Source organism: Rhinatrema bivittatum, chromosome 11 (assembly GCF_901001135.1).
Source record: "Rhinatrema bivittatum chromosome 11, aRhiBiv1.1, whole genome shotgun sequence".
In the NCBI taxonomy this organism is placed as follows: Eukaryota; Metazoa; Chordata; class Amphibia; order Gymnophiona; family Rhinatrematidae; genus Rhinatrema; species Rhinatrema bivittatum.
Window position 1 is genome coordinate 73953077 of NC_042625.1, and position 288358 is coordinate 74241434.

Below are 288358 nucleotides of genomic sequence, written 5' to 3' on the forward strand. Positions count from 1 at the left end.
GTCAGGGCGTTTTTGCTAAAAGTATAAAGCACTGCTCTTAGCTTGCGCGTTTGATGTCCCTTGAAGAAAGAAATTGTCAATGTTTGAAATGTTTTAAAAATCTTATAAATTTATATGGAATGACTATGTTTGGTATACATCAGTAAAAGTGAAAAAGATATATTTTTTAAGTGATTTAATAAATATTTTGAATATAGCACAAACAGCTCCAACTGGTGCACTGCCTCTGAGGAGCCAAGCTCCCTGTGACAAGTAGGGTTGCTCTCCCCAGGTCAGGCTCCCACTTGAACAATCAGGACTACAATTCCCTGCATGCAGTGGGGCAAAACCAGCACCCCACGCTCACCATGCAACAGCTCGGAACAAGCAAGCCTTGTGATTGGTCGTGTGGCAGCATGGGACTGTGCGTCAACATCCTTGTTCGAGCACAGTCTACACCACATGCTAAAGGTCCTACTCTTACATTTGCTGGCTTCCCTCCACGGTATTGTTCTTGAGTCGGAGGCCTTTATAGACAACTTATGTCAAAATTTGGCATTCTCCTTTTGCCGCCCTCTAGGGTTTTACTCCTGAGACCAAACCCTTTACAGACAGACACGCTTACGTCAAAAGAAGCCATCCTTCTCCCGCTGTCAGAGCCTGAGCACTCTCTCTCTCTGCCAGATAAAAGGGTTCAGAGTGTGGCTCCTGCACAACCCAAGAACATCAATGCACACAAGTTGAACTTCGATAGCAAAATATAAAAAAAACTTTATTTCTCGGCTGTTAGGCCCTAGATTTGGATAAGGCAGTGGTTAACATTTTGGTTCACCTCCACCCTACTTATGGAGTGAAAAGAATGAGTTTTGTTCACAAGCAGAGAGTCAGCAGGATCCAGCTGTGCCACAGCGGTCTGTGCAGTGGGTCTGGCTTCGTGCTTAGGGCACCCCCTTGTGGCCTGCAGGGAACACACAGCAATGCTGTAAAAGTATATATATATATATATATATATTTACATATACACAGTATTTATAGATAAATTCTCTTCCCTCCAAAAAATTAAATATAAACCAATTAAAAAGGAAAAGGGTGCTGGGATTATTTACTGCAGGACTTCAAGAAAACAAGGAGCTGGTCAGCCTTTTAAAGTGACCTCCTGTTGTACGTCAAGCTGGACCTCTGTACTGCCTTTTCACTCCAACCTCACACCTGCTCAGTTCATGGGTCAAAAGCTCTTGTGCCTCGGCTCAACTCTTGCACTGATCTTATGGATTAGGAAGCTCACGATGTGTTACTGTCTATGCAGGAGTCCCAGCGACATGTGGATGCAATGACATGTTCGTGTCCTTTTCTGGAGCAGTTGAGGGGGAGGGGGTGGGGGGAGTAGGGAGGGCACTATACTGTAACAGCATCACCCGGAGCAGGCCTGTCCTGCTCCCAGTACTTTTTGTATGTGTCCAGGAACATTTGCTGGCAGGGCATAATGGCGCCAAGCTTGGCGCAGATGAGGAAGGATCCGGCCATCTTACGATGCAGCGAGTAGGACTCCTCCGGTGGAGGGACGAGCCGGTGCTTCAGCATGACTGGCACCAGGTTATGGATGCGCCGCGTCGTGCTCTGTGTCCCAAAGTCAAAGGGCTCGCTCGAAGCAAAGGCCTCGCCCAGGATCATCACCGCATCCACATGTGCCTGCTCAAAAACCTGGGGGCGAGAAACATATCACTGTGAGCACAGGGAAATGACGCACTGACACCATCGTTCGGTCCCTAAAGCCAGCAATGTTAGATTCCTCAAAATATATCAACTGTTTCCTGGTGCTATTTCCTGACTGCTCTAGGTTTCCTTTCTTTTGTGCAGGGTCGTCCTTAGCAGGTGGCGCCCCATGGTAGCCACATCCTCAACACTTGGTGCTCCAGGGCTCCGCTTCTGATGATTTGCTCTGGGCCCCGCCCCGTCCTAAGGTCAGCCCTGATTTTCTGTCCCATTTTATCATATTCTTATATCTAGGAGGAATAAAAAAAGGTGTGCACTACTTCACCCGATTTGTAAAAATGCATTTCAAACTGCATGTGCTGTATTAGTGCTTTATACGCATCGGTGGAACACTGGTATGGGGTCCTGATGACAATCAGCACAGCAACACCCTCCCCCCCCCCCCCCCCAATTTAAGCAGGAACAGCTTTCAAAAGCTTTAAACACATGTCCCCTCTGGAATGAAAAACAGGTTCTTAATGACTTTGTATCTTAAGGAGGCCATTTTCTTTGCACTTACTGGTCTACAATCACTGAAGGGGAAACTCCACACAAAGTCAGTACTTCAGAATGAAATCCTCCTGCCTTGTCTGCTGGCTCTGCTCTTTCTCTACCCACAGCCCTTTGTGGCAGGGGTAGGAGCACCTGCACAAGTACGTTTACCTGCAGAGGGCCTAGGTCAAATCTGCAGACACAGCCAGATGACAAGGCTCTTATGCACACTGTTTTGCTATTTTTTTTATTTTAGGTCCCTGGTGTTACAAGGTTTGATGAGCATACAAGGACGTGTTTCTTTCTTGCTTCGGGTCCCGGCCTCCTGTCATGTCAATTTTTTTTTTAACTCTCTATTTTCAATAACCATAGCTATTACAAATATGTGAGGGAGACAAGTTCGCTTTTTCAGTCAAGCTCTGTCAGATCAAATGTACATCAATGCTCAACACAAAACTGTCATGTCAATTTTATGGTACTATTTTTAGTCTAACGACTTTGCTTTAATTCCAATTTCATCTTAAGCACTTGCTGTGCAAACTGTGGTTGTTTTGTTATCATTTTTAAAGCAGACAATGGCTGTAAAGGTGGTCCGCAAGGATAGAGGTAAGTGGAAGAAAGCAAAAGCACACGATGGCGGATTCCCAAAGCAATCCTCCGTCTCCCGCAGCTTCAGAATCAAAGGCAAGTGAAATCGCCTCTGCTGTTGTCGCCACTTTAAATGGAGAAACTACTTACCTGATAATTTCGTTTTCCTTAGTGTAGACAGATGGACTCAGGACCAGTGGGTTTATGCTCCCCTGCTAGCAGATGGAGACGGAGCAAGCTGACGTCACAGTATATATAACCCTGCAGTGACCCCAGCCTGCCAATAGTCTCTTCAAAAGAAACTGTGGACAGATTAGCAAAAAACTTGATTAAAAACAGGTAACCAGAACTGTACTCAACCAACCATAAACACTGAACTCACATAATATTCTAGGTACCCCAAGCTAGGGACTGGATGAACACTTACCAATCCCTTTGGACCCAGGGCCCCACAGGACACACTCATGTGGCAGACGAGGGTGGGAAGCTGAGTCCGTCTGTCTACACTAAGGAAAACAAAATTAGCAGGTAAGCAATTTCTCCATTTCCTAGTGTGTACACAGATGGACTCAGGACCAGTGGGATGTACCAAAGCTACTCCCCCCAACAGGGTGTGAGGCTGCCCGTGGTCCAATCAACACCGCACGTGCAAATGCTGTGTCCGCTCGGGCCTGCACATCCAGACGATAAAACCTGGAAAAAGTGTGTAAGGAGGACCACGTCGCAGCTCGGCAGATGTCAACAGGAGACAACAGACTAATCTCTGCCCATGACACTGCCTGAGCTCCAGATCATCCTTGCTTACATCCGAATCAGGGATTTGACCCCCATCCTGATCCACAGCCGGGTCCGCCTCTTGTGGTGATGCACAATCCTCCTGCATCTCATCCAAGTCATCCAGGTTCCTGGGGTCACCCTCCGCACAAGCGCCACGCAACCCCAGACGCTTAAGCAAGTACCCAGAACTGCCCGCCAAAGCCATCCTAGGTTTTTTGGGTGGCACTGGTCATCTCTCCTTGGATCTCCTCTCACCTACACCCTTCCTAGCCAGGAAAACCTTGTGCCTCACTCAGTAGGACAAATTCGGGGGAAAACCCTCCGGATCTTCAACCTCCTGCCCAAGGAGACTGGTCTCAGAGTCCATTCCCCCTTCCTGACCTTCCTCAGGTCCCTGCACTGCGATCCCCCATGGGTGCAGATGCAACAGAGACCCCCCCCCCCCATCTTGGCAACTGCTGTGGCCCCCTCAGAGCGAGAGGCCCTGCTGGCCTTTGGATCCTTAGCGGAGGATCTCTCCTCCCCCGAGGTACAATCTGTGCTGAGGAAGTGGGTATTCAATTGGGCCGACCAGAGCCCGCGGGCCCTCAAGCCTCCATACGTGGTTTAGCCGCCATGAAGCCCGCGGTCGTCACGCGGCCCGAGCGCGCTGCCGCACCACGCGACTGCCCTGCCGAGCCAAGGGAAGCACACGATCACGCAGACACAAGTGGCGCGCGCGCGGGGAAAACAGCGGCAGCCTGAGCGCCGTGAGACAAGCGCGGTGCACACAAAGATTTCCCCACCGGGGAAAAATAAACAACACACAGCACTCCTCGCCCTCACCCTCCTGCCGAACCCGGCAGCTCCTGCTGGTCGATCGCCCCAGCACTGACCTCAGGCCGATTTTCCCTTCCTTCTCCTCAGCTTAACTCTTATTTTTTTAAACTAAAATAAACTTAATGCAAAGGAACAAAAAGTGTACTTTCTTGAATAGAGACAGCAGCGGGCTGAAGGGGACTTCAGAAAACGCAGCGTGAGACAGTCCCCTGGCTATCAAGGTCTCCAGAGACAGCGGGCCACAACAGTCAGTAGTATCCAACCCCCCAGTTGCCCAGCCCAACTCGAGGGATGACCCACAAAGGAACCTAGCACATCGGGCAGCTGATCCAAAACTTCTCACAATCTCCTAATCTCAACTTCTTCTTTTTTTTTTAATTTTAGAATTTAAGTGATTACAACATACCAGTTCTGTTGCAGTATTTAGAGATGGCAATGCAATCATTATACAAAAAAAAAGGTTTTTAAGCATTAATCTTACTTATCTACTAATTTTTTTTTTTAAAGGAAATGGGGAGAGCAAAGTGCAATTGAGCAGTAACTAAACTAATACAAACAATTCACAAACTAAGTTTGAGCCATCAGAATCTAAATTACTTCTCTGTACCGAGCCTCCAAAACAGGAATCAACTTGGGAATGCGTATCCAAGAATACGCGTAATTGCTGTGGATCTAGAAAAACACACTTGGAATTGAAATAATTCAAGACACATTTACAGGGATATTTCAGAAGAAAAGTAGCTCCCCTAGCCAGCACCTCCGCTCGCAAGCGGAGAGAGCCCTCTGCACGTCCGACTCAAACGGTGGCCATCTTGCTCTCCTAAATCAATCCTAATTTCAACTTTCAGTCAGAACTGTAAGCTTGCACCTCTGCCATCTGCTGGAGACAGAGAAATACTGAGGGGCTGCAGGTGGTAACTCCAGTTTTATGAGGCAGTGCCTCAAAGCTTTTGTTCTCTGCCTCCATCTGCTGGTAGGGATGCAAAACCCACTTCTCCGGACTGATCTGGGTATGTTCAGGAAACCGAATTTTGTGCACAAGGTGGATATTATGCAGGTCTAACGTGGGAGCTCTTGCATGAGGGAAGTAAGATTCTTGTAGTGCAGGATTATTTGGTGGCTGTAGCCACCAGGCGCAAGGCATTTGCGCCCATGCGTACGCAGCAGCCTGAAAATAAAAGATCATTTATGCTGCAATTCCCAGCCAATCTTCACTTCGCATACGAGGGTGAACAACAAAAGTTAAGATAAGAGTTGAATAGGCATAGGCTTCCCTTCGGGGGAAGCTAGCCAAAAGAGTTTAAGCACAGTCTATGGCCTGATCATGCTGGAGGTGAGGACCTTGTTATTTTTCTCTGTAGAATAAAATGGCAGATTAAAGCGTGTGCTTGCAGGACGAGGCTTTGGAGTTAGAAGCAGTTTTCATCACAAAAATACATGATGTTGGATTACAGTTTTTAATAGGGATGTGGAATTGTTTTTTGACGATTTAAAATATCGTCCGATATATTTTAAATCGTAAAAAATCGTTAGAGGCGATATATAATAGGAATTCCCCCAATTTATCTTCAAAAATTGTAAATCGGGGGAAGGGGGAGGGGAAGGGTTGTTAGTGTGCCGGTTTTCCCGCCCTCCCCCGATTTACACGATATTTTAAAAAACAAAACCGCGACGATCCGATTCCCTCCCCCCCAGCCAAAATCGATCGTTAAGACGATCGATCACACGATTCACATCTCTAGTTTTTAATCCTTGTTGAACATTTCATCTTAAGAGAAAGTGGAAATGAAATGATGTGTAAACCCCTATAAAAAAGTGTTCATATGGCTCTGCAGGACTAGACAGTGGGAGTTAATCAAATTGCTACGAGTTAACATGTGAATAGTTGCAACATGTTTTCATGTAATCAGGAAGTTGGTGGAAGAAGATTTTGAGTGTTAAAAGGTTTATGGAGAGGGACTACATAGCTGCAAAGTAGGTTGCTTATAGCAGTCCAGTGAAAATATAAATTGGACACCTCCGGATGCTTTATTTGACTTTAGCCTCTGCTCTGAAATTGGGAAAAATGTGTGACCAGATGGCTAGGATGAATAACCAGAAAGCGAGAAGGGGAAGTAAATCAGATCAGCACAATACAAATTAAAACTGGCCGTGGAAACGCTCACCTTGGTTTCAAAGCCAGACAGGAATTTTAAATCTCGGGATTTCTGAAGGACCCTTGCTCTGTCTCCATCTGCTGCAGCTTTCACCACCTGTCAGAGAAGCAAATATTATTGACAGTGTAATGATCAGATAACACCAAGAAAAAACACAGTTTTCTGCCCTTTCCTGGTAAGGAAAAAAAAAAAAAAAAAGAGAGAAAAACTCCCTTCTAAAAGCACTGCGGATAAGAAAATTGGTTCTTACCTACTAATTTTCGTTCCAGAAGTACCACCGTTCAGTACAGACAAGTGGGTTTTGCATCCCTACCAGCAGATGGTGCAAAGAACAAAAACTTTGAGGCACCACTTCATGTACGAGAGTGCCACCTGTACCCAAGCCAAACTATAGTGAAAAGCTCAATTATCCCGTCTTTTCAGGGCGAACATTAAACGCAAAGTTGGAGCCCCCTGAATTATCCCAAGGAAACCAACCAAATCTGGCCATCCTATAGACTCTGAATATATACTAACTGAAAAATCTGATCTGATTGTCAACGTAACCAGAACGGTCTTTCGAAGATGAGGGGCCAGGTTTCTGGACTGATCGGTGGTACTTCAGAAATGAAAATTAGCAGGTAAGAACCAATTTTCCTTTCCTGTTCATAGCCTAGATCAGTCCAGACAAGTGGGATTTACCAAAGCATCCCTACACTAGGCGAGCATCCAAAAGACCCACTCGCAACACACTCTCACCAAACAAAGACTCTCCCGGTGCGCAAACATTGAACTGTTAATGCCAGGAAAAAGGTGTGCAGTGAAGACCATGCTGCTGCCCTCCAGATCTCCTGTGGCAACACCAGATGATACTCAGCCCAAGAGGCTGCCTGCGGTCTAGTAGAAAGCGCTCGCAACCCCTCTGGAACTTGCCGACCCTTGCAAATATAGGTGGAAACGATAGCTTGCTTCAACCAATGAGCAATCATGCCTTTAGAAACTCCCTTCTTAGCTCTTCCAAACAACACAAACAGATGATTTGACTGCTGAAAACCGTTGGTGACCTTCAGATACCACAACAGCACTCTGACATCCAAGAAATGAAGCTCCCTTGCCTCTGGAGTTTCAGACGAGCAATTTGGAAACCCAGGAAGCTCCACCATCCGGTTAAAGTGGAATTCAAAAAAAAGACTGAAGACTTTTCTCTTCCAACAAGCTTTCCCAGACGCTTAATCTTACTGTGACTGACAGACTTCCTAATTACTAGGTATCCCTTATTATGGACACTGTATCAAATACTACTATTAAGAATCTGCAACTGGACAATTATCTTGGAGCTCAAAAATTCACTTTATTTCATATATTTATTTGGCATTGCTTATTTTTATATTTATTGCTATGTTAAATAGTTATACTTCTTATATATAAAATATTATATTTCTTTATTTATTTCCAGTTAAACTATTATCACTTTATTTAGTATTATGTTAAATTGTCAACCAGTTATACTGTTCCATATGTTCTACGGTTCCATGTAAAGCTCCGCTCTCTGTTGAGCAGTTCTTCGTTTTATGTAAACCGGAGTGATTTGTAGTCCCTACAAGAACTTCGGTATATAAAAATTAAAAATAAATAAATAAATAAATGATGAAACAACCTTGGGTAAAAATGAAGGCACCGTACACAAGGATACCCCATCATTCGTAATTCTCAGAAACAGCTCTCTACAAGACAAAGCCTGTAGCTCTGAAATTATTCTGGCCAAACAAATCGCCACCAGAAAAGCCACCTTCAAGGTGAGGTCATTTAATGATGTGAGCCGTAGCACTCGAAGAACCCAAATTCAAACTCCATGCCGGGCACATCCTTTGAACCGGAGGACACAAATGCTTGGCTCCCTTAAAAGGCCAGACTACATCCGGATGTGACGCTAAGGGTCTCCTTTGCAACTTAGCTCGGAGACACCCCAGAACTGCCACTTGCACACCAGACCATTGGACAAGCCCTGCTGCACAAAGGCTGACACCTGAGGGACATCCACCCTCAACAGGTCTAGGTCATCAATATACCAGGCCTCAAACACTCTCCACACCCTGACATATTCCATAGACGTGGATGGTCTCCTGGCTTGAAGCAAAGTAGCAATCACTGGCTCAGAGTACCCTTTAGCTCTTAAACGCCTCCTCTTTAAAACCAAGCCGTGAAACAAAAGTGATCCACCCGATCCGAGAAGATAGTCCTTGTCTCAACAGGCCCATTAGATGATCTAATCTGAGCGGACCGCCCACCGCGAGATGAATCAGATCTGTGATCCACAGCTGACTCAGCCACTCTGGCGCAACTAGTATGACCCTTCCCAGATGCCTCCCGATACACCGTAACACGTGACCTATTAGTGGCCACAGATGAAATACATTCAGCAGAACCTCTGCTGGCTAAGGGAGATCAGGGTTCTTCAGCTCCGACTTTGTCGGTGGCTGAAGAACCACGCCATCTTGGCATTGCTTTATGAAGCCATCAGATCCAGCTGGGGTTGAATCAGGTTGAAAGCTTCCTCGGACAACTCCCATTCTCCTGATTCCAACTGTTGTCTGCTGAGATAGTCTGCCTACACATTGTTCACTCAGTCACGTGCAAAGCCGCTATCCCCTGCAGATGCCGCTCCACCCAAAGAAAAAGCTCTTGTGCCTCCAGAGCCATGGCCCGACTCTTCATCCCGCCCTGATTGATATATGCCACAGTTGTCACATTGTCTGAGAATACTCTCACCACTCGATCATGGACCTGATGGAGGAAACCCATCAGTGCCTTGCAAACTGTTGTAGTTTCCAAACGACTTATTGACCAGGTTGCTTCCTTGGGCAGCCACCGACCTTGAGCCATCCACCCTTGACAGACCGCTCCCAACTACTGAAACTGGCATCCGTAGTCACCACTACCCAGTCCTGAGTCTCCAGATCCACACCTTTCTCTAAATTGTGATGAGAAAGCCACCATGAGACACTGGACTTAGGCTCCCCCTGCAGCAGTAAAGGCTGCTGATATTCCTCAATGGACTCCGGTGGGACCAGTAACGCCTTCTGGAAAGGCTTCAGGTGGGCAAATGCCCATGGCACCAAATCTAGCAAAGATGCCATAGAATCCCAGGTTGTGGGTAAATAATCCCAGGTTGTGGGAACTGGCAGGCATAAGAATCGCTCTATTTGCCCTGAATCTTTACCACCATCTCTGGGGCGAGAAAGACCCTGCCAGCCCGGGTATCAAACCAAACTCACAGGTGATCCCTCAACTGGGTCGCACTAGATGATTGTTGGCTAAGTTTTATCCATCCAAGCCACTATAACGTGTCCATCACCCAACGCACCCCTCCTGGCAACATTTCCCCTCTGACTTTGCCCGAATGAGCCAATTGTCCAGATAAGGGTGAACAAGAATCCCCTCTCTTTGCAGCTCCGCTGCCACCACCACCATCACGATCACCTTCATGAACATTTGTGGTGCCATCGTCAACCCAAAAAGAAGGGCCCGGAATTGGAAATGTTGTCCCAGCACCATGAAGCATAAACACATCTGGTGCTCCTGCTGAATGGCTATATGCAGATAAGCCTCCGTCAAATCCAGGGAAGCTAGAAACTCTCCTCTTCAGACCACTGCAATTACCATCCACGTTTCCATCCTGAAACATGGCACCCGCAGAGCCATATTGACCTTCTGGAGGTCCAGAATGGGCCGAAAAATGCCCTATTTCTTGGGAACAACAAAATTAAATGAGTATATTCATCGCCCCCTTTCCAGTGAAGGAACTGGCGCAATTGTGTCCAGCCTTTGTAAGTGGTGCAGTGTATCTTGTATGGCCTCTCGTTTGCTTTGGGACATGATGAATGCTTCCCTCAGCGGACAAGAAAATTCGGAAGCATAACCATCTCATCACCTCTAAAACCCACTGATCAGCCGTGATCTTGGTCCACTCTTCATAATACAGGGACAACCTCCCTCCTAACGCTTCTCCATTGGAAAGACTTTCCTCCTCCGGCCGCCTGACCAGAGCCATCTCTGGAGGATCTGCAGCCACCCCGAAAGAACTGCTGCCTTCCCAAGGAATGCTTCTGCCCAAAACTTGAGGCACTCTTGACCAAACAAAAAAAACCTGATATCACGAAAACGGGACCGTGGTGGAAAGGTTTTCCTAACCACCTTCTTGTCTTCTATAGCCCTTAGACTCTTCCAGATGTTTCATCAAGTGTTCCAAATCTTTCCCAAACAGGAGCTTGTGATTAAAAGGAAGATTGCAAAGCTGTGATTTAGACCACACATCCACCAACCAATTCTGTAACCATAAAAGTCTCCTTGCTGATACTGCAGAGACCATATTCCTGGCCGTTGTCCAGACCAAGTCATAAAGCGCATCCACTACATAGGCCACCCCGGCCTCCAGCCGGGCCGCCTGACTGGAATTCCTAGAACTAAGCTCCTTCTCCTGTGCCTTCTGCACCCAGCGCAAATAGGCCCTCTGCTATCAAATTGCCGCCTGTAGACTCAAAGCTGAGACTTCAAACATTTTCTTCAACTGAATTTCCAGCTTGTGGTCCTTATTTTACTGTTAAATGGTTGATAAGAATGTTTACCCCCTTGTTACATGTAAACCGATTTGATATGACACCTGTCATGAAGGTCGGTATATAAAAGAATTAAATAAATAAATAAATACATCTTTCAATGCAGCTGATCCTGCTACCGGGATCATGGTCTTTTTGATGACCACTGACACAACTGCATCCACCTTAGGTAGCCTCAGCAACTCCAAGGTTTCTTCAGTCAATGGGTACAACTTCGCCATCACCCTACTGACTTTCAAGCCAGCTTCCGGAGTATCCCACTTTTTCACCTTCTTGGTTAACAGAAACGCCTTCGGTGGTCCCCGTAAGCAATCCATCACCAGATTCACCCCTTCATTATCTGAATCTTCCTGGGTGACCTTGATCCCCAGGTCCTTCAAGACCTGGGGAATGAGGGGCCTTAACGTCTCTTTCCGAAATAATCAAATGACCCTAGGGTTGTCCCTGTCCATCACCGGTGCTTTATTTGGGTCACTCCCATCCTTGTTTGTCCCTGTGTCGGCCATCGGGTCGCCTGCTGCAAGGTCATCCCCTGGATCTTCTGCCAAATGACCTTCAGTCACAAACAGGTCATCCAAAACATCTCCCTTCCCCAAGGGACGTGCCAAAGCCAGGCGACGAAACAAGGACCCCGATCCCCCCAGCCAAGGCCATGTGTGGTCTCTTCAAGGGAAGTGCAGCTTTCCTCCCAGAGGCAGATTTCCCCCGCTCCCCATCTGGCCAAATAAGCCCTCTGAAGAAGCAACAAAGTCTGTGGTGAAATCCTCTGTGAGATCATCCACATCTGGATCCTCCACAGCTTCTGATTCCTCCCGAGGGCATCCCCACTGGGGAGAGAAGAGGGGAATCCCTGTCGGAATGTCACCATTGATCCATCCCCCCCGGGAGCCTCGGGCGCAGACCCCAACAATCAAGTGACCCTCCGAACACTCATGGTTCCCGCGGATGTTCCTTCATTCCCCAAGGCACACTCGCAGCAAAGCGCTGTAGAATTTAACTGTTGCCGTCGCTATCCGCAGGTCTCACAACCTTTTGTGCACTGTGACGCCATCGGCCCACCATGTGGAACAAGTGCTCCAGGCACCTCTCAGGCGAATCCACAGTGGCCCAGAAAACTCTCCCGCAGAACCCTTAAGATGTCTGGCAGTGTCGGGTAGATAGACAAGCACTTCCCCACCACGATCACTGCCCCAAAGCTGCAGCACTCACAACAAAAATGGTCAGCCACTGCTCCTGCTCCTTTCCTTCCTTTTTCTCCTCAAAGGAGCCACAGCCCAGCACTGCATAGAGGAAAAACAAAATACTTTCCTGTTGCTGACTGCCACCAACGGGAAGAAGCCCTTCGAGGAGGTGAGGGAGTCAAGACCCCTGGCTATCAGGCCCTGGGATGATGCAGGCAAAAGCAGTTCAGGGATCACCAACCTCCCGCGTGCCTGGCTCAGCCTGAGGGATGGCCCTCAAAAGTACCTAGCACCTCAGGGAACTCCTGCAGAAGATTCTGTCTCTTCCTGTCTTTCTTCTAATTTATTTTTTTTTTTTTAAACTACTCTAAACCAAACTGCAGGTTTGCACCTCTGCCACCTCCTGGAGACAGAGAAATATTGAGGGACTGCCTCTGGCACTCTCGTATATGAAGCAATGCCTCAAGATTTTTGTTCTCTGTCTCCATCTGCTGGTAGGGATGCAAAATCCACTTGTCTGGACTGATCTGGGGTGCGAACAGGAACTGCTCTCTCTCCTCTTCAGGGCACATGGTGCTTTTCAGCTTTAGACTTTGCTGAATGCTCCTTTAAGGTTAGAAAAGAAAGCACATGAGACGTTAAGACAGCAAGGATAAGGGAAGACTGAAGCTCACCTCAATGTAATGATCTGTGAACTCCTTTCCAAATTCTCGGCTGGCTCCGAAGTCTAGCAGTGTAACCTGACGGGGTGACAAACGGCTTTCTGAATCTGGTTCAGGGGTACATTGTCTCATTATCACATACTTCAAACAGTGCGGATAGTTCAGCTAACAATCCCAGGGGTCTGACTGATCCCTGGCCTGCAAGACGTTAATCCCCTAGAAATATTTCTATTCCCACTATTTTAACAGGGCAGAATGTTCATGACTGATGCTTTAAAATTATTCATGAAAACACTCAGGCAAAAATATTCTGGCTCATAGTAGCAGAATATTGCATTGAGTTTTCTGATAGAAATGTGATAAATCAAGCAAGTAAACTAACTATACTCCTCCAGGGTGGGGTGCTGAATGCACATCTAGGATCCAGCCAGGGCATTACCTACCAGTAAGTGGCACTGCAATCATGGATTACTGCTGAGGGATTGTATATAAGTGCAATATGTGAAAAAAAACAAAGGAAAATTGTTTTTTATCTGCTAATTTTCGTTCCTTAGTACCACAGATCAGTCCATACGTACAGGGAACAAGCGTACTTTGCATTAAAATATGTCTGTATGTACAGTTTAATATGGAACAGTGCATTTAAAGAGGTAGGTAATTTGGAGGCTCTGAGTGTCCTTATGTATGGATTTTGCAGAAACCTACCTACCTTGTGCTTCTGATCATCATAGAAGAAATTGGACCAATTGGGATCGGTCTGCATGAAACGGAACTCAAACACTTCCCGCAAGCACAAGCGAAGGATGTTGTAACAAATCTGGGAAGTAAGAGGGCAACGGATCACCAGGAGATGGATTCTAGTCCCAGCCCAGACACCCCCTTCCATCAGGCAGCCAGGGCCAGTCCGGGAGCGTGGCTGTAGGCTCTTAGGAGGGAAGGTTGCTCTCTTGTAAGAGGCTTATGCTGAGGGGCACTAAAATAGCTTTCAAGTAAAGGAAAACTGGTTCTTATCTGCTAATTTTCGATCCTGTAGTACCACGGATCAGTCCAGACAGTGGGTTGAGCCTCCTGTCCAGCAGAGGGAGACAGAGAAAAACTGAAAAGGTATCCTATATCAGGACAGTGCTCACCCTGGGTCCCTTCAGTATAATCGATATCAAAGCAGCCAAAATAGCATAGAGAACCAGGATAAGATCAAGCAAGTAAACAACTGTAATTATCAAAATGAAACAAGAAATTCAAACGTATGAAAAATGCTCTTACACAGCTAACAATATATATATAGCAGATACCTCCGGTGCCTTACAATTCGGATGAACTTCCAGTGTCTTAAAGCTCAAATAAGAAGTAGAGAATCCCAAAAAGAACCTGTTAAAGAGAAACTCCGAGTGGACGTAGCAATGTAGATGTAGTCAGGGCGGGAGTCTGGACTGATCCATGGTAATATAGGAACGAAAATTAGCAGGAAAGAACCAATTTTCCTTTCCCTGTATGTACCCGATCAGTCCAGACAGTGGGATGTACCAAAGCTTCTCTAAACAGGGTGGGACCGAGACAGTCCCGCTCGAAGTACCTGTCTGCCGAAAGAGCCAAAGACTGGCGCCTGAACATCAAAGCGATAATGAAGCGCAAAGGTAAGTAGGGATTTCCAAGTAGCTGCTCTGTAAATTTCTTGCAGCGAGACTGACCGACTCTCCACCCAAGAGGTAGCCTGAGAACGTAAAGAGTGAGCTTTTAAGCCCTCCGGGACCGACCGGCCCCGACAAATATACAGCGACGCAATCGCCTCTTTTAGCCAGCGAGCGATAGTAGCTTTAGAAGCCTTATTCCTCTTACTAGGCCCGCTCCATAAGACAAAGAGATGATCAGAGACTCGAAAATCATTCGTCACCTGCAAATATTGCAGTAGGACCCTCTTCACATCAAGGCGCCGTAGATCCGCGTCAGGCGTGTTCACAATGTCCTCTGGAGAAAAAGCAGGGAGCTCCACTGACTGATTTACATGAAAGGAGGACACAACCTTTGGCAGGAAGGATGGGACTGTTTGGAGGGAAACACCTGAATCAGAAAAGCGAAGGAAAGGCTCCCTACAAGTCAGGGCTTGGAGCTCGGACACTCTCCTGGCTGAGGAAAGACAGAAAGACAGTCTTAAGGGTCAGATCCATAAGTGCGGGTTGCCGAAGGGGCTCGAAGGGCACCTCACAAAGAACGCGGAGAACCAAGTTAAGGCTCCACGACGGGCAAGTAGCCTGGACAGGCGGGTTCAAGTGCTTAGCCCCTCCTGAGGAACCGAATGACATCCGGATGGGTAGCCAACGCATAACCATCGACCCGCCCAAGGAGGGAACTGAGCGCCGAAACCTGTACCTGCAAGGAATTGAAAGACAAACCTTTGGAGAGACCATTCTGCAGGAAGGAGAGAACCTGGGACACCGAAGCCTTACGCGCTGGAACTCTGGACTCAGCGCACACAGTCTCATGGGCCCGCAACAGAGTGGAGATAACCTCATCCTTATAACCCTTCTTCCTTAGTCGCCGCCTCTCAAAAGCCAGGCTGCTAGACAAAAGCGATCCGCCTGATTGAAAAATATTGAACCCTGTTGGAGCAGGTTTGGCAGATGGCTGAGGCGGAGAGGACCGTCCGAGCGAAGTTCACCAGATCCGCGAACCACGGTCTCCGAGGCCACTCTGGCGCCATGAGGACGACCGGCCCCCTGTGGAGTTCTATTCTTCTGAGTACCTTTCTCATCAGAGGCCAAGGTGGGAACACATAAAGGAGGACATCGTGAGGCCAGGGTATGACCAGTGCATCTACTCCTTCTGAGCAGTGCTCCCTTCTGGAGCTGAAGAATCTGGGGGCCTTTGTATTGCTCAGAGTAGTCATCAGGTCTAAGTGAGGGACCCCCCCCCACTTATGCACGATCAAATCCATTGCCTCTCCGGACCACTCCCACTCTCCGGGATCTAGATGCTGATGACTCAGGAAGTCTGCTTGAGTGTTCTCCTTCCCCGCAATGTGGGAGGCCGTTAGCTGCTCCAGATGGCGCTCTGGCCAGGCTAGCAGCTTGCTGGCTTCCAGGGCAAACGGACGACTCCTGGTGCCTTCCCTGGCGATTGATTGAGAACTGTCCTGATATAGGATACCTTTTCAATTTTTCTCTGTCTCCCTCTGCTGGCCAGGAGGCTCAACCCACTGTCTGGACTGATCCGGGTACATACAGGGAAACTGCATTTGTCTCTCTCTCTCTCCTTTTTTGCCATAGAAGGCACTATAGGGCTTCAACCATGGGAAAACCCTGGAAACTGCCTCTCTAGTAAGAGTCAGATGGGAGGTCTGATGGGGGCAGTCTGAACAGAAAAATGAACAGCATGGCCAAAGGATCTTCTAACAGCCATGCAAATGTGTCCTGAACATGTCTGCTGGATTGGGGACATAACCCACTGTCTGGACTGATCCAGGTACGTACAGGGAACAAACTTTATGAAAGCAAAAATAGAATGAAATTAATTTTTTTTTTGGCTACAGAAAAAAGGATGCCAGAAGCTTCACCTCATTCCTGATGTCCTGGGGGAGACCGACACAGTGGTCCAGAGGCACACCAGACACCAGCTCCATGGTGAGGACCCTCCTTGTGGTCAGGTCATCAATCACTTTCGGCACGTAGAAGAAAGGGTCATCTGGCAGCAAACGCCTGAAAACAAGAGGGAAATCAGAAGAGGGAGAGAGAAAGAAGTCAGCACTGTCTTTACGGAAGGGGGTGCACATGCCACTACATGAGAGAGATACCAGGTAACTGAAAATAAATTCTGCTCAATGCCAGGCATGGCGTGCCCGAGATTGTCCTTCCATAAGGAACCCTGCCTTAGGTGGAGATTGCAATGGTTTGTTTGTGCGGCATGCAATTGGCCTTCAAAGTGTCTTTTGGTTATCAAGGCTTCATATGTAGCCTTTTACTATCCAGCCCAATGAGAAGGGAGCCATTCTGTGAACAGTGATCCCACATGATATCACTATGGCTCAGTGTAATGTTTCACACAGTTATTTTCATAGGCTTCTGGCTGGGTACTGTCTCCAAATGGGTTTGTTCTGTGCATACCATGGCAGGAATGAACTTTGCTTGTAAACCAGGGCATGTAGGAATCATCTCCATCTTCTGCTCATGTAAGTTATGTCATAGATGACTTTTTTATCTATTTTTTTTTTTTTAACAGTTTAGTTTTAGGGTAGTAGCAACTGCCGCTCTCTGTGCAGGATCCCTACTGGCTTGAGAATGGAAATGATGAAATGGGGTTACTTTTCTGCTCACCTATAGGCTTGGGGGTGGCCTGCATAGAGCGGCAGTTGCTACTACCCTAAAACTAAACTAAAGAAAAAAAAAATAGAAATTAAAAAAAAAAAAAAATGGCTGGGCAGACTGGATGGACCGGAAGCCTTTTGACAAAGTCCCTCATGAGAGGCTTCTAAGAAAACTAAAAAGTCATGGGATAGGAAAGCGACATCCTTTTGTGGATTACAAACCGGTTAAAAGGCAGGAAACAGAGAGAAGGATTAAATGGTCAATTTTCTCAGTGGAAACGAGTAAATAGTGGAGTGACTCAAGGATCTGTACTAGGACCTGTGCTTTTCAATATATTTATAAATGATCTGGAAAGGAATATGATGAGTGAGGTTATCAAATTTGCAGATGATAATAAATCATTCAGAATTTTTAAATCACAAGCGGATTGTGATAAATTACTGGAGGACCTTGCGAGACTGGAAGATTGGGCATCCAAATGGCAGATGAAATTTAATGTGGACAAGTGCAAGGTGATGCATATAGGGGAAAATAACCCTTGCTGTACTTACACGATGTTAGGTTCCATATTAGGAGTTACCACCAGGAAAAAGAGTTAGGTGTCAAGGCAGATAATACATTGAAATCATCAGCTCAGTGTGCTGCGGCAGTCAAAAAAGCAAACAATGTTAGGAATTATTAGGAAGGGAATAGTGAATAAAACGGAAAATGTCATAATGTCTCTGTATCTCTCCATGGTGAGACTGCACCTTGAATACGGTGTATAATTCTGGTCGCCGCATCTCAAAAAAGATATAGTTGCACTGGAGAATGTACAGAGATGGACGACCAAAATGATAAATGGGATGGAATGGCTCTCCTATGAGGAAAACCTAAAGAGGTTAGGGCTGTTCAGCTTGGAGAAGAGACGGCTGAGGGGGGATATGATAGAGGTCTATAAAATCATGAGGGGTCTAGAATGGGTAGATGTGATTCGGTTATTTACTCTTTCGGATAATGGAAAGACTAGGGAGCACTCCATGAAGTTAGCAAGTAGCACATTTAAAACAAATCAGAGAAATTTCTTTCATTCAATGCACAATTAAGCTCTGGAGTTTGTTGCCAAAGGATGTGGTTAGTACAGTTAGTGTAGCTGGGTTTAAAAAAGGTTTGGATATGTTCTTGGAGAAGTTTATTAACTGCTATTAATCAAGCTGACTAAGGGAATAGCCTCTGCTATTACTGGCATCAGTAGCATGGGATCTACTTAGTGTTTGGGTCCTTGCCAGGTTCTTGTGGCCTGGTTTGACCTCTGTTGGAATCAGGATACTGGGCTTGATGGCCCCTTAATCTGACCCAGTATGGCAACTTCTTATGTTCTTATGACCATTTTGATCCTTATCTGCTGTTATAACATGACTATTGCACAAAAAGGCTATCTCCCAAGAGTTTTTGTTGTTGTTGCTGCATAGTTCTGTTGCTCCCATTGCTTTTAGTGATTAAGTGGGCAATGGTGAGCATACAGTCACACTCTGTTACTGTTCTAGCAGGGCTTCATAAATCTGTCCTAGGGATCCCACAGCAGTCAGGTTTTCAGGATGTTAACAATGATTCATGAGATAAATTTGTATATACTGTGTTTTCAATCTATGCAAATGTATCTAATGTATATTCATTGCAAAGGCTGCAAGGTCCCCAGGATAGGTTTAGGAAGCTTAGGTTATAGAAAAGCCAAGGTAGGGTGCAGGAGGAGAGGGCACAGGCCCTATTTCTGTGCGCACAGTCCCAACAGCCTGTGAATAGGGGGCTTCAAAAGCATTTTTTTCCTTCTACTTTACCGGAAGCAAAGTTAGCGCAGGTGTTACCTGAATCTGCGAGCGCACTCTGCCTCCCGAGTGTAGTCACACTCCCATTCCAGCTCTCTTCGCAATACCTGGATACTGTTATCCGGGAAGAGGCCTGAGGATACAGGAAATGTCAAAGTAGGGCATGAGGATCCCTGGGAATGCCACAAGGAAAAAGGAAAATTAGTTTCTTACCTGATAATTTTCGTTCCTGTAGTACCACGGATCAGTCCAGACCGCTGAGATTATGCCTCCCTTCCAGCAGATGGAGTCAGAGAAACAAACTGAAAAGCACCCCTCTTAACTGGTGTGCCACCTGCGATCCCTTCAGTATAATCAATAACAAAGCAGAATGAAGAAACTTTAATTGCATTTTATTTTATCTTTTAAACCAATGGCTAGAACAACCACCGCTGTGAACATGAAACTACGCATAGGGAAGGTGTGCCAACTTGAAACTTTTATGCCAATATCTTCGTATTCTTCGATACAACCTGCAGAAATCATAAGCCAACAACCGAGCGGACTTTCCAGAACATACTACCCTGGGCGGGCGTCTGGACTGATCTGTGGTACTATTGGAACGAAAATTATAAGGTAAGAAACTAATTTTCCTTTCCCTGTATATACCCGGATCAGTCCAGACCGCTGGGATGTACCCAAGCTGCCCTAAATGGGGTGGGAACCAGAGAGTCCCGCTCGGAGCACACTGCTGCCAAAACAATCGACCTCCAGAGCTCAGACGTCCAAACGGTAATGCCTAGCAAAAGTGTGCAAAGAAGACAAAAAGATTGTCCGACAACCAAAAATCATTAGTCATCTCCAAATACCGAAGAAGAACCCGGACTCCAATCTCCTCAAATCGCAAGCCTGAGGGGAGTCCCAATCTAAATCCGGAAAGACTGGCAACTCCACTGACTGATTCAAATGAAACTCAGACACGACCTTTACAAGAAAGGAGGGCACCGTTCGACGAGATACCCTGGACTCCAAAAAACGCAAAAATGGTTCTCTACATGACAAGGCTTGAATCTCAGATATCCACCTGGCTGAGCAGATAGCCACGAGGAAAACAGTCCTGAGCATTAAATCCTTTAAGGTAGCTCGCTTTAGAGGTTCAAACGGCAGACTGCACAATCCCTGGAGCACCAGATTCAGACTCCAAGAAGGACAAACTGGATGAACCGGAGGTTTGAGATGGTTCGCACCCTTCAGAAATCGTGCCACATCAGGATGAGTCGCAAGGGACGTGCCATCGTCCGTACCCCTTAAAGATCCTAGAGCCACCACCTGCACCCGAAGGGAATTGTATGCCAACCCTTTCCTCAAACCCTCTTGTAAGAAGGCGAGAATTTGCACAACAGAGGCCCACTGTGGCAAAACTTTCAAACCGCTACACCATAGATCGAAAACCTTCCAGACCCGAACATACTGAGCGAGGTAGAAGTCTTGCGTGCCCTTAGGAGGGTGGAAATAACGGAATCAGAGTAACCTTTCTTCCTTAACTGCCTCCTTTCATAAGCCAAGCCACTAAAGAGAAGCGATCCGCCTAATCGAAAAATACGGGACCCTGCTGAAGTAGATTCGGAAGATGACCGAGACGCAAGGGACTGTCCACTGCCAAGTTGGCTAGGTCTGCGAACCACGGCCTCCACGGCCATTCCAGGGTTACAAGAATGACCATCCCCGGGTGATTCTCTATTCTTCGCAGAACTTTGCCCACTAACGGACAAGGAGGGAAAACATAGAGCAGAACATCACTGGGCCATGAAAGGACCAGAGCATCCACTCCTCCTGCCACGTGCTCCCTCCTGCAACTGAAGAAGTGAGCCACCTTCGCATTCCGCAGAGTTGCCATCAAGTCCAGACGGGGAACCTCCCTTCGCCGAGTCAACAGCTGCATTGCTTCCTCTGACAGTTCCCACTCTCCGGGGTCTAACTGTTGATGACTGAGAAAATCCACCTGCACGTTTGTCCACGCTGGCGATGTGTGATGCAGCCAACCGAGCCAGGTTGCGCTCCGCCCAGACCATCAGCTCGTCCGCTTCCACAGCGACCGGCCGGCTCTTCGTGCCCCCTTGGCGATTAATGTATGTCACAGTCGTCGCATTATCAGATAGAATCCTCACCGACTGATTTTGAATGAGTGGGAGAAAGGCGCGCAACAACAGATGGACCGCTCAGGTTTCCAAACGATTTATGGACCACTGTGCCTCCCGACACGTCCATTGACCTTGCGCCGACCGCAACTGACACACAGCCCCCCAACCTGAGAGGCTGGTATCCGTTGTCACGATGACCCACTGGGGATTCTCCAGGTCCATCCCGCGATGCAAATGTTGTGGAACTAACCACCATGCTAAGCTGGCTCTGGCGGGGTCCAGAAGCGGCAAGGGCAAGTAGAATTCTTCCGACTTGGGATCCCAGCGGGAAAGCAGCACTCTCTGCAAAGGTCTCATATGCATGATAGCCCAGGGAACCAATTCCAGAGTAGATGCCATAGAGCCAAGAACTTGCAAGTAGTCCCAAACTTTGGGTACACGCAAGGCCAACAATACTGGATTTGAGTCATCAGCTTGTCTATTCGCTCATGGCGGAGAAAAACCTTGCCGATAGCTGTGTCGAACCGGTCTCCTAGGAAGTGTTACAGTTGCGAAGGGACCAACTGGCTCTTGGGGAAGTTGATAACCCATCCGAGAGAGCAAAGATGCTTCAAGACCAAATGAACCGCTAACTTGCAGAGTTCCTCGGTCTTCACTCGAATGAACCAGTCGTCCAAGTAGAGATGAACTAAGATCCCCTCTCTCCTGAGAGCTGCCACCACCACCACCACCATCACCTTGGTGAAGACGCAGGGAGCCGTCGCTAACCCGAATGGAAGCGCTCAGATCTGGTAGTGTATGCCCATGATCATGATCAGCAGAAACCTCTGATGATCTTCCTGTATGCCTATATGAAGGTAAGCCTCCTTCATATCCAACAAGGCCAAAAATTCGCCTTTGTGGACGGCCGCAATGACCGACCTCAGCGTCTCCATGCGGAAACAAAGTATCTGCAAAGCTTTGTTCACTTTGAGGTGAACAATATTGGGCGGAAAGAGCCCTCCTTCTTGGGAACCACGAAATATATGGAGTATCTGCCTGTCCGGCATTCGGCCGGCAGGACCAGGAACTATGGCCCCGAGGGCTTTCAAGTGACCCAGAGTTCGATTCACCACCAGTTGTTTTGCTTGAGCGCCGCAAGGAGACACCAGAAAAAGTTCTCTTAGCGGCCGAGCAAAATCCAAAGCATAATCGCATTCTATAATGTTTAGGACCAACTGATCCGAAGTGATCTTGACCCATTCCTCAAAAAACAGAGAGACGCCCTCCTATCCCTGGAATGGAGGAGTGGGTCGGCGCACCTTCATTGGGAAGATTTGTTGCCGGAGGATCCTTGGAAGACCCCGTCCCGAGCCGGCCGCCGACTGCGAAAGGAATGAGCCCAAGTCTGGGACTTCGTCGACTGCTGATGGGGAGCAAAAGACTGAGTCCTGCTCGAACGGTAACGGCACTGCCCCCGAAAACGACCTCGAGAAGAACCAAAGGACCTAGAGGGCCGAGGCTTGAACTCCGGAAGCTTGTACACCTTATTGTCCCCCAGGGACTTAACAAGTTACTCGAGATCCTCGCCAAATAAATGCTTGCCTTTGAATGGAAAGGAACCCAACTAAGACTTGGAGGAGATATCAGTGGACCAATTGCAGAGTCAAAGGAGCCTCCTGGCCGACATTGCTGAGGACATCGTGCGTGATGAAGTACTACGGAGATCATACAAAGCGTCTGCGGTATAAGCCACGGCTGCCTCCATCCGATTCGCCTGTTCTGCCTTCGCCGGCGGCAGTGTTTGGGCAGTGAGCAACTGCTGCACCTATCAGAGTCTCACCCGCTGCATGAGACTACTGCAGACCGCTGCTCTGATGCCGAGCACGGAAACCTCGAAAGTTCTCAAGAAGAACTTCCAGCTTCCTATCCTGGGAATATTTAAGCGCAGCCTCTCCGGTCACTGGGTTCGTGGTGCACTTGGCAATAGCTGAGATGGCCGAATCCACTTTAGGAATCCTTAAGAAGCTCTAAAGACGACTCCGGTAGAGAGTAAAGCTTCTCCATACACCTAGTGACCCACATACTAGTCTCCGGCGCATCCCACTCCCGAGTCATAAGTTGTAAGAGCATCGAGTGAAAAGGAAAAGTCCTGGGGAGAGGTCGAAGACCCGACAAAACTGGATCTCCCGAAGCAGGCTCAGCCACAGCCTGCGGCGCCTGAATATCCAGCTCCTCTAGCACCTGGGGGATCAAGGGGTCCAGCTTCTCCCGGCGGAACAAACCGAGTACTCTCGGGTCATCGCCTTCTACCGTAGCCAATTTATCCACGTCCTCAGGCGAGTCTGGATCCTGGGATGCGAGATCTAGCGGGTCGGTGCGCAGAGCTGACACCATGTCCTGAGTGGTAACCCCCCGGGGACCTCCGGGTCCTCAGCTGGCCTCGGAACCTTCGCTGGCGGAGGGGTCTGTGCATCCAAATCAGCTTCCGCCTCCATATAGGCTTTGTGCAAAAGAAGCACAAACTGGGAGGAAAAAGGATGCTGTCTCTTTAAGGCCCCCCTCGAGGGAGGCCCGAAGGAGGAGGAGGAGAATCATGCCCCGACTTCTGAGGCCTTACAGGGCTCAAACTGGGCAGCGATAGCTGCAGAGGAAAATTTCCTCCTCCTGAGCTCCGCCCTGCCACTGAGTCCAAGGTAGCCAAAATGGCCGCCGCTCCCGCACTGATCGGGAACGAGGCGGGCCAAAGTCTAAAAGTTTGCAGGGACTTCCCTGCAGCATGCGACCGCGTGTTAGATGCTCCCTGGCATGCCCGCGGCTGTTCCGACGGCCCCTCTCCCCTGGGAAGGCATCGGGAGCAAAGGCCATCGCGGGAGAGCTGCGCTGCCAGCTCCCCACAATCCACGCGGCATGACAACGGGAGCCGCGGCACAGTAAGTCGCTTTATATGAAAAATATCACCTCCAGAGACCCGGCAGAGTAGTAAACCTTTCTTTGTTTTTTTGGGGGGTTTTTTTTGTTTTCTGTTGTACTCCTAATCAACCAGGGGAATTAACAGCCCTGGGTCTGAGTCAAGCAGAAACTGCTCCTTCCAGAGGAATGTCGCATCTCTGGGTAGCAAGGGGGGAGGGACCGGCCCACTGGTAAATCCCCCCATTCACCGGGTGAAAGGAAGAAAACTCCGGGCAATTAGGCTTTCGGGAAAACCCAGCCGTGCCTACCACCAAGGGGAACCAGTTATAACCCCTTGGGAGGACTTGCACTCCTGTTATTTATTTATTTTTTCTTTATATTGAACTAGCCATAGGCAACGAGGGGCTCAAGAACCCCTCACTTTCCAATTCCTGAATAGAAATCTTTTAATTTTTTTTTATTTTTTTTTTTTTACAGGATCAGGACCGCAGGTTCTGCCACCCTTATCTGCTGGAGTCAGAGAAATACTGAAGGGATCGCAGGTGGCTCACCGGTTAAGAGGGGTGCTTTTCAGTTTGATTCTCCAACTCCATCTGCTGGAAGGGAGGCATAATCTCAGCGGTCTGGACTGATCGGGTACGTACAGGGAACTTGGCTTTGGATAGCACCTCTTATGAAAACTGCAACCCAGACACAGAACCTTCATAAAAACTGTAACCAGGAAAGCTTTGAGAGAGACACACAAGGCATTTCCTACAAACTTCACCTACAGTGAGAGAGCCTGCGGCCTTACAGATTTCTTACCTTCTGGAAACACCAAATTCATCTTCAGTAGTGAGAGCAAGTTGTCAATGTCACTGTTGATGCTTTCAGAGATGCCTGGATACTGCCACACAAGAAAGAACGAAAGAGTTCTTACCAGTGGTGATCTGGAAAGCTTCAAACCCAGGCCATGAACAGCAGAGGATGGGGAGAAAACCCCAGAACAGCTATTTATAGAGAGATTAGACACAGGAAAACAAGCAGGTCAGACAACCAAGGGGAGTAGATAAACTAGGCTGGCATGGGACTTGTAAGAAAATCTTGGCCAATGACTTCACTTTGAGAGAGATGGACGAGAACTTCAAGCCCCAGCATAACTCCAACCACAATGACCATGCAGCAGTGAAATGTCAAATTGTGGGTAACTCACCTGGATCTTCATCGCCACCTCTGTGCCATCATTCAGCACCCCCAGGTGCACCTGCCCAATGGAAGCAGCCGCGAAGGGCCGACTCTCGAAGGAAGCCAGCTTACTCTGCCATTCTGGGCCCAGCTCCTCCACCAGTACTTCCTAAAACACCAGAGTGAGGTATGTGAGAGATGCAGCATGCAAGAGACACTCCAGCCAGGAAACAACAATCATTAAACACCAGCAGACCCCAGGCTGGTACTGCTATGTGTTAGCAGTCCAATACTTCTAAGGCATGGAGAGTTGTTTATGTGATTACACTACCCAGAATTTCACTCACAGTCATTTGCCATGTGGGCATAAAATCTGCGCTCTGTCTAACCCGCTCGAAGATCCTCTGCAGCTGAGGGCTGATAAGGCTGTTATCTGCAGACACAGAGAGAGAGAGAGAGATGGGGTTTGGGAATGATACAAGAGGCTGTCTGACCCCCATGGAACCATGGAGAAAGGCAGAGCCACAGTTAAGGCCTCACTGCTAGCAGATGGTAGCCCCATGCATGACATGTGGTCTGGCAAGGCCTCATTGCTATCATAGAGTAGCCCCCATATTTTATACGGTCCAGGAAGGCCACACTATCAGACTTTGTGTGTATTACACTGTTAAGCAAGGCCACACTACTATCTACAGTAGATCCCATGTATGCCACACCAATATCCGACAGGATTCCTTGTACCTTGAATACTCAGCATTTGTCCTATTTTCAGCGCTGCCCCTCGCACCCGGCAGAGTGTGTTCACAATCTTTTCAGCATTAGCCTCTGACAGGAAGGGCTTGGAGTCCAGGATGGAACGAGTATCTGTGCATAGAAGGTTGGGATACTCTTTAACGTTTGGTGGATTGACAGCTACTCCCTACCTCACCATTTATAAAAGACCTAACCACTGCTCTGTGACTGTAAAGTGCAATAGTAGCACTCTAAAAATAATAAAAATTATCTTGTTCTTACCTTTCGGCTTCTCACTATTCAGAGATTTTCGTGCCATTTCTGTTAAGGTGCCAAGTCCCAGACTTACTGCCAGACCTGGAAAGTAAATAACCCTATAAAATCAGCCCTAGCTCATAACATCATAAGGACTGCCATACTGGGTCAGACCGAGGGTTCATCAAACCCAGTATCCTGTTTCCAACTGTGGCCAATCCAGGTCACAAGTAATTGGCAGGATCCCATATCGTAAACAGATTCCATGTTGCTAACATGCACCAATAGTGTCTATTCCCCAAGTCTACTTGGTTAATGATAGTTTATGGACCTTTTTTAAACCCAGCTATCCTAATTGCCTTAACCAATGAATTCCAGAGCTTAATTGTGCATAGAGTGAAAAAGAAATTTCTCCACTTTGTTTTAAACGTGCTGTTTACTAACTTCATGGAGGTCCATATTCCATCATTGTCCGGATAGCAAGACTTATCTGGCTAACTTTGGAGGTATGTTCAATAGTGCAGCCACACTATTGAATATAACTGGCTATCTTTAAGATAGCCTGCTAACTTTATGACAGCTCTTTGGCCCGACTAGACTTAGCTGGCTAAGTTAGCTGGTTAACTTTGAATATCGGAGTTAGCAGGATAACTTAGCTGGCTAACTCAGCTACTCCCAGTTACGGCTAGAATTTGGTCAGATAAATATCCAAATCTGGCTAAATACATTCGAATAAGGACCTCTATATTTTTTGAAAGAGTAAATAACCGATTTACATTTATCTGTTCTACTCATGATTTTATAGACCTTGATTATATCCCACCTCAGCTGTCTCTACTCTAAACTGAACAGCCCTAACCTCTTTTTCATTTCCTCATAGGGGAATCGTTCCATACCCTTTATCATTTTGGCCACTCTCCTCTGTACCTTTTCCAACGCAATTGTATCTTTTTTTGAAATGCGGCAAGCAGAATTGCACAGTACTCTAGGTGCGGTTTCACTATTAAGCGATACAAAAGGTATTATGACATTCTCCCTTTTATTCTCCATTCCTTTCCTAATCATTCCTAACATTCTGTTTGCTTTTTTGACCAGCATCGCACACTGACCGAGGATTTCAAAGTACTATCAACTATGATGCCTGGATCATTTTCCTAGGAGGCAACTCCAAATTGGAAAACAATCCAATAAAATCCATCTCTGCCCCCCACCCCCGAGTCTTATCGTCCCACCATGGGGACCAGCAAAGACAGTGAACGCATTCCTCTTGTCGGCAATAGGTCAAGGTATAGAAGCAAGCGGCGCTCACTGAGTACCTTCCAGGGACACTATCGCAGCTGGGAAAGAAAAACAGCTGGCATGTGAGGCAGCAGGAAACTTCCAGATGGCCTGCTGTCATCCCCAAATCTCTGTATACATTGCAAATGGAGAATACAGACCATGAGAGGGAGGCACCAGCAGCAGAGAGCTCTATTGCCCAAATTGGGTCACTTGCCAAATTATTTTGGCTTTAAGGCCAATTCTTTAAAAAAAAATTCATTTGCGATGCTATATCCTATGGACTGCGCCTCACATTACTGCCCTCTCGAGCTGGGATGACTACATCCCCTTAAAAGAACTTCTCAGCCAAGTGACTGATTCCATGCAGCTAGGCATTCCTAAGCCCAAAATTAAATTATGGTTTGAACAGATGTATTTATGTTTTTACCTCCAAAGTTGGCAAGACGACTGATTCGAGAGGCAGGGACTTTCCTTTCTCGTGACCTTTCATTCAGCTGCAAAATCAGGAGGAAAATGCATATTACAAACCCCCCCCCCAAAAAAAAAACAGAATTCCTGAAACCTGAAGTAAGGTAACCAGGTAGTTTCAAGCCACGAGGAGACAGGCTGATCCCAGTTCAGGACTTCGATCTCTCACCTGACCCAGCCCATCACGAACAGGCTGGGCTAGTCCTGGTCCTGGTCCTGTGCAGACTGATTTTTAAGAACTCTTATGTCCTGTCTAAGAATGGCAGGACAGCAAATCCAAAGACGACAGAGAGCTACCGGGCAAGCCTCTAGACCAGAAGCAAGGGAAGAGACCCGGGATTCCAGATGGAAAATTAAAAGGCAAGGATTTTTTTTTTTTTTTTTTTAAACTTGGGAACTTGACATTTGAAGGGCCAGGAAGGGGATCCGAGAGCACAAAAGCAGAACTGTGGGCACAAGGACTGGCTTCAGGAAAGTGAGATGTGACCCATGAAATGCTGATACGACTAGCCTGTAAAATGTCAGCATCTTGCCACCTGTTAGTTACATTACAAAGCTAGGGCTCTGCCTAGTTACCCGACATCGTTTTCATACGTGAACAGTGCCAGCCATCTGAGCTAAGCAGGAGGCAGAAGTTTGAAAGGGAAGGGGATTCATTAGTGGAACAATTTTGTCTGTGAATCATCGCCCTCCAGTCCAATGTTATCAGCTGGTAAAAGAATAGATCCTGAGCTCTGTCCAGCACTCAGGCCAGCAACTTAACTAGCGAAGCTACTTCTTCTGTGCTATAATGTGCAGGCTGCTGCAGCCTTACCTTTTGCCTGGGAGGCTTGCTCTGGCTTTCGTTCTCCGTTGTTTCCTTGCTTTCCCGGGCTTTCTTCATTTCCTCGTCAGTAAGCCCTCGCACAACAGTATCCTGGTGGAAGGATCTGGCACGCCCCACGTCACTGCAGCAGCTAATCCGATTCCAAACACAGTACCCCGCTGGCCAACGTTGCCCTGCATCAGGTTTCCTTCCGCCGGAAGTGTCAGGCCCCGAACAGGAGGAAGATTTTGGCTCTCCGGAAGCAGCTTCTTCAAGCAGAGATATCTTTGGAGACCATTCCAATCTCATACCCCAGTGAGATTCATCTCCGTCCACTGCCTGGGAACAATCTCGAGCCATTCTCTAAAATATATCCAAGAAAAAAAAAAAGACTTCAAGGTGTCCCAAAAAAATCCTGCACAGAAGGATTTGAAAGACAACTAGTCCAATGTAACAATTCTAGGATGGCTGTGTGGCAGTCTGGTTACAACAGGGAGAACCTGATTTAATTCTGAATCTAGCCAGGGCCAGCTTTAGTACAAATGGTGCCCCCTTACATGATCCCCACTCCCAAATGCTTCATGTGGATTAGCAGATGTCAGGTGCACATAAGCTTCTCTATACGTGAGCAGTAGGGAGGAGTCAGGTCTCTCCCACCTCCTTAGCATCCACCCTCTGCCTCTTATAACCCCGCCCCCCTCCAGCATCCTTGCTCCTCTCCCTTACCTCTCCCATCCCCAACATCCACACCCCTGTCTTAGAACCCCCCCCATTTTGAGTATCCTCTTCTCTCTTAACCCTCGCCCTCATCTCCTATCTTTAAAATAAATTAAATGCAATAGCATTGCTAGAACATGGGTTCCATTTTTCATAGTCCCACTTCGATTGGAATGGACTGCCTGAAAGTTGAAAGGGAAACATCCTGCATGTTTGTAGTTATAGAACATTTGCTTTAGCAAGGATATTTTCCAAAATGCTTTCCAAATACACTGAAGCATTGGTAGTACTCAATTACAGCTGGTACTCCTTTGATCTACCACAGAAAGGTGAAAAAGACTATTCTGAAATCTGAATCTATAAAAATCCTGGATGTCACACATTTTGTAGACCAGCACCTTGGGTGCCCGAGTGACAGATTTTGGCATGAAGAGCATAAACAATCTTGTAGCACTGAATACAGCTCCATATTGGGGGCAGACTGAGCTAGTCCTGGTTTTTACCTAAATGCATGCATCTTATCCTGATTTCCCTAAGAAAAAGCAGAACCGCATCTCCAAGCACAGTTGGGGGTAAAACCAGGATTGGCTCAGATTGTCTCTCCTATCTTTAGTAACAAGCATCCGAAGATCAGGAAGTTACCTTATAGTTTGCCAGCAGCAAACTGCTGTGCTGCCGAATCGCCCCTTGCACAAACTTCAGTCCAGGTTCCAGAGCAGAGCTGCGGGCCACCAATTGCACAAGCTCGCCTGGCATCTCCGCCTGCCCAATGCGTGCTGTTCCGCGCAGCGCTGAGCCTACCTCACGCCACATGATACCTTCCTAAAACAAAGCAATCAAAGAATACCCAAGGAAGTGCTTTTATAGCTATAGGAAGAGATGCTCTGTATCCTGATGCAGTGCTGCGTTATTCAATTTGGTAAAAAAAAAAGGAAAATTGGTTCTTACCTGCTAAATTTTCTTTCATGGAATACCATAGATCAGTCCAGACAACTGGGTTTTATATCCCTACCAGCAGATGGAGGCAGAGAATAAAAACTTTTCAGGCACTGCTACATAACCACCTGCAGTCCCCTCAGTATTGATCTGTACCCAAACCTATGTAGAGGCATACCCTGAAATTCAACCACAAGTCTTCCCTTCCTAGGGCAAACAAAGAACTCAGGGTTTGGGGCCCCCTGAACTGGAGTCCTCACATCCAACAAAGGAACCGAAAAACTCAGAGCAGCGAGCGGAGAAGAGGGACCGGACCACCAGTAATCCTCTCCTGTGCCTTACCTTCCAGGAGCCCCACGCGGTAACCAACCCCAGCTCCTCAGCCTTCTACCAGGGGGATGGTTTACTAGAACCTGCCTAACCCCATGGGAGGATTTCTCAATTTTTGTTCAATTTTCTTTGGTGTTGAAGGGATATAGTCCCAACCCTAAGATCAGGGCAATACTGCAGGGTTTGCACCACCTCCATCTGCTGGAGACAGAGAAATACTGAAGGGATACAGGTGGCACGCCAGGTTAAGATAGGGTGCCCTTCGAGTTTTTCTCTGTCTCCATCTGCTGGAAAGGAGGCATAACCCACAGTCTGGACTGATCCGGGTACATACAGGGAACTGGAGTCCTCACATCCAACAAAGGAACCAAAGAATACTCACCAAAATTTGCCTCCTCTGGCGCCTGCACATCTAAATGGTCCCACAGCTGCAACCAAGGGAAAAAAAAAAGAAAACCCCAGACAGAAGAAAGTATACTTCCCTGCTGCTAGCTGAAGACTCCAGGAAGAAGACCTCAGGCGGAAAGAGGGAACCAGGACTCCTAGTTTTCAGACCTATGGATGCTGCGAGCTAAAGCCAATCAGGGATTGCCAACCCCCTGCTCTCCCAGCTCAACCTGAGGGTTGGCTCACGAAGGTCCCAGGGAGCGGTCTCTTCTAATCTTCTTTCTGGTCTGTCTCTCTCTTTTTTTCCCCAGAGAAATACTGAGGGACTGCAGGTGGCACTCTCAGTTATGTAGCAGTGCCTGAAACGTTTTTATTCTCTGCCTCCATCTGCTGGTAGGGATGCAAACCCCACTTGTCTGGACTGAGCTGGGTTTGAACAGGAAGATGCAATATTCTTCAAATATTTATTGTTCCAAAAGTAAAGTGCTCCTCTTTTACCGCAAAGTTAAAGTGCTGTTCTACTTTTGCCAAAAAGTCCCAAGTCACAGTATCCCCTGTACACTTGGGCATGATTCGTTACAAAACAAATCCCAAAACCTTTTTGTTCAAATGATATTCATTAGTCAAGTCCCTGTATCTTTTTGCACCAAGGTGCTCAGCGTGAACTCTTGTACTCAGGAAGAGGACATTCGGAAGAAAACATAAAAAAGGACAGTTGCACTGATTTTCACTCCAAACCAAAACTGACAATGCACAGTTAAAAGTTTGTATCTTATGTCTTGATTTGATAAATAATTGAATTTTTGTGTGATTAATTTTGTATTTGTATATAGCTTAAATATTGTTTTAAAACAATGTGAAATGTTTTCAAAAAAACTGAACTTTTTGGATACCGAAAGATGTGAAACTTAATGCTAAATTATGCAAATTAGCCACAACTGCAGAATTTTGAAAAAGTTGCAGCAGAAAACTGGACTACTTATGATTAAGATCTCATAACCTTCCACCTGAGGTACTATTTGTCATTAAAGACCCTGTCACCTACCACACTTCATTATTAAAAATCCCATAGCCTTCATCGTAAGATCCTATTTAATATTAAAGTCCCCTTATCCTTCCACCTCAAGCATTCATAATTAAAGTTCCTGAGGTGCTCTTCAAGTCCCTATATTCTTGCACCTAAGGCACTATCTTATAAAATAAAATCCAGTTTCCATTTGTCACACGCTACTATTTAAACACTTCTATAATGCTGCTAGATGTCTGTTCTCAGTAGAGCTGACAATCAAATCAAGACAAACATACAGGGCAAAAGAGAATTTGGGAATTTATTTTATTAAGAAAATGGTTAAAAATTAATTAGGCTATAAAGGAGGATAAATCGAGGTTAAGATCTCAATGCAGCCTCAAAAAGGTGGGTTTTTCAACAGGATTTGAATAAGGCAAGAAAGCATGACTCATTAGCTCAGGAAACCAATTCCACCAGGCAGACAGTGCAGCCAAGTGGAAAGCACAGAATCGGGAATTGGTAGTAAAGGAGAAGGGTATTGATTTATTTTAAACATTTTTACCCCGCTAAATTCAAGATCCTTACAGAGGAACATTTCTAATAAAACTTAAATACAGTACAAAAACTAATATCAAAGGTTAAAAGCAAAGCAACAGAAATAAACCTCAGGTTGTATGCAATTTTTATATCAATTGCTTTTCTCAAGCATATGGTATTACCTCCAAAGCAAAATCACTATAAACAAGACCTCACTGTAATATTATTGGGTAAAGAAATCTTTTGGCACCTAGACTGGCACAAATGCCGGTTTCTGTGTAAGACTAATATAAGTTGAAAGAGAACAAATAAATCTCCCCGACGCGGATCTTATATCGAAACACGAACTCGTGTCAGGGTTCCTATTCTTTGCACAATGGGATTCACAAGAACTGCTCAGCACTGCAAGATAAGTATTGTTCTTATCTGCAAACTAAAAAACTGCATCAAAAATTACCCCGGACCAATGATTATTGAGAAGGCTATGAAAGTGATCATCTGCTGGTAGAGCCTATTATGAGGTCTTACTTTGCTTTGGAGGTAATGTTATATGGTGAAGAAAGGTAATTGATTTAATAACTGCATACAACCTGAGGTTTATTACTTCTGTCATCTTGAATCTCTCGGTTTTGTAAACGTCAGTGTATTCTGAGCTAAAAGAAAAAATAAATTAAAAACTATAAAAGATGGTAAGAACACCTTAAAAAGTAATAAAAGGTATAAACTGCACTGAATATATATTAAGCCAGGGACCAGTGCTTTTCAATATATATATATATAAATGATCTGGAAAGGAACGACGAGTGACGTTATCAAATTTGCAGATGACACAAAATTATTCAGAGTAGTTAAATCACAAGCAGACTGTGATACATTACAGGAGGACCTTGCAAGACTGGAAGATTGGGCATCCAAATGGCAGATGAAATTTAATGTGGTCAAGTGCAAGGTGATGCATATAGGGAAAAATAACCCTTGCTGTAGTTACACGGTTAGGTTCCATATTAGGAGCTAGCACCCAGGAAAAGGATCTAGGCATCATAGTGGATAATACTTTAAAATAGTCAGCTCAGTGAGCTGCAGCAGTCAAAAAAGCAAACAGTATGTTAGGAATTATTAGGAAGGGAATGGTTAATAAAATGGAAAATGTCATAATGCCTCTGTATCGCTCTATGGTGAGACCACACCTTGAATATTGTGTACAATTCTGGTCGCCGCATCTCAAAAAAGATATAGTTGCGATGGAAAAGGTACAGAGAAGGGAAACGAAAATGATAAAGGGGATGGAACAGCTCCCCTATGAGGAAAGGCTGAAGAGATTAGGGTTGTTCAGCTTGGAGAAGAGACAGCTGAGGGGGGATATGATAGAGGTCGTTAAGATCATGAGAGGTCTTGAACGAGTAGATGTGACTCGGTTATTTACACTTTCGAATAATAGAAGGACTAGGGGGCATTCCATGAAGTTAGCAAGTAGCACATTTAAGACTAATCAGAGAAAATTCTTTTTCACTCAACGCACAATAAAGCTCTGGAATTTGTTGCCAGAGGATGTGGTTAGTGCAGTTAGTGTAGCTGGGTTCAAAAAAGGTTTGGATAAGTTCTTGGAGGAGAAGTCCATTAACGGCTATTAATCAAGTTTACTTAGGGAATAGCCACTGCTATTAATTGCATCAGTAACATGGGATCTTCTTAGTGTTTGGATAATTGCCAGGTTCTTGTGGCCTGGTTTGGTCTCTGTTGGATACAGGATGCTGGGCTTGATGGACCCTTGGTCTGACCCAGCATGGCAATTTCTTATGTTCTTAAATTAAAAAACAAAAAACAAAACCATTTACATCAACTGAAGCCTTAGTAAAAATAAATGCTTGAGTTTTCCTAAAAGATTTTACACGTTTCTTTCCTCAATGCCTCCGGTAAATTATTCCACAGTGCTGGAGCCATTATCGCAAACATCTTTTGAGACTCATTTAGCCTGATTAAGCAGGGGCTAGGGATACCCAAGACTAGTTTGTCTGACAGAAGTGACTTATCTGAAGAGGGGAGTGCAGGAGGAGGGGTGAGAGATAAGGAAGGAGAGGTTCTATAAGCTGCAGATACTCTTATAAGTAAGAGGAACTTGAATTGTATGTGGAAACAGATAGGGAGCCAATGTAGTGACTTGAGAAGAGGGGTTATACTGAGTGTAGCGACTTTAAGAACATGTCATACTGGGTCAGACCAAGGGTCCATCAAGCCAAGCATCCTGTATCCAACAGAGACGAAACCAGGCCACAAGAACCTGGCAATTATCCAAACACTAGCATCCTGTTTCCAACAGTGGCCAATCCAGGCCATAAGAACCTGGCAAGTACCCAAAAACCAAGTCTATTCCATGTTACAGTTGCTAGTAATAGCAGTGGCTATTTTCTAAGTCAACTTAATTAATAGCAGGTAATGGACTTCTCCTCCAAGAACTTATCCAATCCTTTTTTAAACACAGCTATACTAACTGCACTAACCACATCCTCTGGCGGCAAACTCCAGAGTTTAATTGTGTGTTGAGTGAAAAAGAACTCTCTCAGATTAGTTTTTTTATGTTTAACAATTTTTATTGGTTTTGCAAAAAAAATACAGAACAAAGAGGGTGTGTCCTGAGCCCTCCCAAGGTTAGTCAAACCAACAAACAGATACAACTTTTCTCCCCCCCACAGACAAGAACCCCCCCCCCCCCCATTCCCCCCCCCAACCCATCCCCCCCCTGTAATCCTTTATAGTCCACAATATTGAAGACAGACGGAGTGGTCGAGCAGACTGCCTGGATCCGCAGGCACGGCCGAGTAAAAGATAGCAGTCCCCACTCAGTCATTCAGCGCAAGGCTACGCGCCCGAGCTCTCTCAGATTAGTTTTAAATGTGACCCATGCTAACTAACTTCATGGAGTGCCCCTTAGTCTATTATCCGAAAGAGTAAATAACCGATTCACATCTACCCGTTCTAGACCTCTCATGATTTTAAACATCTCTATCATATCCCCCCTCAGCCGTCTCTTCTCCAAGCTGAAAAGTCCTAACCTCTTTTGGAAAAAGAATGTTGCATAGACTGTAGTGGAGAGAGATGGCTCCTTGGGAGACCTGTGAGGAGCAGGTTACAGTAGTCTAAGCAGGAGGTGATGAGAAACTGGATAAAGGTTCTAGTAGTTTCTATTTTATGAATTTTAACATGTTTGTATATGAATTTATGAACTGTTTGTTAATATGTATTACTATTTGTGTATGTGCAAATATGTAAACCGCCTAGACGGATAGACCCCTACCCATTGTGCGGTATATAAGAATTTTAAATAAATACATTAAATAAATAAGGGATGGATTTTGGTGATGTTTCAGAGAAATATTTTAGCAGTGGCTTGGAGAGGAAAGGAGTTGAAAATGGCTCCAAGGTTACAGGCTGAAGGGACTGGATCACAGAATAAGAGAAAGGAGGAAGAGGAGAAGTGGGCTTGGGGGTGGGAGGAGAAGATAAGGAACTCTGTTTTGGCCATGTTGAGATTAAAGAGATGATGGGACATCCGGGCAGCAATGTGAGACAAGCAGGCTGAGATTTGTGACTAGATTCCTGATGAACTTTCTGGTGCAGAAAAGTAAATCTGGAAGTTATCAGCATAAAGATGGTATTGAAATCCATGAGAAATCAAAGCAAGAAGTGAATTAATATGGAGAAGAGAAAAGGGCCGAATCCTTAGGCACACCAATTGATACTGGAGTGGCAGTAGAGGAGGATATACCAGAAGACATACTAAAAGTGTAATGAGAGATAAGACGAGAACCAAGGCAAGATGGAGTCCCAAAATCCAAGTGCAGACAGAGTATTAAGGTGATCAAAAGTATCAAAAGCAGAAGACAGGTCAAGTAGGATACGGATATAGTAAAGATCTTTGGTTTTAGCCATAAACTGATCATTGGAAACTTCAGCAAGAGCTATTTATGTGGAATGTAGAAGGCAAAAACCAGACTGGAGTGGATCGAGAATGGCTTGAGATGAAAGAAAGTCAAGACAGCAGTGGTGAACATGTTCAAGTAGTTTGGAAGCAAAAGGGAGGAGGGATATGGGACATAATTAGTAGATCAGATAAGGTCCAGCATGGCATGCACTAATAGGCAGTCAGGGAAAGTTAGTTATCCTCCCCCTCCTCCCTAGGGAGGGAAGGGGGATGGTAAAAAAAATCCTTCCTGCCCAAATCCACCTCCCTTCTCACCTAAGTCAAGGCACCACTGCTGTCACACTGCCTGAAGATGAAGAAAAATTCAGCACAGAGCCTTCAGCAGCCCTGGCCTGCTGACTGACCCTGCGGCATCCCTCGCACAGATTTCCATGTTAACAGGATGCCCATGCAGGAGGAGGAGATGGGGTACCATAGGTCAGTCAGGCCACCAGGGATGCTGAAAGCTTTGCACTGATTTTTTTCTTCATCATCCGACACCACTAGAGGAAGAAGAGGCACGGCAGCAGCAACAAATTCCACTTTAGGCATAGCAGTGGCAACGACACTCCAGCACCTATAAACATTTGGCACCAGAGATAGCTGCCTATGCCTAATCCCAGGCCTGGGGTCCAGCGAGGGATCTGAGGAGTGCCATGATCACAGCATGTTTAAAGGTAGTAGGCAGTGGAAAATGTGACACAGAGGGAGATAGAGCTGAGGAGCTGGTTGGAAAAGTTAGAGGTACAGGTAGACAGTTTGAAGGAGAGAAGCTGGGCAATTTCCTCCACTGTGATTTCGGACAAGAGGAAAAGGTGGCAGGCCAGGAAAAGGGCAGAAGAAAGTAGTGGGGAGAGCATGGAAGAGGGTAACCTAGTGGAGACTAATTTTGAAAACCTTGCCATGGAAATAGTCAGCCATAGTCTGGACTGAGTGAAGGGGGCTGGGCAAGGGAAGTTTGAGGAGGGAACCGAGTGTAGCAAAGTGATGGCGAGAACTGGAAGCAAAGGCAATAGTGATAATTTCAGTTGCCAAACAACCAAACATCTATACTGCCAGCCTGCGACTCAAAGAAAAGCGCGCCAAAGAGAGAGAAAAAGACAAAATCAGAGGAGAGGCGGTGGAGGGAGAGAACAGAGGCTGTCAATCTATTCTGCTGAGAGAATGAGTTGCCATGGGATAAAACCAAATGGGAGTGTTGCAGAGGAGTCAGGATGATGGATTTTGATCGGGGCGAAGAGAAAAGTCTAAGGACTGGGCAGGCACAGGCACAGAATGTAAAATGGAAGTTTTGTGTACGCTTTTCCAACCTGGAGAGAACACACACCGCGTATGTACTACAGCGGGAACATTTTCAAACCCTTACATCCTTTCATTTATGAGGGAATCCCCAAAGTCGTCCACCTAAGGCACTATAACTAATGACTATTTCATCTTTATCTGCCTAAGAAGCTACTCATACCCTTCCGCTTAAAATGCCGGACAGTCCACGTGCACGCTCCCTACCCGTTCCGCCGTTGATCCGGAAGTGATTTATTATTACCACTCCCGAGTCCTCCGCGCCACCAGAAAGTACCACAGTAGCTATGCACCCTCAGCATCTACGCTCGAGCACCGCCCCACTTTCCGCTGAGCCCTGGCGTCATCTTCACCTTCTTTCCCTCAATCACCAATCCGCACCACCAGCGCCCCGTCACAGCCAACCCCCTGGCAGCGGAAGGAGCAGAACGCGAGCTGTCCGGCCCAAATGGCCAAGGAGCCCTCCACCCATCACCACAAAGGGCACCAAAGCTGCTTCCGAGCCAATCAGAGCGCCGAGGGGGTGGAGCGAAGCTGGCGGATTTTGCGGCGGCAGCGTTTGTAACCTACGTCAAGGCCGAGGACTGGATATAGTGTTGTAGTTAAACCAAAGACTTCAGCTGGTTTGTTACTTGCAGAGTATATGAGGTTTATTTTGTAAGTGATTATTTTACAAAGGAAACGAGGCAAGAAATTTCATGCATGGTCTGTAATTAGTTACGGGGCGGTCCCTAGCAGTTGAGGCAGGGCGTAGCCAGAACTGAATTCATGTTTCTTGGAGAGGGGGCGCCTAAGATTAACATGGGTAGGAATTGTGGCTAGCCTCCTACAACCCTCACCCATTTCTCTGTCATGTGAATTTTCATGGCGACCACAAAAGCCTTCTGGCAACATGCTGCATCTCCTGTCTCTTCGCTGACTCGCTTTCTCGCTGTAAATAAGGTAACTATACAAGTGTCAGTCTACTGAAGAGCAATTACGTAAATAGACTTCCACTAGGCATTCCTGAACTTTGAAAGGGCTCAGAGGAGGTGGGGGATAAATAATTACCAGACAAAAGTAAACAAAGACTTTGATGGCCTCAAACTTGTACACGTCTAGCCAATGGGCTGTAATATTTCCTATTCCAAGTTAGCTTCCTTAAAGTTGCAGACTATGATGGACTGGCAGTGATTTCAATGCCTCCAGACCCTCTGACTCAGATGAGACAAGATGCTGCTGTTAGGTATGCGGGCTTAGAAGCCTTAACTATTGGGCCAATACAGTAAAAGTCGCGGGAGAGCTGGCGAGCACCCGCTCTCTCAATGCGCGCACAGGCCAGTGTCCTGGGCGCGCGATTCAGTATGGGCGCCTATGCAAATTAGGGCCCGCGGTAAAAGGAGGTGCTAGGGACACTAGCGGGTCCCTAGCGCCTCCTTTTTGACAGAAGCGGCAGCTGTCAGCGGGTTTTACAGCCGACGCTCAATTTTACCAGCGTCTGTTCTCGAACCCACTGATAGCCACGGGTTCGGAAAACAGATGCTGGCAAAATTGAGCCGACTTGCGGGCCATGGGCAGATTTTTTTTTTTTTTATTAGGCAATTTTTTTGGGGGGGGAGGGGGGCTTCTGACTTAATATTGCTATGATATTAAGTCAGAGGGTGTACAGAAAAGCAGTTTTTTCTGCTTTACTGTACACTTTCCCGTGTCGGCCGAAATTTTTCTGAAAGTAAAATGTGCGACTTGGCTGCACATTTTACTTTTTGTATCGCGCGGGAATGACTAATAGGGCCATCAACATGCATTTGCATGTTGCGGGCGCTATTGGTTTCTGGGGTGGGGTTTGGCAGCGTGTTTTCCACACGCTATTACCCCTTACTGTATAAGGGGTAAAAATAGCGCATCGAAAACGCGCGGTCAAACGGGGGCTAACAGTGCGCTCAGCCTGAGCGCACTTTACTGCATCGGCCCGTATGGTAGTTTATGCTGCTCATGACAGAAGGGGAGCAGCAGTGGGTAAGTTCTACCTTGCTCCTGGCAGGTTTTTGTTTTTATTTAGAAATCTAGGTGGGGTATGTGGCCCGGTATATGGAAAATGAGGATGGGAGGGTCGTGGGGCAGCTGAATAAAATAGAGAAACTGGAAAGGGGTGGGGGAGGGGACCTGCAACCTGCTATGTTTTTATTTTATTTTAGGGGATTGCAAGACCCGATAGGCCAAATATTAAACTTACAGGAGAGAAGGGTGAGAATCGCCTATAGTTTTTTGAGGGGTTTTTTCCAATGCTACTTAGCTGGATGTCTTTGAAGATATCCAGTTAAATGGCTGGATAACTTAAAAACCTAACTGGCTATATTGAAACAAATCAGATAACACTAAAAAAGAGAAGAGGTATAGAAAATAGCAGAACACCAAGTAGAATGTCATTGCCTCCAATATTAGAGCCAGAGACAGAAACAAGAGATATCATAAATAAAGATATCACAATGTCACACTTTCATACAAAGTCTATGGGCAGACTTCATATAAACATATATGAAAGAAATGCCAGAAAGAGAAACTTCATCTCCAAGGCCTATGTTAGAAAGATTAAGAGAACATCTCCAGTCAAGACTTTTTGAGAAGAGAATGTATCCTCATTTGGAACACAAAACTGAGAAGAACTGTTTTGTGTTCCAATATGTGATAATTCACAAAGTATCTATGAATCCTTACAAATTAAATCAGATCCCAGTATATCATTGCCAGACCTACCATCTGTCTCCTCACCAGAACAACTACAGAGTTCAACACCACCAAAAGACACAATGTACCCCAACTTCTTAAAAGGATGCCTGAAGCAATACCATTTAATCTGGAAGAGGAAGCTAAGGAAACTAAAGAATTACAAGGTGTTATCCAATTCATCCAGCCACCAAATCAGTATAAAGCAGTGTCAATGCATGATGCACTGATGAAAGTACAGATGAAATTGTGGAAAACACCTTTCACCATGGCCCCAGTGGCAAAAAAAGACCGACAACAATTATAAGAGTACAAATGTGCCCAGAACACATGAAAGTACAACTGCCTCATGAATCTATAATTGTTGAATCCGCAATGAAGAAAGCAAAGAAAACAGTCCTTTTCAATCCACCCCAGGAAGGGATCTAAGATTCATTGATACAGTGGGGTAAAGAGTCTACCAAGGAGCAAATTACAGGCAAGAAAAGGTGCACATCAGTTGCAAATGATTAAATATCTATATAACAGCCTTGAAAAACTTCAAGAACACTCAAAGCATTTGCTGGAGGAGGAGTTAAAACCCTTCAATGACATGGTGATGGAGACAAAGCACTATACAAAGTACATTGTCCTGTCAATTTATGACTCACCAAATACAGACGAAAGGATCACTAAATTGAACCAGCAATATGCAGACAAAATCTGAAATGGAAACTCCCAAGGAGCCAGACTCTGTCTATAGTATAACAATGTAAAACCAGAAACAGCACCATTCCTCATAAAACAAACAATAAAATCAAGAAACGTAAAGCATCAAATATAAAAGTAAAACCATACAAATAAAAGAATAAATATTTCAAAATTATTGACATAGAGTAACATCCATTAGTCATATACATTTCTTTAAATTTCCCAAGCAATAAAATATTTTAAAATAGCAGACACATCCAATAATTAAAATTAAGGATAAAAAATCCAAGCTTTCCATACCTGTGAACGTTTGATCTCCAGTCATCTTGAGATTGCTGTGGATTAGTGCAAGGGGGCAGGAAGGAGGAACTTTCTCCTCTCATATATACACAGGTTCATTCTTGCTCATATGCACTTACATTTGCACACAGATGTTCACACATGCTTGCTCACACATGCTTTTTCACCTACAGAGACATTCACATATACAGTCATATACAGTTGCTGACCCACATGCTTTCTCATGCATGCATTGTCACAAATGTCTTCACACATGTTCTTTCACATATACACAGAGGTTCTCACAATCAGACAGATTTTAAAAGGCCTGCACATGTAAATCCCAGGGTTTATGCTCGTGGCCAGGCCTTGCGTGCATTGCGCAAATTGTCAAAGTTTCCATTTCAGATTATAAACCCTGGTATGCACCCAAGTGCCGGGCCTCTTCAAAGGGGCAGGCTGAGGGGTGGGGCGGGCTGAGGGGTGGGCTGGGACAGCACTGCCAGCAGCTGGCCAGCACATGTGCATTGCTTCTGCTCCCAAGGAGCAGTAAGTAAAAAAAAAAAAAAAAAAAATTGGGGTAGATAGTTATGAATTAGGGGTCGAGGAGGAGAGGGGAAAGGGAAGGAAAGTTAGGTAGGGGGGTAGGGAAGTTCCCTCCCAGTCCGCTCCTTAATTGGAGCGGACTGGGAGGGAACTCGGGGAGGCCTGATTGCGTCGCTGCATGTACTCTTACAAAATTCAGCCCCCCTGCGCGTGCCACCCGCACAAGCGCATTCGGATTATAAAATCTGGCGCACATGTGCAAGTGCCCCACGGATTTTATAACATGCGTGCTGGTGAGCACATGTCATGAAATCGGTGCGCACATGGACGCACGCGCCAATGTTATAAAATCTACTCCAAAGCTCTTTCACATGCACAGTTGCTCACGTGCTCTTTTACATACACACTGAGGTTCTCACAATGCTCTTTCACACACGTTCTTTCACATATGCTCTTTCAGACACACACACACACACACAATCTCATACATATACATGCTCTCTCACCTACACATACTTTCTCTCATACATACACAAATGCTCTCACAAATACACTCTCCCTCTACCTCACGCTCATGTGCTGCCTCTTTCCTTTCTTGGCTGTGGGCTGCATAAACTCAGCCGGGGACTCTTATTTTCTTCTTTTGTTAACAACTGCTGGGCCTCTTCCTTGCTGCTGGTGGGTTGGCTCCACTGGTGGCCCAAGGGGGCCTTCCCTTCTTCACTGCCGGTGGCACACGGGGCCTTCCTTTCTTCGCCATTGCTGGCGGCCTGCGGGGTCTCCTTTCTTCTTCAACCACCGAAGGGGCCTCTTCTGTATTTCAGCTGCTGGGAGAGAAGCTTGTGCGTATGTGCTCTGCTGTATGCACGTGGTTCAGAGTCTTTGTGTGCATGCACACACACACATACCTTAAAGGAAACAGTGCCCATTCCACGTTCTTACCAAAGATGGTATCACAGTTCCATCTGTAGCAAGTAATAATTCTACTAGCATTTTTTCTAAAGTCACATATGGCACCAGCGGAGCAATTATTTTATACCCTAGTTTGCAGATGAGCTATCTTATTTTATCTATACAGAACTCATGCTTACTGAAAAATGAACCAGCTCTTTATATTCTACAACAGAACAAAAAGGGCACTTTAATATTAAAACAGACATCTAAATTATCAAAACGCACATCCAACCACTTGTTAAGTTGAGTGCACTTTATTCATAAACCTGACAGACAGAATATACAGAGACATAGAGAATTGGTTCTGGGCCTAGCCAGTTCAGAACCTGTTAACTAACAAATTTGCATGGCCGAAGAACACTGACCCTGATACCTACCCCCCACCCCCACACATAATTGCTTTTTGCTTACCTATTGCCCACTGATTCATATCTCCCAGATATTTGCTTTTTACTGGCAGAAAGATAAGGTTATAGAACAGACCTCTGACACAATCCACTTTTGAGGTGTCCCTTACAACATGGCAGGGACTGAGATGCTGCCACCCTGTGCACCAAAGGAGGTGTGCCCCTGTGTCGATTTTCTCAGTTGGAACTCTCCATGGTTTGCATTTAGCTTCTCCATCATTGGGCATGAAGAGAAAAGGTAATCAATGAATCCACCTGTCCAAATCCATGCCTTCCTCCTCTGACTCTGGAAGCTTCCATTTTCCAATGAAAAAGCAATGCAGGACTCGCTGAACTTGGAGCTGTTGGCTCCATTCTTGAGGAAGCTTCAGTCTCCTTAAGTCCTGATGGTCCTCTTCCTCCACATGCAGATTTTATTGACCTTCAACGAAACTGAGAATGTGGAGGTGGATGCTCCTACCACTTTCCTTATCCATGATGGGGCGTTCCCTGTAAATGTGGGTTTCCTTCTTGTCCTACAGACCTGTCCATATGCGTGAGATGCAACCCCCAACCAGCAGATGGAGGCAAAGACAAAGATTCAAGAGCTGATTTCACTCTCTACAAAAGGTCCTGTGCTGCTTTTATTCCTTAGTACATCTCTGCCTCAGCAGACGTGCACACATGTTGGCTGGTGCTGCAGCAGATAGATGTTTGCGTAGTAACTTGTTCCTGTGGTGTCTTCAGTTCTGGGCTTCCAGGAAAACAGGTTTGGTAAAAGCAGAAGCCCAGGAGAGCAGGCAAAATGCATTGAAGATCCTGGTGGAAGCAGGCTCCCAGAGTAACTGACAGTGGGTCCTCAGTTAAATACAGACCTAATTCAGGCTGGTGCAAAGTCTCCTTAGCCCCACAGAGTGCTGGAGCAGAAAAATGCAGCAGCATTATAAGGGAGACACCGAGGACAAATGGGACTTGAGGCCCTAAGCATGCTTTGGCACATAAAAAAAACAGACTCCCAGGGTATCAGGCAGAGAGCACTAATTTCCCTGGTTGAGTAGGCTCCCAGGGCAGCAAGCATACAGCCTATGTCCCTGGTAAGAGCAGGAATTGAAGAAGAAGACCCCGCAGGTAAGGCTGAGGAAATCAGCATGTCAGCTAATGCATAGGAAACTGTTGGAATGTTTTGCCTACAATATCGTACCCATTAACTTTATGAACTGCCTTCAAGGAAAGGTAGCTATGCTCGGTGATTGGAGTAACAAGTTCTTAACTGTGAGAAATTTCTTGAGGGCGTTTCTCCAACATGCAGGCAAGGTCAGTTAGGAGTTGCAGAAGCTCTAATGACCAGGCTGTGCAGCTGGCTGTGGCTGACAGATTACTTCTCTTGTACTCTAGTAACCTTCCTTGGCTGGACTCTGATGCAGAGCAGCAGGTTATAATCCTGAAACCTGGTTGTGAATTACAATTCTATTGCCCTTCTCACTCCAACAGTAACATGGAATAGACTTAGTTTTTGGGTAATTGCCAGGTTCTTATGGCCTGGATTGGCCACTGTTGGAAACAGGATGCTGGGCTTGATGGACCCTTGGTCGGACCCAGTATGGCATGTTCTTATGTTAACTCCTTGCCAGGTTTTGTAGTTAGTTAGTTAGTTAGTTAGTTATTTATTTATTTATTTATTTATTTCATTAACAGTTTTATATACCGCAGTTCAGGTAACAAAGTTACTAATCACTTCGGTTCACATTTCAACAATTACAATGACAATATAAAGAATAGTTTATAATGTCTTACATAGAACAGGGTGATTTAACTTGGATAAAAACTAATAATGAATAGGGAAAGTACAATTTAAATACATATGTCTTGTATATACATGAGTGAGTTAAGAGAATGCTTGGTTGAACAGCCAGGTTTTGAGTCTTTTTTTGAAGGTTGGTGTCGATTGTTCGAGTCTGAGGTCTGGTGGGAGTGAATTCCAATGTATAGGGCCTGCGGTGGATAGAGTTCTTCTACTTAGTGTTGTTTTGACGGGATGTGCTTGTAGGGTGCCTCTCTGGCCTTGTCTCCTCGGTCAGGAGGTAGAGTGAAGATGTAATGGGATCGTGAGCTCAATTTGGGTGGAGTGGTGGATGACTTTGTGGATGATTGAGAGGGTCTTGTATAGGATTCTGTATTTGATTAGGAGCCAGTGTAGGTTCTTTAGGATGGGTGTTATGTGGTCCCTTTTGTTGGATTTTGTTAGAATCCTTGCTGCGGCATTCTGTAGCATTTGTAACGGTTTCAGTGTGTTAGCAGGTAGACCTATCAGCAATGAGTTGCAGTAATCTAGTTAGAGGGTTCTTGTCTGAAAATAAAGTGTATGGAGCGTTTTTCATATAGAAATATGTACTTATGTATAGATAGTCTTATAAGTATTTATATATACTTGTATATTTTTATATTTATATCTATACATGTATTTATATATTGTTTATTTATTTAGAAAATTTTAGGTTGCATTATTACAAGAGCTAAGCAGCTTCCAATAAAACATTCATTCATTTATATATATATATATATATATATATATATATATATATATATATATTCAACTTTAGTTCTCTGTAAACTGACGCGATATGTACTAGTACATGAACATCGGTATATAAAAGCCTTTAAATAAATAAAATAAATAAATATACTCATATATTAGAAAGGAGTGTGTATATTAAGGCAAGAAGCCAGATATTCACCTCTCCTTTTTTCTTCTGCAGGAAGGAAGTTTCCTAGTGAGACTGGTAAAACCAAATTAAGCTGAAGATATTAGCAGACCATTACAAAAGCTGCCCTATATACAAAGTGTATAATAATAATTTGCTGTCCAAATCAAATTCCGCTGATATCTCTTGAAATGATTTCAGAGTACCCTCCTTGCTCAAAAACTGTGCGGGCACTTTCAAGACTCGGGCTGCCCATATTGCAAAAATCTGATTTTGGGTCCCAGGCAAAAACTGCTGATTGCCAACTATGGGTAAAAACTGTGAGATAGAGTTCTTTAAATGGAGTGAGGAGTAAAGGTCCTTCCGAGTGTGGACCAGTGGGATGACCAAAGGGCTACCCTTAAGATTGTGAGGCTGCTAATGGAGAATGCAAAACATCGCCCAAACTAGAAAGAGTAAGAAGGTCCCTTTCCAATCTTATAGGGGTGTAAAACTGAGTCCCCAACAACCAGTTGAGACACATGAGTGTACTCTCTATCCAAGGGGTGACGAGCCCTCCATATGTCCGTCAGATGTAAAATATGGCAGAGGTAGCCCACTCCTTTTCCTGAGTGCCCTGAGGAGCCCGATCTGGCAGAGGAACAATCCAATTGGTTATTTGAAACACAATTAAAATCCCCTCCCATGATTAGGATAACCTTAGCATAGCAAAGTAGCCAGGCGCACAAAAAAAGGAATGCTCATAATTATTCGGGGCATAGGTATTACAAAATAGTATAGGTTTCCCAAATAGGATGCCCTGTACCACCAGATTTCGCCCCTTGCTACCAGTAATTATTTGAGTATATTGAAGTGGTATTGCCTTTCCAATAAGGAGGGCAACCCCTGTTTCTTGGCAATGAATATACTTTCATCCAGAAGTGTTTACTGAATCATTGCCACATGTGTCCCCAACCTTTGTAAAGCTTGCAAAACTTTACACCGCTTAATTACTGAGCCAAAACTCTCCACACTCCAAGCCACACGGTGAATGTGCACTACTGTCATTTAAATCTCTGTTTGCATAAATGCGCATTTAATCGCCTTCTTCTTTTCCATCAGGTAGGACTCCCCCCAGTGTAAGCCACCACCCTTTGAATTTAGTAGTCATCTTGTTGGACCATCATTTTCTGGCTCCATAACTCACTATATTATGCTTGCCCCCTCGGTCTCCTCTCTCCCCCTTATTCCCTCCCCTCTCCCCCTCTCCCTCACCCCCTCATCCTAAGCTCCCATACAACCATACTTGTATCATTTGAAACTTGCTCACACATGGGTCTCAGGCTGATTCTTCACTGATAACTCTTCTGTTGCAGATTGGCTGGCTTGTTACTAGGCCATAAAAGTTTGCAGTTTCTGGGGGCTGTTTTCCACACTCACATAAGCTTTTCATTGTCTTCATGTTTTCTTTGTGTATACAGAGAATAGTCTTCTTTATTTGGAGGTGGGTTGCAAAACAGATATCCAGGCATGTACGCTGCCTAATCAGAGAAGGACATCATCTCTGCATACAGGGTGCAGAGAGAAAAACAGGCCAAGTGTCCATTTTGTGCTGATGCCAGAGAATCCATTTTGGGTTGCATATATAGTTAGGGAAGATTCAGAGTGCACTCTCTTCAGTTCCAGGGCAGAAAGGAAGAGAAGGCCTATAAAACCAAGGATAAACTCTTTTCTCACTGTATATAATGAGATGGAGGATAACAAAGAGGGAGAAATTGTAGAGATAAAGCTGTCCCGGATGTTAACTTGGACAAAGAAGATCTGGCTAGCTCAATCAGTAGTGCCTAGCCTTGTTTTATAATATATCATGAAAAGCTTGCATTGTTCAGCAAAAGGTTAAGTATTCAAAGGAATTCCAGATCTTCTGAACTTCCCAGTTTGTGCTGCACTTCATAAAAACTCCTAGATAAGATCAGTTTTCCGTGTTCAACCATTTGCCAGTGCAGTAATTGCCCTAATGAATACGTTCAGTCTCTAATGTACCCATTGTATATACTGAGTCATCTTTGGTAAACTCGCCCACCCCCATTCTCTATGAAATAGAATCCATTAGAGAGAATTTAATTAGCATTTCTATTAATTATATAATTGAGTGGTTCTGTTGTTCACAGCAGTGTGCAAGAGACATGAAATAGAGTGGGCAAAATGTAGAGGGCACAAACAGGTCTACCAGGGCTATGAATAGGAAACAGGTGCAGTGAGTGGCAGGTACCTCCCCTGATGGATCAAAGTCACAGGTAAGAAATATGGAGATAGGGATAGAAAGTCTGGAGTGAACTGTAATGTTTTTTTGCAGGAGAGAAGACGGAAAAGGACTTTAAAAATTTCAGAGCCAAAAATCAATGACCAGGGATTTAAAGGTGTGGGCTGCTGGCTTGAAAGGGCTTTCTAGCTGCTTGGATGCCAATTTGTTAGCCAGTCTGCAGCTCTCTCAGCTGTCTCCTCCTGACCAGCAGTCTGTTTTTAATGGCTTTTTTTTATAACGGGGTTTTATACCTGCTGTTTGAGTGCCATTATTACACAGCTTTTTCCCAGCTCCTGTGAAGCAGCTGTTAATCCTTGTTTCTAGCACTTTCCAGCAGCAACGTTTTCTTTTGTTTTAAACTTTATATTTAAATGGCCAGATGCTACACAAACAATGCCATAAAACCATTAATGTAATCCGCTTTGAAGTGCCTGAAAAGTGGGATATTAATCAACTAAATAATAATTTAAAAAAATTAACAGAAAGTGAGGTGTTAGAATCAGAGACCTAGCAATCAAATATTCATAAGCAAAGAGGCAAATTTACAGAAAATAGCGCAGACATTTTGACAAATCGTGGAGGAGGACTGGTGTAAAGCAATTGATCCGGCCACATCAAACAGGCGTCTATTACCCCTTATACTGTAAGGGGGGTTAGCATGTCAAAAACATGCAGCCAACTCCCTCCCCCCCCAAAAAAAACTAATAGTGCTCATCATATGCAAATGCATGTTGATGAGGCTATTAGTTAGTCACCTGGGATACCAAAGGGCAGGCGTTAAATTCTGAGCAACCCGGAAAAGTGTACAGAAAAGCAGAAAATACTGCTTTTTTTGTACACCCTCTGACTTAATATCCTAGCGATATTGTCGGAGGAACCAAAAATTTAAAAAAATGTTTTTTTTTAAATCCGCCCACTGGTCAGCAGGTTAGAAAAACGGACGCTCAATTTTACAGGCGTCCATTTCCTAACCTATGGCTGCCAGCGGGTTTGGAAACCGGCGCTGGCAAAATTGAGCGTCGGTTGTCGGAGCCCGCTGACAGCCACCTCTACGCTAATAAGGAGGTGCTAGGGATGCGCTATTGTCCCTAGCACCTTCTTATTAGCATGACCCCTCATTTAAATACTAAATCTCGCGCCCAGGAGAAGTAACTGGGTGCGCGTCGGGTGAACAAGCACTCAACACAGAGTGCCCACTCTTCCACAATTCTTACGTTATTGGCCTGAAAGTTAGGAATAGCTGTAAAAACAAAAAGGCAGAGACTGGCTACAGATAGACTGGAATTCCTCCCATCTATAGATAGTGCAGGGGTAGCCAAATCCAGTCCTGTTTGCGGCAAAGACTGGAGTTGGCTACCCCTGGTATAAAATACATAAAAGTACACTGAATGAGAGTCACAAGCATTAATTTGATTTACTCCTGTTATAATGCATCACTAAGGTCACTCCTCTGAATGTGCATGAAGTGGAGTAGTCTAGGAAGGGAAACTGAGACTTATAGGATAGAAGGTTGTTGTTAGATACTGTGGGTCCAGTATGCAAAGATATGTGGTTATCTAAATGTATTTATTTATTTATTTAGGTTTTTATATACTGTCAATTCAAGTGAGAATCACCAGTTATCTGGATATAACTTATTCGGATAACTTAGAAGGGATATTCAGCAACCCGGCTATGCTTTGAATATAACCTGATAAATTCTAGTTAGCCAGATAAGTTATACCTGGATAACGTTAGACCTGCTATTGAGTAGATCTAACTTATTCGGTTAACTTGACTGGATAAGGCTGAATATAGGCACTTATCTGGTTAAGATAACTGGATAAATTGCCCCACCTCGATACACCCTTGGCCCACCCCCAAGATATTCAGCTATCTACTTAGCTGGGTAAGTACTTATCTGACTAAATGGTGGCCGCTGAACGTAGCCGGATATTCAGTGGCAGCCACTTAGCCGGATAAGTAGCGTTTTAATATCTACTCCGTCACTTTTGGCAGAAGCATGGGATAGGATCTGTTGGGGGAGTGTCTCCAAACATATACTTTTTTAATGTATACCATGACAGGAATGAACCTCGCTTATAAGCCAGGGTATGTTGAGAATGTTTTCAAGTTCTCAGATTTACCGCTGGTGCTCTTTATGCTTGCATTGTGTCAGAGAATCTCCTCTTGGAGTTCGTAGGTTCCAATATGCACAGGCAAGATATCAAGATGCGATTGGAAGTACTTTTTAATCACGCCAGTGGCACCCAATACAACTAGGATTTGGTCTTTGATTGCATCTTTTGGTATTTATTTATATTTATATTCTGCTTTTCGGCACTTTGAAGCAGATTTCATTCAGGTACTGCAGGTATTTCCCTATCCCTAGAGGTACTTGAGGATCTTCTCTCTCTATCCGAGGGCCGTACAGAATAATCACTTGGTACTGACACTTCTGCTAGCAATGCTGTTCTTATATTTTTCCTCCTTTTCGACTATGTCTGGGTTTCTTGCATCAAGCTTTTTTTTTTTTTTTAGCAGTTGACTAGAAATGTCCTCAGTGATCAGAGCTTCTTCATTCTCTGCAAGCCTTGCAGGTTCATGATGCTAGTATTTTTCTGGTTATCATGATGTTATAGTATTTCCAGCAGATGAGCCATGCTATCTTATTGTGCCTCTCTGTATACAGGCCTTCTGACATCAGCATGTCACAGTCTGTGCGGGGCCCAGGACAAATGTTCCCAAGCAGGGCCTTCTTTCCCCCTGGAGGTTGAATAGTGGGATGGAGGGAGGAGTGGGTCATCTGTCTTCCTCCTCTTCCCCCCCAGGGGTGGACAGTGGGATGGGTTCCCTCTAGAGATTAAGAAACAGGGTTAGCCATGACACTGGTGGCACACACCTTAGACTCTGCTCCTTGATGGGGCCTGAATGCAGCATCAGCCAGCCCATGCGGTTGTTGTTTTTTTGTAACATGCTTCATTGGGGGTGGTGCCCCTTTAAGAGCCAGCAGCTGTAGAAGAAGAAGGTTCTGCTGGCCCCAAAGTTGTATTTCTTGCCAGCAGGAGGAGCAGAAGCAGTGGTGAGACCAAATGTTGGTGGATTCGTGGCCACAAAGAACAGCCCCATCTGAGGAAGAGAGAGAGACTGGCAGCAGCATTGAGCCGGCCAGCAAACTGGGAAATAGCAGTGATAGCATAGTAGCCGGCTCTTGCTGCATCACTTCCATTCTGCCGGATCTTGGTGGAGGTGTCATGTTAACATCTTTGCACTTCCTTTAACACCCACCCAGGCTTGAACCCATGGCCACCCGGCAGCGGCGGATTCATGACGAAGACTGGCCCGGGGATTCGCCGCCCAGGCCGGCCCAGGAGATGCCACGTGGTCTGCCGAGCACGGCTCTGTCACGGCTGCTCTCAGCAGAGCACATGACTAGCGTGACCGGCCCACCGGGGGATGCCCGATCCCCCGATAGGCCAATCTGCCCCTGCCACCTGGGGATCCCAGGAAGCATTGAGATAGCTAGGTTTCATCTACACTTGCGCAGACAGCTGGATTTAAGATTGTAGTACCCATTGGCAGTGCCATGTCGATGGGTGCCCTTTTGAAGCTGTGTGGAACATGGCACTACAGCAAGCAGAAGCTGGCTTCTCTTTGGCCTGGATATTTGGTGTCTTCAAAATTTGGCATGCTAGGCATGTTGCCTATGCCTAAATTTGAACCTGCCTGTGCACGTGCCATCTCCTGGCAACCACTTACCCACCAGCTGGGGTTCAATTTGCTTTTGGAAAATTACCCTATCCGCAAAGCTAATCCCTGATGGTATTTCTGAGGTCACTGTGATGCCACAAACTTGGGCTCCCACAGTTGCCGGAGAAGTGCTTACAGACCACGCATGCAAAACACCGGAATCACCTAGCTTCCCACTTACCTGGGATTGCAAATCAGTCTCAAGTTCAGCGGTAATAAACTAATGAGTTTATTATTAACAAGGAGGAACAGTGAACGAAAAAAAAAAAAAAACACAAAAATCTGCATCACAGCAAGCAGCAAAAAGGAAAAGGGATTACATAACATTGCTTACTTCCTACTGAACTTAACTGCAGACTAAGCACTGCTCTAATTTAAACAGCGACAGCTCTAGTAACTCTGGCAGTCCAGCTCCACTTGGACTTCTCTCTCTTATTTCCAAATACTGCCAACCAACTGTCACGTCCTCTTTTTCTAATAGAGGGCTTCTTCCAGACTCCACTGCAGCAGCAGCATTGTCAGCCGGCTCTGGTTAAGGTTAACCCCTTCAGTGTCAGCTGCTGGTGACTATGGAACACTCCAGTAGAAGGAGTTTTAAGTGACAAACAACAACGTTTATAGTGAAACTACTGTTTCCACCAATGGACCTGGTTTGCCCCGATGTGTAACCATTTCCAGTCTTGTTTTACAGATCTCTCCTTTGCTCTTTAAATTACGGCAGGCTGCTGCTTGGGTCCTCTGGAAGCCTTCTGGAAACATTTTCGTGGCACCACTTCTCCACACACAGAGGTTTCCTCTGTTTATCTTGCTCTGGTATTCTCTTCTCTTCTCCCAGCCAGCATAGGAAAAAAAAAATAGTAAACAGACAAATGAAGAATTTGATTAATTCAAGTCATATTCACTGAGTGCCCATTGGTACAAGAAGGAACCAGAGAGGAGTCTTACCTGCAGCCAGCAGAGTGAGAGGAATTCAAAGCAAGGATCTGAAAATACTGTTTTATTGTATCTCTCTGTCCAATATAGTTCATTTACCTTCTGCAGTTTAGAGATCAGAATAGACAAAAGATATTTGATTGCACAAGTTGAAGCTACTATTTGAGATTATAATGAGAATAAAAGATATGAAACCTGCTCAAGATTGTACTGTGAGAACTTTTGGCTCCATGGACAAGATTAAGGATAATTATACTTAGTAGAAAGTAGATGTGTGATCCTTTCTTATCAGTTACAACATGTGCTGTGCTTGTAGGTAATTTCAGTTAGAACTTAGGCCTTGCTGATCTGTTGATCAATCAGGATCTATGACATCTGTTGCTTGATTGATCAAATGAAGGTGAAATGCTGAAGATATTTTGCTTTATCATGCTGACCTTGAATCTAGAAACAATATATGTCTGATTATTTGTACTGGATTTCAAGAATGCCCACTGAGAGCCTGTTTGGTCTTCTCCACTGTAATGTTGTATACGTGTGAGGTGGAGGTGTGCATTGCTCCTTTTGCACTCTCCACGTTCTCCCTTGTTCCCCTCCTCCTCCTATGTGTGTGGGTGGGTGGTGTGTGTTGTGGAGGGAGTAAGCAGTATGGAACGAGCTGGCTGGGGAAGATCCCTCCTCCCCCCTTTTTTGTGTACATGTATATAGAGGTGGGAGTATGGAGGGCTAAGTGTGAAGGGGTAAGTGGGGGTTGGTGGTGAAAGGGTGTATATATGTGTATGGGGGGGGTTGTGTGTGGGGGGGGGGGGAGAGAGAGGGATGTTTGTGCATGTGGAGAGGAGAAGGCATGGTGGTCCTCATTCTCCTAATGCTCTCCCCCTCCCTTTCCCATCCCTGATCTCCCTCTCTCCCTCCCCAACTCTCTACCTCCCCTTCCCTTTCCCCCTGATCTCCCCATCACTCACCCCTCACTTTCCTATTCCCCAGCCCCCTCCCCTTCACTCTCCCACTGCTTCAAGCCCCTAGCCCCCTCTCTCCCTCACTACTCCCTTCCCCCAGCCCCAAGATTCTCCCTCTTCTCTGCACTCCCCTGCTATTCTCCTCCTCCAGCCCTTCCCCCTCAAACATCTACTCTGGCCCCTCTTGCTTCTCACTCCGCCCTCACCTTGTCCCTTCCCACCTCTGGCTCTGAGGTCATCTTCCAGTTCTGTTGCCAGTGCCTCTGTTTTGTTTTGTTTTACTTTTTGTGCTAGTAGGGCCCAGGAAACCCCTCAGCCTTTTCCCTGCTGGCACTACCACTCTTCTTTCTCTTGACCTGATAGGGTCCCGGGAATCCTCACCAGCTGTTCTGTTGCTGGTGCCACCATATATAATTTTTTTGCTTTTTATGCTGGTGGGACTCGGGTAACCCCATTAGCCCTTCTGTTGCTTGTGCTGCTTCTGTACTCATAAGCCCTGTGATTTGGATGTCAACGTTCCTCCCTCACTGTCTGCAGCCCCTTCCTCTGCTCTGGGTGAGGTCATTACATTGCACATGCAGAGATGCAATGCAATGATTACTCGGAGCACCTAGTAGTTTTATAATATAGAGAGATATCTTATAATAGGAGCAGTGCTTATCAAACAATACAGAGTGAATCTTAGGCTCAACGTTTTTGAGCCATTACACTCACTAAATATGTCACCACTTCTAACTTATACATCAATGAGTTAGTTCATTTGTATAATATTATCCTCATTGGTCGAAATTACAATTTGATCTCATATATGCTAATAAGACTTGATGATTATAAGGCATATGATTTCTTGTAAATTGAGCCTAGAATGCAGAAATGAAACTCAATACTGACCTTTAACATACTTTTTAGCATTTCAGCAACCTTGGCTACTCCTATAAGTTTGATCAGTGCAATCTCTATTCCTACAAGCTTGATCAATGCAATCTCATTGTGCTGTATTTACTTTTTCTTCACCATCACCAAACTAGTCTGACTTCATAGACTTTCATAGAAAACCTTCTCAAAGCACCTTTATACAGTGCAAGTGGTGTGGTGTTGGTGCAGCCTTCCATAAGTTGTTGCACTGCTGCCTGCTGCATTCCTTATCGTCAAAATAAAAGTGCATGCCTCATTGTGCTGCTGCTGCTGCACTCAGCACCTGCCTTCATCTGAGTCCCAAGGAGCCCTACATTTGAAAGAGCAGTGTGTATGTGTGAGAGAGAGAGAGATAGAGAGGAAAGAAGCATGTGTGTGTCTGTGAGAGAGAGAAAGTGTGGGTAAGGGAGCATGTGTGTGTTTGAGATAGAGCATGAGTGCATGAAGGATAGAGCATGAGTGTGTGATACAAAGGAAGAGGGACCATGTATGTTTGAGTGCGTGTGAAAGGGAGCTTGTGTGTGTGTTTGTGTGAGAGAGAGCATGTGTGGGGAGGCGTATATGAGAGAGGGAACAAGCAAGGGAGCATGTAGTGTGAGAACGGGAGCATTTGTGTGTATGTGAGAGAGGGAGCATAAATGTGTGTGAGATAGAAGGAGAGGGATCATGTGTGTGTGTGTGAGAGGAGCATGTGTCATTATATGTGTGTGTGTGAGAGAGAGAGAGAGAGGGAGAAGAAAGTTTGTGCACCCTCCCCTCCAGGCAATGACAATCCCAAGATGACAGGTATGGAATGGAGAGTGCTTTTTAAAAAGTCCTTATTCATTTTAATTATTGGGGGTGTTTAATGGGTCTGCTCTTTTGATATACAGTATTTTATTGGTATTTGAAGAATTTTAATAAACTCATCTTGTTATTTTAATTTTGTTGGGTTAGGTGGATGGTTGGGATTGGGTACTATGCTTACACATATCTTAAAGTGTTTTGGAGGAATGGGGGGGCTAGAGGATAGAACCTGCAGGCCCGAGAGGTTTGTTTGTTTTTAAAATATAGCCAGTTAAGAATAAAGTTATCCAGAAAACAGGGCCGGTGCTTCCATTAGGCAAACTAGGTGGTTGCCTACGGCGCCAAAATTTTGGGGGGCAGCAAAGTCCTGCCAGTGTGAGGCACAGAGGGTTGTTGTGCCAGATCTAATTCTGCCAAAGAAGGGAGCACTGTCCTTGGGGGCACTGCTGCCGGGAGGAGGGAGCGCTGTGCTGGAGCTGCTGTCTATGGGCAAATTGGAGAGGGGCACCAAATACTCTATCCAGCTAACTTCAGGACTGCTGGATAACTTTGCTGTGCCCCAAAACACTTGCCCCTGACTTATTCTCCTACGTTTTCAGCCAACTAATAATTTAGCCAGATGTGATGGGGGAGTACATTCAAACTCCTGGGGTTTGTCTGGCTAAGTCACAGCTTAGCTGGACCCATCCCCTTTGAACATGGACCCCTATATGTCCAGCTTATGTTACTTATTATTTGCCATTTTTTTTTTTTTTTGGGTTTAATTTTTTTATATTTTCTAGTGGGTTTGTCCACACTTCGGATTTGTTATTGCTGGGTAATACATTTACTGTTCTTCTCCTGCTCTCCCTTTTTGCCCATATCAGGGCTTGGCCTTTAGATCCCCTTCTAAAAAGTTCTAAATATAATCCAAGACTTTCTTACAGCGAAGAATAATGAACAATGAGTTTAAATGTGGCAGGCGTGTGCCAGCCACAGAATGTCAGATCATGTACTAAAAAAGGGTGCTAAGCACCCGGGGCTAGGTGGAAGTGAGGCTTTAATAAAGATTTACTGAAGGATGGCGCCTCATGTAGAGCAGGACCTGAACAAAAAACAGGAATGCAGGACACCAGGCCAGAATGAACAGCTTGTTCCATCCCTTGCTAATGAAAGAAAAACAAGAATTTTGGGCCAAGAGGAGATGTTGCCTGACAGAGACATCTCCAGTGCCTGGAGATGAAAGAGCAGCACAAAGAGAGCCACAGGTAACCTGGAGGGCAGAGTTAGAAATTAATTAATGGAAACTTTTCGCTAACTGCAAAGGAAGCCCTTCTTTTCGTTAAACAAATCTAATTAAATTACTAGGAAATTTAATGTTGTATGAATAAAGATTGACAGCACAGAGCTCATATATTATGTGCCATGCATGCTGAGACAGTGCAAGCTTCTGCCACAGGACAGGGACAGCACAGGCAAGGGCAGAGTAAGTTTCAACCTCCCCGCACAAGTTTCCTTCGTCCATATATTCCCATCACTGAACAGGTACAGCCTCGGAGATGACTTGGTTCTTTTCATTTTAGATTCTCAACCTGTCTACATACATTTATACCCTTTTTTCCCCCTTGTTTTTCTTTGGTTAGGCAGTTTGACTATTTGTATTAATATTCTTGGCTTCCTTTTTGTGCTGGACAATTGTATTGTTGTTTCTCTGTGGTTTGAATAAAACAGATTAAAAAAACAAAACAAAAAAAAAAAACCCCAGGTACAGCATGGACAGTAGCAGGGTAAGCTTCACACACACACACACATAGCTAGTATATTATGGCAGCAGCGTTGCAAGCTTTCCACATGCATGCAGATACACATACTTATTTACAATTTAAATATATAAACTGCCTAGCTCAGTGGTTCTCAACTTTTTGTGACTACTATAATACTTTCAAGAGCTTTAGGTATGTTGTAGACCCCCCAGGTCACAAAAGTTCAAAATTAATGGCAAATGCTATATTTACACTTTCAGTGTGATATCTGAATAACAAGCACATCCACACACCTGAAGCTGATGCTGCTGAATTCAAACCTGAGCCGGTGTGGCAAAGCCAGAAGTGCAGAGGGGGCTGGAGGGTACATTTCTTTTTTTTTTTTTTCTATTTTCAATTTTCCACAATTAAATCATGAAATACATCTTAATGAGAATTTCGGTACATATTCCAGAAAACATATTATTCTTTATCTTATACCAACACAAAAATAAAAGGGGAAATTATTTTCTTTCCGAATATATTCCTAAATATAAGAATTACGGAGGCAAGTACACATAGAACGAGTTTAAACAAAATTTCAAAGTATATTAACTTAAGAAATAGGATAAGTGAACAACCCATATATACTTAATCGGTCACACTTCAGGATTCTCTGGGGGATGACCCAATAAGAAATCCTTCAGCTGTGCTGGGTCAAAAAATACATAATTGTTTTCTTGGAATCTTATACAGCATTTACATGGAAACTTTAGAACATATCGGGCACCCATATCCAGTACCCTTTGTTTCATAGTAAGGAATTCTTTCCTGCGTTGCTGGGTTATTTTAATAACATCTGGGTATATCCACAGCCTTGCTCCATAAAATAGAGCTAATCTATTCCTAAGGAACATTTTTAATACATAATTGCGGTCAGACAAAAATGCAAAAGATATCAATAATACTTTCCTATTTTTAACCTCAGTCTCGATGGACAACTCTAATAAATCAGAGATGTCCATTGATGGTATATTTTCTTGAGCAGCCTCGGAACCCCCCTGGGGTAAGTAGTAAGCTCTTGTACATACTGGAGTTGCAGTCTCAGGTATCTTTAAGACTTCTTTCATATAAGTTTTAAATAGCTCCAGCGGTGAGATTAATCTGGAGGGTACATTTCTTATAGTGCTTTAATTATCTCTTTCTGAAAAAACTGACGCCAGTTTAAAGCTTGGGGCAAAAAGTGCCAGACAGCCCAAGTTTACATAACTCACCTACCTCCCTTCTCCCAAAATCAACAAAATATGCCAAAAACTGTATATGGTGTATTTTAGGCACACATATTAAATTTAGAAAATAGAGATAACAAGAGCATAAGAAATTGCCATACTGGGTCAGATCAAGGGTCCATCAAGCCGAGCATCCTGTGGTGTGATTTAAAAACAAGTGAAATAAAAGAAATAAAGATGAACAATTAAGAAAACAGTCTAATACTAATAAAAAATAGAAAAAACAAAAGCTGTATTAAAAATCAAAAAATTAAAACCTTAAGAAAAATATAATCTAAAATCTAAAACCTATTCTCAAAGGAAAGCTTACGCATTGGTATAAGTTAAGCTAACATATGTAAAAGATGGGACTATCGGATACATGTGTAAAAATTACTATTATTAAAAGATTACTCGCTGCTTCAAAAAATAAACATAAATATAAAACAATGTACCTCAGCGCTACCGTGGCAAATTATTCTCTGCTTCAATCGCAGGGAAAATAATTGATTTTAAACAGGTTCCTTGTAAAGCTGAAAACCAAGCCAAAAATTGTGTAAATCAACAATTTTGTATTGAATTCGAGCCTGCTGTAACATTACTATTGCATTATCGGGCATAGTATGGAAATATAATTGCACTGCCATGTCAATGTGTCCTATGCTTTAATTTCAGGGAAAGTAACTAGATTTATACATGCATTTTACCAACCTGAAAAACCAGCTGGGAAACAATTTTGTATATTATAACCATTACAATCTAACCTGCTATAATATTACTGTTACACTATCGGGCACATTTTAGCATAGACTTACTGACTACCACAATTTAGAAAACTTTTTTATATATATAGAAAAGGGGGGGGGAGCTTAAATGAAACTGCACTACTTATCTTCGCTCGATACTGCCGCGGCACAGATTAGTCTCCGTTCCGATCGCAAGAATGAGAGGGACGTTAGAGCAGGCTTTTAAAAACGCTGAAAAACGCGCCAAAACAAATGTCAATCAAGCCTCGGAGGTGTGTTTGAAAAAACCCTGTGTATGACAGCACCTCGGTGATTTAAAAACTAAAGGGCAGCCCCTTCCACCCCCTGCGTGCGCCGAGCTTATCTTGCATAGGCTCGGCGGCACGAGCTAGCCCCGGGACGCGCGTAAGTCCCGGGGCTTTCCTGGGAGGGCGTGTCGTGGGCATGTCGCGGCCGGCGCGTCAGCGGGGGGTGTTCCGGGGCGGGGCCACAGGCGTGGTTCCGGCCCAGGGGTGTTCCGTGGGCGTGTCTGTGGTCTCCGGACCAGCCCCCGGACCGGAACATGGCACGCTGGCAACCGGCCCGGTGCACTCAAATTTCACCTGCCTTGGGCAGGCCTAACTTTTGAAATAAATGTGGGGGGAATTAGGGCCGGGGGGCTGGTTAGTTAGGGGAAGGAAAGGGAAGGTGGGGGCGCCGGAAAGAAAATTCCCTCCGAGGCCGATCCGATTTCGGAAAATGAGTTGGGAAAATGAGAGGGGAGAGAGGCTGGAGGAGGAGCAGTGGGCGGAAGGGGAGAGAGCGGGAGGAGAGGGCCTAGAGGGTGAAGAGTCCACCCCCCTCCCCTACTATCCCCCATGCATACACTATTCTCCCATCTATTCTCCCACCCCCCACAGCCACATGCAACCCCCCACATATATCCCCCACAATCACACCTTACATACTGTTATGGTTTCAAGGTGTTTGAGTGGATTCCTGGGTACTGTGGAAGATGACTATGCCCACGGGGAGGAGCCCCGTGGGGAGCCACAGTACTGGGCTAGACTCAGGACGCACAAACACAGAGTTTTGTCTTTATTGTACAGCTGATGTAAACCACCAGAGGTGGCAGTAGTGAGGTGATCCAGAGGAGCAGTCTAGGGACCCTCGGCAGAGGGAACCCGTCTCACCAAGATGGTATAGGGATATCCAGGTGTAGGTTTCCCAGCACGGCAGAGCTGTAGATGAGACAGACTGAGAGTTAGATTACTCACTAGATGGTAGCTGTATTGTTGACGATTCCACCAGGCAGAAGTAGATGGTAACGGGCACCGACGCAGGGAGAGCAGGCCTTCGAGGAGCAGGTACCTGATCCCAGTAAGGCACCTGAAAGAAAGCAAAGGGCCCCCGAGGAGTGGATACCCAGGTTAGATGAATACCCCAAAGGGCAGAGAGAGCTTCCAGCGGCAGCATGGAAGTGGCAGAGTAGCTTAGACCGGACGAGTCCAATCCATTCACGATCCTTGCTAACTCAACGAGCTAGCAAACAAGCGTAGGCTAAATACCCGGATGGCGTGACGTCACTTGAGGGGGACGCCCCCGAGGTTCCCGCCATGATGTGGATAAAGACGAGGGTGGCGTGTGCTCGCGCCCCCTAGGAGGCCCTCAGGAGGCTTTGCCATAGCCGTTCCGGGGACGCCGGAGAATGCGGCTTGCAGACGCGGCGGTAGCCATCTTCCCAAAGCTAGCGGGGAGAGCAGAGAAAAAGGTGAGGCACAAGGGTCGAAGCAGTCTGAGACCGACAGACGCAACACATACGCATGCACCCCCACGCATCTACTCATCCCTCCACAAATACGCATGCACTCTCCACATGTACCCCTACACTCACACGTGCCCCCACACTCACATGTACCTCCCACACACAGCACAAATTCCCTCACACACACACTCCACACACATGCACCCCCAAACACATACACACAATTCATCCTTAATATCACTCACACTAGTCCTATAACAAACACACACACACACACACACATCCTCTCACCCCCCCCCCCCACCACCACCACCAACGGGGTGGAGCTTGCAAGGGGAAAAGAGTCCATCCCCCAACACACACACCCCCTCACTCTCACCTTCCCACAACACCTCCCCTAGCACACACACACACACACAGAGGAGGAGGGGGAGAAATGGGGAGAGGGAGAAAGTGCATATGCACACCCATTCACACCCTCACATCATACAGTGGAGAAGAGGGAGGGTTAGTGGATGGAAAATGGAGGTGGACTCCCCCCCACACACATATCCACCTAGTCACACCACAGCACATAGACACCATTCCCACACAGGTGAGGAGAAGAGGGGTGGGGGAACTTGGAGAGTGCAAGGGGGAAAAGTGCACGCACACCCCACCATCACCACCACCACTCACACCCCCATACCAACCCAACAACACACACCACCTACACCATCACACATACACAGATACATTCACCTCACTCATTACCATATACCCCACCACCACCACCACCTTCCCCTCCCCCACCTTCCTATGCCTTCTAAACTACACCCTTATCCACTGAATGCGCCCCCATATACACACAGACACCTACTCCCATGCCTACACCCCCAACAGAGCAAGTACAAGACACCGATAATGTACACATTCAGTAGGACTCATAAAATCCGACTTTTTAAATATTGCCATGCAATTATCACTTCCTCTTTTTTGGGGGTTCCCTTAGTATCTATGCACACTTAGGGGCAGGTTTTCAAAGTTACGCGCGCGGCCTACATTTGTGTGCGCTACCTGGCGCGCACAAATGTACGCCCGATTTTATAACATGTGCGCGCAGCCTCACGCATGTTATAAAATCGGGGGTCGGCGCGCGCAATGGGGTGCACACTAGTGCAACTTGCATGCGCCGAGCCCTTGGGGAGACCAGCTGGCTTTCCCCGTTCCCTCTGAGGCCGCTCCGAAATCGGAGTGGCCTCGAAGGGAACTTTCCTTCCCCCCCCCCACCTTCCCCTCCCTTGCGTGCGTTGGCCAAGTGCCGGCACGTGATCCCCCTGCCCAGCGGCCATACGGAGGCCTCTGGCCACGCCTCGCCCACGCCACGCCCGTGGACCACGCATTTTTTCAAGCCTCGGGACTTACATGCGCCCCGGGGCTTTAAGCCCACCACTGGGCCTTTTGAAAATAGACTCGGCGCGCATAACCCCCCTATGCGCGTAAATCCAGCTGGATTTATGCATGTAGAGCTTTTAAAATCTGCCCCAGAGTCAAGGGAGAAAAAAATGAGGGGTGGGATGGAGAATTCTCTAACACTCTCTCTGCCCTTTCTTTCACTGCAGTCTGCGGATAGGTTATTCCAGGCAAGACTATGGAAGGGTTTCTTTCACCTCTAGTGCTGGCATAAGGCACTAGATCTGAGCACTTGAGGTACTGAAATAAGTATGGGCAGTCTGAGTTGTTTTCCATCCTTTTATGAAGTTAGTTATTTAGAACTGTGGTGTTATTTTTTGGAAGCCAGGAATATTTTTCCATTATTGTACTCTGTAAAGGGCTGTATCCTTTACTGGTGTTCTTTTTGCTGTTTATATTTTTTGATTTTTTATATATTGGGAAATCTAATTTTTTTAAATTTATTTCAGGCATCCACCACCCTCTCAGTAAAAAAGGATTTCCATACATTGTCTCTGAACTTTCCTCCTTGCAACTTCATTTTTTTTTTTTTTGTAAGTCAAAGGGTTCCAGGCATCCAAATTTGGAAGTTCTGTTTTTCAAAGCCAAAACAAAAAAAGTATATAAATATAGATATTATAATTTTAACTGATTTCCTAATAGTAAGGGGATGGCAGTAATATAACCTGCAGCCGTTCTGAGTAATCTTCTGATTCAGCGGCATAAGATATCTCAGCGTGACTTCCTCACTCTCTTTTCCAGGCACAAACTAGGCAGAAAGCCTTGTCAGAAAATGCATTTTCTAAGTCTGAAACTGAATGTCCGTATTTCACCAGTGGTCTTAGACTACCCTCCCCTTCCCGCACAACACCACATGCAGTGCCAGGGACCATTCTTGTCCACAGACAATAAAATACATTTCCATTTTCTCCCTTTAAAAAGTTTCCTTCTGTTGCATACCTTGTAATGAGAGGGTTCTTGTCTCACATTTGCAGGGCATCTGTATGCTGGAAGGGATTTATAGGGGATTGCCAGATACAATTCTAAATAACCATATTATTTTTTATAAGTTAAAGATAGGGAAGGCAATATTCATAACTTCTGTGGAGTATTTTTACTCACATATGGGATAGGAGATTCAAATTTTAAAAAGCGTCTTTACTAAGTTACAAATATGTTTACCGGGATGCAGGGTGGTGGAGGGGGGGATAGTCACGTGATGCATGGCTAGAAGGTAGAGTTCTCTTGACCAATTTTAAAAATCCTGCTATTGTGTTTTTTTCCCACTCCAACATTACTACAACTCTCAAGGACCAGCAGAAGAAATCCTTGCCCGCATATTGGCAGAGTAAACCTAACTTTCCGGAGAATTGTGAGGGAAAACACTCCATTTCAGAGGATGAATGGCCTTTATTGATGACTCCTATGGATACAACTAAGCTGTTGAAAGATGGGGTTAGGGCAGTTAGTGTAGCTGAGTTTAAAAAAGGTTTGGATAAGTTCTTGGAGGAGAAGTCCATTACCTGCTATTAATCAAGTTTTCTTAGGGAATAGCCACTGCTATTAATTGCATCAGTAGGATGGGATCTTCTTAGTGTTTGGGTACTTGCCAGGTTCTTGTACCCTGGATTGCCACTGTTGGAAACAGGATGCTGGGCTTGATGGACTCTCCACCTGACCCAGTATGGCAACTTCTTATAATCTTTATGTTTCAGAGATTTTCAGATAAATTTAACTCGGATATTAATAATAATCTTGCTGTGGTCATGGAATAGGTGGTCTCCAGAGTGCAGGAGAATTCTGCCTAAATCAATTAAAGTTTTCAACATGGAAAATGTTACCATTTCTTTAGGAAATAAAATTAGAGATTTAGGCGTTTGGCTTGACCCTGAATTTACACTAAAAAAAACACATTTCTACAAAGATACAAGAAGGATATCATAAATTGTTAATTCTTAGGCGTCTAAAACCTTTATTGAATCATGATGAATTTAGAACTGTTCTCCAAGCTTTGCAATTTACCAATATAGATTATTGCAGTTCCTTATTGCTTGGTCTTCCACAGTCATCACTTAGACCATTGCAAGTTTTACAAAACTCTGCTGCTAGGCTCCTCTCCGGTACTAATAAAAGAGATCACATTACCCCTGTTCTTTCTGCATTACATTGGCTACCAGTCGAGTACAGAATTAAATTTAAAATGTTATGTTTGATTCAGAAAGCAATCTATGCAACTGAAACTGGCAGGGGGGCGGCGTGATGGATGGGTTGGTCATTGGTGAAATATCCTGCTGGCAGCTGCTGAGCTACCACTACTGCTGCTGTGGCTTTCTCTTCTCTCCTGTTGCCGCAGCTGTTGCCCTTGGCACCCTAGGCCCCTACCTGGTTTGCCAATGCCTAGAGCTTCCGCCGGCCCTGATAAGGGCTTGAGGAGAAATCCATAGATGCTACCCAAGCAGGATCATCCTGGGATATTTTTTTTAACAGGCTACAGCAATCTACAGCCTCACAAGCCTAAATCAGTCTTTAAAAACATCTCTGGGAAGTTTCTTTTCTTTTTTTTAACTTTTTATTTCTTGCACAGACAATAAGGTGTACAAATCCAGATACAAAGCAATCATAACAAAAAAAACAACCAAACAAACAAAACTAAGACAATAACACATAGGAATTACACAGGTATGGAATTGTTACAAAACCTGTCCCACACTGAATCATAAACTCTATTTGCTCTTTTAAGAGTGCGACAATGTCTCAATACGAGCTGCTTCAAAAAGCTGCCTTTTCTAGTCTTCCAGAGAAGGCATCCCTTTAAGGGGAAGCTTCATTTGTGTAAAGGGGAAGAGAGCTCCTTTACACTTATGAAGTTGCAGACAGGCTCCCGGCTGTTCCCTCCCTCCATCTTTCAGCTATCCGAGAGGGCAGAAAAAAGGAGCTCCACATGCAAGTGAGATCGCCTATTGAAATAATAACTCAGTAAGGAAATGGAGCTGTGCAGGCTCTGCTGTGCCTGAGGGAAAATATGCAGCTCCCACAGAACTTCCCTGTTTGACTATTGGAGGGAAGGGGGAGGCAAAGAGGCTGGTATGCTTGATTTATTATTTATTTTTTGGCGCAAAGCAGCAATAAAATGTCTGCTGATCCGGCCAAAACGGGAGTGCCAACCGGGCTCTGCTCCCTGTGCATACAGCGCTGCCTTCCACCACAGGGGCCAGGGCTCGATCTGAGGAATCCACCCAGTTTTGCTCTTGGCAGGGTGTTGACCTGCTGCCTGCCTACTTACAAGCCAGGCAGAATGCATCTGCTGACATGCTGAGCCACTGTGACTTATCTGAGACGCTGTCTCTTCCTCATTTTACAGCCTTACCAGTAAGCGGAGAGAGGGAGAGGGGAGCGTGATCATCTTCAGACCTAACCTTAACATGATAAACTTTATCCTTGCTAAACTCCATTACTCAGTAAATACCATAAATTTGTAAATTTGTTCTCTCTGTTAATGAACTATCGACTTTTCACTGCTCCCAGTTGTGTATTTCCCTGTTTTATTGTAACTGCAATGTTTTTCGTTCCGCACCGGTTTAGTGTTCTTATTGTATCTTCTTTTTACACCCCCTTTGTTAATTGTAAACCGGCATGATGTGATATCCTTCGCGAATGCCGGTATAAAAAAACCCACACACAAATAAATAAATAAATAAATCTATACAGTGGGATGTTTATTCCACTGAATATATGGGACAAGTTAGCCAGCTAACTGTAGCCAGATAACTTGTTCGCTGGCATTCGTACTGAATATTGACCTCATACTGTCTACAAGCCCAACCATTAGACGTAAGGACTTGGGGCCAAATTTAAGATTATGGCTCCCATAGGCAGAGGACTGGGGGTAGGGGAGTTTTGCCTCCAGAAATCAGGGGGAGTCCCAGTTTTTGGGTGCTTTCAGAATTTGGTGCCCTAGGCATGTGCCTGCCTATTCTTAAATCTAGTCCTATAGACTATCAAATCCTTATTCTCCAATTCTCCATCATTCCCAAAGGAGCAATTCCCTTAGATGCATCCCTTTGGCAGCAACTTTAGTTTAATATGTGTTGTTTTGCACAGTGTTTATCACTGTTCCCTCCTCCCTTCACTCAACCCAAAACCAATGCTAAGAGACAGGCAGCAGCACAAGGTTAACAGAAGGCTCAGGTTCTGTGTAAAAAGGTTGAAGGCATGTGCTACGTGCAGGAAAAACTGTTTTTTGTTGGCTGGCCTGCTGCTGCCAAAATAAGGAGTCAAGAGATCTGTGTGCCTGTCTGTGCTGGAGCAGAGAACTTCTCCTAGGGCTGTCATTTGCTGGAGGGAGCGCTACCTGACCTGGCACTATGATTCTAACCCATCACTATGGGGCCGATGCAATATGGTGCGCTGAGCCAAGAGCACTCTAAACGTGCAGTTGGACGTGGGTAAAATAGGCGCTAATCCATCCTCTAATGCAATAAGGGGATTAGCGCCTATTCATCGCGCGTCTAACGCGGAGTGAATGCAATAGCGCTCTTCACATGCAAATGCATGTGAATGAGGCTATTAGGCATTCACTCCCGATGCAAAAAGAAAAATGTGCATCTCCGACACATCAAAAAAAGAATAAAAAGAAAAGAAATAAAAGAAAAAAAAATTGACGATCGGGCCCATCACAAAAACTGACGCCGTCTGTTTTCGTTACCAGGGGACAGCCACGAAAACCGACGCCGATAAACCCGGCGTTGGTTTTCGTGACTAGTTCGCTGAAAACCACCGCCGAGTTTATCAGCGTCGGTTTTCGTGGCTGTCCGCCGCTAAGGAAAACCGATTGCTGTACGCCATGCGTTCGTTAAGACAGCGGGCGCTGACTATTCAGCGCCCGCTTTCTCCGCGACTTTATTGCATCGGCCCCTATGCTAGAGAGCCACCGCCAGTAGGAAGAGAAGGGAGGGTTTGCATAAGGAGAGATTGGGGTACGGTGGGGGATCCACAGCCTGCTGGGCAGAGAGAGAGAGAAGGGGGGGGGGGTGGGTGGTAGGATGCTGGGTTGAGGGAAGTCAGAGTTCCACTTCAGTGAACAACTCCAGTAGCTTTAACATTTTAGTAGTGTCACTCATGTTGTAAGTTACTGCTGATGGTACCTGTTATCTCAGTATTGAACACTTACAGATTTTTGTATTTGTAGATGTTGTTTTGTAATAAATTAGAAATTGTGGCTTTTGTTAAAACACAGGAGAACTTCCTCCTCTTTCCCCATCCTTGGCCTGCAGTGGAATGATCCAAATGCTGGGGTGACACGGTATGGAGAAAAGGGACAAGAAGAGCATCAGGTAATTTGATTAACTGAGGCTCCCCCCTTAAAAAATTGTGTGAAGAAGTGAAACCAAATGGCTGCATAGTTTTGAAGGTTACTTTTCCTGTCTTCCTTTTATAGCCAGTAATCTGGGGAAATAATATCGCCTTATAACATTCTAACATTTGTGGTTGTCCAGGACACTTCGTTAGGATTATCAGTCAGAGCCTTATGTTTCCCCTTCTGTGCAAAACAATAAGTGAAAAAGTTGTGGTTCAACAGCAACCTCTTATGAAAACAGCTTGAGAATTAGAAACATATGAAGGGCAATTTTCAAAGCAATCTATCTGTGTTAAAATGGATGAAACTGCACTGCTCAACCTGGCTAAGAGTATGCACGGGCCTCCACAGTGCATGTTCTTTTAACCAGATCGCGAGCAGGTGTTCCCGGAGGCATATTTAGGTCAGGAGGGAGGAAAATAGCGCACATTACATCACATTTTCTAAAGTACGTGTGCTATGTTTCCCCTCTCAACTTCCCACGTGAAAGAGCAGGCTCTTCAGCCTGGAGAAGAGATAACTGAGAGGGAATATGATAGATATGTAGAAAATTATGAGAGGTATAGCATAGGGTTATTTACTGTATCAAACAATACTAGGACAAGGGCACGTTCCATGAAACTAGTAGCAGGTTTAAATCAAATTTTAAAAAGTTTTTGTCTTTCTCAATCAACAAATAATTATGCCGTGGAATTTGTTACCAGGAAATGTGGACAAGGCTGGTACTAAAGCTGAGTTTGAAACAGGATTAAGTACATTTCTGGAGGACAGATCCATAAACACTTATTAGCCAGATAGACTTGGGTGTCTTCATTTCATATTTCCGAGTGTGAACAGGAAATGAACTTTCCTATTAGGTTCTGCTGGGTTTTTCCAAGTGACCCAGAATGGCTACTGTAGAGCCAGGATGTTGGGTTCAATGGCCCACTGGTGTATCGCAGCATGGTACCTATGTTCTTATTATCTATGGTTTTAATGCAGGCACTTTATGTAAATTTCCAAAAGGAAAGTATCCACATGGCTTTTCTTTAAAAATTCGGGTAAATATGCGTGCTTAAACCACTTGTGTAGATTAAAACGTAAGTGGACTGTTTGAAAATTGCCCCCACGGTAACTGGAAAGTAATTATATCTAACATCAAATTCAAATCCAAATCATAGTCAATTTGCAGAAAAGTGTCCCTTGGTTCTAGAAGTTGTGCTCATCAAATTGCATTCTATGTGTACTAGAAAAACACAACAGACCGCAAATAACATGACTCTTGTAATTATATCTTGTGGGTGTCTGTTTTTTGTTTTTTTCCTCCAGGGCCACAATTTGTACTATAATTTTATAATTGTGGCTTTGCCAAAAACTGTCAAGGGACCATAAACCATATGTTCAAATAGAACAAAGAGTGAATTACCTGTCCCATGCCATATGCCTTAGGCTTAAGCCAGAGTGACTCAACCAGTTGGGATAATGTTGCAATGGCTTTGCACCCAAGTGTCCCATGCTAATGGCAATTGTTTACAGCTTTGGACCTGAATTTTCAGAGGCTTGTGACATTTTCTACAATTTAAAGATATCAGTTTGGCAAATGTATACCTTTCTTCCAGTTTTAATCACCTAACGTGGATGCATAGGTTCCAGATCTGTGGGTGTACTGAGTGCTTGAGCAAACTATTTTACTGTGTCCAAGGAGGGGTAATTTATGTTAAATTTAGCACCCCCTCACTCATTCTGAAAGTTGATTGCCTTGGTGGTGGTGATGGTGCGGGGAAGGAAAGCAAGTCCCATGAAATATCTGTTAATCTTGTTCTGCAAGAGAAAATATTTCCTTGGTTTCCAGGGAGGCAGCTGGAAAAGATATTTCTAGTAAAATTAGTTGTCATTGCCATGTAGATGTCACTTCTGGGTTTGATTATTTATGGTGGTTCATTGATAACATGGTTCAGGCACCATCTAAAAATAAAAATGTGCATATGTGCCTGTGTAATGCTGTAGTGATTATGAAAAGAACTGGACTGAATGCCAGGTGTATGGGCTGCCCTGAGAACTGAGGGGTGTTCCCTGAGCCAATGAGCTGAAAATAAAAATAGCTTACTGTAGGCAAGTCTGCATATATTCATAATATCACTTATGCAAGTCCTCAAAATAGCCAAAACTCTCTCTCGCAGACATTTAATTTCCTACATAGGAGAGAACAAAGCAGTACCCATCAAAACCTCCAGTGTATTTGTAATTTGATTCAAATTCATATTCCCTGTTTTCATAATATTCTTTGTGCAGATCTGTAGAACAACAGTGAATACCACACAGAATACTTGGAGCCCTGGTTCTCCTTCTTCCAAGCCCGGAGATAGCTGAACTGAAATATGGGAGAGCTCACTGGATTCTGCCCTGTTACTAGAAGGAAGTGGAGAAATTAGAACATAAGAATTGCCATCCCAGTATCCTGTTTCCAACAGTAGCCAATCCAAGTCACAAGTACTTGGCAAGTACCCAAACATTAAATAAATCTCATGCTACTATTGCTTAATAATTAATAGCAGTTTATCAATTTTTCCTCTAGGAACTTATCCAAACCTTTTTTTTAAACCCAGTTACACTAACTGCTGTAACCACATCCTCTGTCAATGATTCCAGAGCTTAACTATGTGCTGAGTGAAAAATAATTTTCTTTGATTTGTTTTAAATGAGCTACTTGCTAACTTCATGGAGTGCCCCTTAGTCCTTCTATTATCTGAGAGAGTAAATAACTAATTTACATTTACTTGTTCAAGTCCTTTTATGATTTTGTAGACCTCTATCATATCCCCCCTCAGCCGTCTCTTCTCCAAACTAAGCAGTCCTAACGTCTTTAGCCTTTCTTCATAAGGGGGACCCTTCCATGCCCCTTATCATTTTCATCGCCCTTCTCTGTACTTTCTCCAGTGCAACTATATCTTTTTTGAGATGCGGTGACCAGAATTGCACACAGTATTCAATTTGTGGTCTCACAATGGAGTGATACAGATGTATTATTTATTTATTTGTTTTTATATACCGATGTTCGATTTTACATATCACAACAGTTTACAGACAACTGAGTGGTGCAGGAAACCAGGTGTTTCCTTTTGTCTAATACAGGGAACGTTTATAACAGCTAACAGATAAAAGTTAAACTAAATGTCACTTGTCACAAGGGTTTACAAACATCGATCATTTTATTTGCCATTCCCTTTCTAATAATTCCTAACATTCTGTTTGCTTTTTTGACTGCCGCAGCACACTGAGCCGACGATTTCAATGTATTATCCACTATGTCGCCTAGATCTCTTTCCTGGGTGGAAAGTATGAAAGAGCTCATACTCCACCATACCACACAGTCTTATAAATACCAAGGGCTATCTAAAGCTGATCTACACAAATGTATGGAACTTGTGAGCAACTTATCAGAAGCCACCTGCATCATGGTGTGGAAAAACATCATATGCATGAAACTGACAATCACAGAGACATCAACTGGATGGCTTTACAGGGCAGCCTGCCTGTAAGGTACAGGCACTACCTGAGAAGTTCCATAGCTGAAGAGAAAACACTTCATTCCTTCCGACGGTGCTCTTCTACACAGGATTCATCAAAAGCTATGGACAACAACATATGGGGAGCTATCCACTATGTAGAGAGACTCCTTTACTGCATTACCAGGAACTGCCTCATGTTTCAAATGGAAACGGTGTCCTTTCAGGTCTGCCATGAGCCATTCCATAGCTTGCTCCATGACAGCACCATCATTGATGGAGCCTAGGGTACCAAGCAGCTGGTATTTGGTTGACCTGGCTGGCTTTGTTAAAGGGAGGCTGGTGGCTAGCCTTCAGTGTAATTTAATGTATTCTGCTGCAGTGACCACTGGCTTCCACACTGGCAAAGTCTCCTCTCCTCTTTCTTCACAAAAGACCCGCCCACCCTTAGAGCTCCTGTCATCACCTTTTCTCTTGGATCTTTTTGTTTAGAAATAATGGGCAGTCTAAAGTATGATCATAGGAGCAGCGGTGGCAGTCAGAGACTATGAAAGCATATGGGCCAGAGACTGGAGCAGAAGCCTGGGAGCAGAGCACACGCTGGCTCACTCTCTGGCCTGCATGAATCCATAGTCATGGTCAGGCCGAACACTGGTCTCTGCTTCTAAAGAAAAGGTCTGCAGGATGGGGGGGGGGGGGGGGGGGAGGGCAAGTCTGTGGAGGAGAAAGAAAGATGAATGGGGAGGGGAATGGTCGGTTTTAACATTTTTTAAAGTAGGCAGCCCTTATGGACCTTAAAAGTAAGATGAAAAACGAAGCCAGCAACAATAAGTATTTAATCCAATGAGTCTGCAGGTCAATATTCCAGAAACCAGCCAGCTCAGCAGCAGTAAGCTGGTGATGGCTGAGCACCTAGGTTACCATATTAATCTATACGAATTGTTTCATGCATTCATACAAAATACATTTTCTCCAAATGCAATGCATCTGATTATTGTGATAACGAATGCTAAATAATTGCTTAACTTTTTAATTCAGCTATATCAGAATGGAAATTTTATTTATTTTATTTAAAATTTTTATATACCGACATTCATCCAGGATATCACATCGGTTTACAGTGTAACACAAACAAACGCCAGGCATGGCGCTTTACATTGAACAAATAAAACAAGTTAACAAATGAATAAATGAGGGTGAGAATAACAAGGGGAAATTTGCATTAAATAATCAATGCTTTATGTAATGCTTTATGTAACCTTTATGTAACCTGCTATTTATAATGTTACATGTATATTTGATCTAGTTTTTTTTATTGCAGTGTGTTAGATGCTACATTAATGATTGTTATTGTAAAATGTATTTATTTTATTTATTTATTTTATTTATTTATTTTATTTTATATACCGGCAACCGTTTGCACATCGTGCCGGTTTACAAGTAACTTATAAACAAGGAATATATAGGCGAGGCCTTTACAAAGAACAATATGTAACACAGTAACAAAGCAGATAACTGAATAACTTGGGGAGGGAGGGATAGAGACAAAAGGGGGGGTGGGGGAGGGTGAGAACAGATACATAAGGATAAGATATATACATGGATTTGAGGATCAGATGGTATGTACACTGGTTATATATGGAATTGTATAAGTGCAGATAAAAACAGACACATTATTTTAAAGTAAGGGGTTGAATGAAGTGTTTGAAGTTCTTAGAGGGAAAGGGGGTTAAGTGTTGGGTGTGGTTCCTGGAGGGGATTAAAGGATTTTAGGGGGGTATTGGTGAGAGATGAAGGTTGGGTGAGAGTGTTAGTAGGTGGTGAAAAAGATTGGGGGTATGCTTGGAGGAAGAGCCAGGTTTTGAGATTCTTTTTGAAAGTGGGAGTGGAGGTTTCTGTGCGTAGGTGAAGAGGCATTGAATTCCAAAGGGAGGGGCCTGCGAGGGAAAGGGCTCTATTGGTGGTGGAAATGAGTCTTGTGGATTTTATGGAAGGAGGAATAAGGGTTCCACGGAGGGAAGCACGGGTGGGTCTTGTGGAGGTACGAGGAAGGAAAGGTGGGTTTAGCCAGTTGTAATGTTCGTTGGTGATACTTTTGTGGATGAGGGTAAGCGTCTTGTAAATAATTCGTGAGTGAATGGGAAGCCAGTGGAGATCAATGAGGGTGGGGGTAATGTGGTCTTTTTTTTTTACATTAGTGAGGATACGAGCGGTGGCGTTTTGAAGGCGTTGGAGAGGTTTGATGTGGGTGGCAGGGAGTCCAAGAAGGAGAGAGTTACAGTAGTCAATTTTAGAGAAAATTAAGGATTGGAGTACCGTACGGAAGTCAGAGAAGTAGAGAAGGGGTTTGAGTTTTTTGAGGGTTTGAAGTTTGAAATAGCAACTGCTAAGGATGGATTTGATGTATGGTTTGAAGGTAAGTTGGTTATCAAGTATGATACCAAGGTTTCTTGTGTTAGAAAGCAAGTTGGGGGAATGGAGAGTGGAAGGAATGGGTATGGATGCATGTTTAGAGGAGATGAGGAGGAGTTCGGTTTTTTGTGGATTGAGGGCTAGGTGCATGTCAGTGAGGAGCTGGTTTATGGAGGTGAGAATAGTGTTCCATTTTTGGATTGCGATGAGTACAGAGTTTGTGAAGGGGATGAGGATACCTTTATCAAAGAACATAAGAAAATGCCATACTGGGTCAGACCAAGGGTCCATCAAGCCCAGCATCCTGTTTCCAACAGTGGCCAATCCAGGCCATAAGAACCTGGCAAGTACCCAAAAACTAAGTCTATTCCATGTAACCATTGCTAATGGCAGTGGCTATTCTCTAAGTGAACCTAATAGCAGGTAATGGACTTCTCCTCCAAGAACTTATCCAATCCTTTTTTAAACACAGCTATACTACCTGCACGAACCACATTCTCTGGCAACAAATTCCAGAGTTTAATTGTGCGTTGAGTAAAAAAGAACTTTTCTCCGATTAGTTTTAAATGTGCCCCATGCTAACTTCATGGAGTGTCCCCTAGTCCTTCTACTATCTGAAAGAGTAAATAACCGATTCACATCTACCCATTCTAGACCTCTCATGATTTTAAACACCTCTATCATATCCCCCCTCAGTCGTCTCTTCTCCAAGCTGAAAAGTCCTAATCTCTTTAGTCTTTCCTCATAGGGGAGTTGTTCCATTCCCCTTATCATTTTGTTTATATAAGTGATGTTAGCCAATTTTAGATACAGGGAAGGTTAAGTAAATTAGAACAAACCTGCCTAGCCTCAAAGGGATCAGTAGGGTTGTCAACACTATGAGCAGAATAAGAAGGGACAATTAAAATTGTTTTAAATTAAATTACAAGACATTTCCCATAATACATTACATTTTACACTTACATCTCAAATATAACTACAAAATTATTTTTAGTTATTTATTGTAATTATGAATGTGCTATTGTACATCGCCTAGTGAGTCATGCCTAGGTAATTAATAAATCTTAATAAACATAAAGATATGAACTTGAAGCAGTTTAAACCAAAGATAAAAATACAATATTTAATAGAAAATGATCCCTAATATACATAGCTTCATCTCCCATTCTCAGTGCAGACAAGCCAATCCTGTTAATACCAAACCAAAACCAGTCAATCTAAATAAACCCACAAAATCTCATCCTACACTTACCTATCTAAAAGCAAAGCACAATGTACCAAACTACGAAAACCCCAGCCAAGATTGCTAGAAACCAGGCTTCAGTGACAGCGGGGCCAAACCCTATCCTATAAATTGATGAATGAACTACCTACACAGTATCAGAGTAGCAGAGTTGACCATTTTATTTATTACATCACGGGAAAAGTATTCATCTGCGTGTATATTTTTCCTCATGCATAGCTGCCTGCATTATTTTATTTGTCATCGCCTTGAAGCCAAATCTGCCATGTTAACACGCTCCCGGAAAGAGCGGGAAACAACCCCTGGCGCGAGGAAAGGGGGCAGGGGTGCACGCTCGAACGCTCCCAAACTGTCACTTTTCTCTCTCTCTCTCCTCTCTTTTTTTGGAGGCGGCACCAAGTTCGTGCTCCGCCTTCCAGTCGGATCCTGGAAAGGAAGGGCTGCAGATCCGTACTCGGGCCCCGCCCCCGGCTTCAGCCTATTGGTTGTCGGTTGGCAGCTGGGCGTGACCCAACACCCTCTCCTCTCTCAGGCTGGGGGGGGGGGGGCTAGCAGGTCAGTCGCCGCCTGTAGGGCGGGCGGTGCGGTGCCAGTTTGCTGCTTGCTCTGTTTTAGCGTGGGGTGCGTTGGAGTTAGTGTAAGGCGCTGCCCGGCGAGGACGGGAGGAGCAACGGGTGAGTGCGTCCTCTTTCCGCGAACTCAGGTGGGGGGAACGACTCGGGGTGAGCCTAGATTTCTTCGCCCCCCTTCAGTCGTTGTCGGCGTAGCTGCATAAATGACAAGCTTGTGCATTCTGCAGGTAAAGGAAAAAATGCCTTTCAAGGGGGCTCAAACGTACTGCTTAGAAGGCGGAAAGGCTCAGTTACCCGGGTTCTGGTGCTTCCTTTCTGGTCAGTGGCAGCTGATGGTGCAGCGAGCTCGAGTGTCTTTACCACCCCCTTCCATTTCTCCATCCTCCTTCCCCTCTGTCTCCTATTTTTACAGCTTTGGGCATGATATTTTTGTTGGTGTGATCAACGCCTGCACGGGAGCCGCCACTGACGGGGTCTTTCTCGCTTAGGATAAAAGCCTGCACTTTTTAAGTTTTGGCCACAGCGCCTGTTCTTAGAAAATCTCTTCGCCCCATGTACTTCGTGTTAACGCTTTGCTGTATTTCACACTTTTACACCACGTACCAATGTCCCTGCATGCGACGCTTATGATCTGCTTGCTGCTGCCTGTCTGTATTTATGGTTTGATGATGATGATCAGTATAGCAGCACCCTTCCCCTCTTAATTTACATTATCGGAATAGAAGTGGTCGAGCTGTAAACAGTGAGATCTCAAGAACCAAATATAAAACAGCGTAAAAGTAGGATGCTCTCTTGAGCTTTTCACTGTCTGGCAGGTGAGTTGTTTGTTTACTTTTTCTAGTAGTATTGCTCAAAGTTATGCCAAAAAGGTGTCTTATTTCCACTTTACATTGCCAGTGTCTTCGTCACATGTTGGATATAGGGGTGCAGAACTGGAAATGTCGGGTTGCTTCCTCTCTGTGCCTGTCTGTCTCTTGGCCTCCTTATACCGAAACTTAAATGGAAAGCTCTGTAGTGGAAAGGATCATAATCACACGGGTTAATTTGTACAGCGTAGAATACCTGCATAATACTGTGTAATTAGTTATCTGGAATTAAAGGGATAAAAACCGGAAATATTTCTCATTGGAATGTGTTGAATTGAATGCAAGTTTTGCAGCGGTTGTGTTCGTGTCTCGAATAGCATCACATTACTCTGTAAGTACTTTATTGTCTACTGGGTCCAAAGTAACTTACACATGAAATCTGCAGTTATTTCTTTTAAGTCAGAATTGTAGTTTATTACTGTCCTGGGACAAGAGCAGGTAACCCTAGCTGTATAACTTTTTTTTTACTGGGGTGAAATTAGGCTACTGCCTGCCCCTTCAGCTCCATCATCCTGCCTCTGAAGTAACTTTTGCAGTGTTACTTAAGAGGCAGTTTGAGAGCTCTGCCTGTCTCTCTGTTTGTTCTTCATAAATGGGTGCGTGGGTGGATTATATCTCTTTGCTAATCTTGCATGTGTGAGTGTGTTTTTGCTAGCAAGATGCTTGTCTGTTTTTTTATTGTTGCTAAAATGGCCTTAAGAAAAGGTCTGAACATGCAGGTCTTAATTCTGTGAAATTCCTGAGCCTGGGCTGGCCGCAGGCCCATCTCCCTCCACTCTTGATAGCACAGTTCTACTGGCCAGAATGGGAAGGGACAGTGGTAAGGACAGCTTGCTGGGACCTCACACCTGAAGCACTGGTTGAATAGATCTACGCAGCAGCAATAATTAAAAAAGACAGCTTCAGCTGGGTATTTTCCAGGAAGGGGGCTTTTGTTTGGATTAAGATCCCATAACTCTTATTCTGTTTTTCTGAGATAACTGAAGTAGGTTAGGGATCCCTAAAAAAAACTCCAAAAAACAGCCTGCCCTGGAAAATACATAGATGGAGCTTCACTTCTTTAGGGACCAATGCAGAAAGCTGTTAAACTGAAATTCAGTGCACAGTTTCTTAATGCACAAGCTTTTTTTTTTTTAACTCCCCATACAGTAAACTAATAGTATGCTAATGCATCCAGAGTTAAAAAATGCATGCAAACCAGAAAATGTGTGCCAAGAAAAGACTTAGCACACAGCAAACCATGATTTTTATGCAGCAAAGCATGTTTTGCATATAAATCTTATGTATTGAAAACTTGCTTTTTGTGCACAAAGTATACTTTCTGCATGTAAAATACTGAGTACAAGTCCTGGCACTGGAACTCCAGTTTCTGCCCATAGATTAACATTGGCCCTGGAAACTTGACTCCAGCTTGGACTAGAAGTGAAGTTTCTAGCTGCAAGACAAAAGCTAAACCAGTGCACCTTTCTGCAATCAGAGGTTATAGCTAATGCCATCATTATTAGCATGGACTTTCCATGCGAGGCTGCTGACTTAAATGGACATTGTTGTTTTTGCACAGGGTTTGTGTCCAGAACTTCTTGTTGCATGAGCAGTAAAGTTTACACACAACTGATGGGTTAATTGTGTGCTCTGTCAAACACCTTATTGCATTGGCCTGCTAGTTTGTGACCTTGATATTCCAAACCTCATCCCATTTCCATTAAAAATGAATAAATATAAACCAATTTAGGGTTAGGGTCAGCTGAATGTGTGTACTAGGTAGGAGATTTGGGCTTGATTTCTAAGCTTTTGCTTCTTTGGCCAGCTGGGACTTTAGAGTTGGTTCCAGCCATCCTGTAACAGCTAGGTCTGAAGGGCTGGATTCTGGAGGAAAATATCTGTGCATTCTCATTGTGTGACTGGGATAGATAAAAATGGTGGTGGTGAGGAGAGGGAGGGCTTATGATATCCCAATTAGTAACCGTAAGGGCTTGTTCCACTTTAGCAATTAGAGGCCCAGAGGAGGCATAAGATGTGGAGCCAAAATAAGAGAGAGAAAACTTCCATGTCCTAATGCTTTTTGTTTGAAAAGCTAAGACCAATGGTTGGTCTGCTGCCACCCAGCATAGCTTTAGGTTTGGCTTCTCTGAGGAGCAATCTGAGCAGATTTGCTTTTTCTTTTTTTTATTGTAGTTAAACATTTTAAATGCATGTGGAGGCAACAGGGGATGCTCTCCTCTTTTTATGAAGTCCAGCTATTGGGTTCCTGTTTCTAATTTCTTACTGAAACCTAGAAAGTTCACAATAAAATCAGATGGAAATTGTTTCTGTTCAGGAATATTCATACTGTGTATATAGCTCTGAGCAGGATAAATCACATGGCCAGAAGGTCCATTTCCCAAAGAGCTTATAACAGAAGGCTGAGAATAGCAGACCATAGAGAGTCCGGCGGTAATGGGGGCCAGGGGGTGAAGTGGGGGGTGGGCCTGCGAAAGCTGGCAGCGATCTCACCTCCACGGTGCGATCGCTGCCGGCTTTTGCACCCAATAGCACCACCTTTTACGATGGCGCTATTGGGCGCGCTCCAACGCTGCCCCCGACTCCTCCCCTTCCGGTGCGGACTCCTCCCTGATTTAGCTATCTCACGCGATCCCTTTAGAAAATGACCCCCTAAGTGACCTCAAGGTTACTAAATGAGAGCTGAAGGTCCATGCCTGGATAAAAAAAAACAACAAACAACAAAAAAAACCTCAAGTTGAGTAACCTTAGTAAAAGATTTAACTTCTTTCCTTTTTTTTTATTTTAGTTGATGATGGGGAATGGGTAATTGAAGCAAACCATTTTGCATTGGGTTGAGGTCTAAAAATAAAAATATTTTTTATCTTATTAGCCTCAATATTTCTCATTAGAAATATTGGCTGTTCTCTTACACACAGATGTTTTTCTATCGCTTGTCCCAAGACTTGGTTCTAATCATAGCCCTATTCCCGATAAGTTTCCCCTCTGCCTTTATCATTACCTGTTCTTACTTAGGTCATGTGCATGAAAATCTGGATGTAGAGCTGTGAAGTAACTCCTTACAAGTTTCTAGTGACCTATAATAACTAACTTGTTTGAGCAGAAGTTATGTTATCTTTTTGGTAGCTAGATATGCAATGCCACTTTTTTGTCCTACAGTGTTTTATAAGTGTGAGAATGCACAACTTCATCATAAATATTTACTTTGAGTAACAATGAGGTATCAAAATTATAAATCTCTTTAAAAAAAAATCAACTAGACACATTCTAAAGTGTTGCACATAACATATTTGAAACTATCTGAGCGTGTGTCCTATATACATCCTCTCAAGTGTCATACAATACTCATAATTATCCGGTTTCTGGAAGGAAGCCTTCTAGGGACAGAGAAATACTTACAGTGACTAAATATAATGTGCTTTGAAGTGCCAAAAAGCAGAATATAAATGAAATAAATAAATGAAATATTGTAAAGCATAATTTAAAATTTTGCAGATTTCCAAATTTTGACAAATATGGTTTTAGGCCAGGAATTCTGTTTTTTTCCTTCTCCCTCCTTAAACTAAGTTTTATTTGATAAATTGCTTTTCCTCTTCATGAGTTTAAAATAATAACAATAAAAAAAATCACAAGCACATTCTTGGCAAAATTGCTGCATCTTGTTAGCTAATTTTATTCCATCAGCTGAGCGTAATGGAAAGTTCTCAGGCTATTTCCTCTAGCCCTTCTGCCTGCATCCTCCGCTACATTTTAGGCATACTTCTGAAATACTGTGGATTGCATGGCAGATGCATTTTACTTTTAAGCATCTAAATAATGGAAGAGTGACGGCAGAGCTCAGACTTGAGACAGAAACACTTTTGAGAATGTATGAGTCCAGAATATAAGACAGGGCTAAGTCGAAAGCATATTTCAAGTTTCATAACTAGTACTGTTCCTTTCCAGCTGAACTACCAGGGTATCATAATGGAACAAAATAGGCTGATATATTCATCCACTAGTTCTCATGAACAGTGACATCTTCCAGTAGGTGACAATGTGTTCTTTATTCAGAGGGGTGCGGCAATCAAATTTGAATATTATGTCTGGTATGAAAATTGAATATTTCCCCCTCCCCACACACAAAAAAAAAATTATAAATGAAACACTTGTAGTTGTATTTGAAATGATGTTAGGCTGTTCTCCTATCATTCCTCATTTCCCGTTGGAGACAACCACCATTAGAAGAGCGTGCCAATACACAGCATGTACATTAGTTTTGGGAATTCTGTGTGATGCAATGCCACATGCAGCTTGCACCGTATGAACCAATCAAATATAAACATGGATGCTCTCAGAGGCAGTTTAAACAGAGCAGCAGTTCATTAGTTTTTGAATTTACACATGATATTTTGAATGGGCCTGGGTACTTTGCCTTTTCAGGTCTTTGTACAGTACAGGGAGACTATTATAGATAGAGCCCCTGTCCTGCTGAGGCACAGGGGCTTACTGGTACCTCATGGGCCATGCCTGCACCCATGCCTTCTGGGACCTACATATCAGTCCAAAGACAGACAAAACTCACACTGCACACAAAGGCTGCTCATAAGTAAAATCCTTTTACTGATGTCTGATGGCAGACAAAATCCAAGCAGCAAACGGAATGTCCAATAAACCAAAACAGTTCAGCAAATTAAAGTAAAAAAAAAAGAAATAAGAAAAATGTCAATATTCATATTCTGCATATCCTGGACAATAAGTTCTCTAGGATCTCTTCTGGATACAGATCTCTTCCAGCTCTCACAGCATGTCCGCTTCTGGCCGATTCCTGTTTTTAGTCAGCAGTCCTGCAGGACCCACCTCTGTCAGCCAGTCTTCCCTCCCCTCTGACTCACACACACCCACCAAGAATAATCCTCTTATTTCAACTCAGTTGAGCCTCTGGCTTTTTTCTTTTGGTTAGTCATCAGCTCTCCAGAACTTCCCTCTTTCTAGAACCTCTGGAACTCAGCAGTTTCTCAGATTCACTTCTCAGGAGTCACAAGCAAAGATGCTGCTTTCTTCCTCGAAGCCCCGAGAACTCTGACCTTGGGCCCTGCCATCTTCCTGGGACAAGGGTACTTCTTGCCCCCCCCCCCCCCCCCCACCCGAGAGAGGGCCCATTGCATAGGTTCTTTCCCTGTGGAGGGTAAAACTCTCGCACCAGGATCACTCTGATGGTATCCTCAGACTGACTTGTCAAGACTGCCCCCCTGCCCCCCCCCTGCACTCACTGGGCACAAGAATTTTTATTAACCCTAAGACACCTCCCACTGGGGAGTGTGCAACCTCTCCAGACACACCTGATCTCATTCACAGGCGCAGGGTCTGAGACCACTGACTGTACAGTGAAAAAGGGGAAAATTTGGGGGTCCCTTTTAAAAGTATTGTTTAACTGATTATGCTTAAAGTAGGGTACAGCATAAACCTTTGCTATTCTGGAAACAGTTTGGGTCTTGACAGCTGTCAGACTGGATTACTCCAGCAGTGACCACTAGACCCAAGCACATTCATTCTCAGCAGTGGAGACACCAGGCTTTTCTTCTTTTTCGTTTTACTTCTGAAGTGAAACCGAGCGTTTAAGGATATTCCAAATGCTTCCTTCGCTTTCTGTTCACTTTGCCACCTGAGCCACTTTTTCTTCCTGGCAAGGTCCGTTCATCACTCAGCAACAAGGAAAAGTCTCTTGTTTTGCATTGGAGAATTCATCCTCCTCTCTAGATAAGGCTTATGCTGGTCCAGTAAAAGATATTTGGTCCTGCAAAGAATAAATAACTAGTTTCATAAAACACTAGCAAAGATTTGCAATTACAGTCTGACCTATAGTTTCTCCAGTAAAATATCAGGCCATTGCAGAAAGCTGGGCATTCAAGCAGCACAGTTTTCTAACACACAGGCTAATTTATTTATTTTTTAATTCCTGATGCAGTAAGCTAATGCATTGAGAGTTAAAATGTGCATGCAGTCTGTTGGTGGGGCTGGGCTTTTTTTTGGTGCCATGCACACCACTCTGTTGGCACGCTGGTTTAAAAATAGTGGCACAATTATAAAAGCAAGCCTCTGCAACACTGGGGCAGAGAGGAAGGAAGCACCCAGGGCCGGATTAAGGCCAGCCGATGCCCTAGGCACAGCCCAACAACGGTGCTCCCTTGGCCCTTCCGTTGCCTAACTGAAAAGACATTAACACTCACTAAGGGCTGAGGATGAAATAACTGGGAGTTAACGACTATCTTGCTGCTCTTCTCCAGCAAGGGGATAGGGGATTGGCAGCTTCCCCACCCAAAGGTTTCGTCTGTAACAGTATTGGTTGGCGGAAGGGATGTAGCTACAGAGAACTGTTACAGCTGATGGGGGAAGTGGGGGAGCGCCACTTATTTCAGGGCACGGGGCAAGGCTCAGGCTCTCTTACATCTCTCTGCTCTACACACACACAAGCCCCTGTGTATGATGAGCTCAAATGCGGTCTGGAAAATTATTCTGTGTATTGCTGCAAGCCCAAGCATTGCCAGACGTGCTCCTATCATTTTACTTTCACGGAGGAGTAAGATGGATCATGGATTTTGTAAACTACAGTGTAGTTAATCTCCTTATTCGTTTGTATACACGTTAATTGTCAGACTGAAGGGACTGCTAGTGTTCACACATTGTACAAGATGATCTGGGTCCCTTCTGTTCCTTATTAGATTAGGCAGACAGGATCAGCGCTGGAAACTTTACTCCACATATGACTTGGGGTAAAACTTCCAGCACAAAGAGAACCTGAGCTAAACCAGCACACCTCTTTGCATTGGGGGGGGGGAGGGGGTAATGCTTTATTTTGCATGGGATTACTGTGCGAGGGCGCTAAGCAGGATGCATAATTTTACATGCACATTTTTATGCATGCAAAATTCCTTGCTGCATCGGCCGTAAAGGTTACATGTACAAAATGCGTGCACACCTACAGGTAGAACTGTGTGTTCTGCTGAATGCGTTTTAATGCATAAGCCTCTCTATTTCTAACCCCCAGCTGAGAATAAAAAAGACCTAATTCTTTATTACTGAAACAATCTGATAAAAAGGGTGACAAGGTGATTGTCATTCCCAGTATGAATGTAAGTAAAATACAATAAAAAAAAAAACCATAATAAAAACACAGCTTTTCTTTTAATTTTGTATTTTTGTTTGCTTTGGCCAGCACTCGCATGTAGGAACTGGTGCTATGCAACTAAGCAGGAATTTCTTTTAAAGTGAATCGAAATCTGTTGCTTTTTGTAAGTCTTCAGGGTCTTTGAACTTGCTATGTGTTATCAAGCTGGTAGGCACTGAAAATGGCACACACTTAAAATGAAGTCTTGGGGAAAACACCTGCAGGATTGATGTATTCGGGTGTAACGCCCAAACCATCAGGATTTCACAGTTGTCTAAGGATTGAATGTCCTCCAAGTTTTGGAAAAGAAATTAATTTCACAGAAGATAATTGGCCAAGTGTTGTGGATCTGGTAGAGATCGGATGCTGGATGGGCGGAGACATCAGATAGGTTCTTGCTTGGGAGTTAGCAGTCTGTAATGCTCTACTCCTCCAGAAGGGAGGAGTTAGCAATCTGTAATGTGCGAGCTCCTCTGGAGGGAGGAGCTAGCCCTCTGGAATGGTTAAACTCCTATGAAGAGGAGGAGTTAGCAATCTTGTAGGAAAGCGCCGTGTAGAACTAGGAGTAGCAATCTGTAGTATATTAGCCCCAGAAGGAGGTGGAGTTAGCGAGCTGTTATGAATCTGTTGCTGAAGACGCCTGGTAGGAAAGGAGTAGCCATCTGTTACCAGCGGAGTGCTTGGAGAGGACACTCAGCTGTAGAGGAATGTAGATAGGTGAATCTTGGGCTGATGGCAGATGACTGCGCCCCCAGGAGGATATCCTGAGAGGGACCACCGCCTAGGCTTGAGTATGGAGACAGACACAGAATTCTTTTTAGACAGGTTAGTAGAACCACCAGAGGTGGCAGTAGTGAGCTGCTACGCCCAGCAGGGCTGACGTTCCTCAGGTACTGGAACCACAATCGCAGGGTAGCTGAGCTGTAGAGAAACTATAGATAGTGAGTAGACAGGATATGCTGTGTTCATAGCCAAAACTGGATGACAGATCTCACATAAGGTCTTTAGAAGGCTCAGTAGCTGGAAAGGGTGAGGCCCTCGAGGAGCGAGTATCTGGTTCCAGGGAAAGCTCTGAGAGAGCGATGGTAACTCACAATTGTCTGTATCTGTGATGGCTTCCAGGCAGTAGAGAATCTTCAGAGTGTTCAGGAACATGGGCCCTCGAGGAGCGAGTACCGGTTCCTATCGGCAATCTGAAATAGAGAAAAGAGAGCGAGGCCCCCGAGGAGCGGGTACCCCTGGTAATTCTGAGGAGGCAGAATAGCTTAGGTAACTAAACCCTTTGCTAACTCAATCCGTTAGCAATTTCTGAGACCTTTTATATTGGAAGCGGATGACGTCAGTTCAGGGGGGCGCCCCCGAGATTCACGCCCTTGCTGGTACATTATTCGGAGCACGCACGCGCCTGTCCTACGTCATCAGGAACAAGGCGGATCCACAGCGTCGTGCCGCTCTGGGGACGCCGGAGGAAGACGGCAAGAAGATGCCGCAGCATCAAACCGTCCATCAGGCCCGGAGGGAGTTGACACAGTGGTAAGGAGGGCGGAGTGAGGGCATTGAGCAGCGACGGACGCAACACCAAGCAAAATCTTGTGCACAAAGCATTATGGCAAATGCTTTAAACCTTCTTTTTTTTTTCCCAGCATTCAGTGCTGATGTAAAGAACAGGACAGATGGTGCTACAGATCAATTTTTGCATAAAAATCCTCACAGAAAATCAAAGGCTAATTAATTGAAACAAACCTTTTACTTACAGGTTATAAATAAAAGTACTTATTTTGTCAATTATTTTAAGTGCAGCTTTGTTATGAGAGGGACCAGTGGTGTGTAGTCTGAATTGTACCTGAATTGTGTAATTGGAGTTTTCCCATCTGTTAACAACCAGCATAGACAAATGCTGAATAAAACCAGTTTGTCATTTAGTGTTATGTGACTGCCAAACCTCTCGGGTTTCTGAACCTCTGAAATCCTGTGTGCGTGGGAAGCATTGTGCTGCATAGCTTAACCCAGCATGGGCCCTGTAGAAACTCTTACTCAGTTTGCTTCTGTGCACATACCTTATCACTGAAAATGCATCCTAGTTGTAACATTTTTTAATACAGTTTTTTTGAAAATTAAGACTACTTTTGATATTCTGTGCAAGTACAGCAAGTCAGTAAACAGACTAGTTAAAGATTTGTGGAACTGGTAAGATGGATCTATCAAGGGGCTTAAAAACTACCCTGGATGAAACTGGGAAGAACCACTTAACAGAGATGAATACTAAAATATTTCAAGGCCCAAATAGGCCATTTATTTATTTTATGCATTTAGATTTTTATATTCCACTTTTCAGCACTTCAAAGTGTACATCAAAGCAGATTACATTCAGGTACTGTAGGTATTTCCCTATCCCCACAGCTACAATCCAGTTTTGTAGCTGAGGCAATGGGGAGGGTAAAGTGACTTGCCCAAAGTCACAAGGAGCAACAGTGGGATTTGACCCCTGGTTTCCCTGGCTCATGGCCTAGTAGTTAGAGCAGCAGGCTACTTCTCCACTCCATTTCTCGCGCTTGTGTGTATAAAATCCTTATTTTCCCCATTATGCACATGATCAAACACCGAAGGTACTTTTGACCTAAAAGATTCCCATACTTTCAGAACATCATATAGAAATCTGTAGCATAGAACATTATGATTTTCATATATATACTCCCCATAACATTTACAAACAGGAAGCCATTATCTTAGGTTTTTATATTTTGATTGGGTCATGAGAGCAAGTCTAGCCAAGTAATTGGAAGAGCTACAAATTTGTCAGCCTTATTAAAAAAAAAAAAAAAAGTTGCGGCTGCCATACAGTATTAACAAGTATGCCAAGAAAATGATGTTGCTTGGTCTATTTTAATTTTAAAATATTGTCGAAGTCATTTCAGTGGAAGCCGTTTGCTATACATCCTTTTGAACTGCTGCTCTGGAGCTTCTCTGAGCTCTTGGGAGCAGCCATGCTCAGAACGGTGTCTTAAATTACAAAAGGATCTGATCGGCATGTGCAGTGCATTGCATGTGTTTGTAATGCAATGCAGCTAGTATGGATCAATCAGTTCTGGTGTGTTTGAGGAGATTTCTGGGATTATTGCTAAAATGGCTACCCTCAAGGGAGTTCCAATTTGATAGTTTATCAATCACAGTTGTCCTTAGAGAGAGTGGCGAAACATGAGTGCAACAGATGAGCAGCATGTACAAAAAGACATGAAAACCATGGGTGTGCATGAATTTTCCAGCCCTATTTCTAATGACCTTGATAAGGTAAATTCCAAACCATAATTTGGCCTTCACAGCCAAATTTTGACACTAATTGATCTGCTCAGTGGAAAGTAATTGTGCTCCGGATAGATTCATGGATCAAATTACTGCATAATCACTTTCCTGCCATCTGTTAAAAAACCTCTGTTAAAAAACAAACAGTAAGCACTTCTGTCTTTAGGGAAATGTGTACAAACCTTTGGACACAAATACCCAAAGAACCAAAACAAGAAATAAAATATTTGGAAAAATAAGAAAAGCTGAAGAAATCTCATAAAATTGAGAGCCCTGCTTATAACAATGGGTCTGTTAGTATAGATGAGCTGTAGGAAAGTTTTAACACTGGTCCCGTATGCATTAGCCTTTACGCCCTTTTTCCCCTCACCCCTCGGCTTTTTTCTGTTTTGTAACCCACATATAGAAAATTAGACCATTCAGAGCCTACTTTCTAAAATGGGAACATAGTGTGACAGTGTAGCCTTGCATCATGTGCCCTTATCGTCGGAAATAAAGCAGCACATGAATGTCCAAACAGGGGATTGAATTGGGAAACTATATAGTTTCAAAACAAAAGCACACAGACGTCTGACAAAGGAGGAAATTGTTTTAAGAGTGCATGAACAAGTGGTGATGACATGAGGCTTTCTCTTCTAAGTAAGAGTGGATCGTATACGGCCTGAGGTCTGCTATGGTCTAACACCCCCCCCCCCCCCCCCCCAAAACAAAAACCAACAAAAAAACAGACCTTAATACCAATCCATTTCTGACCACAGAACATTGTAGGCTTGTTTTACGGAATGCAAGAAGTAACCAAATAGAGATCACCACCTTCTCTTACTATTTATTTTTGTCTTGTTAAACCTAGGGTATGAGTGAAGTGCAATACATCTGTTTTGTTTAGAATTTTATATTCTGCTTTACAGTCTAATTTTGTACATACAGCCACGGAGGGTAAAGTGACTTGCCCAAGGTTATAAGGAGCGACAGTGGGATTTTGAAGCCTGGTTTCCCTTGGACTGTACCACCTCGACCAGACCCACAGGATAGGAAACAACAAAAGCCCACCCAGTCCTCCCTTCAAAAACTCCCACCGTCTTTTTGAAGCATGCTCAGCCACAGCCATTTCTCTGGGTATGGGGCAGGATGAAAGAATTTGCTCCACATGGGACACACATCACATCAGATCAGTGGGTTCTTCAAATCATCCACAAGGGTTACTCTTTTTGAATTTCCTATATCGCCCTCCCCTTCCATGTCTTACTGGCCAGCTGAGGGATGCTTCTCTGTCAACTCTTCTGGAGAAAGATCAATGCCCTACTCCAGCAAAGGGCTATTCAGCTGGTACCTGAACATCAGGTCAGCATGGGATACTACTCCCAATACTTCCTCATACCAAAGTGCTCGGGAGGTCTCTGACCCATTTTGGATCTGTGCACCCCGAACAAGTACCTGTGCAGAGAGAAATTCAAGATGACATCTCTCAAGTTAGTTTTCCCCTTGATTCAGTGGAACAACTGTATTTGTTAGACCTCAAGAATGCCTACACCCATCCTATTGGTGGTTCCTGTGCTTCCAGGGGAATTCCAAACACTATCAGTACAAGGTTCTTCCGTTCAGCCTATCTTCAGCTCCAAGAGTTTTTACCAAATGCCTGGCTGTGCCTGTAGCTCATCTCAGTTGAGGGATTTACATTTCCCTTATCTGGACAATTGGCTGATTGTTGCCCCCAATCTGCTATCTCTGCGTCAACATCTGGAGTCCACAGTAACTTGTTTGGAATAATTAGGATTTCTCATCAACTATGAGAAATCTGTACTCAAACAGACACAGATTTTGCAGTTCATAGTAGGCAAAATAGACTTGATCCAATCTTGAGCATTCCTTCCAAAGGAAAGAATCAACAGACTTCCTCAGCTATGCACAAATTTACTTCTGCTGTCAAGGGCCATCACCTGCCAAGTCCTGGTACTCTTGGGTCACATAGTGGCAGCAATTCATGTAGTACCTCACACTCTCCTACACATGAGGTGCCTACAATGGGGCTTGAAATGTCAGTGGACCCAATATCTTCAACCAATGTCCACAGTCATAACTGTGTCTCCTTCCATGTGAAAGGATGCAACTTGGTGGTTAGATCATAAGGTACTTTCCATGGGGGCACCCCTTCAAGATCTGCCCTGGTTCTCATGACCAATGCTTCAACATAGGGGTGGGGGGCCTCATCTCCTTCACTACCAGACCCAAGGTCAGTGGTCAAAGGATGAGCTTCATTACCAGATCAGCCTCTTGTAACTCAGGGCCTTGAGATATGCACTAATGGCCTTTATGCATCTGCTTTGGGGTCATGCCATAATGATTCACACGGACAATCAAGTGGCCATGTTCTATATAAACAAACAGGGTGGAACAAGTTTCTGACTCCTGTGCAGGGAGGCGGCCTGGATTTGGGAGTGGGCCCTCGTCAACAGGATAACCTTGAGAGCCACATACATACCGGGAATAGCGAATACTATAGCCAACTGCCTCAGTAGAGTATTCTATCTTCACGAGTGGTCGCTCTACCCATCTGTAGCACAACAAATCTTCATATGCTGGGGTCAACCTTGGATAGACCTCTTCGACATAGAACAAAATTGGAAAGTATGTCAATTCTGCTCAATTCATTAAAGCCCCTATAGAATGGCTCAAGAAGCCTTCCTAATTCCATGGATGAAGAGACTCCTTCATGTGTTTCCTCGAATTCCCCTAATCTCACTGACAGTTCAAAAAATGATACAGGATAGAGCTTGCATGATCCTCATAGTTCCGGCTTGGCCCAGACAACCATGGCTTGCTTATCTGGTACAATACTCAGAAAGCGATCTGTTAGATCTCTGTCAAGACCCAGGCTTCTTGATCCAGGAGGGACGGCTGTCTTCTTCATCCTCTACACTCCTTCCTCCATCTAACAGCTTGGATGTTGAGCGTGAGATCCTACAAGGCCTAACATTTCCCGCAGATATCCAGAGAATTATCATAGTGGCAAGAAAACTACTCTTTCAAATGGAGAAGATATGCTGAGTGGTGCTGACTTTACCACATAGACCCCTTCTCCTTGCCTCCCGAAGAGATCCTCAGTTACTCCACTTTTTTTACTTCTGGCCTAGCGACATCATCAGTTAGAGTTCATCTAAGTGCTATAGTGGCTTACCATAAGAGGGAAAAGGACTCCTTGGTGGCTTTGCACCCCCTGATTTCTCGTTTCTTGAGGGGCCTCTTCAATCTCCAACCTCCAATACTAAGACTCTGGTTTCCTGGGACTTGAACGTAGTTCTCACAGCTCTGATGAGTCTGCCGTTCAAACCCCTGCAATCTGCTCATTTGAAATATCTCACCTGGAAGGTGATTTCTCTCACAGCTATCACCTCGGCCCACAGAAAGTGAGTGAACTCTAGGCTTTGGTTCACTTCTTTCCCTATTTAGTTTTATCAAAACAAAGTAGTACTCAGGACTCATCCCAAATTCCTCCCTAAAGTGGTCTCCGCCTTTTACATTGAGATATTTCATTGCTGACCTTTTTTCCAAAACCACACAACAAAAGGGAAGCACTACTCATACTCTTGTCTGCAAATGAGCTTTTAGCTTATTACAAACAAAGAGCTTAGTCTCATCGTCCCTCACAACTATTTGTCTTTCAACCCTAACTCCTTAGGGGTAGTTGTTTCCAAGAAAATGTTATCTAATTGGATCACCAATTGCATCCAGTTTTGCCACACTTCAGCACAGAAACCCTTGTCCAATTCAGTTTGGGCTCATCAACTGCAAGCCACACGTTCTCTATTGCACATTTACTTAAAATGCCCATAGGGGACATCTGTAGAGGAGCAACCTTGGTCTTTAGTCCACAATTTTACCTCACATTACTGCCTGGACCAGCAAACTTCTTCCCTGGGACACGCAGTTCTGTCGACTGTACTAAGTTTAAAAAAAAAAAAAAAGTCCACACAGGAGTAAGGGAACAAAAAGCTTTATTATAAATAATACAATATGCCATTCCACTCCTCAGGATACTGCATGGCAGCAGACTGCTAAAAAAAAAATGTATTCCCTATGCTTGGGATTCCCAGAAGAGCTTATCGACAGAAAAGAGCAAGTTTGCTTACTGTAAATGGTGTTTCTGTAGATAGCAAGATGAATTAGCTATGCATTCCCACCCTCCTCCCTGGACATGTTTTGTTTTTATTCTCCAATATGTGCTTTGTGCGGGAAGTGTTGCGCAGCAGATTAAAAACTTTAACTCACAACTACACTATGTCCGCTAGAGCACTGTCGGTGATGTCACCCAAAACAGCATGGCTAATTCATCCTGCTATCTACGGAAAACACAGTTTACGGTAAGCAAACTTCCTTTTCTCAGAATTAAAGGAGCTTACTTATTGGGATGTGCAGATCCATGATCCATGCAAAAGCATGGCTTAACCCCCCACCCCCAATGTGTCTCGAAAAATGGGTGGGGATAGGTCCCCAAATAAAACCAGTTATTAGGGAGGAAAAACTCACAATCGCCTACCTATTTTGTTTTAGGCTGTCATTACCTGGCTCACAAGATTGTACGAAGCACAGCAGTTCCCAAGTAATACAAACTGAGGGGGAAGTCGGAGGTCAACTGATATCTGTGACACTGTACCAGGCACTTCAGAGTGAGCAGGCTCCATGGACCCAATGGTCCTTGTCTTCTGTACTGTTCCATGACCAGTGGTAGGTTAGCAAATCTTCTTTATTCCCTTCAGCAAAAGCAAGGGGCAAGGTGATAAGGACAAAACGGGGATGAATAAAGGTGTATGCTGTGGTGCTGCCAGTTTGTTGGTAGCAGGCTTCAGCTCCCTACAGTCCAACCAATCAGCTTTGGTAGGTTGCTGTTAGCCAGGTACTGTCCATAAGGACCCAGGAAGCTGGATGTTTGAGCAGAAGCCTCACTAGTTCAGTTTTGGTAGCAACCTAGATATTAACAAAGCTTGTTAGCGGCTAGATGTTAGATTAAGAATGTGACTTTCCATGGTCGTGTATCCAGGCTGGTGTGGATCCAATGTCGAAGCAAGCAAAAGGACTTGCATAAGAAGTGAGATCCTACAGGCAGTCACGTTCTAAGGAGTGACTTTTCAAAACTTTCCAGATGTGCAAATTAGCATATACATGTGCAATTAACCTTTACTTACATATTCTGTATTTTATAAAAGTTGAAAATCTGCGTGGATTTTTACTTTACATGCATGAAAAGGGGTGCTCTGGGCTGGAGCCAGCACACATGTACATTTTTATTTTAAGAGTCGTGCACATTTGCCAACTTACTTGCATATTTTACATCTGCTAATTATATGGAGTAAGGAATAAGTGTGTTTATTAGGTATGTGCAATCGTTTAGGATGAATTAGGAAATTTCAACGAAATTGCCTAATTCATCCTGGTTCAGGGAACCCGAAAACCGAACCAAGTTTTCCCGAAATTTCAGGAAAATTTGGTTTTCAGGTTAGTGCGTGCTAACTCCCCATTGGTGTGCACTAACCCAAAATTCGGGTCCCCCGAATTTCGAAGGTCCAAACCAAGGGAAATACGAAATTTCCTGAGGCAGGCCAAAAGGTTCGGGCTTTGCACATCTCTAGGGTTTATTGTATGGTATTGACTGTTTAAGAGGTCTGGGGGGAGTTTGGACTGAAGAACCAAGAAACTCTCGATGACCTAGAGAAAGATTGGGCAAATTGATGGACTAATTAGTAAACTGGTTAACTTCATTTACACGCACATGTTTTAAAATATGCCAATTTATGCGTGTAAATCAAGACTAACATGGTTAAGTCCTGCTTTAGATTCTCACGTAAAATATGGTTTCTGTTTTTAAAACAGGCAGGAAAAGTATGTGCATTCAATGCATTGATAAATGTGGTTTCAGTGCATTGCATTTATTTGTGCATAAGCCTATATATGCATCTATGTTGCGGAACAGAGAGATGCACACATATACACACAGGTTATAAAATACTTGAGTAGATCTGCTCATGGCCATATATTTGTGTATATGCTGCTGCATGCATTTGTTTGAAAGTCTAGCTGCCAGCCTGGGAGGACAACTATCTCCATCTGTGAAGCAGAGCAGAATTTTTGGAACCATTCTGCCTTTGGGATGAGGGTATGGATTGGGAGACAGGAGACCTCTGTAACGCCCTTCCTTACACCGTGAGAGATCTTGGTATCTCTCTAGACCACCAATTAAATTTCAAAAATCACATTAACACTATTATAAAGGGAGGTTTCTTCAAACGCCACATCCTCAAAAAACTTAAACCCCTACTCCATACTCAAGACATCCGTACAGTACTACAGGCGACAATACTATCAAAATTGGATTACTGCAGCCCCCTATTTTTGGCGCTCCCCTACTCTACTATTAAACCCCTTCAAATGTTGCAGAATGCCATGGCTAGGATTTTAACAAATACCCGCAAAGCTGACCACATCACCCCCATCCTCAAGGACCTCCATTGGTTACCCATTTCCTCCCGTATAAGATACAAGACATTCACCATCCTTCATAACTCCCTGTACAAGCACCATCACTCTTGGCTTGAGGATGCGCCACGCTTCCGTTCATCCAGTCGTCCCACTAGAACCACACTCGCAGGAACTCTCTGCACCCCTACCCTTAAAATCGCACACCTCACTTCCACTAGAGAAAGAGCCCCCCTCCATTACAGGCCCCTCCCTCTGGAATACCTTGCCAACTGAACTCCGATTAGAGCCATGTTTGCGTAAATTTAAAAAAAAAGGGGTTAAGACATGGCTCTTTAAATTGGCTTACCCAGACTCGGACCCAACTTAGCTTGTGCCCTATCTATTGTACTTTTTCCGCAAGGTTGTATATAATGCTTAATGTATAATTTCTCTGCCATGTTTAGCCCCCTCAGAGTGTATACCTTGTAATGTTTGATTTGCTTACAACAGGGGTCAGGAACCTTTTTGGCTGAGAGAGCCATAAACGCCACATATTTTAAAATGTAATTCCATGAGAGCCATACAATATGTTTAAAACTAAATACAAGTAAATGTGTGCATTTTATGTAAGATCACACTTTTAAAGTACAATAAGTCTCTGAAAATATTACACCAGGCCTTAAGACACCAATACATCTCCTATTAGGAAAACGGACCAAGTCAGGCTGCTATAGAGTCCTACACAGAAACTACACGCCAGCAGAAAACCTCACCTGAATCACGTGCTGTCCCTCACCTAACATAGAATAAAGAGACCAAAACGCATAACAAGAAGCATGCAGACAAAAACTGAATTGGAAACTGCAACAAGCCAGAGTCTCTGTATGCAGTGTAACAAAGGAAAAAAGAAACATCACACATCCTTATAAAACAAATCAAGAAATATAAAATCATCAGCAGTAAAACTGTACTAACAAAAAGAACATATTTCGAAACAGCTGATGAGTGGAATATCCAATAATTAAAAACTCATATAAAACATTTCCAGATACCAACAAAATATTTCAAAATAGCAGACACAAAGATCCAGTAATGAAAATAATAAGGATACAAAAATTTTTTTGCTCTGCATACCTGGGAACGTTTGATATCCAGGTGTCCTGAGATTGTTCTGAATTAGCAGGAGGTGGGGTGGTTTGCTTGGAACTTTCTCCTCTCTGTCACATACCAGCGCTCTCTCTCACACTGGCTCTCAATGACACACCTATACACACATGCTCTCAGTCACTCACATATACAAATGTTTTTTCTCTCTCACTTATATAGGCTCTTAATTACACATTTACACACATGCTGTCTATCTTTTCACGCTTACACACACACAGGCTTTCAATCACATAAATACATGCTGTCTTTTTCTCTCACACACAGACTCTCATTCACATGCTTACAAACATGTCCTCTCTTTCTCTCATTTACACACAGGCTCTCAATCACATACTCACATGCTCCCTCACCTAAATCAGCTCTCAATCACACAGACACACATGGTCTCTCTCTCTCATTTAAACACAGGCTCTCAATCACATACTCACATGCTCCATCACCTAAACCAGCTGTCAATCAGACACAGACACACATGATCTCTCTCTTACTTATACACACAGGCTCTTAATCATACATACACATGATCTCTCTCACACACAAAGGATCTCAATCATACACACATACTCTTTCAAACAAACAGGTTTTCAATTACAAACTTACACATACAGGTTCCCAATGGTAAACTTACATTCATGCTCTCTCTCTCACAGGCAGGATCTCAATCACAGACATACTCTCTTTCACATATACAGGCTCTCAATCATTCACATACATGCAATCTCTCACTCACACACACAGGATCTCAAACACACATGCTTGCTCGCTCATTCATTCACTCTCTCTCTCCCCCTTCCCCCCCCCCCCGGGAACTCGCCGCAGCAGCAGCCACCTCCCAACGCTAACCTCCTTCATTTTCAGCCCTCGCGGAGGCGAAGGCGGAGTCCCATCGGCCGCGGTTGAAGATTTTCATTTTCCTCCGAGCCGCGCTGCAGTCTTCTTCCCGTCGGACACTAGCGTGCCTGCGCGGGTCTTCCCGCGCAGGCACCCGATGCTCTCCACTTCCTCTTCCGGGCCGCGGGAAGAAGAGAGCACCGGCGTGCTCTCTTCTTCCCGCACTGGTGCTCTCTTCTTCCCGCGGCCCGGAAGAGGAAGTGGAGAGCATCGGGTGCCTGCGCGGGAAGACCCGCCCAGGCACCCGATGACTCCCGCGCAGGCACCCGGATGACTCCAGTCGGCATGCTCTCTTCTCCTCCCCCCCGCGGCCCGGAAGAGGAAGTGGTGAGCATCGGGTGCCTGCGCGGAAGAAGAGACCACGCTAGTGTGGTCTCTTCTTCCCGCGCAGGCACCCGATGCTCTCCACTTCCTCTTCCGGGCCGCGGGGGGGAGGAGAGAAGAGAGCACGCCGGTGCCGCTGACTCCAGCTGTCCTGCCGCGTTCCGCCCGGGCTGACAGCATTTTAAGCCCGGGCGGCGGAGGACCGGGGAGCAGCTGGGTCAGCGGGGAACCGCGAAGTATGGCGACACTTGTCTGCGAGCCAGATGCAGCCCTCAAAAGAGCCATATCTGGCTCGCGAGCCATGGGTTCCCGACCCCTGGCTTACAACATAGTTAGCCCACCTCTGTACCCCTCCCCTGCAAGGTCGTTTCATAATGCTTATGTATAACTTCTCTGCGATGTCTTAGGCCCCTTAGAGTGTATAGTCTGTAAGGTTTTATTTTGTGCGTATAATATTGTTTTTTATTTTGTGCTTATAATATGGTTATCCCTGCTTGTACCTCTTCTCTCAGGTACTGTTCCTTTGACCTCATTCTTTCTGGCTTTCATTCCTTCTGCTGCTCGTTTCTCCTCTCTTCTCTGCTGCTCCCCTCCTCCCTGTTTTTTGTATTTTCCTCCTTTTCAGTTATATTGTAAACCGGCATGATGTACCCATGAATATCGGTATAAAAAGGTTAACTAATAAATAAATATCGTCTTCCTCGGATACGTTTTGTTACCTTTGACATGTCCCTTTTGGTTCTGTTCCACAGCTTGGGATTCATAAACTCTCCCATCCCCCACAATTTTACTTAAGGAGACCAGTGCGCTTCCTGCTTCAAGGACATACTGATCCCCTTCTGTGTTTACCATATTGCATGCACAGAACTACAAATCCATGCAAGACTTGGGATAAAATCAGGACTGGATCAGCCCATCCTTTTAAAAACAAAGTGGAGCCAGTTGATAAGCAGCATTTTACTGAAATGTTTTACTAAGCACATCTGTGGAAAGCAAAAAATGGTGTTTATGGGTTAGCAAATTGTTCTGTGACATGAGAAAACTGAAGGAGAATTCGGTTGTATTACAGGTGCACCTGGATAGTCCTCACAGTCTGAGGACAACTGCATTGTTACTAAATACTGCAATTCCCTGTGTGTGGGAACTTGGACCTTTTGTGCTTTTTCAAAACAGTCTGTTACAAATTTGTTTTGACAATAATAATAATTTAGTTTTTATGCAGTGTAAAGTCTAAACATGGTTTCCAAGTTTGTTTTTGTTTATTTTTAAAGCAGAGAGTTTTAGGTCTTCATCATTGGTAATGGCTGTGACATTGTATCCGCAGTGGACTTGAATTGGCAGGGAACTGAACTTCTGCCCTTCCCCTGGATTGACAGGATTCTCAATATCAGATAAAAATCCAGAAGGGTCTGGCCTCAGCCCCCTGGCTTCTTGGATCTCAGCTAAAAGGCTGAGAAGGAAAAGCGAAGCACCACTGAGACAGCACAATCAGTGGTCTGACAGACACGACGGCTTCCGAAGGCCAGCACTGGCCCAGGGAAAACTGGAGCAGCCAAAACAATTTTGTGGGACGCGAGCTTTCCAGACTGCGCAGGTCCCTGCCAGCAACACTATGAAGTAAAGGTACAGGGATAAAATAGCATCTCCAAAGCATTACTAGGGAGAAAAAAAAAATTTGGACCTTAGCTATTAAGCCTCTTTCTTCCATTCTGTGTGTGTGTGGGGGGGAGCAGTAAATTGGGCCCATAATGGAAGTACTGAGTGAGAATTGTCTGATTTTTGTGAATGTATGGCACATACTGGGAAAAAGAACAGACGAATGGGAGCGGGGTCACCCATCACCAGACTTGCCGCAGTTCCTCTCTGTGACAGGGAGGTGGCAGTGTTCACCCAGTTTCTGGGTTTATGTGGTCTTATTTTGTTGTGCTCTTAAATTTATTTTAGTGGCACAGTAAGCCCGGTGACTATGATAAATGGTCAGGCTGTGGTTAGGGCCTGTGAGTCTTCGGTGAAATGGATGATATCTTGATTCTTGGGAAAAGGACAACATATAAAAGTGAAAATTAGAAATAGAAAAGCGGAGAAGAAGCAGCAGCTTGGAGTAACGCCCCTGAAACAGCTTATTCACAAACGAGGGAGGTTTTTATAAAAGGTGGAGTCCTGATACTAACTCTAGTCTGTGCAAGCACATAATATGGGGAAAGCATGACTCGCCTCCTCAGCGTTTTGTTTTTTTCCACTTTGTACTACAAATTCACACAGCACTACAATATCAAATTGACTTTGAGCAAGGGGAACAAATGTGTAAACCGAGATGGTGGGTCGAGAGACTTGCTAAAAGCACCAGACGTGGGAATGGAGCGCTGTGCACTCTGATGCCACCATTGCTACATATTTTGAGATGTTTGGAGTAGATTCCAGGGGGTTCTGAGATGGAATTGTTTGGGGGTGGGAAAGGTCAGGAGAAAGCTGAGGGAGGGCATCTGACCCAGGCAGAAGTGATCCTAGGGAGTTTTAGAGCCGCTGACAGGATCATCCTCCTGTTCATTCTGCTTGCACCAGACTGACTTAATCTTTGCTCATGGTTTTGTTTGATGATTCATTTATTAGCACATATATTAGATTTTGTTTGGCAAGAACTGGAACACTTCTCCCTATCTGATCTTGGTTTCCTTTCATCTGGTATACTTTTGTCTTCCCTTCTTCAGTTGTATGTGTGTATGGGGAAACTAGTGCAAGCTTGCACTATTTGTTGAAGATTTAGCCAGAATTATGATGCTATGCTAGGGTAGCTTATTACTTCGAGGTTGTTCCTTGTTTCCTTCAAATCCTCCATTTTTCTTTTTTTCTTGCCACTTTTCTTCTCCCTGACAATTACACCTAGCACCTTGGAAGAGTTTCACTTCATCCAGCTGGGAACATTAAAAGCTTTGTGTGGCTTTCTTCTGCATTTCCCAAATAGGATAGCTTCTTCCATTAAGTGAACTGGGTGATCGCCTAGGGCAATGCATTCTCTTCCAGTCCTCAAGGACTGCAAACAGATCAGGTTTTCAGAATAACCCTAATAAATATGCATGAGAGAGATTTGCATGTCCCATACCTCAGTTGTGTATATAGATCTATCTCGTGCATATTTATCTTCTGTGTAGGACCATCCTGAAAACCTGACCTGTTAGGGGCCCTTGAAGGCTGGAGGTGAATACCACTGGCCTAGTGTCAAAATTTGGGGGTAGCAAAACCCAGATACCTCAGAGTGCCATCCACCTACTTAAGGCATGAAATGCAAGCATTTTAAAACGTATGGACCAGTTCTTTGTGTCTCATGCATTTCAAGATGAGCAGTCAGAACATCACTTACCAGCCTGTGAATTTTAAAAATGCTTGTAGTAACTTCATAGGGATTCTGTCAGAATTTGTCCCACCAGCAGTATAAGAGTAGGTGTCCAGAAGTCATTGGTGGAACTCCTCCCTGCAGCAGCTGAAGAGGAGAAAGCCTTGAGCTATAAACATTAGGAGTCGGGGGAGAGAGGGAAAGTGATTTTTGGGGGAGGGTATGGAGAGGGTGCTGTGGGGGTGATGTGAAGAGAGGATTATGCTGGGCACTGTCAAAATGGGGAAAAGACTGGGGTAACATTATTGTGCTGGCAGGGGGTGCATAAGAGAGAGGAGGGAAGCTGGACACTAGGGGGGACAATGGAAGAGGGATACTGGCAGTGGGTGCAGGGCTAGAGAGACTGATGCTGAGTGGAGATGAGAGGGGGTGATGCTCTCTCTGCAAGAGCCACTGCTGGTAGATTGATGTAAGAGGAGAAGGGTGTCGAGTGAAGACTGACTTAGGGCACCTACTACCCTTGTACTGGGCCTCCTCCCAAATGACATCTCACACTGAGATCAGATTGGTCCTCGTAGTGTGTGACCTGCCATCTGTCACATGCCAGTTAGTGTAAGCCAAAGTCATGTTTGATCTAAGATTTTTACAATTGGTACAACTCTATTTTTGTTGTGATTTTTAAAACATTTCAGAATTTCCCCAGCCTCTTTGCTTTATGTAACTTTTTATTTTACAGAAGAATTCCCCCTCCTGCATGAGCTGACTCTAATACTTTCCCCTTTTCCTCCTTTCAGTTTGTGGGTGGTTGGGGTGTACGGAAAATTGCCAAAAATACAATAGAGAGTCATGATGTAAATGCGTTCCTTGGCGTACCCTTTAGGTACTGAAAACAGGTAGTCAAAAAAAAAAAAAAAAAAAAAAAAATACCAAGTAAGTTTCTCCAGAAGAGGACAAGTTTGAAAATCTTGTAGGTGAATGTGTTTTGTGTGTGTGTGTGTAACAGAAGCCGCATTCTGTTTCACTGGCACAGGCTGAGCTCATGGTTTCACGGGACACCGCTGTAATCAGTCAGGCTGGTGACTAATCTTAGTTTTAAATGGAACATGTGGGGCACTATAACAAGAGAATTTGTAGCCTTTGCTACTGCATTTCCAAGAACAGCAGTGCTTGCAGAAATTACTGCTGAAGAAATCAAATACCTGCTCCCTGCAAAATGGGCCCTCTAATAGGAAAAGTCATTCGGGGGGGGGGGGGGGGGGGTGTGGAGGAAATTGAAATTCCTACTCCCCTCCCCCGTTTTTATTTACTGGGTTCCTATGGCAGGCGACAGGACTGCAGAGCTGAAGCTGCTGCTGTCATCAAGGGAAAGAATGGTCCGATGTTCCCAACCTTGAGCTAGATGGAAACCTACTCAGTCTTCAGTACAGGCACGAAAGATTTGCATACTCTGGGTTTCCAGTGTATGCAAATATGTTATAGTAGAAGTACAAACAAAAGTGACCGACCTGCAATGTTTCAAAATGAAGACAGGGCAAATGGGAGCAATTAGTTATCGTAACATAAGAAGTGCCATACTGGGTCAGATCAAAGCAGAACTAACTGAGCCTGGACCCATTTGGCCCATAAGAGAGCCTTAGGAAATGGGGATTTTTGTCTTTAATTTGACCAAATGTAACCAAGGCTTTAAAAAAAAAACCAAAACTGATCCAATTGCTTTTTTTTTTTTTTTTCCCAGCGGTGAAAAACTTGGCTGCAGCAGCAACTTTTGGCACACAGTCAAGTAGCTGTGGCTTTTCACTGCATTGTCTCCTGGTTCTTGTATGCTGCTTTGTAATGTTTTGCTCACTCTATGTGAATTTCTCTCTCTCTCTCTCTCTAACCACAGCCTGATATCCTGTAGCTATTTACTCTCAAAAAGATGAGCAGAACTGTAAACAAAGAATCTTTCACAGAACCCCATGTTGTGAACTTAAACATTTCTACTGCTTGAGAGGCTGACGCAAAAAAAAAAGGTGCGTTTTCCTAACGCACTCACAGGTTACATCCCCTGTGCGCCCGATGCAGCATTCAAATGAGATTGGTCACCCTGTGCTCAGATTGCAACCACCCAGTTTTGGACAGGACAGCCCAGTTTTCCAGCCTGTTGTACAAGGGTAGCAGAGCACTGTAAAACCCGGTTAGGCAAGGCCAAGGGCCAATCGGTGGTGGCAACCTGGCAGTGCTCCAATCACCTGCCTGTTTTCGGGGCTTCGTTTTCCTCTCCTCTCCTGCATCTCCCACAGCTGTGGAGTTGACCTCCTCCTACGTCCCCACGTGGTGCAGCCCATCTCTAAACTAAAGGTAATTTAGTTGTGCCGAACCCGTTGCTGCTTCGCCCTGTCCTGCTGGGAGTTGCGGAGGAAGAGGCCGGTCGAACCTGAGCCCCCAAAGACAGGCAGGCAGATTCTGTCTAGGGAAAAAAAATCAAGGCTTGATTTTAAAAGGGAAGAAAAGGGAGTGACTGCAACCCCACCCCAAGTGTCCGGTCCTGCTTCATGGAAAAGGTGGCAACCCTTTCAGAGCAGTGGGAGAAATGTGTGTTTCTGGCGCTCAGGAGTTTATTGCATCGGCCGTCCAAATTGTTGCAGACGTGCTTATTTTTGGTTATACTGTCTGTCGATTTTAGTTTTGGGAAAACATTTTTGAAAACCATATGTGCACTCCCAGTGGTGCTTGAATCCTGCAGGCTATATAAAGGGTTGCAATATCTACAATGAAATATATTTGAGAGATGTTTGGGTGGCCCCAGTCCTGGTCTGCTCTTGTGCACTAGAATGTGGGGGACTCGCAAACTATGCAAGATTCCGGTTCCGTTTCACATAGTGGGTTGTTTTTTTTGTTTGTTTTTTTTTCATCCGGCCCGATCATGGTTTTGTTTATCGGCTGCGCCCGAGCCGATAAACAAAAAACCCACCCCGACCCTTTAAAACTAATCCCTTAGCTTCCCGCACCTTCCCGACTCCCCCAAAAACATTTTACAGGTACCTGGTGGTCCAGTGGGGGTCCCGGGAGCGATCTCCCGCTCTCGGGCCATCGGCTGCCACTAATAAAAATGGCGCCGATGGCCTTTGCCCTTACCATGTGACAGGGTATCCATGCCATTGGCTGGCCCCTGTCACATGGAGGGAGCACTGGATGGCCAGCGCCATTTTATTTTTAGAGCCCTTCTTCTTGAACATGCCATGGTGCCGCTGAGTATTTCCAAGTGATGGCAATACTCATGGCCATCTTATGTACAGAAGGCGTCCTGATTCATCTACACCTAGTTGTTTGGTTGAGAGCCAGAGGACCTTGAGCCCTTTTTTAAATTTTTATATTTATTTATTTTTCCCAGACTTACAGAAAAGGTCTTATTATCAAATAACTGACTTCCTGTTGAAAGCAAATGTTTTAAATCTGGTTTTGTAACAAACTTATTCTGTGACATTGACAAATGAAATCCAGACAAAGTCGGACTCGGAGAGAGGCACTCATTAGGAGTTCTGCATTTGACACTATCAACCACTTATCTTATGATTGCAAGATTTGGGATTGGAGCAAATGGCCTTGTAATGGTTTTAATCATATTTGTTAAAACCAAAAACTTTTAAAGTTATGTGGGAACAAACAGTTTCTGTCCTGAAACTGTCATGGCATGCCGCAGGGCGTAACCTGTATCTGACACCTTTAGCCACTTTGATCCGAGAATAAGGTTTTAGTTGCTACATATGCGCAAATGACGTTCAGTTAGTAGTGTTGACTGATTATGTAGATGCCGTTGACTAGACAGGATTAAACCACTGTTTGGCATTGGACAAGCACAAATTTAAAATTGAATCTGGCCAAAACAAAAGTTCTTTGGATAGGGAGAGCTAAGTGTCCTTTCACTTGTTTCTCATCGTATCAGGAGTTGTAATCTGTCCTAAAAATGTTTTGGAAACCAAGCTTACCGTAATTCTAAACTCTATGGTTTGCTCATGATTCCTTTACAATTTTTGCATTAGATGAGAGATTTAGACTATGTAGTACATTCTACGATACTATCGCATTGTGCCTACTATAATTCCCTATATCAGGGCTGTGCAGTGAGACTTCAGAGCAAGTTGGCTGCCAATTGATTTTGGGGGCTAAGAAGTGGGGTGGTCACTCCACTGTTAAAATTGCATTAGTTGCCAAATTGCTGTGAGAAGCATTTTTAAGGATTAGTTTTTATAAGATCATGAGTAGAGGTTTCCCTCAGTATTTGGCTGATCTGATGCCATACAGAGTTCCCTTAACTCTTCTCGGTTGCATCTGTTAGTAGTTCCTTCCCCTACCAGGATAGCACTGGAAGATATTGCCTTACATATTAAATGTTTGATTTTATAGGTTGTACGTCACTTTGGGTGATTCTTTTAAATCTGTAAGGTGATTAATAAATATTTAACTTTTTATTTCCATGCATTCAGATGGACTATCAGGGAAGCGTAAATCCTCCCCCAGTCAGGGATATGCTTTGCCTTTCCCCTTTTAGATTATGATTTACACTTTTTTATATATGCAGTTTCACATTTTTGGATTTACAGTCACAATTTTCAGATTCTGTGTGTTTCCAGGTCAGACTGGTTCTTTGTAGGTTTTTGTTTTTTTTTGTTTGGTTTTTTTTAAGTGAGAACTAATGTTTTATGAAATATTCTGCCTGATGGAAGAATTATTCTGTGAGGTATAAGCAGGAGTGGATTAACATCAAAAAATGGGTAGCATTAAAGACCAGGTGTACTAAGCTTTTTTTCTGTAGACCCAAAATGGGGGAAAACCCTTTAGTACATCCAGCTAAAAATGTTAGTGTGGGGGGGTCCTGATTATTTTTCTGCTTAGTAGTGTGCTGAATCTGCTCCATATAGCCAGCTCAGTAACTTGTGACCGCCCCTCATCAAAGCGCATGCACAGCCAAACAGAAGGGTGCCATTTATGAGACTTCCTATGAGAGAGGCAACCTTCATGGTGAAAATGCATGCATCAAAGTGTTTCTCTCCTTGGCATATTAATTCATTCCCAACTGCCTGGCTGAATGCCCAGCCTCGCCCACTAAGCCCAATAAACTCTAGGAGAAGAAGGAAGAACTTCAGCAATGGGGGTTGCCTTTTATTCAAGCCTCTCTGAATCCTAATCTGGGCTTTTGGCCTCCGTAGTTTGAGTCCAGTAGAGAACTGAATGTAATCAGCAGTAATAAAGATCATACCCCTGTCCTTGGTAAGCATAAAGAGTTTCTTGTTAACTTTTTGGAGTCCTGACCAGCTGCCTGGGCCTGAGGATGCAAGTATTCCTGAAACTGAGATGGCAAAGGATGCACAAACAGGCCGCCTTTCTCACTAGTTCTGTGTATTCCTAGGACTTGGTTTTGGGGAGGATAGTTTCTCGTCACGATGATCCAGGGCTAACTTTACCTGCTTCAGTTTTCATGTTGAAACCATAAAAGAAAAAAGGCAAATAAAACAGATTTTTATTTTGGCAAGCCAAAAAATTGGCTAGGTTAACCACTTCCCAAAGGAGCACAGCGCTAAAGTGTGGTGCCTTACAAACTTGTGTAAAAATATTTTGGCTTTTTTTTTTTTTTTTTTTTTTAAGGAAAAAAATCTTCCAGTAATTTCGGGCATTCTTATGTTTCCATGCAACCTGCTGTCTACTATTACAAATCATTTCTGTACCACTACTAGATGTATGCAGTGTGGTCTTACATAAAATCAACAAGGAAAAGCGAGGAACAGATATCAGAGCAAAAATGTTGTAAATCTAAGAGTTTAATTTATAAACCGGTGCATCCAATCTTGATTTAAAACTCAATCCAAGAGGTTTGTGTCTTTTTTTTAAAATTGTAAACTTGATTTGAAGTACACAAATATTGAAAACCAAATACATTCAAACTTTCAATTAATATTTTGAGGTCAATGTAACTGAGTCTCCTGACTCAGCCATGTTTCACCTGCCAGCTTCTTTGGGAGAGATTAGCTAGAGAGAGACCTCTAGTTGTCAGAGAACAGCGGGGCCCCTCTCTAGACTCTCTTTCTCCGCAGAGCTGTAAGTATCGTGGTGTGAGTGAGCTCACTGTGGCTTTTGGTTTTTTTCGTAGTGTTCTATGCCGGGGCACTCTTGGAGCTTCCCTGTAGTGTTCCTAGTAACAGTTTTCAACATTTCTAGTAAGTTTCCTTTCACGGTCTATTCCCCTGCGGCAGCGGTGCTTTGCTGTCCACCGCCATCAGTTTCGATTTTGCCCCATTATGGCCACGTCCATTTTTTTTTTTTGCCAATGCTCCCAGTGCCCGAGGACCATGTCCATTATGGACACACATGAGATATGTGAACTCTGCCTGGGGGCATCACATGACATCCAGGGTTGCTGCTTGTGTGCACAAATGACCCTGAAGGAACTTTGAAGATTGGCTCGACAAGATGGAGCAGCTCTTTGAGCTGAAGAAGACCAGGCATCGTCATTGGTGGCATTGGCATCGATGGTCCTTGAAGCTGCACTGATGGACACCATGCCATTGACATCTGCAGGACTGTCGGTACCATTGGCAGATAGGGGTGCCAGAGACTGTCCACCATCAATCTCCTCCAGGCTGAGGATGTCTGGTTTCTCGTCTGGAAGGACCAGGCCGAGCATCAAGGGAAGCCGAAGAAGCATCGCCACCGGTACCAGTCGATGCACAGTGCCAGGCACAGAACTCTCCTTTCTTAACGACCAGAGCGGTCAAGCGTGTTCCACCAGGGTATAGAGGGTGGGATTCTACTTCAGGTACTTCCTGATACCAAAGAGAACAGGAAGACTCCGTCCCATTCTAGACCTAAGGGCCATGAACACTTTTCTAAAAAAAACAAATGTTCAAGATGGTTTCCCTGGGCACCTTGATCCCCCTTTTTACAAAAAGGGTACTGGCTATGCTCCCTTGATCTAAAGGATGCACACACTCACATCGATATTTTCCCCAATAACAGGAAGTATCTCCGATTTGTGGTGGGAAAACAGCACTTCCAGTACTGGGTGTTGCCATTCGGCTGGCGTCAGCCCCACAAGTATTCATAAAATGCCTGGCTGTGGTGGTGGTGCACCTCCGTAGGCTGGGGATGCATGTTGTCCTCTATTTGGATGATTGACAGGTCAAGAGCACATCTCAGGCAGAGGCCATCCGATCCATGCACTTGACCATCTGGGTGTTGTGGTCGCTAGGGTTCGTCATCAACTACCCTAAGTCCCATCTCAGCTCATCACCACAATTTGGATTTCATAGGAGCCCTGTTAGACATGACTCAAGCCAAGACTCCCTGCCTTGTCAAAGGGCCATCACTTTGACAACCATCACAGCAGAGCCAGCAGATGTCAGCTTGGCACATGTTGAGGCTGTTGTGTCATATGGCTGCAACCGTCCATGTCGCTCCCTTGGCATGATTACATATGCACAAAGCCCAATGGACCCAGAGGTTGCAGCAGTTCCAAGCCATGCAGAACCTCCAGGACTGCATCCGAGTCACCCCATCGCTCCGAGACTCATTGTCCTGGTGGTGGGTACTTTCAAATCTGGATTGGGGATCTTTTTTTCAAAGTCCTCCTACCCAAACTGTCCTAACCAAGGATGCATCCACACTGGGCTGGGGAGCTCATGTAGATGGGCTCAGCACACAGGTTCTATGGTCTGCTTAGGAAAGTAGTTGTCAAATTAACTTCTAGAATGTCAGGTGATCCAGTACGTGCTATGGGTTTTCAGAGATCGGCCTACCAACAAAGTTGACCTGATCCAAACTGACAACCAGGTAGCTATGTGGTATGTCAACAAGCAGAGAGATATGGGATCATTCCTCCTGGGTCAGGAAGTGGTCCAGATCATGGGCCTGTCCCACAGGATGGTGCTCCAGGCCATATACGGAACCGAAAACGTAGTAGCAGACACTGAGTTGTGCCTTCAGACACCATGAGTGGTCCTTGGACCAGGGGATATCGAATCGGATATTTTGCTGCTGGGGGAGCCCGGATGTGGATCTATTTGCGTCCCCTTGCAACAGGAAGGTGCCTCTATTCTGTTCCCTGTACAGGTCAGATGGCAAACTAGCCTCTGACGCCCTTGCCCACCATTGAGGCAAGGGTCTTCTGTACGAGTATCCTCAGATTCCCTTAGTGGCAAAGACTTTTTTGAAGCTTTGCAAGGAGAAGGGGACTATGATTCTCATAGCCCCTCATTGGCTTAGACAGGTCTGGTTTCCACTCCTATGGGAGTTGTCCATCCAGAGACCAATCAGTCTGGGCACTTCCCCAGATTTCATCATGCAGAACCAAGGCAGGTTGTGGTATCCCAATCTCCAGGCCCTGTCGCTCACAGCCTGGATGTTGAGAGGTTAATTCTGCAACCACTCGATCTCGGAGGATGTGTCTTGGGTCCTAGTGGCTTCTAGAAAGCTTTCCACTAGCAAGTCCTATGGACTGAAGTGGAGGAAGTTTTCCATGTGGTGTGAGCAGAAGGCCCTAGATACATTCTCCTATCCCATATTAAAAACTGCTTGATTACCTTCTACACCTATTGGAAGCTGGCTTAAAAACCAACTTAGTTCATTTTAGTGCAGTTGGCGCATACTACCATGGTGTAGATGATACGCCCATCTCTGTACAGCTTATAGTTGTGTGCTTCATGTGAGGCCTGCTTCCATTGAAGCCTCCCCTAAGGCCTCTTGCTGTGTCTTCGGACCTCAACATGGTATTAGCTTGGCTGATGAAAGCTCCTTTTAAGCCACTGAAGTACCTGACCTGGAAGATCATATTTTTGATGGCTGTCACCTCAGCATGTCTTAGTGACTTATCCACCTTACATTAAGTTGTATCATGACACACTGGTCTTGCTTACACACCCTATGTTCCTGCCTAAGGTGGTAACAGACTTCCATCTTAACCAGTTGACCCTGCCAACCTTATTTTCAAGGCCCTATTTGTACCAAGGCGGACAAGCACTGTATAGTTTGGACTGCAAGTGAGCCTTAGCCTTCTATTTGGAGCAGACAGAAGCCCATAGACAGTCCACCCAACTTTATATTTCTTTTGATGGGAATAGGTTGGGTGTTGCTGTTGCCAAACAAACACTATCCACTTGGCTAGCAGATTTCATCTTCTGTTACGCCCAGGCAGGATTGCATCTTGGGGGTTATGTCAAGGCTCATTCTGACAGAGCCATGGTAGTTTCTGTGGAGATCTGCAAGGCTGCGGTGTGGTGTTCTCTCCACACGTTCACATCTCACTATTGTTTGGACAGGGATGGTTGACACAACAGTAGGTTTGGCCAGTCTGTCCTTCGGAACCTGTTTGAGGTGTAGAACCCACCTCTCCCCGCCTAGGGCGGGTTCAGGCTGTCTCCCCTTCTGTTATACCTGTTGGCACTTGGTTGGGTATCTGTTGGTCCCTTTTTTGTGTTTGAGGAGCACCTGTAGCTAGGGATTCGCCCACGAGGACTATCATGGACTGTTTGTAGCCAGATAACTTTAGGCTGGTATATTCAACAGGACATTTATCCTGCTGAATATATGGAATAAGTTATGCAGCTAATTTTAGCCGGATAATTTTGTCCATTACCTGTCCTATTGAATATGGACCTCCTGGCTCTAGAATGTAACAACTTTAATGTGAGAACATAATCCAGTGAACATATTTTTACCAGGAATAGGGCCAGATACCTTTCACCCTTAGGCCTGCCTCTGGGTGCTGTAATCTTAAATTCAGCCCTGACTAGGAATATTTTGTATGCAGCTTGCTTATGAAAATTATTTACACAGAAGTAATGTTTGTATCCATTGAAGTGCGTTCCTCCCCTCCCCCCCCTGTACAAGTAAAAATGCACTCATATCGAGGAGAGACACATTTTCTCAAATAGTTTGTCTTGAAAAACAGTATTCAGTATTATGTAAACGGAATTCCAAATCACCACCTCTTTCCCCTAAAAAAAAACTCTCAAATGCTATTTGTCCAGTTGGACTTGAGGCTTTTTTTTTTACTCTAATCCAAACTGAGGACTGTCCTTTCTTAGCCTTTTTGAGACTGAGAACCTGTACAATATGGTTAATGCCCGGTCTCCGACTCCATTGGGGGGGAGGAAGAAGATAAAATAGTTGACCCTGGCCAAACTGAGAGGCTTAAACTTCCCATTCAAACAAAAATGTGGGGTGAATTTTCAGTAGTGTGCCTGCCTGCAAAGTTTTATCCATGTCATTTCCAGCGCACACAATCTGATTTTCAAAAACAAGATTGGCAAATAGACGGGGATTGGATAATTGGGCTATGCAGCTAAATATCCACGAGACACATACTGTTTGCAAAACTTTGGAACATTCCGTGTCTAAACCTGTCGTTTATGCTTGTAACTTCTGAAAATAAGTTATGTGCATACATTTCTAACATGCCCCCTATTGCCTTTTTTTTTTTTTGGGGGGGGGGGGGGGGATTGTGGCCAAGTGTTTGTGTTTTATGAAATTAAGCAATCCACTTAAGCACTTATAACCACAGTGTGTAACTTCTTATTTCTATGCACACGAGTTTTGTCAAAGCTTTTGAGAGAGTGTGTGTGTGTGTGTGTTACTCCAGTCAGTTGGGAGACTTTTTTCTGAGGAAATATATCCAGCTGTCGTTTTGTCCTTTTATAAGTCAGAGACTTGCTCATTTCCAGCTCTCAAAACTACAGTGCCAGTGCTGTGTGAATGTTGCACCATCCAAAAGCACTGACTGTACATTTGAGGAACAGAGGCATAGTTTCATTGGTGCAATCAAAACTTCCTGTTGGAGATAAGTCTTACAAAAATTCCTGAGGGGTGAAACCAAGTTTCTATAGATATTTGAAACCGCAAACCAGAAGAAGGTTCTCTGTCTCCTGTCCTTGTCAAGAGCCAGTGACAAGGTAAACAGCAGAATTCGTGGATTTGAATGATTTTTGCTAGAGGACCTGGACTGAGACTGCCAACTCGTTTCACCTAGGGCACGTTGTATCTATTGACCTGTGCTGGATTTGAACCTGTGACCTAGAGGTGAGAGACTGTATAACAGTGACAAATCCTGTTAATCACGGGAGCAGGATGCTGCCCCCCCCCGTTTCTCTAAAAAATAAGATACCAAATTATTAGATTCTCTTCTGATTATTTGTGTGATAAGAAAACTGCTGGATAACTAGTTATTGCTAGTCTGGGAGGGTGAGCTTGCTGAGGTACAGGAGAGAGAACTTCTAGCCATATTTTCCAACTGCAGAAGCTGAATTTCTGTAAATCCACAGCTCATCGCTTGAATCCTTAAGAGAAACTAGTTTCAGAGACTTGACTGAAAATGTGCCTCAGAAATGTAAATTACACCCCCTGCAAAGTGATTACCAGTAATTTAGTAATTAGGGTGAGTCATCATTGGAAAGAAGACTCAACAGTCAGGTGGAGGTCAGCAACACTGACTAGCTAGCTTGTCACAACAGTCAGCTTCACTGGTAATCTTTTATTCTTATTGAGGACAGATATGAGTAACTCTTCAATTAAAAATTTAATGGGGCAAAAGATTTCTTCCTTTGGCATTTATATAGTGCCTTCAACTAGGGCTCTGTATAAATGATTACATAGAAGTAAAGTGAGCCCCTTCCTCTAGAGCAGTGGTTCTCAACCGGGTCTCCTGCTCCAGCGAAATGGAACTATAGCCTGGGCAGAACACGGCAGGAGTCAGTAGCACCAGCACGGTCTCTTCTTCTGCCCCCACGGCCCGGAAGAGGAGATGGAGTGCAGTGGCTGTGAACATGGTAAGAAGAGACGATCGGGCCGATTCAGTACAGCACCGACTGAGCGCACTGTTAGCCGGCTTTTGGATGCGCTAGCTTTACCCCTTATTCAGTAAGGGGTAATAGCCAAGCCGCACATTTTACTTTAAGAAATTAGTGCCTACCCAAAGATGGGCATTAATTTCTGCCGGCGCTGGGGAGGTGCACAGAAAAGAAGTAAAAACTGCTTTTCTGTGCACCTCCCCGCGCACAGGAGCTGGTGTTCGCCCGCTCTCCCGCGTTCTTACTGTATCGGCCCGCCTGACAGGTAAAGTCTCTGCACTGCTGGCTTGAAGAGCAGCAACACTGGCCCGGAGCAAAACGAGGAGCAACATCAGTCCCTGTGGCCAATGGGACTCCTTTCTCAAGGACGTGAGGGCTGGAAGAGGAGGCTGCTGTTGCTGCCGCTAGTTGTTCAGTGGAGGGAGAGAGTGAGTGAGCGAGCATATGTGTTTGAGATTGTGTGTGACTGACAGCGTGTATATAAGTGTGTGATTAAGAACTTGTTTGTGTAATTGAGCACCTGTATGTGTGAGAGCATGTTTGTATGATTAAGAGCCTGTGTGTATAAGAGAAAGCATGTGTGTAACACAGAGCCTAGAAGTGAGAGAGCAAGCTTGTGTGTGACTGAGAGAAATTTGCAAGCACCCCCTCCTCCTCCTAATTCACAACAATCTCACGGCATCTGGAAATTGAACGTTTCCAGGTATGGAGAACAGAGCATTTCCTTATTTTTAATTATTGGGTCTTTGTGTCTACTGTTCTGAAATATTTTATTGATGTCTAGAAAATTTTAATATGAGTTTTTAATTATTGGATATTCCATTCATGTTTTGAAATCTGTTCTTTTTATTAGTATGGTTTTAATGCTATTGATTTTATATTTCTTGCTTTATTGAGGATTGGTGATTTCTCTTTCATTTGTTGCACTGCATACAGAGACTCTGGCTTGTTGCGATTTCCAGTTCACTTTTTGACTGCATGTTTCTATTTATGCTTTATGGTCTCTCTATTCTGTTAGGTAAGGGTCTGCACATGTGATTGAGGTGAGATATTCTGCTGCATGTAGTTTCTGGGTAGGGCTTGTTCTATTTTCCCAACAGAGTATTGGAGTTTTAAGACCTGGTGTAATGTTTTCAGTGTTGCCTTTTCTTAGGTAAGGTGGTTACTGTTTTGAGTGCTGGAAGTTGGTGCTGTTCTGGTATGGGAGGTTTACTATTTATATAATTTATGTTCAGAGAGAGTACTCTTATTTTTCCCTTGTGTTATTCTTAACAATAAAAGTAAAATGGAGCTTTTTTTTATGCTTTTTTTTATTCCGCCATAGGTTATAATGAGCAGAGTGTCTCGCATGTGAGAACAATCTGTCAGGTGTATCCCAAATGAAAAAAGGTTGAAAACCACTGCTCTAGAGATGGATATCTGAGGCAGTTGGTGGTAATGTGTTGCTAAGATCAGTGGCAGAAGCAGGATTTGAACCCAGCTCTTTTGGTTTCCGGTCCATTATTTTAACTATTAGGCCACCAGCACTCACCACTGGTGAAATACTAGTTATTGGACTGAAATAGTTCCAGTGTACTTCTAGCTCTGTCTACAGATGGCATTAAATTCACTGTACAAGGCAAGATTTTAAAAAGTAAATATGTAACTTGTGCTTATTCAGAATCATGACTTCAATCATGTGATCTTTTAGAGCAGGGGTGACTAATTCTGGACCTTGAGAGCCACAAACAGGTCAGGTTTTCAGGATATCCACAATAAATATGCATGAGATAGATTTGCATATAGTGAAGGCACTGCATACATCTCATGCATATTTATTGTGAATATCCTGAAAACCAAGCCTATTTGTGGCACTGGAGGACCAGAGCTGGCCACCCCTGTTTTAGACTAAAAAGCTGCAGAAATGTGTTAATGGTAAAAAGAAAATGAGAATTGGTTTCAATTTCTCCTGTTTATTGCCCTAGTATGTGTGTGTGTTTTTATATTTGCACTTCAAATAATAAAACTGCCCCAAGGATTTACCAAAGAGGGGCAGTTTTATTAGTTATCCAGAACAACTGCGTTCATATCTTGACTCCTAAATTTCACCTCTTAGGGGAGAATGTAAATATTTAGATACGGTTGAGACAATTCTTAGTATTTTATAGTGTCATGAATATATTGCTCCTTTATTTCTTTACAGTTAGGTTCTGTAATTACTGTTATAGAATATTTTCTTAGGTAACACAAATGAAAATGCAGAAATTTGTTATTTACTTTTTGTGTAGTTCAGATGTTATGTGCGCATAGATTGTGTGTATCTTTATAAAAAAGTGTAAAGTTTAATAAAAAAAACAAAAAAAACTGCCCCTTGAAACACATCGATCCCATGGACTCCAGACGTATAACTTGATATTTTACAGCTGTGTGGTTTTTTTTTTTTTTTTATATTACTTCCCTAGCTGTTTTTCAAGAAACTCTGATATTTAAAGCAGCAATGCCAGCTAGGCTCATCAGGTTATGATTGATGGCTTACATCTTTCAGTGTCTGGGAAAAATATTAAGTGAGAGATTCATATAGCAGGAGGGGGAGTGGCAGACCAAAGTCCATGGATTTAGGATGTTATCCCCTAAGAAACAAAAGAAAACTGTGGAGGAAATTATGGGAGTAATGAATGTATTAGTCTACTTGATCAATAGGTAGAAGTGAGCAGGTAATAAGGCTATACGGAGTATAAGCAAATCACAAAGTAATAGTGCAAAATGCATGACCCCAAAGGATCATAGCCTGTGCAGTAAAACACCAGAACTGCAAACTCTAATGGTGGAGGCAGGTGGGGAGATTGTTGCAGTCGTAAAGTCCTGGTTCAGTGAGTCTCATGAATGGGATACTGCCATACTAGGCTGTGGTCATCCTAAAAGATGGGTATGGCTTAATAGGGGGAGGAGTAGCTCTTTATATAAAAAATATCAAAGTGACTGGAAGTCGGGGGTGCAGGAAAAGAGGAGGCTCTTTGGAAAGAGGCAATTGCATGTGTAGTCTCCAGATCCGATTTAGAGGTAAGAGCCGACTGAAATTCAAAAGATAAGCATGAAGGGGGAGGTGTCATTAGTTGGAGATTTTAAGCTGCCAGATGTGTTTTGGAGTATCCCATCTGCTAAATTGGAGAGAAGTAGAGCGATTGTGGATGCCTTCCAAGGAGCTCCACTCAGACAAATGGTGATGGGGGTGATATTGGACCTGGTACTTACAAGGATGAAATTAGGGGTCATGAGATGAAGCTCTAAGGAGGTAGGCTCAGGCCCATTAATGATTTTCTGGTTTGTAACTGCACTCTTGGCAGATTACCCCAGTGCTTCATTACCATCCTAGGCAGCCTCTGTGTTTAGCCTATGCCTTCTTGAATTCTGGTAGTTTGTTTGTTTTTTCTCCACCACTTCCACTGAGAGCACATTCCATATCTTACACCCTTTCCATGAAAACATTTTCTGTTGTCATTTACTGTTTCTATATTATGGACTTGTGTATCGGCTACGTCGCTTTCTGTTGGCCTTGTTTTTAGTCTTGGCTTTTTCCTCTATTACATTTCTTGTTTGGCTCAGTGTTCATGGGATGTTGAGGACCTGGAATTGATTCCTGACTTAAGTCTGCTGTCTAGGTCAGTGCTCACAGCCCTTGAGGAGAGATTCCTAGTCATTTTACAGGGCCCATTATTTTAGGGTTCCAGAAGGAGTCCTGGGGTCTGGCCATCAGCGGAAGAAGACTCTGGCTAAGTGAATTAGGATGGGATTTAAACAAGGGAGAAAATCCACAGGCAACTGTGCTTTCAAGTTTATGGTGCCATTGCCCAAAAATGCCAGTTCCTACTGAGCTGGAAGCTTAAAGGCAGAGGAGGAAACAATTAGGCAAACAATGTTTATACATTGGTCTACGTTTTAGCTATTTACATGTGGAAGTGCATGGGCTACTTCTCGATCTACTACTTAGATTGATAATTTTAGGAGTTATTGAGGAGAATTAGCTTTCAGATTTGTAATTAGTCTGACTTATTTTTTTTTAATTTAACTAGTGTTTAATCTATTTAACAATAAATAGACACCTCTTCTCCTGTTGTCAGCCTGGGTTCATTGCATTCTTAAACTATGACTTCCAGAAACTTGGAAGGGTGTGACTGCAGATGTACAACTCTACACATGCTCCAAGCATCCCCTGATTGTTGCTGTGACCTGATCCTGGGATAGACAGACTTTGGGGTCTGACCCTGTTTATTTAGTACTTTTTTATACCAACATTCATGATACAGATCATATCATATCGGTTTACATGGAACATGGGGTTATAACATTAACTTTAACATATAAGCAGATTTAAAAGTTACAATAAAACAAGGGTAATGGAACTAGGGAGAGAAGAAGCTAGAAGCAGGAGGTAACTCAGTAACTATAACAACTCATGTTTGACAAATCTCTCGTTAAAATGTCCTCGGAAATTTAAAAATAAATAGTAATAAGCGGATAATAATGATGCAAGTCTTGATATGATAATCAAATTATACTTTTTGTTCTAGCTGGTACTGATGTTGTGCTTGTAGAGATCAATGTTGCATTGCTCTTGCTCTGTTCTCCAGTTGGCACCGAGAGACACACAGAGCACATGTTCTCGCTAAAAGGAACAATAATATTTTCTAATTTCGTGTATTAAAAATAATACGCCGCCTATTACCGCATGAATCACGACCTGGGAGAAACTGGATCATCGCTGTGTTTTTTCTTTTCTTTGTTTCCTGCTTAGGTTGCAGAAACTCTACTGGAAGGCCCCGCCCTGCCGTGTCGGGACGGGATTAAAGGCTCCAGCAGTCCGGGAATCGTGCGGGGAGGAATGTAAGCGGCCCCTGGATCCAGCCAGCCGGCCGCGCCAGGGTTCGGTTTAAAGGGCCGCCAGTGACGTCAGCGCGGAGGAGGCGTGGCCCGGGAGGAGGATGGGCCAGAACACTTCCTACTCGCCGGGGGCCGGCAGGGAGCAGGCGGCCTCGCAGCTCGCGGCAGTCGCACGTCCTCCGCACCGCAGACGAATGAGGATCCGGGGCGCTCCGGCCGGCGGGGAAGAGCCGCCCAGGAACGGCAAGAGCCGGGCGCAGCCCCCCGTACTGGTGCTCCGCAGGGCCGTGCGGGACAGCGCCGCCGTGGCCGCCGCTCCTGTGCTCCGCCTGTGCCTGCAGGAAGAAGCGGCGGGCGACCGCAGGAGCGGGGCCGGGCCGGGCCAGGGCCATGACTCGCAGGAACCCGAGATGGACCCCGGGGGCGGCGGCGGCGCCCCCCCGACCCTGAGCTTCTCCGGCCCCATCCCGCGCCTGATCGTCACCCGCGAGCCCAGCCCGAGCCGCGAGGAGTCGGCGCCGGGTCTTCCGGCGGCCGGGCTGGAGGAAGGAGGCGAGGAGTCCCCCTGCTCGGACAGCGGCTGCGGCGGCTCCCCGCTGCCGTCGCTCTTCCTCCGCAAGCTCTCCAGCAGTTCCTCGGCCGGTCTCTCCTCGGCCTCTTCCTTCGACGAGTCGGAGGACGACTTCACGGGCAGCGACGCCGAGCTCAACGGGCAGCAGCTGCACCCGATGCTGGGGAGCCCCGAGGACAACTGCGGGGTGAGTCCTGGGATTATGGGGGGGGGGGAGAGGATCTTGCTGTGAGTAAGCAACTCGATCCCTTTCCTGTGTAGTTCTGCTGTAAAGGTGAGCAGTACTGAGTATATTTTCGGTCTAGAAAATTTAAATAGGTATTATTTTTGCCTCTTAGTTTAAGGGAAGGAGATCAAAACTTGTAACCAGTTGGATCGGATCGGTTGACGATCTGGCTGTTTGACTAGTTAGGCTTCTGCCAGAGGAAAGGAAATAGTAATTAGGAATGAGAGGGCTTGAGGTGTAGAATTTAGATCCATAGAACAAAGTTCTTATCCCAAGTTGAGTACTCTCTCCATAGCACTGTCAAGGTCCTTTGAGAGAGCGCTTTGTTTCAGAGCACCTCAAATCAGTGCTGAATACATATCTTAACTTCTTTAAAATCTTTCAGCTTTACAAGAAATATCCTTCTGTTTCAGTCTAATAACACTTTTCAGTTGTTAGTCTCAACAGCTTGTGTTGAATCCAGAATAAGATTATTATGACTTGAGGATAAACAGTTCAGGCAGATGAAATGTCAAAGACCAAGGTCTGCTAGTCATGAAGTTGCTTTTTTTTTATTTTAAATACCGAAAAATAAACGGCTGGGGGAAATTATTTCATACAGCCTTGAGTTAAATATTGATCAGACTTTTTTCTTCCTTAAGAGCTGCTTGTTAAAGTTGGGTCCTGTGAAGCATTACCTAAACTTGAAGGGTGCTTTTTTAGTCTGTTTCCTTTTCCTGAGTTCAGGATTATGACATTGGGGGCCTGTGAAAAGTAAATCACAGCCCTGCTTCTCAGGGTGTTATATAGGGAGGTGTGCACTGTTCCTGGACCATGTGGAGAGGAATCCCAGTGAAACTATAGCTATAGGACTGCAGTACATATGTACCAAGCAGTGTGTGTGTGTGGCAGGGGGGGGGGGGGTGGGTTGTTTTTTTTAACTTCCCTGGAAAAAGTGTGGCAGGTATCACAATAGAGATGCTGATTGTTGTAGTCTTGACTTGGACTTCTGCGGTCACTGCTTGTGACATGTTTGGAAAATTGCCCCATTATGCCTTTGGAGTGATGGAGAGTAGAATAAGGGTCCCAGGTCCTTTTGGGGGCTTTAGAATGTCTCTAGTAATTTTGACAAACCAAAAACTCCTCTGCACCAATAAACGCCTAATGAACACTCAATAAATAATCATTTCCAACTCACTAAACGATGCCCAATAATCCCATTAAATATTTATTTTTATGTAACGTTGAAAACTTCTGATTTTATAGATGTTCTTAAAAATCAGTTAATCACAAAAAATTTTTAAAGGAGAAGGTGGAACGTTTCATAAACTTTCAACACATTACAGCTTTGCAATGTTTTGATTGATTTTTAATCATGAACTATCCACCTCCGTCCTTGAATGTCTTTTTTTTTTTTTTTATATATATATGAAATGTGTGCTGTGAATATTAAAATCTTATCTAAGTTTTTACAAGAGTGTTAGTCAAACTTGTTTATGTCTAAAAGTCTTTTGTCTATTTATCATCCATTTATAATCCATCCGGCAAGGCCTTGTTTCTGACCTAGAAAGGTCTTTCCTCAGGGGATATCCGCTGCTTTAATAAATAGTCGGAATTACTTATCTTAGAATGCTGTTATATTTCTCCACTTCACCATATGAACTTGTATTAAAGTCAGACCTTCCAACAGGTTCTTCCTTTCATTTTCCAGCGTTGTGTGAACCTGCTGATGGCGTCTTCTTGAACAAAGTATTACATTTCCTCCAGTTGTTCTTCTCCAACACACTCTCTTTTTTTCAAATCAATATTTTTATTTAAAATAGCTGAGCGGGTATGCTTCTCTTTATTCCTCCGTTTTCACCGGCATATGTCTCACGCTCTCCAAATTTTGAAGCACTCTGAAGTCCTTTTTGCTCTAGTATTCTTAAAGTACCACTTGCAGGTTGTTGGGTTTTGTGTTTTTTTTTGTGTGACATTGGATTCCTCACTGTAGTGTTCTTTATAACATGGAGCCTGACAATGTCCAAACGGACATCAGGAGCACAGCAACATCAAGTGTTTCCATGGTATGGGCTGTGCTGCTCTAATCTTGGCTCATGCTCTGTTCAGCCAGTGTATTAATATCCCTTACACATATCTCCCACATCGTCCTATTGTTACAGAAACTTAATTATAGATGGCATTTTTTGTTTTTAATTAATTTCTTAGGCAACAGAGTCCTAGCCCTTATGATTTTCATGGTCTGCTTTCCAGCTATTTAACATCCATATTCTGAGGCCCCATACAATAATACACATTGCAAAGCTGTAATCCAGATTTAAGATTGGATACCTTTGGACCTGAAGACCATGAGGGTAGGACTGCAGTTTGAAACCCAATCATTTCAAAGGTGGTTTTTCCTTGAGGTACAGTCAGCAGATTGATGTACCTAGAAGTGCTGTTCTTGGCAGCTGACCTTGTGTTTGCAGGGCTTCATTCGTAAATGTAAAAGAATGCAGCTGTTATGTGCCTGGCAGACTGATAAAGTGTGATCCAGGGGAGCCATTTATCAGGATAAATCTTCGCTTGTGAGCCTGACTCTTGGAGGCTCCCCCAACCCTGCCACTGAAATGTTCGACCCTGAAAAAATTGTTTTATTTTTCCCTATGTGCATCATTTTGTACTTGTCCACGTGCACATTTATCTGCATTTAGATGCCCAATCTTGCAAAGTCCTTCAGTCTGTCTGTGTTTTTACTACTTTGAGTATTTTTGTGTCATCTGCAAATTTGATCACGTCACTCGTTGCTTCCTTTTCCAGATCATTAGTGAGTTGAACACAGGTCCCTTGGGCACTCCACATCCCACCCTAGAGCTTCTGTGTATGTCAGGATATCAAACAAAATCTGAGCTGTGTACCTTTTTTTGATTCCTCAGCCCAAACACGGAAGTAGAGGGCACAGGTGATGATCGCTGTTCCTCTACGCCTTCTGGTTCCCGTCCTTTAGAGCAAAATACTTTGGGCCATTTCTAGATACAAGTGACACAGGACTTGGCAGAGGCTTTTTAGGTTGGTCCCTTTGGATATTTCTGCCACCTGTTCTCCCTGTTTTCAAGGTGACACACAATGAATCAGAAAATTGGGTGTGATCTCACCACTTGAGGGTAGGTCTGTTTCACGGGATTATCCTCAAACCTTCAGGAAAGGAAGCAGTCCTTCCCATGCCTTAAAATTGGCCAAGCACATAATTATTACCTCCCCCCCCCCCTTCTCATGGCGGGACCAGGTACCTCGATCTTTGTCCTCCATCTCAGTTGTCTACCAAATGGGGGGCGATGCAGAAAGTGGACTTTGACTAGTTGTTTAACAAATTGCTAAGGAAGAGGAAGAAAAATGGATCATGCATTCCCTCTCCCCCCCCTCCCCCCCCCAAATGAGCAATGTGTCCATGGCAAGAGTTTTGTAAGAGCAGGGCCAGGGCTTCATTCCACTGATACTATAGGAGCCTTGAGTTTCCCTCCGCTGTGTATTCCCAGTAAGGGAAAGGTTTCTTCCCTTTAGTCTAATTCAATGAGTTTAAGATGCCGAGTTCTTTAAACAATAGCAAGATTGCTGATGACCATGTGTGTCAATTCCAGGAAATTCCTGACCTTTGATGCACAGATTGTCCAGTGCTGGCTGATGGCCACTTTTGTCCTTTTATTTAATCATTCCTTGGGGATGGGGGGCGCAGTATGGCAACACAGCATTGCTTCTTGTTTAACTTCTTTGCTGATGGCTTCTGTACTGGCAAAACTCTGAGAGCAGCAGGATTAGCTTTTATCGTTTTTATGACTATCATAATCGCCTAAAACAAATTGATTGTGGGACATTGTATGTTAACTGGTGGCTAGCTGTGTCCTCCTGTGGCGATTTTTAAAATGAGCCCGCTTTCCAGCCTCCATCTGTAGTGGTCAATGATTGCAATGTTCACGTACAGTAACATTCTTAAACGATGGGTAGTGGTTCCCTGTGGTCTGAATGAGAAAAAGCTTTGGTCCTTGTATTTTCAAGGTATTCTTAATCTGGTGGCATCAAAAACTTTTTGCTTTGAAGACAGGTTTAAACGGTGTTGCAGTCTAAGCCCTCTCTCCAAAAAAAACAAACCATTCCTTTTTAGAAAAGGCTGGAAGACAATATGCCAATTCTCAGCCAGTTCATTTCAGTGTTTCCCCACCAGTGTGTCTTCAGACCTGATCAGGCATCAATACTGCCTGATGCTCAGATCTAGACCAGCATCTCACAACAACAAGACATACCAGCAGTGGCTCTTAAACGTTAAGGAGCTTCTTTCTGAGAACATGTGCAATCACCATTACCTTTTCATCCTAGCTCAGCATGCATGGCATGGGTAACTGGGTCCCACTTTGTAGCACACACAATAGCATCTCCTCTTCCTGAGCTGCCTCGTTTGAGTCCTGCCAGCTTCTGACATTTAATTATCTCTTATTTCTCTTTGTTTTCTTCTTTAATTTTCTCCCTTATTTTATATAATATTTCTGTTTCTATTTTCCACCTTGTAATGTCTCTTTCTTTTATGTGAACCGATGTGATGACTTTTTTTTGTTGAATATCTGTATACAAAAACAAATAAATATAAACAGTTTCCCTAAAACATGCCCATCCACCTCTCCTGGAAGCGATGTGATATGCAAATGAACAGCCGTGTTAAAAGGACGGGCTAGGGGAAATTGTGCATCCCTAGCGTGTCCTTGCCATCCGGGGTGGCTATGCGCACAGCCATGGCTTAGGAAAACGGATGCTGGTAAACGGAGTATCCATTTTTCCTAACCTGACAAGTCGAGCCATTTTTTTTTTTTTTTTTAATATTGCTGCTTTCTGTGGTTCCTCCTGCTTAGTATTGTGACAATATTAAGTCAGAGGAACCACGAAAAAGCAGTATTTTCTGTTGATGACTTGGGGTGTCTCAAGACTTAACGCCAGCTCTGTCGTGCACTCTGTAACTTTTCACATCGGGACTACTAGCTAATAGCCTCATAGACGTGGCATTTACGTGTGATGAGCGCCATTAGCTACGCGCAGGTTTGGATGTGCGTTGGGACGCGCTAATCCCATTATTGGATCGGGAGTTCATGCGCATCCAAAACGTTTGTCCATTCGCACGTCAAGCTGTGCGCTAGGCTGCATGCGCTGTATTGCATTGGCCCCGTTGTGTTGGGAGCAGCAGCAGTGAAGGAGCTCTGGCAGCCTCATGCAGCAGCTGAGGTAGATAACTGAGCCAGCTGCCTGCAACACACGGATGTCTCCCTCCTCCTGCATTTGTATATAGCAGGAGCCCGTCCGCCATAGTGGGGTCTGCCTGCTCTCTCCCTTTGTCTTAATTTAGAAGAGAAGGGTGGGACGTTTCCGTGCTTCCCTAGCATTTTTGCCTGTATGGGCCCTCTCCATGTCCACATTGCCTGCCTTGTGGAGGATAGTGAGCCACCCAACATTTTTAATATAGGCGTGCCTTGAGTTTGAGAAGGTTAGGGAAACCCTGGTTTATTTAGTTGAGATAAACAGGGAGATTGGGAGACAGGAAAAGGGCTGTGTGTGGGGTGGAGGACAGAAATGTGAAGTAGTTCATTGCCTTTTGACTTATTTTCTAGTAAGTATAGCAAACTTTGAAGTCCATGGAAGATCCTTATGTTGGACCAACAGAGAACTTTCTCATCTAGGCACAGGATGCAGTTAGATCCTGTTTCGAGAGGTGGGAAGGCAGATGCCTATACCATAATTTGTATCCTTGAAGCAGAGGTTTACATGGAATAGTCAGGTGTTTTGGACAGCAGCACTGTCTCTTGGGCTTATGAAAGCTAGCACCCCCTCCAACAAACTGGTCACAAGGCCATGCTCGATTTAAGGTTTCATTTTCTATTAAAAGAGCCTCCAGCACTGGGGAAAGACTGGGCCAAGCATTGCGGGCAGCTGAAGTAGCATCTGCACTGGTCCCCGTTGATGCATGGGGTGCACCGGCTTTTGCCACAATGCCCCTGAAGCAACCCCACGGAGAGGAGTACCAATCCGCCATCAGTGCCGGGGGTCTGCGATAGTCTTCACTGGTCCTGATCCAGTCAACGATCCACCTCAAGGGTCCAAAGAGGACCTGTCCATCTCTCCTTCCTCCTGGTCACTGTTGGTATCGGCAATGTTTGAGGAGGAGCTGGAGCTTAGTTAGAGGTAGGGCTTCGGTCCCATGGCACCGATGGCACTGGACCCAGTTCCGCCTGTCCCCTATTTTGATTAGTCGTGATTCCTGTCTTCAAGAAGAATAAGAATTGCCTATGTGTGGTCCTCCTTTCTGGAAGGCAAAGAATTAGTGATTTCTTTTCCCCTTTTTTTGGTCTTTTTATGTATTTGACTCTTTAATTTGTATGGAGGGGATTGAGTTGTCCAGTAGATACAGAATGGGAGTGTCCTCTGGTGGGTCCAATCTAAACTGAAAATTTCAATGTTAACCACTGGAGACTCTCTGAATTAGTCAGTTCCAAGCAGGGTGTTTTTGGTGACTTGGACCCTGGATGATTCCTGATAGGAGGCCCTGCAATTCTGCATATATTATAGCAATAGCACATTGGCTAACTAAATTACCACATCCCATATGTGGTTGTATTGCTTCTCCCTGCTCTTACCAGTTTATTTATAGTTTGGTTTACAAGGTTACACCTTCCTGGCTGCTTGATTCATATAATAACCAATGTGTTGGGATAAACACCTAGTCTCAGGACAGGGCTGGCTCCCCATTCTTCTCCACACCAGGACAAGTTTCTCTTAGGCCATTCAGAACAATCAATGGAATAAAACCCAAGAGTAACGATATGCATTTTACTATCTAGAATCATTTCAACCAATATAATTACCCAGCTGAATGTAGTAGGTTAAATTAGTAGCCCCAAGTGGAGGGTCCATCATGCTGTTAACCTAATAAAGCCACTCCCATTTGCAGAAGAAAATCTTGGCAACCTGAAGTGGTGGCATTTATAGATCAATCAGTTGGGCCCTTATCTCACTGACCATGGACTCTCCCTTATTGTAAGAGAGAGGGTATAGAGGCAGTCAGTGAAACTGGTAGCAGATTTAAACAAATTGTGGAAGTATATTATTTTGCTGAACATTCAATCAAGTTGTGGATTTTGTTGCAGAAAGATGTGGTCAAGGCATCTAGCCTAGCTGTGTTAAAGAGTTTGGACAAGTTCCTGGAGGGAAAAGCCATAAACAATAAGCCATTGCTTATCTCTGGCAGTGAATAACAAGGAATGCATGTGCTGGGGATTTGTCACCCAGACTGGCCACTGTTGGACAGGATGCTGCACTTGATGGTCTGACTCAGCATAATACATGTCATGTACTTAATGAAATTGGTGGGATGCTATTTTCTCTGACACTCTAGGAGTGCACACTTATCTTGATGAGCAGTCAGCAAGAGGGGGGGCTTTCCAGTCTTTTGCATTGCATGTATGATTTTTTTTACCCGCTGGTGAGAGATTGTATGTGAGCATCTGGTGCAAAGAGCTCCTGGCTCTCAGGGAATAAGTCTGATCTCTGAGCCTAGAGTGGCAGACTTGGAGGAGCTGAGGCAGGCAGAGAGGTACACCGATGAGACCTTTAGGGACATAAGAGTCAAGTCCCATATTCAGTCTGGCAGTCTCTGCTGCCTTGGATCAGTGTGGTAGTGAAGGAAGTGATCCTGTAGCAAGGACCTGCTCTCCAGGTGATGTGTTGTCGTCTTGCATTGAGGAAAAGTCTCTCAGTGCTACTGCCCAGGAGGGAAGGGTTAGGTTGGCCATCATAGTTGGTGATTTGATTATTAGAAATGTAGATAGCCGGGGTGGCTGGTAGAGGTGAGGACTACCTTGTGTCACCTGGATAAGATTATAGAATGTGCTGGGGAGGAGCCGGCTGTTATGTTACATGTGGGCACCAACGACATAGGAAAATGTGGGGGAGAGGTTCTGGAAGCTGATTTTAGGTAGAAAGCTGAAATCCAGAACCTCCAAGGTGGCATTCTCTGAAATGCTTCCTGTTTCACATGCAGGTCCCCAGAGGCAGGAAAAGTTCAAGTCTCAATGCGTGGATGAGACGATGGTGCAGGGAAGAGGGATTCAGTTTTGAAAGGAATTGGGGAAGGGGAAGACTTTTTTTCCCAAAAGGATGGGCTCCACCTTAACCAAAGCAGAACCAGGCTGCTGGCACTAACTTAAAAAAAAAAAAAAGTAGAGCAGCTTTTAAACTAGAACAAAGGGGAAAGTCGACAGTCACTCAGCAGTGCATGGTTAGGAGGAATGTATCTTTGAAGGATACTAATGAAACAGGAGAGTTAGGGCATCCCAACAGAGGTTCCAATAAAAGCAAACGTAGACCATGTGCATATATGTAAAAAATCACCTGAGCTAAAGATTTCCAAATTATCCCTATCAACTGAAAAGCAGGTTGTTAATACAAACAAAAAACACCCTTTGAAATGTCTATGCCAATGCCAGAAGTTTAAGAAGTAAGATGGGAGAGTTAGTGTATAGCAGTAAATGCATATCCAGCATAGCTCTCTGCCTCAATGCATATCCAGCAAAGCTCCGTTTCAACGGTAGGGGGGAAAGAGGATTTATATTCAGGCAACAACTAACAAGGACTGAATTACATAGTCTGGGTAAACAAATAATTATGGGTGTAGCTTGCTTGTTACGGCGGTTACTACCCTGAATCAATTAAGCCTGATACTTCACCTAGATGCAGCTCCAGCACTGCTCTCTACATCTGTGGCGGGGGTGGAAGTAACTAGAACCAAAAAGTTACTAATAAGGTCCAAGAGTAACAGATAAGTATGAGAAGAAAAAAAGTGTGGAAACTTGCTGGGCAGACTGGATGGGCCGTTTGGTCGTCTTCTGCCGTCATTTCTATGTTTCTGTGTAAATGATGAGAGAGAGACATAATTGGCATCTCAGAGACCTGATGGAAGGAAGATAACCAATGGGACAGTGCTATATCAGGGTACAAATTATATCTCAATGATGGGGGATGATCAAATTGGTGGGGGTGTGGCACTTTATGTCCAGGAGGATATATAGATTTAATTCTTATTGGAATATGGGATTTGGTGGGTCCACTTGGCAATAGTGATCATAACATCACATTTGAACTAATGACTGGAAGGGGGACAATAAGTAAATCTACAGCTCTAACACTACATTTTCATAAAGGAAACTGATAAAATGAGGAAAATAGAAAAAACTGAAAGGTGCAGCTGCAAAGGTTGTGTTAAACAGGCATGGCCTTTGTTTAAAAATACAATCTTAGAAGAACAGTCCAGATGTATTTCACACATGAAGGAAGGCAAAACTATTACCAGCATGGTTTAAAAGGTGAGGTGAAAGAGGCTATTTTAGCCAAAAATAAAACTTCAAAAACTGGAAGAAGGATCCATCTGAAGAAAATAGGAAAAAGCATAAGCATTGTCAAGTTAAGGGTAAAACATTGATTAGGCAGGCTAAGAGAGAATTTGAAATGAAGTTGGCTGTAGAGGCAAAAACTTATAATAAAAACTTTTTAAAATGTATCCGAAGCAAGAAACCTTTGAGGGTGTTGGTTGGACCATTAGATGACTGAGGGGTTAAAGGGGCTCTTAGGGAAGATAACTCCATTTCAGAAAGACTAAATTAATTCTTTGCTTCTGTATTGACTGAGGATGTTTGAGAAATAACTGGTTCCAGAGAGAGTTTTCAGGGGTGATGAGTCAGACGAACTGAACAAAATCAGTGTGAACCTGGAAGATGTAGTAGGCCAGATTGACAAGCTAAAGAGTAGCAAATCACCTGGACCAGATGGTATGCATCCCAGGGTTCTGAAGGAACTAAAAAATGAAATTTCAGATCTGTTAGTTAACATTTGTAACCTATCATTAAAATCATCCATTGTACCTGAAGACTGGAGGGTGGCCAATGTAACTCCAATATTTAAAAAGGGCTCCAGGGGTGATCCTGGAAACTATAGACCAGTGAGCCTGACTTCAGTGCTGGGGGAAAATAGTAGAAACTATTCTAAAGATCAAAATCACAGAGCATATAGAAAAGACATGGTTTAGTGGAACAGTCAACATGGATTTACCCAAGGGACGTCTTGCCTCACAAATTTGCTTCATTTTTTTTGAAGGGGTTAATAAACATGTCGATAAAGGTGAACCAGTAGATGCAGTGTATTTGGATTTTCAGAAGGCGTTTGACAAAGTCCCTCATGAGAGACTTACAAGAAAACTAAAAAGTCATGGGATAGGAGGCGATGTCCTCTCATGGATTACAAACTGGTTAAAAGACAGGAAACAGAGGATTAAATGGTCAATTTTCTCAGTGGAAAAGGGTAAACAGTGGAGTGCCTCGGGGATCTGGTGCTTTTCAATATATTTATAAATGATCTGGAACATTTGCAGGTGATACAAAATTATTCAGAGTAGTTAAATCACAAGCGGATTGTGATAAATTGCAGGAGGACCTTGCAAGACTGGAAGATTGGGCATCCAGATGGCAGATAAAATTTAATGTGGATAAGTGCAAGGTGATACATATAGGGAAAAATAACCCTTGCTGTAGTTATACGATGTTAGGTTCCATATTAGGAGCTACCACCCAGGAAAAAAAATCTAGGGATCATAGTGGATAATACATTGAAACTGTTGGCTCAGTGTGCTGCGGCACTCAAAAAAAGCAAACAGTCGGGCCGATTCAGTAAAGTCCGCAGGAGAGCGGACGAACGCCCACTCGCCTGTGCACACGATACAGTATTTAAATTAGGTGGTGCAGTAGAAACGGAGCGGCGGCTGTCAGCAGGTTTGACAGCAGACGCTCAATTTTGCCGGCGTCTGTTCTCGAGTCTGCTGACAGCCTCGGGCTCGGAAACCGGATGCCGGCAAAATTGAGCGTCCAGTTTTCGGCCCGACAGCCGTGGGCCAAATTCAAATTTTTTTTTTTTTTTTACTCTTCGGGACCTCAGACTTAATATTGCCATGTGCCAGTGCCTACCTTTTGGGTAGGCGCTAATTTCTTAAAGTAAAATGTGCGGCTTGGCTGCACATTTTACTTACTGTATCGCGCGGGCATACCTAATAGGGCCATCAACATGCATTTGCATGTTGGGGGCGCTATTAGGTGCCGCGGGTTGGACGCGCGGTTTCCTCCCCTTACTGAATAAGGGGTAAGGGAAAACGCGTGTCCAAGGGCAGGTTAACAGTGCGCTCCGTCGGAGTGCACTGTACTGTATCGGCCCAAGTGTTAAGAATTATTAGGAAGGGAATAGTGAAGAAAATGGAAAATGTCATAATGCCTCTGTATCGCTCCATGGTGAGACCACACCTTGAGTACTGTGTACAATTCTGGTTGCCACATCTCAAAGATATATAGTTGCATTGGAGAAGGTACAGAGAAGAGCAACCAAAATGATAAAGGGGATGGAACATCTACCCTATGTGGAAAGGCTAAAGAGGCTAGAATTGTTCAGCTTGGAGAAGAGACAGCTGAGGGGGGGATATGATAGAGATTGTTTAAAATCATGAGTCTAGTGTTGGTAGATGTGTCAGTTAATTACTCTTTTGGATAATAGACTAGGGGGCACTCCATGAAGTTAGTCAGTAGTACATTTAAAACTAATCGGAGAAAATGTTTTCACTCAAAGCACAATTAAGCTCTGGAATTTGTTGCCAGAGGATGTGGTTAGTGTAGCTGAGTTTAAAAAAGGTTTGGATAAGTTCTTGGAGGAGAAGTCCATTAACTGCTATTAATCAAGTTCACTTAGGGAATGGCCTCTGCTATTACTGGTATCAGTAGCATGGGATCTACTTAGTGTTTGGGTACTTTTAGCCTGGTTTGGCCACGATTGGAAACAGGATGCTGGGTTTGGACCCTTGGTCTGACTCAGTATGGCAGTTTCTTATCTTCTTATGACTTTTTTGATGTTAGGGATTACAGAGATGTGAACAACTGGCAGTTTAACCTGAGAGATGTGGATTGTCAGCCTAGTAATTTGGATTTTTATTTTTAATCCTCTGACAGATCTAGGTGACATTTTGAAGGAAATCTGCAGAAATCTCAAGTAATTCCAAAAATTTTCATAAAATCCAAAAGTGGATTAAATGATCTTGAAGATATTGGCACATTCTCCACTTTGCAGTTTGCACACTCAAAATTGAGAGCTAAACTGTTCTTAGCAAGATAAGCGAAGGCCTTGAGTAGCTCCATCAGAAAACATGGGCTACTTTTTTTTTTTTATAGCTTTAGCAGAGCTGTTGGAATAAATTACCAGGTTTTGTTTTTTTTTTTCCCCCCCTAGGTCTCAAGTCATCTGATATGTGAAGTGCAAGTTATTTTAATAAGCACACCACATGCAATTAAGCCTCTGTGATTTGCAAATGCAAAGAAAAAAATCTAATTCTATCCTCCAGTACATGGTACAGATGCTTTGCGCTGCACAGTATGTCCATGTAATGGGTTTTTTTTCCTCCACTCCTGTTTCAGTGTGAGTGAAGCTTCTGACCTGGTGCCAAGTTCCAATTAACTTGTCTTGTGCAAAAATTTCCTGCTCCTATTTTTGAACAAATACTCATCAGTATTAATGACAAAATATGTGGAAACGGGAACCACATTAGTCAGAAGCTAAAGACCTGCATCAGCGGTATTCCCAGATGCTTTAAAAGCATTTTTGAACCATTCCAGCCAGAATCCCTGGTTTCTGGGTCAAGTTTAAGGGAAGGAAGCTGTGAAAACACGTGTGCCATCATTTTGTAGGGAAATTGGAACAAAGGTGCACTTTATGTTCTGTAGTTCTTGTTTTCTCTTTCTTGGTTGAGGATGGGGAGGGGTGGGATTAAGTTTAGTGCCATGGGTGGTTGTTTGCTTTTTGTCCCCCCTCCCCCCTCCAAATTGAAATTTAAGCCATTACAGGGGCAACCAGTAGTTGGGGATGTATCAAGAATTAAAATACAGGCTAATTGGTTAAGTGTATCTGTTTAGAAGAGAAAGGAGTATCAATGCATTAAATATGAATCTAAACAGTGTAGCTTAAAATATATTAGAGCCAAATGGAGATGGCGCTAGAATGTTACTAGTGGCTAGTAGAGATGTGAATCGGAACTGATATCTGATCCGATTCTGGTTCCGATTCACATCTCTAGTGGCTAGTAAAATAATAGGGCTGTTTCCAGTGCTAAATTGGGGTTTGTATTGTAGACACGGCCTTGCCCTGGCCCAGCCCTTCCTGTGTGCAGGATTGTCATGCAAAGCCCTTTAATTACCTCTTGACCCAAGGTGGGTTCAGTTTTTGCAGAATACCAGATGTGATCAGGGTGTGGAGAATCTGTTTTAGAAGCCTTTTAAAAAGATTTCAATCATGCCTGCCAACTTTCCTCTTGAATTCTGTTCAGGATGACTAAGAAGTGACAAAACATGCATGCTTTCTTCCATCAATGGCCTGCTTTTCACAGTGTGTTTTGATACCAGAGTAATCATCTTCCCCAGGATACTACAGAGAGCTGTTGAGCAATCAGATGGCTGGGCAGAGCAGCCTGTGGGCACAGTGGCAGTTAGACCTGAGTTTGATTCCTGGCTTATGTCTTCCAGTGTTCTGGGTCAACAAGGGTTAAGGATGCAGTAGAGGCAGCATACACTCAGCCCCTGGCTGGGGGGTGAATGGAGGGGGAGGATGTGTGGTCATTGCTTAAGAGTGATATCTAGTGGCTAGAATTAGGGCTGATGATTGCAGGGTTCTGGAAGGAGCACTAGTACATGGTACCTTCCCCCCAGCCAGTGGTCATCATTGCAATAACTGGACTAATCAGTTGCTAGGGGATTTAAATTTATTTATTTAACACTTTTATATACCGACCTTCATGAAAAGATTTCATATCAGATTGGTTTACATGTAAACAAGGGATAGAACTTAAACATCTATTAACCAGAGGCGAAAGTTACATATAACAAGGAATTAATAACTTGGGGGCTAGGTTAGCCAGAGGTAAAGGACAGAATAACTGAAACTAGGTGATGCAATGAGACCAAGAAACAGAGGCATAAATATGACGTTTAACGTGGCGGGGAAAATTAGTCTGGTAAGCAGAGTCCTGTCCGGTTGACAATTAATGGTTTTGAAAGTTCAGGGAAGGCCTGGAGGAAAAGCCAGGTCTTAAGACTTTTTTCGGAAGGTTCGAGGGCAGGGTTCTAGTCTGAGGTCTGTAGACATATTGTTCCAAATGGCTGGACCCGCTGTAGAGAATGCTCGTTCTTTGGAGGTTGATAGGCGAGTGGATTTCGTTGGGGGGACTTGCAGGGTACCTTTATACGTTTCTCTGATAGGTCTTGAGGATGAGTATAATTTGAGTGGAATCTGGAGGTCAAGTTGTTGCTGATTGTGAATTGTGGTAAGAGCCTTGTGCAATATTCTGTATTTTATTGGCAGCCAGTGAAGGTTCTGTAGTATGGGAGTGATGTGTGATCCTCTGTTGGTGTTGGTTAGGATTCTAGCTGCAGCATTTTGGAGCATCTGTAATGGTTTGGAGTTAGGGAGCCCAAGAAGGAGAGCGTTGCAGTAATCAGTTTTGGAGAAGAGCGAGGTTTGGAGCACAGTCTTGAAATCCTGGAAATGGAGGAGAGGTTGGAGTCTTTTCATAACTTGTAGTCTATAAAAAACCATCCTTGGAAATGTTGTTGATGGATTTCTTTAGATTCAGGTGGTTATCGAGGATTACTCCTACATCCCTTACTTGTGTGATCTGGGTGTTGGATGTTGTTGGATGGATTAGGGCCGAGTGGTCGGAGTTGATGAGGAGTTCTGTCTTGGTTGCATAAAGAACCAGGTTCAAACTGGTGAGAAGGCGGTTAATAGCTTGCAGGCAGCTTTCCCAGTAGAGGAGAGTTTTTTTAGAGAGGGATTCTGTTATGGGGATCAGAATCTGCACGTCGTCTGCATAGAGATAGTGGATTAATTTTAGGTTTGTAAGCAACTGACAGAGGGGGAGGAGGTATATATTGAAGAGGGTGGGGGACAGGGATGAGCCTTGAGGTACGCTTACTGTTGATTTGATGTCTGGAGATTCTTTATTATTAATTTTTTACTTTAAAGCTCCTGTTGCTGAGGAAGGAATTGAACCATCTGTGTGCAGATCCTGATAATCCGATTTCTGAAAGCCGATTTAATAGGTGTCAAAGGCTGCTGAGATATCTAGAAGGACCAGGATGAAAGACAGCCCTTTGTCAAGGCCCATCAGGATGTGGTCAGAAAGTGAGATAAGGAGGGTTTCCGTACTTAATGATTTATGGAAACCATATTGGGATGGGTAGAAGATATTGTGTTTTTCCAGATGATCTGAGAGTTGAGTATTTACCAATTTCTCCATGATTTTTGCCAGAAAAGGTAGGTTAGATATGGGGTGGAAATTGGTGGGTTCACTCGTGTCCAGGTTGGGCTTCTTCAGAAGGAGTTTGAAGGAGGCAGTTTTTAGCCTGTCAGGGTAGATTCCTTGGGAAAGTGAGCAGTTTATGATGTTGGTCACAGGTCTGGAGATAGCATTCGGGATGAGAAGCAGACGTTTAGTCGGAATGTGGTCTGAGGACAATCCCTTGGAATGAAGGCTTATGACCCAGACCCCTAGTTCAGAGTCAGCTGGAGGTGCAAAATGAGCAGGAGAAAAACTACCAGGTCAAAAAAAAGAATAAAAAGGCCAGAGGTCACCTGCCTCTAATCTTCTTTCAACCTAAACCAACTATGTGACTGCACGCTGTGGCCTTGACTAGATTGTAAACTGAATGGCGCAGGGCTGTCTCATGTGTATCTGCAGCACTGCATATGTCTAGTAGTGCTTTAGAAATGATAGTGTCGTTCTAGGACAGCAGAACTTAAGCCAGCCTAGAGCAGTGATGGAGATGCATGGGGGCTCTTCCATACTTCATGCAATTGGAGCAACTTCTGTTCTGCGCCTCTGGACATTTAAAGATGCAAAGCAGCCTCTGGCTTTTAGAAAATGCTTTGAAGTGTCTGAAAGGCGATATATAAAAATAAAATAGTGAAAGCTTTTTGGCAAGAAGTCGGATTGCTTACCAAATAAGTGCAGTTTCCATGCCCCACCTTTTGAGAGAACTTGCTTATAAAATATTTCAGACAAATTGTGAATGCCCTTTAAAGGCTGTATATCAGTGTGTGTATGTGGATTTGGAAAAAAAAAAAAAAAACAACCTGCTAGCTAAATTACACACACACACACCAAAATATATTGTCCCCAGTGTGTCATGGAAAATTTCTTCTAACACTTCCTGTTGCTAAGCAGCCAGTTAACCGCTCACTCGCTCCCCCTTTCTTGCCTGGTTTAGGCCACAGAGGTAGGCGGATCCTCAGGCTTAATACACAAAGTACGAAAAGTTGAAAAGAGAAACAAAACAAAAAGCCATAACTAAATTGGACATTTTATGTATTGGTTTAAGAGGGGAACGGTTAACTACTTAATTTTGCTGTATTTTCAAAGTGAGAGGATTTGCAAATAGTGGAGGAAAACTTAAGACAGTGCGGACCTCTGGGGTTTCGAGCCAGTGCAGGTGGGAGAGCTAAAGGTGCCTGACAGCCAGACATGGGTTCCAGGTGGCTTCTGCTAATGGGCCCCCTCGGTTTGTTAGCTGAGGTCCGTAGCTCTGCTGCCTCGCAGGTGTGTATGAACCTGCAGGAGATGGCAGCAGAGCAGCAGACTTTTTTTTTTTTTTTTTTTCCTCTTTTAGGATCTTCTGTGGATAGTGTTTAGACTTTTTAGTAGAGGCATCTGTCTGGGATTAAGAAACATTTTGCCTTTTGAAAGGTTTACGTAGTGTGAGAGAGAACAAGTAACTTGCACCCACAGCTAGAAAAAATGTAACGTGCAGGGGGTTCCTTTTTCTTAGAGGAATGTCTGAGTCCAGAGGGAGTGCATGGAAGGGGCAGTGAGGCTGTTTAAATCTGCAGGGAAGGGATCGGTATTAAAAAGAGTGAACCACCAGGATGCTCTCCTCCCCACACCCCACACACACACACACACACTCACCTCTCCTCCCTCCCAAGCATGATGATGATCTGTGGCACCAAAGGCCTTGATCTCTCTAGCTTGGGTGGCACTGGAAGGGAGCATTACCTTCCAGGCATTTCATGGTAGGGCTGCGTGGTCACTGAAGCGTTAAGAGTGTTGTGTGTGTGTGTGTGTTCCTGGTCTCCAGTAAGTGCCAGCTCCCTTGCACGGGCTCTTCACTGGAGCTGGATGAATTCATATTGCCAAGAGCAGGAGCCTTGGGGCACCTGAGAGGAAGGAATGCGGAGGTCCTAGTTGCACTGGGAATGTTTGCTTGGTTTCTGCCAGCTGTTTGCTGCTTGGGTGTGTGCTTTAGGTTAGGAGAACCCTTTAATTGTTAGGCTGGAATTTCTACCACAATTCTCCATGCCACTTGCATGCCTTTTTATTATAACTAGATTAAAAAAGGGTATACATTCCCTGCCCCACTCTGCAAGGTCATTGTTAGCCAATGTAATCGTTCAGACCACAGCTTCCTGTACAGTTTGCAGCTAACCATATGCTTGGTCTTTTTTTTTTTATTTTCCATGACTCTGCATCTGAGCTTGTAAGGCTAAATGTTTACTGCGGTGTCCTTGTGCCCGGAATAAAACGGAGTACATCAGTCGTGGCCAGTGGGTGTCCGGAGGTCCCGGCGGATGCATTCCTCTTTAAATCACTCCAAGCACGAAGCTCACGCCTGTTTCTCTTCGGGTTGCATGTGTAGGATGGGGTAGGAATTAGTATGATTCTTGCCAGTGCTAAAGTTTAGCTAAAGTGTTTTTTTAAAGAGAGGATTAAAAAGTAGGTGGATAGCTCAATGTCGGATTTAAGGGAAAGCTAACTCCAGTGTAACACACAGTGGGGCATGGGGCAGAGATGTGTGCACATGGAAGTTTTGAAGTGGAAAATTGCCTAGAGTGCAAGGTTTGTTGTTTTTTTCTCCAAAGCGCACAAGGCAAGTTAGCAATTCTGTTTCTTATAATGGATTCTATTTTGCCGCACAGTTTCGTGGAATTTTTTTTTTTTTTTTGGGAGGTGGGGATAGCTGCCTGACCCACTGGGATCACATTGGCTCCTGCTCCGTGTGATGTCATGACATTTTAGTGAATTTGAACCCATGGGATGCAACTCTGTTTTGAATCTAGCAGCTCCCAAAGGTTATGGGGAACAATGTGAAAGCATTTCAGATTGTGTGGTGTGTACTGTAAAATATTACACACAGCTTGGGTTTAGTTTTCATTGTGGCGGACTGTGTACATCCGTTATTTAAAGTGCATCAAAGAGCAGGTCAAAAAAAAATAAGTGAGTGGTTTATCAGCCCTGTGCTTGATCAGCAGAAGTGACAGGAGTGAGGTCTTTTTTTTTGCCTGTGTGCTGCCCCTCCTTTAGGTTACTCCTCCCTCGCTGGTGATTTCCAAGTAGCTTAGGACAAAGCACAGCTCCTGGCATCAGATGCCCCTCTGTAGTAAGAGGCTGACCCCTTTGTAGGGTGCTGACATCCTGCCCTTGATGTCGTGGTTGTGACTGTAATAAGAAGCAGTGCACCACTCTGTTGTGAGGCTGCTGAGTGCTGGAAACCACTGAACTTGCAGTGGGGGGGAGGTATTACATATTGTGGTTAGTACCTAGGCAGCATGGAGGGTAAAAATGCCTCCAGCAGTCTTCTGGAGGAAAGTTTTTTGGGTTTTGTTTTTTATATCTATTTCTAAATGCCTTTTGATGGTGGATGAGAGAATTGTGCAGATCTCTGCTAGTGAAGTGTGACCGGCAGGATCATAGTTGCTCATGTCCTGTGCAGCGCTGCTCTGTCTAGGATAACCCCCCCCCCCCCCCCCCAAGAACTGAAATCCTTCACCCCATACTTGGCCTTTTGCTTCTCTTTTCTGGGGAAGTTTTGAAGTAAACAGGAACTTTCTGCAGCAAGACCTGCTTTTTAACTTTTTGCATTTATTTTTGTTACAAGAAATGTTTTGCCCTGCTTCTCTCTGTGTCAATATGTACTCAGACAAATAAACAGTTGTATAATTGACAAGGCTGCCCGCAGGCAAAAGTTGACGTAAGGCTTTGTAAGATGTTGACTGGGATTACTTTTGTGTTCTTAATGGTTATTTGTGACTAGCTTTGAATCGATGAGGCTTGTTGAGGTTAGTATGATTTTTACTCAGGTAAATTGACCTGTCTTAAAATAGCCGGGGGCGTGGCCTGGGCGCTGCTATCAGCAGTAGCTCTTACACTGTAGGAGAATGTGTAATTATGCATGCCTTTTTCCTAGGTACCAGGGCTGGAGTGTGGTAATTAAATGTGCTTACTTGGAATCACAGTGACAACAGAACACGGCATTACTGCAGCACCTTCTGTTTTGTATCTTTATTTTATCTTTTTTTACCTTTCTGTTTTAATTGATTAAGCTAAGTTTATTTTAGTATTTGTTTTACTGATTATTAAGTTTTTATATGATTTGATTATGTATTGTATTTTCTTACTTTAATTATTGTTCACCGTTATGATGGTTCCACTGAAATGACGGTATAAAAATAAATAAACCTTAATTAATGGGCAGCTTACAGAGCATGTATAGCTGGGCCCCTTTTTGTGCCACACGCTGCATAAGGCATCTCCTCATTGTACCTCTCTTGAGCCTCCTTTTTTGAGTCCTTCCAGCCTCTGTCTTATCCATAGGCTGAGTCAGACAGGGAGAGCCTACTTAGCGCACTAGAAGTGACTGAATTTGGGAGCAGCAGCAGTGGAGGCTGCTGCGTGTGGCTGCCAAAGCTCCTCTGCTGCTGCTGCCGCTCCCAAAACTCACTCGCATCTAGGGGCCGCAGTGAACGCGGGCGCGTGTTCAGCGCCCGTTTTCCTAATGCGCTCCTAGAGGCGTCATGCAATATTTAAACTTAGGGGTCGCTGTTGTCAAGGAGGCGCTAGAGGGCCTGCGAGCGGTCGGCTGTCCACCGGTTTAGAAAACAGACGCCAAATTTATTGGCGTCCGTTTTCCTAATTGGCGCTCAGCTTAGATAACAAGCGTCCATTTCCCGAATCTGATCGGCCCTTTTTTTTGTTTTTCAAAGTTTTTGTTCCTCCTACTTAAAATCGCAACAATATTAAGTAGGACGATGTACAGAAAAACAGCATTTTCTGCTTTTCTGTACAACTTTTGGGAGTGCCTGCTCTTTTTTGAGCGTAAAAATGTGCGTTTTTTAGACGCATATTTTTTTTGTGGGTGATTCCCTAATAGCATGTGATGAGCGCTTTGTGGAGGTGCTAATCCCCTTATTGCATAAGGGCATTAGGTAGCACCTACACAACCCTCTTCTAACTGCAGGTTAAACAGTGCGCTCGGCCCCCTATCGCTTTGAGGACACTCCATTATGTACAGGTCACTGTTTCTCCAACACTCCTGCCCGAAGTCATTATCAAAGGCCAAGTTATATCTCTTGATGCTTGAACAGGGAGGTTGGAACATCAGCAGGTGGCAAGGGGAGGCCCCGTTTGGCATGCTTGTGGGGTCCCACCCTCTGCCAGCAAGGAGACATCCCGTCCATTGGTGCTGGCAGGGTTCCCACCAGTGAGGAGAGAGAGCGATGCCTGCCGGAGCATAGCCATCAGGGCAGTGAGGAAAGAGTCATGGCAGGGGCGGGGCCAAACGAGGCAAACTGAGATGCAGCAGCGACACCTGCCAGAAGAGAAGAAAAGAGACTGGTTGGTGGGTTGCCATTTCAACCCAGGCTAGTGGGCCTGAAGAATGAGCAGAAGTACAATTGTGTGTGTTTGGGAGTGTGCTTGTGGGTGCGCCTGTGAGACAGAGATTGGGAGCCTGCGAGTGTGTGTGTGCCTGTGAGAGTGTCTACATTCTCTGGCTGACTGGAAATGAAATGTTTCTAGGTATAGAGAGGGAGGAATCTTTTTTTGTTTTGTTTTGGTTTTTTTAATCTTTATTAATTTTATTTGGATGTTTGATATGTCTACTGTTTTGTGTTTGGTTTTTTGTTTTTTGAAATATTTGATTTTGGGGAAAGTTTAAAGTTTATTTTTATCCTTATTCTTCTTAATTAGGTGGTGGCCTATTTGTCATCTGTTTTGAAATATACTTTTCGTTAGTATGGTTTCCTCACAGTTGTGATGGATTTATTTCTTGTTGTATGAAGAATGGTGATTATTTCTGTGTTTAATTTTATTGCACTGAATTTGTCTAGCTTTTAGTGATTTCCAGTCAGTTTTTTTTTTCTGTCTGCCCCTTACTATTTATACTTATGGCCATTTGTGACAGGTTAGGTAATCTGTTAGCTGGGAGAATGCCTCCTACCTGTTGGGGTGAAGGTTTTTTGTTTTTGGTAGAAGCTGTGGATCCATGATTGAAGGGGTTCCTTGGGTTCTAAAAATGATGGTGCTTAAGTCTGCTGGATACTGAAATACCTGCAGCAAGTTTTGGAAATGTTTTGTGTGTTGAGGACCCGCCCCACCCTCCAGCCCTCCTTGCGCTCAATGACTTGTAAAGTGGGCCCAGCACAAAAAAGTTTGCCCATCCCTGATCTAGAAGGGAACTCGCCCATCATAACAGGTTCATGTGTGTCTCTGCCCCCCTTTTTTTGTGTTAACATTTTGAAGAGATATTGGGGGGGGGGGTTCAGTGCTTCCATAGTTCTTCTTTTGGCCATATGAATTCTCTCCGTGTCCGCATTGCTTGTTCCGTGGAGGTTGGTATATCACACAATGTTTTGTTAATCTAGGGGTGTCTCGGGCCCTGCAGCACTCCTGCCACTAGGTGCCATTGTAAGATTTGGCTGTTCTGCTCCACCATAGGTTGAAGCCTAGGCCCAGTGTTATATAGGCCACGCGTTCATGAAAAGAGATGATGGTGGTCTCAACAGAAGACCCTGCCTGGTTTCCATGCATCTGTGAATTCTGCTGCACACCTCGTCATTGCGACAAGGACATGAAAGGCGTACTGTTTTAGAGTACTCTACTAAGAGTTGAGATTTTTACATTGTTTCCTTGTTACTAAAGACTACAACTAGGCAAGTCTTTCTTTTATTTCTAGAGAGAGTAGAAATTGGAGCCTATCTAGCCTGAGCTGGAGTAAAGAGTCCAGGGCTAATGTTAGTCTATGGGCAGAAACATCTTGTTGCTCCTGATATTTTACCTTCCCAACATGGCTTCAACAGACGGGGCTGAGCCTTAAAAATGTGCATAAAGAGAAGGTTTGGTGTGCAGAAATGTGAATGAAATCCCCATTTCAGGTCCTGGCACCAGAACGCCCGTTTATTTAGAGACTAAAGAAGTTCCTCTTTCTAGCGTAATACAGAATATAGAACGACTCCTCTGCCAGCACAAAACGTTTATTGGAACAAATCAGTGGATCTTCCTTTTTACATAGATTGTGTTTTAATTCATGAGGGAATATTTACCCTTGTAAAATGCTTTTTATTTGAGAACTTAGGGCCTCATTTTCTAAAGTATGGCAGGCCTGCGATACTTTAGAAGATGGGGGGGCAGGCCTGCGCTAGCTGGCAGCGATCGCACCGTCGTGGTGCGATCGCTGCCGGTTTCGCACCCAATAGCCCCACCATAGGAGGTGTAGCTATTGGGAACGAAATAGGCAGCGAAAAGGCACCTACCTTTTTGCTGTGCGCGCCGTCGTTACGGAGTCGGCCCCGGTGACGCCCCGACTCCTCCTCCTTCCGGGGCCGACTCCGCCCCCATCCTGGTATCGCATGCGATAAGGGACTTTTCGCGTGCGAGCGGCTTGGAAAATGAGGCCCTTAGTGATTTAACCAGACATCTGTACACATAAGCAAATGGTAGTACCATAAAGACATTTGTGCGTGCGCATTTTTTTCCGCAAATAAAATTTTTGCGCACAAGCATTTTTTGTGTACAGAAAATGTGAGCATTCACAAACAAAAAATAATTTATTGTATAAATACACAAGCCTAAACAGTCCACTTCTCTTCCCCCCCCCCCCCCCCCCCCCCCCCCCCCCGCGACCCTTTCCTTAGTCCTCACAGAGATCAAGGCATTTTAATCACATACCATTCCACAAACGTTTACGGAGATCTAGTCTCCGGGTCCAGTCCTATCCCTATATTCTAACAAGACTGGTTGTCGCTCGCATCCTTCCATGATTGTTATATGTTACGGATAACCATTCTGGCCCTAACTGGATTTAGTGACAAGCCTGTTTAAAGAGCCACACTTTCTGTGTCTTCCGGAAATTGAGGGTAGCACAATGGTAAAAGGGAGGTCTTCTGCCAGTCTGACACACAGAGACACACAGACACACACCTACCTACCTCATCTCTGTATCATACTTTGTTTTTCTTTAAAGCAATAGTGAAATCACAGGTTGGCATATGTTAAAATCCCATGTGCATCCCGAAGGACAAGCAGCAGCATCTGTTTCACCCACTTCTCTGAAGTATTGCAAAATACGCTGAACACTCTTGGATACACAACCCCTAGTGTCCTAGTATGTATGGTTGTGTCTAGGGAAAACTACAGAGTAGATGCTATCCATACCGCGTTGCATTTTACAAGTTAAGTCTAAGGATCTTGCTCTGCAGTGTCGTCTTAGTTGTTCCCACTGGTTGGGGGAGAAGGGAGGGAACAGGCTAATATGCAAAGGATGCATTTGTGACTCCCTACTCCATAATTCTCTGTTCAGTGACTGCCTCCTGTAGCTGTCAGGCGATCTATAGTCACTCGTGGCATCAGAAAAAAAAATCTCTTCAGCCCATTGGTTTTTCTCCCCTGCAAACGTCAATTTAAGACTAAATGACCTTTGATCTGGTTTAGCCCCTCTAGCCAGCCTGCTGTGCTAGTTTCATCCAAAGTGCCCGGTTTGCCCTCGCTTGTAGTTAACGATTAGAGAAACGGGAGGCTCTGCCTTAGATTTGTCTGGGAGGCAAGAAAGCAAGAGCACAACCCTTCCACCTCCATCCCACACACGCAGCTTGCCTGTGGCAGCCTTGCGAGCCCTTTGCCCTGAAGCACCGTCACACGTAGTCTTTATAGCCTTGACGTAGTTGTAGTTTGCATTCAGAGAGAAAACCCGTGAAGGACTGGCGCCCTGTTCCTCGCTGGTGTCCGTCAGTGCTTCAGGTCTGACTGCTGACTACGGCTATTCTGTGTGGTTTTCTTAGTCTCACAGACCAGGGTGACATGTTGGGGTTTTTTCCAGCTGCTGCTATATTTTATCAGGTTCTTGGGTTTATTAAACGCCACATCTCAAACTTGATACAGATGGAGCTACTTGCAGGAGAGGTAGGTAACCATATTTTGTTTCTCTAGCCAGGGAGAATCCCATTGACTTGCCTTCACTTTCTGGCCAGCATCTAGGGTTGAAGGGAGCTAGGCTTTCTAGCTGTTTAGTTGAAAGAAGACTGTAGTTGAGCCTCTCTTTTAATTTACCTTAAACCTATGCCTGGAATCGGAGAGCAAATATTAAAAGCTGACTATGTATCTTAGCCACTTCTGAAATGCATTGAGCATGGGGGGGGGGGGAGGCTTACCTGACCCTATATATGGTAATTGTGCTTTGTCTGCATTTTTCTTCATCTAATGCCATCAGTATTTAGTGCTCTTACCATGCCGGTGTCTACTGTACAAGATAAAGCAGCAGGTCTGAGTGGGACTTGAATGACTCGGAGGAATGGTTAGACTTGGAGCCTTTAGCTCTGAGCCACTGGATCCCAGCTAAGGTGGCCTACGTGGGTTGAGTTGGAGGTCTCTGTCCAGTTCCAGGGGCCACTGTAACTCCTGTCATTGTGAATACTGCTGCACACTTCATCGCTGACTTCTGACAAGAAGACAAATAAGCAGTAGCAGTTTCTTAATCTGGCCTGCAGATCTTTTTCTCACATGTTCCTCTGGGGATAGGGAAATACCTACAGTACCTGAATGTAATCCACTTTGAAGCGCTGAAAAAAAAAAAAAAGCGTGAAAAGCGGAATATAAAAATCTAAATGTTCCTATCGGGGCAGGATTTACATAAAAGGAGAATCATTTTGAACAGGGCTGACCCCAGGGGGCTGTGGGCCCCCTCCCCCCATCTAAAGAAATGGGGGACTGCTGAAGATATCCATCTCAGAGGTTGAAGGGAAGAAAAAGCCCCTCCCTCAAGCAGATCAAGGGGCAGGGGCAGCCTTTTACATTGGTGGCCGGTTGCCTTAGACACTGCCTCTTTAAGGGATCTGGATTATTTTGCAGCTCTTGTGGATTATTTTCAAAACTGTCTGTTTCATTGGGGGTGATGCCCCTTTGAGCCAACAGAGAACAAGGCCCTGCTGGCCCAGTTTATTTGCAACCGGCAACTGGAGGGGGCAAATGGGGGGGGGGGGGGGGGGGAATGCAGAAGCAATGACGACTGTGGGGCAGATAGCGGCAGTGAATGTGGACATGTCGTCATCCAGGTGACAGTGCTAGAATGGGGGAGAAGGGAGGAGGGGCAGCAACCCTGTAAGTAGTGGTGGGAGCATGTTGTATAGCCCCCACTGCGATCGGCCCCACTCCTCCTCCAGCTTTCTGGAACTGATTTCAAGGGAGGGGGGCTACTGCAGCAGTGCAGGACCCAGAGTAATTGCCCCCCACTCCTATGGGAAGAGGATAGAATACAGACGTTACCTCCTTGCATTCAGGATTGCATTCCTTCATTGAGAGAATTCATCCTACGAACAGGTTTATTTAGATGGTTTGAGGAGCTGGTCTGGGAGGTGTAGGACTCCATGGCGTGGATTCTGATCCCTGCTGTCACTTTGACTTGCTCTGTTCCTGTATCGTAGTTCAGGGTATAATGTTTGGAAAGGCACTTTAGCTTTGTGTGTGTGGGTAATGAGCATCCAAGGCAGTCTTTGGTCTGCACTGCTCACATAGGTCAGTTCTTTGCTAAGACCCAAGGGTGCTAATGCTCCCTCCAAAGAGCGTCTAGGTGTGTGCAAAATTATTTTTTTTTTTCGTGTGAGCAACAATTTTTTTATACCAACAACTTTTGAGCACCATTATTAGCATTGTATTTCTGTATGTAGCACAAAGAAAAAAATGTGAGAGACTATGGAAAACCTGCGAGTGACGCTCCGAAACGTATGAGCAAACACTCACGTGCTCAGCTTAGAGGGAACTATGGTGCTATCCCGGACACACAGAAGCCCAGTGGTCCTGTCCAAATACCAGAGTGCCAGATGACTTGGGGGGGGGGGATTCCTTTCCAGGTCACATCCTACACTGCAAGGTAATTGGAGTACCGAGGACAGGGGCGGATTGACCTATCGGGGGGGGGATCGGGCAGCCCCCGGTGGGCCGGTCGCTCTAGTCGCGTGGTCTGCCGAGCACAGCCGTGACGGAGCCGCGCTCGGCGGACCACGTGGTATCTCCTGGGCCAGCCTGAGCGGCGAATCACCCAGGCCGGTCGTCATCTGGAACCCCCCCCCCCGACCGGGGATGTGGCTATCTTCTTAAGCCCAGTTCGCTCCCCTCCACCAGCACCCCCTTTTTGCCAAGGGAACGAGGAGGTGTTCTCAGCAGATGTGGTTCTACCAGCTGAGCCAGCTGGCTCTAGGATCAACATGTCAGGGACTCGTGAAACTCTCTTTCATTGGAAGGCAACTCTAGGAGTCGTCCTGATGCAGCTTCAGGGAACTTAGTTTTTGTCCCATTGCTACTGCCACCTTTTACTTTTGCAGCCTTGAGAATTCTGTAATTTCGGAACCTGAGGATGTTGTTTATTTATTTATTTATTTGTGGCTTTTATATACCGAACATCGTAAGGTACATCTGATCGGTTTACAATAGAACTTCGAAATCAGCAACAAGGCTTTACATATAACTTAAAGTTAACAGATTATAATTAAGAACTTGTAATTAACAATTAACAGTGATTACAACAGGAATAAATGGAGGGGCAGTAGCAAGGGGAGGTAGGGGAGGAGGAGGGGAGGGAAAGGAAGAATAGGGAGGAGGGGGATGCAAGTTAACTAGGGTTGTAAATATTTATTTACATAATTTACAATTATGCATTTGCATAGACAATGATAAAGTTGCAACTTTACGCTTACGTGAGTAAGGCCGATAATTCTCTAACAAACTGTAAATGGGCTGTGAGTATCTTCTTCAGGAGCCTCAAAGAAACTGATGGATTTAAGATTCTCAGATGGGTTCTCTTGAAATTCAAGTGGCCTTATATCCATGACGGCTGCTACTGAAGATAGGGGGATATTTCAGTTTGAAATGATAGAAAACAAAATTAGGTATAAGAATCTTAAGATTCTGACTTTCATGAGGTCAAGATTGTCTGAGACATAATTCTTTAAAATGTTACCTTATCCAGGTGTTAAAATTTCTACCAGATAAGTCATTTCAGATTTTATTACTTGCCTAAATCAATGAGGAGAGCTGGGTCCAGTGGGTACTAGCATACAATTCTCAAACAGCTGTACACCAAAATAAAAATCTAAGGGCATTTAATCTATTCATATAATGCAAAATACTTTTATTACATATCTTAACTCTATTTTTTTTTTTTTTTTACATTTTATCACAAGCTTTTGTATGTATAAAATTATTTTCAATATCAAAAGATAAATCATCTTGCATAAACCCTCAGATACCCCAATGATAGGGAATTCCACAAACTCCAATTAAAAATATCAAACATGCCACACTCAATCTTTCATCATTCTTCACCATTCTTTCCAAAAAAATAAAACCTTGTCAGTATTATTTCTTACAAGAGAGAACCAAAATAAACATTCATGTGACTATTCAATTTGTATCACTCCTAACCACAACCATCACTAAATAGATACAATGTATACAACAAGTACTATTTAATGTATCCCATAGAAATAATATAGTGGGTTTTGTTTTGTTTTTTACATAGAATGGTGAAAGAGAGATATTTAAATTTCAGATTGAGTTGTATTTTTTCTTTAAATCATATATACTTTGGTTCTGTATTATGTGAATGATTTAAGACGTAATAGATTATTAAAGACAAAAATAGATGACCTGGCCCAGCCTGAATTACCTTCGCAAATCTGACGTGTCTTATGTGCAAAACCACTGTTAATGAGATTCAAACTTTTCGAAAAGTTTCCCATCAAAGCTAAAGGCATCTGTGTAATCAGGAAGAGAGACATTTTTGCACAAAGGTCTTCCTGGTTCCTACAGAGGGTGCAGCTTTTGGGGTTTGCCCGAGCCCTCTGGCATTAGATTTATGTTCAGCTGGAACTCGGCTGTGTTGGGTGGTGATCCAGTAGTTCTGCTGCAGGCTGTGGTCAGTCTTGGTGTCTGTGGGATTGGCCACTTGGATTTTCTGAATTGAGCCTCTACAAAAGCAAAGGGTTAGGCTTGCCTGAGCCCTATAAGCAACAGGTTATATAGCTCAGTTGAAGACATCAGAGACAGAGCCAGGTTTAGTTTTATTCCTAAGTATAGGACTTTTCAAAGGATAGTAAATAGTTTTATATAATAGGCTGCTTTTGCTGGGTAAGGGGATTATATTTTTGAGAGAGATTTTGCGCGCAGAATATGGGCAGTCATAACTATCCATTCTTCCCTGGCCCCCCTCAAGTTTGTGCTTCCCAGACCCTATAAGAACATAAGATTTGCCATACTGGGTCAGACCAAGGGTTCATCAAGCCCAGTATCCGTTCTCCAACAGTGGCCAATCCAAGTCACAAGTACCCAAACATTAAATAGGTCCCATGCTACTAATCTTGGCAACAAGCAGTGTCCATTCCCTATTGGGGCATTTCGATCTATAGATGGACATGCATGAAGCATCTTGAAGATGTTAAATTTTATTTCCAATAAGAAAATGACTCAAAGTTAAATCATGTTATTATTATCTTGTCTTAAATATAAGACAAGGCAATTTGAGTGACGGTAGTGCCTAGTATGATTTGTTTTGTTTTTTTTTAAACAGTGTCCATACCTGTTGTGTACACGCTTAACCTTTTAGCTGCACCTTTCAGTTTTCTTCTAACCTTTTCTCATTTTATCAAAGTTTCCCTTTTGAAAGTTTAGTGCTAGAGCCATGGATTTATAGTCGTTAATTCAAATGTGATCATGTTATGATCACTATTGCCAAGTAGCTCCACCACAGTTACCTCTCACCAAATCCTGTGCTCCACTAAGAATTAGGTCTAAAATAGCTCTCTTTCTCTCTCATGTTGGTTCCTGAACCAATTGCTCCATAAAGCTGTCATTTAGTCAATCCAGGAACTTTATCTTTCTAGCGTGTCCTGATGTTACATTTACCTAGTCAATATTGGGGTAATTGAAATCTAACTAACCGAAAGAGGTGCAAGAACACACTTGAACAATCCACCGGGTCAAATATAAGTGTTCTTTAATAGAAAGTCTTTCATTCAGTGTAAACGGCAACTCCACAACTCCTTGCAAATAATATTTAAATTGGTCCCCCGACACGGGTCCGTGTTTCGCTTTGTCGCTGCATCGTCAAACCATTCTGCATCTGTCAAACCATTCCGGGAGCTCCCGGAATGGTTTGACAGATTGACATTTATATTTGTGGCCCCTCCCGATGCAGCGACAAAGCGAAACACGGACCCGTGTCGGGGGACCAATTTAAATATTATTTGCAAGGAGTTGTGGAGTTGCCGTTTACACTGAATGAAAGACTTTCTATTAAAAAACACTTATATTTGACCCGGTGGATTGTTCAAGTGTGTTCTTGCACCTCTTTCGGTTAGTTACTTGCTTATGTGCAAGGGTTGCTTCTATCTTGGATGGTAATTGAAATCTCCCATTATTACTGCACTACTAATTTCTCTTAGCATTTCATCGTCCATCTCATCATTTTGGCTAAGTGGATGGTAGTATACGCCTATTGCTATACTCTTCCCTGACACAGATAGGATTTCTACCCATAAAGATTCTATTGTGCATTTAATCCCTTGCAGGGTCCTTATCCTGTTGGACTCTGTCATCCCGGCATAAAGCGCAACACCCCACCAAGTTGCTCCTCCCTATCATTGTGAAGTAATTTGTACCATGCTATGGTTCAATCCCATTGGTTATCCTCCTCCTACCATGTCTGTAAGATATCAGTTGTCTAACTGATCATTCACTGCTCTACACTCTAACGCTCCCATCTTAATTCTTAGACTTCTGGCATTGGCATACAGACAATTTCAAAGTGTGTGTTTTGTTTGCATTAACAGACTTGAGAGCCATGAACAAGTTTCTAAAAAGAGAAAAGTTCAAGATAGTCTCATTGGGCACCCTGATTCCCCTCCTACAAAGAGGAGATTGACTTTGCTCTTTTGACCTAAAAGACTCCAACACCCACATCGCGATATTCCAAGGTCACAGGAAGTATCTTCAGTTTATGGTGAGCAAGCAACACTTTCAGTACAGTGTGTTGCTGTTCGGCCTGGCATCTTCACCAAGTGTCCGGCCGTATTGAGTGCACACCTCCGCAGGTTGGGGGATGCAGATATGCCCCTACCTGGACGATTGGCTCGTCAAGAGCCCCACTCAGGAGGGAGCAGTGTGGTCCCTGCGCTTGACCATTCAGGTGTTTAGAATCCCTGGGCTTGATCATCAACTACCTGATGACCATCTTGACCTGTCACCCCAGCTGCGCTTCATTGGTGCTGGCTGGACACGACTCAGGCCCTAGCGTTTCTTATCTGCGATCGGGTGCTCTGGTTGGTATCCATTGCGGGAATGGTCCGCCAGAGCCAGCAAATTTCAGCACACCGCATGTTGCACCTCTTGGGACACATGGTCACAACTTTCCATGTTACTCCCTTCACTTGCTTACATATTCACAGAGCTCAATGAATCTTGCAGTCCCGGTGGTGGCAGGCTACCCAGGACTTCCACATCGATATTAATCCCCCCTCTCTGGGTCTGGCTTGGTGGGGAGAGTCTTTCGAACTTGGAGCAGAGGGTGCTTTTTCAGAATCTCCCCCCCCCCCCCCCATCCAGATTATGCTCACTAAAATGCATCCAATCTGGGGTGGGGTGCCCATGTGGAGGGGCTCTGCACCCAGGGCCTGTGATCCACCCAGTAAGCACAGTGTCAAATCAACTTTCTGGAGTTCTGCACGATTCAGTATATGCTCTGTGAATCAGCCAATTTCTGAATGCCCAGAGTGGTCTTGATCCAGACAGACAACCAGGTGGCAATGTGGTATATCAACAGGGAGGTACGAGATCGTTCCTCCTGTGCCTAGGGATTGGTGCTCCAAGCTATGTACCTAGCCTGCCCGGCATAGTCGAGCCTTCCAACCCCACGAGTGGTCCCTGAAACAAGAAGCAGCAGATCGGATCTTCCACCTCCTGGGGGACCCCAGATGTGGATCTGTTCACATCCCCCTGCAACAGAAAGGTGGATCACTTCTGTACAGGGGGACGGCAAACCAGCCTCAGATGCCTTTGCCCACCATTGGGGCAAAGGCCTTCTGTACACATATCCTCTGCTTGTCCTGGTGATGAAGAATCTCTTGATACTCAGACAGGACAGTGGAACTATGATCTTCATAACCCCTCATTGGCCGAGGCAGATCTGGTTCCCGATCTTGCAGGATCTCTCCAGAAACCGATCAGTCTAGGGACCCTCCCAGACCTATTCACGTAGGATCGGGGGAGGTTGCGTTATCTCAGCCTCCAGGCCTTGTCCCTGACAGCCTAGATGTTGAGAGGTTGATTCTGCAGCCCCTCTACCTCTCTGTGTCTTGAGTCCTGGTGGCTACTAGGAAGTCTTATGGCCTGAAGTGGAAGAGGTTTTCTGTCTGTGAGCACTGCGGCCTGGATCTGTTCTCCTTCTCCACACAGAAGCTGCTTGATTACCTCCTGCACCTTAATGACCAACTCCCTTAGGATACATCTGAGTGCAATCTGTGCCTACCAACAGAGTGTGGATGGTCCATCTCTGAGCAACCCATTGTGTGTCACTTTATGTGGGGTTTACTGTGGCCTCCTGCAGTGTCCTGGGATCTTAATGTGGTGTTGCTGAGCTCATGAAAGCTCCTTTTGAGCCACTGCGTTCTTGTGACATCAAGTACCTGACCTGCAAGGTCATGTTTTTGATCACTGTGAGCTTCAGGCCTCTGTGACGTATCCACCCTACAGGAAGTTCTTCCATGATAGGATGGTTCTGCGCATGCACCCGAAGTTCTTGCCTAAGATGGTTACGGATTTCTATCTTAACCAGCCTCATTCGCACCAGGGCATACGGACGCTGCAAAGTCTGGATTGCAAGAGAGCCTTAGCCTTTTACTTGGAACGGATGGCAGGCCATAGGCAATCTACGCAACTCTTCATCTCTTTTGACAGGAATAGATTAGGAGTTGCGGTTGCCAAGCAGACCCTGTCCAACTGGCTGGCAGATTGCATCTCCTTCTGCTATACTTAGGCGGGACTGCAGCTTGGAGGCCATTCAAAGGCTCATTCTGTCAAAGCCATGGCAATATCAATGGCCTACTTGAGAGCAGTCCCTGTGGATGAGATCTGCAAGGCTGCGACGTGGAGTTCTCTCCATACTTTCGCCTCTCACTACTGTCTGGACAGGGATGGCTGACACGACAGCAGCTTTGGCCAGTCTGTCCTCCGGAATCTCTTCCAGCTGCAAAACTCAACTCTTCCTACCTACGGCCCTCTGTTCGTGTTCAGGCTGTCTCCTTCTGTTACCAACAGCATCACTGTTGTGCCCGTTGGCACGTGGTTAGGTGTCTGTTGGTAGTTTTGTCTCCGGGGACAGCCTGTAGCTAGGGATTCACCCATGTGCTTGTCGGCGGAGAAAGCAGAGTTGCTTACATGTAACAGGTGTTCTCCTAGGACAGCAGGATGTTAGTCTTCACGAAACCCGACCGCCACCCCACATGGATAGTGGCATGCTGAGCATGCTCAGAGCGCTGGTCAAAGTTTCTAGTGCCAGGCTCCATCAGATGTTACCCATGTGTGAGGACTACCAATCCTGCTTGTCCTAGAAGAACACCAGTACAGGTAAGCAACTCTGCTTTCTCTGTTCCTGTAACCTCTGGCATGTTGATGCAAACAAGTAACTGGAAAATGCACACACCCCTCGTCAAGGAAGCAGTTTGCTCAAAAGAAACTGAATTTCCATAACCTGCTACTGACTACACCAGCACAAGTGAAATATGTTATCTGCTTGAGTTCTCAAACTACCAAATTGATTCTGATGTAGAGCTAGATTAAAACATATGAGATAGGAGTATTGTGGTGATCTGCTTTTTGGTGGTTCTAGAGAGAGTTTGAAGAACCAGAAAAGGCCCTGCACATGAGACTGAAAAGAAACCTTTGTTGCAGTTGAATGTACACTGGTAGGATTTCAGTCCAGGCATAGTGCTAGTGAATCTTAAAGGGCGGATTGTAGCAAAGACCACCCCTGCTGAGCTGGAGCTTTCATCTAACCTTGCCCAAAAAAAAGTTGATTCTGCAGGAAATATTTAGTACTGTACACAAGAAACCCCCTTTGTTTTAAATTTGCCATAAAGTGCCAGTCTTGGAGAGGCTTTTTAAATGCTCACTCTAGCTGGCCATGAGTCTGCCATTACTGCTGTAGAATTTACCAGTGTGACACATTTTACAGTTTTATTGCTCATACTTTATTCTTTGCCTATAGAAGTGAATTAAGATGTTAAAAACGCAATCCTCTATAATTAGACTCTCAGACTTTAACCTAACATGCATATTTGTAACATCCTTTCTTTAAAATCAGTAAGTCCAGAAACTAACTTACTAACTCGGGCCACTCCACCTCTTTCATCCCCCAAAACAGTACAATAATTTCAGTAGGAAATGGTTCTTTCAGTTCCTAAACATCAGTACAGTTGTCAAAAGGCCTAATCAAATTGCCCTGCCTTGGAACATTTCCTAAACAAAGGATAGATGACTTCACGCAGGTATCGCATGGTCGTGTTCCATGATGCTGAAGGCTGATCTATGGGACCAGGTTAATTTTGCATATGAAAGAGATGGGAGGGAGAGAGGTTTAGCTCGTGCTGTCCTCTCCTGAATAAAAGCTGTAACGTACTGTTTCTGTTTTCAGAGCAAGTCGTGGAAGAAACTGAAGACTGTGGTGCACTGGTCTCCATTTGTGGTGTCCTTTAAGAAGCGCTATCCTTGGATTCAGCTGGCAGGACATGCAGGTAAGGAGGCCTGGTGCAGTGAGGCTTGCAGACATCTGGAAAGAGCCCAGTGTAACTGAGGGGAACTCTCATGGACTTTTTGCCTGACCCCAGCAGTTTCCTCCCGCTCTTTGAGCCGCCAGCTCAATTTGAAACTCTGCTGGTATCCTGATGATACCAGGATCCTTCATTCACAACCAGCTGGGGATTGTTTTCCCTTTATTTTTTTAGATATTCCCACCAGAACATACTTAGCATTGCAGTGATGGTCCTTATGCCAGAGCCCTGCAGTCACCTGGTCACTATGTGCTGCCCTTCAGCAGTTCATTACTTTGCCCTCCACTCCCCACCACAGAATCCCTATTCCTGGCTGACCCAGGGAGCAGAGGACCCATCTAGCGCCGGCCTCTGGCCCGTCATGTTCCAACAGGCCTATGTATATCTTTCAAAGAGAAGAAACTAATATTACCTTTTCTGTGCTGATATTGACGCTGCAGTTCTTTGCTGCCGTGTGAAGTGTAAGGTATTTTTTTCAGTGGACAACTAGGGTATGGAGGGCACAAGTAAGTGACATTCGGCATCAAGATGGATGTTTCGGATGGCTCTTTCTGCACGTACACCCTCTCGGTCTATTTTCGTCTGTCCACAGCAGCAGCTGGGATGTGTTGTCCTCTTCTCCGAGGACATGCAGGATGGTAGTCCTTGCACATGGGTGACAAGTTTTCCCACATTGGGGCTCCATCTATGTCATAGTTTCTAAAACTTTGACTGGGCACACTGAGCATGCCCTATGGCACGAGTCCATGCGGGGTCCCTCTCCAGTCTCTCTCTTTCCGCAGAGCTGTAAGACTCGCGGTGTGAGTGAGCTCACTTTGGCTGGCTTGTTTTTTTTGGCCTTGCGGAAAACTTTTCCTTCTTGTGTCTGCGTTTTGGGTTTTTTTTTTCCCCCGAGTTATTCCATCGCCGGGTCCCTCTTGGTGCCTTCCCGTAGTGCTCTTAGTCAGGGTTTTTGGCGATCCTGGTAAGTTTCCTTTCGTGGTCAATTCCCCATGGTGGTGGTGCATCGGTGCCCGCAGCCATCATTTTCGGTTCATGCCCTCCCTTTTTTTTTTTTTTCTGTCAGACATGGTCACATCCAGTTTTTGGCGATGCACCTGGTGCCAGAGGCCCAAGTCCATCGCTGATCCGCATGAGAGATGTGTCCTCTGTCTGGGGGCATCGCATAACATCCGGAGTTGTGTTTTATGCATCCAGATGACCCTGAAGGGGGGCATCAGTTTTGACTTGACAAAATGGAACAGCTCTCTTCAGGTCAAAGAAGTCTGAGAAATGGGCACAGAGCCTTCGACAGTGGCGGATGGGATGCTAGAGACTGACCACCATCGAACTCCTCCAGGCCAAGGATGTTGGGTTTTTCATCCTCTGCACTAGGGAAGGACCGGGCTGAGCATCGAGGGGGAAGCCAAAGAAGTATTGGTGCTGGGCACAGGGATGCACTGGCTCATGCTGTGATTGCCCCCAAAGTGACCCCGTGGTGAGGAATGCCAGTCCTCCATCAGTGCCGGGGATCCGTGGTGGTCAGTCAAGGGGTACCGGTTTAATCTATTGGGTGAAACACCAAATTGCCTTCCGTACCGTTTTGGGAGACGGTAGCGCATCAGGAGGTGCTACTAGCGGAGCCCTCTTCCCTCTTAATGACCAGGGTGTGGTCATCCTCTCACCAGGGCAAAGAGGGCGGAGATTCTACTCCAGGTACTTCCTGATTCCCAAGAGAAGAGGAGGACTCTGTCCCAGCCTAGACCACCTGAGTGCCTTGAGCAAGTTTTATATAAAAAAGAAAAGCGGGCCCTTTATTTCAGGTTTCTTTGTCCGAAGGTAACCCTTAGCTAGGCACTCCTGCCAGTGTGGCTGATGTATCTTGCTTGTTCTTGGAGAAAGCAGGGTTACCTACTTGTAAAAGTATAATCGGCCACAGAAACTTATCTTTTGTCCCAGTGTAGACGTATTCAGGTCAGCTATATCACAAGGTGGAGTATGTGCAGGAAACTCCTCGCATGCTCAGAAAGGCACTGTTGGCACTGTCAAATGACATCGCCCAATCGCGTGGCTGATTGTCCTGCTGTCCTCTGTAATATTTGTTACAGGTAAGCATTGTGAAGATTTGTGGCGCCTTTTTTTTTTTTTTTTTTAATTGTTATTAAATCAAGAGACTGCAAAATTGATACTAAACAGCTGGAGCCTTTGAAGCCAGCGAACCTGAAAATCAACTTCTGAAAACCTTAAGGACTTAGGAGGAGGAAAAAAAAAAAGCATCAGCCTCTTTATTACCTGTGGCTCTTGCTCCTTGAGATATCAGCTTTGTGGTCTCTCCCGCTACACCTCCGATCACTTTATTTTGGATGCAGCGGATATGATGCTCTGAACCTGCTGCTGCCTGCTCTGGATGGCCTAGTTTTTAACTTCATTGCATTTCTTCCTGGCAGGTAACTTCCAAGCAGGTGACTACGGGAAGATCCTGAAGCGGTATTGCGAGTGTGAGCAGCAGTGCCTCGAGCTGCTGAACAAGGACTCCTTGCGCCCCTATGTCCCCACGTACTATGGGGTGGTGGAGAAGGACGGGGAGAGCTACAACCAAATGGAGGACCTGCTCTCAGAATTCGAGTCCCCTTCCATCATGGATTGCAAGATGGGAGTCCGGTAAGCCCAGGCCAGCCTTCTTTCATTCCAGTAGCTTTGAAACTTTTTTGTTTTGAGACCCAGTGGAATAAAACCACTTAATCCTCATGACCCAAATTAATACTTCTGACTTGAATTTCTGTAAAACAGAGGAAGGGCAACAACTGCTAGCTATAACCAAGTAAATAATCGATATTTCATTTTACTTGTAAAACATTTTTAGCACAGCATACAATAAATGTGGTTAAAAATAGATCAGGTTGTTTTACTTCTGTCTTCATGTGACGGGTGGCCCTGCCTGTTCCCAATCTCTTAATCTGATCAGAAGATAAGTGCTGCTCCTTTATCAGATCTCCTTCTTCTGTCGCTTTATTTCTGCTCCTTCCCCCCCCTGCCTTCTCTTGTTCAGGTTTATTGCTCTCTCCTTCACTTCCCGTTACCCCCAAGCCCCCATCGTTCACCTCTCTCTAAGTTTCATTGCTCACTTTCTCCAGTCCCCGTTGTACGTTCTCGGACACGAGTGCAGGCTTATGGCTCTGCACGATTCTGTCACTTAGAGCCACAGGATGTATTTCCATGTTGGTCAGTGGTGGTAACTTGCTGATGTGGCGCTTACTACCCTTAATCACAGAGCCTGATACTTTTGATGCAGCTCCATCATTGCTCTCTGCTTCCACGGCAAGGGTTAATGAAAAATTGGATTCAAACAGCCTCCGAGGGCCCTGACTTTTACGGTCTGGGAAACTGATAAGCACGAGGGTAACCTGCACAGTGCATAAGCTGGCTGGGCAGACTGGGTGGATCATTTGGTCCTTCTCTGCCATTATTTCTATGTCTGTAAGGAGTGTGTGGGTACCACAGGGCTCACATTTCGAGAGCCATGCAGAGCCGTAAATTAGCAGCAGAATGCTGTGCTTCCTCCAAATCCAGCATAAAAAGTGATCAGAGCTGCCACCAGTTGGTCATGCCAGTACTATTTATTTATTTATTTATTTTTAGTTTTTATATACCGATGTTCCTGTATAATATACATATCACACCGGTTTACAAGGTCAAGACCTTGAGTTTGATAGCCACTGATTTATTGGATCAACATAAGAATTATTCAAAGCAGCTGATGTATACAAGTTTTGGAGACCACATAGACAGATCCCCCAAGTTTTCTACAGCAGCGTGGTGGAAATGTGCAGCAAAGGTTTGTAACTTCTGTGGCACATTTACATGAATCAACCTAAAATCTACATTTAATATTTAAAACTTTTTTTTTTTGAAATTTTTTTTGTCAACAAGCAGAGGAGTCTGCCATAACGTGTAGATGATGATGTCCAGTAGTGCTAACACAGACTCTGCTCTGAGCTCAGTAAGTCTTACTGAGCATGTGTGAGAGGTCCCACGTGCACACTGCCTCATGAGTCCCTCAGTCTCTTCCAGAGCTTAAGTTTTAGCGAGGTTGTTGATTCTCTCTAGGGAGGCGGGAAGGCATTGAGTATGGCTGATGAATCCTGTTTATAGGTTAATAAACTTTGTTTTCTCTATGGACAAGCAGGCATGAATCTGCCATAATGCATGGGGAGTCCCAAGCTGAGGGTTGCATTGTAGGGCAGTTAGTTAAGGAGACACCCTAGTCCCATCAGGTAGAGTAAACTACTGGGTGACCAGGTGCACTCAACAGCTTGTCCCAAACTGTCACCTGACACACTGTCCAGATAGTAGTGAGATGTGAAAGTGTGGAGAGATGACCAAATAGCAGTTTTGCAAGTGTCTTTAATGGAAGTGGCCCTGAAATGAGCCTTGACAGTCTAATCTGTAAACCAACCAGAGCTTAACAGTGCACGATGCAGTCTGTTAGCCAATTAGTTCATGTGGCAATTGCACTTCCCAATTTATTGGGGTCCAAGGGGACAAACAGTTGAGAAACCCGATAGTGAGGTTGAGTCCTCTTTAGTTAATATGCCAGATCTCTTATGGTCAAAGAAGTGAAAAACCCAATCTCCTGTGCACGCATGTGGCCTTGGAAAGAATACTGACAGCATAATAACTTGGTTAATGTGGAAAACGGACACCAATTTCAGAAGGAATTTAGGGCAAGTGTGCAGGACAACTCTCTCCTGGGACCAGTGCTGTTCAACTTGCTCGTTCATGATCTAGAAAGTAAAGCAGCAAGTGAAGAGATCAGATTTTGCAGATGACAGAAATATTCAGGACCGTTCAAACTCGGGCAGATTGTGAGGAGCTGCAAGAAGGAACTTGCGAGACTGGGTCTAAATGGCAGATGAAATTTAATATGGACAAGTGCAAGGTGATGCACATAAGGCAAAATAACCCTAATTTGATACACAATGATGGGTTTCACATAAGGAGTAACCACCCAGGAAAAGGATCTGGAAGTCAACTGGGACAGAACATTGAAATCCCTAGCTCAGTATGTGGCAGCAACCAAAAAAAAAATAAAATGCTAGGAATAATCTCTTTAACAAATGAAGGATGTGCTGATTTCAGCCAGCAAGCCTTCAACCAGAAGATCCCAAGCCCCTCAAGCCACGGGAGAAGAGATCTTCTGGTTGAAGGCTTGCTGGTTGAAATCAGCACATCCTTCACTTGTTAAAGAGACTATATTGCGTGTTCAACATCCACAGTGTTAGGCCCAGAGATGGCAGACCCTGCCGTCTTCCTGTATGATGAATCTGAATCAGATTGACTAAACAAGTGGATGAGATATCGCTATCACAGTTGCTGTGACCAGGCTGCTGCTATGAAAATTACCATCACTGCATCTCAAAAAAGGATATAGGAGAATTTTAAAAAAGGTAGAGAAGGGTGACCAAAATGATAAAGGGGACTGAACAATTCCCCTCTAAGGAAAGGTTAAAAAGGTTGGGACTTCAGCTTGGAGAAGAGACTGCTGAGGGGTAGATATGAGGTCTATAAAATGAGCTGAATGGAACAGGTGAATGCAAATCCGTTTACTCTTCTTAAAAGTACAAAGATGAGGGGACACGCAATGAAGTTACTGGGTAATATACGGTAGTTAAGAGAAATTGAAAATATATATTTTTTTTAGTCTGGAATTCATAGCCAGAGGATGTGGTAAAAGATGTTAAATGTAACTTTTACCAAAAATCCACTGCTTATCCTGGGGACAGCAGCTTGTAATCTGTCAACCTTTGGGATCCTGCCAGGTACCTGTGACCTGGCTTGGCCACTGTTGGGGAACAGGATACTGGGATTTTTGGGTCTGGGATAGGCTGGAGAGAGGATGGATTAAGCTGCAGTTTTATATTTTGATGATTGGTGGTGGCATAGTTTGATTTATGTAGCATTTCTGTCTGTGATTGTATTCCGCTTTGATGTACATAGGAAAGACTGAGAACCCAATTTTAGGAAGGGAAAAAAAAAATCTCCTTTCCTTGCACCTTCTCACTACATCCTTCCCCCCCCCCCCCCCCCCCCCTTTCTAAAGGTGCCTTTTCTCTAGCCTGCCGCCATGGCTCTCTTAATCCTTTTCTCTCGTCTTCCTCCTCTGTACCATCTGATCACAGCTGCAGTTTCTCCATCCGCTCATGGTGTCTCAGCTTTATCCTCTGCTTCTCACCTTCTCTACCCTCCCCCTGTATCACTCCTCTCTCCATATAATGCAGTCCTCTTCCCCTCCCCCGCTCCCATCCTCTGACTCCACAAGGCTTGATCCTGTCCTTTTGGCTTGCAGGAGGAGCGTGGTGCTTCATACCACGCCTGCCACCTGGGCCGGACTTGTCTTTTGACCGTGATGGACATCGGAGTGCTGTGCGGTTCAAAGCGACCAGTCGGGCCCAGGTGTAGTGGGAGGCAGTAGATGCCGTGCTCCTGCTGTTGGGTCGCTGGGGGGGTGGGAGGGGAAGGGAAGGGCTGCACCATGTACCTGCTCGTCTAGTTTCCTACAATTCCAGAACTGGGGAATTCCATGGCAAGTATTGAATTTTTCAGAATCACTGGAGACGAGGAGCTCCGTATACATTATCCTGTAAACACCACTGTATTGTGTGTGATGCATCCAAAAGTGCCCTGCAAGCTTACAAAAAGTGGGCACTTCCTCTTTTTTTTTTTTTTTTGCCTTTAACTTTGAAAAGATGTAACCAGAATGTGTTAAACTTTTTTATGGAAGCGTGTGAGCGAGTAGAATGGTGTCTCGTGCTTTGTGACCTTGACAACTTTGGGGTAACAGGCAGATTTTGAATCTATTTATTTGCCGCCAAGCTTAAAGAACTGATTCAATTTGATATGCACATGCAAGACGCCCTGCAGGTCCTTTACTCTTGGCTCCTCGCTCTTGAACAGGACGTACCTGGAGGAGGAACTGGTGAAAGCCCGCGAGAAGCCCAAGCTGCGGCGAGACATGTACGAGAAGATGATTGCTGTGGACCCAGGTGCCCCCACAGAGGAGGAGCATGCGCAGAAGGCCATCCTAAAACCACGTTACATGCAGTGGAGGGAGACGCTGAGCTCCACCGCCACCTTGGGCTTCAGAATAGAAGGGATAAAGGTGAGGGGAGGGGGGGGCATTCAGCGGAAGAACCGGGGAGCAGCCCAGCTGCCTTGCAGCACTGCAGTAAAATCGGGCATTATAATCCCTAGCACTGTGCTACAGTGCTGAGCAAATCATCCCCCACCTTTATGATGCCTTCAGCTCTCTTCTCTTTCCCTCCCAGAAAGCAGATGGAACCTGCAACACCAACTTCAAGAAGACGAAGCAAACGGAGCAGGTCCAGCACGCCCTGGAAGACTTTGTTAATGGAAACAAAAACATACTAGTGAGTTCTTTTTTTTTTTTTGCATTTAATGAAGATTAATGTTCACATCATTCACTTTAAGGTAGTGGAAAATCTGCTTTCTAGTTTCTTGATGTCTCTCTCTAGTCGCCTTCCCAGCAGTCTGTCGCTGCCCAAACAAGACTTAAAGAACGGTGCGCATAAAGGTGTGCAGTTGACTAAACTTGAGAGCCTCCCCGCTTGGACAGACCAAGGCTGGCTTAATTTGCTGGGTTGCCCATGTCTCTGGTGCTGCTGCAGCAGATTCAGTGACCTGGGTATGTTCTTTTCATCCGAACAGCAGGGCACCCTTTGCAGCGTTGAGTTCGCTCAGGGCCTGTTTGCCAGACAGGCTTTCTTACCTAGATGAATTAAAAAAAAAAAATAAATAAACAAACTGTCTTGATCTAATGGTATTGGGCTGTGATTCAAGAGAAATAGGTCCTTAGTTCAAAACTGTGTGCGAGTTCCTTTATCCTGTGTTTTGGTTATAATCCATCTCTGCCGCTCTGAGTAACCTTAGAGCGTGTCTTGTTTCTCCCCCTAGCTCTGCTCAGCCTCTGTAACTTCAGGGCGAGAAACTTTAACCTACTTTAAAAATAAAGCATTTGCCTAATCTGGCTTTTCCAGACAAATGTATTTATTTTGGGGGCTTTTTTTTTTGTAATTCTTGATATGAAGCTTTGTTTACATAATAATCATGTCTACTGTAATCCATGCCAGCTAGAACTGGTCTGATCAGTTTAACAAGTTCAGAGGCCTGTTTACTAAAGGTTTTCTCCCATTCTGTGTCAATGGGGAAAATACTTAGTAAATGACCCCCTCAGTTTGGGTGACGCAACAGGATTCCCTCTTCATGTGTGTGACTTGTCCGGGGACTCCTGGGGATGTGGTGACGGTGTTTCTAATCCCAGGACTCCTGCACTGCCATGTCTCCTGCCCTCACTGGGATTTCTACTTACATCCGGCTGTAACCTCATCTTCTCTGAATTCAAGAGAGCAGGGGATAAATACAGGGGATCTTTAAGGAAGTAATGAGAATTATAAAGCTAAATGAACTTGGACAGATGGGCAGACGGTCTTTTTCTGTTGTCATATTTTTATATATGTTTCTAATCCAGAAAAGCTATGTGACGAGGTTGAAAGAACTTCGCGTGGCTCTGGAGCACTCGGAATTCTTCACGTCCCATGAGGTAAGTCGCACAGGCCCCCACTCTCCTGCAGCCCAGATTTTCGCCGTGGCATTGTGAATAAGTCCTGGCAGGGAAGGCAAGAACTGCTGGCCACGGTCTGGCTTTACAATCTGTCACAGTGAGAAAAGGAGCATGGGAAGCAGCTAGGCCCGCTGAAGGACTGTTCCCGTTAGTGTGGCTGCCTTCTGAAGTTCTTCTTTTAAGTTGTATATGTTCTGAACTTCACAAAGTTGGGGCTGGATGGACGTTTTTAGGTTTTTCTGAGCTCTGTTCCACTAGCCTCAGGGATAGCCTGCTGCTTTTACTTGGGGAAAGTTAAAATTGAAGCAGATTTACACACACACTTCTAATAGTTAAAGTACTTTTAGCCAGTTACCCATGATCATATTAAGTCACTTTCAAGTGTGTGTGTGGGGGGGGGGGGGGGGGAAATGTATAAATCTGTTTTATAGTTATTTATCTTGTCATATTTTTCAAGAGTCAAGACCCCAGCATGGCTTGGGTGTGGCTCAGGGATTTGGGAGTAATTCTTCCTCAAATGAGAAGTGCCTTTTGTCCACCTCAAATGAATTTGCCCTTCTGCTACGGGTGCATGGTTGTTTTTTTTTTCCAAAAGGTAGGAGTCTCTGGCTTCATTGTAAAATGAAGGCCTCTGTGTCCTGTAAGTGCATGGTTCTAGTGGCCATATTGATTAAACCTTTTATTGGCACAATGTGAGATGTATCCAGAGATGGATGGTTGACGTGAGCTTTTCAAATCACTTGTCAGATGCGCATATCCACCATCCATCCGTGGCTAAGAGCATAAGAAGTGCTATGCTGGGTCAGACCAAGGTCCTTTGAGCCTAGCATCCTGTCTCCAACAGTGGCCTATCCAGGTCACAAGTAGCCATCAGATCCCCCCATTAGTTGATCTGTTTCTTGAATCTCACTCTCAGGTATAAGCGCTGGCTTTCCAAAGTCATCTTGGCTAATAATTATTTATGGACTATATTCCTTCGGGAACCTGTCCAATCAATCCTCTTTTGAACCCACTATGTTAGTTGCTTTGACCACATCTTCCCCCATAGCTTGATTATGCGCTGAGTGAGCCCACCAAGGCTCCAGGTTTGGCTGTTTTGACCACAGTGCAACGAGGCCTTTGAATTCACCCAGTGCTTTCACATCATGGTGCTAACTGAAAACCACCTTTCCCGTTCTAGGTTGTCGGAAGCTCTTTGCTCTTCGTTCATGATCAGACGGAATTGGCCAAAGTGTGGATGATAGATTTTGGAAAGACCATCCCACTGCCTGGCACGCAGACACTAAATCACAGAGCACCATGGGTGGAAGGGAACCGAGAGGATGGCTACCTCTGGGGGCTGGACAATCTCATCAACATATTTACTGACATGGTGCAGGACTGAGGCCTTCTCTGTTCAAATCTTGCACTGGACGAGGTGCTCATAGCCCTTAGATAGCTGCTGCTTCCCCTTCCAGCTCCAGACGTACCTGATATAAGGGTATTAGAAATTCAACATGCAGAACTGGAAGATCTGATGCTGCCCTAAGAGAGGGCAGGGAAGGCAGAGAGGTGTAAGAGGATGCCACCTGCAACATTTCCTTTTGGAAGGAAAAAGGCCCGGACCTTTATATGACAAAGGAAATAAAGGGACCGAACAACCAATGAAACCACCTTTTATTTTGCAGGGATTATGAAGCTACTACAGTGCATTAATCAATGCACAAAAGCCTTCTACTTTTACACACCCCATCCTTAATTCACTGGAATACAGATTGTGTATAAACTAAGGAAACGGTTTATAAAAGGTACTTTGAGGAACATTTTAATACTGGAGTGGATTCCACGTGTGGCCTTGGACTGGGATTATCTAGCCATCAAGACTCTCATTTTATTTTATTTTTTTTTTAATTTATATGTGTATATAAAGAAACACTGGAACTGTTTTGTATAGAGATTTTGTACAGGTTTATGTAATACTTGGTGGGGTTTTATATGCTGTTGGTATGACAGATGAGGAAGCCAAGGCTGCTTTTAAAACACACAGGTTTATTTCTGTCACTTTGCTGTCAAATCACTCTCTGGCTCTAGCGGATTTACAGTTGCTGATTTTTAAATTTTAGAATTTGTGCTTGAGTGGGGCGTAGAGGTAGCGCAAATTTTTTTTTTTTTTTATTGCCGTAAGATCCTGTATAAGAACCACCTGTGCTTTGTCTGATGCAGAAATGAGTGCTGCTCAGAGGTGGCAGGTGAGGGACCAAATGACACATTTACAAATTGTCAGCATAAACTACGCTCCTTCCCCCATTCAGGGCTTTATGACATCCGTAAATTGTCCTTGGAGAAATAGGGTCTGTCAATTAAGGCCTTCAGCAGCTAGTTGTAATAGATGGGGACGGAGAATACTGGCAGGCTGACTCCAGCATGGAACCCTATATGGGATGAAGTCAGTGAGCCTTTTAACCCATGCGTCTGGACTGGTCTGGCTGGATAATGAATGTTTTTTTCCTGATTATAACATCTTCCCTTTTCAAAGCTTCCTTACCTCTATGCACGTGTCCTGAAGGATAGGATATGTTGATTGTGCTATGCTGAATCTCTGCTGCCAAACAGTTTTCTCGCTCATTTCACCAAGTCTTCACTATTGGGCGTGTCCTAGACAGGAGGTCCTCCGCAGGGTGGCTGGAGAAGTGGATCTAGTCCTGGTTTTACCCTTTTCCCATGCATGGACTAGCAATCTAGGATCTTTGCCTTAGAATTAGAAAAACAATTCCTTCATGCAGTGATCATAAATCCAGGACTGCTTCAGTCTCCTCTGGTTGGCCCTTCATGCCAGCTGAGGGGCTCCAAAGCAGTTTTCCAAGAAGCCTCTCCCCTCGGCTTGCTGCACATTTTCTGTCTCCCCATATGCTCTAGTTGTCTGAATCAGAAATGCTTTTCTGTCTAGGCCTCTCCAACTTCAGTGCCATGTAGTGCCTTTTGGATTTTATTTATTCCCAATCTGATTTTATTTTACTAATAATGAAAAAATTCATTTTTATCCCCCAAAGCATTCCTGGGATTTTTTAGAATTTTTATAGTTAAGGGGTTTTTCAAAATACAGTTCAAGAACTGTACACAATTAATGCATGAAATGTTCTGTCTGCTACTGACCAAACTAAAAAGGTGGCTCCTTGTTCTGGCAATGTGGTGTCCCACTTTTTTCTGACGTTTTATCTTCAGCAGTACGATGCATGTTTAAAAAAATATATATATATGGCTGGAATGTTGCAGTGCAGGGAAATACCGCCTCTTAACTTGAGCGCCTTGACCTGAAACTGCTCAGTGATGGGTACAGGTGCTTGGATGCTTGAAGATGAATTGTAAAATCCTGGCATCCGCTTTTGCAAAGATCCTACACTGGGATTGGAAATGTCCTGATCTAGCAGAAGAATTGCAAGATGCATTTTGTATTTCTGTGCACAGGACACTTTGAGGCCATCCTTCTCTATATTTGGGATTGCCATGAAGGCACTATGTGGGCATTCCCTGCAAGACTCTACTATTGCTGCTGCCATACTCTTGCGTGCTTCCCGCCTTCTAGGCGCTGCGCCCCCCCCCCCCTTATGATTCACCAATCGTGCTAATTCCAGTGCCTTTTTTTTATGGCAGCCATTGGAACAGTTCTTCCACAAAGTCTGGGTGTTGTACTGCGCTGTACCTTCCCTCTCATTCCTTGTGCCTTGAAGTCTGTGCACTCTCTTGCCTTGACTGCTGGGCAGATTTTGAGCAATTTAACGCCTGTACTAAGAGCGATCTCTGAGATCTGATACATTTTCCTATCCAGGGAAGACTTGATACACATTTTTGAAAATAAGCAGCTCTTTAATAGTGGGTTTTTTGGGTTTTTTCCCCCCATGGACTTTTTTACCAATGGGTCTGAGTTTTGGAGTTACCATCTGAACAGCTCATCCCATTCCCTCCCCGAGATTTAGTTTTGGAAAGGGTTCCCGAGTACTGGCACCAGCCTCCTTCCTCCCCTCACCCCCAAGCTCAGTTATGTCTCTCTTTCTTGCTTGCTGTCAACAAGAACTGAAGAAAGATTCAAACAAAAAAAAAAATTTTTCTATAGAGAGCGAGAGGGGGAGAGGGGGAGATATATTTGGAGAAAATTCTATAATCTATGCAATCTTGTTTTCTTACATATTCCCAACATAGTTCAATATTACTTTGAATTTTTTTAAAGTTTTAAAATTTCTTATCCATGAAAATTGGGGTGAAATATCTTCAGGATAGCCGTGTTAGTCTGGTGTAGCAAAAATGACAGGTGGCATCTTATCGACTAATCAGTTCATCGAAGCATGGCCTTTCCAGGACAGAGTCCACTTAGGCAGACTTTGGGGGTTATTGATTTTGTCACCACTAAGGTGTGATGAAAACCAGTTTTTTTTTTAATTTATTTTAAACTGATTTAAGAAGAGCTTACAAATGCACTGTTTCCATCACACCCCAAGCCCACGCTCGCTGCCCTTCTGTACCTTCCACGAGCATCTAGCAGGTCTCCCATGGGGGGGGGGGGGGGCTTGTATACTGTACACTACTTTGGGATGCCTCACACTGTAAATATTTCACAGAACTATCCAGGTGACTTTGTAGTAATGCTTTTTTTTTTTTAATATATATAAAAAGTTTTTACCACTCCTTTTCTTTCCTTATTGGTAAAGTACAGCTGTTAGCCACTCTTGGTAAATTGGAAGACTAGTGACTCTTTTTTTTTTTTTTTTTTTTTTTTTTTTTTTTTTTTTATATACCACAGATCAGCTCTTGGGCTTCCTTTGGGTTAGTTAAGGTCTCATGATTAGGGGATGTCTACATTAGGCTTCTCTGTTAAATTGTATCTCATGCTAAGGGCTGGCAAGCCCAAAAGGTTTTGAGCTAAAATGCAATCTGGCTTCTCTGAATGCTATTACACACTTTTTTTTTTTTCCTACATTTATTTTTTTCCTTGGGCGTTTAAAGGTTTGCTAGGATTCTGCCCATGCATAATCCCATAACATCCAAAAACAAGCCTCTTCCAATCATATTAGCATCCAGGTGTCTGAATACGAAATATGTATATGTCTGCGGTGGCCAGAGAAATGTAAACTTAAAATAATTCACATTGGGAACCAAAACATCATCCCTGAACCTCACACAGCCCTCCGGAAGGCTGGAAGAAATGTCAGCGCAGCTCCACTGCTCATATGACTATATATGAATGGCACCTAACAGGATGTTTACAAGGACATTCCTACTCTTAGCAGTTTCTTGTGATCTCTTTACTTATTATTTATAAAACACTTATGGAGAAATACTGGATTACTGCATGGTTTTGTTTTTCTGTATTTATAGGAATAATGTACCCAACATTGTTCCAACAGGGATTCGATCCTGTAACTGTTGCCTGTGACAATAAAATTCAGCCTCTGAGGTTTTATTTAAAAAGATGAGCATCCCTTCCTTCCTTTTCGTTGGGCAGAATGTGGGTATGATGGGATGAAGCTGAGAACACACACAGACCCAATTTAAAAGCAGGCTGCAAATCCAATATTTCTTGAGGTATTTTTGCTTTGCATTTCCTGGTTTTGACTAGAAGCACTCAGTACAGCAGGGACATATGCAGGTTTGGAATGTGTTGACTTTTTTTTTAAATAAAGTTATTCACGTAAGTGAGTAGAGAAAAAGGTCTAGGGCCTTCAGTGTTGAAAGTGTTCCTGTTAATAGATCTTGCTGTGCTTAGCCTCCCTCCCTGTACCCTTGCTTTCCTCTTAGACCGCAATGAAGTGGTGAGAGAACCACAGCTGAGGATGTATGTCAGAGCTTTGATCTGTTAGGGCTGCTGGGTAGAGATCCTGCTTCACCAGAGGGAGCTGGTGCTAGTCCCACCTGAGAGATTTTCTCATAGCAGTGCGTGCCTCTGTCAGTGAATGGGGGAAAGCTGCATCCAGAAGGAGCAGGGATACATACTGCAGCCTGTCAGCTGGAAATCCTTGCTGTCCTCTTTAAAGTCTGTTGTGCATGAAGCAAGAGAGGGACCTCGGGCTGATTGCTTCACTGTCTTCAGATCGCTAGAAACTGTGACAAGCCAATAGCTAAAGCCAGAAGAATGTTGGGCTGCATAGAGAGAGGAATAATCAGTAAGAAAAAGGAGGTGGTGATGCCCTTGAACAGGTCCTTGGTGAGGCCTCACAAAGGAATATTGTGTTCAATTCTGAAAACCGTATCTCGAGGGACAGAGATAGGATGGAGGCAGTCCAGAGAAGTGACAAAAATAGTGGGGGATCTCCATCAAATGACTTATGAGGAGAGGTTGAAGGACCTAAATATGTATATCCTGGAGGAGAGGAGGAGCAGGGGTGGTATGATACAGGTCTTCAGAAACCTGAAAGGTTTTAATGATGCACAATTGTTAAACCTTTTCCGTTGAAAAGAAATCAGTAGAACTAGGGGTCATGTAATGAAACTCCAGGGAGAATGACTCGGAACCAATGTCATGAAATATTTCTTCACGGAGAGGGTGGTGGATGCCTGAATGCCCTTCCGGAGAAGGTGATGAAGACAAAAACCGTGAAAGATTTCAAAGGGGCATAGGATAAACACTGGATCCCTAAAGGTTAGAAGATGGAAATGAAGGAAAGAGTGCAAGAGGGTTGTAAGCCTTCATACTGTTGATGCAAATCCATTATTGCTTTCTGCTTTTGTGGCAGGGGGGTAAAGGGGAATTAGATTCAGACAGCAACCAACAAGGGCATTGGGTTTTATGGTCTGGGAAAACAAGCATGGGGGTACTACCCTTAAACATGCCTCATGCTTTGCATGCAACTCCAGCATTGCTCTCTGCTTCAACGGCAAGAGGTAACAGGGAATTGGACTCAGACAGCAGCCACCAAGGGCCCTGACTTTGATGGTTTGGGAAACTAAGTAAGGGGTGACCTGTATGATGCAGCAGATGCTACCATAAGCTTGATGGGCAGACTGGATGGACCGTTTGGTCCTTTTCTGCCAACATTTTCTATGTCTCTCTGTTTCTATTCTACTCTTGTATAACTTTCAGAGCTAGCTTGCTGGTGGTTGGAGAAGCCACATGTGGATTTACACATACCCAGTTTGAGAGCTTCAGGTCACCATAGGCTTATTAAGCAGGTTCAAAGTGTGCCTTTTATTCCCACTAGACAAATGTATAGTACTACATGGTATTGCTGGGTAGTGTGGTGTACTCTTGACACTACCTCCTATAACAAGACACCACTGAGAGCAGATATTAACTCTGCAACAACTGACAAACCTTTTTGATCTCTGGAAATATTAGCTGCTATGCATTCTGGTTTAGAAGCATGAGATATGGTGTGCCAGAAAGCAAACCTGTTTCAGGGGAAAGGATGTTCTAGAATAAGGGGTCACGATATGAGGCTCCACGTGGGGGGCAGACTAAGGAGAAAAGAAAATTAGGTCTTACCTTTGATAATTTTTGTTCCTGTAGTACCACGGATCAGTCCAGACTCCTAGGTTTTGCCCCCCCCCCCCCCTAGCAGATGGCGACAGAAGTTTATCCAACAAAACTCCGCCTTATATAAGATGGTGCCACCTACAGTCTGGCAGTATTACTTAATGTCAAAGCAGCCCAAAACAGACAAACACCCCCTGAACTATATACAGTAAACTAACAACCACAGACTGGCTCATCAATCCCCCAAATGGATAGAGAACCCGTGCTCAATCAAGAAACAAACAAATCAACAGAGCCGACTATAAAGAACGATAGCAGTGAGGACTCTCCATTCCCTTCGAGGACAAATGGGTGGGACTCTGGACAGATCCGTGGTACTACAGGAACGAAAATTATCAAAGGTAAGACCTAATTTTCTTTTCCCTGTACATACCCGGATCAGCCCAGACTCCTGGGATGTACCAGAGCTAACCTTACTTAGGATGGGATCCGGAGAGGCCCGCTCTTAGCAAACCACCTCCAAATCCACCAGTCCTCGGAGCCCGAACATCCAATCGATAATGCCTGGTGAAAGTATGCAAGGACTTCCACGTAGCCGCCCTGCAAATTTCGTCTGGGGAAATCTTCTGACATTCAGCCCAGGATGCGGCCTGTGAACGAGTCGAATGCGCCTGAATACCCAATGGAAGGGACTTCCCTTTCAACAAATAGGCAGAATTTATGGCCTCCTTTAGTCACCTAGCAATGGTAGTCTTTGAAGCCACACTACCCTTCCTGGGACCATTCCAGAGAACAAACAGGTGATCGGAAACCTCCAGGTATCACAACAATGCCCTACGAACATCCAGCTTCTTCAGTTCCTTATAAAAAGGGTCAGACCTATCCAGGTCTGAAAAAGCCGGCAATTCAACAGAGTGATTTAAGTGAAAAGACGATATCACCTTAGGCAGGAAGGAGGGCACCGTGTGCAGAGACACCCCTGAGTCCAAGATTCTTAGAAAGGGCTCTCTACACGATAGAGCCTGAAGTTCTGACATTTGGCGCGCTGATACAATGGCCACCAAAAACACCACTTTCAAGATAAGATCCTTTAACGTTGCTCCGCGTAACGGTTCAAACGGTGCCTCGCACAAAACCTTCAGTCCCACATTCAGATTCCAGGAGGGACAAGGCTGTCTCACCAGCGGACGCAAATGCTTTGCCCCTTGTAGAAAACGAGAGACATCAGAATGACTTGCCAAGGACATACCTTGAATGGTGCCCCGTAAGGAACCGAGCACTGCCACCTGCACACGCAAAGAACTACATGATAATCCCTTTGACAAACCATCCTGAAGAAAACTCAAGATTTCTGGCACAGACGCCCAAGTGGGAACAACCCCCTGTTGAGATACCAGGCCTCAAAGACCTTCCAAACGCCTACGTATGAAATGAAAGTAGAAACCTTACGAGATTGCAAGAGGGTAGTTACCACAGCATCAGAGTAGCCCCTAGAACTCTGCCATTCCTCTCAAAAGCCATGCCACTAGACAAAAGTGCTCGACCTGGTCGAAAAAGACGGGACCCTGATGAAGCAGATTCGGAATGTCTGGGAACAGTAAAGGAGTCGCTATGGCAAGGTTCACCAGATCCGCAAACCAAGGACGTCACGGCCACTCGGGAGCTATCAGAACTACCTCCGACGAATGCAGCTCTATTCTGCGAAGAACTCTGCCAATGAGAGGCCAAGGTGGAAACACACAAAGCAGAACGTCCGTTGGCCATGGAAGAACCAGCGCATCCACGCCCCCTGCTCCCGTGTCCTGGCGACGAGCAAAGAACCGAGGCACCTTCACATTCTGGAACATCGCCATGAGATCCATGGCGGGCATGCCCCACTGGGCACAAATGACCCGCAAGGCTTCGTCCGCTAACCTCAGTCGCCATCATCTAGACCCCAGCGAATGGGAAAGTCTGCCTGGACATTCTCTACACCTGCAATGTGAGAAGCCGCTATGCAGGCCAAATGCTGTTCCACCCAGGAAATCAAGAGACTAGCTTCCATTGACTCTTGGTTCCTCCCTGACTATTGATTATAGGCCATCGTAGTAGCATTGTCGGATAACACTCTGACCAATTTGCCCTGGAGAAGCGGGAGAAACGCCTGCAGAGCTAATCTCACTGCCCTGGTCTCCAGATTGATGGACCAGCGAGCTTCCTCCTGGGACCACTGGCCCTGCACAGACTTCCGCAGACATACTGCCCCCCCCAACCAGATAAGCTGGCATCCGTAGTGACTACCATCCACGACGGAACCACCAACAGAACTCTGCGTTGCAGGTTGACCAGGGATAACCACCAATCCAAATTGCAACGAACAGACTCCGGAAGGGGCAAAGGGAGATAAAACTGCTCCGAGAGTGGATTCCATTGGGACAGCAATGCAGACTGTAAGGGCTGCATGTGAGCGAAAGCCCAGGGAACCAATTCCAACGTCGAAGTCATGGAACTGAGCACCTGCAGATAATTCCAAACCGTCGACTGGCTTGGATTTCAAGGCTCGAACCTGACCTTTAAGCTTTAACATATGTTCCTTGGTGAGGGACACCATCCCCTGTCGCGTATTGAACAAAGCTACCAAAAACTCCAGCACCTGGGAAGGTACCAGTTGGCTCTTGGATTCGTTGACTATCCAACTCGGTGACCTCAACAACTGGAGAACTCGATGTATCGCCTCCTGGCAGAGCAATGCTGACCTTGCAGGAATCAGCCAATCGTCCAGGTATGGATGGACTAAATATCCTTCCCGGCGTAACTGAGCTGCCGCCACCACCACCATGATCTTGGTGAACGTCTGGGGAGCGGTGGCAAGCTCAAAGGGTAGAGCCTAGAACTGATAATGCCGACCCAGCACCGCGAATCTGAGAAATCGCTGGTGATTGGGCCATATTCCAATATGTAGATATGCTTCTGTGAGATCTAGAGATGCCAGAAACTCCCCCTGATGCACCGACGCAATAACGGACCGCAACGTCTCCACGCAGACCCGAGGAATCCAGACACCTGTTGACTCTTTTCAAATTTATTTCGTGGTACCTGCTTTGGTACCACGAAATAAATGGAATATCGACCCCCTCCGAAGCTCCTCGCGAGGAACTGGAACAATGGTGCTGAGGTCAAGGAGCCATTGCACCGTGTCCTTTATGGCTCTGCGTTTGGTCGCCAAACCACAGGGTGAGACTAGAAACTGCTGGCGAGGTTGGCGAGCAAAATCTAACGGGTAGCTGTGTCTTTTCACAGTAAGGACCCACTGATCCGAAGTGATTTTGGCCCACGCCTCGTAAAATAGGGACAGTCTGCCTCCCACCATTGGCACCAAGGAATGGACCGGCTGTACTACATCATTGCGAGGGCTTTCCACCCAGTGCATTCTGGGTGGCACCAGGTCTACCAAAACATCTCCCACGAAAGGACTGAGTGTATGCTTGCTGCCTGCTGGCGTTATGCCGAAGGAAGAGACAGATCCTCTGGAAGTCTGAGGCCTCCGACCTCCTCGGAAATGAGAGCGCGAAGCAAAGGACCCCCTAGACCGCGGCCTATCCTCCGGCAAGCGAGATGTCTTATTCTCGCCTAAAGACTGAATCAGGTCCTCCAGCTCTTTGCCAAAAAGCTTACCTTTAAAAGGTAAAGAACCCAGCTGAGATTTAGAAGAAATATCTGCTGCACAGTGATGGAGCCACAACAAACGCTGTGCAGACACTGCCAATACCATAGATCTGGCCGAGGTGCGAAGCAGATCATGAAAAGCATCCGCACTGTAGGCAATCACGGCCTCCAGCCTGCCCGCCTGAAGCGCTTCTTCCTGCGTAAGCGACTCCTTGGCTAGCAGCTGTTGCACCCAACGGAGACCCGCACGTAAGGAAAAATTACTGCAAATAGCTGTATGGACTCCTAGAGCTGAGACTTCAAAAATCTTCTTAAGTTGGACCTCCAACTTGCAGTCCTGCAAATCCTTAAGGGCCATTCCTCCCCCGTAACCGGGATGGTGGTCTTTTTTTGTGACTGCCACTACTACGGCATCCACCTTAGGAACTCTCAGTAAGTCGAAGGTGTCCTCCGGCAGTGGGTAAAGCTTGTCCATTGCTTTTGCTTCCTTAAGACCTAATTCTGGAGTATCCCATTCCTTGAAAAGCAAGTCTGTGGCAGAAAAATGGAAAGGAAAAGCCGTAGGGGGACCCCTCAGGCCTAAAACTACCGGATCTGTAGCCCCTAACCTGCATTCTTCCTGGGGATGCTGGTTCCCAATTTCCCCAGGATAACAGGAATGAGTGGACCCAGCTTGTCCTTCCTAAAAAGACTGACAACCTTTAGGTTAGCGCCGTCTGCCCCATGGGCTCTCTAGAGATCCCCCTGCCGGGCGATACAGTCTAGCACAGACTGTAGGTTTTGCACCTCTTCCACCTGCTGGAGACAGAATACTGCCAGACGGTAGGTGGCACCATCCTATATAAGGCGGAGTTTTGTTTGATAAACTTCTGTCTCCATCTGCTAGGGAAGGGGGGGGGGGGGGGGTGGCGGCAAAACCCAGAAGTCTGGACTGATCCAGCTACGTACAGGGAAACAGGCACTCCTTTTTCTCAGAGGTGATGGGTGTGGAAGGCCCTCACAGGCTGGATGGTAGCATCTAACCACTAACAGGTTTTTTGGGTTTGTTTTTTTTTTTTAATTTTAAAACATCTTTTATTGTGTGAAATCACAGCAATAAGTGAACAATCATGTAAACATGAGAACATAGAAAGAAACTCAGCCAGATAGCTGTCATTATTGTACAATACACAGTTCAACCTATATGTGAGAAATGGAGCATGGTCTCATTGTACAGGGTCCTAGTAACATTAGGTCACTCTGTACTGTCTGCCCTAGGTACACTCAGGCTTTATACCGTATCCCCCATACCTAATACTCTCCACCCTTCCCCCCCACCCAAATCCTGCCCCTGCTGTTCCAACATAGAATAGGGTAAAGGTAGAGTTGAATTCCCCAAGCCTCTCTCTATATTGTCAAGGTTTGCTATCTTCCAACTGGGTTATGCCCAAAGTATAAAAGTGTAAGCCTATTTTTCAGCTGGCTGGTTACCTCCTGTAAAGATACCCTGTGCCTTCCAGTCTTCATGGACCTGCCAGATTTCTCTAAACCTGGGAAGAGTATTGGGTTTGTCTGCCGATATCTGTGTTAATAAAAAGATTGAGTCTACCTGTTGTTGTATTTCTTTAAGATCTGGTGGGAGTTTAGCCGTCCAACGCTTAGCAACTTCACAGTGGGTGGCAGTGCATACATAAACCTATCAACATATTGGCACATTTCGGTACCCCCTGTCTTGGCAGCCCTAGTAAAGCCTGCTGTGGGGTAAGAGTACCACCTAGCTACCGCTAGGGTCATGAGCCAGCTATCGATAGCATCCCATAAAGTGCAGACTGCCAGCCATACCCACCACATATGGTAAAGACCCTGGGGCATTACAGTCCCTCCAGCATAACAGATTATAGGTTTATTCCATGAGGTGGAGTTTAGTAGGGTATAAGTACCAACGATAGAGTAGCTTAAAAGCATTTTCCATTAGAATGGCTGCTATGAAACCTTTACCCATAGATTTGAATATTAGTTTCCACTCTCCAGGGTTTATTGCTTGATCAAGATCCCGCTCCCATGCCAATCTATGAGGAGGCCTTGGTTGATCTTTTGGATGCAGCATATTATATAATATAGATATATATATAATATAATTATTGATGCTTGTTAATGTAACGTTACTCTATCTTTCCACTCTGCGCCTTGTTATCCCCCTCCCAGTTAACATGTAATTTCAAGCCGTCCTTGTTCAATTGTAAACCGGTATGATGTCCCCACTAATACCGGTATATAAAAGTTTCTAAATAAATAAATAAATAAATGAATAAATATAGAGACTACCTTGGTAACCCGATCTGCCCTTGGACACAGTTTTTCAAACTCCATCTCCTCTGTTGTGAGGTGCCCGCCCAGCATGGCCTGAAGTGTGAAATGTTGTATTTGATGGTAGGGAAAGATAGCCTGATCAGGTAACCCAAATTCTGCTTGTAGACCCTGAAATGTCTTCAGTTTACCCGCTGCCCATAACTGACCCCAGTTCGTGATCCCCTTATCCTGCCATGTCTGAAAGGCCTTGCTATGGAACCCAAGGATGAATAATTTACTTGCGTATAAGTAAGTGCTAGTATAGTATTCCCGTTCTCCCCGAAGACGATCCCCGGCCTGATACCATAAGTCTAAAGCAAGGTTGATGGAGGGGGGTAACGTCGCATTCGTGTCTACAATCCATGTTTTCTTGGGTTGCCACGGCAAGCTCGTGAGTGGAATTTTGCCCAGTAATTCCTGGCTAAACAGCGCCCAAAGATTTGGAGATAGCGGAGTGATAATTAACTCTGTTATTTGAACTTCGGTATAGAAAAGTGTTAAATAAATAGCGGCGGTGCCAATCTATGATCTTTTTAAACTGGGCCGCTAAACAGTAGCGAGCAAGTACGGGAACACCAAGTCCCCCCCCCTGGTCTCTGGCCTGATATAGCACCTTTTTAGCTACACGTGGGCTTTTACCCCCCCCCCCCCCCTATAGTTCATAATTATTTTCTGCCAGATCGCTAGCTGTTTAGCGGGGACTTTGATGGGCAGAGTCTGAAAGAGATACATAAATTTGGGTAGTACTGTCATCTTCACTGCTGCTATACGCCCCCACCAGGCAATTTGATAGCGACTCCATTCCTCGAGATCCTTAGAGATCGACTGCCATACCGTGTCATAATTAAGAGTGAACATATCATAGTTGGCACTGAGGTAAACTCCCAAGTATTTCAATTTGTTGCTCGCCTGCTTAAACTGATATGCCCCTCGCGGTCTTTCCGTGCCCAGGGAACTGACGCTAATATTCAAAATCTCAGACTTGTCCCAATTAATGCAGAACCCAGACACCCCATCTCCCTTGAAATAGCCTGTAAAGACGTGAAGGGTTTAGTGAGAAGGATTAAAATGTCATCGGCAAATACTGATAACTTCATGTGCAAACGCCCCACATTCAAACCCTGAATATCAGCATTCTGGCGCACCCGTATAGCGAAGGACTCTGGGAACAACGCAAATAGAAGCGGGGACAGTGGACAACCCTGACGGGTGCCCCTCTCTACATTGAACGCAGAAGTATACCCTCCATTTACCTGAATGCATGCTTTCGGAGAGTGGTATAATTGACCCAGCCAATGCATAAAATATTCCCCAAATCCCATGCCTTCTAGCGTCCGGAACAGGTAAGGCCAGTGCACCATGTCGAATGCTTTCTCCGCGTCCGCTGGAATACCTTGTTGTTTAACGAACCACGTGGCATCTGTGATCTTATGAACGTTATCAGCTGCCATGCAGCCGGGAATAAAACCCGCCTGATCAAGGTGGATAAGTTGAGTTATGAAGCAGTTAAGTCTGTTTGCTAACATTTTTGCCAATAGCTTACTAACAGTTTTTAAGAGGATATGGGATAAGCACAGAGCATCTTTAGTTGTTAAAAGTGGAAATGGCAGAAGGCAGGACCTAATGACATGTGCTTAAGTGTTCATTATGCTATATCTGCCTGATTCAACAAGGAGTTTTGAGGCTGGTGGGATGTATGGCAGAGGTTAATATGAAATGTTAGAAGTTCTAGCACAGGCTTTCCCAAAACTGGCTGGATGAGCCCCACAACCTGCTGGCCTTTCAGGATATCCACAAGGAATGTGCAGGAGCAGGTCCAGATGTAGGCAGAGGCAACTGCCTTAGGGTACCAAATTTTGAAGTTACCTAAGAGGAGCCTGCTTCCACGTGCTTTGAGGCAATGTGCCGACGCAGCTTCAAAGCGGTGCCACCAGCGCACTCTGCCTATGAGTCTAAATCTATGCAGGAGGTGACGGTGCACATATTGGGTTTTGCAAGTACGTAAACTACTTTCATGCATATTCATTGTGGATATCCCAAAAACCGGACGGGCTGTGGGGGTCCCCAGGACAGCTTTGGGAAACCTTATTCTAGTAGGCAACGCAGGTATCCATGTGGCTGCTTTGCCTGTGATGGTGGAATGGACTAGTAGCTGGGTCTGTCTGGCAAGCTGTAATTGTTATAACTAAAATCCTAACAGAAATGCAAGTACTCAAACAGCCAAGTCTGCAAGCTACCTGGGACCTAGGCGGCCAGACTGATGGCTATTTAAATTATTTCAGGGAAAGGCGAGTGCTGTTGAGGAACTAATTGGGGATCTTGTATGCTCTTCTACTCCCAATGGAGTACAAAGAAGGAAGATAAGACTGAGGAGAAATCTTGCAGGTGTGGCCTTTTCTGCTGGCCTTTTCCTGCTGTCACTTACTGTTACCATGAGAGGAAAGGGTGTCTGCCAAAGTCCAGCTTCTAGAATGTTAATAAAAAAAAAAAAAAAAGGTAAAGAACCGCTCCGATGAGGTATCTGCATTTTTATTTAGGTTACGGACACTGGCTTTTATAGAAATTTTTTTTATTGCCTTTTGCCCTTGACATTGAACTGCTGAATCAAACTAGGCACATGTGGACATATTTTAAGCCACCTTTTAACTGTCAATCCCTGAGTGTGATGGTTAGCATGTGGCCTTTGCAGTCCCTGGGTATAGTGCAGCAGTGTAATCATGTCCAATACATTTCGTGGGCCTATTTGGTGCCCTCCCTGAGCATAAGCTGGCCTTATAGTGGTGTAGTCCTTGGGTGTAACAGTACAAGTTTTCCACACAGCCCAGCCTGGACACCACCCTCAGGCAGGACATAGACCTTCCCATCGCTGCCTCTCTTGGGGTCAAAGCTGACCAGCTGCCTGTTGCTGGTGCTTACTGCCCCAAACTCCCACAGCTGGTACCTCAGGCTCTTTCCTTGCTTGGCCAACAGGTAAATCTCTGTACTGTCAAGAGTGCAGGGGGGAGGAGAGTCTGCAGGGGAGTGAAAAAGGCCTGCAATAGCTGAGTCTTCCTGGTAAACTTCACTCAGGGGCCTGCTCTTTAGCCCAAATAAAACACCTATGGAGCAAAGAACATTATTTTAAAGATAGTCATTATAATGCACGTTTATATGCTCTAGCAAATCTGCATGAGGTGCTTTACAATTAAGAGTGATCTAATTCCCTTTTGGTTACCTCTGTACAAAACCTCTCCTTATCCACCTCCAATCTTATTCAACACTAAGCCTGACCCTTAATCCCCTCTAGCTTCTCTTGGATATTGTACGCTGCAGCTTAACAGGATTCCCTCCCACAAAGGAAGCATGTGCAAGTTTGAATTAAAACAAACTGTAAAATTACTTTCTGGAGCAAGCTAAAAATGGCCTTCACCTACTTATCTGATCATGTGTGTGCCTCTAATCATCTTTGTTTACTGCTCCATAGACACTGAATTTTGGGTACAGGATAGAGTATATCCAAGGTGATGCTGCTGGGGCTTAATGTTTAAAAGCAAATCTATGGGCCGATACAGAAAGAAGCGCGGGACAGCCGGCGAGCACCTGCTCTCCGGATGCGCGCACAGGCCAGTGTCCTGGACATGTGATTCAGTATCGGCCCACGGCAAAAGGAGGCGCTAGGGACACTAGCGAATCCCTAGCACCTCCTTTTTGACAGAAGCGGCGGCTGTCAGCGGGTTTGACAGCCGACGCTCAATTTTTCTGGCGTTGGTTCTCGAACTCGCTGACAGCCACGGGTTCGGAAAACGGACGCCGACATAATTGAGCGTCCATCTTCTGACCCGCGGACACATTTTACATTTTTTTTTTTATTTTTTTATTTTTGGGGCCTCTGACTTAATATCGCTATGATATTGAGTCAGAGGGTGTACAGAAAAGCAGTTTTTTCTGCTTTTCTGTACACTTTCCCGGTGCCGGCTGAAATTAACGCTTGCCTTTGGCAGGCGTTAATTTCTGAAAGTAAAATGTGCGGCTTTGCTGCACATTTTGCTTTCTTTATCGCGTGGGAATGACTAATAGGCCCATCAACATGCATTTGCATGTTGCAGGCGCTATTAGTTTCGGGGGGGTTGGTAAAAATAGCGTGTCGAAAACACGCGGCCAACTTAGTCTTTGAGTCTCCCCCACTTCAGTCATTCTTTAGCTCTTCATCCAGTTTAGGGGCTGTAATGGTTACTCACGAGGCTTACAACAGTGGCAGCACTGTTTACTTGTGCCTATAGCATTATTTGCAGTTCCACTGCCGCAGTTCGTGGGCCTGTATTTTGGTGTCCAAGTTGAGTACCTGCTTGGGATGCATAGTCCATGCTCAGCAAAACTCCAAGCAGAGATGGAGAACCTCTCTCAGGACTGCTCCAGGCACAAACATCTCCTGTGTCCTTATCCCACAGTGATGCTGCTCTCCAGGATGGGGAGAGGGCTGGGCGACAGGCACGAGGCCAGCTTTGATACTGTACCTGTGATGATGGCCCAGTGGGCCCTATGGCCATTTCTCAAACAGGGCTCATGGTTACAGTCCTCATCATAGCTGTGGTAATGATTAAGGGAATACACTCTAGAGGTGGCTGCTACAAGCGTGACCCTTGGGGTAGGAAAACAGATTAAATTAGAACAACAATAACACCGTAAGTGGTCCTAAGATAAGATACACAATGCATTCTAAACAAAATGCATTAGGTCAGAAAAAGGAAAGAGTTGTGAGTAAGACCAAAAGGCACGATAGAGCCAAGAAACAGGTGAGCTATGCTCTGAAGAATCAAGCTGGACCCTCTTCCTCCCTCGAACTTCACATCAAGATCTGTGGACAGACTGCCATCTGGTGGTAAAATGCTGCAGTCCAGTATGCAGTCCAGTATTGCATGCGGAGTGAATGAGTAATAGGCTCATTTACATGCATTTGATTGTGATGAGCGCTACCTCATTCACTCTGCGTCGGATGCACATTAAATAGGCGCTAATCCCCCTATTGCATTAGGGGGTGGATTAGCGCCTATTTAACCCGCGTCCGACTGCGGATTATACAGTACGTTCGGCCCCAAAGTATTGTAGTTCTTTCTGTCTATCTAAATTTGTACCTAAGGCAATGCAGGGTGAAGTGACTTGCCCTAATACACGAGGACTGTCAATAAAAGAAACAGGATATGAATCCTGACCTCCCTGGCTCTCAGTCTGCTGCTGTAACTGGACTCTGGACTTCAAGGTCCCACCCCACTCCCCACCCCAGTCTGGTTTTCAGGATATCACTAATGAATATCCATGCACACCCACTCCTCTGTAGGGCCTTCCCTAATGGCTGGTTATGCCCCCTCCCTGCTCTTTTGTACACCTGGCAGAGCAGGGTCAGGGGGCTTTCAACGCTGCTGAAATCTTTTTCATAAAGTTAAAAACTGATGGAGGTTTCTCTTCCTGCTGAAAGGTCATTCCCCTCCACTGTTAAACACTGTCAGACGGACCCTGACTGCACAATCAGCGTATTCAGATCCTCTTCCCAGCTTCTGCAGACTCTTGAATGAGACTCATCTCAGTCTCTGGCCTAAGGCTTTTTGTTTGTTTGGCTTTCTGCTCTGCTGATAATCAGAGGTAGAGGGGCAGGTGGACGCAGAATCCCCATTCTCATCTCACCAGAGGGACCACAGCTTGTAGCCGACAACCTGCTTTATCGGCTCATTATTAGAACAATCTCAAGCAGACAGACAGAAGTAATGCCCACGTAAAGACATGCAGGAGAGCCCAAACAGCTGCAGCCAAGATTAACTTTGCACTTGCAGGCTTTGTGCTGTGGAAGGATACGGGATCAGGGCGGGGTGTCCAGACGTAAGATGGTGAAGGAGTTTCCACTGATTTCTCCCATCCATTCCCCCCAGCAACAGTTCTGCTCTGCAGCAAAGAACCTCTTCTGCGAGACTCGCCATGTTCGCAGCTGAAAAAATGGCAACCGTGAAGACAGAGTAGGGATGAAAAGCACTGGGCTTCATGCAGTACCTGCCTCTCGTAACCACTTCCCAAAGCGCTTCCGCGGAATAGCACTCGGGTAAGAATTTTACTGACCCTAAACATCTTGCAATGGTCCTGGGAGATAAAAGTGACTTGGCCCTGAGGATAAGCGAGAAAGTGATTTGCCCAAGGTTGGACACACAATCTTCACCAAATGGAAGGGTTTCTTCTCTTAAACTGCAGTTTCCTCCTGTGCATTTAGGCCTCCACCTCATTTAGCACCTGGTGCCTGGGATCCAGGCACCAGGTGCTTCTTGCACAACTAGGCAGGGATTTCTGTCCTCTATTGTACATCCCCTTCCCTACCCAATGAACCTAAACTGTTAATAGCAGAAATAGCCCCGGGGAAAGGGGGAACCATCAGGGCTCCTTGCAGTACCCTGAATTCATAGTCCCTGAATCTGACCAGTAGATGTCACTTTTGAGCTATGCATGACTCTCCCACACCCCAAGTGCTGTGAGCTCTGCTTCTGTAATAACCCCGGCCAACCCTGGGAATGGAGGACCCAGCTCAGGGACTGAGCAGGCCCCAAATGGAAGAATTAAGCTCTGGAATTCAGTGCTGGAGGATGTGGTAAAAGCAGTTAATGTAGCATGGTTTAAAAAAAAGGTTTGGATGAGTTCCTGGAGCAGAAGGCCATAAACTGTTATTAAGCAGGTAGACTTGGGGGAAAGCTTTTTATCCGTGGGTATTAGCAGCATGGAATCTATCTACTATTTGGGATCCTGACAGGTACTTATGTCCTGGATTGACCACTGTTGGACCCTCACTCTAACCCAATATGGCAATTCTTATGTTCTTATAGATTGTTCTTTTCTTTTATTGAATACGATGTAAATCTAACTTTGGACATACATTCACCATTAGATGCAAATCCGGTCCTTGCTTTCTAGATGCTGTGTGCAGGCTGAGGCTGCTTATTCTGCAGAATGCACTGTAACAAACAGAATGCTGTTGTCTGACTTGGGCTCCCTGCCTGCTCGCACTGTCCTCTTTACATGGCAGCAATGGACAGCAACCACTTAAGTAACACACACTGACCTGAAAACATTTCTCCTTGTGCGGTGTATCCTCTCTCTAAAGCCACCCTGACAATCTCCTCTAGAGATACGCTGTCCTTGAGCTCCAGAAGAGGGCTGGCCATCCAGAGAGCCACTAGTCCACATCTGATGATAAATATACAGAGTAAATGTCAGAGAGAGTGGTGGCCCCAAGGATTTTCTCCCTCACTCCACCATCACTACAAGCCAATTGCCAGGAACTGCACAAGCATTCTGTGGACACCTTTTGTGTCTGGTCAGTAGAGTTGCCAACTGGTCCAGTCCTGGTTGTACAGCATTGCATTCATGGATTTATAGTTCTGATTTCCTTATTGTAATTCCTAAGAAAAGCAAGACTACAAATCCCTACAGGCAGTGGGGTAAAACTGGGATTGGATCAGCTTGTTCTGAAAATTCAAAGCCATTTGGCAATCTCACTGGTCAACCACTTCAGAGAGGATTATGTTCCCTGTCCCAAGGGCTCTAAGTTTGCACCTGAGGCAGTGGTGAGTGAAGTGACTTGCCCAAGGTCACAAGGAAAAGCAGTGAGATTTGAACCCTGGGTCCCTGCTTCTCAGCCCCTTGCTCTAACCACTAGGCCACACCTCCATGCCACCAGCTGTTAGAGCAAGCGGGGAGTCTGTGGAATAGTCAGCAGTGAATGCTGTTAACTACAGGATGAGCACATGTCTTCAGAGGGAAAATATTGAGGATCACACAACTTACGATTGAGTTTATTTGGATTTGGCTCATGCCTTTTTCATTGATAGCCCAAGGCGAATTGCATTCACATACAGTAGGTGTCTCCAGAGGGCTATTAAAAATGTGCACTGAAATTCAGTGTAGTTTCTTAACACGTGCTAAAAAAATGTTTAACTCCTGATGCAGGAAGCTAACAGTTTGCTAATGTATCAGGAGTTTAAAAAAACAAATTAAACTAACCCGAAAATGTGAGTCAAAAATGCTTAGCGCACATAAAAACATGATTTATGCATATAAACCATGTTTACTGTGCACAAAAATGCTTTCTGGATTCCTTAGAAGGGTTCCTGATACAGATGTTTCCCCCAGCCTCTGTAAAAAGTGTAAATGCAATATGTACATTTTTTGGTGCATCATTAGGTCCAAAAACACCACATAGCAAAAACAATTATTACTTCAACATGGCAGACAGAGATGCAAACCGAAGCAGAAGGAAAAGCTTATAGCGGCAGAACAAGACGAACCTCAGGAGGTGGCTGAGCAATTGAGACATGACGGCTGACGTCAGCAAGAAGGAAGCATTTGCACTGTAGGAAGGAAGCTCTCGGGGCTGTGTGCGTCTTTCTGCTCCCGCAGGACAGGCCACGAGAGTAGGGGCCCTAGCGCACATCTTCTCAGTTGTGGGAAACGAGTGCGTGCAAGCTCTGGGGCTGTGAACATCACAAGGGCATGAGAGCTGGGCTTAATTAATCATGACAAGAGGGAGCATGGGCTTACGGGCACCAGACTAGCTGCATGACCTCATCTGGGCACCAAAATAAACCGGCTGTTCCACAGTGGCATTTGGAGGGCTAGTGAACATTTCTGAATCGGCAAGAATTGTTTTCCACTCACACACATTCATTCCAGTTCCACCCCTTTCCGCAGAGGCTTTCAGGCCTGCTTTACCACACTGCCTGCAGTCTAGAAAAGGCTCCTTAGCTTTAGGAGCTGGTCTGCCACATGTGCAGAGGAAAGCAGCTTATTCCTCCTGAGAAATATTCCTCCGCTGGCATTGGTGTGTATAAAGTTCATGCAGAACGGAACTAGACAGGAGTCTGTCTCTCAATTTTTGGCCTATTGCATCCTGGAGTGTGACAGATATCCCAGAATTCAATAAGATGGGAGAAAATCTCCCATCTCCCAGCAAGAAGGAAGCAAATGCTTCCTTCTTGCTGACGTCAGCCGTCATGTCTCAATTGCTTAGCCACCTCCTGAGGTTCGTCTTGTTCTGCCGCTATAAGCTTTTCCTTCTGCCCTTAACTCCAGCAAGAAGCTTCATGGGAAGGATACGAAGTCTCAGGGAAAAGCATTACATATGAAATCTAAGAATGAATAAATAAATTATGAGACCAATATTCAAAACGGCACTTAGCCAGCTAAGTTTATAGCTAGCTAAGTCAAGGGTGGGGAATGGGCAGATTGGGGAGGAGTCGAGTTGGCCGAATAACTCAAGATTCAGAGTTTGCTGGCTGAATTATCTGCCTAGCTTTAGGGCTGTCCTAAAGTTAGCTGGTTCAACTTTATCCAGCTAATTTTAAGATAGCCAGGTATATTCAGCAGCACTAATTAGCTGGATACGTTTAGCTGGCTAACTAGCTCTTCCATGCCAGAGGCTGAACATGGACCTTATACAGTGTAAGACAACAACACAAGATATTTGAATGCAAACCAACACAACTCCATACTCACTGAGGTCCCTCTTGTATCAAGGATGGCACATGTTTATTGAAGAGGAGCCACTGTAATTCCCTGTTAAAACTAGAAGGGAGACAAATGGTTACTGCCCATCTGCCTCGGTCACTTACAGTCTGCTTTGTTAATGACATTGTAAACCACTGTGACTGGGTACCTTAGAAAGTCACCACAACGATGACAGATAAGTCAGATGTTCTGGTTTGTGTTATGTGAAGAATAAAGTGGTGTGCGGTACCGAGGGGCCCCAGGTGATCAGAGACAAACTTACCCAGGCCTGCTTCTGTCTATGGACTCCTGGTGGGTTTTATTTCGGTTCTTTTTTTTTTTTTAAAGAAATCAAAAGTACAAGTCCTAGACATGTAATGGGGTAAGGCCAGAATTGGCTCAGGCCGACCCTGATGACGTGGTGCTATCTGTTCACTTGCCTTTGGAGCCCCATGTGGCTCTCGACAGAAGTTCTGTAACATTACAGTCACCTCTCTCCTTATTCTTGTGTCCCACAGACTAGTAAATCTGATTCATTATTCTACTTGATATTTCATTTCTTTATGGATAGATAAAGTTGTTAAATCTTTGAAGCAGAATTTCAAAACTACATTGCAAAAGCTTTTCATACAGCTCAACATATTACATTTTCTATTCACATATGTTGCAAAGTAATTAGTATTTATAGTTTATGCTTTTTTGGGTTGTGCCTATGAGTACAGTTTATCATAAAGTGCTGCGTTCAATACTAAGGTTGGCAGTTTTGATGTGTCCTCTCTCTCTCTGTGCTCAGTTTTCTCCTTTACTTCACCCATGTTTTCACATCTTGACCAGTTTATAACATCACTGCCCCAGACTGCTCTCTGCTTTCCTCTATCATTCTCTACTGTACTAAATTCCTGTTAGATCCTCTGCGCCTATGACCAGCCAGTCTCCTTTTCCTTTTCACTAAATCTTCCACCTCCTATCATCATCTCATCTTATGATCAGTTCCTTCTAACTGATCATCATAATTCTATACAAATTAAGAGAACGTATTTGACTCCTCCTTTGTTATGTGCTCAGTGCATTGCATTATCTCAATGCAAACCACCAAAATGCATTAAGAGAACAACCTCGCATAAAGCACTTCCAATCACACTCTCAAATCTGCAAGTTGAGTTTCTGACTCAATACCTGTCTTGTCTATTTTTAAGTAGTCTTTGTACATCTTGGCAACCTCCCACGTCGCTGGAGCTTCTGTCTGCTACTATCTTAAAAAATTTGCTTTTCTCTGTTCCAAAAGAAGGCAGCGGGGGAGGAGGTAAAGATGGCGGAGCAGGTGGCAGAGGGACATCTGTGGCTGCATCTGCTGTGAGCTGAGCTCCCAACTGATAACCAACTTGTGACATCTTCTATTGGGCTCCTTTGCTGAAAGGCAAAAAGGCAGCAGGGAGTTAACCCATGAAAAATAAAATGTGTGAACAGAAAATCAACAAAGTGATGGGGAAGAAAGGTTTTGGTTTGTTTGGGGTTTTTTTGCCTGAAATTTTGCTCCACCTCTTTTGTGTTTTGAGCTGGCCTCCATTAGGCTATGGCACCCTGGACCTTAATTTACAAATACCTGGCCTTCTCCCTCTATTACCTGTCCACCCCTCCAACTCAGCAATAGTCCTCAACCAAGGCCACAAACTTAGGCTCCCTGCTAAAGGGGATGCCCAAGTCTCGTCATTGGGTTTCACTGCTGAACAATGGCTGAGAATCTCTCCCCCAGGAGCTGTAAATGCTGCCTCTGCAACATCCCCTAGCACCAGCCAGTCAGGACAAAGTCCTGGTTGGGAACTAAACCCAGGTCCACTGCATAACAGTGTGCAGTGCTGGTCACTGACATAAAATATACAGTAATTTGGTTGCTGTTAGTCCACCCTAAAAAAAAAAAAAGCTTGCTGGGTAGACTGAATGGACAATTGGATCTTTTATATTTACAAAATCTATGCAGAGGATGAGCAATTTTATTTATTTTTTTTTTTTTTATAAAGAGTGAGATCCCAGAAGAGGTGCCCTTGGACAGATTTAACCTTTCTTTTAAACAAATTCAGAATTGGTTAAATATGAATGGGATATTTCTTAATAGTAAAGAGACTTCTGTACTTTGGATTGGTAAGATTCCATTGGGTATGCCTGTCAATATTTTACTTGATGGTTATAATGTACCAATTAAAGAGAAAGCACATAATCTAGGGGTGACCAAATTATCTTTAAAAAATCAAATTACAAAAGTAGCTGGACTTGCTTTTTATAAGCTAAAGACAGGCATTTTAAATAATTGTTGTCTGCAGATGATTTCAAGTTTGTGGTGCAGGCTGTAGTGTTAAGCCAGTTAGCTTACTGTAATGCTATTTATGTAGGTCTCCCTGCTTCTTTAGTGAAAGTATTACAATTCAAAACCTTGCAGTTAGGTTCATATTTGATCTAAGTTGGAGGGAAAGTTTGTTGCCTTTCATGAAACTAGTTCACTGGTTGCCTAATCAGCAAAGGATACGGTTTAAATTGATTAGTTTAAAAAGCCATTTGTATGGAGTCACATTCATTAGCTGGGAAACTACATTGGTATGTAACAGTTCGTTCATTGCACTTTTTCTGTTACGGGCCCTATGCTTTGGAATGCTTTAGCATTATACATATGGCAGATACAAAATCATTTAGTATTTCACAAACAAGTTAAAGCAGTTTTATTTGAAACGGCATTTGCAGATAGGCCGCGTTAGGTTAGAATGCAATTTTAAGATGGTTATGTGCCTTTAAATTATATGTCTATTGTGTAGGTTTTTAGCTTATTTTAGTTTTAATATATAATTGCAGTATTATTGCTTTATTTATTTTGGATGTGATCCGCACTGAACAAATCAGATTTGTGGAATACAAAACATGTAATAAATAAATAAATCTTTTTCTGCTGTTATTTACTATGTTAAAATATACAGACATTTAAGATATGAACATGAAAGGTATAAAGATGTACGACTATATGATGTATAGATAAGCCACTATATATAATGTATGATATTAAGCTTACACCATAAAAAGTGCCATGCTGGGTCAGACCAAGGTCCATTGAGCCCTGCATCCTGTCTCCCACTATAGCCAATCCAGGTCACAAATACCTGGCAGATCTCAAAGAATAGATCTATTTATTGTTACTTGCTCCCAGGATAGCAATACCAATAGCTTCCTTTGGTCTATCTGGCTAATAATGCATTACAGACGTTCCTCTAGGAACTTGTCAAAATCTTTTAAACCCTATTTATGTATGCTAGTTGCCTTGACCATATGCTCTGGCAACAGATTCCACAGCTTGACAGTGAAAAAAATGCTTTCTACAATTTGTTTTAAATCTGCCGGTTCTTAATTTCATGGCGTATCCCCTTGTTTTAGTATTATTTGAAAGGGTAAGTAATCTTCCTTTAGTAACCCGTTCCACCTTGCTCATGATTTCAATCATGTCCTGTCTTAGACACGTCTAAATCTAAAAATACAAGCTGTAAAAATATGAAGTTCCTATGACATTTATATATATAAAACGCTTAGAAGTTATACGCATATACTATCGAAGCACCTTGCTTAGTAACCTCTGCAATCTCTCTTCTTTCCTTGCCAGAAAAGGCTCATGACGCTATAAATTATTATTATATTATAAATAATAAATTCATTGTAAAAGACCACTTAACAACAACAAAAAACCCCCTCTGCCCTCCCCACATTCAGACTGCTCAGCGGGCACCACGTTATTCCTGGGTTATCACATCCGGCACCGAACGAGCCAGCTGTCCAATCACAGCCCTGTCAGTCTCTCTCCTGACCAATGGGCTTCGCCCGATAGTGGGTACGGCGGGACTTCGGAGGGGGGGTGCGATTATACGGGTTAATAAGTCCCTCTAGCCCGGACCAATCCGAGGCTTCTTTAGCAGGAAGGTGACGGAGGAGAAGATACGCATGAGCTTGCTCGCGGCCGGAAGTTCAGTAGGTTGGTTGAGCGAGCAGCGAGGGTGTGCGGTTTGGCTCAGGTAGCGACAGACGCTGAGGCTTACGGTTTATTTTTCCTGTCTGCAGCGTGAGTTATCCGCGGCCAGGAATGCTCATCGGGCGCTGGGGGAGGAAGGGGGTCACGCGTGCTGGCCGGGCACACGCCTGTACCCGCGAGGGGCTGTATTGCGGCGGCGACGATGACTGGGCCCCGTTAAGCTTCCGATCAGCAGCGCCGTCGGAGATCGGCCAATACTTCGCTCGCTTCCCCCCGTTGAATGCTGGGACTTGGACTTCCGAGTCCCCTGAAAGCTGTAAAAAATAAATAAATAAATCATAAGTCCCAGCAGTGCAGGCGGTGGTGAAAACTAGGACTGGATCTCCCTGGGCAGCCTTTCTTGTCCCAGACCTGGGGTGCATAGCAAGCCAGCCAGCTCTAGTTTTGAGTCTGTAATGCGTAGACATGATTTTTATTTTCCTACGTTTGGCCTACTTCTTAGACCCTTACCTCCCACTTCTTACCCCCATTCAGATTTGAGGCTAGTTTTTTAACCGGAGGAGATTAGATGGACCTTTATGGCTCTTATCTGCTGCTATATAGGGTCATGGTATCATGGAATTTGTTGCCAGAGGATGTGGTTAGTGTAGCTGGCTTTAAAAAAGGTTTGGATACGTTCTTGGAGGAGAAGTCCATTAACTGCTATTAATCAAGTTTACTTAAGGAATGGCCTCTGCTATTACTGGCATCAGTAGCATGGGATCTTCTTGGTGTTTGGGTACTTGCCAGGTTCTTATGGCCTGGATTGGCCACTGTTGGAAACAGGATGCTGGGCTTGATTGACCCTTGGTCTGACCCAGCATGGCAATTTCTTATGTTCAGCTTTTGGTTGGTTAGAAAACCAGCCCTGATGGAGAGTCTGGATCTGGGAACTATGGGCCCAGAGGCAGGGGTATTGGACTGTAGTTCCTGAGGGCCTACAAATGGGTTTGGCTTTCAAGAAGTTCAAAACATATAAATTAATCACAAATTAGACCAGTCATTGTGTACAAATATAGTTCATGAATAGTCAGACTGCGATAGCAGGCATAGACCACCGGGCCCTTCTAATCTGCCCATATCCATTGTAATTATTCTGAAAACCAGAGCTTGTGGTGGATTGGATTTTGATGCCTGCCCTACATCATTGGCTCTCAACCTGTTTCTTGTAGTTTTCCTCTCTACATAGCCACAGTGAAATTATATATGTATAGGATGGAAATGGTGCACTTAGATGTGGCAATGTCTTATCTCCCTTTTCTTAAGTACAGGCACAGGAGAGATTGGGCCCCGCATGTGTCTTTAACCTGTCCTCACCTCTTCTGTTTGGTTTGTTCTTATATGCACACAGGCTCAGGACCCTTCTTTAAACCATGTCTGTGTCAGACGTTCGTCCCAATCATACGATTTATATCAACAATCTGAATGAGAAGATCAAGAAGGATGGTAGGGTTATGTGTCTATTTTTTCTGAACTTTTTTTTTTTTCATTTTTAAGTAGCTTATGTCAAGAGAAATGCAATAGGCCTACTAAAGACCAATTAATTGAAATAAAAAAGGATCCTTGAGATAGCAAAAATGAGATGTGTGAGCATTTCATGATGTCTGCATTTCTTCTGTGGTCAGATGAAAAACTCAAATGTGTGAAAAGACATGTATGAGCAATATACAGCCTAGCTATATAAGAATCAGAGTATTATCACTGTCACTTTTAACCATTGGGGCCAAGGGGCATTGTTATAGTTCAAATGCTTCTGCAAAGCATTGATATAAAAAACATGTAGTTCAGCAGTGGCCCCTTGAATGTACAAGAGCACTACTTTAAGAAACTTGCTGAATGAGGTGTATTAATAGATGGGCCAAATAGTGCACGTCAGTCAGGTCTTATGGTTGTACTCTAACCTATGGAAGAAAAGATACCTGACATCCTGATATGGCCTGTGTTTCAAAATCTGCATCAGAAGGGCAAATTAGATGAATGCCTGAGTCCCAGACAGACTTCTAGTGGTGAAAGAAGTCGGCAAAATAGACTTATTTGAACAAGAGCCAGTTGCCTTTGTGAATAAAATAAAATGTCAGTGGATCATCCCCCTCAGTCTCATCAGGGTGGGTTCACAAAAGGCCACATAAGCAGGTTCCAAACAAGGGTATTGATATCAGTTGAGAAGGGCACTCTCCTGAGCCCAAAAAAATGGGGAAACCCTGCACATTGCCTAAAGACAGAAGTGAATATAAATTGTGATGTCATGCCTAAAAACAAATTGAAGTGGAGAATCTTTCACATCATCTGGAAGATCTGTTGAGTAACTGTGTAGAATAGATGTCTAGAAATGCATTAAAAGCAACTGGAGAAAAATCTTCCAATCTATCACATTTCATACCTAATGGGGAGAAAGTTCAGTTAATAGCTCCACTGTCACTCTAAAGGGTATTTCTCCTTGTCTGACCATGATTCTCTACCTGCTCCTGATAAATGACAAAATCAAAGTTGATCAAATGTATATCCATTCTGAATTCATCGATTTTGTATTTAGGTAAATGCATTGCTCAGTCCAGTGAAACCTGTACCTTGCCTGATGCATGAAGAGGGCAGTTCTGTTTGAAAGTTAAACTTTCCTGATGTCAGTCAAGCACTGTCAAGCGATAGTGCTTTCTTTTTTTGTTGGGGGATGGGGGGAGAGAGAGCTGGGGTGTCCTGCTCTGGCTGCATCGCTTTCCACGTTAAAATAATTTTGCTGCATAAGGGATAGGATCTCTTAGAGAAGCCTTAACTATTTCATTACAAAGTTTTAATTACATGGGAATGCTGGCTGATCCCTGTTAGTGGTACTAAGAAGACAGCAGTAAGAACTTTCTGATTTGACATTCAAGGTTCTTTTAGATTATGTACACTTATCTTTTTGTTCCCAGAGCTGAAGAAGTCCCTGTATGCTATCTTCTCCCAGTTTGGTCAGATCCTGGATATCTTGGTGTCTCGAAGTTTGAAGATGAGGGGCCAAGCCTTTGTCATATTCAAAGAGATAACAAGTGCGACCAATGCACTGAGGTCTATGCAGGGCTTCCCTTTCTATGACAAGCCCATGGTGAGCAGTGGTGCAGGGCCCCTCAAGGTGATGCGCTATCACTTTGAAATATTAAAGCTGATATGTTCATAAAAAGGCCAGTAGACATAAGATGCCACAGCCAACCAAGGAAGCAGGACTAGTGCAGACTGGGGTGGGAGGAGGATCTGTATATATCTTCCCGAGGAGAAGCTTGGGGGAGGGGGGAACACAAGCTAAAATATGCCAGAAGAGCAAATGTTATTGTCTAGCAGGTGGTATTCTTGCTACAAGAAGCCTGCAGCTCTTCATCAAGAATCTGCTTCCTTCCTTCAGTTCCCTCTGCCACACTGTCACCAAGCTATAAGACAGGAAATGGGTAGAGATGTTTCCCCTTGGTTTGGTCCTCTGGCTTTTAAGAAGTCACGGACTTTTTTTTTTTTTTTTAAGTGGAAGGAAACTGGTACTGCTGTCTAAAGTCATTTTTCTTAGCCTATGTGTTTTGGGTTTTTTTTCTGATTCGTCTTTCCAGAGGATCCAGTATTCCAAATCGGACTCTGATATCATTGCAAAAATGAAGGGCACCTTTGTAGAGCGGGACAGGAAGCGGGAGAAGAGGAAGGTGAAGGTGCCAGAGCCGATGCCTGGCAAAAAGAACATGCCTGGGGTTCCTGGCTCTGTGGTGGGTGCAGTCCCAGGACCCATGCCTGTGAGTATTGGCAGGATGTCTGCTTGTTAAATGTGGTGAAAATGATCAGTAATCAGTCTAAGTGACACGTTTTCCTGCTTATACCAGATCCCCTGAAGTCTTAGCATTATTTGTTAACACATAAGGTGTGCCTTCAGGAACGCTCGTATCAGTTAAGAACTTAACCCTCTTTAGGCTAATGTCTTCTAGCTTCTTTGAACCCTTGGGAACTGGCAGAAGCCCATGGAACAGTCAGTGTTGCCTACCAGCTTTAGTAAATCAAGCTTTTTTTATTGGGCTGCACAGTAATAACTTGTAAAACCTTAAAGCCATAGTGTTTGCTGAAAGATGAGGTGCTTCTCTCGGATGCTAGCTGTGGACTATTGACAGTTGTGTCCTTGTTTCCCAGGGCATGCCCCCAATGTCGCAAGCTCCACGTATGATGCACATGCCAGGACAACCCCCGTACATGCCTCATGGGATGATGCCTATGCCAGGCATGGCTCCTGGACAGATGATGGGTGGTGGCATGCCCCCTGGACAGATGATGCCTGGCCAGATGGCTCCTTCACAGGTAAGACGCTGGCTGAAAGCCTTCCAGGTGCTCTAAATTGAATTGGATCGAGGGCTAAATGCTGGATGTCATGGGGTAAAGCCCAGAAACTAGCAGAGGAGGGCACATCTGTCGAGAGCTCTCTGAGCCACTCCTGTTCTCATTGCAGGTATCGGAGAATCCACCCAATCATATCCTTTTCCTCACCAACCTGCCGGAGGAGACTAATGAGCTGATGCTTTCCATGCTATTCAACCAGTGAGTATGAAAATTGGTAGCAGCTGAAACCATCTCACCCTTGTACAGTGCTGTGGCAGACTCTGGTCCTCTGTCCCCATCCCTCAGTTTTTTCCTTTCCATCTTATTTCTGGTCTTCATTTTTTATTTGAGAAAGAGGGGGCTCTATCTCTGACTGCATTCCTCTTGGTTTTAGAAATCTCCCTTTGAGTCTGCTCTTGTGACTTCCTGTATAGAACTCTGTGGATTAACCCAGCAGGGCTCAGGATTGTGGTTTTGGTTTATTTTTATTTTTCTCAATCAATGAGCACTAGCCTCTCTACAGACAAAAATACAGGCCATAGGTTTTTGGTTGTCTTTTTTTTTAATTGAATTATGCTCAATACTGTAGAATGTATTTTAGCTTTTTAAAATTGCTGTATTTCTGGTATATCCTGTTGACATGTTAGAATTGTCAGATAAGGTTAGTGCTGTATGCATAGGAAGATGGTGAGCATGCCCAGGACACCCATTTTGGCTGGCTGCTTTTTCTGTGTGGGCATAGGCAAATCCGGTCTTCACAATGCTGGCCACTATAGGTTACATAGAGAGTGGAGACTGCCACCCGGCATGGGACAGTTATCCACTGGATTAAGCATAAATTTCTAGCCATGGCCCATGGTTAGAGGGGAAAACCTGACTATGGAGTGCTGAGTCCAGTAAGAAGCAGCAGCATCCCCTCCATCTTGTGGGTAGCTTAATGCTGCAGTTGGTTTTGCATTTGATGGTCTGAAGCACTGTCCTGTGCTCTCCCCTTCCCTCAGGTTCCCAGGATTCAAGGAAGTGCGTCTGGTGCCCGGCCGGCATGACATAGCCTTTGTGGAGTTTGATGACGATGTACAGGCGGGAGCAGCACGGGAGGCCTTGCAGGGCTTCAAGATCACACAGTCCAATGCCATGAAGATCTCCTTTGCCAAGAAGTAGAAGTGCCAGCCCCTCTGAAAGCCCTCAGACTTGGCCTTGCCTATGTTAAAATCCAGTCTTGGTGGGTGGGGGGAGGGCAGGTAAGTGGTGGAGTGTGATGCAGGGTCCATGCAGCCATGCCCATGGTAAAGGAGAGTGAGGGTGTATCCAGTTTCCCCATAGGGATGGTGAAGTGGTAAGTTGTTTTGGTTTAGTACATTGTGCTGTTGTCTGTAACCCATAGACTTGGTAGGATTGTATGACTGACTGTATGGTTATGGCAGCAGGCCACTCTATTTTTTTAAATATGTTTTAAAAACTTTTGTTGAAAAGCATTGCACCCAGGGTCTGAAGCAGACACTGCACCTGGCGCTTCTGTCCTAATAAATTTTTTTAATAAACTTCAGTCCTGTTTTTCATCTGATTATGTAGCTCGCTACTTTGTCTGAAAGCTCTGGGACGAGGCTGTGAAAAGTGCACAGAAGTTTCTTGCTTCTGCTTAGCACAGGGGCACTTGTTCTGCACAAGGTGAGCTCCTTTCCTGTTCCCACAGGAAATGGTTTGAAACCACCAAAGTGGAAAATAACTTTCGTCCTGTCTGGTTGCTTTTGTTAAGAGGAATCGGATGATGAAAACAAGCCCTTTATTAAAATGCCCGACTCTGGCAGAGTTTCACTCTTTTACACAGAGCTGCCTCGGGGGCAACTGAAAATAGACATATAAATATTAGAAATCAGAACAATAAAATAAGTAAAATCAATTAAATAACATATATGGATGTACATACTCAAAAAAATAAATAAAATAAAACATGTCATAAAATCATGTCTCAAACCAATAAAAATAATCAAAACTTAACAATTACATATATGGATGTACAAACTCATGAATACAATAAATGAAAAAAACAACATATATGTATGACAGTCGTCATGCTCTGTTGCCAGAGTGGGGAGTAGGGTGCTGGAACCAGGATATTTCATGCCTGTTTTACCCCTTTCTTTTCAGGAATGGGATTTTTACTGTGGAAGGCCCTGCAGAGGGTGCTGGGGTGGGAGAGTTCTGTAAGGCAGGATTAGACACTGCAGACCTGAAATGCCACAAACGGGTCTGCTTGTCAGGATATCCAGAAATGAATATGCATTAGAAATCTGCAAACACTGGAGGCAGTGCATGCGCCTGTACCTCATGCATATTCATTGTGCATATCCTGAGGCCCAGCATTCCCTACGCCTGTTGTCTCTAAGGGCTGCCTCAGTGGCACTGCCAGCTTCTAACATCACTCTTCCCCCAGAGCCTGGCAGATGCTCTTACAAAGGCGCTACTGTCTTCATCTCTTGCCAGTGCTAAAGCATTGCAAAGTCTGAGATAGCATCACGAAGGAACTTAATAAAAAGCTGGGGGCAGACTGTACTTCCATGATAGCTGGGGGTCCTGGCTGCTGCTCTTTGTGCTACTGCTCCTGGAATGCCTCAGATCCTGCCAGCCGCTGCACAGTTATGTCCTAGGCCTTTTTTTTCTTTTTCCCCATCTTTTAGCTTGAATAAAGTGGCTTTTGTAGAGCATAGCCCACTGCCTGCGGCAGGGTAGGGGCTGATTCTGCAGAAAGTTTCTACAAATATATCACATTTGCATAATCTGTAACTTTCTACACATAATGTAAGGGGTTTTTTTTATCTTACATTATAAAAATAAAGTTTTTCAGTCTTTCTTGTATGTTTTATAATTTATGAGGGGTGAAGGGATCTTAGGCCAGCACTGGGAGGCAGAAAAGGGTGATGGCTCTTCCCTTCTGAACAACTTTTGTATGAGTTCACACCCATCACTATACAGTCATTGAGCAGCCCTGGCTATGGAAAAGTCCTGGGTGCCAGGACACTTTATGTGCCTAGATTTAAGCCTGGTGCTGCCTAAATCGTTCTACACATGTGTACACAGAGCAAGAAGTTACTGATATAAAGACAGTTTCCCCAAAGAAGAGCAAGGGACTCGCTAACCACCCCACCAGAATTTAAAAATGAGATCAAACAAAGCACATTCAGGGAGCCGGGCTTGATAAGGAATGTAAAAAAAGAAAAGGTAAGACAACTTGAGAACAAACAAGAATAGCCAAGATTTACACTCCACCCGCTTTCACAATCTGAGAAATGATAAAACAACCCTAAATGAGAAAAAAGGTGAACATGAAGAAAAAAAAAAAGCTGAACTAGGGGAGGCCATAGATAATTTCTTGTGGGGGGCCATGTGAAAGAGGCTTAAACCAAACCAGAACCAGTGATCCAAAATGGAACAATCTGAGCACTTCCAGCACCCATAGAAATCTGACCCAAGATCAAAAACTCACCCAAGAGAAATTATAAAGGACAATCAAAGAATCTCAAAGACCTCTTGACTTCCCCCCCCCCCCCCCCCAATACTATTAGGAAATCAAAGAATGCCTACGGACCCTTAAACCCAGAAGAATAAGTGGCCCTGATAGGATACTAAGAGGCCCAAATTCAGAGGCATTTAGCTGGATAGCTCAGAAGTTATCTTTGGGCACATATCTTCTTAGCCAGCTAAAATGTAGTTTCAGTGAGGAGTTAACGTTAGCTGGATAAGTTGCCTGGCCAACTCCGATATTCAGAGTTGGCTAGATAACATACGGGCTGATACAGTAAAAATTGCGGTAGAGTGGGCGAGCGCATAGGACACTCTCCTGTACGCGCAATACAGTAATTTATTTAAATTAGGGCCAGCGGTAAAAAGAGGCACTAGGACACTAGCACGTCCCTAGTGCCTCTTTTCGGACAGGAGTGGCGGCTGTCAGCGGGTTTGACAGCCGATGCTCAATTTTGCCGGCGTCGGTTCTCGAGCCCGGTGACAGCCACGGGCTCGGAAACCGGACGCCGGCAAAATTGAGCATCCGGTTTTCAACCCGCGAGCCGCAGGCCTATTTCAAATTTTTTTTTTCTTTTTTTAACGTTCGGGACCTCCAACTTAATATCGCCATGATATTAAGTCGGAGGGTGCACAGAAAAGCAGTTTTTACTGCTTTTCTGTGCACTTTGCCGGCGCCGGCAGAAATTAACGCCTTCCTTTGGGTAGGTGCTAATTTCTTAAAGTAAAATGTGTGGCTTGGCTGTACATTTTACTTACTGAATCATGCAGGAATACCTAATAGGGCCATCAACATGCATTTGCATGTTGCGGGCGCTATTAGGTTCGGGGGGTTGGACGCGCGTTTTCGACGCGCTAGCTTTACCCCTTATTCAGTAAGAGGTAATATCACGTCGAAAACGCGCGTCCAATCGTGGGTTAACAGTGTGCTCCGCCAGAGCGCACTGTACTGTATCGATCTGATAGCTGGCTAAATTCTTGTCACACCAAAGTGCTCTCCTACAGTTAGCTGGGTAATGTTATCCAGCTCTATTCAATAGGGCAGCTGCACTAGTGAACATACCTCCAAAGTTAGCTGAATAAGTTTATCTGGCTGACTTTGCTATCCGGAGAGTGACTAAATATGGACCTCTATATGAAATGCTCAAATACAAGAAACCTAGGAAGCACCAGTAAAATTATTTAATCTGATTCTAATTTCTGGTCACTTTCCTTAAGATACCAGTAAGGACAGAGCGATCTCGGTGTCAGTACTAATGTTAGCAAACTGTTCTGTAGTGTCCTCAACAAATGAATACTACAATTCCTAATAGCAAAAGTATACAGCAATCAGAAAGGGTTCCTCCCAAAACACAGAACCATCTTTACAAACGCTGATAACAAACATGTCAAGAGCACAGCAGGAAGAATATTTGCACATTTTTACAAAAGCCTTTGATCTATCTGGCTCCCTGGCCTCAGCTTTAAACTACTTGCAAACTGGAATTGGGTGAAAATCTTATGCTCAAATGAAATCCATGTATTCCTCCATCAAATAGAAAATACAAATAAACAGCAGGCTGGCAGACAGCTTCAGACAGGAGCCAGGAGTCAGACAGGGATGTGACCTGTACTCCACCCTCTTCAACGTCTATGTGGATGTTCTGCCCACAGTATTAAAGGCCTAAAAGGAAAAGACTCAGAAGCCAAGTGCCTGCTGTCATTCTGCCCCCCACTATTTCTAAACCTGCTACAGACCTACTGCAAATCCTGATTTTCCAGAACCCCCCCCCCCCCAAAAAAAAAATAGCAATTCATGATCTTCCTAAATAAACAAGAAGCTGAGTGTAACTTATACAGTACATCAGAGCTTCCCAAGGCTGTCCTGGGGACCCCACAGTCAGGTTTTCAGCTCCATGTATGCAAATTCAACTCATGCATATTCATTGTGGATATCCTGAAAACCCAACTGGCTGTGGGGTCCATGTATGCAAATTCAACTCATGCATATTCATTGTGGATATCCTGAAAACCCGACTGGCTGTGGGGTCCCCAGGACAGGTTTGGGAGGCTCTGCTGTACATACCTTGGCTTGAGTCTAAGTGCATCTGGGAGCTTTAAATTGGTTATATCGACAGTACGAGAAAAAGCTCTATGAGCCCTATATGCATCAAGGAAAGTTCTGGACAAATACAATCCCCCAGTAAAACTACTATTAACATGATTTGATAGCATCATTCAACCACTTCTCCTATAGGGGAGTGAGGTATGGGGTCTTTCATTAACTCCAAACCTATGCAGAAGGAGACAGAACCCCACTAGAAATTGTGTTCCTCCACTTCTGCACACAGACACTGAATTCATAGAAACATCCCTAATAATGGGGGCAGAGCAGAATTAAGATGCTTCCCCTTACTACCCACCATGCAAAAAATAATATTAAAATTCTGCTGTGACACAAACTCCTTCCCACTACCAGGTTCTCTGTGAAACAACACATTTATGTAGCAAACCTGCCATATCAATCCAGCACTAACACCCATAACTCAAACAACTACAACGCGGCACACAAAAAGACAGCGATGTGAATATTGCAAGGTGCCCTAGAATAGTGGCCCCCAACTCTGTCCTGGGGGCCCACCAGCCAGTCGGGTTTGCAGGATATCCACAATGAATATGCATGAGAGAAAATTAGCATGCATAACTGCCCTAGAACACCAATACACCTCCTATTGGGACGAGCAAATTGGAAAACAGAACAAACTGGACCGCTGCAGATCCCTGCACAGAGCCTACAGGCTAGCCAAACAACTCAGTTACAAATACAAAAAAAACAAAAAACAACCCAAGGCAAACCCTCATCAAATTCAGAATAAATGATCACAGACCAGAACGATGCAGACAGAAACTAAACTGGAAACCCATTCAATGAAACACTGGAGAAATAGAAACAAAAGCTTAATTTCCTCTTGGTCTGTGCAAATTACAAAGAGATTAGTCCTGTAAATTTCCCAAAGCTAAGAGAGAAAATCCAAGACTTCCCACATAAGAACGAGCAAGAAAAACTCCATATATTCCTTGGGGGAAAGAAAAGAAACAGCGGCTATACCAGCAAAATATGGGATATCCTGCCACCAAGCCAGACATGAAACCTGACCAGGGAGAATACAAACCAGCACCAAAAACTCAGACATGTCCCGGATGCTGTCCATTCTGGAACCTGTGCCTTTACATGACTTATTAATAGTTTGCAGTTCCTTCCTCTCTTTTCCTACTCTTTTAGTTTAGATCATTCTGCGTATTACTTTGGCAACACATGTAGAATTTGTTATGCCAATAACGTTATCTGAATTTGAATCTGCATCTGATGAGCTAAGCCCCTTGGGATCCATTGCCAGCAAAGGTCTCCCGTTCCATGGGTCAGCCAGGGCTGAAGAGGCAGCACTCCCAGCTCCAGGGGAGGAGGGGCAGCTAGTGGCCAGATTCAGGGCCCATTATTGCAAGGATCTGAAAGGAGCCCTGGTGCGTGGCCCTCAGCCTAGGTCTCTCACTGCTGTGACTGGGCTAAATGTAAGTTCAGAGGAACTGAAACAAATCTCAGTGAACCTGGAAGATGTACTAGGGCAAACTGACAAACAAGTGTAGCAAATCACCTGGACCAGATGGTATGCATCCCAGAGTGCTGAAAGAACTGAGAAATTAAATTGCAGACCTGCAATTGGAAATTTGTAAACTATCAATAACATCATCTATGGTATCTGAAGACTGAAAGGTTGCCAATGTAACACCAATTTTTAAAAAGGGATCAAGGGGTGATCCAGGAAATTACAGACCAGTGAGTCTGATGTCTGGGCCAGGCACAATAGTAGAAACTATCATAAAGAATAGAATTGCTGAACATATAGAGAAGCAGAGTTTAATGGGACAAAGCCAACATGGATTTAGCCAAGGGTAGTCTTGTCTCACAAATTTGCTACATTTTTTTGAGGGCGTAATTAAATGTGGATAAATGTGAGCCAGTTGTTGATATAGACTAATCTAGATTTCCAGAAAGCATTTGACAAAGTCCCTCATGAAAGGTTTCTTAGGAAATTAGCAAGTCATGGGATACGTGGCAGTGTCCTATTGTGGATTGCCAACTGGTTAAAAGATAGAAAACACTAGAATAGAGCTAAATGGTAAATTTTCCCAATGGAGAAAAGTGACTAGTGGAGTGCCTTAAGGATCTGTTCTGGGACCGATGCTTTTTAATCATTATAGATAAATGGGCTCTGACCGACTTGCCACGCATGCGCAGAAGAACAAACATCTCGTCCGTGTAGATGGGCCCAACGGCTTGTATATTTATAAATGGCCTGGAAATGGGAACAAGTGAGCTGATCAAATTTGCCGATGACACAAAATTATTCAAAGTTGTCAAATCACAAGAGGATTGTGAGAAATTGAAAGAGGACATTGGGAGACTGGGCATGCAAATGGCAAATTAAATTTAATGAAGACAAGGGCAAAGTAATGCAATTAAGGAACAGTAACCCAAATGCAAGGTTCCATATTAGGAGTCACCACTCAGAAAAAAGATCTAGGTGTCATTGTTGATAATATGTTGATATATTCTGCTCAGTGTGCAGCAGCAGCCAAGAAAGCAAATAGAATGCTCAGGATTATTAGGAAAGGAATGGAGAATAAAACAGAGAATATCATAATGCCTCTGTATCGCTCCATGGTGAGACCTCATCTTGAGTATTGTGTGCACTTCTGGTCACCACATCTCAAGAAAGATATAGTAGAATTAGAAAAGGAACAGAGAAGGGTGACCAAGAGGATAAAGGGGATGGAACAATTCCCCTAAGAAGAAAGGCTAAAGAGGTTAGGACTCTGCAGCTTGGAGAAGAGAGGGCTGAGGGGAGATACGATAGAGGTCTATAAAATAATGAGTGGAATGGAATGAGTAAACATTAATCAGTTGTTTACTCTTTTGAAAAGTACAAAGACCAGGAGGGACACAGAATGACGTTACTGGGTAATACATTTAAAACTAATAAGTGAAAATATTTTTTTACTCAGTGCATAATTAACTCTGGAATTCATTGCCAGAGGATGTGGTGAAAGCTATTAGTATAACTGCATTTAAGAAAGGTTTGGACAAATTGCTGGAGGAAAAGTTCATTAACAATTATTGAGGTAGAGTTGCAGAAATCTACTTATTCTTGGGATAAGCAGCTTGGACTCTATCTACCGCTTGGGATCCTGTTAGGTACTTGTGACCTGGCTTGGAAACAGGATGCTGGGCTTGATGGACCCTTGGTCTGACCCAGCATGGCATGTTCTTATGTTCTAAGTTGAGGAGAATATAGAAAAAGGGAGAAAATATCACTGGATAGATGTGATTGAAGGCCCATGGAGCCAGATTGCAGTCCTGGTTCTGATTACATATATATATATGTACACATAAGTGTTTATGTTATCTCTATATATACAAATACAGGGATATTTGGGGGGGGGGGGGGGGCTACACACATGGTCCATAGAGGGCTTCCTGGGATAAATTAATTTTTATGGCTGACAGGCTGATACCAATGGGGCCTGGAGGAGGAGGAGAAGGCTGTGCTGTGCCGCAGCAAGGAGGAAAGTGAGGTGGGGGAGTGAAAGGGCTGCACAGAGGGGAAGCGGGGAGGGAGAGGGAGGAGAGAGAGAGAGGTCTGCAAGGATACATGTTAAGTGCATTTTTATCCTGATAATTAAGCCATTGGCAAATGTTTAAATCCCTGAATATGTTCTGTTTGAGAAACTGAATTGAATAGTTTTAAAGAAAGAACCCAAACCATTTGACAGTAAGATAATAAATGATGTAGATAAAGAGAAAGTGCCTGGCCAGTCTGCACTAAGGATATGTCCCCGCTGGCAGATGCAGAACTGTCTCTGGTTCTGTACCAGACTTAATCCACTACCCAACCCTCGTGGTGTGTGTCAGTGGGCCTTCAGTCTTATTCCCAGGTCTCCTATAACCCTCAGCATTTTCACTTCTTTCATGTCTATAACAAAGGAACGTCCACGGGACTGCACCTACCAGTTTGTATCTCTAAGCACCCTTCCCTCGCCTTCTTCACCACCTCCCCCTCACCACCCCCACCCCCCAAAAAAAAAAAAAAAAAAGCATTGAGCGGCATAACCTGGGCTCTCCAGGGGCTTCCCTGGGCATTACCAGACTCAGCTGGGGGAATAATAAAATCTTGTGGATGGGCAGCAGCTGGTCAGGGAGTAGTGTTTGTGCATTTGTTGGGTGACATGTGAAGGTGTGAGGTTTGTCACATCCCCAGATTGTCCCGAAAAGTAAAGAAATGATTTTACAACAAAGCATGGAATGTGGGAACCAGTTTTGCAAAGCCAGTTGTGTGTCCTCTGAAGGCTCTGGCCTGTGGGAACCTTCCTGCAAGGGTTGCCGTGAGCTCCTTTTACTTTTCAGTTTATCTGCACTGTCCGCTCCAGGGAATAATTCCCAGCCACGTTATTCTTCCCAGGTCAAACTGCTTTGAAGTTGTGTCATTTCACAGTCTAATTATAGCTGTCACAAGAACATGGTGTCTGAGAAGGTGAGACAGGAGGGGTAGGAATACCAGGGTGTGATTTTCATCCTTAACCCAATCACAGATGCTTTTTTTTTTTTTTTTTTTTCCATCATGCCTGAATTTTCCCTCTGCAGGGTTTGCTTTTAAAACCATCTTTTGTCAGCCCTGACAGGCTGCTCCAGTTCTGGCTTTGCCCCAGTCTCTGTTTGGACTGATAATTCTGATTTCTCTAGGAAAGTCAGAAGTACAAAACTACAGAGGCCAAGAGCAAAACCAGAACTGGATTGGCCTGATGGGATTGACCTGCGTCAGATTACAGCCCTAGCAGAAAGGGATCCAAGGGTGGGGTAGAGGACCCCAGAAGGCAGATGTCACGACTCCCCTCCCAGACCCTGGTTTCTGCTTTCAGAGGTGGCCAAAGTGGCACCTCGCCTGATTTGGGAGGGAGGAGCAGTGGGGGACACCAGCTGTGTGTGTATGTGTGGGAGTAACTTGAGGTGTCTCAGACTCCTTATCGCTCTGCATGTTTGACCTTATCTTGCCCTCCATTAAACTCCTCAGCTGTGTCATGGAGGGAGCTGGCAGACTTCCCTCAAAGTCTCTGGATATGAAAGATCAACCTCCCTCGCCTTGGACCCAAGGTGCGCTTTGGGGAGCACATAATTTTACCCAGAGTGGCGCGGACATTTTTAATATCCAAACTGTATGCCTGATGCAGCAAGGAGTTTTACACACAATGGGGTAGATTTTCAAAGGGTTGCGGGCGTAAGATACGCGCGCAACCCCCGAATACCTCCCCCTGCCTCCCCCTGCGCGCGCCGAGCCTATCTTGCATAGGCTCGGCGGCGCGCATGTCCCGGGGCCACGGGGGTGTGACCGAGTGCCCCGACACAGCGGCCTGTGTCGGGGCCTGGCCAGCCAGCGTGCGCAAGTTACGCCTGCCTCGGGCAGGCGTAACTTTCTCAACAAAGGTGGGGGGGGGATTTAGTTAGGGCTGGGGGGTGGGTTAGGTAGGGAAAGGGAGGGGAAGGTGGGGGGGGGGGGGGCTGGAAAAAAAGTTCCCTCCGAGGCCGCTCCAATTTCAGAGCGGCCTCGGAGGGAACGGAGGCAGGGTGCGCGGCTCGGCGCGCGCAGGTTGCACAATTCTGCGCGCACCGACCCTGGATTTTATAACATGCGCACGGCAGCGCGCGCATGTTATAAAATCGGGCGTAGATTTGTTCGCGTCGGGTTGCGCGAACAAATCTATGCCGGCGCATATGTTTTAAAATCTGCCCCAATGTGCACCTAAAACTGTTTGCATTGCTTAGCGCCCTTGCACGGGAATCCCATGCTAATGAAGGCATTAGCTATTTCCCCCCAGGAGGGATGTGCATTCGTTTCTTCTGTTTTGGGGTATTCCTGTACCTCGCCGACTTTCTAATACACACTAAAAACAAATAATGTGCGCATAGCGAATTATTAAAATTACACAGGTAATATCCATTTTTTTTGCGTGTACTTGAAAATCAGTGAAGTATGTGGGTACTTGCTGAAACGGAAGAAATGAATGCACATCCCTACCCCCCAGGGAAGAGAGGTGCGCTCGTTTAACCCATGTTTCTTAGCACTGAGAATCTGACTCCTGGTCAGACTTGGAATAAAGTTTCTAGCTCTAATGTTGGTCTATGAGCGAAGCTGGAGTTCTGGTGCCAAGACCTGTAGTTGGGATTTTATGCACACTAAACATGATATGTGCTCATAAACCATGGCTTCCTGCACACAAATTATGATCTGCTGTGTGCTAAACCTTTTCTCTGAGCATATTTTCTGGTTTGTGTGCAATTTTTAACCTCCAAAACATTAGCATTCCATTAGTTTACTGCATTGGGAGTTAAAACAATTTTAGCTTGTGCGTTAATAAACTGTGCGCTGAATTTCAGCATGCAATTTTGAAGCTCAGTTTTTTACATCGGCCCCCCTTGAGATTCAAGAATTGCCAACAAACTAATAACAAGAAGAATACATTTAAAAGAAGTCATCTCCCAGCAGATTAAACAGTCTTTTAGAATAAAGGATTCATCTCCCAATAAATTGCACCATCCTTTGGAGTAGGGAACAGCATGATGCTCACAAAAGACAGAAGCAAGTCTCCAGGAATGCAGAATTCCTTCATCTGCAGATTAAATCATTTGTAGACATAGAAAAAACTCTTCATCACCCAACAGGCAAAAAGGAATCTTCCAGTATAAAATGATTCATTTCCCTCAGTCACTGGTGCTCCAAGCTGGTGATGCAGAGATGGGAGACTTGCTTTAACTCCCACCTACTCTTGGAGATGCTTTTCCTCTGCCGTCATTTACTACGTTACTATAAATATTGTGCCCGCAATACATGGGGTTTTTTTTAAGCTTACTTACTACATGCATTTCTGCAGGGGTGTACTGCTGTCCGCAGTGCTGTTACTGTCCACAAGAGAGCACCCTAAACAAGGCCAAGTACATTGAAGATTCTTCATAAAATACAGCCATCGCTTTACGATTGTACAGTTCTATGTACACTGCTTATTTAAAAATGATCCCATTTCTTTGACCATACAGTGATATGCATGCTGATGGAACTTTATATATCAGAAGCACTGCTCTGTGACTGTACAGTGCTGTGTAGGTTAACAGTGAAATTAACTGGTAGCAGAATTAAAACCAATTAAGGATTGTTTTTCAGCCAACACATAATTAAGTTGTGGCATTTCTTACCAGAAGATATACTCAAGATTAATAGCATAGCTGGGTTTAGAAAAGGCTGGACAACTTTGAATTCTCATTAGCCAGGCAGACTTGGGGATCACTACCTCCTGTGTCTGGAAAGGAGCAATAGGGAGATGATCTTCCATACTGTCGGAGACAGGATGCTGGGCTCCATGGCCCTTTGTTCTGGTCCACCATGGAACTTCTTATGTTCTTGTTCATTATACATAATCACTGCTCTGTGACTATATACTCCTCGTCATTTCTATTGTGCCAGTAGGTGTACGCAGCGCTGGACAGATATACAGGAAGAAGTAGGTTTGTGGCTCAACGGCAGTGCTGTGTACTGCCAGGTGAAGACCCGGCTTTGATTCGCAGGGTCAGGACCCCTGCTTCCTGGTTGGCAGAGGAGGGGTATGGGAGTTCTAGTTATCGTGCAATAGCCATACCTAGCGGTTGAACTTGGGGTTGACAATAGACAGATTCTGGACATAGCCAAGGTCTGTGGCCACAGAGCAAGGGCTACTGCTGCAATGGTTGAGTTGAGAAGGGGGGAGTAGAAATAAAATAGAAAGAAATCTAAAACTCAGACAGATGCGAATGAAGGCTTAGGTGGGACTGGAGCATGGTATGAGAGAGAAGCATGACGCACCCACTCAGGAAGACTGTTCCAGGCATAGGGCACAGAAAGGTGGAATGCGTGGAGAGCCGTGGATCAGCTTGTGGACGGGGGCACACGCACCATCTTTGTCACTCCTTGTCCAAAGGAAGAGGAAGAGGCAGGGCCATGTCACCACAGGGACTGTACGTACGCATGTGGCAACTCGGAGTTCCTGCATACCATCTAATATCTTTGTCACCCAAGCAAGAGACCTTGGAGTTTTAATTGACAACAGGCTGAAATTAAAATCATTCATTAACTGCACCACCAAGGACGGCTTCTCCTCCACTTCCAGGACTTCTCCTCCACTTCCAGGACTTCAGAACAGTTCTCCAAGCAGTGATCTTCTCCAAGATAGATTACTGCAACTCTATCTTGCTAGGTCTCCCTTCCTCCTCCATTAAACCTCTTCAGATGCTCCAAACTCGGTAGCTAGAATTTTGACAAACACCAGAAGAAGAGATCACATTTCTCCTATTCTCAAAAATCTGCACTGATTACCAATACATTTCAGAATCCTCCATAAGTCCATTACCATCATCCATAAAACCATCCATTCCCAAGCCCCTCTTAGCCTTCAAATCCCGCTCAAACGACACTCCTCATTCAGACCCATCAGAGAAGCCTACAGAGGATCGTTACATGTCCCCCAATCCAAAGCAACACACCACCTCACCTTCAGGGAACGAGCCTTCTCCACGGCAGGACCGTCTATCTGGAACGCAATTCCCCCGGACCTCAGACAGGGACCATGCTTAATAACATTTAGAGAAAGACTTAAGACTTGGCTATTTAGACAAGCCTTTCCCGAATCTCACTGACTCCTCCAATGGACCCAACGGACTGACTGCAACAACCACCAAGTTACATTCCAGTACTATGTAAATAGTTGTCCATTTTGTTCTTATTCCTAAAAACTATTCAGGCCTCTTGTCTTCTCCCAGTTCCTGCTTCCCCTGTTTTATTGTAACTTTCTTGCTTCTTGTCACCCGTTAAATGCTCTAGGTTATCACCTCCCTTGTTACTTGTAAACCAGCATGATGTGATTCTATCATGAATGCCGGTATATAAAAAAGCTTTAATTAATTAATTAATTAATTAATTAAATAAATACAATCCCAGATCGGTGTGACTGCCCAGCGTACATCTGAAGATTTGAGCATTTGGGTTAGCAGTGGTGGAGGCCTGGTAGGAGGTATCAGTTTAGGCATAGTTTGACTTCTTAATTGAGGTTGGGAGGTGTATGTGTGTGGGGGGGGGGTTAACAAGGTCAGATTGGGAGGGGGAGGAGAAAGGGTGAACATCTCCCCTCATATTGACATGGATTAGCTACGGGGGGGGGGGGGGGGGCTCACTTTATCATTCTTTCTGATCTCAGCACACTCCCCATTGCCTCCACACCAGTGCTGGCCTTAGAATGAGAGAAATACACATTCTTTAGATACAGAAATGCTGCATCTACAGAATAAAAACAAACATTTTTTTTTATTTCTGTCATGGATTACACATCACCAGCACAATTTTCACATTTTTCCTAAATAACCAAAAACGTAGAGTAGACCCCTAGACTATGCATACCTTGGCCTGGCTATAAGGCATTATAAGAAACTCCTAAAGACCCTACATGCAATGGAGAAAACCCTGGTCAATTCTAGGCACTCTGCAAAACCACCTTTAAAATAATTTGAAAGCATTTCATCAACAATTTTAGGAAATGGATATGTGATCTTGTTCAGATGATATTTAACACTTCATAAATTAATCATAATATAGCCGCAGTTGTCAGTTAACTCTTGGAGACAAATACAGAATAAAGAGACCATAAAGTATAAATAGAAACATGCAGGCAAAAACTGAACTGTAAACTGCAACAAGCCAGTCTCTGTATGTAGCGCAAAATAAAAAAATAGAAACATCATGTCTCATAAAACATAAAGCAAGAAAATTAAGAAATATAAAACATCAATCATAATAGTAAAACCATACTAATAAAAATAATAAATATTTTAAAACAGCTGATGAAGAGAACTCATAATTAAAAACATCATAAACAATTTTATAAATTTACCAAAACACCAATAAAATATTTCAAAATAGCTGACATATCAAATAACACCTAATGATTAAAATTAATAAGGATTAAAACATTTCCCACTCTCCATAACAGTTTTTTTTTTAAATTTCCAGTCACACTGAGATTGATATGGAGTACTGGGGGAATGGCGGAAGTGTGGGAAGTGTGGGAAGGGGCCACATAAACTTTCTCCTCTACCTCTCTCATATACACACACAAGTGTTCATTCTCTCACACGGGCACACATACTCTCCCTCACTCACATATGCTCTCGCTGACACACGTACATACTCTCTCTCACTTAGATCCTCCCTCTCATAATTGCTATTTTTTTTCAGCCGCCAGCAGAATGGGATCTGCTGATGGCCACTGGGTCCTCTCTCTCTTCTTGCATTTGGGGGGATGGCAATGCTCTCCCTTGCCCCCTTCCCAAACGCTTCAGCACAAAGAAGATATTTCAAACACCAGTAGCAAGGGCTAAGGGGAAAGGAGGAATCATTAGCACCTGTGTTGGCCAGGAGAAGGGGGGTGAGGAGGCAGGGAGCTACCAAGAAACCTTGTACTGGCCTTGCACAGTCAGGAGTTGGCAATTGAGGAGAAGGGAAGAAGTAAGAGTAGTTTACCTAATGAATGGAGGTCACAAGGAAGGGCACGGAGGAGATAAGACAAGAGAGGTAATGAGGAGCTGCTGAGTGAATGCACTTGTAGGTAAGTCGGAGAAGCTTGAACTGTATGTGGAAATTAATGTAGTGACTTGAGAAGGGGTGTCACGTGGCTTTGTGCATTTTTGTGATTTTTGTAGGCATTTTTAATGATAATCTGCCTTGTTTAGCCTAGAGCTATACAGGCAGAATATAATTATTGGAAATTAAATTAAATTAGGGGACGTTAAATCATACAGCTGAATTTTGAATAGACTGTGGTGGAACAAGATAGTTCAGTGGGAGAGTCCTGTGGGAAGCAGGTTGCAGTAGTCTAATTGGGAGGCGATGAGAGTGGATAAGGGTCCTGGTGGTGTGTTCGGAAAGGAAAGGCGGATTTTGGTGAACAACATGTTTTATTGGGGGGGGGGGGGGGGGGTTGGATATATGCAGAGAAGGAGAGAGAGGAGTCCAAGATGACTCCCTCGATTGCGGGCTGAGGGGATGGGAGGATGCCACAGAGACAGAAATAGAGGGATGGTTTAGGGAGAATAGGCAGTTCTGTCTTGGCCATGTTAAGTTGATAGGTGGCAACAATGTCAGACAAGCAGGCTGGGATCTGGGATTAGATTGCTGGTGACATTTCTGCACTGAAGCCCCCGAGAGGGGCAAGAGAATGAGTGTAGAAGGGGGTCCAGGACAGAACCTTTGGGCGTTTATTTACGTAGATTTTTATATTCTGCTTTTTGGCAGTTTAAAGTGGATTACATTCAGGTACTGCAGGTAGTTCCCTGTCCCCACAGGGCTTACAATCTAATGTACCTGAGGCAACGGACGGTAAAGTGACTTGCCCAAGGTCACAAGGAGTGACAATGGGATCTGAATCCTGGTTTCTCCTGGGTCAGAGCCTGCTGCTCTAACCACTAGGTCACTTCTCCACTCCTTTGTCTCTGGTCAGGGACTGAAGAGAATCTACCGAAGACCATGCTAAAAGTGTGACGGGAGAGGTAAGAGGATAACCAAGAAAGGATGGTATTCTGAATGCCCAGTGAACACAGAGTCTCCAGGAGAAGATGGTGATCAACAGTCACGGAGGATGAGGAATGAGTAAAGGCCCCTGGCCTTGGTCTTAAAGAGGTCACTGGACTCTGGTAAGGGATGTCTCTGTGGAAAGGGGAGAATGAAGGCCACTTTGGGGCTGGAGATGCGAGAAGGTCAAGGCAGGGGGTTCGGTGGCAGCGCTGTGTAGTCCCATGTGGAAGACCCTGGGGTTCACTCCAAAGTTCAGACCTTTGGGTTTTAGATTGAATCTCTTTATCTTTCCAAATCCATGCTCAAGATGAGTTGCAATTCAGGTACTGTAGTTATTTCCCTGCCTGAAAGGACTTACAATTTAAAAGCTTGATTTACTAAGGCTTTTTTTGCATTCTGGGTCTATTGGAAAAATGGGGCCCTACGCCTGCATCTACCCAAGGCCACAAGGCGAATCTGTGAGAGAAGCAGGATTTGAGGGCAGGCTTCTCTCAGTCCGCTGCTTTCACCACTAGTGTAGGCCTCCTCTTGGCAGTAGCCTAATCGGGAGGCGATGAGAGTGGATAAGGGTCCTGGTGGTGAGTTCGGAAAGGAAAGGCCTTACCCCCTCCATGGACGGGGGTAAGGCTTTTAGGAGGAAGGGGTAAGAAGTTTGAGGTGGGGGGAGGGCAGGCCAAGCCAGGCCTTTAATTTATAAATTTTGGCAGTGGGGAAAGGAGTGGCAGTGGACAGGCCCAGGTTTAGAGCTTGGGGAACCCCACATTATTTTATTTTTTTTCATTTTGTTTCCAATTTTTTTTTTTCATTCATTTTCTAATTTATTAAGTTTCAGATAAAACAAAAACGACAAATGTGAAGCCTACACCCCCTACTAAAGCCCAGTTTGGCCCTTCCAGTCTGTGCAGCAGCAATGGATCTACTTTGGGTAGATGTGTATACAAATTCCCATATGGAATCAGATACGGTAGGACATCCACCCCCTCCAACCCTTCAACGTACTATCACTGCCTTTGAGGTCTGTGGATGCCGCTCCGGGCACGTCACCCTCAAAGTTTTCTCGTACATTTGATGGCATCGTTCCATGCAGGTCACCCCGAGTGCATCATTTCCATTCTCTTGCCGCTAGGGATCCTCTGCATTTAACCTACACTGTTTTGGAATTCCATTGTCATCCATATCTCCACCACTTCCTTTGGGAGTGTATTCCAGGCATCCACCACCCTTTCTCTGAAAAAAAAACCCCCAAAAAACCCCAAAACATTTTGCTTTGCTGTTATTGAATCTCTCCCTTCAAAGTGATCTCTTCACTTCTATTGAAATTGGTTGGCTTCTTGTGCATCAGTAATCCCTTTCAGATATTTACAAATCTGTATCCTATCCTCCCTGTCTCTCCTTTCCTCAAAGCAGGCATGTTTAGGTCAGCAAGTTTCATCTCATGATTTCTGATGCAGACCCCCACATCCTTGTTGATTGCCTTTCTCCGGACCCAGAGGGGAACAGCCACGGCTTCCGTCTCCTGCTCTGTGATTGGTTGCACAGCACTGTGCACACCGACACACATGCTTTATAAATAATTATGTCTGCTTTGGCTGTGCAGTGCTGTGTACACCAGCCGTGCCTTTATAAATAATTAACTCCAGGCAGAAAAATATCCCAAACAAGAAAAAAAAAAAAAAAAAAGAAATACAGATTGGAAAATGAATTAACCTCCTCTGTTTAGAGATGTAAACACTTTTTTTTTTTCTTTCTTGTTTGGTAATATAAAAAAAGGAGAGCTGAAGATAAGCATGAGCTGTACAAACCCCATGGGCGTCTTTGTACCTTCTCTGACCGTGGCGGCTAACATCAAAGGATGAAGAGCGGCCTCAGAAAGGAATAAGAGAGAGAGGGACGCGTACGGCCTCCCCAGGTAGGGCCCCGCCCTCAACCCCGCCCCCTCCCTCCGCCCCGGGAGAAAGGGGAGGGCAGGAAGGAGCGAAGCGTGCATTTAAGGTTGCAGCCGCTGCTGCTCCTCTGTCTGCCGATGTGTACTGGACTTTGGCGGCTGGAAGATCCCTCCTCCCCGCGATAAAACCCTTAGCGGTTTCATTTCTCCCTAATCCGGCCCGGAGGAAGCCGTGCTCCCCCGCGTTGGAAGTGATCATCTTACCCTCCACCCCGCTTCCTTCTCTTCCAGCTGGAATTTCGCTGTGTCTTTTTTTTGGGGGGGGGGGGGGGGGGATTTCTGCTCTGCTTAGAGGGGAACAGATTTTTTTTTTTTTTTTTCGGGAGTGGGGGGTGGTGGGCGGGACGGGGTCTTGCCATGCCGCCCCAGGACCTGATGATGGATTACCGGGCTGCTCACTTCGCCCCTCCGGTGCCCCCCCACCAGCCCAAGCCCCTGCCCAGCGCCCAAGAGAGGAGGCTGAAGTGTGTCCTGCTAGGGGACGGGGCTGTGGGGAAAACCAGCCTCCTGGTCAGCTACACCACCAACGGCTACCCCACCCGCTACATCCCCACTGCCTTCGACGACTTCTCAGGTAAGGGGCAGGAGGCTGCCCAGGGCCCCCGGTTAATGCCTGCTTCTAGTTTTGGGAGGGGGAGGGGTACTTTTTTGCCTTCTCGGCATTGATCCATTGCTACACGATGCCTTTTTGAATGGCTTCTGACTGGAAGACCCGACAAAAGGGGGAGGGGGGGGGGGTATAGTCCCCACAGATGAGAGCTAGTGACAGCTTGGCTCTCGGCATGAGGGTTAGTACCCCCCCTCTCCACCGATGCATGCTCCCTATAGAGTGAAAGTGGCAAAGCCTCATAGGCCAGGGGGCTTCCAGATTGCCGGTAATTGTGTCTAATATAACTTTCAAAAGCTGTACTGCGGGGATCGCCTCCATCCCAGAGCTCTCTGTCCCTTTCCCGCCTCCCACCTATGCACAGCCCGGGGGGGGGGGGGGGGGGCACACCCGATCCATTAATGGCAAATCCAGCCCCAGGATTTGACTTTGGCGCACCTCAGCAGCGCCCGGCCATTGCATCTGCGATCAGTCAGAGCATCAGGGCTGTGCTCTAGGGAGCACCTTCCCTCCAGGGTACTCTCCGGAAAACTCGAAACTTATAAAGAGCAGCACAAATTGATCCTTTCAGGCCTGGCAGGAAAATCTGGCAATAAAATGCGCTGGAAGGTGGAGGATCAGAAGTATCTCACTCCTCCTCCTCCTCGAGCTGCCCTTGCTTGCACCTCCCAAGTCAGGCTTTAGGTGAAGTGGAAGAAAGCGATCCACGCTCCTCCCCCTTTTAATTATCTTCCTAAAGTCTCGTTTCTCGGGATTGATTGCAGAATTATTAGAAACGAGCCTTTCACGTACATTTTCTGTGCTTTTTGTGCACATCCCTTCTTCTCCCACCCAAGGGTTTCTCTCTGCTGGGGGCGAACTCCTAAGTAGTTAATCGGATTGGTAAGGACCTGGAGCTGGTCCAGGAGAAAGGGCAGATAGGGGCTGAAAAAATCTGGGGAGAGGGGGCTGGGCCCCTTATTTAATTTTTCCGAGTAAAACAAATATATAGCTTTCTGAAGTCAGTTGCGGCCGCCTCCTGTGTGGGGTGTACATTTTTTTTTGGGGGGGGGGGGGGGGGGGGGGGGGGGGAAGACACTGGGTAAAGAAAACTCTTGACTCGATTTTGAACCCTTACGGTAAGGGACAGGAGGGTTGGACTTTTCAAGAAGCTAGCGGGAGGCGCTGTTAATATCCTTTTCCTGAGAAACTGTTTAATCCTAAACAGAATTATTTCATCGGTTAACCTGAGGCGCTTAACCCCTTCCTTCCCTCTCCACCCTCAAGCATTGATTCCTGCTTATGTCTCTTCCCCCCCATTCTATCAAGCTCTTAAGAGGACACGCGACTGTAACTTGGCTCGTGTAAGGCCCTTCAGGTCTTGCTTTCTTGCCAAACTAAGGGTGAGAAAGGACGGGCGAGGAGGCGAAGATTGTATGAAAGTTTTCAGTTTAAATAAAAAGCTAAATCAGTCTTGCAAATCTAAAGCTATTCTAAGTGACATTGAATGTTGTACATTGGGTTTATTAATTTTGGGATTTTTTTTTCCTGTTACCCTCATAGAAAGTGATACACTAATAATAATTTTTACAAAAAAAAAATACTGAGAGTAAGGATCGTGGGGGGCGGTTCATGGCCATCTGGTCAGTCTTTCTGCCAATACTACCTTGATCTTGGTTCCTGCACATATCCCAGCCTATGGGGATAATAGGGATATTCATATTGTCTATGAACCATGAATAAAAGACTCTTAGGCAAATCCTCTATATAGATCCAGGCATCCCCCTAGTTACCACATGTTAAGTTCTCCTCCTTTGTTTCTGTAGCCTCTTGCTACCTCAATGCCCAAGTTCACTACACCTTGTTTATTGTAACTTTGCCTCCTGTTCAGTGTTAAGTTAATGTTTACCCCGGTTCCATGTAAACCGACATGATATGATATGCCTCATGAATGCCGGTATAGAAAAGCGTTAAATAAATAAAAATAAAATACTTCTAGAGTGCCCTGGTCAGGGTACATAACGCTGTACAAGACAATACAGTTTCCAAGACCCTGCCCCAGAGAGTTTGAGTACAGGGAAGGGGGAAAATCCGTATAGAAGGTGATGCACTGAGTGGGTGGATGTGGGGGAGAGCTCTGTATGCAGCGTTGTCCATTTAAGTTTTTCATGACAGTGTTGGCACATGTGGAGCTCTGATGAAGAAGGGGTGGTGGGAGGGTTGTGTTCCAGTCTGCCTCCCTGTGACTTCAAGTGGCATCTCTTCTCCCCGCCCCCCTCCACACTGGAGAATCCTCACTGGGCAAGCAATTCCAAAATGAGACCACAGGTTAGACTTCCAGATTGCAAGCCACACATTCCCCCCCCCCCCCCCCCCCACACACACACACACACACTCTCATTCATTCATTCATTCATAGGTAAGATTTGCCTCTTCAAAGACACTCTAAAAAGATAAAAACCATAACCTCCCTGTTTTTTTTGTTTTGTTTTTAACAGCTGTGGTCCAGGTGGACGATACCCCAGTGCGACTCCAGCTGTGTGACACGGCGGGACAGGTACGCAGTACTGCACACCTCGTGTACGTCTAGCCAGGTCAAATCTGTCAAGAATTTAAAGAAAAGCATGGCTGCAGGGAGAAGGGGGTATTTGACTCTGAGAAATCCTCCCCTGGGCTTTCTTTTTCCTTCTGACTCTTGCAAAAATGTCAAAAGGTAGAAAAATGAGAAGCTGCAGAGGGGGTAGGGAGGGTCAACAACGGGCTCCATTTTTATTTTATTTTATTTTTTGTTTTGCACGGGGTTGATCCGCTTCTTCATTTTGTCCCGGCGCAGATCCAGGTAGGTCCCGGTTTTCTTAGGGAAATCGGGTTCTCGAACTACCAATGAGGAGGCCTGAGCTAAATCTAAATAAATAACACAAGCACTGGTGTAAACCCAGAATTGGATCAACGGGTTTAGTTTAAAAAAACCCAAAAACACTAAACAAATAATGGAGTCCTAGCTGAGATAAAACCAGTACTGCTTCAGCCTGAAGCGTGTGATTAAAACACACTGAAATACTTAACATTCCCCCTTTTTCATTCTGATTTAAATTTCCTCTTGGGGAGGTATCAGTTTGTGGTTTTATTTTTAATTTTAATTTTTTAAGTTTTCTTCTGCTGAGTCACTTCCACCATTAATTAAGTGGAGGGGTGCTGCTGTACTGCTTGTTGTCACGGCTTCCCCCCCCCCCCCCCCCCCCCCCCCCATACGCACTCTTAACTGTTTTTTCCTCTCTCCCAGGACGAGTTTGACAAGCTGAGACGATTCTGCTACCCCAAAGCGGATGTCTTCGTGCTTTGCTTCAGCGTGGTTGGCCCCTCCTCCTTCCAGAACATCTCGGAGAAGTGGATGCCGGAGATCCGTCAGCACTGCCCCTCCGCCCCCGTGGTGCTGGTGGGCACCCAGTGCGACCTGAGGGGAGACGTGAAGGTTCTGATCGAGCTGGCCAGGCACCGGGAGAAGCCGGTGCCCACGGCGGCGGCCGGAGCGCTGGCCGAGAAGATGGGAGCGGTGGGCTATGTGGAGTGCTCGGCCCTGACCCAGAAGAACCTGAAAGAGGTCTTTGACGTGTCCATCCTCTCCGGCCTGCGCTTCTCCGACCTCAGGGCCGCCAAGAACAGGAAGGCAAAGACCGCCAGCAAGATGCGAACACTCTCCAAGGCCTGGTGGAAAAAATACGTCTGCATCCAGTAATGGATTTGTTTGACAGCCACGACACAAAAGTCAGTTGGGGATTTTTTTTTTTTTTTTTTGTCATTATGTACTTTTTAAATGTTTGTTTTAGTTTGACACAACCCAGCTGGTGAACAGATACCTCAACAAACAAGACTGTAAGATCTGAGCAGGAACTGGAAGGGATGGATGGGGGGAGGGGAGTTGAGAAATACCTACTTGATTTAGTTTTGACTCTCTCTTGTAAGCATGAGGATATTAGGAGCACTGGGACTCCTCTGCGGTGGAGAGGGCACTGCAGGAGCGCCCCCACCAACCCCCGAACTCTTGTTAACCCGCCTCTTTGGCTGCTGGGCCGGTCCTGTGTTGGCCTCCGTTCCATCTCTGGCTGTGTAGTCTCTGTTGCTGCTCAGTAGCGCGCTGTGAAACCAGGACCGGTCCAGTCTGTCCTGCATGCCATGAAGCCATCTGGTCGTCACTGGAAGTGCTTTTTGAGGGGGGGGGTGGAATTTCATGTGTGCTTGGGCAAGACCCAGCTGTGAACTGAGAAGGTTCAGAAGCAGAAATATCTCCTGGCACGTGTCCTCCCCTCCCCCTCCCCCACTGCTCCCAAAGTGTAATGACAGTGCCTTTAGAAAGGAGGGTTGAGGTCTGCGGCCTGGAGGGGGATGTTGCTGTTCCTTAACTTTATTTGAATGGGTGGAGGGGAGAAGCACTGGATTTGAGTCTCCCCCTACCCCCCCCCCCCCCCCCCCCCAGCCACACGCACCTAATTCACACTGCCCGGTTCCCAGGCTCCCTTCAGCCACGCCAGGGCCCCTCGGGCTGGGGCGGAGGTTGAATGAGAGTCATCGTCCCACCCCACAAGTCTAAATCTCCCCTAATGCTTGAAATCAACCTGAGCTCTCTAACTGCCCCTTGCCTACCACCCCCAGCAGGGCATGGGCTTCCTCTTTCGGGTCTCACTCCTAGGTCTCCTTCCTTTATTTTCAGGGGTGGACAGGAATAAAGAGCATTTTTCCTTTTTGGGTTAGCCCAGGCCATGCCTCTGCCACCCCGACTACCCATGAGGGCTGTCGGATGGCTCCTGGCCCCAGTTTGGTTTTGGATGCTCCTGTTCGGGGGGGGGGGGGGGGAATTACGCTTTCTCACCCCCTGCCATCTTCTTATTGTTTTTCCACCGAAGTTCCTTGGTTGGATGCTGTCCCGGGCAACCTGTGGCTTTGAAAATGACACCCCCCCCCCCCCCCCCGCGAGCAGCTTTTCCAAGATGAAATTCCAGTTACTTTGCACTTCCTGTGAACCGTTGGCCGGTCCACCTCCTTCCCCCCTCCCCCCCCAAACCTTATTTATAAGCCATTTCTGTTCTATGGACGTGCCCCTGTGCTCAGTGTGTGTTGCTTTAACAACCAGCGGCTGAAATCTCCGCAGTATGAACTGGATCCAGGTTGGGGGAAGTTTTTGTTTTGGAGAGAAGATAAGAGGAACAATTGGGGGGGGGCTCGCTCCCCACCACCCACTCCCCAGCTTTTACCAGAGTGAGCTCCTTCAGGTGCATGGGGCCAAAAAATGGATTCTCTCTATTACAATTGCATTTATCGGGTTTTGTTTTTCACTGCTGCTACGAAGAAAAATGTCCTTTCACCGAACTGGCCTTCTGAGGAACCGAATCGTCCCTGCCGGGGGAAGTGAGGGCTGGGGGATGCTGTCTCTCCTTTTTCGTAGAGGCAATAGCAAATTGTAAAGTTTTGATTAGGGGGGAGGGGAATCAATAAACCTTCCTGGAACCCCCTTTCCCCCACCTTCCTCACCCTGAATTTAAAAAAAACTAAAAAAGGTTTAAAAAAAAATAAAATAAATTTTTTTTATAAAAGCTGCAGAACCAAGGGAGGGTTGTCCTGTGTTTTCTCTCGGCCCGGAAGAGACAGAGGGCTTATGCTCCCATGTGCTTGGTTACTAAATCTTTTTGGTTTTTATGTTTTGGTAAGAAGCGTGGCCACGCTGTGATTGTGGGGGGGGGGGGAATAAAAGAATCCGTAAGGTTTGCTGACAAATCTGCCTTCCTCCCCCATCCACCTCTTGCTCTGGAGCTCCTGCAGGGGGAGTGGATGACGTCAGACCAAGGTGGAATTTTCTGTGTGGGAGGTGTAGGCACTGTTTGGAGTTTTGGGACCTGGGGGTATTAATGTGTCCCGTCCCCCCCAATTCTCTCTCTCTCTTCCTGCAATGGGGCAGAGAAGTAAAGATGGATAAATCTTTTAACAAAGTTTTTTGCTTGTCTGTTCCATAACGTGCTGAGTTGGCAGACGGATCTGGAAAATACATTTCCTAGATTTTTAGGGTTTCTTGTGGTCTCTCTCTCTAATTTTTTTTTTTCTTAAACAATAATCTTTGTGCTGGGCCCAGATCTCCCCTGTGATGGGCAACATGCAGTCAGTCAGAAGGGGGAAACATATTTAGAAATTTGACACCACCCAAAAAACGTGGGGATCCAAGGAAATATATATTTTTTGGTAGCTATTTTTTTTTTCTTTTTTTCTGTATTCTTCCCTACCTTTTCCCTCCTCCTCCCTCCCCACTCAGCTTCTTTCCCTCCAGGGCCACGACTGCCATCAGTTCTCCATGGCGGCACTCTACCAGCTGGGCTTTGCTGGCATCTATTGTGGCAGGGTCTGGGTATAGGCTGGGATTTGCCAGTTGGAACACTAGGCCTATGCCTAGGGCAGCACAAATTTGAGGGCATCAGGCCTGCTGAAGATTTTGCTGCTCCAGCCCATTCCCTTTCTACCCAGGCAGCATGCAGGGAACAGGAGGAGAGCGGCTGAGCAGAGCAAAGAAGAGCCATTCTGCTCGCATCGCCTCCCTTTCCTGCCCTTCAGGTACAAGAGGGGGTTAGGGTGAGCCTGGAGCAGACAGAATAAAGGGGGATCATTTTGGGGAAGTTAGGAGGAGTTGAGAGGGGGATCATTGGGGGTTCAGGAGAGGGACTGAGGAATCTGCATGCTGTTTCTTTGTCTGAAAGAGAGGGGAACAGGGCTGAGGGCAGTATTTGTGCATGTGAGAAAGGAGGGTGTGTGTTATGGGGTGGGGGGGGAGAGACTACAGGAACATCTCCTCTGCCCCCCTCACCCCAGCAAAGTGGTTTCTCCCTCCCTTGATCTCAAATTCCACACCCCAAATCCTGGATCTTCCTTTCCTTCCTCTCCCTTCTCCCCAGATTCTGGAACCCCTAACTTCCCCAAACCACGATCCCAGATCCTGCCTCCGATCTCCCTCGCCGTTTCTCAATCACGGAACTTCCCTCCCCCTGCCTTCTATTCTCCATCCCAGATTCCTGATCTCCCCCGCCCCATTCCTGGTTCTTCTTCTCTCCCAGTCCCTGAGATCTCTTCCCTGTATGGACACGGGAGAACCTATTTCCTTGCCCAATACAAAGTAAATAAATTATACAGACACGAGCAACTTTGGGGAAAGCTATAAAATGTAATATAAAAGATGGAAAGGTTTGCTAATGGGTGTTAGATTATTCTAATTCTTGCTACAGCCTCTAGCCCTGGGCTGCCTGTTCTCTGCCGGTGGGGGAGGGACGTGACAGCCTGGGTGACCGCTGCCCAAGCTTTATTTCAGGCCTGCAGACGGGGGTGGTTGCAGAGAGAAAGGGCCGGGTGCTTCAGCCACAGCTCAAGCTGGCTGTAGGGCTGCAGTGCCCCTCTGATCCAGTCCTGCGTACAGGACCTTGTACTTCTGACATCCGTACGACGAACGAGAGACTCTTCTAAACGCTGAGCTCTGGCGAAGGGAAAACTCGAGCAGGATGCATGCCTGAGGGGAGCTGGACGTTGTAAGGGGAGGTTAGCTTATATATAATTCTTACGGGTTTAAAGGGAGGAAAAGTTCTTAAGTTTTTTTTTCTTTTAAAATGCTGTTTCGCCTGACCGTGTATGTGTAGGCTCGGTGTACACACACACACACAGTGTGTCCTATCGACACACAGACACACAATCTTAGATGTTTTTGTGCCTGGTCTCCATAGCAATGCAAAGTACAAGCAGAGGCACACAATTGCACAGACGTGCCCGGAACAGGGTAAAAAGTTCAGCGTGCCGCCCAAGGCATATGGAAAATGTAGAAGGACCTTGTCAATGTCTTCTCTTTACTCAGTTATCCGATAAAAGTCTTTTTCCATAGCTCTTTCCACCTTGAGCTCCCCCCGAGCCTCTGACACATCCCAGGGCAGAAGAGGCAACTGGAACCCAAGCCTTGCCTGGGTGGACAGCTCCAGGCTACAGGGGCGGAGAGAAACGTGGATAGTGAGGGGTGAGGGCAGGAACGTGGAAAACTGCTCGGGATTGCTTCAGTCAGAGGAAAATGAGCCGCCCTCCTTGCTGTGTCCAGGATAGCGTTCATTTTTCTACTGGAGTGGCTGAGAGCCTTATTTCTTGCATAGGCCGACAATGCACACAGCACCGCACCAGCTCGGTTGCTTCTCGTGCATGCTGTGTATGTGAGGGCTAGTGGAGTAAGGGTGCAGGTAGCAGAGCTGATTCCATATGTTTTGTGGGCAGCAGATGCAGCTCCAGATGGGGGGGGGAGGGGCGGACTCTCTTATTCTGTTTTTGGGTGGGACTTGGCCTATCTCGCCACCTAACGACTTTTTATTTAATTTTTTTTTTTTTTTGCTGAGTTGAGGAGGACTGGAGCACCGCAGAGTCAGGGGTCAAGGTTGGATCTTGCAGAATCCGAAGCTGCGGAGGCCGGCGAGGTTTGCGGCGACCTGTAACTCACACCGGGTCGTGCACAGTCAATGATGACAGAGCTGTGTGCGACTCCCTCAAGGTCACACACTGACAGAGCCGGGGATTAGAACTGAGGAACAGGTAGATCGAGTGACTCCCTTGAGATACACAGAGAGTGTCGGTGAGAGAGCTAGGGATTAGAACTGAGGCGCAGGGTGGTCACACACGGTCGGTGACAGTGCCGTGGATTAGAAATGAGGTGCAGGGAGAGGAAGGGACTCCCTGGGCTAATACACACAGGTCTGTGACAGGGCCGGGGTTAGATCCCATGTGCATGTAGGGAAGGAGGAGAAGCCTGCACAGGAGGCCTGGCTGAAAGATGGTTAATTCTGCGCCGCTCAGGTGTGAGTCACACGCCACGTCGCCGCCCTTGATATAATCTGCAGGTTTGGAACTGCTCTTGATTTCTGAGCAATCGGCACAGTCAAGGATTTATATAACATACACTTCCACTTTTGGCTAGTGGGGGAGGGGGAGGCCCTGGTTACATATTAGCACTTGCAGTGGCTTGGCTCCGTTCCAGGAACTGCGCACTACCCCATATCCTTGTGCCGTTGGCTCGGAGGCGATTAGCCAGACAAACAGAAGAAGCCAGTCCAGCCCGACCGCACCCTGCCTGACCTTATCACAACTTCCCATTGTGGGTTTTGCGACTGGAAAAGTGATCTATGGAACATTCCTTCCTCCCCCCCCCCGGCTGTAAACAGCTGGCGATGAGTAACAGCACAAGCAGGTCCGGAGTTAAGCCCGGGCAACATAGGCAGTTGCCTAGGGCGCCAAAGTTTGAAGGCACCACAGATCCAGGACAAAGAGAAGCCAGCTTCTGCTTGCTATAGCGCCATGTGCCAGCGCAGCTTCGAAGAGGCACCCATCGCCAGGGCAGGGCCTACGGGCGCCGCAGTCTTAAATCCGGCCCTGGATGTCAGCGGTCTCCAGGCTGGGCAGTGCTGGTTTTACCCCCAGTGCCTCCCTGGGACTTGCACCACCGGTTTCTCCTAAGAGCAGGTGGAGGGAGGAGGTTAAAACCAGAGCTGGCCCAGCCCTCTGCCTGTAGACAAGAGAGTTCAGTGGTAACCCTGAGCAACGTTACTTCTGCATATTCTTTCCGAAGCACTGTTACATGTACATAGCACTGTACAGAGGAAGTCCCTTTGCCAAGCAGCTTACAGTGTAGTTAAGAAGACCTAGAGACTAGAGAACCTGCAACAGAAAGCAGAGGCGGCACAAAGCACGTCCCTACCCTACCCCTCTCCCCCCACCAGGCAGTATTTTCACCGAGAACAGCGTCGGCACCGTCAGCTAAGAGCGGTGAGGAGGAGCAGGAGGAGGGGGGGTGCGTGCAAAGGGGAGGGGTGAGGGACAAGAGCCCATGTGCACTGTGATGATAGAATCCAGCTAGCAGGTGGCTGTCTCTGGCATCTGCGAGGCGAGGAATCGCTAGAGGTTCCAGGAGGCAACGCTGGGTCTCTCTGGGTTAGTGCAGCAGATTGGGTGGTGGCAGGGTACCAGGAGGTTGGATGTTTTGGGCAGCAGCCACACAATTTAGATGATTACAAAGCTTCGGTGGGTGCTTCCAGGTTGGCAGGAGGTGGGGGCTGGGGGTGAATTAAATTAGGGGATTTTGAATGGTCATCCATTCAAGGTAGCAGAGTACAGAGGAGGAAGATGACAAAAGCTGTCTCGGATAAGGAGAGGTATCTTACAAATGATCTCGCGACCTGGCTGGCAACTGGGATATGTCCTTGGCAGTGTGGACAGCAGACGGGACCCAGTGATTAGCAGGTTTGACTCCAGATCAGAAAGCTGCGTATTCAAGTTGCTTTGGGGGGGGGGTCATAGGTCCTTTTTTAGAATAAGTGTGCAGAATGGATGGCAATGCTGGTCTTATTTCTGCCGTTCTGTGTTACCGTATATTGAGAGAGGGTCCGCCTCATCATCTGGGAGAGGGGAATTGGCTAACTGCCTTGGGACCTGCTCGTTGGGGGTCCTTGTACCTCCAGGGTGGTATAATTTCCTTTCCGTGCCCATCAGCTTTCCAGGGCCCCACTCCAGCTGCTTCGCTGGCACCTGCTATCCCTGCTTGTGTTGATCTGAATAGAACGGTGTTCATGGAGCTTTCTTCATTGGCACAAGGAGGTCGATATTCAGTGACATTTGTCCGGCTAAGATCAGACTTGACCAGAATAATGGCGGGATTTGAAAAATGAAGATGAATGCATCTCATCACAGATAAATAAAAGATGTCCTTTTAATGAAATGTAAACTCATTATTGAGCAATTGCTCAACCGGTTTACTGTTGGGGGGGGGGGGGGTCTAAATTTGTGTTTCAATCAGGATCTCTGATTAAAAGGACATCTTTCGTTTAACTATGATGAGATGTATTCAACTTTGAAATCATTGAAAATGTCTTGATCAAATGCAACCACATTGAGGATTAACGCAGCACACCTTTATACTTTTATTTGTGTGTATTCTGCACATCGATCCACTGTTTGTTTGTGGGATTTGAAACATTTCCATTTCCATTGGACCTCCAAAGTAGTTAGCCAGCAAAACCTTAGCAGTTAACTGGGAGCGTTCCAGGTGTGTTTCTGGCAGAGATAAATAAGCCAGATAGTTATTTTTTTTAACATAACTCTTTATTTGGGATTCAAAAATCCAACAATACAACAAGTGAGTATTCTACACAGCCATGTCCATCATAACAGTATCAATATTATCCATTTAAATACAAATTAACCATGTTTTACGTTCAATATCCTATATATTTCCCTCTTTTCTTCTTTCAGTTAGCCAGATACGTATTCAGGGTTAGCCGGCTAACTCTGGTCTTTGCCATAGAGCTGACCTAAAGTTAGCTGGAGAAATGTATCTAAGATAACCACTGAACACCCCAGTTAAATTAGCTACCTGACTTTTGGTTGGCTGGAGAGCGGCTGAATATGAACTCCAAGCCTATTTGCTTCCTCTCTCCACACTCCTTGTGTGATCTCTCTCCTCCTCTCCACCTCTCTTGTTTCTCTGCTCCCTCCGTTTTCCCTGTCTATCCTCTACACTCTGATCTCTCTCTTTTCTTGCTTTACCTCAGTCCTCTTCCCTCTCTCTGCTCTCCCTGTGATCTCTCTCCTCTCATTTTCTCTCTCCCCCCCCTTGTCTGATCTTTCTCCTTTTCCCCTCTCTCTCTCCATTCTCCCTGTCTGATCGCTCTCCTTCTGTCCTTACCTCTCTTCCCTTGTTTCTTTCCTGGGCCTTTAATCGTTCTTTCTTCATTCCTCTTGCCCCACTCTCTTTCTCTCCCCCCCCCCCCTCAGTTTCTTCCTGTCCCTCTCTCTCTCTCTCTCTCTCTCGCTCCTTCCTATCCTCTCAGTTTGATAAATTGTTTATACCTGAAGAAATCAAACTGAAAGAGAAAGGCAAATCAGAGTCGACAAGCATGAAACACACATTCTATTGTTCACCCCAAAAAGGTACAGAAAAAAAAAGGGAAAAAGCCCCCAGCCCGATTAATAGTTGGGACGTGAAAGCTCAGGAGGGAGTGCGCCAGGATGCTGCTGAAGGGAAGACCTGGGAATGATAGATAACTTCAACCAGAGGAAAAAGAAGCTTATGGACGGGAAATGGAAGAATGTTATTTACATGGAAAATTCTCTCCGATCCAATCTAGGATCCGCTTTGGAAAAACGAGGCACATGTTTACGTCCGAGGCCCGATTTATAAACCACACAGTCCCGGCTTTCCAGGTACAATCACTCTTTCATGCTCTGCTGCTGCTGGCGGAAAGTGGATCGGGAAGCTCGGCTGTGTTCTTCCCTGGCAGCATTTATATTCTGGGTCTCGGGGCATCATAGGCTATAACCCCCCCCAGCTTCTGTGCTTGTTTGCATTTGGTTGGGTCTGCTCTGGCGAAAAAGTGGCAGAAGCAGAATTCAGGCTTGGGTGACTCTCTCTGGATTTTGTGAGCAGCAGCATTTTCAGGACCCCAGCTCCAGCAAGGTCTCAAAGTGTGTGGGGGGGGGGGAGGGGGGGCAAGGGGTTGTATCTTTTAACGCCAGCTGTGGGTGCAGGCTTCCCGGGGCTAGTTGCAGCCACTGACAGGGGACAGATGGATATGCTCTGCCCCTGCCCCTTCATGGTCTCTCTTCTTGCAAACATCCTAAATACCTTTGTCTTTATCTCAGGGGTCATCTCCCAGCACTTCCTGTTTATTTTGGGGGTGGGAGGGGGGAGGCTAGGGGCAGAGGGTGGCCAGCAATTTCCTCCCGGTTCTTGGGATTCCAGCTCGATCAGAAATAACCTCTATTGGCGCTAGGGCACCACAGACCCTTCATTAACACTACCTGAGCATCCCCTTCCTACCCCGCAGTATTAACCCTCTCCCCCTCTCGTCAAGCCTGGCCATTGCAGCGACAACCTTCAGGCTGGCAGGACCAGATTTTGAAAAGGGGCCCCCTACCCCTCAGAAATAACCATAGGGTGTAGGGCAGGTGTCTCTCGCATGGATCATTGGAGAAGCGGGAGACCCGGACTTACCCTCCCTGCACAGATCCTCCTCCTCTCATGTCCTCTCACCGCAGCAGCAGCAAGTCTGTGGAGAAAATTCGGCGCGGGGCCTGGGAGCCCTCGCACGGACCGGACACTGCCAGACCCAGCAAAGTCCCTGTCCTCTCTTCCTGTCCAGGCTTCTTGATACCATAGAAACTAATGCGAGGGGGGGGGGGGGGGGTTGCTGCTGGGCCTGTGAACGCAGGAGGGCTCCCAGCACCCTCACTGAATATTCTTCAAGGAGCTGGTGAGGGCCAGTGCCACTTTGCAGGACAAGCAACGCCATGCCGGGGGTGGGGGCAACGGTATGGCGGCGGCAGGGCTCCAGCCCTTAACCAAAATTTGTCGCCAGAGGCAGCTGCTTGCATCGCCTATGCCTAAATTTAAATAAATAAATAAGCAGGGCAGGGGGACACAGAACGCAGCTCCTTCCAGAACCGGGGTGCGTGTGATCCTGGGTACGGCTGGTAGAGATGGCCATCGCGTAACGGCAGAGACTCTCTGTAGCGTTCCTGCCGTCTTGTGCTGGTGATGTGCTTCCTGCGTGGCATTCTTGGGCCCGGTCAACCCAAAGAGCATAAGGCCAGAATCAAACCTGGATTACCCCCAGCACACCGCCACGAACCAGCCCCACTGTTTAGCTTTTAACTTCTAATTACTGTTTATAAAGTCACCCGGAGCAGGACTCATGAGGATGTTCCCTCAGCCTTACCTCAGGGCGCCCCTTCTGGTGCATTTTTTTTTCCTCATCCCGATTTTGCCCCCAACACTTCCACCTCCCGCACATGAAGATGCGACAGGCCGCAGCGCCAGAAAAGCCCAGCGTGGGCTGCCAAAGCCCAGCCACGGCCGTGAAGGGGTGAAAAGAGAAGACATCAACAGGTTTGAGGTGGGGTTTCACATCCTGAGCCTTGCAAGCAAAACTAGAATGAACCTCCAAGACTGCCAAAGGCCCTAGGCAGGGATGGCTTAAGGGTGTCTTAGGCTGGGGCCTTAGCCTGCCTGTGGTCATCCTTCTTCTTCCCTACTCCCATTAACATTTATCTTCACCCATAATCCAACCCTGTGCAGACCCCTCTCCAGACCTGGGCCCAGGGAAACTTGTCCTGTCTGACCCGCGCTTCGGTCTGTCCTTGGCAGGGGCAGGCAGAGCCTCCAATCAGGTCCTGCCTGCCCCATCCGTCTGCTCTGTGAGGATCTGGGTGCACCAGTCAGTGGCCCCTGCCCAGTGCAATGGTGCAGTCCTTGCACGGAATTAAACACAAAAGTATTCCCTGATGCCGTCCATCTGCAAACCAGAAACTGCATTGTCAGCACCCCCCCCATTAAAATAACTGCATTGTCAGCACCCCCCCCCCCCCCATTAAAATGTAACTGAGGAAGGAGGGAGAGACGGGGGGGGTGAGGTTTCCTTTCTAAATACAAACATAGTGCAACTTGGATTTCCTGGCTCATTCCCCCCTTTTGAGGGTTTCACTCGTGGAGGTGAATTGGGGAGTGCAGCACAAGATGTGCTTGTTATGTAATATGAGAGTTTATCACCCTTCCTTTCTCTGGCTCCCTCCCTTCTCACTGACCTTTTCTCCCTGAAGCTGCCTGCCACAGTAATTACCCTGCTATCACCAACTCTGGGTGTGGGCCTGTGCTTTTATTTCCATGCCTGAAACTTTTATTTTACATTTGGGTGTCTCCTATCAGGTGCACCCGGTACTTTTCTTTGTTCTTTGGCCTAAATAACCCCCCCCCCCGTGTTTTAGCAGAGGCGGCCCCCAGCTCCTCCTGTGTCCTCTCTGACCCTAAATTTCCAGACCTGGCTGTGACTGAACCTCCATGCAGGCCTCCCTGTAGGCTCCGGCCTATTAGGCCTCACGGCTTCAGAGCCTGTTTGTAACATAGTATTGTCAGCAGAAAAAGACCAAAAGGTCCATCCAGTCTGCCCAGCAAGTTTCTTATGCTTCGTGCAGGTTACCCCCATGTGTCTGTTAAGGGTGGTAACCGCCGCTCCGTGCAGGTTACCCCCATGTGTCTGTTAAGGGTGGTAACTGCCGCTCCGTGCAGGTTACCCCCATGTGTCTGTTAAGGGTGGTAACCGCCGCTCCGTGCAGGTTACCCCCATGTGTCTGTTAAGGGTGGTAACCGCCGCTCCGTGCAGGTTACCCCCATGTGTCTGTTAAGGGTGGTAACTGCCGCTCCGTGCAGGTTACCCCCATGTGTCTGTTAAGGGTGGTAACCGCCGCTCCGTGCAGGTTACCCCCATGTGTCTGTTAAGGGTGGTAACTGCCGCTCCGTGCAGGTTTTCTTCCCCGCAGCCCTCGCTCTCAAGGTGTCTGTTTCACAGCAGTTCTCACAAGTGCTTTTCCTAGAGGGGAGCAACCGTGAGTGAATCATTTTATATCCCTGTGCCTCAGTTCTAATCCCTGCACTGTCACTGACTGTGTGTGTGTGTGTGTGACCTCAGGTAAGTCGCTTTATCTCCCTGAGCCTCAGGACTAATCCCCGCTTTGCCACTGATTCTGCGTGTGGCCTCGAGATGAGTCACTTTTCCTCCCTCTGTCTCGGTTCTAATCCTCAGCTCTGCCTTTGACTCTCTGTATGACCTTGGGCAAGTCATTCTATCTTCCTGCACCTCAGTGATAATTTGATTCTAGAAACATTGAAACATGATGGCAGAAATAGACTATATGGCTCAGCCAGTCCAATTAATTTAGCATTATAATTCTCATCCCTTTCTTAGACATCCCCTGTATTTATCCCATGCTTTCTTGAATTCAGATACTGTTTTTGTCTCCACCACTTCCACTGGGAGGCCGTTCCATACAACCACCACCCTCTCTGTAAAGAAATATTTCCTAAGATTACTCCTGCGTCTACCCCCTTTCAACCTCCTCTCATGACCCCTCGTTCTAGAGCCTCCTTTCCATTGAAAAAGGCTCAGCTCCTGTACATGGAAACTTTTGAGATATTTGAATGTCTCTATCATAACTCACCTTTTCTGTAGGGTATACAAGTTTAGATCTTTAAGTCTTCTTGGCACTGAATGTTTGTGGCATTAGGTTAAGTCACTTTCTCTCAGGGGCTCTGATGAAATGAAAACCATGTTACAATTGGAGCAAAAATTTAGCAAGGGTTTCGGTTTACTCATGCAGTACAAACCCGTGGGTACCATGAGACGCCCTAAGCTAATGACAGGCAAATGGCCTGTGAGTAAAAACAACATGCTAAACTTTCCTACTCACATGCCATTGAACTGCAAATGTGTGATAATGAAAATGGCTCTGCTCAGGCTTGAGGTGGCTCTGAAAGCTCCCTTTAGAAAGGAGCATTTACTCCTGGAGGCTCAATGACGTCTTTCTGACTGCAAGGCGGGAGCGCAGCAGCACAGCACGGGAGACTGATGGCTCCCCCCACGGACTCCTTAGCCCTGCCTCGTGCTCCAGGCGGCAGATCGCGGATGGTCGTGACTCGAGCAGCATGGGCACGGCCGCGTCCGATAAAGGGGTCCCCGTGCGACTGAGCGAGTCCCAGGGCTTCGGCCTTAGCTCCGGGCAGTATGGTGGTGCCACAGGCCGGGACTGGGGGATGGGGTGGGGGGGGATCATGTTTGTCTGTGAGTCCGGCAGCGAGGGCAGGTTAATTCGGCAGCACCGGAAGAGGCTGGGAAGGGTACACCCATCATTTGTTGGCAGTTGATATTTGTACCTTTGTGGTACATGTAAAAGCTGTGAGTGTCCAAAGAATATGAGTCCTGCTTGCTCTAAATAGCGCGCTATTGCTGATATTGTATTTGAGAGCTTACATTCTTTTATTTAAGTAACGTTGGCTTTTGTTATCCTCTAGTTTTTGCCGCTTTTTGGACCGCTTTAAAAACAATAATGATTCATGCTTCATTGAATATGGACTATTCAAAGAGACTCTATACCCGTGACTCGGATTTCCAGATATACGGTATTACCACAGGAAGTGGAACTCGGTCTCTGACCCAGGAGTTACATTTTCTGCGGTAAAAAGCTGGGCGCAAAGGGGGTCCTAACCTTTACCGCACCTCCCTGCATCGCAGGGTACCAGCCAATTCTTCCATTAGCACGGGATTTGCTTATCGAGGCTCTGATCCCAGCATATGTTTTAACCTCAGTTTTAGTGCGTGCTTTTTCATGCTAAAACCCCCATTACATATCAGAGTTATTTTAGCACAGAAAACTCCATGCTAAAACATGGGTAAAAGCCTGCCCTAGGATCAGCACGGCTTATTACATCGGCTCCTTTGTGCCTCAGCTCTAATTCCTGGCTCCGTCACTGACTTTGTACCAGACCTTCAGATTAGTCACACTTTATCCTTCTGTGCCTCGGTTCTAATCCCTGGCTCTACCACTGACTGAGTGTGACCTTGGATGACTCACTCTCTTTTTTTTTTTTTTTGGCCGTCCCACTATCTTCCACCCCAGAAGTGGCTGTGTGCAGATTTTAAAATTTTGAATTGCAAAATTTGCGAATACCCTGCGTAACTGCAATTTCTTACATAAATCATCATAATAATAATCATTATCAATAAGGGTGAGCTGTGATGCATCCAGGTGAAAGGAAAATGGACAGCAGGAAATGCTAAGCATTATGTCTGTGTTGGAAGGGGTGGAGGGCAGTGTGACCTCAGCGGGGTGAGTCCCTGCGCGTCGTCCCTCATTCTACTCATGGCGGTGTGCCGAATGCCACAGAAACGCTGGGCCAGCGTGGCAGCACGGGGTGAAAGTTACACTTCAGGTAATAACTTGTGGAAATCCAATCTTGTGCCAGGAAAGACTGGTGCATGTCAGAACAGATTCTCCATCATGAGGTAGAGAACCTTTCTCATCCTAATAAAATTGTATACAATGGGGGTGAAACAAAATTCCACTTATGTCAAATTCTGATCAGCCAATATAATCTAACCTAGAGAAGGTATTTACTGCCTGATCACTTGTGTCCTGCTTTAACATATTTATACAGAGGCAGCAGGGACCGAGGATATCCCTTCCCACCCATTCAAAGAAAATACATTTTAGTCTAGGATCCATGGGTTCAAATTCCAGGCTCTGCCGCTAAGTCTCTGGGGGTGAGTCAATTTATTTCCCTAGACCTCGGTCCTAATCCCCAGTCCTGCCACTCACTCACTCTATCTTTATTTATTTACTTACAGGCCGACTCAGTAAAGTCCGCGGGAGAGCAGGCAAACGCCCACTCGCCTGTGCACGTGATGCAGTATTTAAATTAGGCCTGGCGGTAGAAACGGGCAAAAGGAGGCACTAGGGACACTAGCGCGTCCCTAGTGCCTCCTTTTGGCCCGGAGCGGCGGCTGTCAGTGGGTTTGACAGCCGACGCTCAATTTTGCTGGCGTCGGTTCTCGAGCCCACTGACAGCTACGGGCTCGGAAACCGGACGCCAGCAAAATTGAGCATCCGGTTTTCAACCCGACAGCTGCTGGCCGACTTCAAATTTTTTTTTTCTTTTTTACCCTTCGGGACCTCTGACTTAATATCGCTATGATATTAAGTCGGAGGGTGCACAGAAAAGCAGTTTTTACTGCTTTTCTGTGCACTTTCCCGGTGCCCGAAGAAATTAGCATGTGCGGCTTGGATGTTGCATGTTGAGGGCGCTATTAGGTTCGGCGGGTTGGACGCGTGTTTTCCGCCCCTTACTGAATAAGGGGTAAGGGAAAACGCACGTCCAATGACAGGTTAACAGTGTGCTCCGTCAGAGCGCACTTTACTGTATCGGCCTGTTAGTTATTAAAATATGTATTATCTGCCTGTAGCAGACAAACTGCAGTAGGCGAAGTCGTGATGTCGGGGCAAGTCGTGATAACATTGCACATCCTGAATTCCATCAGAAAACCTTCCCCAGTGTTTATGTAATCGGAGAGCCTGCCAAGTACAGAATAATCCTCTTGAAAACTCTCCAGGGAGGCTGGGGCGAGATGCGTGCTCGGATCCAAGCTCTGGTGACGATTACACCCGCTGCGGAGCGTTCACGATGCTGTTCCTTGGCGTGCCGGATCGCGTGGCGCCTGCTCAGCGCCGGGGGGAGCCGGTGACCCGGGAAAATTGCCTTTCATGTAGCGGGCTCCGTGATACAGAGCAGGGAATCCCCCTGCCGCAGGAGAGGCAGGCCCTTGGGAAACGTCATCGGTCTGTCTGCTGTGCCCACGAAAGCGCTCACCCGGGGAACAAGCAAGTGCTGCTCGTGACCACTGAAGTCAACGCGTGCGCCATTACACGAACCCGTGCTTCCCTTGCAGTAATGCCCCTTATAAGATTATGGTGTAAGGATGTCTTTAGCAAAACAGCAAGGGTCCCATTTTAAGAGCGTTTAGCCACAGACTCAGGAAATCCCCCTGTCACAAACTGGGCCCTGCGCTGCTGTACCTTTAGGGACCTTCATTTTTTCCCCCCTTGGAAATTGATCAGTGTTTATTACAAGAACAAACATGGGAGAATATCAGTGGGAAAAAAAATTACTTATTTGTCTAGGTAAATATTTCAGTTTATTTTGGTGGACAGAAGCCAAGACAAAAAAAATGTGTATAATATATATATATATATATTTTTTTAAGCAGATTGGGATCCTAGAGCAGGGATTTCCAGAGTTTTTATTAAGAAGGCCATAAAATTATGAACTAGGACCAGATGACAATTTTATTAGCTTCTCCTCCTGGCATCTCCTCTCAGTCCTTCCTCTTTTCCAGTGTGCTTCCTTTTCCCTTTCTCCCCAGGATCTCCTCTCCCCTCTAAATCTCCCCTTGCTCCTTCCCCCTCAACTACAGGCTGATGTAATAAGTCGTGCGTTAAAACTGGGCGCTAAAGGCCAGAGCGCAGTTACATCACGCGGGCGCTGTTAAGAAAACCGTTAACTCCTGCAAGTATAGGTTCAGTCGTTTTGCATGCAACTAGGTTCTGTCATCTACAGGGGGACGCACGGTGGAAGGAGTGAGCCCCTCTGGCACCAATTCTGCTTGGCAATATGCGAAGAAATCAAGGACGGCTGGCTCGGAAGGAATCAGCACCAGCGTATGCATAGATTTGCAGTTAGGAGAATGACAAGGAAAACGCAGAAGGGTTTTGGGGTGACCACTCCCTCCTATGTTCAACCCCTCACCAAACCCCCCTCCCCCAAATGCTGCTTGCTCCTGAGAGTCAGGCCTAAGGAGGGGAATTAGACAGTCAGTGCCTGAGGTATGGGAGTCTTGGGCACTTCCTGGTCAGTGTTTGACTTCATTTTTTTTTGTTATGTGCTACTGTTTTCTTATGCGTTATCAAACTTGTATGTTAAATTGACTTTGTGTAAAAGTTGTAACCTGCTGAGACTGATGGATCAGTGGGCTATACGTTGCTTAATTAAATAAATAACTTGGGAAAGGAGAGTGATTTCTGTGCAGAAATCATGCATAAGAACATAAGATATGCCATACTGTGTCAGACCAAGAGTCCATCAAGCCCAATATCCTGTCTCCAACAGTGGCCAATCCAAGTAACAAGTACCTGGCAGGTACCCAAACATTAAATAGATCCCATGCTACTAATGCCAGCAACAAGCAGTGGCCATTCCCTATTAATTAATAGCAGTTTATGGACTTCTCCTCCAGGAATGATTCCAAACCTTTTTAAAATCCATCTATACTAGCTGCCTTAACCACATCCTTTGGCAACAAATTCCAGAGCTTAATTGTGTGTTGAGTGTAAAATAATTTTCTCCAATTTGTTTAAATGTGCTACTTGTTAACTTCATGGAGTGCCCCCTGGTCCTTGTATATCTAGAAGAGTAAATAACCATTTCACATTTACTCCTTCAAGTCCTTGTGCACAAATCAAGTTTTCTGCATATAAATCATGATTTCTGCATATAAAACTCAATGTATGCGCAGAAAATCTGATTTGTGTACAAACCTGAGTATAGGATCCCCGAACTCCAGGCTCAGCTTCATAGTGACATTAGCACAGGAACACAAAACATAGGTTAAGCCTATGGACCTCTCCGCATGGGGAGGGAGTGGCCTTATAGTTATGTCTTCATTAGCATCGGATTTCCATGCGAGGGTGCTAATACGCACCAGTTTACACGCACGTTTTTTTGTGCGCAGAGCTGTTTGCTGCATCGGGAGCACAGCTTATTACATTGGGCTCCCAGTGTCTTATCTCTTCCCTTCACTCTCCCTCCCCGTTTCCCTCCTTCCAGAAGGACAACAGTTTTCCTGGGCTTCCCCTCTCAGCAGCAGCTTCAGCGTTTCCTTCTCCACAGCAGCTTTGTGACTCCCTTCAGTGCAGCTCCAGACTAGTGGTTAGTGAGTCTTTTCCCCTGACAGCCATGGCAGCAGTAACTCTGACCGTCCTCCTCCATGCCACGCCAGTGGTGACACCGGCATTGGTGGTGGATCCAGTCTCTCTCCTCCTCTCTCGTTCTTCCCTCGTGTACATGCTGCTGCCACTGCATGCCTGGTCCGGGCCCAGTTCCTGTGCATGCCCCACTGTCAGTCTTCTAGGGCCTGCAGCTAGGTTTCTGAAATTAGGCTGAAAAATCTGTTCAAACGGATTTTCACTGTTGCAAAAATCCAGGAATTTATCCTTGAAAATTGGTTTAAACTGAAAACCAATGACCCTATGTAGAACCTTCCTTTAATCTGGTCCTGTACTGCTTTATCTGTTTAATTAGTACCATCAAATGGTCATTCTCTATAGAAGGGTGGAGGGGCATAAAGTGTGTAATCATGTTTCATTAAGCCCCAATTTAGCATGGCTTATCAAGGTATTGTCTTTCTAATTACCCAAGGGCCCTCACTGAGCAGTTCGCACACTCTTAAGGAGGAAAAAGACACCAGGAGTAGAATCTTCCCAGAGATGGAATGTGGTTTGCTGATAAGAGGCAGGGATTCTCCGACTGATCTCACAATGCAGGGGCACCCCTGCCTCTGCTCTCCTGCAGTGCAGGGCACTGTTATCTGCTCTTAGGGGAGGATTAAAGACTGGTGGAGAATTAGCAGAGACAAAGCCCTATCATCACCGCCCATGGCCCCTCCAGAGGCCACAGAAAAAAGAGCAGAGTTAGCATCTTGGTGAGGAATATGACCACATGCAGGTTACAATTTCAAAGGCTCAGGAGGATCTCTGTTCTTCAGATCCTGCAGATGGGGAGAGGAGGAAGGAGGAGTTTGCATGTGTGAGAAAAGGTTGAATTTACAAGCCCGTGATATTAAAATAAAGCACCATAGAATGGTTGGCCTTCATCATGTGGCTGGCTGACGTAGCTGCCGCTCATCTGTACGGCAGGGTGGAGAGTGGACCCTTACACTATGCAAGAAAGGATACTCAAACACTATCGGGCCGATACAGTACAGTGCGCTCCATCGGAGCGCACTGTTAACCCGCCATTGGACGCGTGTTTTCCCTTACCCCTTATTCAGTAAGGGGCCAAAAACGCACGTCCAATCCACCGGACCTAATAGCGCCCCCAACATGCAAATGCTAACTTCATGGAGAGCATGTTGATGGCCCTATTAGGTATTCCCGCTCGATTCAGTAAGTAAAATGTGCAGCCAAGCCGCACATTTTGCTTTCAGAAATTAGCGCCTACCCAAAGGTAGGCGCTAATTTCTTCGGGCACCGGGAAAGTGCACAGAAAAGCAGTAAAAACTGCTTTTCTGTGCACCCTCCGACTTAATATCATGGCGATATTAAGTCGGAGGTCCCGAAGGGTAAAAAAAAGTTAAAAAAAATATTTGAAGTCGGCCCGTGGCTGTCAGGGTCGAAACCGGACGCTCAATTTTGCCTCACTCTTCATTTCAAGCCCCATCCACTGAGTCAGTGCCCCCTTTTGGTCCTTTTCATCCAGTCCCCACTTCTTCCTCCGGTCCCTGCTTCCCCACCACCACAAAGCGTTTAACTCGTTTCTCCTGTGCTCCTTCCCTCCCAGTCCCAGGGCCTTTCTCTCTCTCCCTCCTCTGTGGGCCGGCACGTGAACAGCCCCCCCCCCCGGGGCATCTTAACTTGCTCTTCTTCCTGTCTCTGGCGCCTCTTCCTCCCATGTGGTTCAAACAATCGGCTGTTTGAGCTGCGCATGCTCGGTAATTCTACTGTGTACCGCCTCATTTAAACAGCTCTCTGAAATCTGACATGCACGGGAGGAAGAGGCGCCAGCGGTGGGTGGCAGGAGAAGCAGGTTAAAAGCACTGGGCCGCTGGCACCGCTGTGTGCCAGGGTGACTGTTACTAGGGTGGTAAAGGGGAGAGGGGACTTACTACCCCTTATCTTCTGCAGCAACCCTACTGCTCCCCTTCCCCTCCCCCCACAGCTTCTTTCACCTAGGGTTGGCAGAAATTTCCATGTCACCTGGCACCTGCACAGGTTAGTCCAATTATTCACTTTGTCGTCTATGGACTTGTAGTTCCTGTTGCTCTAAAGCAGGAAAGGCAATGTAAACCCACAGTAGGTGGAATGGAGCAAGACCAGACCTGACTCAGCCTGTCCCTGCGATGACCTGGCGACCCCAGAGTGCAAAAGAGAGAGAGAGCGCCCATTTTATGCAATTATTTATTGTAATCCCACTTATCAGAAACACCAGAGGTCTCAGCTTCCCCACCCTCCATTTAATCACATTCAGAATTCCCCGAGTCTGCTTACTGGGTCTCCCACTGAATTTCCCTGTTGGTCGGAGGGATGGGGGTTGGGGCTCCTTTAAAATGGTGTTTTCTCAGTCCTCTCACCCCACTATCTTATGATCTATCGCCTTTCTCTCCATGCAGCTCTGATTTTTTTCTCTCCTACATTCCTCAGCCTTAAAAATATATTACACAAAATATTAATAACAGTTTCTGAGGATCCATTCTAAAGATGGCTGCCAAGATTTCTTCTCAGAAGTTTCTTTTTGGTTTTCAGGGGGGGTGGTGCTCTGGAACCTTGGGCCGCACAAAACACAGGCCTACAAAACATTCCCAGAAGATATTTAGAAGCCCCCTCACCCCCCTCCTCTATATCAGAGGATGTGCCCTGTTATCACCCTCCTCGGAAGGAAACCTTTTATTTCCTCACAGGAATCTTATCGCCCTCCTCCATAAAAGCTTCTTTCTTTTTCTGATCCCCTTTTTGTAGTCCTGTTTGCTTCCTCCCGTGTCACTTTGATTTACAATTCTCTTGCTCCCTCACCCCCAGTTCCACCATATCTTTCCCTCTGCTGCTATCCCAGCACCCGTTTGATCCATTGTAAACGTAACCATTAAAAAAGGCGATTTTGGTGGGTTTTTTTTTTTTTTTAAGGTTCCCCCAGCCATGCGCCTGATAATAACCTTCATTAATTCCTGATTGTGATCACCAGAAAGGCAAAGCCGCACCATACATCCCCCTGAAGTACGGGGGCAGGGGAGGGCAGAAGCAAATGAGTGGGTCAGTGCCTTAAGAATGAGAGGATTAACGGAACGGATGCAGAACAAAGCCAGCCCCTGTTTCTGGAGGCCCCGCAGTTTTATTGACCAGTCGGATTAAGCTCTAAACCGGGGCCTGCCCAAACAACTAGCTGTGGAGGGAGGTTGCAGTAGGCCGGCCTGAGAACCTTCCACAACCCCCGGGCCCTGGAGTTTGCAGGGGTTAAGCCTAAGCTTGTTAGTATTAGCGGGTTTCCGCCCCCCCCCCCTCCGCCTGTAAGGATGGCCTTGGGTGTTGCCTCGGCCCATGGGTACCGGCAGGAGAAGCTTTCCTGCCGTTCTAGATGTGGTGTGGCTGAAGGACTTGGTCTGTCGAGGTTATTATACATACATTTGGGTCAAAGGGTCAGGTTTAGCGGAAGGATTCAGGTCCAGTACTCTGTGCGTTCCCATTGCATATAAGATTAAGGTTCGCTTTAGGGCATGAGGGATAGGCTGAGCCGGGGGGGGGGGGGGGGGGTCCTAAATCTCCCTCTTTTCCACCCTCCTGCCTTTTAATCCTCAGAGGCCAATCTTCTTGAGTGTCAAGTTTTATAAAGCTAATTAGCACTGTTCTTGTAGCAATGGATTCCCCTCCCCACTGCATGCTGGAGACCCCCCCCCCCCCCTTCCTTACCACACACAGTGCCTGATAGGGTTATTGGAAGTGTGGAGGGTGGGAGGAGACAGAGGCTGGGGCAGGGGGGTGTTAATATCCCAGGCCCCGTGACCCGGATCCCTTTATTCTAGAGGAATGCTCTGTCCTTCCCTATATGAAGTCAAATCTGCTTCATGGGCTAAGGAAAGGTGGAAAATGTAATATAAATAAAGTCACTGCTGCTTCTTGGCAGGAGGGAACACTCAGCCCTTCTGCACAATCTCTGCTACTTCATTGTAGGATGCGCTGTGGAAACGTCCGGCTCTTGTACAGAATCTCTGCCGTTTCATGGCAGACTTGCAGGAACACTCCAGCCCTTTACAAAGTCACCGGCTGACTCCAGAAAATCTGGACAGCCGGAGCCAGCCTTGGTTTTGCCCCCAGTGCACCTATGGGATCTGTAGTTTGTATCTAAGAAAAACAGGGATGGCTGAAGGAGTGGGGTATTGCTGAAGCTGGTGGAGCCGGAACACCTCCCCCAACCAGGACGCCACGACGCTGCAGGGAGGAGCCCCAACGCGATACAAAAGCCGCGGACTAGCGGTAAGGGACCGCTGAAGGAGTGGGGTATTGCTGAAGCTGGTGGAGCCGGAACACCTCCCCCAACCAGGACGCCACGACGCTGCAGGGAGGAGCCCCAACGCGATACAAAAGCCGCGGACTAGCGGTAAGGGACCGCTGAAGGAGTGGGGTATTGCTGAAGCTGGTGGAGCCGGAACACCTCCCCCAACCAGGACGCCACGACGCTGCAGGGAGGAGCCCCAACGCGATACAAAAGCCGCGGACTAGCGGTAAGGGACCGCTGAAGGAGTGGGGTATTGCTGAAGCTGGTGGAGCCGGAACACCTCCCCCAACCAGGACGCCACGACGCTGCAGGGAGGAGCCCCAACGCGATACAAAAGCCGCGGACTAGCGGCGCACCACCGCCGCCGGCGCACCGCCAAAGCCGCGCGCGCCCCTTAGGCGCGCGCGGCTTTGTCCGGCTTAGTACGGAGAAGGACGGAGGAGGCTCGCCGCTCGGAACCCGGTCCTTCAGCCACGAGGGGGAAACTAAGACGTCCAGAGAGGTAATTTTTTCGCACTGTGTTTCCTAATATTTCAAGTAAAACTTTATCTTTATAACAATGCCCCATAAGAGGAAGGGGAAGGTCCGAGTATTTCCACCAGACTCGGACCTCCCAACAGGACAGCGATTAATATCAGATTTTGCCTCTTCTCTACCCTCAACGAGTGCCTCAACCCCCATTGGAGAACAGGCGAGAGGAGCGCTTTATTCACCAGGGGAAATTTCGTTGCTTTGCCGCAGGACTTAGTCGGAGGAACCACGGCTATATTGGGGAATACCAATAATGCCGGGTTAGGTGGCCCAGATGACACAGTCCAGCTTGGAGATGTACCAATAACCCAGGAATTTGCTTCACTGCAAGGTGGAACAAATGCAGTAGGAGAGTCCACCCATACAACAACTGGGGGAGGTAGTCGGCCTACTGGAATTGGGGTAAGGTCAATTATCCCACAGCAATGTATCAAGCCAGCGGTAGTAACCCTAGATACAATTTGGGACTTCATGGTGAGGATGTCTGGCCAACTAGACATTCAGGCCCAAAAATTGGACGAGATTGTTGCTAAATCTGGGACACAAGAACAGGAGAATCAAAAAAGATTTCAGCAGTATGATCAGTCATTTCAGAAAATTAATGCTGAATTAAATAGTCTCCAAAGTATTAATGCCAATATATTAACAGAAAGGACAAATATGTCAAGGAGATTGGAATCAATAGAGAACTATATGAGGCACAATAATATCAGGTTATTGAATTTCCCAATTGTTATGGGAGAAATCCCTATATTGACTTTTAAGAAATATGCTATGGAGACATTAAAGATTCCTCAAGACGAGATACCAGCGATTAAAAAATTGTTTTTTCTACCAAAAAGAAATAACCCTGTCTCAGAAATACCAAATCTTCAAAGGTTGGATATGCAAAATCTAACAGATTACTTGGAAAATTCATCTCCTGAAATTGTAGACAGAGCTGTACGTTTTGTTTCATTTTATGATGAAATCAGTGTCTCAAAGATAATGAAAAGTTACTTTAGAAATATTACCGAATTGTATTGTGGAGCCCCTGTACAGGTTTACCCAGATTTAGCTAAGGCTACGCAGCAGCGTAGGAAGGCCTTTTTATTAATGAGATCTGAAACCCAAGCACTTGGAGCCAGTTTTTTACTGCGCTATCCTTGCAAGTGTATAGTCAAACTGTCCAGAAATACATATATTTTCTTTTTTCCTGACCAACTTAGGACCTTTTTGGATGGGAGGAGACAACCTAGTGCAACATGAAAGGAGTAGATAGTAATTATTGGGGTATGACAATAGGACGTTAATGAATGGTTTAAAATTTTTATTTCCTTTATGACTCCTTATAAGTAGAAAAACCCCCTCATTGTTTCCTATGTAACAAGAGAATACTTATTTTTAATTGTTACCTTGTTTCTTTTGTGAAGAATTTCACTTTCTTTTCTTTATACTGCTCTGTATTTCAATGCAAAAGTTAATTTTTTGTATATCATTGAAAAGCTCAATAAATAAATAATTAAAAAAAAAAAAACAAAAAAAACCAGGGACTACAAGTCCATGCATGCACTGGGAGCAAAACCAGGGAATGCCTCAGTTTTCCTCAATGACCCAGAGTCAGGTGGTGGCCACTCCGATAATAACGCTTGGGAGACTTGCAGGCCGGTCAGGAGCAGAGTATAGAGTTGGCAGGCATCCACAAGCCTTGGCACACTCAGCCAGCCTTCCGTGCTCCCATCCCTGCCCGCCCTAGCGCCACCCGGAGGCAGGGAGGGGCCTCGATCCAGGTGGAACGCAATCGGATGTTGGCTGTTCCCCCGAGCCTCCGACACCTCCATGATTTCCCAAGCTGCTGACGTGCTTTGCCAGAACTCTGCAGTTACTCAGTGACTTGTATTCACATTTGATTTAAGACTTCTCCCTCGCTGTGTGGCAAAATTGCTGTTTGGCTCCCTGCCCTTAAGAAAAAAAGGGAGCCTGATCTTTCCTCCTGAAACTCCGCCAGTGGGAGGTGGAAAGAGGTACACGGCTGGGCCTGGTCCAAAATCCTCTGGCCCGTGCTGGCTGATTCAGCAGCCATCACTTCCTCCTTCAGGCCCTGGTTGGCCAATACCTCTGCCTTATTCTGCACCTGCAGGCTGATGCCTCTTTCTCCTTCCAGCCCACAGGGCCAGTTTAGCTGCAGGTAGGTATCTCCCTCTGGGTGGCGCCCAGAGGATTTTGAGCGTGTCTCTCCGGAGGCCCTGGTACATTGCAAGGGAATTGCAAAGTCTTTCGCTGAAGCCACAGAGAGTTCCCCAAGTACGGGGCATTGGCTTAAGTTACTGAAAGAAAGGGAACCGATCTGGTTCTCCGAGGAAGGTGGCTTGAAGGGAAAAAAAAAAAAAGATCAGCATTGAAAAAGTTCAAAGGATCTCACAAAGAGGAACATAGGGAAGAATATCTGGTGACGTGACAAAACATTTTTCAGATGTATCCAAGACAAGAGGAAAGCCAGAGGTGGAATTCTAAGATTAAAAGGAAAAGATGAGGAAAAACAGAAATATTAAACAAGTTTGGTGGTCGCTAAAGAAGACCTTGGAGGAGGAGCGTTGCTGCTTGGCAAGAGTACAGCTGGGTGTGGGGCAGATACAGAAGTGAGTGTGTGGGCAAACCTGAAAGTGGACAAAGCTACGGGGCCTGACGAGGTACGTCCCAGGATACTAAAAGAGCTCAGAGAGGCACTGGCGGGTCTGCTGAAAGATCTGCTCAATACCAAACCACAAAATTAGAGAAGGGCATTTGTGGTCTCACTTTACAAAAAATGGTAGCAGGGAGGAGGCTGGAAACTACTTCAGTAGTAGGAAAATGAATGGAGACTCTGCTGAAGGAAAGGATAGTGAACGATCTGCAATCCAGTGAACTGCAGAATCTGAGGCAGCATGGTTTCACCAGAGGGAGGTCGTATCAAACTCATCTGATTGATTTTTTTTGATTGAGAGACATTTTTTTTTCAGGCCGCACCTCTCTCTAGTACATCTTAACCGTACAAGCTTCTGAAAGAAGCCATTTGGCACGATGCAAGTATTAAGCAGAGCATCCAACATACCCTGGCTTAAGAGTGAGGTTCATTTTTGTCACTGTATGTGTAAGAGAAACTCAATATAAATCCTGTACCTTCAATTCATTAAGGGGCGGATTTTAAGAGCCCTGCTCGCCGGTGAGCCTATTTTACATAGGCTTACCCCAGGTCGCGTCCCGGCCCACTGGCGCGCGGGGATTTACATCTCCCTCCGGGAGGCGTAAATCCCCCGACAAAGGTAAGGGGGGGGCTTAGACAGGGCCGGGTGGGTGGGTTAGGTAGGGGAAGGGAGGGGAAGGTGAGGGGAGGGCAAAAGGAAGTTCCCTCCGAGGCCGCTCCGATTTCGGAGCGGCCTTGGAGGGAACGGGGGTAGGCTGCGCGGCTCGGTGCGCGCCGGCTATACAGAATTGATAGCCTTCCGCGCGCCGATCCAGGATTTTAGTGGATACGCGCGGCTCCGCGCGTATCTACTAAAATCCAGCGTACTTTTGCTTGCGCCTGATGCGCCAGCAAAAGTAGGCCTATTCGCATAGTTTGAAAATCTACCCCTAAATGCACACTCTGGGGTAGATTTTCAAAAAACGCGAATAGGCGTACTTTTGCTGGCGCATCAGGCGCAAGCAAAAGTACGCTGGATTTTAGTAGATACGCGCGGAGCCGCGCATATCCACTAAAATCCTGGATCGGCGCGCGCAAGGCTATGGATTTTGTATAGCCGGCGCGCGCCGAGCCGCGCTGCCTACCCCCGTTCCCTCCAAGGCCGCTCCGAAATCGGAGCGGCCTTGGAGGGAATCCTCTAATGCCCTCCCCTCATCTTCCCCTCCCTTCCTCTATCTAACCCACCCGCCCGGCCCTGTCTACACCCCCCCCTTACCTTTCTCCGGGGATTTACGCCTCCCGGAGGGAGAAGTAAATCCCCGCGTGCCAGCGGGCCTCTTGCGCACCGGGCCGCGACCTGGGGCGGGTACGGAGGGCGCGGCCACACCCCCGGACCCGCCCCCAAAACGCTGCCGACATGCCCCCGCAACGCCGCGACGACTGGGCCCGCCCCCGACACGCCCCCGACACGCCCCCCTCGGAGAACCCCGGGACTTACGCGAGTCCCGGGGCTCTGCGCGCGCCGGTAGGCCTATGTAAAATAGGCTCACCGGCGCGCAGGGCCCTGCTCGCCTAAATCCGCCCGGTTTTGGGCGGATTTAGGCGAGCAGGGCTCTGAAAATCCGCCCCTCTGTATCCACAGAATCCCCACCCCCAGCACACGCGCACACACACATACCTCCAAGAAGGGGGTAGAGCAGGATACTTCCCTGTACACCTCACCCTACAAAAAGCTGCTGATGTCATCTAAGAAACAGAAACACAAACTCCCTCCCCAAGGCACATTGTGAAATACAAAATCCTGAAAACCCCCCTCTCAGCACATATGTAGCGAATCTGCCTCAGCACCACAGCAGCAGTAATTTACAGGACTCCAAAAGCATCAATCGTACCTATGTAAAAGGTAGCACTGCAAATATTACACGGGGCCCTAGAACACCAATACACCTCCTGTCGGGAAAACACAATGAAGATCCCTCAGCTCTGTCACACTTGCAGAACAGCAGAGTTTCACCAAATGCAGAATAGTTCACAGAAATGAAAAACACCAAGAAGCCCAGACTCTGTGTGCATTGAAAAGCTCTCTTTCCCCTGTGCACAGCAGCTTTGCCCCTTGCCCCACCCCCTAGTGTCTCTCTTTCTCCTCAGAGTAATGAGGATAGGGAGAGAACCAGGGGAGGAGAGGGGTAGAGATCTGGGAACAGAGAGGGCAGAGAGGAATAGAGGGAAGTCAGATGGAAAAGGGAGAATCTGGGATGGGGAAGAGGGAGAGTTTTCCCTACCCCCCCCCCCCCACTCTGATCCTGCTCCCTTTCACATCCCCACCCCCATCTCTAGCCCTTCTTTCTCTCTTACCCTCAATACTGAATGCTCTCTCTCACACACAGAGAGAGCCTGACCCCAACTAGCCCCCCCCCACTGTATTGCCCCCACCCCAGTCAGCCTGTCCCCAACCACTTCCTTCCCATCAGCCAGCCAGCTAATTCTCTACTCAGTCATCCCCAAGTCCCATTTGCCAATGCCCCCACCCCCAGCCAGCCCTTAGTCCTGACCCCCCTCTAAAAGCCAGCCAGCTTCAGCCACCTTTAACCAACATCCAGCCTTGATCCCATCCTACAGCCAGCCGGCCTCCTCCTCTCCAACCAGACCCCAGCCTCCCTTCTCCTCCCCAGTCAGTCCCCAGCTTCAGACCCCTTCCTTCCCCAGCCAATCTCCAGCCTTTGATCCCCCTCCCCAGTCAGTCTCCTGCCTCAGACTCCTTCCCTCCCCCAGTCAATCTCCTGCCTCAGACCCCTTCCCTCCCCCTCCCCAACCCAGCTCCGTAGTTTCCAGTCTCGGACTCTCTCTACCTCTCCACCCCCCAGCCTGGGACCCTTCCTTCATCCCCTCTCCAGCCTCGGACCCTTTCTTCCCTCCTCCTCTCTCCCTTCCTAACCTCAGACTCTTCCTTCCTTCCCTCTCTCCCTCTCTTTCCAGCCTTGGACCCTTCCTTTACTCCCTCCTTCCCTTCCTTCCTAGCCTTGGACCTCTCCTTCCCTTCCATTCCGGCTTCAGACCCTTCCTTCCCTCCCGGGCCTCGGAACCCACACCCTCAGCAGCTTACCCCGTGGCGTGCAGTATCTCCTCCTTTCCCCAAAGTGCTCACTTCCTGCCCGACACCATGCGGCTCTTTGCATGCTTGCTCTGGTCTCGCGAGACACGCAGAGCAGCGAGCAAAATCTCATGCTGATCCGCCTTTCTTGCGAGACCCGGGCAAGCTTGCAGAGAGCCTCGCAAAGTCATCCCAGCAGTAAGCCCTTCCGCGATGGCCTGCTCTGGAGAAGTTGGATGGGCCAAGGCTGGGTGGCCCACCCTGTTCTGACACCTAGGATGCACAGACCAGGAGAGAGACCTCGGGGTGATAGTGTCTGACGATCTTAAGGTAGCCAAACAGTGTGACAAGGTGGTGACTAAGGCCAAAGGGATGCTGGGCTGCATAGAGAGAGGAATCACCAGCAAAAAAATAGGAGGTGATGATGTCCCTGTATTAGGTTTTTGGTGAGGGCTCACCTGGAGTACTGAGTTCAGTTCTGGTCTATATCTCAAAAAGGACAGAGACAGGATGGAAACGGTCCAGAACAAAAGCAACCAAAATGGTGTGGGGTTCTGCACCAGAAGACTTATGAGATAACGTATACCTTGGAGAAGAGGTGAGATGGGGAAGATTTGTTACAGACTTATAAATTCCTGAAAGGTATTACTAATGCACACAAATTAAACTTTTTTCCATTGGAAAGATAGCTGTGGAACGAGGGGTCATGATCTGAAACTCCAAGGGGAAGAATCAGGTACAAGGTCAGGAAATACGTCTTCGGGGAAACGGTGGTGGATGCCTGGAGTTCCCACTCAGAAGCAGTAGTGGAATTCAAAAGGGTGTGTGGGATAAAAACAGAGGATCTCTAGTAGCTCAAGGATGGAAATGAAGAAAAGGGATTGACTTGTGTTAACTGGGGCAACCTGCAGGGAGCGGCATGTACTACCCTAAAAAAATAAATAAACTAAACTTGCTGGGCAGACTGAATGGACCAATTGTGCCTTCAATTACTATGTCACTGTGCCTTGACCTTCCAAGCGATAAGAACGAAATTTGCTTTGGCAAGGGCTCAAAGATATACATGGCTTCAGCTGAGGCACTGCATATTTGCAGGGGAAATTGTGTCCATTTATTGCAAGATGAACCAGAGATGTTTCAAACTTGTGCTAAGGCACCGGCATCCTCTGACGTGACCTTGTGGGGTTTCTATCAGTGTCTGCAGAATGCATTTCCTCGGGGTTGCCAAGGGTAGAAGAATGTGTGGGAAAGGGACTAGACGGGATCTGCACAATGGCGATCTTTTTGGGAGCGATTGCGGGTTTGGATGTCCTCATCCTGTACTCAGACGGATTATTTTATTGCTGGTTAAAGTCTCCAAACTCACCACTCAGGAAGATCATTAACGTTGAGTTTTGCCACACAGAGAAAGGGGCATTTCCCCTCCACGTGTGTTATTTCTGTAACTATTTAAGGACATTTTGGACAGGGGTATGGGGAAGTATTAAGGAAATACTGGATACACAACATGAGCCTTCATTTCAAATTACTGTTTGAAAATCTATTGCAATTATATAAGATATTAAGCATTACAAGCCCTCTTATTTTCCAAATTAGATTATTGCAACGCATTACTCCTTGGCTTACCAGCTTCCACTATTTAACCTCTTCAACTTCTACAAAATGCAGCGGCAAGATCACTCAGCAACAGCAGAAGATCAGGTCACATCACCCCAGTTCTCAAGGAGTTACATTGGTTGCCAATCTCTTACAGAATTCAATATAAAACTTTGTCCCTTATCCGTAAAGCTTTATATAATAACAAAACGGAATGGATGGATATAGTACTTCGTTTCCAAATCCCACAGAGAAATCTGCGCTCCACTAACACTGGTCTTCTTACCAGCGGCGGATTCACGACGTCGGACCGGCCCTGGTATTCGCCGCCCAGGCCGGCCCAGGACACATCACGTGGTCTGCCGAGCGCATCTCTGTCACGGCCGCGCATGGCAGACCACGTGACTGGAGCGATCGGCCCACCGGGGGATGCCCGATTCCCCGATAGGCCAATCCGCCCCTGCTTCTTGCAACTCTTCCCCCAAAATGAACCCGCCTCATCTCAATCAGAGAAAGCGCTTTCTCAATAGCCAGACTATTTTTATGGAACACCTCCCCACTGATCTAAGACTTGAGCCGTCATCACAAACTTTCAAAAAGAAACTAAAAACATGGCTCTTTAAGAAAGCATTCACAACACAATAAGAAGAATCACCACTCAACTTAATCTTATTTGCTTCTCATATTTTCTTTATTTCCCTCACTTATTAATTAAATCTCCCTCCCCTTGTTTTACTCTCTCCTTTACCTCTATTTATTATAATGTAACCTTTTTCTTCATCCATTTGTTATACGTAAACCGATGTGATGACATACGTTGAATGTCGGAATATAAAAAACAAATACATAAATAATAAATAATTTCTGCCTGTAATAAGAACTTGTTAGACATTTTGCTATCCCCATGCCCCTCTGTCAAGGGTGACAGTTACTACCCTTGACAGAGGGGCATGGGGGTTACCTGCACGGAGCAGCAGTTGCAACCCTAAGCAGCTTGCGGGGCAGACTGGATGGACCATTTGGTCTTTATCTGCCGTCATTTACTATGTTACTGTGTCCTTGGCCTTAAAACTCATCCTTAATAACTGGAAGGAGAGCTCTTTCCTAGAGATACATACTTGCTAGAATTTAGTGTGTTTGACGTAGAAATGTGAAACTGATGCAGCTGAAAAATATAAATGATAGTAGATTTAGAACTTCTCAGGAAATCTGGAAACAAGCAGATCATTGTCTATCCTGAGTGTTCTGTCATTAAATAAACTATGCTATACAATATGGAGGTAATTTTCTAAGGAGTTACGCACGTAAATGTAACATACTATAGTAGCAATGATCAAAAGCCCATTTACATGTTTAAAGTGCACTTACATGGGTACAACGTATGGACAATTCAAAGGCATATATTGTAGTAATTTTCAAAAGCCCACCCAGTTTTAAGCGTGTAAATCCTTTTGAAAATTGTCCCCTAGGGTACCAGGACCCTTCCCAGGCATATTAATGTTAAAAGCTCAAGAAAAAGGGGTCATCCTATGAAGCTGCAGGGAGGGAAGATGAAAAGGAATGTGAGAAAATACCATTTCACTGAGATAGTGGTGGACACCTGGAGCAGGCTTCCAGCGGGAGGCGGAGAGGGCCAGAAAGCCGTGGCAGAACCGCGCGTGCCCGCACTAAATTTTACCCGGGAGGGGGGGAGCCGTTCCCGGGGGTTATCCCGGACTCTGGTTTCACTTTGTCCAGACAGCGCTGATAAATCTGGTCGGACAAATATCTGCCCTAAAGTTATCCAGATAACTTTATATCCAGCTAAGCTTATCCTGAAATCTTTCCCACTCGCTGGTTCATGCAATGTGGACCTCAAAGGGATCTTGGCAGCAGAAGGACAGAGAAGGCCACAGATCGAGTAAAATCTTCAACAGCACCCTTACAGGCACAAATGGACGTGTACTGGGTGGGCCGAACGGCCCTTTTCTGCCGAAATCTCCTCCGTTTCTGTGCTCCTGAATGGAAATTACGTAAAACATTTCTTGTGAGTTTGATAATAATAAGAATATAGGAGCAGAAAAGTTCCAGCTGCTGCCTCCTCCTTGCCTCTCCCTCTCTGGCAGGGGCAGTGAAAGGAGACGCAGCGCTCCGATTTCATCGCTCTTAGGACAGCTCCGAGAAGAGTAAATAAACAGACTCTGGGGAGGCTTCCTTCACACGGGAGGGGCCCCTGCGACGAGTACCTGAAGCCTCTGTCAGCACTGGGTGGTCCAGGGCCTGCAAAACAGAGCTGGGCGGAAACCACAAGGGTCTCACCAGTTCTTCTAGGGTAGAAGATCCGAACCAATTGCTTTTGTGGTGGTGGTGGGGGTGCAGAGGTCAGAGGTGGTGCATTGCAGGGAGGGAAAAGCCCGAGAAAGGCTTAAGGGGGAGGGACGGCTGTGTTGGTTCGGACGTTCACCCAAGATGGCTTTCGTGTTCCCCCTGCCGTTTCGCCAGGGCGCGGCATCCATAGTGCACGGTGGCATGCATGCGAGGCCCCACGGCAGGTGTTCCAACCCTGTGGGGATCCGCTGATGCCGAACCCTGCGGTTCAAACAGGGGATGCTTCACCGTGAGGCTGCAGGAGGGAGACGGCGCCAATGCTTCATCTGCAGCCCCAGAGGTTCAGGGTTTCTGGTTGGGGTGGAGGCAGGGAATAAGGGGGGAGAGCAGGGGAAGAACAGGATGGGGGCCTGGGTGGGGAGATTTGGGGACCCGACGAGTGCAGGTACTGGGGTGGAGAGCAGGGGAAAAGCAGGGACTTGGGTATTGGGGAGAGGGGGAAGAGCTGTAACTCTGCCATAGAGTTGGGGGGGGGGGGGGAGGGGGGGAGCAGGGAGCTGAGCCTGGACTTGAGGAGGCAGTGGAGACTTGGCAAATGTGAGGGTAACAGTGGGGGGGGGGGGGGGGGGGTGGAGTGTGAGAGGAGGAGGCGGATGAGTGGGGAGGATTGAGAGGGGGTGTGAATGGCCTGGAGGAATGGAGAGAGGGTGAAGGGCACGGGAAAAGGATTGGGGTGTGAGGGGAAAGGGTCGAGCCTGTGCAGATGGGGAGATGGTGAAAGGGGGTAATAGGAAGCTAGACAGGAGGTAAGAGACAGAGGAAGAGGCTGGAGGCCAGGGAGGGAAGGAGTGAGAGGTGGTGGAAATGGGGGGCTAGGCAATGGCAGAGGGGGAATAGGATGCTGGAGAAGGAGTGAAAGATGGGGAATGGGAGGGCTGGAGGGGGGTGAATGTGGGAGACGGAAAGCTGGTAGATAGGTAGGGACCTTCATTTTCAAGTCTTATTTTATTTTTCCCAGGAATTTATAAGGGTTTAATACAAGAACAAAATGTATATTTACCTGGAAAAATAATGAGATATTTTTTGTCCGCTAATTTCTTCTGTTTGTCGTAATAAGCATCGATAAATTCACAGGAAGAATCCAATAAAAGCTGAAAATGAAGGCCTCTATAGATAGGTGAGAGGTGAAAAAAGGGAGAGGGGGAGGAGAGGGATGAAACTTAGCAGTGAGTGGAGAGAAAGGCAACGAAGAGAGAAATGGAGAAAAGGTGACAGGGAAGGATCAATGCCCGAGACAACGCAGGGGAGGGGAGAAGAAATGGAAAGGGGAATGGGGGAGACTGAGGAGAGCGAGCAGGACCAACCCAGTCACAGATAGCAAAGGTAGAAAATATCTTATTGTCGGTTTTTAGGGAGTGGAATATGTCAGCTTTGGGAATGGGCATTTCTTATCTTTGTATTTTGCTCAGTACTGGAGGAAGTGTATTTCTGTTTCTCTATCTCTGGTGTTGCACCGCATGCAGAGTCCGGTGCCTTCTCAGGGTTTCCATTTCAGGTTTTGTCTGCATTTTTCTGTTTTTAATTCTTAGCCCCTTATTTTGAATTAGGGAAGGTTTGGTCTACGTTCTGTGAGTGTAAGTGAGGTACTAGTGTCTGTGCAGGGGTCTATAGCAGTCTGGCTTATTCTGTTTTACCAACAGGAGGGGTACTGATGCTCTAGGTCCTGCAGTAATATCTGCAGTGCTGCCTCTTCCCAGGTATAGTCGCTGCAGTTTGAGTTCTGGGAGTTAGTGAGTTATGGTGTGATAGGGTTTGCTACATAGGTTCTTTTTTTTTTTGCAGGGTTTTGTGTTACTTCACCAAGTTTCTGGCAGTGGAAGATCTTTGTGTGGCTGTTGCTGAGGTGACATAAGAATTTGAATTTTTAAAATTTTTTTTGTGTGTATGGTGAGTTGGTGTCTCTTGGAGAGGGAATCCCTTGTGGAGGCCACCATCTCATTCCTCAGTAGATTTCCTTGAGCCGCCCCTGACCGCCAGCACCAGTTACCGATAAAGTACAGCTGGGCTGCCGACACTCTGAACTGCCTCCCTCAGCCTGACCTCCTCGTCAAAGCTGGCTGAACGTCACGCCCGATAGCGCCTCGAAGGGGCCCAGCCTTTGCTGATGATGTCAGGCTGGGGAGGCAGTTCAGAGGCAGTGGCCAATTCTCCGGTGCACCACCAACTTCAGCAATCACCCTATGCCCTTGGCCATTACCTCCCAGTCCTTTGTGGCCAATAATAATCTTAACTAGCCAGGCTCACACGAGTATGCTTCAATGGCCTTTAGAGCTGCTCTTGGGTCACATCTGGTGCATCTCAGCTCATCTCACCTGTCCTCAGACCACATCATCCCTCTACCATGTTACTTGATTTTCACCTGGCAGTTTCCTCTTTGAGCTTCCAGTTCAATAGGAACCAGGGCTGGGATTCAGCCCCACGAATCCCGGCAATCCCCCGGGGATTCTTTCCCCTACTTTAAATCTCCCCCAGCTTCGCCCAGTCATTGCAAAAACAGTCCTCAGCCACTGAGGAAGGGAGGGTATGGGGGAGAGGGGGCGGGCACAGGGGCTCCTTCCAGAGCCCTCCAATCGTAGGAGCAAAATCCATTTGCTAGGTGTTGTCATTGGCTAATAACCGTGACTCCCTCCTCTCTTCCCTCCCTTGATTTAGGGGCTGTGAACCTTGTCTCCACTGTATTCCCACCCCCAGCCGACCCAGGAAGCAAACCCAGGTCATACATGTGGCAGTCCACTGCGCTGCCACCGAGTCAGCGGGTCGGCTTCATGTCACTCGTTCCTGTCATGTCAGATTGCCTTACCTCATGTCTTCATGTCATGATATGGATCTCTCATTTCATATACACCAGGGCTACTCAAACCAGACCTCGGGCCCACCCTCACCCCCAGCCAGTCGGGTTTTCAGGATATCCCTAATGAATATGTCTAAGAAATATTTGCATACATAGGAGGTACTGCATGCAAATATGTTCATGCATATTCATTAGAGATATCCTGAAAACCCGACTGGCTGGGGGGACTCCCCAAGGACCAGCTTGAGCACCCCTGTCATACCCTATCAGTAACCACGGTAACAATATTTGTGCATGTTTACCTCTGGTCAGCTCTGTGTTTACAAGATTACAAGATATTGCTGCGTGTTTACATGATGGGCAGCTCTGTGTTTACAAGTTATTGCTACCCGTTTACACACACTGCTAGAGTTATTTACCTTTTTGTCTGCTCTGTGCTGGCATTTTTGAGGGGGCCTGCTCACATGTTCGTGGCACCATTTACATGCCATATCAGCCAGATCCACAGCTGTCCAAAGGGCATCACGCCGGCCTAGGACACAGCTCGCCAGTGGCCATTTTCTCTTCGCCAAAGCTCACTACTGCAGGCAGCCAATGGTGCAGGGAGGGGAATCTGCCTTACAAACCCTGAAGAATTCTGGGGAAAGGTCTGTCTTGTATCCTCTCTAGTAATTGCTTTTTTTAAAATTCTGCACTGACCTGATGAAGGGAGCAAGGCTCTGGAAAACTAGTCACAAACGTATTGTTAGTCAAGTAACAAGGTATGCCCTACAGCTTGGTTGTTCATGTTTCTTTCAACATTTAAAATAATTAAAAAAATATTGCTAATTTTATGCAAGAAGAGGGGGATGTGTTCCTTTAGTCATCTTCCTACTCTCAGTCAGCTGTCTTAATCTTCCTGGTTAAGAAATCTTGGAGAAGCCCTTGGTCTCCCCTAACGTGCCCGAACTTTATAGGTACAGCTAAAAGAAGCCCCCAAAATCCCCGAAAATGCAAGGCCAGTTTGCACATCAGAAGCAGAAGTCTTAAGCTTATTAAAAACTCATTTTTTTGTTGTTGTTGCTAACAGGGATTGTGTTTTGGGTATGGTGAAAGCAAATGGTAAGGATTTCGGTAATCCTTGTCTGCAGGTTAGGGGGTGCCAGGCTTTCATGGGTGCAAGCAGGATTAGGAGGGCTCCTTTTGGTAAAATCCTCGCTTACGGAGCTGACCCCACTCACCACCCCCCCAAGGATTAAACTGACAGTGGGTTTAAAACTGAACTGCAAGCTGACGGCAGGCTGGGGGTTTTTTTTTCTCCTCTAATGTGTAAATAATACATTCTGCATGTAATTATATGCAGAGATAATGCCAGATTAAAGGCATTTGCAGCCTGTGCGAAATTCTTAAATTGAAGCATCGCCAGACATATGCCTCTGGAGTTCTAGGAGGCTCTGTGCTTTTTTTTTTTTTTTTTCGTTTTTATTGTGACTTTTTTGTTTTTAGCAAAAGAGCAATTTTAGAAGACAAACACTTGAAGGGGACATTGCAAAAGTATGATCCACTAATTAACAAATACAGCAATTATTTGGAAAAAGGAAAATCAATCAAATCCACCCCAGAAATGGAAGAAACCCACCCAATATATCAGAGAGGGAAACCAAAGGGGGTTCATGAATTCAGCCACCACAAGGTGACCATATTTCAGGGCAGAAGAAATAAATAATTATATAAGAAACACCTCAGTTTAGAGATCAGAAATTAATTAAGAAACAAAAGTAATGTCTTGGGAGGTCCCTGGAACATTAAGGGGCCTATTTACTAATGAACATTACTGCGTTCATGTAAAAAGGTCTGAAACAATATCACTGAGCCCTAGCACATGCAAATTCATGCAAAACAGCTCATGGATATTAGAAAAGGTTAACACAAACCGCATTCGCACGTGTGACGTGTTCCTACCTGCAGGTGCGCTTGGCTGTGCACGCGTTAGCGCGTGGTTTCGTGCGCGTAGCCGTAGTTCCGATGGGACTGGAAGTTTAGCACGCAGCCCGTTCGGTTAAAGGAACCGATGCAATAAGCTGCGCGCTGAAATCGGCTCTCGAATTGAGCACCCGTTTTCCAAACACCCGTGCATCCATATCCCCCTGGGCGCCCGATGCAGAATTTAAACAAGGGGCTTATGTAACAGAAGGGCGGTGCCAGGGGAGAATTGTGCGTCCGTGGCGCTCAAATGCATTGGGGGCAAACGATTGTGAAGGGCGCTCAATATGAGTGTACGGTTTTTTTTCCCGCTTCTTCAGGCCAATTCTGTGTTCTTTTGCTGAGGTTGCTGAAAACGCCCACAGCTAAGTGGCCCTTGCTATGGGCATTTAAATTGTGTGGCCATACGAATTTTATTTTTTTTTTTAATCAAGCCAACATACATTTATTTTTCATCACCGCAAGCAATAAATTTAAATGTTACGATGCTAAATAGGAGGACGCACAGAGGACAGTAATTTTTATTTTTCATGAGCCCTTGACTCGCGAATTGATTTCACACCACCTCTGGGGCTGGAGTTAAATTTGCCGCATTAAAAAGCGTGTGTTGGGCGCCCAGCGATTTCTTGCATCGGGGGAGGGGGTAATAGCTAACAGCCTCATCTACCTGGAACTTACATCTGATGGGCGCCAGTGCCCACGCATATATTTGGACGTGCGTTTTGGATGCCCTAATCTCCTTATTGCATCGGGTGCTGGTCTAGCGCGTCCAAAACGTGCGTAAACCCGTGCGCACTTTATTGCATCGGCCCCCAAAGCACGCGCACATCAGCGCTCCTCCGTGCAAATCCCACGTTAACTCAAGCCCCGGAGACTGATCTCAGGTTTTCCTAACGCTGGAAATGTAATTCCCGCTCAGAGGTAGGGGCTAGGGTTAGTCTATGCACTTGGAGTTAATGTGCAGAAAACAAGGTTTCATGTTTTAGGGCTTCACACATATTTCTGAGTGCATAAATCAAGTTTTATGTGCTGAAAACACGATTTGTATGCATCACATCTGTCTTCTGGGCAGAAAACAGTTTACGTGCACGTTTTCTGGGCTGGCGTGCTTTTTATAATTCCCAGTGCTTTTGGCACACCAATAGCTTACGGCATCAGGAGTTAAATCTTTTTCTTTTTAGCATGTAAGTACAGAAAATGCGTGCTGAACTCCAGTGCACATTTTTTATTCACATTTTATTACACTGAGATCAGAATAACTTGACTACACCTTGGGGCTGAGGAGTTTCTCTTCCCTCCCCACCCCCTCCGGAGTTCTTCAGGTGACCTCTGCAGGCCTTAACTCCTCCCCGAGCCCCTTCGGGCTGAAGCCACACACTCTCCTCCTCCAAGATGACCCCCCCTCCCCACCCCCACTTATCCCTCTGGAGCGGGGCTTCCCAAACTTTCAGCCAGTGTGACCCCCTTTTAGCAGATGACCCCAGAGGATGACCAAAACAGATTAGCAAGGGTGCGGGGTCCCTCCCCAGCGTCCTGCAGATCTCCTCTCTCAGCTTCCACCCTCTCTAGTCAATCTCTCAACTTCTACCCCCTTCCAGGAGGCCCCTTAACCTCTGCCCCTCCAGCTTTTCCCTCTTGTATCCCCAGCTCCTGCCACCAACCCATTCCCCTCTCTCAGCCCTTTTTGTATTCTCCCACCTGATCATCTCTCACCTCCAAGGCCTTCTTATAACCCCAAACTGATTCTCTTTCATCCCCTCCTTCCCTCTCACCTCCCAGCCTCACTTTCCCTTCCAAGCCTTCTCTCATCTCTTCCCCAGCTGATTCCCTCTTGCCCTCGCATCCCTCAGTCAATCTGCTTTCATTCCCCCTCTCTCACCCTCCACAGTCAATCCCTCTCCAGCTGACCTAACCCTCCCAGCCATTCTGTTCTGATCCCTCCCTTCAAACTCGCCCTTCTCCAATCCCCCCCCCCCTGGCAGGATCAGCTGCAACATTTTTCTCTGGGCCCGGGCCAAAGGTGGGTGACAACGGGTGGGAAGAGAAGGCAGGCTGATAGCAGGGCAGCGCTTTTTTCTTGGGTGAGGGGAGAGGAGCAATGACAATCTCATACACACTTAGCCCTTCCCCTCCTAGCTAGCCTCAAGCCCAACGATGATCTGCAAGTGGCAGCAGCATGAGTAATAAACACAGAAACATAGAAATGACGGCAGAAAAGGACCAGAATGCTCCATCAAGTCTGTCCTGCAAGCTTTTTCTTTGGCAGCATCTGCCGCACCGTGCAGGTTACCCCCATGTTTCTCTTAAGGGTAGCAACTCCAGTTCTGTGTAGTTATCCCCAAGCCTTATGATAACCCATAAAAAATGTACTGCTGGAAACATTTTTATTGGGTGATGAGCCTTCTTTCAAATTCAGACAGTGCTGCTTCACGTGCTTTCCTTATGGACTTGGCCGTGGAAGCAGTCCTGTGTTATTATCCCTTACGTCTGCGCATCGGTTCCAGACCGTATAAGTCGGGGGGGGGGGGGGGGGCCTCGTTGGTTGTTGTCTGAATCCATTTCCCCTTTTCCCCCTGCCGTTGAAGCAGAGAGCCAGTGTTGGAGCTGCATCAGCCGTCTCAAGGCTTATTGGTTAAGGGCAGCGACCGCCACACCAGCAAAGTTACCCCCGTGCTTATCGGTTCCCCAGACCCCAGCTCTTGTGAGCCAGGGCGAGTTCACAGGCCCCTGCAGCAGCCCCGATCCCTCCTTACGCAGGGCTTCTTCTCGTTACCACGGAAACGCATGCAGGGGCAGGCCTGCGGCAGGGCCCACAAGTACCTGCCGGCTCACAGGCCCCTATGCTGCTGGCAGCTGAAGAGCGCCACGGTTCGAGGCCCTTGTGACCCCCCCAGCTGAAGCGTTTGTGACCCCATTTCAGGCCCTCACCCTCAGTCTGGGAAGGGCCTGACTCAGAATTGGGGGGGGGGGGGGGTTTACCACGTTAGATCCGGTTTTAACGTCCGATTCACTACAGTCTTAACAGCACTAACATCGCAGCGGAGGCCTGCATTTCTCATGGCTTTATAAACAGGCCTCAAAGTGACTTCATCTGAACAAAACATACTGACTGGTCAGGGTGAAAGAAAACAGAATTACTCCCTTCATAAGCCACATACCATTTACATGGATACTATAAGGAAAACAGTCCCCCTAGGGATATATTAACTCTTGGCCTAAAGTCAAAACTTTCTCACGCTGAACCTGGGTGGTACAAGGAACGTGGGCTCCTTCCCAAATCTGAATCTTGAGAGAGAGAAGGGGGGGGGGGGAAAGGTAAAGAAAAGGAGAGCGAGGGAGCAGTCCCTGCCTGGCCAGAAGGGGTAACATATCCTGCCATCCACCCCCGTCTCCCTTTATACCTCAATATTTCCTTTCACGTCTCGGTTATTGGAACCTGTCCCTTGTAAACGCCCGAGGGCGAGGGGCCGGGGGGAGAGTTAGTTCTCACCCTGGTCCTTGTTAACAGATAAGCAGCGGGTTTTAACTCCAGCCCTGGCCCAGGAGTTAAGATGAAGGCGCTAAGAAAGGATGCGCTGGCCAAACGCAGTCCCTCTGCATCGGGGAAGTAGCGCTCAACGCCCTCGTCTGCATGGGATTTCCACGCGGGGAGGCGCTAGGCAGCGCTCCCATTTCGGGCCGCGCGTTTTCTGTGCGCAGAACTCCTTGCTGCATGGGCAGTAAGTCTTGCGCCCAGAATAATGTGCGCTCAAACGCAGGCAGAAAGGTGCAGGCCGACTCCACCTTTCCGCATCGGCCTGTCCGTGGGTCTGTCTGAAGTGGCTAAATGGACCGTGACAGCAGAAAATTCCTTCCTCCCTGGAAGAGGAAGGGAAGAATGACAGAGACAGATGTACGTTTCCTTAACTCCCGGATGTAGTACTTTGCTGATGCATGCGGAGTTTATAAAAGCATGCTAACCCGAAAACGTGTGCGCAAAAATATGCCCAGCGTGCCTAAAACTTTATGCATGCAAACCGCGCATTGACATCTGAGCAGAGCTGAACGCACCTTATTACACTGGCCTACCAGGCAACGTAGGGCAACCAGAATAAGGAGTCAGGTGGTGAGGGGGGGGAGGGATGTGAAGGACACCCAGGATGCCTGACCAAAAGCTGAGGACTCCCAGAACCTTCCCCCGGGATCAGCAGAGGCTCGGCAGGACCCTTCAGAGGCTCGGGCTTCTCTGGGCTGAGAGCCAGGAAGCAGCGGTTTCCAGGCCATCAAATGATTTTTCAGTTGCCATGGGCCACTTTCGGAGCAGCCCCCTTCTTGATTTTCCCTTTTCTAGGCAGGCCCCCTGGCTTGTGGGCCTTTGGGCCCCCTGGGATTTGAGGAGGGGGCAGAGCTCAGAAAGGATATAACCTAAGAAAGTGAGACTTGCCAAGCAGGGCCGGACCCAGGGTCCTTCAAGCCCAGCGTCCTGTTTCCAACAGTGACCTATCCAGGTGACAAGTACCTGGCAGGATCCCAAACAGTAGATAGATCCCATGCTGCCAACACCTAGGGATAAGCAACGGCTCTCCTCAAGCCTACCTGGTTAATAAAGGTTTATGGATGTTTCCTCCAGGAACTTTTTTAAACCCAGCTGTGCTAACTGCCTTAGCCAAATCCTCCAGCAATGAATTCCGGAGCTTAATGGTGCATTGAGTGAAAAATTTTTTTTTTCACCAATTTGCTTTAAATGTGCTACTTACCAACTTCATGGAGTACTCACAAGTCTTTGCATTTTTTTTAAAGAGTAAACATCCAAGTCACATGTACTCTTTCTACTCCACTCTGATTTTATAAACCTGTATCATATCTCCAAGCTGAACAACCCTAACCTCGTTATCCTTTCCTCATAGGGGACCCATTCCATCCCCTTTATCATTTTAGTTGCCCTTCTCTGTACCTTTTCCAGTTCAGCTGTTTTTTTCTTTTTTTCTTTTTGAGAGGCGGTCACCAGAGTTGTACCCCAGGTGCGGTCTCATGACAGAGCAGACAGAGGTATTATGACATTCTCCATTGTATTCTCCATTCCTTTCCTAATAATTCCTAACATTCTATTTGCTTTTTTTTTTTTTTTTTTTACCGCTGCAGCACACTGAGGATTTCAAAGTATCGTCCACGATCACGCTCGGATCCTTTTCCCGGGTGGTAACTCAAATACGGAACCTACCATCCATCGTGTAACTACAGGGTGGGTTACTATTCCCTATGTGCATCACTTGTCAGACCCGGATGGATCCGGCAGGTAAAAGAAGGGATTGGTGAGGGATGGGGAAGTAAAGCAGAGACAGAAAGCTTAGGCTAGGGTGGGGTAAGGGAACAGCCGCAGCAGCAGCAGCAGCAGCAGACAAAAGAGGGGATGGTTCTGAAAAATCCACGAATGGTCGTCACATTTAAACGATCTTTGGCTACATTGGGGAGATGAAAGATTTTAGGTGGTTGCATGAGATCACTAGAGCGTGAAATGATAGGTTCACTACTATTGTATTTGTTAACTTTTTTTTAGGAGGATACCGTGCCTATAATTTTATTGCTACATATTTTATATATTTGGTTGCTATACGGAAAATGCATTTTATGTACGTTGTAAATTGCCTTGTGCTATCAGTAAAGGAAGCGATTCGTACATTTATATATATATTATAAGTGAGGCCACACCTGACCAGGTGATCTCCTCTCAGCAACAATGGCCGTCAGCTCACCAGCCAGAAAGGAGGACATTTAAAATGGGGGCACCAGGACTGGCGGTGGGTATCAGTTTAGTTGTAAACCCTCCCCCCAGGACTCGGACCACAAATATCAGGTGGCTGGGGGAAATATACCTGTAATTATGAAACCAAGAGCCAGGTTTACTCAGATCGCAGATGTGGGTGGTTTGCAGTCCGTTGTAAAATAAAGACAGATGGGGACTGCACAGCTGGATGACGGGAAAAGGTGGTTAATGATGACAGCGAAAGAAACTGTCTCCTTGGCTGTAAGTGCTGGCCTGGCGGTCCATTGTTAACTTGCTGCGTGTGCACTAATGAAAATTTAAAAAAAAAAGAGAACTTGGCCCCAGAGTTACTTGGAGAGGGAGGGGGGGAGGGGCAGGGGGGAGCTGGAAGGAGAGGTGCAACCTGCCTAGGTCAGCCAAACCCTCCATGCTCCCTCATTTTAGGAAAAATCCTGCTTGGAAATCGGAGACAACAGCGCAGTCAATCCCTGCTAAAGAGAACAACATTTACTTTTGTCTTTTTTTTTTTTTTTTTTTTTGCAGAGGGTTTTTGGTGTCAGTGACACCCCCCCCCCCCCCCATACTGTGTCTGCCTTTGTCTTCCATAAGAAAACCACGGGCCTCTAGCAAAGTCCCTGCTGTCCCACGGCAGGACACGCAATCCTCCACTAATGCTTCATAACAGGTCCTCACCGCAGCCCCGTGCATGTGTCAAATGGGGAATACTCCGGGGACTGTTTACACAGGAGGCCCGGCTCGAGCCTCTCGGGGAGAGGGGCTGAGGAGTCGGAGAGGTCCGTAAGTCAGAGATCCGTTTACACGCTGACCCGGGCGAACAAAAGGACCTCCAAGCACCGCAGGATCAAACTGAAGCGGCTGCCAGGAGTATGAGAAAATCTCTTATTTATTTATTTATTTTATTTATTTAAAGCTTTTCTCTACCGGCATTCATGATACAATCATATCATGCCGGTTTACATATAACAAGGGGTGCAATAACTTTCTTTTAACCAGTGTCGAGGAAGTAAAAAGTTACAATATAACAAGGTTGTTGAAACTGGGAAGGAAGGAGACAGGGAAAGACAAGAATTATATAATCTTTACAGAAGTAGCTTATTTACTCTTGTGTTCAGACTCAAGTTGGCCACATGTGGCTCCAGATGTGTCGCAGAGCTCTTCTCGCTGGCAAGGCTCGGCACTTTAATATTAACAGGAATATTAATAATAATAAATACATGTCCCATCTGCCTGCAGACTCTGTCGCCGATATCTCCAGCTGGCTCTTTTTTTGTAATTTTCTGGAGGCTGATTCAGGGCGTACATTAGGCAGCCGGACCCTGCCTCTGCCTGTCGGATTTAAAGTTCTCTGAATCCCTGGGAGACCGCTGTGTTACCCCTCAGGGCTTCACTTGAGGGGCTCAGATTCCTGGCTATGGCCCATGCTGTGTCTCATTCTTCCCGGGGAGAGTAGAGGGGAGCCCCCCCCTGTAATAATGACTATGCATTGGGTCCAGGCAGCGTTTTGTAGTGTGCGCCGTATTCTTTGTCTGTAACGTTATTGTTCCTCACTCAGAGGGGCCTCTGGTTTAAGGGTGAGTAAGAAAACTGCTAAACAAAATACGTGCTCTTAATGATGATCGGTCCCTGCTGCTTCCTCTGCTTATCTTGAGAATCACTGTCCAATCTCCTAAGAAGCCAAGAAAGAGCAAAGCAGAGAGAAAGAGAGAGAGAGAGAGAGGTGACAAGCGATGACATCTGCAAGAAACATCGATAGATTTTCCACCTTACACCCAGTTGGGCGATAGTGATGTGACCTTAGCAGATGAGACCCTCTTAGAGAAATAAGAGGCCTTCACAGGAAAGCCGGTGAGAGCACCTCGAGGGCTCCCTTCCCTGCCGGTCACAAGTACTTGCCTCTGCAGAGTTTGGCCGTCATAGTTACCATCCTAATAGTTTTAAGAGACGTTAAATCTTCCATCCCCACCCCGGCGCTGTACCCTCCAGGGAAATCGGTGGGTGGGAGCACAGATGGGGTGCGTGGATCTGTCTGTCCTTCTGCCAGCTGCACTATGACTATTAATATTTCGTTGAGTGCAGTGCTGGCATTGGCCCCGCAGACAGGACCAGCCTGGGCTGGCACTGAGAGTATACAGCCCAATGTGCTATTAATACAGAGCACCGACAGTGTGCACAGCTCGATGGACTACAGATATAGAGTGACAGGCTGATACACAGTCCTAAGTGTTATTAACATATAGGATCAACATGTTCCCATCAAAAGAGAACAACAGAACAGAAATATATAACACAGTATGCGATGGTTACAAAAAGAGGAATTGGCCCAAGTACGACACATAAATAAGAAAAGTGTATGCAGATGCATGGAAATAATTGTATTTACTTTATTTATTTATTTAGACATTTTATATACCGTCATTCCATATAAAGATCACAACGGTTTGGCAAAGTAACATTCATATTCTAAATCAACAATTAATGCCAGTTTACAGAGGTAGTATTAAGAACATAAGAAAATGCCATACTGGGTCAGACCAAGGGTCCATCAAGCCCAGCATCCTGCTCCCAACAGTGGCCAATCCAGGCCATAAGAACCTGGCAAGTACCCAAAAACTAAGTCTATTTCATGTTAGCGTTGCTAGTAATAGCAGTGGCAATTTTCCAAGTCAGCTTAATTAATAGCAGGTAATGGACTTCTCCTCCAAGAACTTATCCAATCCTTTTTTAAACACAGCTATACTAACTGCACTAACCACATCCTCTGGCAACAAATTCCAGAGTTTAATTGTGCATTGAGTGAAAAAGAACTTTCTCCGATTAGTTTTAAATGTGCCACATGCTAACTTCATGGAGTGCCCCCTAGTCTTTCCATTATCTGAAAGAGTAAATAACCGATTCACATCTACCCGTTCTAGACCTCGCATGATTTTAAACATCTCTATCATATCCCCCCTCAGCCGTCTCTTCTCCAAGCTGAAAAGTCCTAACCTCTTTAGTCTTTCCTCATAGGGGAGCTGTTCCATTCCCTTATAAAAAAAACCCAAAAAAACCACTTGGCCAGTTTCAAGCATACAGTAAAACTATTATTACAATTATTTCATTGCATCTTTCAACAGATCCTTTTATATGGGCGTGAGGTCTGTCATTAGCCCAGAACTATACAGAATGGGATGGAATCCCAATAGAAGCTCCAGTTCTTCAAATAAACACTCAACATCCACAGAAACCCCTAATGAAGGGTGCAAAACAGAACTAGGAGGCTTCCTCAAACCACTCACCCTACATATAAGAATATTTAAGCTTTGGTGTCATCTCAGTAACAGAGATGCAAACTCCCTCCTCTACCCGACACTAATTGGTCTTTTTCTGTCCTTGTTACTATCAGGCCGATTCAGTAAAAGTCGCGGGAGAGCGGGCACACTGTACTGTATCGGCCTGTTTGTTAGAAGAAGAGAAGAGAGACTGCAAAGGCATAATGGAGACACTCAGGGAGACCACAGGGAGAAGAAAAACTGCAGGAGATGAGGGAGAGACAGAAAGAGAGGGATCTGAGAGCAGAAATAGATCATTCTGCCCATCCACATTAACTATTCAGCTTTACAATCCCTACCACACCTCAGACAACCTCTCTGTTTATCCCATGCTTTCCTGAATTCAGATACTATCCTTGTTATCACCACCTCTGTGGGGAGGCTATTCCATGCACCCACCACCCTCTCTGTAAAGATTTGCCAGTTTGTTCAGAGAGAGTCTGCAGAGGTGAGACTACAAAGGATGAGGGAGGGACCAAGAAAGAGAGAGACAGCAAGGGAGGAGAAGCAAGGCTGCAGGGGATGAGAGAGAAACAGAGACATGTGGATAGAGACAACAGGAAAGGAGAAGAGATTGCAGGGGATGAGAGAGAAACAGACAGATGGATAGAGACAACAGGAGAGGCGAAGAGAGACTGCAGGGGATGAGGGAGAAACAGAGACAGACGGATAGAGACAACAGGGGATGAGGGAGAAACAAACAGACGGATAAAGACAACAGGAGAGGAGAAGAGAGACTGCAGGGATGAGGGAGAAACAGAAACAGATGGATAGAGACAACAGGAGAGGAGAAGAGAGACTGCAGGGGATGAGAGAGAAACAGAGACATGTGGATAGAGACAACAGGAAAGGAGAAGAGAGACTGCAGGGGATGAGGAAGAAACAGGGGAAGAGAAGCAAGTCTGCAGGGGATGAGGGCGAAGCAGAGACAGATGGATAGAGACTGCAGGAGAGGAGAAGAGAGATTGTAGGGATTAGGGAGACACAGAGACAGATGGGTAGAGACAACAAGCGAGGAGAAGAGAGAGTGCATCAGATGAGGAGAAACAGAGACAGATGGACAGCGACAGCAGGAGAGGAAAGGAAAGACTGCAGGGGATGAGGGAGAAGCAGAGTCAGATGGATAGAGACTGCAGGAGAGGAGAAGAGAGACTGCAGAGGATGAGGGAGAGAGAGAAAGTGCAGATGAAAGAAGCAGAAACTAGATGAATAGATTAGCGTCTGGCCCATCTGCACATCTGTCTAGCAGTAGGAGCAAAGGTCCACTCGTCTTCTAAGGGACATGCTTATGTTATTTTGGTGACACATGTAAAATTGTTGTGCCAGTAAAGTTATCTGCATCTGACCTGGAGTGGGGCAGTTTGTAAGCACACTGGAAGTCACCTGAGTGTGCCACGCCTCTGTGTTAATTGTGGTTGCTGTGGAATGGTTCCAGTTAGAAATCTCAGTTACTCAGAAGCCAGCCCCAGCCTGTCCCAGGAAAAGGAGACAAGTCTGGACAGGTCCATCCTCCTCCTCTGCCTGCCTCCAGGCCTTTCCTGGCAGTGTGCAGGGCAAATAATCATAAACAGGTGGAGATAAGATCCTAGGAGCCAGAGAATATGGCTTTGATCTAAGGTGACCAGAGAGCTCCATAAGAACATAAGAATGGCCAGGCTGGGTCAGATCAATGGTCCATCTAGCCCAGTGTGCACCAGATGAAAACCAGAGTTCATCTGTTAGGGGACACCAACTCCAGTCCCCCAAGAGCCGCAAACGGGCCCGATTTTCAGAGATCCACTCTGAATATGCATGAGCTAGATGTGCAAACACAGTCTCCACTGTATGCAAAACTCTCGCTTGCATATTCATGGTGGATATCCTGAAAATCATGCCCGTCTGTGGTTCTTGGGGGACTGGAGTTGACCTCCCCTGATAGACGAACTCTGGTTTTCATCTGGTGCACACTGGGCTGGATGGACCATTGATCTGACCCAACTTGGACATGTTTATGTTCTTACGGAGCTCTCTGGTCACCTTAAGCCTCAGATTAAAGACATATTTTCTGGCTCCTGGGCCACGCCTGATCTAAGTGCTCCCTGTACATCTGTAAAAGTGTGAAGCCATGTTATAATGGGCATACCGGGCCAGCCCTAGTTTTACTGCATTGTATCTCTGATCCCTGCAGTTCCAGCTTTTCTTAACAGCAGCAGAGACACAATTAGTGAAGGGGGGTGGGGGGGGAGTAAAGGTTAGGAGGTGGCGGATGCAAAACCTGGGCTAACCCACCCTATCTCTGATCGCTTGGAGCCGCTTGGTGACCCTGCCTTGCCTTGCGATAAAGCAGAGGGCTACTCAGTTTTGTTTTAGTTTTTTTTTTTTTTTTAGTTTTACAAATCTTTGGCCCACTTTGGGAGTTGCAGGTGAGGGGAGAGCCATGCAGGCCATGCCTTCTGGCCAGGGACATCTGTGGCCAGGGACATCCGTGGCTAATGGCCTCAATGAAGTGTGAGACTGCACCATCCCGGCCCCTTTCCCCTCCACATACAGGGAAGTCATTGCCCAGAACCCAAAATGATTTCCGTTGTTGAGGCCCCAGTATAATAAGGCGTGCCCAGCTGTGCGCGCATATTAGAATGCGGTTGTGCGCACATTTTTTTGTGCATTCAGCTTTACTGCTGGTGCAATAAGGAGTTTACCTATTACCTATCAGTCTAAAGACAGGAGTCCCCAAACTGGTCCCCGGGCCTGCTCCACGCCCACCCTCCAGCCAGTCGGGTTTTCAGGATATCCCTAATGAATATGCATTAGAGATATATTTGCATATATTGGAGGGGGAGGGGGCGCCCGAGCACCAGTTTGAGCACCCCTGGTCTATGGGGCTGAAGCCAGAGTTTGTGGTGCAGGGGGGGGGGGGGTCCTGTCCTCTGCAATCCTGTGCAGAAAACATGGATTGTGTGCATTGTGCAGAACGTGTTTGGGGCTCCTAAGAATTGTGACCACAAAACATGTTAGGGGCATAACTTGTAAGCACATGGATCATGTTTTCTGCCCCCCCCAGCAATGTACGTAAAGCATGTTCTATGCTTGCTGAACATTTTCAGGTTAACACAGGATTTTTTTTAAAACTCCTGCTGCATTAGCATGCCATGAGGTACTGCATCGGGCGTTAACTCTTTTTTTCAGCTCCTTAGTAAAGAGCGTGTGTGCTGAAGTTCAGTGCCCATTTTGCACTCCTGTCATATAACAGTCTCCGTCCACGGGAGATATTGTTTGTTCTAGAAATCCTCAGTACACAGCCTTGCAGGGGCAGGGCAAATGGTCTTATTAGTGCTTGGTGGCAAAAAAAAAAAAAAAAGCAATTGTTCCTGACCAGTATGGAATGAATTTAAAGCTTACTGGAAACCAGTTTGCCAGGCCCCGTTTGACGCCTCACTGTGCTCCTGTCCCAACCTGTGCGAGGCAACTCCCTTATGCAAACTGAACCGAAGGCTGGGTTACCTGAAGATCTGGTGTGTAAGGAGAAGAAAGAAGGAATGAAACAGAGGGAGAGATGGGAGGGGCAGGGAAAGATCAGGGGTACAGAGAAGCAGTGAGACAAGGGGAGGGAGAGGTGGGGAGAATCAGAGGGAGCGATATTAGGGGAGGAATATTAGAGGGAGAGAGGAACAGAGAGGACTGAGATACAGAGAGGGAGAGATGGGGAGAGTCAGAAGGAGTGATAGGGAGAGAGAGAAGGACTGGGGGGGGAGAGAGAGAGACAGAGATAAAGGGAAGAAGAGACAGGGAGAGCGAGACAGATGGAGGGAAAGATGAAGAAAATGGAGACTGAGGCAGTGATGGGGACAGAGAGAGAGACACCATGGGGAGAGAGGACCAAGAAGGAGAGAGACAAGGGAAGGGAGAAACAGAGAAAGAGAGAGTTGAGGAGAGAGAGAAAGAAGGAGCGAGATGGGGAAAGAAATGAAGAGACCGAGGGAAAGAGATGGAGGATAAAAAGAATTAGAGGCTAAGATGGACAGAGAGAGGGAGAGAAAAATAAAGGGAAGGAGAGAGTGAGCGTGACTGGAGAGAGACAGGGGGAGAAGCTTCAGGACAGAAAATGATGGAAACATAAACAGAAAACTCTGCTTAAAAACAGAGTCAGGGCAGAGACCTCTCCAGGTCTGGAAAAACAGATAAAGGAAAGCGGAAAAGGAAGGGAGGAAAAGAAATAAACCCTCCTAGTGATCAGACAAAAACAGGGGCTTACTGAGGCCATCTGTTTCCAGGCAGGCCCATCCCCGCTGCATGCTGGGACTTGTAGTTCCTGCTTTTTGTAGGGCTATCAGAGTCCGTGGAACAATGCCTTAATAGGTATCAGAGTCCCTGGGAAGTGCATCTATTGTAGAGAAGTACTTAGGTCTGAAGGCAGCATCAAGAGTTGAGTTTAAAGACTGCATTTGAATATGGCCAGAGAGGGAGCATGACGCACAGACTCAGGAAGTCTGTCCTGGGCGGATGGTGCATTTCCAGTCCGCAGACTTCTAAGCATTTTTCGCTGACATAATCTGAGGTAATGTGAATTCTCAAGACCAAATCGTTGCTGTAATTCTGGAAAGGATAAGAGCCAGCCAGATTCAGGTGACAAGTGCTCTTATTCTGTTCCCCCTCCTTCCGAGAAAACAACTGCTCCATCTATTTTGATATCACCGTTGCCCCAAATCATAGGTTTTGCTTAACAATTTGTCAAGCCTATTCCAGACTTCTCTGTTGATCAATAAGATGTGATTTTTCCCCCTTCTTGTTTCTTCCGCATAAATGTCTACACTTGCTATCAGACTTAGGTTTTTGCCAGTCCTGTCGCTGCCCCCCCCCAAGATGTTGGGCAGCAGGGTGCAAACGGGTCAGGATCCAGCCCCACAGCTTCCTGAGGCAGCTCGGAGGGTTCTGCAGCAGGAATTAGAAAGTTCTGAAGCGCAAACATTTCCATCTCTTATAGTCCCCTGCTCGCCCCGCCAGTGGGTTCTCCCCTCTAGGTGGAAAATGAAAGGAATGGCTGGGTGGGGCAAGTGACTTTAATGAAAGGAAGGGTGGGGAGAGAACAATAGAATTTTCAACCCCTTCCCTTCTCCCCTCCCTCCCCCCTTGACTGAGCGTGCAAGGATATTAAAGAAACCCCCCCCCATGAAAGAGAAAGTGATAATTGCAGGGCAACGTCAAAAATCGGGTTTTATGACTCCATGGACTGGATGTGTACATTCTCGATGTCTTGCACTTGCTTTGTTGGAGGTGGAGGAATGGGGGAGGTGTATGGGGGTGGGGTGGGGAGGGGGGAGTGGCATTCAGTGGGGAAGTTGTGGGTATGGGTGCAGACTTTCAGAAGGTGTTTGAAGGTGGGGGTGAGGTATATGATGATGGGTGGGGTGCATGCATGTAGTGGTGTATGTGGTATGTGTTGGTGGGTTGTTGTGGGGGAGGTGAGTGTTCATGCACTTTTTCCCCCTTGCACTTTTCACGTTCTCCCCCTATCTCTCTCCTTCTCACCTGTGTGGGAATGATGTGGCTGTGAGTGGTGGATATTGTAAGTGGGTATCAGAAGATGAGAGGCGTGTGTAAGTTGGTGGAGACCCCATCCCCATTTTCCTCCCCATTTTCTGCCCTCCCTCCCTTCCCTTCTGCGAGTGTGAAGGTGCAGGTATGTGTGCACTCTCTCCTTCTTCCCCACTGCACTCCCCATTTCCCCTTCCTCCCCCACGTGTGAGTTGTGGGGAGGTGAGAGTGAGAGTTGGGGGATGGACTCTTTTCCCCTTACAGTCTCCACAGACTTCCTATCCCCCTGTGGGCATGTGGGGGTGAGACAGTGTGTGTGTGTGTGTGTGTGTGTGTGTTATAGGGCTGGTGTGAGGGGTATTAGGGGTGAGTTGGGGAGGTGTGCCTGTTGAGGTGGAATGGGGTGTATGTGTGTGCACTCTCCCCCTCACATTCTCCACTGTGCCCTACCCACTCTCCACACCTCTCCTCCCCTGTGTATGTGTGTGGGGGACAGGACATGGGGGGGAGGGGGACAGGTTGTGTGTATGTGTTACAACAATAATGAACACAAAAAACATTTAAACACAAGATATGCTTTACCTTGACAAATACAATGACAATGTTGGAAAGTACAAAAATGAGTATAGCCAGAGTATTATCCAAAAAGTGTTTGCAATAAATCAAAAACAAATAGGTAAGGTGTTCTTCTTGGTTATGGTGTCAATTGCCCCGAGAAGGCCCTTGTTTCAGCAAAAGCCGCTTCCTTTGGGGAGGAACCCCTGCTATAAAGAACACCCAATGATCTTTGGTAGCCTTCTCATCTAACAAGGAGAGAAACCAAACCAAGAGGATATGAGCTAAAACGCCAGTGAGGCTAAGGCGCCTCATTATTGGTTCCTGCCGGTGCGAATGCACAGTGGGAGGAAGGCTTCGCCACGGTAAATACATTTTCAATCATGACCCATACCGCGAGGCAACCTGAAGAAGGGGTCGGCCCGTGTTTTCAGACGCAGTGGACCTTTATTGAGATGCGCGTTTCTCCTTGCCTGATTGTCGCATTCCTTCAGCACGCTGAGTTAAGTCTGCTTCTGTTTTCTCTGCACACAAATTGGCCGCTTGATGTTGAGTGACCTTTCTACTCCCATTATGTCTGAAACTTCTACACCAGTCTAGTATATGAGCCAATTCATCTGTAATTAACAAATCAATTGGTGTTTTAGCCCATATCCTCTTGGTTTCTCTCCCTGTTAGATGAGAAGCCTACCAAAGATCATTGGGTGTTCTTTATAGCAGGAGTTCCCCCCTGAGGAAGCCGCTTTTGGCGAAACATAGACCTTGTCAGGGAAATTGACACCATACCCGGGAAGAAGAGAATTCCTTATCTATTTGTTTCTGATTTATTGCAAGCACTTTTTGGATAATACACTGGCTCCTCATTATTTTTGTAACATACTTAGGTCTGCTTGAAAGTAATTGTGCCATGATGGCCAAGCATTGACAACAAACATAGTAGCACTCACACCACAGGAGTGCACAGTCTGCACTTGATCCATGTTTAACTTATCAATACTTATTTGTATAAGGTCACATGACTGTTTGTTTGTGCCACATTTGTTAACATTAAGGTGTTCATTTATTTTAATCTTTTTTGTGAATGATTAATAAAGATTTCTGTTTTAATTAATACCTTTTCAATAATACTAGTGCTCTTTTGTCCATTCCTTTGGAATGTTTTTCTACTTATATATAAGAACATAAGAACATAAGAACATAAGAAAATGCCATACTGGGTCAGACCAAGGGTCCATCAAGCCCAGCATCCTGTTTCCAACAGTGGCCAATCCAGGCCATAAGAACCTGGCAAGTACCCAAAAACTAAGTCTATTCCATGTAACCATTGCTAATGGCAGTGGCTATTCTCTACACATATATATACACATATATATACACATATATATTTTTTTTTTGATCCACATTTATCAATTATTGGGGCCTGTTTTGATCCATAGCAAAACAACTCCCTAATAATCTTAACACAACTAGCTGTATGCATAGTCAACACCTTAGCATACCATAGATTGATTATAAGAAAGCCTTTGATAGCATCCTACACTCTTGGATAATAAATTGCCTTGAAATATGCAAAGTGAATCCTTGACTGATAGAGTAAATCAAATTCACCATGAAAATCTGAAAGACTGCACTCTACCTGAATTATGAGGATGGACAATATATCATTTCTATTCTAATATCAAGGTCCAGTGATGAATATGTCAAGGAGATTCAATGCTACCACTTTTGTTTTGTCTGGCCTTAACCCTAGAGTGACCAATCCCCTCCCAAAGATATCTCACTTACTGTTTGTGGATGATCTGAAACAGTGCAGTTCTTGTGATGCTCATGTGGGGAAGAGTTTCTCAGATGACATCAGAATGACATTTGGACCAATCCCCTCCCAAAGATATCTCACTTACTGTTTGTGGATGATCTGAAACACTGCAGTTCTTGTGATGCTCATGTGGGGAAGAGTTTCTCAGATGACATCAGAATGACATTTGGCTTGGACAAATGCTGTACGGCAACTTTCCTTAAAGGAAAATTAAGCAAAACTGAAAACATCTTCCTGACTGAAGATTGCAATGTGAAAGAACTGGAGCAGAAAGGTGTGTCCATAAATATCTAGGAGTAAAGGAAGGCAGAAAAAATCAGCATAACGTATTGAGAGAAAAGATCAGTAAAGAGTTCTGTGGGAGAGTAAAGCTGATATTGAAGAATGCCTTAACAGATCGAAATAAGATACAAACTATTAACCAGCTTGCAATTCCTGCATTATCATACAGTTTTGGAGTAGTAGACTGGCCTCATAAATATCTTGAAGAATTAAAGGTAAACACAAGAAAGCTGCTCCACGCCCAGCAGATAATGTATAGGAACCAGTGCATGCCAAGATTGTGCATCTCTAGGGCTGAAGGTGGGATGGCTTTTGTTGAAATTGATTACACCTATAGAGCTACCATAATAGGTCTTCAGGCTAAAATAGTACAAGTCCAAAAGCGAGCACCCATCCTCAGTTACAGCCCTTAAGCTAGGACAATCATTCTGATGAATAAAGGGAATGACTGAAGATCCACCAGGACATGAAGGTAAGGAAGCCTCAGAATTAGCAAGACCTGAAAAGAAACTCTTTAAAGAGTAAGACCTGCAAACAAGGAAGGATAATTGGCGCAAGCATAAATACAGTGGGAAGTACAGAGAGAGCTACTTCAGCAACTCCGCACAAATCAAGATTTGATGCAGCAGTAGTGGAGAAGAGGTGACATGAAAGCTGTGGATGAGAGATTGGTAATTACAGCAGAGGATAGTGGACTGTGAACAAGATGGTTCACATCCAGCATAGTAAAGACTGGCAAAATGGACAAATATAGATTCTGCAGAGTAGAACTGAAAACGGTTACACATCTTGTTGCAAAATGTGATGTGCTGATGTCAGAAGGCTTAGTCCGAAAGAGGCACAACAAATTAGCATGACTTATTCGTTGGAAGCAGTGTAAACATTATAACATCGACGTACCAAAGAAACTTTGGAAACCCAACCCTAATAGAATGGAAGAGAATGAAGATGTTGTGATCACCTGGAACATTCCTATTCCCACCGATAGGAAGATCGATGCACAAAAAACCCCCCCAGATATTGTGGTGAAGGAGAAGAATCCAAGAATGGCATTACTGACAGGTTTCAGTATACAGAGATTTTTCTATAGATCATATGGAGAAAGCAAAGATCCTTAAGTATCAAGAGATGCAATCAGAAACTAAGAAAATGGGGCAGAGAGATACAAAAATAGTCCCAATCATCTTGGGTGTCACTGGTCTGATTAAGAAGAATTTTCAAACGCATCTTCATAAGTTGCCTGCTTTGATTGCACCTTATCAATTCCAGAAGGAGATTCTCTTTGGTACAAGTGCTAAAGCGAGCATTGGCAATAAATTTGAGAGATTGAGATAATCCCCAATATGCCATGGCATATGAACGAGGTTCATTCCTCTCAAGGTATGCACAAGATAAACCCACCTGGAGAAAAAGCCCACATGGGGAAGTTGGAAACTTCTCCTCTACCTAGACTGATGGTAGAGACTTCTTAGCAGAGACCCAGTAGGGCATTACACTTCTTTCTAACTGCTCTGCAATATTGCTCACAAGGATAGCGAACAGAACCAGCCCCAGAACAGAATCTTGAGGCATTCCACTTATCATCCTTCTCCCCTCAAAATTAATTCTATTTACCACTAACTGAAGCAGGTCTGTCAGTCAACCAGTTTATAATCCAGTACACTGCATTGGGGCCCCCTCCCAGGCTTCTCGTTTCATTCATGAGCCTCCTATGTGGGAGAGTATTGAAAAATCCAAGAAAACCACATCAAGTGTACGCCCTTGATCTAATTCTCTAGTTGCCCAATTAAAAAAAAAAAAGGATCAGATTCGTTTGACACAATCTTCCCATGATCAAACCATGTTGCCGCGGATCCTGGAGCCTTTCCTTCAGCAGAGGCTCTATTAATTTTCTCACCACCGAGGTGAGGCTTCCCAGCCTTTCCTCTGCTACCACTTTTGTAAAGAGGGCCCAGACTTGCCATCCTCCAGCCTTGCGGCACCACTCCTGTTTTGAAGGATCTATTGAACAGGTCTTTCAGCGGACCCACCAGAACCTCTCTGAGCAACCTTAGTAGGGGAAAAAGCAGAGGTAGAAAAGAATGAAAATTCTAGGATCCATGTGAAGGAAGGTCCAAGTTATGGTGGGCGCAGAGCAGGGAGAGAGGGAAGTATTCTTACCCTGATCTGGTCCCACGCCCTCTCCTCTCTAACCTTCCACCTAATCTGGCACATATGAACTCACACCAGACACACACACACACAGCACAGATCCCTTCTCTCTCACACACACACTGCCTCCCTTCCATTCCCATAATCACCAGTCCATCCCTTCAACCCCCAATGATCCCATCTCATACCCTCCTAGCCTTCCCGAAATGATCGTCCTTTGCTCCCCTAGCCCTTCCTTATCCTCCAGCTTCTCCCCCCTCTCATTCCCCTCAGTGCTCTCTGCCCCCCACACAATAATCACCTTCTCATTCAGTTTTTCTCCATCCCTACCCCCACTCTCATGGTTCCTTTCTCAGCCCCAGTTCCTACCTCTGTCCCAGCCAGCAGGAGAGCAATGCCAGTAAGAGGATACAAGGAGAGAGGGAGTTTCCTTCCTCTGCCCTGACCCCTCCAGTCTCTCCTCTTCCTTCCTGTTCTCTGCACACTGCCTGAGAGGTGGGCAGCTAGGTTAGGGAGCAGAGCAGCTTTTCTTTGCTCTGTTCTGTCTCTCCCAGCCTCATTCTAACATTTCTCTCTGCTTCGACAGCAGGGGCAAAAGGGGAATTGGATTCCTTCAGCAATCAACGAGGGCCCCGACATTTACGGGCTGGGGAAACAAGCACGGGGGGTATCTTGCTGACGCGGCGGTTACTACTCTTAACCAATAAGACTGATGCTTTGATGCAACTCAAACATTGCTCTCTGCTTCAACGGCAAGGCATAACGGGGGACTGGATTCGACAACAACAATCAAGGAGGGCCCTGACTTTTACGGTGTGAGAAACTGATAAACACTGGGTAACCTACACAGCGCAGCAGATGCTACCATAAGCTTGCTGGGCAGACTGGATGGACCATTTGGTCCTTTTCTGCCATCATTTCTATGTTCATCTGTTACCCCTCCCCTCCTATTCCCTGGGTTCTACTGGGAGGGGAGTAGAGGGGATGGAGCAGAATGCAGAGTTGTTCCCTGATGAGTGAGATTCAACATATCTGGGAGGCAGCAATTCTACCACCCCAGCCGCCTCCCCCTCCCTCCCTCCCCCCCCCCCCCTAGTTTTTTTTCCACTCCAGGCACAGGGCTTAGTATGCCTATTGGCAAATCAAGATATATGCCAGGCGTCTCCTATCTGCCATTTCTTTCTCTAATGCAGTTCGTCTTGTGTTACTCCTCCAGTGTTCAAGAATCTCCTTCAGCCCTATCAGGGAATGTACCAGCTTTTATAATTCAAAACTCAGTATCTTAAGACCTGCTTGCTGAATAAGGGGCTTGTAGCCGCCAAGGCTGTGAATCCTCGCACAGAAAGGCCTTAATTAATTTACTGATTTAAAAAAAAAAAAAAAAAGCTCTGAGGGCTCAGTACAGGAATTGATCCAACTATGTGGTTCAGCTGCACTAAAACTGTCATTTTAATTAATTGCACTTTCCCCTGCAGTGATCGTTGTAACTTCTTCCATATGTTGAAGTTCTACTGTATTTTATCTGTCACGGGAGAGAGATGATCTGCTATGATATTTTCTAGCCCAGGGATTAATAAGATGCTTAGATACTTCATCTTCTTGAATTTCTAGGCAGAGTTCCATCTACTCAAGATGGAGATAGAGAAAGTTCCAGAACATTAGCAAGGCCTTTTCCCAATAGATTTTGTAACCTTGCTGATTGTCTCCATAGTTTCCCCGCTGAATAATCTGGGTCCGCGAGGGTTAATAGTATGTCATTTGCACACATAAATACTTTATATTTTGCTCAGCCCCGCTCCACAGACCACCCAAATTCCCTGATTTCGTCTGAGGACAAGATAAAATGGCTGTAATGCCAGGATAAACAATAGGGGTGACAGAGGGCAACCCTGCTGTCTTGCTCCAGATAACACAGCAGTGTCTTCTGACCTTAGTCTGCTACACTGCAAATGTGCCTTCAGGTCATGTTGTAAAGTTCCTATCTTTTCAATGAAGGAGTCTCCAACACAACTTTCCACAGACACCACTATTCCACCCGAACGAATGAATGCCTTTTCTGCATCCAAGCTGATTGCAGCTAGGATCAGATCCGGGTAATCTTGGGTCTTATGGAGATGGCAAAGGCATTGGGGACTGGGGGGTTGGGTTCTATGTGGGTTCAACAGAAAGAAGGTTCTAGAACGAGAGGGTCATAGGTTGAGGGGGTAAGGGGGTAGACTCAGGAGTAGTCTTAGGAAATATTTCTTTACAGAGAGGGGTGGTGGATTTGTGAAATGGCCTCTCAGTGGAGATGGTGGAGACAAGGACAGCATCTGAATTCAATAAAGCATGGGATAAATACAGGGGATCTCTGAGAGTGCGATGGGAATAGGCAGACTGGATGGGCCATAATGGTCTCTTTCAGCTATCATGCTTCTAATTTGGTCAACTTTGGGTAAATGGGCATAAAATCACTGCTGGGGCAGGCTAGCTGGGCCTTTGTCCTCTTTATCTGCCGTCATGTTACTATATTTACTATCCTTTGTGCTCTTTTTTTAAGTATATCCAACCTGCAATTCCTCCAGCAACGTAAGCAGTACATCTTCAAATCTCTTTTCCTGAACCTTTACATGTATCTTGTCCATATTCAGTAAGAATATTTGTCTGTAACTCTCCAGGTTTTTTTCCATCTCTGTCTCTTGCTCACCAGACGCCCGCGCCCCCCCTCCCCCCAGCAAAACTCTTTAACCAAAGCTGTGCTCAGGTCTGTCTTGTACGCCCCCATCACCACGATCCTTTTAGACCTGTGCTTCGGGTGCGGGAAAAGTCGTCTGGAAGTTGGGGACAGCTTAATTCCACCAGCATTCAAGGCAAACCTATCTTTTCCTGTTGGCTGGAACTTGGCGGTTTTCTTTTAAAGAGAGTAAGGGAATATTTTTTTTTTATTTTTTTTTTACAGAAAAGGTGGACGATGCATGGAACAGCCTCCCTGTGCAGGTGGTAGACATGGTGACCTAATTCGGATTCAAGAAAACATGGCCTTGGGTTGCGCAGGAGTAACCTGCATGGGAGCGGCAGTTACAACCCTAAACACCTCGCTGGGCAGACCGGATGTGCTTTTTTTTTTTTGGCCGTTATCTGCCATCATTTACTCTTGGATAAAGCGGTGCGGCTGCCGCGTTAGTCCAGCCGAACGCACAGAAATAATGGCTAACCCACGCTGCTCTATATTTTCTGGTAAAATGTCATCTTTTGCTCATTCTGTTCTGACCTGAGCAAGTTAATGTAATAAAAAGGTATCACCTTATGTATATATTTTTGCTTTGTTTTGTCTTGTTATTTTATTTCTTAGCCTTTATTTCTGATCATTTACTCTTATTGTGCTACAAGCACAGGGGATCTCTGAGGGAGAGGAAGGGACTATAAAGCTGAGCAGGAGGTGTGGATGGGACGCATGCTCTTTATCTGCCGTCATATTCTCCATTTCATAACTCTACCAGCTGGTTTGGGGGTCCCTGGGACGTCTCTCCTCCCTCCCAGTGGTTTATGTTTTTCTGGGTTTTTGACTCCTAGATTTGATTTTTTTTTCAGCTCTTCTTAAGGTCGGAACATCCAAATTCCTTTACATTTTAACCTTGTTGCCTGTATCTAGGATTTCAAAGCTGGCAGGATGCCGCAAACCATCCTGGATGGCCTGAATTAGCAGCAGAGAGTCAAACTCCGTTTTAAGTGTCACTTTGTAAAATCTTGTGTGTATGCCATCTGAGATCCATGTGGTGGTACCAGTTATATAAATCCTTTTATTCATGTTTGTGCTCACTGGGGTAAAGGAGATTCCAGCGCTCGGGACGTGTTTTGGCTGGGATGATGTTGTTGCAGGAACAGGGCAGCCGCTGGCTAATGCCAATGCTGACGTCAACCCTAGGGTTTCCCACTGCACCCAGGTCAGCCCAAAGATGCTGTTCCAGTCCTGGTTTTGCTCCCAGTGGCTACAGGAAGCTTTTGATTTAATTCTGATATTTGTAGTGCTCAAAGCAGATATACAATGCAAGCATAAATAAATAAAATAGTACAGCACAAAATGTAAGTAATATCATAGAAAATCCATAATACAATTTAAAACATAGTTTCAATACAAATATCTAGCTTTCTGCTTAGGGAAATCTTAACTGCATTTCCATGCTTACAAAAAGAACTGGATTGACTTCTTTGTGTTGAGCTGGCAAGGTGGCAAGCCTATGCCTTCCTGTGTTTGTCATGGCCCTGGCAGGCTGCAGATAAGACGCTGGTAGTTGCTCGCAGCTGGACATATATTTGCAGAGAGGAAGCAAATGCTCTCTTTATAGAACAGTGGTCGGGGGAAAGTATGGGCTCGCCTAGCAGAAAAAAATTACTTTTAATTAGGTGCGAAATTCAGAGTCACTTCTGTTGAGAACCCTGGAAAGGACTGGTGGAGCTCAGAGCTACTTAGCTACTTAGGATGCAATTCTGGACTATGTATATTTATCTTTATATCTAATGTCAACTGATTCCATATTTTTGTTTTCAGAACAAACTACACATGGTTTTCTAGGCCCTGCTTTTTGTAGGGAAATGGGACCTGTAAGTCTATGCAGACAATGCAGGTAAAACCAGGATAGGATTAGCCTGCATCTGAGAACATGGGCAGCCAGTTAGGGGTAATTCCACCAGCCACAACTAGAGGGAGCAGCTTTCTGGTTTATAGGTGGCAGCTCCAGTGGTGGCCTCAAAGCTGAGCCCCTCCCAATGGTTTCCAAATTCAGACGTGGCAAAAGGGAAGCATACAAAGGTGAATTTTAAGAGAGATGCGCGTACCAAAATCGGGAGATATGCACGGATTTAGGACATGTGTGTGACCACCCGATTTTAAAAGGCACTGGCATGTGCACCCATCTCCCGAGGTGTGAATATTTCAGTCCGATTCAAAAAGGGGTGAGGTGTGAGTGTGGTTTGGGCAGTACATGGGTATTCCAGGGCAAGGCCATGAGATGTGCGTGCAAATACTCACGCGCCCGGGCGTGTGCCCAGGTCCAGCGCCACGTAACTTTACTTCTGCTAAGGAGGAGGTGTATGTTTAAAAAATAAAAAGGACAGCCATCCCTAGGGTTTTAAAGGGTCTGGGGTAACGGGGGCAGATTATTAAACCAGAGGGGTTTGGAGGACCCAGCTTTAGACTGGGTGAACGGGTGGACGAATTGCTGAAACTGGTTATGGCGTGGACACGTGCCAATTATAAAATTCTCCTACTTGCGCTGCTCATACCTGGATGTGCATGGCTGTGCATGCCCAGCTGCAAAATAGGGCGCACACATATGCATGCCCAGGCTGTTTTATTACATTTGCGTGTATGTGCATGAATATTATAAAATAGCTGCATCCCTGGGCTTGCACTGAGATACATGCGTCAATGTGCACCTACGCACCCCTTTGAAAGTTACCGACTTAGTATGTTTTTGGAGATTAGCTACTGCAATACCTTTCTCATGGCCTTCAAAGGACTTTTAATTTAATGGCAGCCTGCCCCAAGAAATCATAGGAGGGTATGAAGCTTTTGGGATTTTTTGCCTGCCTTTCCAAATGTTGCTCAAAGCATTTTTAGACTTGAAGTGCCAAAAGTCCCTTCTTCAAAGAGCTTTCAAGCTGAGTAAGTAGCTGTGGCACTAGGAGATTTACCGGGAGGTCACAAGGAGTATGGGTGGGGAAATGGGATTTGAAGCCTGGTTTCCCTAATTCTCACCTCAGTGCTAATCTAACCATAGAAGGGGGCTGCCCTTGAGAATGAGGGGGGGGGGGGGGGGGAAGACAAGGCTAGTTATGAGGATGTTATTGTGTTGGTCCTTTGAAATTTATTTATTTATTTATTTATTAAAGGCTTTTATATACCGACTTTCTTGATACAAATCAAATCAACTCGGTTTACAATGAACTAAGCAAAAAAATATAATTAACCAATCAACAAGAGGTACGGAGCATACAGTTACATTATAACAAGGAAGCCTTAACTTGGAATAAGAAATAAAGAAGGGGTGAACGGAAAGTAAATAATTAAAATAATAAATACTATATACAGAAGAGGGGGCAAGGAGCCAACCTCTTTAATAGATACTATGTATGAGAAAATTGAAAATTTATTTACATAGGTGGGTGGTGGACAATTCTAAATCAGGCAGTGGGGTTTATAGTGGGGAAGGCTTGGCTGAACAGCCATGTCTTTAGTTTCTTTTTAAAAGTTGTTGTTGTGTGCGCGATACAGTAAATTAATTTATTTAAATTAGAGTCCGCGGCAAAAAAAGGCGTTAGGGACACTAACGCGTCCCTAGCGCCTCTTTTTGGACAGGAGCGGCGGCTGCCAGCGAGTTTGACAGCCGATGCTCAATTTTGCCAGCGTCGGTTCTCAAACCCGCTGACAGCCACGGGTTCGGAAACCGGACGCCGGCAAAATTGAGCGTCCGGTTTTCAACTTTTTAACTTTTGGGGCCTCCAACTTAATATCGCCATGATATTAAGTCGGAGGGTGCACAGAAAAGCAGTTTTTACTGCTTTTCTGTGCACTTCCCCGGCGCCGGTAGAAATTAACGCCTACCCAAAGGTAGGCGCTAATTTCTTAAAGTAAAATGTGCGGCTTGGCTGCACATTTTATTTACTGACTGCACATTTTATTTACTGACTAATAGGCCCATCAACATGCATTTGCATGTTGCAGGCGCTATTAGGTTCGGGGGGGTTGGATGCGCGTTTTCGATGCGCTATTACCCCTTACTGAATAAGGGGTAAAGCTAGCGCGTCGAAAACGCGTGTCCAATTGCAGATTAACAGTGCGCTCCACCGGAGTGCACTGTACTGTATCGGCCTGACAGTGAGTAAATGGAGATGCTGGGGCCAAGGCAGGAAATGGGACTGGAGCTCAGATCTCCCCAGGTTTCACCGTTCTGGATTTGAAGTAGGGTTCAAACCCAGCTTCTCCCAGTGACGCTGCTTGTGACCTTGGGAAAATCACTTTTGTGTCCTGCTGCCTTTGGGGTAGGGATTTGTTGAAGTTGCTTGTAATTTGCTGTGCAGTGCCCTGGGTTTAGGATGCTATAAAAATGCTGGAATAAATATTAATCAGATCCAATTTACCAGGTTCCACTTGCCAGGGAGCAGAGTACAGAAATCCAGTGACCAAGAGAGCCCATAAAGTTTATGGAGTCCTTCCTGTGCAGACGGCTCTTGATTCCTGGATGAGGTCAGTCAGAGGAGCCTGTTTGTAACTTGCTCTCTGGAAGTCATTTGGATGTGATAACAACAGAAGCTGGGAAGCTCTGGAGAAAGATTTTGCAATCAGCAGTACATGATAACCAGTGATGTATTACAACTCCCAGCAGAGCAAATGATCAGAAATGTACACGGGCATAGCATGTTTGTCACCGGTTAAAAAATGGAAGTTGGGCTGAAGTCACAGCTCATGAGGGCGCCTTGGTGCGAGGCTCCCGGCCTTGGGGACCTTGCTACAGTGACCAGACAATGATCAGAGGGAGGGTCTATTAGAGCAGCGGAAAAATCCCTCCCCGCATAGTGGCGCAAGAAGGCTCATGGTGCCAGACCCCAGCCCTGGAAGAAGAAAGGAGAAACTAACAATCCAACGCGCCCTCCCCATACCCAAAACAAAACGGTTGAGAGGAACATCTGGGGGAAAGGGAAAAAGCAGTTATAATCCATTCCCTGATGGGTGAGCTTGGTGATGCTCTCATATCTTGTTTATTGCTAGGATTAGCCGGGTTCCCATGGCTAGAGATTTCCAACTTGTATTCCCTTACTGGTTGAGCCAATGCTCAGGTCCGTACGCTTCTCACGGAAGATCTGATTTGCAATTTTCCTCCCTTAGAGGCGTAGGAGCAGGCTGGTATCATTCAGAGCATTGTAGCATCGCCACTCGTGTCCACCCCTGTGCCTTTAAAGGGGCAGGTCTGATGGGACTCGGCTACTCAGGCTGAGAGGTGCTTGGAAGAGAGAGAGCCGCCTCCTGGAGGGGGAGGCACCCTTTTCACTGCAGTGCATCCTTAGGTGGGTGCATGAGGGAGATCCCCTTGGCCATCACATCCCTGGAGAAGGACCTCCCCCTAATCCTGTGTCTAGGGGCACCAAAGAGATAATCTGACCCTGGTCGATCGTTCCCAGCAAAGATCAACAACCACGGTTGCAATTCTGTTACACAAAGGTCAGCCTATTCCTATTCAGATTCAGATCATTTTATTGGCGCATTCACAGTATGATCACATCATAGCTCTCAGTCCTTCCCTACGCTGTAGCATTAGTTTAGTTTTATTAAAAATGTGTAGCCTGCGACATCACAAGTTTCATAGCGCAAAACAAGAGATTATACATTCATAATTTTAAAACAAAAACAGTCATTTTTTTGGCATGCACAAAGAGCACCATGTCTGATTTTGGGGTCCAGAAATGAGAGATTGCCCCACTGGCTAATAACACTCTGTACACTCTTGTAGGAAAATTCCCCTTTCCTACATCCTTCTCTTCTGCTAATCTTATCACTGATGTCATTGGCTCCTGACCAAATGCAACTACATGAAAGGAAAACTTATCAGTGCGTGGGCAGCATGAGCTCTGGGTTAATATATAATCGTACAACTGAGGGAAGATACCAAAGTCTTGCTCCGGCAGAAGTAGGGTAGAGGAGTTTGACTTTCCATGATCGCCTCACACTGGAGTGCCGATCACCTGCTTTTTGTAGGTTCTTGGGTTGACGCTTCAGACGTGAGCAGGGGACCTTCAGGCTGAGAGATGCACAGACCTTCAACTATTTCCCTTTCAGGTGATCCTGGGTGGGGTTAGGAGTGGTGGAAAGGGGTGGAGTGGTGGTGCATGGCAGGTCCTTGCTCCCAACGCTCTTTGGTCTAGTCTGGTCCATCTCCTTAAAGGACATAGAATACCACGGTTGGGTCCAGTAGAGAAGACTCACATCGGCCGTATTGGATGAAAGAGCTGTGACATAGCTAAGAACCACTGTTCCTCAGTAGCTCCTGGGAGCAGGACAGGGTGGGAGGACCATGAAGACCCCCACATGTGTAAATAGCTGAACAGCTGGAAGTACTTGGCCCAGTGCATTTTTTGAAGCAGTTCGGGAGAGTGGTGGTGGCAGGATGACGCTGTGTATTTTGCTATGTTTTCACCCCACTCCTCAGTCACAAGATTGTTAAAAAATATAAAATGTTTAACAGAAGGTCTAGATCAATGTCTAAAGTACACTAATAGTCTTATTTCCTCTCTGTAAATATTATGTCAAGGACCAACAAGAGATACTACACCGGCCAGAGTGGTCTTAATAAAGAGATGTTCTTTGTACGCAAAGTCTGGGGTATACTTTGTCAGAGAAAGCTATCATTGTAAAGGATGTTTTCCTTTCTCTTTCCTCAGAACAGCTCTCTGGAGAAATTTGGCTTCAGCTGACATAAGCAAACATGCCAGACAAATAAATGGGAGGAGGGGGAGGGGAGGGAAAGTGCTATAGTGTTATTATTCCAACATTAAGGGCTGTTAGCCACACTATGAAGTCATCGCTGACGTGCTATTGGCTTGGCGTTCACTCAGTGTTTGCAAACAAATAGGTAGAGTCCAATAAACAGTCAGGGTTTGGCTAAGGTCTGGTGCCATGTGTGGCGGGTGGGATGAAAGGTGGGGAATGGTGCAAGCTCTGCATCTCTGATGTTCCCCAGAAACACAAACAGTAAAAATCTCACCTGCCAAACTTAGCTGAGCCCATCCATTGAGTAAGCAAAGACCACCTGGGATTAAAATTGGGACCTCCTGGGTTTCAATCCCCGGCTCTGTCATGGCTACTCCATGTGTGACCTCAGGGTGAGCCACTCTATTTCCCTGTGCCTCAGTTCTGATTTCCGGCTCTGTTACAGACTCTCTGTGTGTGACCCCAGGGAGAATCACTGTATCTCCCTGTGCTGCAGTTCTAATCCCCTGCTCTGTTACCGACTCTGTGTGTTATCCCAGAGAGATTCACTCAATTTCCCTGTGCCTCGGTTCTGATTTCCGGCTCTGTTACAGACTCTCTGTGTGTGACCTCAGGGCGAGTCATTGTATCTCCCTGTGTCTTGGTTCTAATCCCCAGCTGTGTCACTGTGTGTGACATCAGGGAAAGTCACTGTATCTCCCTGTGCCTCGATTCTGATCCCCTGCTCTGTTACAGACTCTGCATGTGACCTCTCTGTGTGTAACCTCATGGACAGTCAGTCTGTCTCCCTGTGTCTTGGTTCTAATCCCTAGCTGTGTCACTGACTCTCTGTGTGTGACATCAGGGAAAGTCACTGTATCTCCCTGTGCCTCGATTCTGATCCCCTGCTCTGTTACAGACTCTGCATGTGACCTCTCTGTGTGTTACCTCATGGACAGTCAGTCTGTCTCCCTGTGTCTTGGTTCTAATCCCCAGCTGTGTCACTGACTCTCTGTGTGTGACCGAATCATTGTATCTCCCTGTGCCTCGATTCTGATCCCCTGCTCTGTTACAGACTCTGCATGTGACCTCTCTGTGTGTTACCTCATGGAAAGTCAGTCTGTCTCCCTGTGTCTTGGTTCTAATCCCCAGCTGTGTCACTGACTCTCTGTGTGTTACCTCATGGACAGTCAGTCTGTCTCCCTGTGTCTTGGTTCTAATCCCCAGCTGTGTCACTGACTCTCTGTGTGTGACATCAGGGAGAATCATTGTATCTCCCTGTGCCTCGATTCTGATCCCCTGCTCTGTTACAGACTCTGCATGTGACCTCTCTGTGTGTTACCTCATGGACAGTCAGTCTGTCTCCCTGTGTCTTGGTTCTAATCCCCAGCTGTGTCACTGACTCTCTGTGTGTGACATCAGGGAAAGTCACTGTATCTCCCTGTGCCTCGATTCTGATCCCCTGCTCTGTTACAGACTCTGCATGTGACCTCTCTGTGTGTAACCTCATGGACAGTCAGTCTGTCTCCCTGTGTCTTGGTTCTAATCCCCAGCTGTGTCACTGACTCTCTGTGTGTGACCGAATCATTGTATCTCCCTGTGCCTCGATTCTCATCCCCTGCTCTGTTACAGATTCTCTGTGTGTGACCTCAGGGAGAGTCATTGTATCTCCCTGTGCCTCGATTCTCATCCCCTGCTCAAAAGTCACGTGTAAAATGCAATAAAAGATCATTGTAGCCAAGCAGTCATAAAGATGACACTGTTTTGTAAGAGTATAAAACACTTTGCGGTCTTCTTTGTTGATAAATTTTATCTGCATTGCAATGTCTATGGTCTCATTGCCTGTCTCTCTGTATCTGCCCACATAAACACACACGCAAGCCTTATCCATGATACAAAGTTCAAACTTTCTTCTAACGAAGATTAGAGGGAGTGCAAAAGTAAGGTCGGACCCTACCACCCTCGAAAGCATTTCTTATCTATGGCAGGATGAGGTATAGATTTTTTATGGTTTTAAATAATGAACAAAGCTCATCCCATATGCAGCAGGCTATCTTTGCTGCCTAATTTGGTGCATCGGGGGATGAGCTCTAAGACAAATCTTCTTTTCAGATTTGGTTTCTCTTCCTGTAATCTCTGTCCTCCTCCACTCCCCCAGAATATAATGTCTTTCTGTGCAGGGATTAATAACTCAGTTAACAAAGGGGCGATTGCTCCACTTTGTGGATTTGAATTTGCTAAATAAGTATAAATATATATATATATAGGATGCTCCTCTGTAGAAGATATTCCACTATTTCTTCCCTATTTTTTAAGTTAAATTAATCTTGGATTGGCTTTTATGGAAAGAGAGAGGAGCAATGTGATTCATACTTGCAGTTACTGTGGGGCTGAGCTCTTTCAAAATAACTCAATCCATCAACCCAAGACCCCGTTTGGATGGGTGGTGGAGTGTCCAAGCTGCAGTCATATTATCCGCACGTGTGCACATCTGTGTTCTGAAAACCTTCTCGGGATATTCCAAAGGACTTCAAGCAGGGCCGGAGCTGCTCTACCCCTCCCCCCAGCCAGCCCCAGTTCATTCGGGTCTCTGTCCCAGGCCCACCAAAAAAAAAGCCCAGTTCCCTCCAGCAATACAAAAGAAAAAAAACCGGACAGGTCCCCCATCCCCTATGTCTTTATCTCTTCCCCAGAACCCCTGGCCAGGGCAAAGGTATAAAAAAAATCGTGGGACTAACACTTCCTCTACGCTGAGCTCATGATGCATGAGCTCAGCGTAGAGGAAGTGCTGGCTGTGCAAGCTTTGAATACCACAGGGCCGGCAGGAGGAGGAGCAGACAGAATAGGCTCTCTCAGGCTGCCGCTGCTGCCCCCCCCCCCATCCCCCCCTAGGTGTGCCACCCTATGCAACTGCACAGTTTGCACACCCGCTAGCAGCAGGTCTGCGTCAAGAAAGAAGAATATGGAAAAACTTAGCAATATTTTGGGGGTCCCATCAAAGGTGTAAGGTTGAGAATGCTGCAATTTGTGCCTCAAGACTTCCAGAGTACATTCTCTGCTGGCCATGATACCTTTGACTGGGGCCAATGTAATAAAACCTGGGCTAAAATTGGAGTTAAATGTTAGCGCAGGTTTTACTTAACGCGCACGTTAAAAACAGGTGCCCCCACGGGATGCAGTAAGCTAATGGGATGAAACTGGAACAGGGGTAAAAAAAAAAAAAAAGCACTCTAAATGAAAATAAAAATGTACTAAAAAGTGAGTTAATCTGAAAAATCGTCACTAATTAAGAAAAGTGCTTTAAAACAGGAGTAAGGAATTAAGTGCTTGAAGCTGGAAGGATTATGATCAAAATGACTTTGCATGCAAGATTGACAGTGGGCATCTAGCATGCAAGGCCATTTGATGCCAAGTGCAATCAAAAGCTAAGCTCTCTAGGGAGGGAACCTACAGCCAAACAGTGCACACTTTGGTGCTGTGCATCCCTAATGGCTGTAGTTGCCTGTTCCAGAAAGCTTACCCTTTGATTTCCCTTGGCATGCACTGGCCAAATGGCCTTGCTTATGAGATTACTCCTAAACTGGGATACCCAGTGCAGGGGCGGATTGGCCTATCGGGGGGCTCAGACATCCCCCGGTGGGCCGGTCGCTCTAGTCACGTGGTCTGCCGAGCGCGGCTGGGACAGAGCCGCGCTCGGCAGACCATGTGGTATCTCCTGGGCCGGCCTGGGCGGCGAATCCCCGGGCCGGTCGTCATCGGGAATTCACCCCTGACCCACTGCCAATCTCACATGGAGGGCCATTTTGGTCCCTCTCCTTCCAAATTCAAGCACTTACCTCCTTAATCCTGTGTTTTGCTAACTCCTTGGCTTGAGGTGGAATAAAGGTTAACTCACATTTTTGATGGCCATGATATTCTATTGTTGTGCCCATGTGGTAATTTCTTAGCTGTTCTACCACATTGGGAACAGCAATAGAATGATTTGGCCACCAGAAATGTGAGTTTGCACTATCTCAACCCTAAAAAAGGAGTTACATTTCCAGTGTAAGTTCTCTGGGGTAGGCACCTTCAGCTGAATAGGATGCACTTTAGTACTGTGCATCCTGACCTTGGTGAACCATTCAGCTGTAGGTGCCCACCCAAGAGAGCTTACATATTGTTCAGTTGTAGGTTCCAGCTCAAGAGAACTTACATTGGAAATTTAAGTCCTTCCTGGGCACAACAATAAACAACATTGGCCCCCAGAAATGTGAGTTTACTCCACCTCAGACCCAGGAGTTAAATTTCCAATATAAGCTCTCTGAAGCAGGCACCAGTCACAGGTTTTCTTTTGTTTTCCTGAACAGCTGGACAGTACATGCACAGTGCTAAAGTGTGTAATGTTCAACTGTTGCTGAACTGTCTACCTGGAAAGTCTATGCTTTGTTCTTCTAGCTATAGGTGCCTTCCCCAAAGAGCTTATTCTTTTACTTGCCATTCCTTGTCAAAATAGCTTTGAATGACAGAATGTGCACACAAGTTGGGATGTGCAGCACCAATCTCACATGCAATGCCATTTTAGCAAGGCATAGCAAGAAAAATCAAAGCATAAGCTCTCTGGGGCAGGCACCTTCAGCTGAACAGTATGCACTTTGGTGCTGTACATTCTACTTTGGTGTCCTATACAGATACAGGTTCCCCAACCCACAGAGAGTTTATACTTTGTTAAGCTAGCTGTAGGTGCCTGCCTCGAAGAGCTTATGCTTTGACTTTACTTGCCATTCCATGCCAAAATGGCCTTGGAGGCAAGAATTTGCTCTCTGGCGGAGGCCCTTACAGCTAGCTGAACACAGTGTAAGCTCCCTGGGGTGGGCATCTACAGTTAAAGAGTACGCCAAAGTCGGGATGTACAGCGCTGGGGTACTGTTCAGCTGTAAGCACCTGCCTCGAGAGCTTACACTGGAAATTAAACTCCTGGGTCCGAGGTGGAGTAAACTCACATTTCTGGTGGCCAAAGTTAGTCTATTGATGTGTCTAGTCTGACTGAAGCAACTAGACACTACCTCACTGGGCACAACAATAAGTATAACATGGCCACCAGAAATGAGAGTTAAGTTTTACTCCTGCTCAAGAGTTCAGAAAATGTATCTTAAGCTGTCTGCCCTTTCACACACTTCTCTGCATTGCTGGGGAAGAGCTGATGCCTTCTTTTACATAGGATGTGCATGAACCTGAGCTAATTTTAAAGCTGGTTTTTCCTCCTGGTTTAATGCTCATTTTTTTAGGAGTTAAAACCCCCATTAAATACCAGAGTTAATTTACCGCAGAAAAATATGCACTAAAAATAGGAATTAAAAAAAACCTGCACTAACGTTATCTCCCCTTATTACATGGTCCCCATTTGACCAAGGCAAGAATTATCCAAAGGAGCCATGCTTGAAGAAGCAGCCGGTGGGGTCTTGGAAGTTTACAAATCCTAATGCACCGTAGGTATCATCACAGGACCCCCATCAGGTGTCCATGCAGCTTCTGGGAAAGGGTGGGAGAGAAGACTCGGCAGAAGGGGAGGTTGGAGAGTTGGGGGAAGGGGGGGCAGACCTGTTAAATCTCTCGATGTCTCTTACACTCCGAGACTTGCTGTCCTGGTTTTTCTATAAGCTCCATCAATACCCCTGAGAAACAGAGCATCGGGAAACTGTTACCCACCAAATTCCCATTGTCCTGAATGCTCTTGCCCATGCGCTGGGAAGGCAGTCCCATAATCAGCCTGTAACTTTGAAAGCTGGATCGGGTTTTCAGCAATAATCCTCCCCGGTAAGTGAGGGCCTAGGACTGCGCCAGTGGGGCCTCTGACCTAGCCGGTGCATTAGCTGGCACCACATATGAATGGAGGGAGTTCCCTGCTGTTAGAAGTCAAATTGTGCGTGTGTGTGTGTGCTTTTCTTCCAGCTGTTTTGTTTGTTTTTTTTTTTAATAAATGGGAATCTCATTTTAGACATCTCAGAAGGGCACATGCTGTACTCCAAGATAATCAGATTACTTGGACAAAAACCGATTGAACCGGACACTGCCTTTCACGTGGAATTTATGGCAGAGGGGCCTGGAATTCTTTTTCAGTTGGGTACCTGCCTCACTGCGCTCCTCAGGATTCACTGAATGCTGCAGCAACCCGTGGTTCACATTCTTCATTCAGCTTGGAGCCCTTTCCCTGGAAGGATATTACAGCCCAGTGCAGCCCTAGTGAGGCTCTCTATTTCTTTGACCTCTCGCCTTCTCTTTCTCACTGCAAAAAAGCTTTATTTTTTTGGATAGGCGCTGCCAGCATGCTTCATGCAGCTGCCCACGTTTGCGGACGTCTCAACTGTGACATACAGTAAATGTCACCATTTAATTTGCTAGGGTTTTTTGGGGGGTTTTTTTTTGTCCTGGCAGTTTCCTTTTTCTCCTTTGGGCTTTCAGCTCAGTCTGAAGCAGGGTTGGGATCTGGAGCCATGAGCCTTCATTCACACGTCAGATTTTCTCCAAATTTTATATCTCCTCCCAATGCACTTAGCCCAGGCATTGCAGTGACAGTCCTCAGCTGGTTGGGGTCAGGCACCAGTGCATCTTCTGGAATCCTGCAATCCTGCCACTAGGTGTCACCATTGCAGAATGACTATAACTCTTTCTCCCCCCACTTCCCCCCCTCACCCCTCACTCACCACTAGGGGCGGAGTATCCCCAGCCCAGTTGACCGAAAGACCTAAAGCTCTGAGAGCATGGCAGTGCCACACTGAGCCTGGCCCCAATAACAATTTTCTCTTTTAATGCCCATTGATTCCAGGCGGATGGCTGGGGAGCATCATGGGTGCGTGCGTGAGAAAAATCTGAACGCGTCATTCTATGTTCAGTTTTTGCACATTCTTTGTGCAGGTGAAAGACCGTGCCCATCTGTCCATACTCTCATGTGTCCCCTCGTGTGGCTGTCCGTCTGTCCGCACACCGAACAGTGACGCAGCATGCGAGGCACAAAGAAGAAGCATGGAAGCTCTCTCTATGCCTTCCCTGATGAGTAGCAGGCTGGCATCTGACGCTGAGGAGAAGGCTGTGAACGTGTCGCCTCACACCTCCCCTCCAACGTGGCAGCTCCTGGGTGCCATCTTCCTTTTCCTGGGGATTGCCAACTGGTCACTGTTTTTTAACCACAGCCTGGTCCAGTCCTGGTTTTACCCCCTCCCTTACATTTGCATGCATGGGCTGGTGGTCCCCCCCACCTTATTTTTAAGGGGAAATCAGAATTACATCTCCCTGCATCGAGGATGAAACCGGAATTCGGATCAGCTCGTTGGTACTTCTCTGAAGAACTGTGGTGAAGTCAATAGTTGGCTGTGTGGGCATCTTCTGCATCCTGTGGAGGCTTCTGAGAAGTGAGTCCTTCCTCCACCATCCCAAAGAGTACCACCTTCTGCCCTGGCTTACAAAATCTGTGAAAAGCGATTTATGTAGTGACTGCGGTACAGGGAGAAACAACCTACCTTTTGCCAGAGCTGAGGGGGCTGGAAGGAGAGGGAGGGGGGCTCTCCCCGTGTCCTGAATGCAAAAGGAGGAAGTGGGGCGCTCACCACTTATCTACTTTGCCTCTTTCCAGCATGTTCCCTGCCTCTGGAGGTGCTCCTTGTTGTTAGGAGCAAGTGGCCTTTTTCCTTTGCACAACCGTGTATAGGATGCACACGCACCCTTCATCACACTCCACGTTTCGGCACATTTACACGCACGCACTCATAATGCAGGTGCACACAAACAGCATCGCGCACACCAGTGGGTGCAGGCCCGGAGTTAAGCCTGGGCAACATAGGCAGTTGCCTAGGGCGCCAAATCTTGAAGGCACCACAAATCCAGGCCAAAGAGAAGCCAGCTTCTGCTTGCTATAGCGCCATGTGCCAGCGCAGCTTCGAAGGGGCAGCCATCGCCATGGCACGGCCTGCGGGCGCCACAGTCTTAAAATCCAGCCCTGAGTGTGTATGAAGGCACAGTAGGGAAGGTTTATTGCTCTTGTTGTAGCATTGGCCATTATATGATGGTGGCCTCCATGGGGTTGGGTGGCAGGGCATTAACTCGCCATATTGCACAGGTTCTCTATCTCAGGCTAAAGCCCGTCCTCAGCTCATGGCTGCGCTTGACTGCCCTGAAAATCGATGAGAACAACAGACAATTGTTAAGGCAGAGTTGCTTTGGAAGGGATGGAGCTGGGCTGCAGGAAAACGTCCTTGCTTGCAGCCCATGCCAACTTGT

General features: G+C 45.6%; 5 protein-coding genes and 1 long non-coding RNA gene across 16 annotated transcripts; 4 read left to right on the forward strand and 2 right to left on the reverse strand.

The window, feature by feature from the left end:
• Positions 1-725: 725 nt before the first annotated feature.
• COQ8B (coenzyme Q8B) lies at positions 726-38585 on the reverse strand. 5 transcript variants are annotated; one of them, XM_029620099.1, is made up of 15 exons: positions 38565-38585; positions 30181-30360; positions 28831-29184; positions 27976-28042; positions 26295-26369; positions 26022-26144; positions 25628-25713; positions 25309-25449; positions 24921-25002; positions 19144-19237; positions 16552-16693; positions 13711-13818; positions 13014-13079; positions 6573-6659; positions 726-1680 (listed from the first exon to the last, which is right to left on the reverse strand). In XM_029620099.1, the coding sequence occupies exons 2-15, from the start codon at positions 30349-30351 to the stop codon at positions 1375-1377; spliced, it is 1902 nt and encodes a 633-aa protein (XP_029475959.1). In that variant the 5' UTR covers positions 30352-30360; positions 38565-38585; the 3' UTR covers positions 726-1374. The 5 variants fall into 5 exon arrangements, with proteins under 5 accessions (XP_029475959.1, XP_029475958.1, XP_029475956.1 ...); XM_029620098.1 differs by lacking the exon at positions 38565-38585 and adding an exon at positions 38348-38478; XM_029620096.1 differs by lacking the exon at positions 38565-38585 and adding an exon at positions 38202-38341.
• Positions 38586-65633: 27048 nt separating this feature from the next.
• On the forward strand, positions 65634-70600 carry LOC115100602. Of its 2 annotated transcripts, none has more exons than XR_003859146.1 (3): positions 65634-65717; positions 68007-68103; positions 70398-70600. It is a non-coding gene; the product is annotated as an uncharacterized LOC115100602 (long non-coding RNA). The 2 variants fall into 2 exon arrangements; XR_003859147.1 differs by having other exon boundaries at positions 65647-65746.
• A 5214-nt stretch (positions 70601-75814) lies between these two features.
• Positions 75815-165151, forward strand: ITPKC (inositol-trisphosphate 3-kinase C). The gene is made up of 8 exons (XM_029571897.1): positions 75815-75940; positions 115902-116745; positions 150855-150954; positions 153417-153630; positions 157924-158128; positions 158295-158396; positions 159515-159586; positions 160788-165151. The coding sequence occupies exons 2-8, from the start codon at positions 116089-116091 to the stop codon at positions 160989-160991; spliced, it is 1554 nt and encodes a 517-aa protein (XP_029427757.1). The 5' UTR covers positions 75815-75940; positions 115902-116088; the 3' UTR covers positions 160992-165151.
• C11H19orf54 (chromosome 11 C19orf54 homolog) lies at positions 158432-186792 on the reverse strand. Of its 3 annotated transcripts, XM_029571900.1 has the most exons (8): positions 186115-186324; positions 183696-183929; positions 182529-182597; positions 180097-180221; positions 178851-178980; positions 177518-177588; positions 175966-176122; positions 158432-158755 (listed from the first exon to the last, which is right to left on the reverse strand). In XM_029571900.1, exons 2-8 carry the CDS (start codon positions 183908-183910, stop codon positions 158752-158754), a joined length of 771 nt encoding a protein of 256 aa, XP_029427760.1. In that variant the 5' UTR covers positions 183911-183929; positions 186115-186324; the 3' UTR covers positions 158432-158751. The 3 variants fall into 3 exon arrangements, with proteins under 3 accessions (XP_029427760.1, XP_029427759.1, XP_029427758.1); XM_029571899.1 differs by lacking the exons at positions 158432-158755; positions 186115-186324 and adding an exon at positions 186587-186792 and having other exon boundaries at positions 175538-176122; XM_029571898.1 differs by lacking the exon at positions 158432-158755 and having other exon boundaries at positions 175538-176122.
• Positions 186416-192442, forward strand: SNRPA (small nuclear ribonucleoprotein polypeptide A). Of its 4 annotated transcripts, none has more exons than XM_029571902.1 (7): positions 186416-186522; positions 187910-188004; positions 189468-189640; positions 190131-190307; positions 190696-190860; positions 191009-191097; positions 191880-192039. In XM_029571902.1, the coding sequence occupies exons 2-7, from the start codon at positions 187932-187934 to the stop codon at positions 192037-192039; spliced, it is 837 nt and encodes a 278-aa protein (XP_029427762.1). In that variant the 5' UTR covers positions 186416-186522; positions 187910-187931. The 4 variants fall into 4 exon arrangements, with proteins under 4 accessions (XP_029427762.1, XP_029427761.1, XP_029427763.1 ...); XM_029571901.1 differs by having other exon boundaries at positions 186448-186562; XM_029571903.1 differs by having other exon boundaries at positions 186471-186609.
• A 17875-nt stretch (positions 192443-210317) lies between these two features.
• On the forward strand, positions 210318-217780 carry LOC115073171 (rho-related GTP-binding protein RhoU-like). Its single transcript, XM_029571391.1, has 3 exons — positions 210318-210595; positions 213106-213164; positions 213891-217780. Exons 1-3 carry the CDS (start codon positions 210379-210381, stop codon positions 214341-214343), a joined length of 729 nt encoding a protein of 242 aa, XP_029427251.1. The 5' UTR covers positions 210318-210378; the 3' UTR covers positions 214344-217780.
• Positions 217781-288358: the final 70578 nt, after the last annotated feature.

Bases quoted from the DNA above. Each gene is read 5' to 3' on its own strand.
- COQ8B (XM_029620099.1), bottom strand. From the start codon at position 30,351: ATGTGGCGTGAGGTAGGCTCAGCGCTGCGCGGAACAGCACGCATTGGG. The intron at 26,145-26,294 runs GTAAGAACAAGA...TTCTATGCACAG, and splicing joins GAATAGTGAGAAGCCGAAAG to ATACTCGTTCCATCCTGGAC. The intron at 13,819-16,551 runs GTGAAGCTTCTG...CTTACTTCCCAG, and splicing joins CCCAGGACATCAGGAATGAG to ATTTGTTACAACATCCTTCG.
- ITPKC (XM_029571897.1), top strand. From the start codon at position 116,089: ATGGGCCAGAACACTTCCTACTCGCCGGGGGCCGGCAGGGAGCAGGCG. The intron at 158,397-159,514 runs GTGAGTTCTTTT...TTTCTAATCCAG, and splicing joins ATGGAAACAAAAACATACTA to AAAAGCTATGTGACGAGGTT. The intron at 159,587-160,787 runs GTAAGTCGCACA...TTCCCGTTCTAG, and splicing joins AATTCTTCACGTCCCATGAG to GTTGTCGGAAGCTCTTTGCT.
- C11H19orf54 (XM_029571899.1), bottom strand. From the start codon at position 183,910: ATGTCACAAGTTGGTTATCAGTTGGGAGCTCAGCTCACAGCAGATGCA. The intron at 182,598-183,695 runs GTATTGAGTCAG...TCTCCCTTCTAG, and splicing joins CTTAAAAATAGACAAGACAG to TTTTAACAGGGAATTACAGT. The intron at 177,589-178,850 runs GTATCCTTCCAC...TCATTACCACAG, and splicing joins GGACACCCCGCCCTGATCCC to CTATGATGAGGACTGTAACC.
- SNRPA (XM_029571902.1), top strand. From the start codon at position 187,932: ATGTCTGTGTCAGACGTTCGTCCCAATCATACGATTTATATCAACAAT. The intron at 188,005-189,467 runs GTAGGGTTATGT...TTTTGTTCCCAG, and splicing joins TGAGAAGATCAAGAAGGATG to AGCTGAAGAAGTCCCTGTAT. The intron at 191,098-191,879 runs GTGAGTATGAAA...CCCTTCCCTCAG, and splicing joins CTTTCCATGCTATTCAACCA to GTTCCCAGGATTCAAGGAAG.
- LOC115073171 (XM_029571391.1), top strand. From the start codon at position 210,379: ATGCCGCCCCAGGACCTGATGATGGATTACCGGGCTGCTCACTTCGCC. The intron at 210,596-213,105 runs GTAAGGGGCAGG...TGTTTTTAACAG, and splicing joins TGCCTTCGACGACTTCTCAG to CTGTGGTCCAGGTGGACGAT. The intron at 213,165-213,890 runs GTACGCAGTACT...CCTCTCTCCCAG, and splicing joins TGTGTGACACGGCGGGACAG to GACGAGTTTGACAAGCTGAG.